This window comes from Schistocerca serialis, chromosome 8 (assembly GCF_023864345.2).
Source record: "Schistocerca serialis cubense isolate TAMUIC-IGC-003099 chromosome 8, iqSchSeri2.2, whole genome shotgun sequence".
NCBI lineage: Eukaryota > Metazoa > Arthropoda > Insecta > Orthoptera > Acrididae > Schistocerca > Schistocerca serialis.
The window spans coordinates 83,446,939-83,735,296 of NC_064645.1; the positions used below are offsets into that span (position 1 = coordinate 83,446,939).

The 288,358-nt window shown below is 42.2% G+C and overlaps 1 protein-coding gene across 1 annotated transcript; it reads left to right on the forward strand.

Moving 5' to 3' along the window:
- The first annotated feature begins 42,295 nt into the window (after positions 1-42,295).
- LOC126416835 (glutamate receptor 1-like) lies at positions 42,296-212,483 on the forward strand. The gene is made up of 9 exons (XM_050084718.1): positions 42,296-42,445; positions 73,606-73,712; positions 93,466-93,645; positions 100,235-100,437; positions 127,009-127,078; positions 128,869-129,061; positions 134,742-135,022; positions 162,173-162,256; positions 212,372-212,483. The coding sequence occupies exons 1-9, from the start codon at positions 42,296-42,298 to the stop codon at positions 212,481-212,483; spliced, it is 1,380 nt and encodes a 459-aa protein (XP_049940675.1).
- The last annotated feature ends 75,875 nt before the right edge of the window (positions 212,484-288,358 follow it).

Here is a 288,358-nt window from a genome sequence, read left to right on the forward strand (position 1 = left end):
CATCAATAGATCTTTGTTCATTGACAATAAAAATATAAGATCTTTCATTCCTGATTTTAAATGCAGCCCTTCAGGAAACCATCATATGACTGGCAGAGCCTTTCAAAAGAAAAATTCATTTGAGTAAACCATAAATTTATGAGATGGGAGTGATGTACACTACTTCTCTTCTGTGGGGGAAATTCCTAATGCTATTGACAGACATGTGTGAAAGTATAAGAATCTATCCTAGCTTTCAGAGTTGTTAGTTCCTTCCTCAGGGAGTATAGAAGTATGATATGGAGCCATCTGTGATACAGACAAGTGGAGGTTATATTTCTGCTGAAAAGGAAACACTACACCAAGTGGAAGTTAGATGAGGGCCTGGGTGGGTCCTTCAAACACACTGAGAAGTTAATCTTCAGGAAAAGATGTATCTTGCTTGATCAGGAGATCTGCCGTGAAATGTTTTTATATATATTTTGCTTTCATTAATTCATTCAGCGTGATCCATGGATTCCACCTTGAAGGAGAACTGTCAGGAAAATGTCTCAGATGGAGAGTCATCAACAGATGTAGGAATAACTTCAGGTGTATCCCAGGTAAAGTGTGTTGGGGTCCTTGGTGTTCATGTCGTATATTAATGGCCTTACAAACAATATTAATACTAACCCCAAAAGTTTACAAATGACACAGTTATCTATACCAAAGAACTGTTTGAACGAAGCTGTATAAACAGCCAGTCAAGTCATGATAAAATTTCAAAGTGATGCCAAGATTGACAATTTGCTTTAAATGTTCAGAAATGTAAAATTTTGTACTTCACAAAATAAAAAAAAAGAACTTGTTATCCTGTGCTAAAATATCAGTGACTCAAAATGGGGAATCAACATACAAATACCTAGGTGAATCAATATGTAGGAGAACAATCACATAGTCCCAGTTGTAGGTAAATCAGGTGGCAGGCATCAGTTCATTGGTAGAATATAAGAGAATAGCAAGCAGTCTACAAAGGAGATTGCTTACAATACACTGGTGTGACCCATCCTGGTATATTTCTGAAGTTTGTGGAACATGTATCAAATATAAGTAAAAGAGGATACTGAACATATGCAGAGACAGGCAAATGAATGGTCACAGGTTTGTTTGACCCATGGTATAGTGACTCAGAAATGCTGAAGAAACTCAAGTAGCAGATACTTATAGATGATACATACTGCCCCAAGAAAGCCTGCTTACAATGTTTCAAGAATCAGCTTTAAATAAAGAATGCAGGATTGTACTACAGTTCCCTATGTATCACTCCTGCTGGGATTCTGAGGACAAGATTAGACTAATTACAGATTGTAAAGAGGCATCTACTGTGAGATGGAAAGTTAAAAAATTTTTAAGCTTATCCATTACAGATACTTTAGAACCTGTGACTGTTAATTGAGTGTAAATACACTCCTGGAAATTGAAATAAGAACACCTTGAATTCATTGTCCCAAGAAGGGGAAACTTTATTGACACATTCCTGGGGTCAGATACATCACATGATCACACTGACAGAACCACAGGCACATAGACACAGGCAACAGAGCATGCACAATGTCGGCACTAGTACAGTGTATATCCACCTTTCGCAGCAATGCAGGCTGCTATTCTCCCATGGAGACGATCGTAGAGATGCTGGATGTAGTCCTGTGGAACGGCTTGCCATGCCATTTCCACCTGGCGCCTCAGTTGGACCAGCGTTCGTGCTGGACGTGCAGACCGCGTGAGATGACGCTTCATCCAGTCCCAAACATGATCAATGGGGGACAGATCCGGAGATCTTGCTGGCCAGGGTAGTTGACTTACACCTTCTAGAGCACGTTGGGTGGCACGGGATACATGCGGACGTGCATTGTCCTGTTGGAACAGCAAGTTCCCTTGCCGGTCTAGGAATGGTAGAACGATGGGTTCGATGACGGTTTGGATGTACCGTGCACTATTCAGTGTCCCCTCGACGATCACCAGTGGTGTACGGCCAGTGTAGGAGATCGCTCCCCACACCATGATGCCGGGTGTTGGCCCTGTGTGCCTCGGTCGTATGCAGTCCTGATTGTGGCGCTCACCAGCACGGTGCCAAACACGCATACGACCATCATTGGTACCAAGGCAGAAGCGACTCTCATCGCTGAAGACGACACGTCTCCATTCGTCCCTCCATTCACGCCTGTCGCGACACCACTGGAGGTGGGCTGCACGATGTTGGGGCGTGAGCGGAAGACGGCCTAACGGTGTGCGGGACCGTAGCCCAGCTTCATGGAGACGGTTGCGAATATTCCTCGCCGATACCCCAGGAGCAACAGTGTCCCTAATTTGCTGGGAAGTGGCGGTGTGGTCCCCTACGGCACTGCATAGGATCTTACGGTCGTGGCGTGCATCCGTGCGTCGCTGCGGTCCGGTCCCAGGTCGACGGGCATGTGCACCTTCCGCCGACCACTGGCGACAACATCGATGTACTGTGGAGACCTCACGCCCCACGTGTTGAGCAATTCGGCGGTACGTCCACCCGGCCTCCCGCATGCCCACTATACGCCCTCGCTCAAAGTCCGTCAACTGCACATACGGTTCACGTCCACGCTGTCACGGCATGCTACCAGTGTTAAAGACTGCGATGGAGCTCCGTATGCCACGGCAAACTGGCTGACACTGACGGCGGCGGTGCACAAATGCTGTGCAGCTAGCGCCAATCGACGGCCAACACCGCGGTTCCTGGTGTGTCCGCTGTGCCGTGCGTGTGATCATTGCTTGTACAGCCCTCTCGCAGTGTCCGGAGCAAGTATGGTGGGTCTGACACACCGGTGTCAATGTGTTCTTTTTTCCATTTCCAGGAGTGTACATAAAACTGTAACCAGTCACTTTTTTGAATAGTTATTTGTTATTCCATGAACTGGGCTTTGGATCTTTTCCAATTCATCTTCAGATGGTTTTCTGGAAGCTACATCACTATTTCTAGCATAATGCTGGGTGCTGGTTCTGTGACAAGAAGATGGAACAGGTTTGAATCTACCAGGTGATCAAAAAGTCAGTATAAATTTGAAAACTTAATTAATCTCGTAATAATGTAGAAAGAGAGGTAAAAATTGACACACATGCTTGGAATGACATGGGGTTTTATTAGAACCAAAAAAATACAAAAGTACAAAAAATGTCTGACAGATGGCGCTTCACCTGATCAGAATATCAATAATTAGCATAACAAAGTACAACAAAGCAAAGATGATGTTCTTTACAGGAAATGCTCAATATGTCCACCATCATTCCTCAACAATAGCTGTAGTCGAGGAATAATGTTGTGAACAGCACTGTAAAGCATGTCCAGAGTTATGGTGAGGCATTGGCATCAGATATTGTCTTTCAGCATCCCTAGAGATGTCGGTCGATCACAATACACTTGCGACTTCAGGTAACCCCAAAGACAATGCTCGCACGGACTGAGGTCTGGGGACCTGGGAGGCCAAGCATGACAAAAGTGGCGGCTAAGCACATGATCATCATCAAACAACGCGCACAAGAGATCTTTCACGCATCTAGCAGTATGGGGTTGTTCTAATAAAACCCGATGTCATTCCAAGCATGTGTGTCAATTTTTACCTCTCTATCTATATTATTCAGTGGTTTATTAAGTTTTCAAATTTATACTGACTTTTTGATCACCCGGTACATTAAAGTGTGTCCCATCTTCTTGTCACAGAGCCAGCACCCAGAATTATGCTAGAAATACTGATGTAACTTCAAGAAAACCATCTGAACATGAACCTGAAAAGGTTTGAAAACCAGTTTGTGGAATAATAAATAACCATTCAAAAAAGTGACTGGTTGCAGTTTTATGTATTTACAAGGCTTAAACTTACTGACACATTACTGTGCCTCACACCCTGTCATCTTGAATTGTTGTCCTGTTATTAATGGGCTTGATTGACATTTACTAAATAAAGCACACAACACTGCAGCAATTGATTTTTGATGTCCTTATGTTTATTACTACATAATAAGACTTTAAAAAAATCAGCATTGAGACATGCAGGAGTTACAATATTAGATACAGATCAACGTTCCACTAATTTTCAAACAAGTGCATTTGTGGCAAACTAACTCATTATTTTAAATGACTGTGTTGTTGTTGTTGTTGTGGTCTTCAGTCCTGAGACTGGTTTGATGCAGCTCTCCATGCTACTCTATCACGTGCAAGCTTCTTCATCTCCCAGTACCTACTGCAACCTACATCCTTCTGAATCTGCTTAGTGTACTCATCTCTTGGTCTCCCTCTACGATTTTTACCCTCCACGCTGCCCTCCAATGCTAAATTTGTGATCCCTTGATGCCTCAAAACATGTCCTACCAACCGATCCCTTCTTCTAGTCAAGTTGTGCCACAAACTTCTCTTCTCCCCAATCCTATTCAGTACCTCCTCATTAGTTATGTGATCTACCCATATAATCTTCAGCATTCTTCTGTAGCACCACATTTCGAAAACTTCTATTCTCTTCTTGTCCAAACTAGTTATCGTCCATGTTTCACTTCCATACATGGCTACACTCCATACAAATACTTTCAGAAATGACTTCCTGACACTTAAATCTATGCTCGATGTTAACAAATTTCTCTTCTTCAGAAACGCTTTCCTTGCCATTGCCAGTCTACATTTTATATCCTCTCTACTTCGACCATCATCAGTTATTTTGCTCCCCAAATACCAAAACTCCTTTACTACTTTAAGTGTCTCATTTCCTAATCTAATTCCCTCAGCATCACCCGATTTAATTTGTCTACATTCCATTATCCTCGTTTTGCTTTTTTTGATGTTCATCTTATATCCTCCTTTCAAGACACTGTCCATTCCGTTCAACTGCTCTTCCAAGTCCTTTGCTGTCTCTGACAGAATTACAATGTCATCGGCGAACCTCAAAGTTTTTACTTCTTCTCCATGAATTTTAATACCTACTCCGAATTTTTCTTTTGTTTCCTTTACTGCTTGCTTGATATACAGATTGAATAACATCGGGGAGAGGCTACAACCCTGTCTTTCCCAACCACTGCTTCCCTTTCATGCCCCTTGACTCTTATAACTGCCATCTGGTTTCTGTACAAATTGTAAATAGCCTTTCGCTCCCTGTATTTTACCCCTGCCACCTTTAGAATTTGAAAGAGAGTATTCCAGTTAACATTGTCAAAAGCTTTCTCTAAGATAGACATAAAAATAGTAAAATATGCACTTATAATAATGGGTAAGGGAAATTTTCTAATTTGAATGATTAACAAACTAACAAGTTATTTTAATGAAATTAGAAACTTTTGATATCTGAAAAATCAGGGCAGTAAACCATTGATATTGAATTTTGGAAATAACCACAATTTAAGATTGGAACATTGTAGAACATTAAATTTTTAGAAATAATAACTTTTGAAACATGAAATTTTTGTAAGTAGTAAAACATAGTTCAAATGAGGAGAATGAGGGTTTTCAAATGAACTATACCAATTTAGAAATGAACAGCTATTTGTTCATAAAAAAGTTCACATTCACCTGGCCGACATTTATAGTTAATCATTAATAATACTTTAAAGAAAATGTTTCCATAAGGATCAAATGTGCTATTATCATTAATAATCTGAAAACTATCATATGAATAATAAATTTTAATGAGTTACAGCATGATTGATCATGTGAAACCCAACTTTCACTTTTCTCACATGATATACTGAAAGCTCTGGATCAAGGTAGTTAGGCAGATGCAATGTTCTTAATTTCTGAAAAGCATTTGGCTCAGTACCACACCTACACTTATTGTCAAAAGTTTCATCGTATGGGGTATCAAGTGAAATTTGTGACTGGATTGAGAACGTTTTGGTAGGGAGGACACAATATATTTTGGTTGGTTGGTTGGTTTGGGGAAGGAGACCAGACAGCGTGGTCATCAGTCTCATTGGATTAGGGAAGGATGGGGAAGGATTCGGCCGTGCCCTTTCAGAGGAACCATCCCAGCATTTGCCTGGAGTGATTTAGGGAAATCACCGGAAACCTAAATCAGGATGGCCGGACACGGGATTGAACCATCGTCCTTCCGAATGCGAGTCTAGTGTGTAACCACTGCGCCACCTCAATCGGTTTTTGGTTGGAGAGATTGTCAGATGTAGAAGTAACTCCGGGTGAGCCCCAGGAAGGTGTATTGGGACCCTCTTCATTTGTGTATGATTGACCTTGCAGACAATATTAATAGTAACGCCAGACTTTTTGCAGATGATGCAGTTATTTATAATGAAGTACTATCTGGAAGAATCTGCTTGAGTATTCAGTCAGATCGTGGTAAGATTTCAGAGTGGCGCAAAGATTGGAAACTTGTTTAAATGTTCAGAAATGTAAAACTGTGCACTTCAAAAACAAAAGAATAGCAGTCTGTGACTATAATATCAATGAATCACAGCTGGAATAAGCTGACTCATACAAATACTTGGGTGTAACACTTTGTAGGGATATGAAATAGAGTGATTTCATAGGCTCAGTTGTGGGTAAAGCAGGTGGTAGCCATCAGTTTATTGGTAGAATACTAGGGAAGTGCAATCAATCTACAAAGGAGATTGCTTACAAATCACTCATGTGACCCATTCTAGAATGTTGCTCACATGTGTGGGACTCATACCAAATAAGACTAATAGGGATATTGGACTTATGCAGAGAAGGGCAACACAAATGGTCACTTGTTTATCTGATCAATGAAGCAGTGTTACAGTGATGCTGAAGAAACTGAACTGGCAGAATCTTGAAGACAGACATAAAGTCTGAGGAAGTCTACTATGAAAGTTTCAAGAACTGGCCATAAATGATAACTCTAGGTTCATACTACTATCTATATGTGCATTGAATGTGGAGGGGAGGGGGGTTGGTTTGTGGGGCACTCAACTGCGCGTTCATCAGCACGGGAGGGGGGAAGGAAAGGAAGGGAATTGCTGATGTCAGTAAATTTAAATTATGCAAAATCGATGGTGATGAGTGAAAATACATACCGGATCTCCCACTTACTAGGCAGCAGGTGCGTTAACCACTGCACCATCTGGGACACAGTGTTACTGCAACTGCATGGACTATCTCAGAGTGCCTGAGGGCCAATCCACACTCCCACCAAGAGACACCTATCTGCATTTCCTGTCCATTTCCTCCATACTTGCTACTCGGAGATCCTGCACAAGGTTGGATGTACTTGCACATCCAATTTGAACAAGGCAGATCCATTGTCTATCTGGGCAAATCAATTATAAACTATGCCTTTACAAATGTCTGCTTGTGTCTGTGTATGTGCGGATGGATATGTGTTTGTGTGCGAGTGTGTACCTGTCCTTTTTTCCCCCTAAGATAAGTCTTTCTGCTCCCGGGATTCTTACCCTCTCCCTTAAAACCCACATCCTTTCGTCTTTCCCTCTCCTTCCCTCTTTCCTGACGAAGCAACCATTGGTTGCGAAAGCTAGTATTTTGCGTGTATGTATGTGTTTGTTTGTTTTTCTATCGACCTGCCAGCACTTTCGTATGGTGGGTCGCGTCATCTTTCTTTTTAAATATATAAACTACAATCAGTTATACACTACAGCCCCCTGCATATTACTCACATAGGGATCATAAGGACAAGATTAGAATAATTACAGCACACACAGAGGCATTCAAACTGTCATTCTTTCCACATTCCATATATGAATGAAATGAGAAGCAGCCCTAGTACCTGTTAGAGTGGGATGCTCCCTCTGCCATACACTTCATGGTGGATTGCACAGTACAGATGTAGATATGTCAGAAATTAGATATTTCATGAAACTACTATATATTTAAAGCTTTTTGTGGATAACTTTTTACAGCTGTCAAGTATTCAGAGAAAAGCATTTTGATCCCCAAGCTGTACAAATACACCTTTGTTCTCAATCAGTTTCAGGTTTGGCAGCCATCATTATGGAGGAAAAGCTGTTGGGCATGTTGTTATGGAGCAGATTTGTACTGGAACAACAGCTGTAAGCTGTTCGAATGTAACGTTTTTCTGATCCATCAATGTACAGCTTTCCTTCATGAAGATGGTTGCTAAAACTGAAAGCAGTTGAGAGTAAAGGTGTAGGCCTATATGTACATAAAATGCTGTAGCAATACACAATGTAGGAACCAATTATGTACTCAAAAATGCTGTAACAATACAAGTAGAGAACTGAGCTCAAGCGTAGTTTGGCTATCCTTAAACAGAGTTAGGCCCATGGTAGGCTCTGGTGGTGAAGCCTGAGACAGCCTCTGCAGATGACATAGCTCTTCCTCATGCACAGCCTTTCCAAAGCACCCACATGTGTCACTGCATTACTCCTTGCTTAGGGAGATCACGGATTCTTGAGATGTCCATGCTGTCCTTCTTATCTGCTGGGCTCTGCCTAAGGCAGCATGCTGCAATGGGAGCATACAATCTGGAGTGCTTCAGGTGCCCATCTTCCCATGTTAAACCATACAGCAACAATGGCGACACTGGACCTGTTTCATTGGTGGCCTCAGACATCAGCTCTGGTGACAGTGCTTGCAGTGCTGATGATACTGGTATCAGTGGTTGCTCAGGAAAGGGTGACAGAATCCCTGATGATGATGTCATAAGCAATAGAGGAACTGCTGGTTCAGCCACTGAGGATGGGTGCCCTCACCCACATGGGAGTGGAGAAGCAGCAGCAGCAGGTGATGTGACACCCAATGTGGACAGCTTCAGAGGCGATGGTGTGACATCAGGGTGCCTGGCCAGTGATGTGAAAGTGAAACTGATTATGAAGCTCAAGCAGAGGCCATCCTTTGTACAGATGTTGCAGAGATGCAGCCCCTGGCATCTGGTGATGACAGCTTGAACCCATTTAGGGCAACATCCAAAACTGCACACCCAGACAGCCCCACCTGGTGGGAAGAGGCACAACAGCTGCACTGGTTGATGTCTGGGTGGAGGATGCAAGAGGTGTAGCAGTGTTCTCAGCTGGTGCCTGTAGAGTATCTCCACCAGGCTCTTCTTGCTGAACAGCATGAAATGGTACAAAGAGAGAAACTGATGTAAGGCAATGTTGGACAATGTTATCTGACGTGAACATTGTGGACAAGCCGTCAAGTGAAAAAATTTTGGACAATGTGAAGGTGGCAGTTGTGGATGTGGAAACACAACAGATGAGATACAGAAAACTAGAATATGCATCAATGACCAACAGCCAATAAGCGTTGAGAAAGGGGCCCGCAAAATCCACATGTATATGATCTCATGCACGTGACAGCATCAGCCATGTCTTCCCCATGTGAACTATCAAAGCTTGGTGTGGAGGAGAGGTTTGGATTGCAGATACCTCACACCATGATTCATTTTGGTAACCTGCACCTCGCAACACCTCGAATGACTGTGCAATAGCTAAAATCTCGGAGAGAGATGGATTTTCATGTTCTCTTGCACCTTATGCTCCACAACTAGATGAATGATAGCATCTCTCACCATCTGATCAGTATATGGCCCTTTATGCACATTGGACACAAAATGACAATAATGACTTAACTGTTGGAGTTCAGCCACCCACGCTCAATAAGACTGATGCAGTTGCTTCCTAAAGCTGTGATACTCAACCCAGAATGCAATAACATGGGTGCGCTTACTGCAGTATTTTGAAAGAAGTTCACACATTTGGACAAATTTTAAAGAAGATGGATCCTGCAAAGGAGCATGTTGACATAGGACATGATACATTCTTGGCAAACCATGACATAAAATAGCATTGATAATCCTGCAAGCCGGAAAGTGTTGTTGCAGACATTTCTTGAATGCATTCCATTCCTCAACAGACTCATTGTATGTAGAAAAGGGAGGTGGATATGCCATGGGGGCCACAGAGACAAAACAGTGGGCAACACAGACTGAAGAGCATGCCGAATAGACGAAACAGAAACCAATGATTGAAGTACCTTGGTTGTCCAGCACTTGTGATTGGTGGTGCAATGCTGTACTGAATGATTCTTACCATTTGATAAGTTGATGTAAAATGTCCTCTATAACACCATCAGCCATCATGAGAATAAATAGCGGACTGATCAGAATAGAAATTTATATGGAGAACAGGACCACACTCATTGCCAATTGTGATGTAATTAGGTATAAGTACAACACAACTAGTAGACTGAACACAACTTTGTTTCACAGAAGCATTAACCTGAATGCAGTGTTTAAGTAACATTCAGCAGGAACCAATTATGTTCACAAAGAGCTGTACCAATAGACATAGAGAACTGAGGCTGAGCATAGCCTGGGATGGTCTCTCTCTCTCTCTCTCTCTCTCTCTCTCTCCCTCTCTCTCTCTCTCTCTCTCATACACACACACACACACACACACACACTAGTCTAAGGCACCTACTCTGCCGATGACATAATACTGTTGCACATACGGCCTTTTGGAAGTATGTACACATCACTGCAAAAGGGAGTAGAGAATGCAACTGTAAAAATAGCTGAACATTTCCTTTGTGAACTGAGCGCAATTATAGACACTAAAAACAGACTGAATTTATACTTGATAATTCCCACTATATACCTGAGTTTCTAAAAAGTCTACTTTTGTCCCAGTGGGCGGGAGTCAGATCAAAACCAGTTGTTATGTGAGTACTCCACTATAATGCTATGAAGTGATCATCGGAATTCCTTGTACTGCTTGTTGCAGTCTGGTGGCAGAATAAACAGGGTTCTAGGCAGTACTGAGCTGGAATCCAAAATGTCTACTTATGAGACTGGCAGCTGTGTAAATACATATCACCTCCTTTACAGTCACAGAAGGAGAAAACTGTGAATCCACCCTCAATATTGTTATAAATCATGGAATGTCATTTACTAAGACAATACTCTGCTACTGTAGATATATCTGGTGTATTCCTGTATAGATGTCAGTTATATTCATCACAACAGTCTTTCACTATTCAGCATGTCTGCCCAGTAGACATTGTTCCATACTGCCACAGAATGTTGTAAATTTCTTGTTTCCTAAGACTTAAATTATCTTTGATGGAACCCAGTAAATTACCTAGTTGCACAGGTGGATGAATGACATTTAATGTCATGTCTGTTACATGTTCTTCTGACTCTTGAAGAATTTCCATCAGAGTACGGAAGAGTCCTAAGGGTGGGTGCCTCTGTTCCTTCATAACATTACTTGGGCTGGACTCACTTTAGGTGGAATGCATGATGAGTTTGTTTCTCTGAATACCATTCAGTCACAACACCATTTTCAGATACAGAACCTACATAGCATGCTGTCAGGCTCAGAAACAGATCATGCAATGCATGCCATTGGTTTCCAGAAAGGCTACACAGAGAAACAAATTCATCAGGCATTCTGCCCAAAGTGAATGCTGGAATGGCTGTGTCAATCAGTGTTGATGATACAAGTCTGGAGAGCAGTCCTGACAAAATTACTACACATTTTAAAAGCACAACCCCTGTCAAAACTATTCCATGGCCCTTCTCCTACTACTACTTGATCCTCTATTGTTGTTGTGTAATCTTGAGCTCAAAGACTAGTTTGATGCAGCTCTTGTGAAGTTTGCCTGCTTTATTTCTTCATTGATAGTTCTCGGTGTTGATGTACTGTGTTGCTTATACTGGCTGAAACTGAAAAATGGGTGGGGGGGGTGGGGGGGGGGGGTGGAAGTTCAACACTGACTACTGTAAATGATGTAGCCAACAGTTGCACAGTTGTGTTTCACAGTTCTTTACTTTCACTGCTCACAACCCCCCAATATTACACAGTTAATATGGCTAGTTCACTATTGGTTAACTTTTGATAAGCTTCATTAATAGTTTTCAGGCATACATCAACATACAGCTACAATAGTTTATTGTTGAAAATCTATGAGCAGAAAAAAACAGAACCACACAGTTCTTGCAGAATAATATGGTACATGTGACACTATTGAACAGACACTGTCATTGTTTTAACACATGGCCTATTTGTGTTACACTTATTTCACGGTTACGTTGATTCATTGTTGTTCATTGGCTGTGGACTGACTGTCTTGGGACCAAAAATTGGGCCTTTATATATATCATCGCAATAATAGGTTCTGAAACTATACATTGTTTGATGTTTAATTTACAGAAATTGCAATTAAAATATAACTCATCCAATTAACTGAATATATAGAAAAACTCCTTCTTTTTAACAGTTTCTTCTACTACAAGGGTTAAGCTGTATTATTTATTTAAATGATGAAATTAACAGATATAATTATACAAACAATACTTTTGACAAACCTGGTAATAAATTTGGAATTAATGAAGGGCTGACTTTGCTAATATATTTTTGAATAGAGCTACATAGATTCTTTAAGAATACTAGTACTACTTCTTCCAAATGTTTATAATTAGCACAGAATTTATATTTATTTGTAAGTCAACAATAGAATCTAAGTCACGAAACAATTACTGATTTCATCCTATAACAAAAGATATTAACTAGGAATAGTCAAAATAAATTAGGAAATTGATGAAATACACAATAATAAGCACAAAATTAGATCTCGTGTTATTTTCTTTAAAACTGAAGGCCAACCTTTCTCTTTTATGAAAATGCAGATTATGCTCACATAAGTTAATGATAATTAGTCAAAAATGAAAAAAAATGAGTTTAAGGAGTCAGATGGCAAAACAAGAGGGGAAGTAAAAAGATCCCAGCTTGCTTCGTCACCCTCTCCACACCATCATATCCTCCGCAAACATCTTTACTCTGCGTAACCACTGCAACTTACATCTGGGTGAACATTCTTACTGTATTCAAATCTTGGTCTCCCTCCAAAATGCTGTACCCCTGCCCCCTTCTCCCTTTAGATTTATTATGAAATTTACAGATCAAGCAGTCCCTTCTTTTAGCCAAGATAAGCCACAAATTTCTCATTAGTTATTTAATAGATCCATTTAATTTTCAGCATTCCTCTGTAATACCACTTTTCAAAAGCTTCTATTCTTTTCATTTTCAAACTGTTTATTGTCAACATTTCACTTCCATACAAGGCAACATTCCAGACTAATACCTTCAGTAAAGAATTGTTAACTCTTAAACTTATGTTTGATGTTAACAAATTCCTCTCTTTCAGAAATGTTTTTCTTGCCATTGCCATCCTGAATTTTATGTCCTCTTTAGTTCAGTCATCATCAAGCATTTTACAGTGCAAACTACAAAGCTCTATAATATAGCAGCAATCTATGTGGGTATAGGATGCAACCAATCCTTTTTTTAATTAAGTATTTTGATAGAATTTATTGCACCAGTAACTAGTTTTCAAGCAACTGCAGGGCCACCATTGGGTGAAGGTGTTATAGGAACATTACCTGGACTATGTGCAGCTATACAATAGGGTTCCAGTTTGGCAGAAATAATGGCAATTTAATTAATGAAGTGTTTATGAAACAAAAGGATCTTTAGTAAAAGATCTGTGTCCCTTGATATCCTGTCAGCCAACTGAGACCTGTATTTGTATGGCAAATGCTGGTGACTTGCTGTTCCCCACTTAATGTGGCCTGCAACTGTGGACCGAACACTTTGTCCATTACAGTTGCCTAGCACAGAATCTCCTTGTCTTAACTACCCTACATTTCCTAAGAGTGGCAGAAGTCTTGTATCCCTGACTTCTTGTACAGTTGTAGTCTCCTCTCTAGTGACCTCTTAAAACTAGTTAGCATTCAAAATACAAGTGCCATTGTGTGTTTTGTTTCTAATTATCTTTCTGCTGACAACTAGTCTCCACCTTGCCATCCTCTCCTTTCACAAACTATCAAGTTTCTCTGACTCTCTCCAATTGTAAATACCTTTCATGTTCCTTTATCACCATATTCCTGCTAAATATCCTGGAAATCCAGAAGAGAGACACAATAGTTTCATTACAAACTTTACTGTGAGATATGTACAGTACAATCATTGCTAAACAACTTGCATAATACCTTAATACTCAAAGTATATAAAAATTCCCTGTTGCTCACCCATGGTAATATTTCAGAAATTTTACACAAATTATATGCAGGAGTAGAAATAAGGCAAAACTTACAAGACAAAGAAGTATGAAACAATTTTATCTGAGTACAATTTTGAAAGCCCTGCAAGTATCTTGACTTTCCTTAATACTAAATCAGCTGATAAATGTGAAATAATGAGTACTTGTTCTCTATTCTAATAATACAACTGTTACACATAGACAAGCATATATCAACAAAGAAAACTTCCTATATATTGTACCTACCATAACAATAAAACTGGATGTACAGGACATTCCATTTCGGAAATCATTAGGGAATTTAATATTCCACAATTCATAGTGTCAGGAGTGTACTGAGAACACCAAATTTCAGGCATTTTCTCTCACCACTGACAATGCAGTGGCCAACAGTCTTCACTTAATGACTGAGAGCAATGGCATTTGCTTAGAGTTGTCAGTGCTAGCAGACAAGCAATACTGCATGAAATAACCACAGATCTCGATGTGGGATGTATCACTAAAGTATCCATGAGGACAATGCAGTGAAATTTGGTGATAATGGGCTATGACAGCAGACAAGCAAAGCAAATGCCTTTGCTAATAGCATAACATTGCCTGCAGTGCCTCTCTTGGACTAGTGATATATTGGTTGGACCCTGCATGACAGTAAAATCATGGCCTGGTCAGTTGATAAGAGCTGATGGTAGGATTCAAGTGATGCACGAAGCCCACAAAGCTGTAGACCCAAGTTGTCAAGGCACTGTGCAAGCTGGCAGTGGCTGGATAATGGTGTGGGCCATGTTTGCATGGAATGCACTAGGTCCTCTGGTGCAACTGAACTAATCATTGAGTGTAGATGGCTATGTTCACCTACTTGGAGACCACTTCAGCCAATCATGAACTTCATGTTCCCAGACAGTAATGGAATTTTTGTGGATAACAATGTACCATGTAACTGGGCCACAGTTGCATAAAAAGTTCTCGGTTTACTTGCCATGTCAAATTTGGATAAAATCCCGAGCTTTTGATGACTACCTCCATCATCTTCATCAGGGGTAAAACTGACTGTCATGGGCTGGTGAGGCTTCCGCTTTTATAAGCAGTGGACAGCTTATCATTGGCGGGATGACGTCACGGTGAAAAATGGCATGGTCGGAGGTGGCAGCCTCTATGTCCATAGATTTTGTTTGCGCGCTTTATCCAGCGTTGCTTGCAGCACCACCCATTGCAATAGGCGGAGAACTGCAAGGAATGTAAGAAGTCTTCCTCTGCACTCTTTCTTTATCAACTGTGTGCTTCCACGCATTGCTGAATGCATATCCGGAGTCTCTGTTGAAATTATTTTCACATAGTCTAATTTCAACTGTTTCCCTGATGGCAGAGTTCCAATAGTTTGAAGTGTGAGCAAGTATCCTTGTTTCATCGAATAGAACCTTATGTTTATTTAACAAACTGTGCTCAGCCACCGCTAATTTTTCTGGATACCTGTATTTCAGGTGAGGCTGATGTTCCACACAGCGATCGGCAACAGCTCTTATAGATTGGCCAACATAATTTTTGCCACACTCGCAAGGAATGCTGTAAATTCCCGGTACTCTCAGGCCAAGATTATCTTTCACAGGTCGCAACATTTCCTTAATCTTCCTAGGTGGCTGGAAGACTGGTCTGATTTCCTGCTGGCTCAGGACTCTACCGATCTTGCTGGTCATTACACTGCAGAATGGTAGCTGCGCAATGCGTTGGTCCTCCGTCGCGAAAGACTTCGTACTCATATGGGCCACAATTGTTCATGATTGGTTTGAAGAGCTTTCTGGACAATTTGAGCGAATGGTTTGGCCACCCAGATTGCCCAACATGAATCCCTCTGGACATTTATGGGACATAATTGAGAAGTCAGTTCATGCACAAACTCTTGCACGGGCACACTTTCACAATTGTGGATGGCTGTAGAGCCAGCATGGCTCACTATTTCTGCAGGTGCTTCCAACAACTTTTTGAGTCCATGCCATGTTGACTTGCTGCGCTACACAGGTCAAAAGGAGCTCTGACACAATATTAGGAGGTATCCCATGACTTTTGTCATCTCAGTGGATAGTAATGTGAGAAGTTTTGTTATTTAATATTAAGGTACTAAATTAACAACCAACATGCAAGCTGTATCCCATCTATCTGCTCAGCACTTTCTGCTAAAAATCAGTTGTGCACTAATCCACCACTTCATATAATTCCCTACTTATCACCTGTATGATGAGGGGTTAGGAGAAGGATATGAACATGGACCATGATATTTCAGCAGTTGGAGGTCGACACTGTGAGGACCAGGGGGCTGTGGAGTTGAGGAGGGTGAACTTTTTAAAAGTTTTTTAAAGCTATTTCTTTCTTTCTTCTTTTATACAGAAGAAACTTATCACCTTATCTTGTTACACTTAATACATTTGTTCAATTGGTGACTCCATTATTGAGAACATTTTTTAATAATTTATAATAAGAAGTTACTGTAATTTATAATGACAATTGATCTAATAATAATAATAATAATAATAATAATAATAACAATAACAATAATATTTCTATAATGATTTCTGAAAATTTAAATTGGGTAACCACACAGAGTACACAAGTGGAAAATTCAGCTTAGACCTATATGTGCTGCACAAATGCAGCTACCTAAAAGAAACTAATGTTGTGAAAATCATATGCTTTGCACTAATGCAATCTACATTAAGTTATGGCATAATTTTATGAGGTAGTTCTTCTGCAACAAACACGAAGAGAGTATACAAATTACAAAATAGAGAGACTGATGCCTGACCCTAAATGGAGAAAACCATGTAGATCAGCATTTAAAGCTCTCAAGATACTGCTGCAGGCACCAAATCTCTGTGTGCAGAACTTTATAGTTCATACATGATGTTTGTACTTGGTCCAACCACTAGAAGGCATCCAGCCTGCTAGTAAAACAGAATTTATGTGCACAGCCTGCCAATTGTGCCCCCTACTAGAATTAATGAGTATATAGTTACAGCACTAGGCTCCACTGGTCACTTGCGTATTGTCTGTTGTAAGTACTTTGTCTCTCATCTATTTCTGCTTTTTCATGTAGTAAAGTTACAGTGTTCTGGGGTTAGAACACTTCGACAATGAGTGTGGGATTTGACTCTGTGTGTTCCACTTCAGTTATTGTTCCTTTGAGTGTAATTCCCATGGTGGCAGTTCTTAAATTTCTGCTTGAGCAACAGAAAGTTGCTATTTCCATTTTAATATCTAAATTGACACAATATGCAGCCCCACCAACAACATATTTGCCACCATTCTTTGCATACGATGGTGCAACAGAAGACTAGGACACTTACGAAAAACACCTGCAGCAATGTTTCCATTCATTTGGGGTAACAGATGAAAGTTTCTGCAGGGCTCCTTTTTTTGTTGTGGATCTTGCCTTGTGTGTATCAGTTGTCCCGTCAGCTCATTATCTTACAAAAAGGTTCAAGTCATTCCTTTGATCATATGCTTGGGATACTATCTACCTATCACTGTAAACATTCTCACATTATTGCTGCACATGTGGAATTTTACTGTTGTCAAAACTGGCCAAAACAGTCATTCAGCACATGGGCAGCAGAACTACATGTCTTACTCCTGATAGGGAAGTTTGTGAGTGTGCTTTACAGTGTGAAAACCTTATCCTTATGGAAGTATTAAACATAGTACAGTCATCTTAGGTTTCATGGAATGCAGTTAGTCAGACGGAATACTTGTCTGAAGTTTCACAAATCAGTCCTTTACACCCCTCCCAGCCATCAGTCAGTTCACAAAGAAACAGCAAAGCTATTGCAGCAGTCCAACAGACATATCAGCATTGTACAGGTAATCATTGTTCATGACAATGACAGTCCACATCGCAACAGCGACAGCCTCGTGGTCTGCTGCCTTCATGCCCATATTGTTTCATTCAGCGCAAATAGACCACATGCCCCAAGTGCTGGGCAACATGTAATACATGTCAACTCTCTTCTGAACCTGAGTGAGGGTTCATTCATCAACCTTCCAGTGTGGGCAAAAAAATCTATTTGGAATCTCCATCAATGGCAAAGTGCATTTGGTTTCTGATCAAGTTCCATATCAACAGTTAGATGTTCTTTGTGCCACATGTTTCTCTTTATTTTCTCCAGGACTGGACTGTGCAATAGAATTTCAGGCTCGTATTATGATGAAACAGTCTGCCTGCCCCTATTTTTTCTGGGCCCACCAAGTACTGGTAACTTTACAGGATCAAGTAAAATTAAATTAGATCATCTTCAATCCCTTGATGTTATTCAATTTATTTCTTCCAGTGAGAGGTCTACATCACAGGTGACAGTAAAACAACCTACAGGTAAATTATACATGTGTGCTGATTTTAAAAAAGCAATTAATGCACAGTCAATTATTGATACTTGACCATTACCATGACCTGACGAGATGTGAGCAAAGTTACCAATACGCTATTGGGCTTTATCAATAGCAACAGTTGCCTTTTGGTGTGCCAAGTCCAGCAGCTATTTTTCAATGCATTTTAGAGTAGCTTATTGCATCAGTTCTAGCTGCATCAACTATTTAGATGAGATAGTAGTGTCCCTGCCTCTATAGAGGAACATTTGCAGAAACTTCATACTCTTTTACATTTTACAGTATGCAAGGTTAAAGTGCAATTTCAACAAGACATAGTTTCTTCAACCAATCTATTATTTATTTGCATTTCAAAGTGTCATGTTCTGGCAGTACATTGTTGCACCAGTTTATCAATACTACTGCTGTGTTACCACATCTCATGTTGATCAGGGAATTATAGGCATTTTTATATAAAGTTGAGTACTACCACAAATTCATACTAGACGCTGCTGCTACGGTTCAACCACTCCATGCACTATTAGGTAAAGACATTCCTTTCAAATGGTCCCTGGCTTGTGACCAGGAATTCAAGTTTTTGAAATCTAAGCTGCAGTCAACCCCTTGTTTGGTCACTTTTCAGCCAGGCCAGCACCCTATGTTAGCCACAGACACCTCTCAGCTTGGCTTTGGCACTGTCACTGTTCGTAAGTATGCAGACAGATCAGGACACCCTATTGCATATGCTTCTAAAACCTTCAGTTTGCAATTGGATTGGTTGAGCCACAGCAGCAGTGTCCAGTATGAATTTGTGGTAGTACACAAGTTTACCTAAAAATGCCTGTAATTCCCTATTGGACATGTGATATGGCAACACAGCAGTTAGCTTTGATATGTTGGTGCAATAATGTACTGCCAGAACATGACACTTTGAAACGCAAATAAATAATAGATGGTTGAAAAAACAATGTCTTGTCAAAGCTGCACTTTAACCTTACAGACTGTAAAACGGAAAACAGAACATTGTAACTTTATTATATGAAAAAGCATAAACATAAGACACAAAGTACATACAACAGACAACACACAAGTGGGTGGCAGAGCCTTGTGCTCCAGCCTATGTAGTCATTAGCTCTAACAGGAGAGCACAGCCAGCAGGCTGTGCATGCAACTGCTGTCATACTAGCAGGCTGGGCGGCCTAAGGTGGCTGTGAAGTAGTGCACACACAAATTTGGTAATTACAGCAATCCCCTTCCTTTGTGAAGTATTGAGCACTTTGCTCATGCCTATTTCTTCTGTCATCAACATTTGTTGTTTCATGCAATGCACTGCCACCAGTGTTTAGAATCAGAAGGGTGCCAAGTGCAGACAACAGTGGTGCTCTCACCCCTGCCCCCTCCCCCCATGTGAGAGACCATACAATAGGACATGTGATGCTCGTGTGACTCCCATTTCCATGACTGAGTTCAACTCCAGTGAAGGATCCCACAGTGAGGGTGGCTGAACAGGCAACGTCGGCTGCGATGGAGGCGGCAACAGTGGAGGCGCCGGTTATGACAGCATGGTAAATGGGGTCCTGCCTTGGCCCCTGACAACTGAGGGGAGCACCCACAGCAGAGGAGACAATTGTGAAGGCATTGGCAGTGGCGGTGGAGGTGGCAAGGGCACCGGCCGCGATGTGGGACATGGCTGGGGAGACAGAGGGTGTAAGGGCGGCAAAGTTGCTCCCAGTGTGCAGTCAAGGTCGTAGCTGGTTGAAATGTCATGATCCATCCCTTCAGTGGTGCAAACAATACAGAGGCATCAGCCACGGTGACTCTTTATGACCACCGTCACCCAATTTGTTCAGCAGCGAAAACTGGAAGCCCAGACAGTTGTGCCGGGCCGGAAGCATTGTGGCACTGATGTCAGTGGATGTCCTGGTCTCAGATGAACCAGATGTACCAGAGTCTAGGGCTGAAGACCATGCAACAGCTCTGCTAGAATCTTATTTCCAACAGGCATAAACCTGTAAGGACTGAGGAACCAGTCAAGAATCACTTCCTGTGACACATATGAAATGTATTTTTCCATCTGTATCTCAAATGTTCATACTAATGATTCTGCTTCCCTGTTTGATTGAGGGTGGAAAGGAGGAACTGTGACTTGGTGAACACCACTTTTTTTTTACAAAAATCTTCAAATTTCTGAGATATGAACTGGGGGCCATTTTCTGTAACTAAGATATACAAAAGACCTTCCACTGCAAAAATTTTTGACAGAGCTCAAAATTGTTGTCATCGCTAAAATAGACAGCAAAGCACCACATACAAAAACAAGCAAGTAAAAATTCAAAAGGTCCCACAAAGTCTATGTGAATTCATTCCCATGGCCACTGTGGAGCTGGCAAAAGTGACAAAGATGCATGAGGGACTGTGTGGTGAAATGCACTCTGTGGGCAAGCTACAATAACTCACACTGTTTCCCCATTGATGCCTGGCCAGAAAACATGTCTACATGATAATGCTTCTGTATGTGACGCACACCATTCCTATCATTAATGTTGATAGGAAGAGAAGTTTTGTAGAGTTTTTGGTCATTAAGAAGGAGATGATGGTCAACATGTAATAAACACATAACCTCACACTGGAGGGCAGATGGGACTTACAGCCCAGAGAGCAGTGTCCACAGTAGCTAACAAAAGAATTCAGTTCCAAACAGAAAGAAAATTTTGTAATGCAAAATAATTTCTTAAAGGATCAGAAGCATGGCCTGGAGGTTTGTCTAGCCAGCCATGTTGCACAAAAAAACAACTTTACTTAAAACAACTACTGTAGCTGCAATTTTAGTGCTAGTAATACAAAAACCATTAACAACATTCTGAGTTTGCATATATAAATGAAGTGAAACTTAGGTCTGTATAGAAAGACACAAAATTTTTGTACAGCATTGCTAAAACTGCTTTCTGTATCTGAGGATAATGCTGTTGCACTTAATTGTACGAGTGTGATCAAAGTGCTCAATTCTTCACAAAGGAAGAGGATTGCTGTAACTACCAAATTTATGTGTGCACTACTTCATAGTTTGCGCATGAAGTTTGTGCATCTTTCAGCTTCCTTAGGCCACCCAGCCTGCTATTATGACAGCAGTTGCTTGCACAGTCCCCCTGTAGAGCTAATGAGTATATAGGCTGGAGCACAAGTCTCTACCATACACTTGTGTGTTGTCCGTTGTGTGTACTTTGTGTCTCGTGTGTTTATACAATTTTCATTTAATAGAGTTACAATGTTCCAGGGGTAGAACAGGTACTAACACTACTCAGTATTCATGTATACAAACTCCTATGCTGATCAAAATTCAAATACACTCTTGACATTTAAGATATCAGGACACAACACAGCCATGACACAAGGAAATAAAACCTCATCTGTGAGCCAACACACAACACCAGGAAATACAAATCAAATCCATCATGTAGATGACCAAATATCTTAGAAAAACTTCCTGCAAACTTCAGAGAGATAAACAATAAAAATATTTTTAAAAAATTCCCTCAAAACATTTTTGGTAGAAAACTGCTACTATAATATAAATGTTTTTAATGTGCAATACAGTTTAAGACAAATTGAAGTGCAATACTATAATGAAAAGAGTTGTACCCTACATGTACAAGTATATATAGCATAAATGATGTAAACAAAATTGTAATTTGATATGTTATTTGCCTAGAATATTATTGTTCATAACAATAACTTGGTAAATACTAATTAGTAGTCAGTGCATACTTGTAGGTACATGTAATACAGTGTTACCTGCTCTATAAAATGTATTTTGTGTACAGATCCAATAAACAATAAAAATATTCATCTGCACTAATAGATAACAGCTCCCTCCTCCCTGGTGTTTTTCTTGATCACTTTTACATCATAAAATGGGTGTTCTTTCATATTTAATTTAATTTATTTATTTAGTGCCCATTTTATCACATTCATGATATAGGACCTGTCAAAATAAAAGACAGTCTAAAATTTCACACATTCACAAAAACAACTGCTGGTATATGCAGGGTGGGCAGAAACAGCCTGCAAAGCTTGTAGGGTGTTACAGGGTAGGTTGTGCTGAGAAGTGCTTGTTAAGGAAAAAAAAAATTGGGAAGTTGTGCCATTTATGAGTTAATTAACATTGAAGTTAACCGATCAGACCATTGTGCATGCAAAGTCAAGTGGCCCACCAAAGGGTGAATTTTTATATCCCTCTCGCATTTGGTTTTAGGAAATCAAATTAAAAACACTTTTGACTTTCTAAAACTAAACAAGAGAGCAAATCAAAAATTGGAAATGAAAGGGTAGTAAGAATCAAGCCTGTGCCGAAGGTTGAGCCCTCTTGTGTGCTATCATCTGTGCTATGAGAATAACTGCACTAATTGTATCTGGTGGACCACTTGAATTTGCATGTGCAACAACTTGGATAACTTCAATGCTAGTTAACTCAGAAGGGGTGTAATTTATACCATTTTTTCTTAACAATTATTACTTCTCAGCACAACGTACCCAGGAACACACTTATAAGCTTTTCAGACTGGCTCTGACCATCCTGTGTAAGTCATATTATGACATGTGACTGACAGATTTTTTTATCAATGCATCTTGATTGACTGTAATAAAATAAACAATACTAAACTTTATTAAGTACAAGAAAATAGAATTTCTCCATGAAATTTATCACTATTTTTGTTTCAAAATTGTTGATCTTGCTGTTCAAAGCTGAGAACTCTCAATGAGTCTTAATGTAGCAGATACTTTCAGGTGCACCCCTAGTCCATACTACACAAGCTTTACCCAGGGCGATGCTATCCCAGTTATGATTTTTCATTCCTTAAAAATACCTCTACATGGTTCTCTGCAAGCAACACCTTTCATTAATCTTACAAGCTTCTTCTGAAGCTGAAATTACTATTTTGCAAATGTGGTATTTCCCCAGAACAGTATCCCATACGTCAATACACTATGCACGTAGGCATAATAAGCAGTAAACACTATTTCAGCATTACAACACTCTTTGAGCATTTTTAGTATTTAACAGCACTTTATCACTCTTTTATTAGGCATCTATAAACATTTTTCCCACCTTTAGTGCTCCTGCACCCCTAATCCTAAACATTTTATATCATTCTTTTGTTACATTTGGTTATTCCATAATGTAACCTTTAAGTGGTTCTAGTTTTATTTCCTAAGTGATTGAAGATCATTCATACAGTTTTCTTATAATTAACAACTATACAATTGCCTTTAAACTACTTTTCTTGTTTCCATAAAGAAGCTGGTATCATCTACAAATAATACAGTATCTTCTCCTGAAAACTGTTGTGATAGGTCTACATAAAAAACCAAGATCAACAATGGGCCCAATCCTGAATCCTGAGGAACCGCATAGTTAACCTTTTTTTATATTCAGAATGAAACATTTTACCTTCCTGACAAAATTTCACTCTTTGGTTCCTATCAGATAAGTGTAAGACTTTTTGCCAGTGAGGAACTGGGAAAAAATATTCTGGGTCAGTTTGGTGGTCGCCTTTTAAAGCACATTCCATTCAGTACTCCCTTTTGCTGGTCAGTCAGAACCTGAGGCATAAATTTGGCTGTGACTCTTCTTGTTCCTAAATAAAATGCTAAAATTTGCTGAACTGAGCTCTGAGAAAATCCAGTAACTTATCAATCTTCAAGCATGCATTCATGAATTCTCCAAACACTTTTGTCTCTTTGAGCAGTTGATGAATATTCCAAGTAAAGTTTGTCGTCAACTGACATGCTGTTATTTTTAAAATGAGAAACTCATTGACACAATTGAGTATCTACCATACATTCACTTTTGTAAAATCATTTTGGACATGATGACAGTTTATGTGAAGCAAAATTTTGCAGCTGCAATTTTATTTACTTACATGTGCCATGGGAGAGAGCAAAGCAGCTGTAACGAAGAAGGTCACTAAAAGCAGACAAAAGACCTCAATGGGTGACACCCTAGGCAGTGTTGATCTCTCAAGGAGTTGTGTGACATACCCCTAGTCCATACTACACAAGCTTTACCCAGGGCAATGTTATTCCAGGAAGTTTTTGGTACTCCTTTGTACAGCTTCAGAAAGAGAGCAATGATTTTAAGGAGAATATTCTTCATTTAAGAGAATTATGATATATAATCAGAGGCCTTCCAGGGGCTGTGGTTTAGCTGTAATGATGGGATAGTGTCTTTGTGGTTGGTTAGTGGGTGTGGCTATAGTATTAGGTCCATAGGAAGTTATAGCACAGAAAATATGTTTGCAGATGAAATATGAGTGATAGTGCCTGTCTGTGTGTTCTTCAGCATATTGGGCTGCTTGTTCTGTAGGCAACAGTGACTCATGTTACTAAATGATGTGTAATAAGTTAAGAACAAGTGCAACTTTACTGTGTTTATCAGCTCCATATGTACATATTGTGCATTATTTTATGTTTATTCATTAGATATTCACCTGGCAGGTGAATAGTACATTTTTTCCTAAATTCTCATGTCTCATCCAGTGTTGTCTGTTGAAATTTGCTTCCTGCTTGCATTATCATCAGCTGACACTTCATATTTACTATTTTTTGTCATTTACTCATGTGTTTCAAGCTCTTGCTATGGCCACCACATTTGTTATGGTAACTGACAGTTCTATATGCATTATGAGAGCTAATTGGAAGGTGCTTGAAATCTGCACAGTCCAGTTATTTTCTGCTCAATAAGTATAGAATTTCTTGAAGAAAGCTACTTAATGCTGCAATGAAAGTACCACTTATTTGTTCATTTCTACTTTTCTGTACTAACATGATAATATGGTATTTGTTTTGAAGGTTTGACTGCAGTTACTCTTATGAAAAGGTTATCATCACATCTGATATTTAATCAGTGGTATGAAGTTGATAAAGGTTGTAGTTTACATATGATTGTAAGTGGTATCACAAATCTATATATTCTACTATACAAGGGAACCAGCACACAAAATCATTTCATCAAAGAGGTATGATAATTTTAAAATATTAGGTGAGACATATTAGTGTGGCCATAATACCACATCAATACTTGAGATAATGATGTAGCTCAAAATTCTTTTAATTTAGAACTTATACACAGTTTTTTCCAACAGTGTGCAGCTAAAAACCACTTTAGCTATCACAAATACTGGCTCTTCTCGACAACAAACAGTCATGAACAGGAACTTACAGAATTGATTTATAAGACAGAAATTCGATTTGACAGTAATGTAAATATAGCAGTCAGTGATGGGATAGGAAATGTTAAGGTAGTGTACAAATATGCGCCATGCACTTCATAGTGGTTTGCAGAGTATAGCTTTAGATGTAGATGTAAGCAGACTTATTGATATGACTTATTAAGCAATACTAACAATCCTCAATGTTCAGTCTTTCCTTCTTATCCCATCTGATAAATTTCCCCTGACCAGGGGCTCTGGCCAACTTTTCCAAGCTCTCCTCATTTCTTAAACCTTGCCATTCCTTTTTCTTCATTGCTATTCCTTCCCTTTCAATCCCCTGGTGGAAGACGGAGCCACTATCTCCGAAAGCTTCCAAACTTCCTTAACAGTTATATGTACATTTTCTCCAGCTGCCACTTGGTGAGCATATTTTTTGTCTGTCCAGTTACATCATATGTTCCATTACTGAGGATTCTTCAGATATTTATCATATAATCTTCATGATTTCAAATGTCCATTATAAAATTTGATCATGTTATTCTTCTTTGACTGCAGCCCAGTTGTCTCATGTTAATTTCAATTTTTCAAACTGTATTTGCAGAATGAAATTTTCACTCTGCAGTGGAGTGTGCACTGTTATGAAACTTCCTGGCAGATTAAAATTGTGTGCCAGATGAGACTCGAACTTGGGACTTTTGCCTTTCATGAACAAGTGCTCTTCCAACTGAGCTACCCAAGCACAACTCACAAACCTTCCTCACAGCTTTATTCCTGCCAGTGCCTTGTCTTCTGCCTTTCAAACTTCACAGAAGCCCACCTGTGAACCTTGGAGAACTAGCACTCCTGGAAGAAGGGATACTGCGGAGACATGACTTAGCCACAGCCTGGGTGCTGTTACCAGAAAGAAATTTTCACACTGCAGTGAAGTGTGCACTGATATGAAACTGCAAGGTTCGCAGAAGAGCTATCCAATACACTTGTTAAAGTAACCTGCTGCTACTACTACCAGATACTTAGGTGAGAGCAAGGTATGGGGCATCAAATTGAGCAAAGTTTTCCTGACAACTATAGCTTGGAAATCCACCACTATGAAGATTCAGCCATAAAATGTTATCCAATCAGAGATGAGCATGCTGAAGTGTTTACATTTAAACTAACTTGCCCCAGCTAAAACCTGTTACACAGAATGGTGTGGTTATTAACTAAATTAGCTGAAGGTGTTGGTTTCAGAGAAACAGTAAAAGCTATGCAAACTTTAAATTCCTATCCATGTGTTGTTTACTTGTTGAAGCTTGAATATTAAATTATGAATGTAAAAAGTACTATAATGCCATTAATTTAGAAAAATAATAAGCTGCACTGCCGAAACAGCACTGCAATAAGATAGGCATGTGATACTGTAGGGCCGAATGTTATTAATAATGAAATCTAAAGGCCATATATTTTAATTTTTGCTAACACAGAGAGAGCATGAGTGAACATTTATTCTACCAAATTCAGGGGATCAGTAGGCATCAGGTGAGGCAGTGGTGAAAAATAAAATAGGATTTAAGTTTTAGATGCTCTTTTCTTCCTGAAATCACATTTTCGACAGCAAAATTCCATATGCCACAAGTGCATTACAGACTCAACATAATTCAATAGCAGTTTAGTCAGACAAAAATATGCTGTCAGAAATGCCCAAATAAATTCAGACATTAAACAATTTCTGTGCACTCACCACTGATTAGTCAATTCAATTCAATTCAATTTATTAGCGTCCTTGTAGTACATCATCAAAATGACATAGGACTTGTCAATAAACATTACAATTTAAAATACATGTATATGAAAATTTATAATTGAATTTACTTGTCACTTAGACATTACAATTTTAATAGAACTATAAGATAAGAACATTAACATAAAAATATACAAGTAGGATAAAAACGTAAAAAGAAAAAAGAAAAAAAAGAAAAAAAGAAAAAAAAGCTAGTGATTCTCACATGAAAGATTATAAAGATTATTTCCATTCTTACATTAACGCTGTTTCACACTTTCACAGAAACAGCAAGTATTTAAATGTGAGCAATTACACATGTTTATTATGGCCACAGCTCTACAATGACTCATATCTGACCTATGGCTATTTGAAAAATTTTGTTCAATTTGTCTCCCCATACCATTGGTCTTAGGAGCAAGTTATTTTACTCCAGCCTGTATACTGAGTTGGTTCCCTCTTTCTTCAACAACTGAGCCTTGAAATATCTGATATTGGCTCCTAACTTTTCTCTAATGTTGACCATGTTTTGAGTCAATTTATCAAATCTGTAAATCTGAGTATAGGACAGATGACTGGACTGTGGTCAAACCTGCAAACCAAGTGGTAATGCACAACTAAACTAGTTTTGAAGAAGATTCTTATTTCCAGGAAGCATAACTCAAATTTTGACTGGGTTTTTGTATGTAATGAAATTTAATAACCAGGCATACATTTCCGTTTGATGTTCTGTTTATTCTTTCCAGTTGCACCAAAGTATAACAGCAACTTTGTACATTAAATGCTACATGCTGACAACCTTTTACATAGACTAATACTGCATTGTAACTATTATGAACTTCAACTAAATGTAGACTGAATTGACTGGCTCCTTCACTGGCATATACTCTGGTTACAATAATTAAAACTGCATGTTGTACTGTTAGTACTTAAACATAATTAAACTTATAATTAAAAATTACACTAGTACCTAAGTCAAAGTATTGAGATATGTTCCACAAAAAATGGAAATTCCCTTGACATTAAGTTCATCATTGTTAAATTTGATTTTATGTACAAAATTTTATCAGTTATTTAATGTTGACAGTTAGTTTCAAAAAAATATTGATTTGTTTTTCACTTATGAAATGATTTTTATTTCCAATACTTGGTCTGAATCTTGACTTATTAATGACCATTATAAATCTAACATTTCCTAACTAAACAATTTGGGAAAGCAATGCCAGGAACTGACATCAAACCAGTTTTCTGAATTTTTTTGTGAAAATATATTCATGTAAAGTAATGAAAACTTGAAATCCAGAAAGTATAAAGGTAATTATACAAGTATATTCAAGTGAAATCAAGAATGGTCATATTAGCAGTCATCTGCAAACTATAAATTCTATACACAAACTGTGTATCAGAATGCTCATCAGTCTTGGAATTAATAATGTCATAATATTTTTCCTGATATGCTGCATCACAAGGTTCAAGAGATGCTGCAGGCCTGCTAATATCAGTTAGATATCCCAAATACCCCCCCCCCCCCCCCCCCCCCCCATGAACTATGGACCTTGCCGTTGGTGGGGAGGCTTGCGTGCCTCAGCGATACAGATAGCCGTACCGTAGGTGCAACCACAACGGAGGGGTATTTGTTGAGAGGCCAGACAAACGTGCGGTTCCTGAAGAGGGGCAGCAGCCTTTTCAGTAGTTGCAAGGGCAACAATCTGGATGATTGACTGATCTGGCCTTGTAACAATAACCAAAACGGCCTTGCTGTGCTGGTACTGCGAACGGCTGAAAGCAAGGGGAAACTACAGCCGTAATTTTTCCCGAGGGCATGCAGCTTTACTGTATGATTACATGATGATGGCGTCCTCTTGGGTAAAATATTCCGGAGGTAAAATAGTCCCCCATTCGGATCTCCGGACGGGGACTACTCAAGAGGATGCCGTTATCAGGAGAAAGAAAACTGGCGTTCTACGGATCGGAGCGTGGAATGTCAGATCCCTTAATCGGGCAGGTAGGTTAGAAAATTTAAAAAGGGAAATGGATAGGTTGAAGTTAGATATAGTGGGAATTAGTGAAGTTCGGTGGCAGGAGGAACAAGACTTCTGGTCAGGTGACTACAGGGTTATAAACACAAAATCAAATAGGGGGAATGCAGGAGTAGGTTTAATAATGAATAGGGAAATAGGAATGCAGGTAAGCTACTACAAACAGCATAGTGAACGCATTATTGTGGCCAAGATAGATACGAAGCCCACACCTACTACAGTAGTACAAGTTTATATGCCAACTAGCTCTGCAGATGACGAAGAAATTGAAGAAATGTATGATGAAATAAAAGAAATTATTCAGATTGTGAAGGGAGATGAAAATTTAATAGTCATGGGTGACTGGAATTCGAGTGTAGGAAAAGGGAGAGAAGGAAACATAGTAGGTGAATATGGATTGGGGGACAGAAATGAAAGAGGAAGCCGCCTGGTAGAATTTTGCACAGAGCACAACATAATCATAACTAACACTTGGTTTAAGAATCATGAAAGAAGGTTGTATACATGGAAGAACCCTGGAGATACTAAAAGGTATCAGATAGATTATATAATGGTAAGACAGAGATTTAGGAACCAGGTTTTAAATTGTAAGACATTTCCAGGGGCAGATGTGGACTCTGACCACAATCTATTGGTTATGACCTGTAGATTAAAACTGAAGAAACTGCAAAAAGGTGGGAATTTAAGGAGATGGGACCTGGATAAACTAAAAGAACCAGAGGTTGTACAGAGATTCAGGGAGAGCATAAGGGAGCAATTGACAGGAATGGGGGAAAGAAATACAGTAGAAGAAGAATGGGTAGCTTTGAGGGATGAAGTAGTGAAGGCAGCAGAGGATCAAGTAGGTAAAAAGACGAGGGCTAGTAGAAATGCTTGGGTAACAGAAGAAATATTGAATTTAATTGATGAAAGGAGAAAATATAAAAATGCAGTAAGTGAAACAGGCAAAAAGGAATACAAACGTCTCAAAAATGAGATCGACAGGAAGTGCAAAATGGCTAAGCAGGGATGGCTAGAGGACAAATGTAAGGATGTAGAGGCCTATCTCACTAGGGGTAAGATAGATACCGCCTACAGGGAAATTAAAGAGGCCTTTGGAGATAAGAGAACGACTTGTATGAATATCAAGAGCTCAGATGGAAACCCAGTTCTAAGCAAAGAAGGGAAAGCAGAAAGGTGGAAGGAGTATATAGAGGGTCTATACAAGGGCAATGTACTTGAGGACAATATTATGGAAATGGAAGAGAATGTAGATGAAGATGAAATGGGAGATACGATACTGCGTGAAGAGTTTGACAGAGCACTGAAAGACCTGAGTCGAAACAAGGCCCCGGGAGTAGACAATATTCCATTGGAACTACTGACGGCCGTGGGAGAGCCAGTCCTGACAAAACTCTACCATCTGGTGAGCAAGATGTATGAAACAGGCGAAATACCCTCAGACTTCAAGAAGAATATAATAATTCCAATCCCAAAGAATGCAGGTGTTGACAGATGTGAAAATTACCGAACTATCAGCTTAATAAGTCACAGCTGCAAAATACTAACACGAATTCTTTACAGATGAATGGAAAAACTAGTAGAAGCCAACCTCGGGGAAGATCAGTTTGGATTCTGTAGAAACACTGGAACACGTGAGGCAATACTGACCTTACGACTAATCTCAGAAGAAAGATTAAGGAAAGGCAAACCTACATTTCTAGCATTTGTAGACTTAGAGAAAGCTTTTGACAATGTTGACTGGAATACTCTCTTTCAAATTCTAAAGGTGGCAGGGGTAAAATACAGGGAGCGAAAGGCTATTTACAATTTGTACAGAAACCAGATGGCAGTTATAAGAGTGGAGGGACATGAAAGGGAAGCAGTGGTTGGGAAGGGAGTAAGACAGGGTTGTAGCGTCTCCCCGATGTTGTTCAATCTGTATATTGAGCAAGCAGTAAAGGAAACAAAAGAAAAATTCGGAGTAGGTATTAAAATTCATGGAGAAGAAATAAAAACTTTGAGGTTCGCTGATGACATTGTAATTCTGTCAGAGACAGCAAAGGACTTGGAAGAGCAGTTGAATGGAATGGACAGTGTCTTGAAAGGAGGATATAAGATGAACATCAACAAAAGCAAAACAAGGATAATGGAATGTAGTCTAATTAAGTCGGGTGATGCTGAGGGAATTAGATTAGGAAATGAGGCACTTAAAGTAGTAAAGGAGTTTTGCTATTTGGGGAGCAAAATAACTGATGATGGTCGAAGTAGAGAGGATATAAAATGTAGACTGGCAATAGCAAGGAAAGCGTTTCTGAAGAAGAGAAATTTGTTAACATCCAGTATTGATTTAAGTGTCAGGAATTCATTTCTGAAAGTATTCGTATGGAGTGTAGCCATGTATGGAAGTGAAACATGGACGATAAATAGTTTGGACAAGAAGAGAATAGAAGCTTTCGAAATGTGGTGCTACAGAAGAATGCTGAAGATTAGATGGGTAGATCACATAACTAATGAGGAAGTATTGAATAGGATTGGGGAGAAGAGAAGTTTGTGGCACAACTTGACCAGGAGAAGGGATCGGTTGGTAGGACATGTTCTGAGGCATCAAGGGATCACCAATTTAGTATTGGAGGGCAGCATGGAGGGTAAAAGTCGTAGAGGGAGACCAAGAGATGAATACACTAAGCAGATTCAGAAGGATGTAGGTTGCAGTAGGTACTGGGAGATGAAAAAGCTTGCACAGGATAGAGTAGCATGGAGAGCTGCATCAAACCAGTCTCAGGACTGAAGACAACAACAACAACAACATCCCAAATACCTTCACTTCTCTAGAAACTATGAACAAAAAGAGAGCAGTCAACTCAAGGAGACTAGAGGCAGTCCACTCAGACAGAGAAAAGAATCCAAGTAAGGACTAATAACAGTCAGAGGCTCACAAAGACAAAAAAAATGTCTTTCTGCTAGGTAGCAGTCACTGGAGAGGAAAGTCAGAACTACTACAGAGATCTCTGAGTAGGGAATATTAAGTAAATAGTGTTTTTAACCAAATGCTGGTCTCAGTAATGTCATTCATGATTTAGGCATTCCAGAATAAGGAAGAGCATGCTTTGATTACCAGGGTGGAGGGTGGGTGGTGTTGTGGTGGGGGGGTGGGGGGGGGGGGGTGGGAGGGGCTATTTTGAACTGTAACCAAATACATGCAATTAATGAATTAATGATAACATAGCTTCACACATAAATCTGAAGACTATGTCACCATTCGAGAGATGCAAAAAGCCTTTGATATAGTGGTCCATCAAAGTGTAAATACAGAGCTTTAGGAATTGCTGTACTGGATGGGTCAATTACACATCTGTATGACTGGTGCATCACCTCCAGCACAGTTCCACCACACAGGGCATGGTCTACATCTGAATGATTTCCATATGAGTTTAACATTCCATCCCTTCTAATTAAACTAAATATAATAATAATATAACTTCAGAATAATAAGATGGTGTGCTGTTATGGGTTATTTCAATATCACAGCGCTATATGCTAGCAGAGGAGATAGGAATGGAAAGTTATCTAATTACAATTCACTCAAAATATCTTTCTAGCTCTTTTCAATAGATGAAACTTGTTACTATTTAACTTCCATTTATTTGAGAACTACACAAATGAAACAGTACAGTTTGCTTTGTAAATCAGTATTAAAAAAATTGTCAGCCTTGGTCTCTGGCTAGTGGACTTGCACATATTTAGCTTTATAACAGTCAAATCAGTACTTGTCATTATCACAAAGTTCTTACTGACAGCTCTACTACATTTCATTGATTTCATATGGATCTCCATATTGAAAGTTGCTTATTTTTTCTTCTACTTTAAATAGTGTCTTAATATTTTATAAAAGTGAAACTTTTCCTATTGTAAATCAATATTGTTTCATGAGCCCTAATTCTGGTCGACCACAACTTTCTTTCTCCTATTGGTCTTCAGCATTTTTCCACAAAGTTTCAAAAATCAGATACAGATTTTTGCCTATTTATATGGTTGTTTTACTAACTTACTGCATAAAGCATACCAAATTTCATGAGTTTAAACAATGGTGTGGACATTATTGATATGGCATTATTTGCTACACAGAATATAAAAAAATATTCTTTCAGGACCTGAAGCAGACTAATAATGTCAACTGTCTAGTAGTTATAATTTTTTGACATAACAGAATTTTGTTACCCCACACAGCCAGTCAGAAAAAGAAAAAACAAAAGTAAAGTTTAAAAATCACACATTTGCGAATATAAAATAGTTCATAGTACAACAGTGTCATCAGTTCATTAACTTCCCATTACATCAGCAACATCCGAAGACCTTTCCTGCAGGTCTAATTTCTAGAAGCATGAGGAATAACTAGAACACTCTCTGATACAGCTGATTTTCAATATTTTCTCTTTGCCTCTTTAGAGCAAATGTTTCTGAAAAACAGCTGCAATTGAAATAATCAGTGCAGAACCAATAACTGACAGCTTGGAAGGTTTAAAGACTAACATTCATAATAGATTTCAAGGTTGGCCTCAAAACATAAGATGCCTATTAAAGAAATAAAGGAATAATAATAATAAAATGAACTTAGCATATCAATACAGGATACTGGTGAATCTAAATATGTTTTTGTGAATGTGGTATGTTTAATAGGATAAAATTTGAAAGTCACATAAAGTGAATATATCAACAAAAATATAATATAATGGGATAGATAAAAAAAAAAAAAACTATTCTGTCTGGTGGCAGGAGACAACACACAAAAGTTAAGGAAACATGCTTGCTTTTAGAGCAGTGGCTTCTTCTTCTGGCACAATGGATGAAGGAAAAAGGATCTGGCACAAGGGGTGAAGGCTTATTGGATGGGATGAGAAGGAAAGACTGATCGTTGGTGCCTGGACTGGACAATATTTGAAAACCTCAGAACCTGGAGGTGGAACATAGGTTAATAAGCAAGACAAAGATTACCAAAAATCATCATACCAGCAACAATAAGAGTGGAAATCTAAGTACATTGTATGTGGTAGAGAGTTGACAGGGGTTGGGGTTAGACAGATCAGAAAATAAAAGATGTAGAAAAAAACAAATGAAAGAAAACAAATGGTTACTGAAAAGAGATGCTGAGACCACAGAAATTAACGTAAATTGAGGATAGGTGGGTGGCAAGGACCAAACACGTTTTGTAATGCCAGTTCCTAACTGTGGAGTTCTGAGAAACTGGTATCCTGAGGGAGAATCTGGATGGTACACGGAGTGAAACGGACATTGAAGTCAGGTCTGTCATGTTTTAGAGCATGATCTGCAACAGGATATTGTGTGTTGCCAGTAAACACCCTCTATCCATACTCATTCATCCTAAATAACTTGGCACTGATCATACTAATTTAGATGAACAAACAATGTTTATATAATAGCTGGTACATGACATGTGTCATTATGCAAGTGGCTCTTGCTTTGATGGTATATGTTTTGCAGGTTACAGGGTTGGTATAGTTGGTGATGGGAGTGCGCATACAGCAAGTCTTACAGTGGGGACGGTCACAGCCATAGGAGCTATAGGGTAGGGAAATGGTTGCATCAGGACCATAGGATCTGACCAGGATATTGCTGAGATTGGGTGGGGGTGGGGGGGGGGGGGGATGGAGGGGGAGGATGAAAAGCTACTCTAGGTGTGGTGACCAAATATCAGACTGAATAGACCTCATTTGAGGAAATGATTTTAGGAAATCATAGCCTTGTTGAAGTAGTTGATTAATATATTGAAGACCAGGATAGTACTAAGTGACAAGAGGTGTATTCTTGGGCTGTTTTTTGGAGGGATTAGAAGCACCAGGATTGGATGTACTCATACAGGAAATTTGCTTTTTAACTAGGCTGGTGGGGTAATTACATCCAGCTTTCCAGCCTAGTTTAAAAGCGGTGTTCTTGTGGCATCACATCCAATACTGGTATGGCTGATCCCTCCAAAAAAACGATACTGCCTGCTGTAGAATGTATTAATCAACTAGGGTTATGTCACCTAGACACACACAAAGTCAACAAACTTTAGAAATTGGTCTCACATTTAGTTAACCCCTTTTACAGCAAGAGACAGTGTGTAAGTTCTACAGCTTGACTGAAGTGAGAGGTTGCATGAAGTGGAGTGAGTGAAGAAAAAAAGGGGAGAGTAAGTGGGAGAGAATGTTGGATAAGGGTGACTGATGGCTGAGAGGGAGGTAGCAGATGCACAGTATAAGAAATAGGAATATGGCTGGGAGGGAAACTGTATGCAAGAACTAGTGAGCTTGTGTGGTGCGCAGTGACAGACACATAAAAGAGTGGACTGAGAGTGAGGTGAAAGAACAGAGGAAAAGGAGAGTGTGGGAGGGATATGGGTGCAGGATGAGTGAAGTTTGAGCCTTGGAAGTGTATGTATTGATATTAGCAGAGACTGAGGCCAAAGGATTTGGGGATTCTTGCCAGCATCCTATCCCAGGTGCACATACATATCCAACCTGCCCCAGTGAAGTTTGGGCCTTGAAGGTTTATGTATTGGTGTTAGCAGAGATTGAGCCCAAAAGAATTTGGGGATTCCTGCCAGCCTCCTATCCTGCACCCACATCCTCTTCCCTGCAGTCTCCTGTTCATTTCCTATTTTTATTTTACACATCTAGTTCCATAGGACCAAATTGAGGAGCAAATCTCCAAGGTCATGAATTACAACATAAAAGTAGTATAAGATAAAATAAAATGTTTATGAACCCAAAAAACAACAAGCCATAAGTTTAAGTAAACGCAGTCAACAATATAATATAGGAATCAGCTTAATTTTTTAAGGATCTCCTCAACAGAATAGAAGGAGTGAAACATAAGGAAACTCTTCAGTTTTGATTGGAAAGCGAATGGATTACTGCTAAGATTTTTGAGCTTTTGTGGTGGCTTATTGAAAATGGATGCAGTAGTATATTGCACACCTTTCTGCATGAGAGTCAAGGAAGTGTGATCCAAATACAGATTGGATTTCGGCCTAGTATTATCTGAGTGAAAGCTGCTAATTCTTGGGAATAAGCTGATACTGTTAGCAAGAAATGACAGTAAAGAATATGTACATTGAGGGGCCAATGTCAGAATACCCAGACTAGTGAACAGAGGTCAACAAGAAGTTCACAAACTTACACCACTTATTGCATCCTTAGAGAATGGGAATAGTTTCCCCAAAATATAATACAATACAACATATGCAAATGAAAATAAGCAAAGTAGACTAATTTTCATGTCAAATGGTCACTTACTTCAGATAAGTCTTTGAACAAAATCCTGAATGTGGGCTTGCCATGACAGCTTACTATATATCTGAACACCTAGAAATTTGAACTGTTCAGTTTCACTAATCATATGCCCATTCTGTGAAATTAAAATTTGAGGTTTTGTTGAATTGTATGTTAGAAACTGCAAAAACTGAGTCTTATTGTGATTTAGCATTAGTTTATTTTCTACAAGCCATGAATTTATGTCACGAACTGCACTATTTGAAATAGAGCCAATGCTGCACAGAACATTATTTACTACCAACCTAGTATCATCAGCAAACAGAAATATTTTAGAATCATCTGTAATACTAGAGAGCATATCATTTATATAAATAACGAACAGGAGTGACCCAAACACTGATCCCTGGGGCACCCTCTCTCTGTCCATCTCCTCCTCCCCTCTTCCATTTCCACCTGCTTTCTACATCTCCCACTCCTCCTCTTTCCACCTGTCCATTTCCTCCATGCCTCACTCTGACCATCTCCTTCTTCCCTCTCTCTCTGTCCATCCCCTCCTGCACCCTCATCCTTTTACACCTGCTGACTACCCATCTCCTACTTACCTCCTAAGCCCCCCTCCCCCCCCCCCCCCCATTTCTCTGTTCATCACCTCCTCCACTCTCTCTATAAATCACTTCCTCCTCCTCTACCTGTCCATCCCCTCCTCCAACTCTCTCTGTATATCACCTCTCCCCTGTCTCTTAGTCCACTCTCTCCTCCCCTCTATCTGTTCCCTCCTGCCCCTGTATCTGTACCTCCCCTCCTCACATTCTCTGTGTCTATTCTCTTCTCCCCCTCACTCTGTCATCTCCTTCCTCCTCTCTCTGTAGTGTTAAAAAATACCATGCTTCGAAAATTGTGCATCAAAACAACTGTGTAGCAAAAAAGATGATCTAAATGAGGAAAATGTCAGTGGGTGCAAGAAGTGTTACAATGCTAATGTCTATTCTACTGTGTGAGCAAGTTCCAGTGTATAAAATTATCATCATTAAACAAGTGGATAATGAAGCCTGGGTTGTGGAGATAGTTGTGTATGGAAATAAAATTCCTTTTGAGTTGGATACAGGTGCACATGACACTTGTATGACGTATCAGGAATGGTGCAAATATTTCCTCGATGATAAGTTGTGCAAAGTCAATACAAAAATTGTTTAGTATTATAACACATATTTGAGGCACTCTGTGAATTTGATTAATGTTGCAGCTGAAGTTGGCAAAGTACCAAGCTATTCATTGTCCCTGTATGTTGTAGAATCATCAACCAGCTCCACTGTTCTGGAGAGAAACTGGCTAAGATCCATTCCACTTAACTGGGACAATATTGTCAAAATAAACCAAGTTAAACAATTAGAAGTTTTCCACCCAGAGACAGGGTCTGTAGAAAAAATTGTGAAGGCATAACCTGGCATTTTCACAAAAATGGCCAGGGACCTTGAAAGGTGCTAAAGATACCCTAGTGCTAAAAGAAGGGGCTCAAGCCATTCTCCTTGATTCCAGGTCAGTTCCCTTAGGTCACCAACTTCTTGCAGAAAAGAAAATGCAGAATATGGATGAGGGAAAAACCATCATCAGGTAGTCAGATAAGGAGTTAGCCTAAGCCAGATGGGCTACACCTATTGTGCCATCATTCAGCGTGCTAAAACCAAACACCTAATTTAAGAATTTGTGGGGATTTTAAGGCAACTGTGAACCCAAACCTTGTCATTCCTAAATATCCCTTACCAAAGGCAGGAGAGATTTTTGCTAAGCTAGAAGGAGGTAAGAAATTCACCAAACTTGACTTAAACAGTACCTATCTACAACTAGAAACCGATGAGCCATCAAGGTCTGCAAACCATGTTACTTCTTGAATGTTGTATAAGTTTACTAGACTTGCTTTTGGAATTGGTTCTGTCTCAGCTACATGGCAAGCAAAAATGGATAACATTCATGTTGATCTTGGGAAAACTTATTGTTACCTTGATGATAGTATCATCACATGCTTCTCCCCATCAGAACATTGGTTCCATTTAGTTGTGTTAATGGAAAGGTACAAGAACACAGGACTAACTGTGAATATTGAGAATAGTAAGAGTTTTCAAAATGAGGTGGAATATTGTGGTCACATTATTGATAATAATGGATTGAATACTAGTGATAGAAAAGTGGAAGCTGTGCAAAAACCCCAAAGCCAACAACTGAAACTCAGATGTTGTTGTTTTATCGTATGATGGACTATTAATGAATATTTTTACCAAACTTGTCTAGAAATCTAAGTCCTCTGTACTCACGTAGCAGCAAAGCAAAGTTTGAATAGAATGCTAAATGTGACAAAGCATTTAAAGAAGCTGAACGTTTGTTGCTGTCACACAAAGTTTTGCATCATTATGAGCCATCATTGCCACCAGTTTTAGCTTGTGATGCTGCTGTGTCAGGCATAGGTGCATATCTTTCTCATGTATTTCCTGATGGAACTGAAAGACCTCTAATGTTTGCTAAGTCCACCAGGAACAATGCAGAACAAAATTATTGTATCTTGGATAAGGAAGCTAGAGCCGTTGTATGGAATGTAAAAAAGTATGGCCTGTACCTAAGAGGGTTTCATTTTACTGTGATAACAGAGCATAAACTACTCATCTATAATTTCAACCCCACAACTTTGATGGCTTCCATTTGTGATAGGAGATGGCACAGACATGCTGAATTTTCATCTCAGTATGGTTATGACATTAAATATTGTAAAATGGATGAAAATTGTAACATGACTCTTTATCAAGATTGTTGTTACTTGGACAGATTGAACCTGATGATCATGCTATATGTGAAAATTTTCTCAAGCTTGATAGTGCCTCTGTTACAGCTAAGGAAATTTCCAAAGAGACAGTTAAAGATAAAATACTAACTGTTGTGTTGAACTATGCCAAAAGTAACCAATGACCAAAAAAAATGCAAGACATTCTTAAAGAGTATTCAGTGCATTGCAATGATCATAACTGTATTGGTAGAGGGGAAGAATTGCAATTCACAGTAGTTTAAGATCTCATATTTTAAAAGAAATACACTTGGGCCATTTGGGAATCACAAAAATGAAGTCTGTAGCTCAAAGCTTCATATGGCAATCTGGACTGAATGAAGAAACAGGACAAATGACAACTGTTTGTAATGGAAGTCATAGAGTCAGTAGGACTTCAGCCAAGGCCCCTTACTACCCATGGGAATGACATAGAGAACCATAGGAGAGGTTTCATATTTATTCAGTGGAGTTTTGTAAGACCATGTATCTAATCATAGTGGATGGCCACAGTAAGTGGCCAGAAGTTATCAAGATGCTCTCTACCAATACTTCTGCTCTAGGTGATGCATTAATCCCTTTCTTTGCTCAGTTTGGCCAACTTAAGGTGATTCTGCTAGACAATGGGCCCCAACTGGTTACTAAAACTTTGCATCATTTTGTGTGAAAAATAAAATTAGGCATTTAGCCAATGCATCTTATGATCCCAAATTAAATAACCAAGCTGAGTGATATGTCCGAACTTTTAAGCATGAACCAGAAGCTATGTTTGATGAAACATCTAACATTGATAAATTGCATATGTGGTTACTCACATATCAGAATGCAGAACACACATTCACAGGCCAAAGCACTGCCATGCTTATGTTTTGGAAGGATATAAGGACTCAATTAAGCCTGACCAAATCATGTGACATTCAGCCAAAGATCAGACCCAAGTTAATACCTGAGAAGAGTTATACATTCAGTGTGGGAGATTTTTTATGTATGAGGAATGGTATTGACACTGGTGTCTGGGGAAAGGGCATAGTTTTGAAAAGAGAAGGAAATGGTATGCACACTGTAAAATATCTTAATGGTAATATTCATAGGAAACCTGTGGACTAACTCTTGTCATGCATTTCTAGTGAAAGGAGTGCAACTTTTGAAACTAATGCAGTGCCAATACTTGATGATGATGTAGCTGATTTCATCTCTTGTTCTGAAACCAACAACATTCCAGAGAGTCAACCATAACCATTACCATTCCAATGTTACACCATAGCTCGAGGATTATTACAAAACCAGAGAGACTTAATCTTATGTTGTCCCTGTCTTAAAAGGGGGAGTTGTTGTACCTGCTAGTTAAGCTGGCAATGGTACTCTAGTTTATGTTGCTTTCCTATGTTCTTTGCCACGATATTATCATCTGTGTTGATGAGTTTTGTGTGTGTACAAGCATGTAGTTAGCAAAATAAAGTATGTGGTTTTTATACCCTTGTACGAAGGTATTACTGAGCAATTCAGTGCAGAACCTAAAAGTTACTATGCTCAATTTTCTAGAGAGTTTCTCTATCTGTAGACTTCACCATGAGCATTACCTGTAAAATAGTGACCCCAAAAGCACAAAAGGAAACAGTAAATTAGGCAAAGCCTGGAGTGATAATGGTGGCTTCACATTATGAGGCTGGACAAGACTGGAGAAAGAACAACTTTCACACTTCCAAGAAGAGCGAGAGACAGATTAGGGACCTACAAATGCAAAACTCATCACATATTGATTGTAATTTTCATCAACAAGCAGTATAGATGGCAGGAGAAGGAACTGCGGTGTGTAACATGGCTCCCAATTCTACGGCAAAAACACAACTGACAAAGTTCCTACCAGAGAACCCTGAGCTGCTGATTGCAATATTAGAGTTAACATTTACACAGAAAAAAGTCATGAACAACTATATAAAGTTTGCACTGGCAGTTAATAGCCTGGATGCTTGAGTGATGGAGATGGTGGAAGACATAATTTTGAAGACGCAGTTGACACTAGTAGGACATAGTGGTCCAGTGCATGGGTAAGTCTTTAAACCACAGATCCAGCAGGTCCTACAATTTGAACATATTGTTATGGAGGGGACAGTAATGTCAGAAACAACACTTTGTCACATGTGATTCATGCAGCTGCTGCTGTCAGTGAAAATGGCAGCTGTCACTTGTCAGGACAGACAACATTAGTTTTGTACTGTCACTTGCTGACAAGGTGCACATGATAGTGGGACAGACAAGCACCTCAGCAATATCAAAGACAGCCAACATCTGCAACACAGTAGAGGCCACAGCTATATAGCAGGAGCTGAGGAAGTCCATTGATGAGCGTCCCTGCAGTCTAAAATTATAGTTGGACACATTACAAAAACATTGATCGGCACTGGAGTTCAACAAACAAGACAATGTGTGCTGAGGTAAAGTAGAGGGGATAGCTGGTGAAATATGTTGGTACCACAAAAGGTTTGGTGTGCAGGGCATAAGATGAACAGGGGATTTCCCTGTGAATCCCCAAATGGCCCCAGTGGCCTGCAGCAAGCACAGAAGGCTCTGTGGCTTCACAAAGAGTGCCACACTAACTACAAAGGTATGGCCGTTATGTCCACAGACACTGATGGTGGAGTCATAGAAGACAGAGAGGGTGTGGTGCCCAAGATCACCCCAGTTATTCTGGCCACTTATATTGTCATGCTACTTGTATTTGACAGACAGAAAGGCAAACTGGTGTTAGCCAGTCAACTCAGCCTTGGACATTAGTGCACTTCCATTTCATTGAAACTGGAAAGAGGTGGTGGGTTCAACACTTTACCTAATGCCCGTTAACGACTTGCCCGTCATGACTTATGGTGAGCAGGAGGTGACGGTGGACATATCTTTCAGCAAAGTGTTTGAATGGATGTTTGTACTGGTTGATGTGCATGAGCCTACTCTAGGTGCAGATTTCAACCACCACCACAGACTGGGGTTACAGCTGAGCACAACACAAGTTAGATGGAAGAGTAAGATGATAACAGGCATGATAGGCAGAAGTGCAAGCAAAGCAGTTGCTTTACCTGTTGAATCAGTTAAACCTGAAACGAGGCAAGAGGTTCCAAGTAGAGGGTAAGAAGATATTGCATACCATGTAGTCATCAAGACTACTGCAGGCCAACTGGAAAATCTAGCACCCAACCAGTTTGTGGGAGCAAAAGCAGAATTTGGCAACACACTGCCAACAGGAATTGTACAAAGATTGGATAACCCATACACATCACCACTACACACAGACAGGGACAAAGATGGCACATGGAGGACCTGTGGGGATTATCAGGCTCTGAATGCACAAACAGTACCTGATCACTATCTTATACCTAACTTCCGAGTTTTTACAAATGCCTTAGCAGGGGCTACAGTCTTCAGTGTGGTGGACTGTAAAATGCCATACAATCATATTCCTGTCACAGAAGAGGGTATCACCATTCAGACTCTTTGAATATCTCTGCATGTCATTTGGATTGACCTAGTAGAGATTTGCAGTAGTAGTGCTCAGGGGCCTGGATTTCTGCTGTGTGTATTTGGATGTTAAAAAATTTCTCTTTATTAAACAGAATAAGAGAAAATTGTTAACATTGACTATAGATTTAAGTGTTAGGAAATCTTTTCTGAAAGGAGGATATACAATGAACATCAACAAAAGCAAAATGATGATAATGGAATGTAGTCACATTAAATCAGGTGATTCTGAGGGAATTAGATTTGGAAATGGGACACTTAAAGTAGTAGATGAGTTTTGCTATTTTGGGAGCAAAATAACTGGTGATGGTCAAAGTAGAGAGGATATAAAATGTAGACTGGCAATGGCAAGAAAAGCGTTTCTGAAAAAGAAAAATTTGTTAACATCAAGTATTTAAGTGTCAGGAAGTCATTTATGAAAGTATTTGTATGGAGTGTAGCCATGTATGGAAGTGAAACGTGGATGATAAACAGTTTAGACAAGAAGAGAATAGAGGCCATGGAAATCTGGTGCTACAGAAGAATGCTGAACATTAGATGAGTAGATTATATAACTGATGAGGAGGTACTGAATAGAATTGGCAAGAAGAGGAATTTGTGGCACAATTTGACTAGAAGAAGGGATCAGTCGTAAGGACACATTCTGAGGCATCAAGGGATTGCCAATTTAGTATTGGAGGTAAGCGTCAAGGGTAATAATTGTAGAGCAAGACCAAGAGATGAATACACTAAGCAGATTCAGATGGATGTAGGTTGGCAGTAGTTACTAGGAGATGATGAGGCTTGCATAAGATAGACTAGCATAGAGAGCTGCAACAAACCAGTCTTTGAACTGAACACCACAAGATATCAGGATTACATTTTAGTATTTCCATGGACTGCTCAGTTATGTGAAGATCACCTCAAAGCAGTATCTGACAGTATAAAGAAATTTGGGTTTGTGGTAAATGAAGTACAGTGTGATTTCCACTAAAACCAAGTGACATTTCTTGGTCAGCTTGGATGACAGCAGGGGTATGGTATTGGCAACTGGTACCTGCCTCGCCAAGGAGAAGGTGGAGGCCTTAAGAAAGATTCCTCAGCTGACTGATTGTGAGCAGTTACAAAGTCTTCTCAGGATTGTCAACTTTTATAGACACCAGCAAACCTGACTTAATGGAGGTGCAGGTATCACTGATGGACCCACTAGCAGATAACAACATTATGGCCAAACAGCCCCTACCATAAACACCCACCACACAGAAAGCCTTCAAAAGGGTAAGAGATGGTTTACAAGAAGCTGTACTCAGTTCATAATGCTCCTTTGGTGATTGTCAAAGGTGCCTGCCAATTGGGTATTAGTGCAGCACCTCATCAAAACATGAATGGCAGCTGGAAGCCTTTAGCGTTTTTCTCACTAAAGCTATCAGAAGCCCAGACTAAGTGGATTGTGTACTATCAGGAATTACTGGCCATTTATGAAGCCATGTGACACTTTTATCCTTATTTCAAAGCTCAGGCATTTACAAGCTACACCAGTCACTTTATAAGGCTAGAAAGAAGGTTGTTCTCATTGGCAATTGCACCAGCTGTAAATTATTATACAATTTACTACTGGTATATGGATCACTAGAAGGGTAGAGAATGTAGTAGCTGATTTTTTTTATCAAGAATCGGTACAATTTCTCCCATGATGTATTATGACCAATTGAGAGTGGAGCAAGCTGCAGAAGAGCATGACCAATTGAGAGTGGAGCAAGCCACAGAAGAGCAGCTACAACAGTTGTTGCAAAGCAGTCCAACATCCCTTAAGCTGAAGTAAGTGGAGTCACTGGGCATATGTACGCACCATGGTATGACGTGTCCAATACCGTGCCTAGGCCATTTGTGACTCAGTCAGTGTGGAAGTCACTTTTTGTCAGCATCCAAAACCTTATGCATCTCAGTGAGAACACCACTGTGAAGCTGATGATATACAAATTTTTATGTCCCAGTATGAAGAAAGATTGTTGTATGTAAGTGAAGGCATGTTGGACAGATATACACATTGGGCAGAAGCAGATCCTATCAGGGATATATCAATGGAGATGACAGCAGGGGTATTCCTGAATACATGGATTTCCTACTTTGGATGTTCTGCTTATATCACCACAGACCAAGGGTGACAATTTGAGTCAGTGTTGTTTCTTGAGCTATCTAAATTATGTGGGTTCCAGTACCACCATATCACCAGCTACCATCTCTCAAGCAATGGAATGGTGGAGCAGTAGGTTAGGACATTTAAGGGATGCACTTATGAGTCATGATAGTTGCTGGACAGTTGCTCTACCACTAGTCTTGGTAGGACTTTGTACAACAGTTAAGCCAGACTCTGGTTTATGAGAAAAGTTGCATCTGCTGCCAGAGTTTTTTTTCAGCAGATAAGGCATCAACGGAGCTGGAACTGCCACATATGCTACACTCCCTAGGTGAAGCTCCAGATTGTCAGGCTACACCCGACCCTGACAGCATGTCATAGGGTTCCAAAAGTGTACATAAAGACACTGTGACATGCTATCATGTAAAGCTGTACACAGATACTGTATGCATGCTGCAACAACCACCATACTTCGGACCCTTCTGAGCATTAAAAGTGTAATGAATGTATGGTCCAAATAATGAAATAATGTACAATGAGCAGCCTATGACAGTGCCATGGGAGTGGGTTATACAAGCATACATACCTACCATGGACATGCCTATGCAACAGGAAGAGAATATGAGTCATATTCCATCAACTTTGACATCACATGACATAGAGACCATACATCCTTCAACATGACAAACAAGTCCACAAGAGCAGCCAGAAAGATTCTAGAAGCTCTCCTCTACTGCTGGCAGAGGGTGGAGAGGTGGCAGGGGGGGGGGGGGGGGGTTATGTAGGAAGCATCAGTTACGGAAAGTGAGTGAAAGACTTAGTTATTCTTTGGCCAACCTGCTGAATTGTGTTTCTCTATTTATTTCTTTGCTTTAATGTTTTTGGAAGTGTCCATTGCTAAATGATGAGTTTTGTCTAATTAAGAAAATACTTATTACTCAGTATACAGGGTAGTTTCTGCATCTGTAGGCTATGCCATGACCAATACCTTCAGAAGAAATAAATTAAAACTTCATGCTTGGTGTGGCACTTTTCACACATCTCAGTGTTTATGACATCATATCTCCTTAACTAAGTGTCACCCAATATATCATTCTGCAGGTACATTCAGTGGCATATTTCGATGCTGTGTGTAAAATATTTTGTAAACAAAATTTGTAGTAAAGAAGTAATAAATTAAAATGCCATGCCTGATGGGGCTATTTTTGCTGCATGAATAGCAAGAATGTAGTAAGTGTGTGTGTATATATATATAGTTATAATAGAGGGAAACATTCCACGTAGGAAATATATATCTAAAAACAAAGATGATGTGACTTACCAAATGAAAGTGCTGGCAGGTCGACAGACACTCAAACAAACACAAACATACACACAAAATTCAAGCTTTCGCAACAAACTGTTGCCTCATCAGGAAAGAGGGAAGGAGAGGGAAAGACGAAAGGATGTGGGTTTTAAGGGAGAGGGTAAGGAGTCATTCCAATCCCGGGAGCGGAAAGACTTACCTTAGGGGGAAAAAAGGACGGGTATACACTCGCACAAACACACATATCCATCCACACATATACAGACACAAGCAGACATATTTAAAGACAAAGAGTTTGGGCAGAGATGTCAGTCGAGGCAGAAGTGCAGAGGCAAAGATGTTGTTGAATGACAGGTGAGGTATGAGTGGCGGCAACTTGAAATTAGCGGAGATTGAGGCCTGGTGGATAACGGGAAGAGAGGATATATTGAAGAGCAAGTTCCCATCTCCGGAGTTCGGATAGGTTGGTGTTAGTGGGAAGTATCCAGATAACCCGGACGGTGTAACACTGTGCCAAGATGTGCTGGCCGTGCACCAAGGCATGTTTAGCCACAGGGTGATCCTCATTACCAACAAACACTGTCTGCCTGTGTCCATTCATGCGAATGGACAGTTTGTTGCTGGTCATTCCCACATAGAATGCGTCACAGTGTAGGCAGGTCAGTTGGTAGATCACGTGGGTGCTTTCACACGTGGCTCTGCCTTTGATCGTGTACACCTTCCGGGTTACAGGACTGGAGTAGGTGGTGGTGGGAGGGTGCATGGGACAGGTTTTACACCGGGGGCGGTTACAAGGGTAGGAGCCAGAGGGTAGGGAAGGTGGTTTGGGGATTTCATAGGGATGAACTAAGAGGTTACGAAGGTTAGGTGGACGGCGGAAAGACACTCTTGGTGGAGTGGGGAGGATTTCATGAAGGATGGATCTCATTTCTGGGCAGGATTTTAGGAAGTCGTATCCCTGCTGGAGAGCCACATTCAGAATCTGATCCAGTCCCGGAAAGTATCCTGTCACAAGTGGGGCACTTTTGTGGTTCTTCTGTGGGAGGTTCTGGGTTTGAGAGGATGAGGAAGTTGCTCTGGTTATTTGCTTCTGTACCAGGTCGGGAGGGTAGTTGCGGGATGCGAAAGCTGTTGTCAGGTTGTTGGTGTAATGCTTCAGGGATTCCAGACTGGAGCAGATTCGTTTGCCACGAAGACCTAGGCTGTAGGGAAGGGACCGTTTGATGTGGAATGGGTGGCAGCTGTCGTAATGGAGGTACTGTTGCTTGTTGGTGGGTTTGATGTGGACGGACGTGTGAAGTTGGCCATTGGACAGGTGGAGGTCAACATCAAGGAAAGTGGCATGGGATTTGGAGTAGGACCAGGTGAATCTGATGGAACCAAAGGAGTTGAGGTTGGAGAGGAAATTCTGGAGTTCTTCTTCACTGTGAGTCCAGATCATGAAGATGTCATCAATAAATCTGTGCCAAACTTTGGGTTGGCAGGCCTGGGTAACCAAGAAGGCTTCCTCTAAGTGACCCATGAATAGGTTGGCGTACGAAGGGGCCATCCTGGTACCCATGGCTGTTCCCTTTAATTGCTGGTATGTCTGGCCTTCAAAAGTGAAGAAGTTGTGGGTCAGGATGAAGCTGGCTAAGGTAATGAGGAAAGAGGTTTTAGGTAGGGTGGCAGGTGATCGGCGTGAAAGGAAGTGCTCCATCGCAGCGAGGCCCTGGACGTGTGGGATATTTGTGTATAAGGAAGTGGCATCAATGGTTACAAGGATGGTTTCTGGGGGTAACGGATTGGGTAAGGATTCCAGGCGTTCGAGAAAGTGGTTGGTGTCTTTGATGAAGGATGGGAGACTGCACGTAATGGGTTGAAGGTGTTGATTTACGTAGGCAGAGATACGTTCTGTGGGGGCTTGGTAACCAGCTACAATGGGACGGCCAGGATGATTGGGTTTGTGAATTTTAGGAAGAAGGTAGAAGGTAGGGGTGCGGGGTGTCGGTGGGGTCAGGAGGTTGATGGAGTCAGGTGAAAGGTTTTGTAGGGGGCCTAAGGTTCTGAGGATTCCCTGAAGCTCTGCCTGGACATCAGGAATGGGATTACCTTGGCAAACTTTGTATGTGGTGTTGTCTGAAAGCTGACGCAGTCCCTCAGCCACATACTCCCGACGATCAAGTACCACGGTCGTGGAACCCTTGTCCGCCGGAAGAATGATGATGGACCGGTCAGCCTTCAGATCACGGATAGCCTGGGCTTCAGCAGTGGTGATGTTGGGAGTAGGATTAAGGTTTTTTAAGAAGGATTGAGAGGCAAGGCTGGAAGTCAGAAATTCCTGGAAGGTTTGGAGAGGGTGATTTTGAGGAAGAGGTGGTGGGTCCCGCTGTGACGGAGGACGGAACTGTTCCAGGCAGGGTTCAATTTGGATAGTGTCTTGGGGAGTTGGATCATTAGGGGTAGGATTAGGATCATTTTTCTTCGTGGCAAAGTGATACTTCCAGCAGAGAGTACGAGTGTATCACATTGCCACGAAGAAAAATGATCCTAATCCTACCCCTAATGATCCAACTCCCCAAGACACTATCCAAATTGAACCCTGCCTGGAACAGTTCCGTCCTCCGTCACAGCGGGACCCACCACCTCTTCCTCAAAATCACCCTCTCCAAACCTTCCAGGAATTTCTGACTTCCAGCCTTGCCTCTCAATCCTTCTTAAAAAACCTTAATCCTACTCCCAACATCACCACTGCTGAAGCCCAGGCTATCCGTGATCTGAAGGCTGACCGGTCCATCATCATTCTTCCGGCGGACAAGGGTTCCACGACCGTGGTACTTGATCGTCGGGAGTATGTGGCTGAGGGACTGCGTCAGCTTTCAGACAACACCACATACAAAGTTTGCCAAGGTAATCCCATTCCTGATGTCCAGGCAGAGCTTCAGGGAATCCTCAGAACCTTAGGCCCCCTACAAAACCTTTCACCTGACTCCATCAACCTCCTGACCCCACCGACACCCCGCACCCCTACCTTCTACCTTCTTCCTAAAATTCACAAACCCAATCATCCTGGCCGTCCCATTGTAGCTGGTTACCAAGCCCCCACAGAACGTATCTCTGCCTACGTAAATCAACACCTTCAACCCATTACGTGCAGTCTCCCATCCTTCATCAAAGACACCAACCACTTTCTCGAACGCCTGGAATCCTTACCCAATCCGTTACCCCCAGAAACCATCCTTGTAACCATTGATGCCACTTCCTTATACACAAATATCCCGCACGTCCAGGGCCTCGCTGCGATGGAGCACTTCCTTTCACGCCGATCACCTGCCACCCTACCTAAAACCTCTTTCCTCATTACCTTAGCCAGCTTCATCCTGACCCACAACTTCTTCACTTTTGAAGGCCAGACATACCAGCAATTAAAGGGAACAGCCATGGGTACCAGGATGGCCCCTTCGTACGCCAACCTATTCATGGGTCACTTAGAGGAAGCCTTCTTGGTTACCCAGGCCTGCCAACCCAAAGTTTGGCACAGATTTATTGATGACATCTTCATGATCTGGACTCACAGTGAAGAAGAACTCCAGAATTTCCTCTCCAACCTCAACTCCTTTGGTTCCATCAGATTCACCTGGTCCTACTCCAAATCCCATGCCACTTTCCTTGATGTTGACCTCCACCTGTCCAATGGCCAACTTCACACGTCCGTCCACATCAAACCCACCAACAAGCAACAGTACCTCCATTACGACAGCTGCCACCCATTCCACATCAAACGGTCCCTTCCCTACAGCCTAGGTCTTCGTGGCAAACGAATCTGCTCCAGTCCGGAATCCCTGAAGCATTACACCAACAACCTGACAACAGCTTTCGCATCCCGCAACTACCCTCCCGACCTGGTACAGAAGCAAATAACCAGAGCAACTTCCTCATCCTCTCAAACCCAGAACCTCCCACAGAAGAACCACAAAAGTGCCCCACTTGTGACAGGATACTTTCCGGGACTGGATCAGATTCTGAATGTGGCTCTCCAGCAGGGATACGACTTCCTAAAATCCTGCCCAGAAATGAGATCCATCCTTCATGAAATCCTCCCCACTCCACCAAGAGTGTCTTTCCGCCGTCCACCTAACCTTCGTAACCTCTTAGTTCATCCCTATGAAATCCCCAAACCACCTTCCCTACCCTCTGGCTCCTACCCTTGTAACCGCCCCCGGTGTAAAACCTGTCCCATGCACCCTCCCACCACCACCTACTCCAGTCCTGTAACCCGGAAGGTGTACACGATCAAAGGCAGAGCCACGTGTGAAAGCACCCACGTGATCTACCAACTGACCTGCCTACACTGTGACGCATTCTATGTGGGAATGACCAGCAACAAACTGTCCATTCGCATGAATGGACACAGGCAGACAGTGTTTGTTGGTAATGAGGATCACCCTGTGGCTAAACATGCCTTGGTGCACGGCCAGCACATCTTGGCACAGTGTTACACCGTCCGGGTTATCTGGATACTTCCCACTAACACCAACCTATCCGAACTCCGGAGATGGGAACTTGCTCTTCAATATATCCTCTCTTCCCATTATCCACCAGGCCTCAATCTCCGCTAATTTCAAGTTGCCGCCACTCATACCTCACCTGTCATTCAACAACATCTTTGCCTCTGCACTTCTGCCTCGACTGACATCTCTGCCCAAACTCTTTGTCTTTAAATATGTCTGCTTGTGTCTGTATATGTGTGGATGGATATGTGTGTTTGTGCGAGTGTATACCCGTCCTTTTTTCCCCCTAAGGTAAGTCTTTCCGCTCCCGGGATTGGAATGACTCCTTACCCTCTCCCTTAAAACCCACATCCTTTTGTCTTTCCCTCTCCTTCCCTCTTTCCTGATGAGGCAACAGTTTGTTGCGAAAGCTTGAATTTTGTGTGTATGTTTGTGTTTGTTTGAGTGTCTGTCGACCTGCCAGCACTTTCATTTGGTAAGTCACATCATCTTTGTTTTTATATATATATATATATATATATATATATATATATATATATATATATATATATATATATATATATATATATATATATATATATATTTTTTTTTTTTTTGGGGAGGGGGGAGGGGGGGGGGGAGGGGGGGGGACGGGGGTGGGAGGGGGGAGAGGGAAGGGTGACAGTGAGAAAAAGTTCTGTAAAAGTTTGAAACTTTGTGTAAAGTTTGTTACAAGTCACTAAGTGCTTTCATTCTCAAATACTGCATGAATATAGTCTGTGTATTTGTGCACAGTAGGTTACAACTTCTATTTCAAACTCATTTCCACCTGATCCCATCTCTCTGTGAGGTAGGTTATTCTTACAACCATAATGCTTCTTTCCAGACAGTAAGCAATATGTGTACCAGGTTTGGTTAAAATTGATTTAGTGCTTTAGCAGGAGATGTGGATGACAGATATCTAATGATGACAGACCTGATTACAAAAGAACCAACTTCTCTAGCACCATCTGTCTTTGAAATAATGGAGAGAGAAAAAAGTGCAGTGAGTAATGTAAATTACTCACTACACAAATTAATATAAATTAAAATATATTTTATTTTAATATTCAATATGGCTCACTGCTACATTGGAGGCAGAAGGGAAGGTTCTATAACTTGCACTATTGAATTGACAACAGTAGTGACTCACAGTGATGCACAACCCATCACAGGCTTTTGCACAGGTAGCTGACTGCAAGTGAGGTGCACATGTTTCTCTTCTTAGAATAGGGGATTCTCCATTCAGTCTACTCACCTGTAACTGATCCCAGAGTAATTAGTGTTCAGCACTAAATAAATGCTCTGAACAATGATATTATTAAAATTCTAGTGAACAGCTACTGCGGCATTCATAACAAAATGGCACAGTTTGAAGAATCGCTAAGAAGCTGTGGAAGTAGTGTAACACTAACTATAGAAAGCAAGCTAAAACCTGAAATTTACAGAAGAGAAATGTTTTGAGTGAAACTAACTGTTTATCAGAAGAATAGGTAAATGGAAAATGGATATGTTATATTTGTCTCAGTAAATAAGGAGCTCAAGTAAGCTGTGGCAGAAACTGATGCTGCATGCAAAATCAATAGCAATGCCTCAGCTCTCTATGGAACGGAAGAAAATACAATGTGAAGTGCCCTCCACTGTGTATTTCTCAGTGGTCTGCTGCATACAAGTGTAGGTGTAGATATAGATGATGCAAATGTACTGATAACAGGCTCAAACACATCCATATTGGACACAGGCAGGAGGAAATTGTAACAGGCTTTCTACTGGTTCATGGCAAACAGCTTAACCCTCCATCTTAAAAATGTTCATATAATGTATTTACAAAGAAATTGATTATTTTATTTACAGATCATATTCTGTATCCTAGCTACAAGTAATACTATCAACAATGCAGAATGAGTAAAGTTATTCAAAAACAATTATAAGCAACCACTACAGGCTACTTCTGTAAAGCAGAATATCAACAAATCATGACTAGTAGTAATATATTTACAGTACTGGGAAGTACTTCCATTTGTTTCATGCATAATAATAATGCTCCGTATTGTCTTTGCTTTGATTTTAGATTTTGTTCTCACCTGGTGCATGGATTAAGCCTTTTTGATAATGTCCTGATTAATTTTGCAACACTGCTTTTAGTCCAGCTTTAAGACTTGATCTGGGCTACTGCTCTGCATGTAATAAAGCTCTATCTTCCTGGCAGAAGATACTTTGATTCAGATGTTACCCACTCTTTCCTCTTGGATTCTTCTGTACTACTCATTGTAAAGGAAAACTGGATTCACAGTGTTCCATGAATGTATTAAATTTCTCTTCTACTTTGTGTTCCTTGTATACTTCTTTCCATACCAGCCCATTAAATTCTCTCTGAGTAATGTGACTGTATTTATGATTATGTGAAACTGTACTTCTTTCTTCTCAGCTGAACCTGACTGATGACCATAATGACCAGATAAACTATTTATTACTGGAATCATCTATTTCATAGAAAACAATTAATTTATAAATATATTTTCAACTGCTGTTGAGCTGTGCTCTATTTTTGTTGGGTATGCTACTGTGGGGACCAAATCTAACCTGGACACCAGGAATTTAAGTTATGCAGAAATGTGCAGTGTTGGGATACTACATCTCCACTAATGATTACACAAAACTTAAACTAGCAGCTTCTGTAACAAAATGAATAGAAATGCAGCCACTGAATGGTTCAATTGACTTTGAGTTAAACTTGGATCTGATATAAAAAACTGTATAGTTCTTGAAGTAATAATTACTATGCAACTATATTGATCAGTGAAAACCATGTTGCAGATTAAATCTCTGACTATTTTTATCTGTGAATAATGTATAGCACACCAAATCCTTTGCTACAAATAAGAAAATTAATTTATTAAACATAATGAAACTGTGGAAAAGCCAATTCCTCCATAAAATCTTCTATCTGAGTCCTATGAATGTTAGTGGAGAGTACCTCTATGAAGTATGGAATTAAAGGAGGGAGTTTGTTGTAGACTGAGGAGCAGAAGATCTAGGGCTCAGTGTCTCATTGATGATATTAAAGGTGGAACTCAGGCCCAGATGGGTCAAGGATGGGACAGCAAATCAGCCATGGTGTTTCCAAATGAACCATCCCAGCATTAATCAATTTTGGTGAGCTGAATCTGAATGACTAAGTGGAGCTTTTGTAACGAACTTGATAACTGCAATTCAAAATGATTGTACAGTTAGGTTTTGCAACTTGTATAAGACAACATTCTTTCATTTAAACTGATCACACTAGTGCTGGGGATTGTGTTTCCTGTTGTGGGGCAGTGTGCCTATACATGCTATCCTCCATCTGATAGTGCTGCTTTTCCTGTTTCTCACTGTGGGGCAGCAGCCATATTCAGACACCTGAGGCTACCATTTTAATATATTGAACTTCCATCCTGGATTTTCCATCTTTAAACTTTTATTTTTAAAACAATAAGAGAGTACTAAAATAATTTTACACTTAATAATCACCAATTATGTTATATGTCAATTATTCAGAAAGCTCTCTTGTTGTAGGGCCACACGAAATTGTATTCATAGCTAATCATTGTGCCTGGCTGATAGGTAAGACATTACAAGTTACAGTACTGCTGTTAGCATAATTGGTAGACTCAAGCATGAGCCACCAGTGGTAAATGCCATCCAATGGGAGCATCTAGTATGAGCCACCACTGTCCAATAGTAAGATCTTGCATGAGCCACCAGTGGTACATGCTGGGGCAAACATGTTAATATTTGATTAGGAGAAAAGTAATAAAGAAACAGGAATTATGGATGAAACTTTTGCTTACTACTTATTAATTCTTCACTGTTTTGTAATTAATCAAACAAACTTCCATATAATATGCAATGACTTCTGACAGGTTGTTGGTATTTACACCACTGGACGAAAAAATCCACTCATAGCTGTCAATATAGGTCAATGGTCACTTGAGAGTGGGTTTATCAGCCAGAACACTGATTACATCAGAGTAATAAGACAAAGAAATCTCTCTGGATATGAAATTCGTGCTGCAGTTGTATCGGTAATGTAAAGGAATATCTATTTTTCTGTAATACTAAAATTAATGTTACCACTATTAAAATGATAGTATTGATGATGTAGTGATTGATATTATTATTATTAATATTATTATTATTGTTATTGGCCAATTCTCTCCAGAAATGGAAGGCATTAAGCAAATAAGTCGATCAATTTTTCTTTGAGTTCTTCTTGTTCTTATTCTTTGGTGTTACTATTATTATTATTATTATTATTATGAAATTAAGGAACTGCTGGCATTAATACCTTTTCTACATACATCCCAAAAGGTAGAATACAAGCCATATGTAAGGAGACTGGAGATAATCTCTTTATACTTAGAACTGGGCAACAAGCTAGGAAATCTTTATCTTGTGAGACAGTAATATAGCTTTGAGGTAAATGGGAATGTAGATTTTGAATTACAGTTGAAGAAAAACAGTAGAAAGAGCTTGTCATGCCTAATTTCATCCTCATCATAAATATGGGGTCACATTTTGGGGAAACTCTAAATCAATTATCACCAAATTTGAACTTAAAAAAAAAAGAGACTCATGTAAAGCATTGTTTGAGATCTCTGGTATTCCTGCTTTACCATTTATCCTGGAAAATCTTTAAAGTCATATTTACAGCATCACTGCTTTTATTCCACTGAAGAACATTTAAATGTAAGAGGTGTATTATATAAATATTTCAGTGCATTTTTATTTCTTATTTTAAATATGTATGCTTAGAGATGGGCAACAAGCTAGGAAATCTTTATCTTGTGAGACAGGAATAGTTTTGAGGTAAATGGGAATGTAGATTTTGAATTACAGTTAAGTAAACAGCAGAAAGAGCTTGTCATGCCTAATTTCTTGCTCATCACAAATATGGGGTCACATTTAGGGGAAACTCTAAATCAATTATCACCACATTTGAACTGCAAAAAAAGAGACTCATGTAAAGCATTGTTTTAGATCTCTGGTATTCCTGCTTTATCATTTATCCTGGAAAATCTTTAAAGTCATATTTACAGCGTCACTGCTCTTATTCCACTGAAGAACATTTAAATGTATGAGCTGTATTATATAAATATTTCAGTGCATTAAGTTTTATTTCTTATTTTAAATATGTATGAATATAATGGAAGGAAACATTCCACGTGGGAAAAATTATATATAAAAACAAAGATGAGGTGACTTACCGAACAAAAGCGCTGGCAGGTCGATAGACACACAAACAAACACAAACATACACACAAAATTCAAGCTTTCGCAACAAACTGTTGCCTCATCAGGAAAGAGGGAAGGAGAGGGGAAGACGAAAGGAAGTGGGTTTTAAGGGAAAGGGTAAGGAGTCATTCTAATCCCGGGAGCGGAAAGACTTACCTTAGGGGGAAAAAAGGACAGGTATACACTCGTACACACGCACATATCCATCCACACATACAGACACAAGCAGACATATTTAAAGACAAAGAGTTTGGGCAGAGATGTCAGTCGAGGCAGAAGTGTCTTCCCTCTTTCCTGATGAGGCAACAGTTTGTTGCGAAAGCTTGAATTTTGTGTGTATGTTTGTGTTTGTTTGTGTGTCTATCGACCTGCCAGCGCTTTTGTTCGGTAAGTCACCTCATCTTTGTTTTTAAATATGTATGCTTAGAAATCATTTTCACTGCCTCGACTGACATCTCTGCCCAAACTCTTTGTCTTTAAATATGTCTGCTTGTGTCTGTATGTGTGGATGGATATGTGCGTGTGTACGAGTGTATACCTGTCCTTTTTTCCCCCTAAGGTAAGTCTTTCCGCTCCCGGGATTGGAATGACTCCTTACCCATTCCCTTAAAACCCACTTCCTTTCGTCTTCCCCTCTCCTTCCCTCTTTCCTGATGAGGCAACAGTTTGTTGCGAAAGCTTGAATTTTGTGTGTATGTTTGTGTTTGTTTGTGTGTCTATCGACCTGCCAGCGCTTTTGTTCGGTAAGTCACCTCATCTTTGTTTTTAAATATGTATGCTTAGAAATCATTTTCACTGTATACATATAAACTGGTAGGCATGTGCTTTATGTCTATCTTGGCTGCAATAGTGTGTTCACTATGCTATTTGTAGTAGCTTACCCATGTTCCTGTTTTTCAATTCATTATTAAACCTGGATAGTGACCACCATTTGTTGTAATGAACCTGAGAGGAACTAAGGATAATAAAGGGACAGAAAACCAAGAAAGACATATAAGGGTATGGAAGTTGAAGGAGGCTGCAGTACCTACAAGTAGTAAAGGAAAGCATCCCAAAGGATGAACCAAAAATGGTAGAAGAGGAATGGGGTAGATTCAAGGGAACATTCATAATTGTGGCAGAAGCAACATGTGGGAGGACAAGCAACAGAAAGAGATAGAAAGAACCAACCTGTTGGAATGAAAAAACAAAGGATATAGTACAGAAGAAGAATAGAGTCTTTAGGGTATGGTTCTGAAAGAGAACAGTAGAGACAAGAGAAGAGCATCAAGCAAGAAAGCAAAATGCAAAAAGAGTGGTGGCAGAGGAGAGAGGAATATGGTTGGAACAGTGAACCAGAATGATGGAGAAGGTTAGTGAAGGTTCAAAAAAGGTATTATATGGGGTGATTAAAAGTAAGAGGAAGAACAGTATGACAGATTATGCCCAAATGGTGAACAAAAGTGGCCAGGATGTAGAGAATAAGGAGGAACTCAAGAATATGTGGAAGGAGCATTTTGAAGAACTCCTGAACCTGAATGGAGACCTGGATGAGGAGGAACAAGCTGAAACAGAAAATAGAAAAAGACCTTACATGGGGAGAAGTGGAAGAGGCATTGGGCAAGGTGAAGGGAGGGAAGTCACCAGGTCTGGATGAGGCAAGTATAGAGATTGTGAAAGCAGCAGAAGAGGTGGGGATACAATGGCTATATCGAGTAATGAAAATTGTGTGGAGACAGAAGATGATCCCAGAAGACTGGAAGAAGGGAATAATTGTCCCAATCTTTAAGAAGGGAATTAGAAAAGAGTGCAAGAACTATTGGAGGGATAACTTTGATGAGCCACTGTGCAAAGATTTTTGAGAAAATTTGGGAGCACGAATTTGGGAAAAATTAGAAGGAGGGATGAGAGAAGAGCAACATGGCTTCAGAACAGGAAGGTCCATGGTGGATGTAATTTTTGCTGTAAGACAACTGCAGAAAGAGAACTATGAATATGGAATAGATCTACTAATGGCATTCCTGGACATTGAAAAAGTGTATGATAGTGTGTGTAGAAGCAAAGTGTGGAAAGCCCTGGAGAACAGAGGAGTAGCAAAACAGATTATTTGGAGGATAAGGGGAATGTACCACGAAAGTGTGAGCTGTGTGAAAGTGGGAGGAGAGAGATCAGCTTGGATCGAACAGAAGAATGGCTTGAGGCAGGGAAGTGCACTTTCACCATTACTCTTCATTGTAGTGATGGATGATATAATTAGTAAAGTAGCACAGTAATTGGTGAAAGAAAGATGAAACCTATGGTGTTTACAGATGATCTGATGATTTGGGGGAATAAGAAGGAGGACGTACAAGAGAAGTTGGACGTATGGGACAAACAGTACAAGAGTATGGGATGAAATTTATTGTAAGTAAGAGTGAGATGATTATCATAACAAGACCAAAGGAGAGATGAAAAACTGGAATAACAATTGGTGGGTAACAATTGAGGAGAGTGGAGAGTTTCAAGTACCTAGGAAGCCTGATACAGGAAGACTGAAAAAACGACAGAGAAATAAACAAGCAGGGGAGAAAAGCAGAAGCATTTCAGAAGAGTGTCAGAAGCCTGATATGGAGCAAGGATGTACCACACATCAGTAAAAAGGTTATATACCGGTCTTACTATGTCCAAGTCCTGACATATGCATCTGAAACTTGGGTTATGAAAGGAAAAAAGAAAAGCAAAGTACAAGCTAGTGAGATGAAATTATTGAAGAACAGTATTGGAGTGACAAAGATAGACAGGTTAAGAAATGAGAGGATCAGAGATTTAATGAAGGTGGAACCATTACAGGAAGAGATAGAAAAATCAAGGCTGAGATGGTATGGGCATGCTTAGCAAATGGAGAAGAAGAGGATACCTAAGAGGATACACAAGATGAAACTGGAACGAAAGAGACCAAGAGACAGATGGCTAAAACGAATGGAGGAATGCATCCAGAAGAAAGGAGAGCACTGGACCAAGGTGAAGACAGAGAAGAAGACGACGGAGAGGCCTATGTTCCAAACGGACCTGGCCAGAGGCTGGAAACTGTCCAAGATGTTGATGATTAAACCTACTCCTGCATTACCCATATTTTATATAGTATTTATAATCCTGTATTCACCTGATAACAAGTCTTGTTCCTCTTGTCACTGAAATTCACTGACTCCCACTATATCTAACTTCAACCAATCCATTTTCAACCTACCTGCCTGATTATGGGACCCAACATTCCACACTCTGATCTGTAGAATGCCAGTCTTGTTTTTCCTGATAATGACATCCTCCTGAGTAGGAGAAGGAGGGATGAGAGAAGAGCAACAAGGTTTCAGAACAGGCAGGTCCCACCCCATTATGGATGCCGACTTCCTTGGTCATTACAGTCATTACAGCCTACTGGCTGACATAGTGAAGCGCTATTTAGTTATGGCACCTCTGATAGGACTGTCTGTTGCAGCTCCCACCCTGCCATATGCTTCGCTTTGAAACAGTTGGCAGTTTCCGGCCTATATGCTGAGATTCTTGCAGAATTCTCCCTCCTCATCCAGCCACCCTGTGTCTGCCAAAATGTTCAGTGTGACACTAAGCATTACATCATCACTACCCCTGGTCCCCCAGTGTTCTGCTGTGCCTGCCCCCCCCCCCCCCCCCCCCCCCACCTCCTCACAAGCACAAAATCACACAAAAGGAGTTTGAAGAGCTGCCCACTTCACCCTTCCAATAGCCCCTGGGATTCAGCTCTTTATCTTGCTCCCAAGTAGGATGGTTCCTAGCACTGTTGCGGCAATCACCATGAACTCAGTGCCTGCACCAACCCCTATCGCAATCAGATCCCACTTCTCTGCACCTACAATGATGCCATTTCGGGAGCAACTATCTTCAGTAAGAGAGATTCTACTAAAGCCTACACACAAATCACAGTTGCCTCAGAGGACTTTGAGAAAACACTCATAATCACACATTTTGGCCTGTATGAGAGTACATTCACGACATTCAGCCTCTGCAATGCCACACAAATGTGTCAGCAATTTTTGAACAACATCCTCCGGGTTGCACTGGAGTGTTTCACCTACCTGGATGATATACTCATCTACTCCAGAGACTGCTGAGCATCACCAACATCTATTCAAAAATTTTTCCTGCCTACAGATAGTTGGAGTGATCCTCAAATCAGCAAAATGCATTTTTGGGTGAGCAAGGTCAAATTCCTTAGTCTCAGCTGCTGGCTCCCACACCTCCCTGAGATAATAAAGGCAGTAGCAGACTTTCCATGTCCTACTACCTTCAAGGACCTATTGCATTTCATTGGCATTGTCAACTTTTTCTTTTGCCATCTTAAGGACACTGCTGCCACCCAAGAGCTGCTTACTACAGCACTCTGTGATGATAAAAACAAAGGCACCAAGCTGGTTCCTAGGACTAAGGCCACAATCGAGAGCATCAAAAAAACAGAATGGGACCTCGACAATGTGGCCCTTTTGGCCCAGCCCCACCCTAATACTCCCATCGCACAAGTTATGGATATAAGCTTGACAGCCATCAGAGCCATCCTACAACAATACATGGACAACATCTGCCAACTGCTTGCCTTCTTCGTATCCAAGCTTTCTGATACACAATACCGCTGGGGTGCCTATGACTGCAACCTGCACGTGGTCCATGAAGCTGTCCACTGCTTCCAATCTTCAGTCAAGGGACTTGTCTTTATGAACTTCACAGACAACTGCTCCCTCACCTCTGATTTTTGCAGACCAGATCTCAGCTCAACAGTTTAGGTTACACGAGCATAGTGCACAATTCACTACCAATGTCCAGCATGTTGCTGGCATCCACAACACTGCAGCAGATTGCCTTAGCTACTTCTGCGCCATCACCCAACCCTTAGACTACAGTGCCCTGGCAGCTACTCAAAAGGAAGACCCAGACCTGGCCCATGCCCTTCAGAATGCAGACTCTGGACTGAATCTCCAGCTAACATCCATACCTCGCTCCAACCATAAGATTTGATGTGGTGTCCTGATAAATTTTCATGACCTGATGGTTCCAACAATTGCCCCTGCCCCTTTCTCCCTCCTACCTTCCAAAAAGTGCCATTTGACCATGTCCAAGGACTTGAATGCCTAGGCACCCTCACTTCCGCTAACCTCATGAAACAGTGCCAGTGCACCAACGTCAGACAACATGTTCACTCCCTTGTGGTTGCCATTCCTCCCACAGAACACCGGTTCACACAAGCTCACCTTGACATTGTCAGTCCACTATCCTCTCATAGTTGCTGAGAATTACTGACAGATTTACTAGGTGGCCAGAGGCCACACAATCCCCAACATTTCAGCTGAAAGTGTGGCTGCAGCCTTTGTTCAGACCTAGGTGTCCTGCTTCTGTTGCCCACACAACATTAATACTGATCATGGGCAACAGTTCACCTCGACCCTCTTCTGATCTCTGAAAGCCACCAGTGGCTCCAATTTCCACCATACCACCAGCTACCACCCTGCAGCAAATTGCATGATGGTGGTGTCCACTGCACACTTCAAGCTACCTTACACGTTATTCTCCTGAATGGCCCACTGCCCTACCCCTGGTACTTCTAGGCCTGCAGATTGCACACAACACTGACCTGGGAACTTCTGCTGCCAAGCTAGTTTATGGACAGCCACTTGCCATTCCTGGCAGTTTTTTGGAAGTGACCCCACTCCCTCCTCACTGCACCATCCCAGGTTTCATGCAGCAGCTCCAGGGCTACATGGTCCAGCTGCAACCAACACCTCCACAATGCCATTGTGAGCACCGTACCTTCATCCACTGTGACCTCACAGGGTGCACACATGTCACGCTTCGGGTGGATGCATACCAACCACTACTCTGCCATCATTATTCAGGCCTGCACAAGATGCTGTGATATGGGGACAAGACATTCTCCTATTTGTCTGAATGGGACTGTGAAAACCATCTCCATGGACAGGCTCAAGCCAGCCTACATCCTAGAGCGCCCTCCAACCAAAGAGAATGTACCATGGAGGAGGAGTTGCTACCACCTGCCACTGGATCCAGCTGCAGCACCATCAGCACCACACCCAATATGATGCAGGCCAACACTGTCCTTTGTGCTGTCCCCGACGTGCCACTGGCATTGCCACTCCTGACGCCGTATTCGACACATTACCAGCCGACGCTGCCTCTGGTTCACCACTAACCGACATCACAGAACCTTTTTGCAGCTGCCAGCCAATGTAGACAGCACCCCGCCTCCACAGGCACCTGCCACACCCAAGAGAGTGTTGTCACCACTGCCACTAGCACCTGCACAACTGGAGCAATGATGCTACTTCACACACTCCCAACGCCATGTGCAGGAGCTGCCCATGCCTCTCCTCTCATGGGAAACCACAGCACAAGTGTAAGCATGTCCCCTCCCCAGCAAGCATTATCATTCGCCTTCAAACACCGCTCTGTGCGGTTTGGTTGACATCGGTGTTTTCCTCTCAAAAGGGGGAACTGTGTGGTAACTTCTTCCATTATTTCCATCTATAGCAGCAGACAATGGGCCATGCAGACTGGAAACTAGCGCCCCAACATCCTCACTGGTCACTTCCACTGGAGGAAGAACTTAGATGGTCACACTTTCTGGATGTGAGGCATGCCAAACCATCGCTCGAGCATTCTTCTGTTCTGCTCAAATGAGGTAACACCCAGAGCTGTGCTCTCAGCAGCTCACCCATGCAATGCCACATGGCTTGTCATCTGCCACTTTTTGCCGGGATATGCACAAACTGCAGAAGTCTTATCCCACATTTGTTGTCAGTATTCTGTCACAGTGTGTTTACCAAGAGGAGTGTTACCATATTTTTCCATGCCATCTTCCTGAGCTGCATCTCCTTGAGCCGCTTCTATTGACTATGGGTTTAAAAAGCCTGATTATAACAGGTTTTTCTTGGCCATCAGTCAATGCCAAACAAATACTGTAAAGGATTTGTGGCCTACCCAGTCCAGACTCCCCCGGCCATGCTCATGACAGCTTGCCCGTCCAATGCCATGTGGCTTGAGTTGTTGTCTGCCAAATTTTGTGGCAGTATGCAAAAACTGAAGAATTCTTATCCCACATTTGGTGTCAGTGTTCTGTCACAGTTTTTTTAACAAGAGGAGTGCTACTGAGTTTTTCCACACCAGCTTCACCAGCTGTGCCTCCTTGAGCTGCTTCTATTGCCTATAGGTGTATGAAGCTTGATGCTGGGAGCCTGGTTCACGCTCCCAGTATCAGCAATTGGAATACTTCATGCAGTGCAGTGCAAATAATGCAGTGAAGTGCAGTGAGTGCCAGGTGTACCTGGCAGGTTTATTGCTATTCTGTCCCCAGCCCTTTTGGCACCCCATTTGCCACTAAGCTCGCCATTGTAGTGGGTTTTCCTGAGCCACCAGATGATTCCAAACCATTAGTGGCCCACCTAGTCCATAGTACCAACCCTTATGAGGGTCCTCCTTGATTAAAACATATTATCTTGTTTACTTTTTACTGTAGTCATTAGCTTTTAGGTATAATATGTTAGAACCAGCCCACACAGCTTGGCCAGTGCACTCCACCATTTATTGTCATCTTCCTTAACTGGCACACCACTTAGGCATGTATGCCCCTTAGGAGTATAGAAGGGAACATAAATCATTCCTTCAATATCGTTACTCACATTGTTCAGGATACCACAACAGCCGTATGAATATGGGGTCAGTGGGTTCAAGAGGACAATGCTCAACATCATGCAGAATCTTGGAAATCCTGAGCATCTAGTGCAAGAGAGGATGGACACATTGTTTGTTTGGCTGTGTATGACTTTACAGGCACATAACTTATCTTAAGTCAGGTAATGAGTCTGCGGGAAGACAAGTACCTGCAGGGAAAGTGCAATGTCATGTGGACACCCACGGACTGTTAGAACAATGACCACCATTACAAGTTCCCTTGATGCAGCAACAGAGAGTGGTGGGCCAACAGTGGTGCACCCAAAGACAAACCTAGATATAGGAATGGCACCAGTGTCTTCTCTGTTGAGTTCTGATTCTGTATACACCAGTCACAATGGATTTATTCATGTGAGAAAGCCCTGAGGGGAATGAACATGGCCAGATTGCTTTAATCATCATTACACAGGCTCAGCACCTGGCATGAAGGTATGATGTGGTGTTTGGTGTGTTACATGATCACTCTGGTTCACATAGCTCCTAATTTTGGCAACAGGTATCATACACAGTTGGGGAAAAGAGATTAGTAAACCTGGAAAGATGATGTTGATTTTAATTCAGAGACAGCAATCTATGTGTACCTGTTAATAGGGAATGCTCACAGCCAGAAGGCTCCATGTGATGTAATGTGTGAAGGAAGCAGGCAACCATGCCTAGAGATGCACTTGTGCTTCCTACAGCCAACCAAGTGACTTTGAAAATGGTCACTTTGTGACCCTCCAAGTGGTGGTATTTTCCTTTTGGAAAATTGCCACACAGGTTGCCCATGCTGCGTCAATTGTGCAACAGTGGTGGTATCAGTGGTTGCATGAACATTCTCACAGCTGCAGATGAAGTTCTGGATGTCCACACAGCACAGATGCCCACCAGGATCATTGTATTGTAAGGGCAGCAGTGGCAAATTGTACAGCTACCACAGTACAGATAAGAGGAGTTGTGAGCCCAGATGTGTCAACACCAACTGTTGTGAACTAACAGATTATTAGCAGTGGTCTCATGTTCCACTCATGCCACAGCACTGACATGCACATCTTGACTGGTGCCATTACAGGATCACTTGGAAGATGAAATGGTGCATCGTGTTCTTCAGCAATGAAAGCAGATTCTGCCTGCCTACAGCTGTTGGTTGTTTGCATGTATGACATGTATCTGACGAATGCTGTCTCATAGAGTGCATTTGTCTAAGACACACTGCCTTTACCCTTATGGTCTGGGATGTGATAAGCTACAACTCTCTTTCATCTTTGGTGTTCCTGGAGGAGATGCCAATCAGTGTTCGGTACATACAGAATGTTTGTAGAATATGTTGTTCCAAAAATAATGCTTTCCCACAAACTGCCCAATGGAATCCAGGTGTGCTCTGTAAGATGTGCAATAACTTTCCTGTCCAGCACAATCTCCAGACTCATTTCCAATTAAGCATATGTGAGATACGATGGGATGAGAAGTGCCTTGTGCGACTCGTCAGCTTGACAACTCTTACAGAACTACATGAACAGGTTGAGCAGGCATGGTATAATGAACCACAGGACAGTTCTTGCCATCCGTATGATCAATGGGATGCTAGAGTCAGTGCCTGAACTGCCACCCATGGAGGCTACACCACATAATAATATGGATGTTTCAGCATGGGTCGATACCTGGGACGTCAGAACCACTTGTGCTATCGACCTGTAAATGTAATCATTTTATTACACTTACAGGTAAATAGCACTTCTGCATATATTTCTTGAGTGAACTCGAAACCTCTAAAAGAGTGCAATAATTTGATTTTCTGAAAGTGTATTTCTGATGTGTTAAGGCAGGTCATTGTGCCCTATCTTTAAGGTCTCTGACATGTTATCTTCCCATGAGGTTATACAAGTGTGTGTGTTGCCCACGCTGTCCTGATCTACCCAGATGCAGAGGGTGTTTAACTGTTGCTGCATCCAGCATGTTCTCCTGAAGACATCTGGTCATAGGTTCCCAAGAGCATGGCACACCAGTACTTACCAGCCACTACAGCTGGCAACTCTGGCATAGAGTTGAAGCAGCGAGGAATAATGTCTGTATCTATTAACTCGATGCTGAGATAAGTTAGAACTATTCTCAGTGCCATAGTTGACAGCTGTATGTAGTACATGTAGCACCCTGTATACCCCAAAATCATCTATGATTTTTATTCATGTGTCATTCTAGCTACTCTGTCTATGGACAACAAGTAAAATTTTGTAATTTTCTGTTCTTCCTGGTGCTACAGTTTTAATGAATAGTGGTTTATATACATTTCTATAATGCTGAACTATTTTCCGTTACCATACTATAGCTAATGTTTTTCATGTTTTAGTAAATATGAAGGATCTTCCAAAAATTGCTGGCATAGAACTCACAATTGCAGTGGAGGAAACACAGTAATGGGAAGAATGAGTTAGCAGCAAGAACTTTATTAATCTAGCAAGTGTCAAGACATATAAAAATACCAATGGCAGGGATGAAATTGAAACATAGAGCTCTCTCTATAAGGACTGAGTATTATAACTGTTTATGTTAGTGGATTAAATTAACTACAATGGGCTTGAATGACTATGTAAATTGTTTACTTTTGCTTTAAATGCAAACATTTTAGGTTAGGCTTTACCGTGACTGTTATTGACATTAAATGAAACAACAAGTTTACTGTTACCAGTCACCATTTTATTTATTTCCATGACATGTTTCAAAGGTTTAAACATCCATCATTGGGTGGATTTACATTAGTTAGTATGACATTTGTGTGTGTGTTGTGTTACGATTTTTGGAGGAACTAGTGGCACTGCCTCCATTGGTCACAGGTTCCTTTCGCTGTCATAACACATCACATATATACTGTTACATTTGTAAACAAATGTTTACAAATGTGACAGTATACATGTGATTTGTTACGACAGCGAAAGGAACCTGTGACCACTATGTGACCACTGTGTGTAAACAAATGTTTACAAATGTGACAGTATACATGTGATGTGTTACAACAGTAAAAGGAACCTGTGACCACTGGAGGCAGCACCACAATTTCCTCCAAAAAATTGTAACACAACACACACACAAATGTCATACTAACTAATGTAAATCCACCTGATGATGGAGGCTTAAACCTTTGAAACGCGTTATGGAAATAAATAAAATGGTAACTGGTAACAGTAAACTTGTTGCTTCATTTAATGGTTACTATTGCTCACTTACCTTTCACCCTACCTTACCTTTTACTATATCTCTTACCTTACTTTTTGGTTCACTTTACACTTTACGTTATCTAACATTTTATCTTACCTTACCTTTTATGTTACTGTAACTTTTACTTTATCTTCTGCCTTTTATTTTACCATTCCTAAGTACTCAGGGATGGTTCTATCTGGCAGTACTGTTCTCACTGCCCTGGTGCCAGGAGCTTGTGCCTTCTGCAGTTATGTTTGCCAACTTAACAGGACCTGTGAGAAATTCTCTACAAGGACAACTACTCAGAGAGAAAAGTAAAGTAGTGGGCAATGGAAAGAATAAAGATGGAACAAGACATCAAATGTAATGTTTGGCTTCTGATGCTGCAATAAAAAAAAATGGTGGATGGAAGAGACAGACAGCACCATGAATGGGCTCTTAGACACTGCCTGACTCCCCCCCCCCCCCCCCCCCCCCACCCAACTACATCCCAGGCCAGGATCACATTTCCAGAGATATACAGTTGGTCTGAAATATTCGTTAGGCAAAGAAGGAGCACAGTCCATAGAGAAATCTGGACTTTTCCTGAACACAGAAAGTAGGGAACTTGTCAAAATATTTTTTCAAGACAATGAAGCAATGATGTTACTGACAAGTTTCACCACAATGTGAGCTGATTTTTGGGTAACTATCATGATGTTGGATAGGTTGTAGCCATGTGGTAAGAACTCGAGAAAGTATGGTGAAGCAATGTAGTATGCCAAGAACTATTACAAAGCTGGTAAGAGGTGGCTTTGTATGAGTGGTGGTGTCTCAGACTGTGTTTTTGTATGAAACTGTATGTGACACGGTTCAATCTTAGGTTTAATGTTCAAAAGGTTAATTGATATGGTAGAGAATTAATACTTTCATTTGATATTATCTGTTTGGTTATCCCTGGTGAAATTCTCCTATGCATCCTTCTTAAAATTACCTTTGCTCTTTTATGAGAAAAATGTACTCTCAAAGGAAGAGGTCCTTGTGAAAAAATCATGTTTATACCATTTTCTGTGTGACTATCATCCAGCATTTTATATTTCAGTGGCAACCACCAGGTATGTCATGTGCATAACATGCAGGCAGCATATTTATAGCATATATGAGTAACCAGTAACAATTTTGTTTTGGTTTACTTTTTTGAAACACCAGCTAATTTAAACATCCACTGTTAGATGTCTTGGATACTTGTTTCAAAACACATTGTACATTGATTTACATGTGACCTGTCCCATGATCAATTGAAATTCAGTTTGAAATCATTATTTTTTGTTTATGATAGGGTAAACCACCTGTAAATCAACACATCATGTTGTGGGAACATTGTACTGACAAAAATCATCACTGGCAGTCAACCAGGACCTTGCACAAAACCCTCTGACTCTTGTTCACCTTATAAATGTGTTGCATTTGGATGTTCCTGAAGTGTACACTCCTTTTGTTAGTAAAAGTACACTACATTGTATCAGTGTTGTGTGATTATTCATTATAACTGCATAACATTGTAGTACTACCATCTGATTCATTCGTCCCAGGGCAACACACATACAAATAAATCAAGTACAGTGTGTTCTGATAAAATCATGTGAACCATATGATGACAAACGTGCAAATTTGAAACCAGTAATGGTGATTTTTCATTAAGGTAAACCAAAACTAAATTGTGGTTGGTTGCTTCTGTACATTATAAACACTCTGTGACACACAACAGCACTGGCTCTTCAAAAATGTCATTATTTGACAAAATAATGACCAGCTTGTCTATGATGAACTTGGTGTTGCATTTGTTGACCCAAATAAATTTCTCAACAACAAATGTCTGGGTAGGGATGGCCTGCACCTAAACAGACTAGGTGCAATGACTTTCAGCAAAATGCTCCTGGACTTATGTAAAATTATAAAAAATAAGGGAAACTAATACGGTCTGCATGGGGTGACTATCCAAGAATCCCATAAGCAAACAAAAAACGCGAGTGTAATCATAATAAGGAAGCAGTTGAACCAACACAGAACAACATTAAAACAAAAAAAAGTGGGAATGCAAATAGTTTTGGCAAAAATTACTTAACAGTTGTTCACCAAACTATATGTTCCCTAGCAAATAAGACCCAACAGCTAGAAGTGGAGCTGGAGTCTATAGAGTGCTCAGTTGTTTGTCTCACTGAGCATTGGTGCAATGAGGCTGAAATTAGTCAATTAGTCTTGCAGTCTTATAATTTAGTATGTGTGTACTGTAGGACTTCTATGAGGTGTGGAGGGTGTTGTATTTATGTAAAACAAAATTATCAGTATAAGACCAGAAGTGATTTAGGTGTAATCAGTGAAGAGCAGCATTTTGAACTGGTGGCAGTTGAAATCAGGGACCAATACAGGTGTAGGAATTTGATTATCTTATGTATATACAGATCTCTTAGTGGAGACTTCAACATCTTTTTCTCCAAACTTAATCATGTTCTTGATAAGATATCCACTCCAAAGAACCACATTCTCATATGTGGAGACCTAAATGTAGATAAACTGAATCCTGATTCTACATGGGACTCATTACAAAGTCTTGCTCAAAGTTTCAATCTAGTTCCAATGGTTAACAGTGCAACCAGAATAACAAAATACTCAAAGACACCTGTTGATCGGGTATTAACAGGTTTAGGCAAAGAAAACTGTGAGGTGGTGGTAGCAGAGCTAGGATTACTTGATCACTCAGATCACATCATTAATATAAAAGTGGCTCCAGAAGAAACAAAGAAAATGCATATTTACAGACGAATTTTTTCTAAACAAAATAAACATGAGTTTGCCAAACAGATAGCAGGACAAACATGGGACTCAGTATATTCAGAGGTAGATGCAAATGAAAAATTCAAAAATTTCATGACATTGTTTAAATTAAATTTTGAAGAAACATTTCCTAAAGTATTATGTCCATTATCAACAGCAGGAAAAAACAAGTGGATCATAAAAGGCATCAAAAAATCGTCTGAAACACTAAAGTACCTGAGCTCCATTAAACACAGCCAAACTAATCCTGCTTTCTCACTCTTTAGTAAAAGATATAGGAAAACATATAGGAAAATATTGCTTACAGCAAAGAGAGCTCATAACTCCAAACTGGTGCTCTCTGCTGAAAACAACAATAAGGCAGTATGGAAGATTGTGAAGCAGGAAACTGGTACCAGGAAAATGAATCTGTCAAACTTGAAAATCGAAGAGGAAGGGACTCTAATAAAAGACCCAATATATTTGGCAAACTATATAAATGATTACTTTAGTAGCATAGGAATAAAATTACAGGAAAATTTTCTAACAGCCCCTCAGGCCAAAAAGCCAAATAATGGTGTATCACACTCAATGGTGTTATTCCCTACAACACAGGAAGAAGTCTATAAATCAGTCAGCAAACTGAAAAACAAAAACTCAGCTGGTCTGGATGAAGTCCCCATTTTTATAATTAAGGACTGTATCAAGAGCCTACTTCCACCTTTACTTGATATTATAAATCAATCTTTCAAGCAGGGCTACTTTCCAGACTATTTAAAATATGCTAAATTACTACCTCTCTTCAAAAAAGGTGATGCAGGAAAAACTGAAAATTATAGGCCAATTTCTCTACTCTATGTTTTGAAAAATATTAGAAACTATTATGAAAGATAGCTAATGCATTACTTAAATAAATACAGCTTACTGTCTGTTGGCCAGTTTGGATTTAGATCAGGAAAAAGCACAGAATCAGCAACAGCACACCTCACATTCTAGAAGCATTAGGTAAAGGGAACTACACAACAGGTATATTTCTTGATCTAACCAAAGCGTTTGATACAGTAGACCACAACATATTGTTAAATAAGTTAGATGAACTGGGAATAAGGGAGCTTGTGAAAAAGTGGTTCCAGTCATATCTAAAAATAGAAGACAGATAACTGAAATCTAACATTTTTCAAGTTGCTCAAACTACATTGTAAAGTATACTTCAGACCCAAATTATGTAAATATAGGTGTCCCACAGGGTAGTGTCCTTGGCCCACTACTATTCCTCATTTACATAAATCACTTCCCACAGAGCACCAAGCATGGACAAACAATATTGTTTGCAGATGACTCAACTGTTCTAATCAGTGAAAAATCACCAGATGCACTGAAAGAAAAACCTGAACAAACACTAAACAGTGTACGTGAGTGGGCATCCAATAATAAACTAACACTGAATTAAAAAAAAAAACAAATGCTGTTAACTTCTATGTCTGCAAAAAACCACACTATAACAACTTTAAGTTAAACGATGAAACTATAGAATGTGTAGACTACACAAAATTTCTTGGTATGCATGTTGAGAGTCAGTTAAAGTGGGAAGAACATATTAAAATACTTAGTAACAGAATCGCTACAGCATGCTATACTCTTGGAATTCTGATTGCAGTGTGTGTTACTACATGTGTCGGATCTGTATATTTTTCTTATATCCACTCTGTTATTACCTATGGAATAATATTTTGGGGAGTCAACAGTAAAAATATTCAAACAGTTTTCAAATTACAGAAAAAGCAATTCGTATAATAACCAAGAGTGGCAGTAGGGCTCACTGCCTTCAACATTTCCAAAAGCTGGAAATCCTAACTGTCCCCTGTGAATACATTTTTCAAAGTATTATGTATGTAATAATAATAATAATAATAATAATAATAATAATAATAATAATAATAATAATATTGACTGCTATATGAAAAATTCCTTAGAACACAGCTATGAAACTAGAAACCAATACAATCTGCATCTAGAGAGGAAAAATAAAGTTAAAACTCAGCAGAGCTTGTTGTACAATGCCGTTAAATTATATAATAAATTACCCCAAAATATAAAAGATATTGAAACAATTGAACAGTTCAAAACAAAAAAAAAAAAAAAAAAAAAATTTATTAAATAAAAATTATTACGCAGTAACAGACTATCTGAATTAAAATATGTAGTGTAATTAAAGTAGCCTGCATTGTAATACATGAGGAAATAATTATAATATGAAATCCAGAATTGTACAGTACCATAAGAAAATTAGATAAGGATATAAAACAAATGTAAGATACCTCAAAAATGTGTGTAAATATTAATTTTATGTGTATAAATTGTAGGCATTTTATATTGTATATGATTTTGCTGATGAAATCCACACAATGTAAATTGTTACATGGATTAATAAAGAAATCAATCAATCAATCAATCAATCAGGTTAAAAGCAAACTTTCACAAAAAGCATATGGTGTCAATAGACAGCATCCTGTTGCAAAGCATGCATTAATCATGACTGTGATGTAATGTGTACTGTTTTGATTCTCACTCCCAATGTCAGTTCCTCAGAACTTTTAAAAGAGACTTGTGTTACAGCATGTGCTTAGTTCTCAGTACCTAACTGGCCACATGTAATTTTTTGGTCTTATTCTCCTTTTCTTATCTTAGTGTTTCAATATCTTTTCTTTTCATATCAATATTTTAAATTCTCTATCTCTCTCTTTCCCACACTAGATTTGACTCTCTTTTTGCCTCATTTATGATATATTTCCACTCATCTCTGATTTGCCTTGTATGCTTTCTGCTACTTCTAAAGCCTTAGCAAACCTTCTGCAATACCAAGTCATTTCCTTCCATATTTCTTGTCTGGTAAGCTGCCACTTTTCCTCCAAACTTAGGCTCTGTACTGCCAGAAGAATTAGCACCTGGTATTTTGCATACATATTTTATTATATTTTAACATAATACTACTTGGTGAGTAGATGTACCTTCTATATTATTAACATTTTCACTTATTGCTTACTTCATATATGTGTCAGTGTATATATGGGTGTATAAACCAGTGGCAACAGTGCCTTACAGCAAGATGTACTATCTCTCCTTGCTCCCTCATCTGTCTCTCTGTTTTGAAGATGACGTTTAGAATCAGTCAACCCATGCAAATATCTAGGTGTAACGATCACACAGGCTGAGCTGTAGGTAAGGCAGGTGGAAGGCTATGGTTCATTAGGAGGATAATGGAAAACTCAGTTAGCCTACAAAGGAGACTGCTTATAGATCACTCGTGTGTCCTATGTTAGAATATTGCCCGAAGAGTGGCACAAATGGTCACGGGTTTGTTTGACTGACAGGAGAGCATAATGGGAAGTAATGAAGAAAATGAATTGATAGACACTTGAAGACAGATTCAAATTATGCCTCAAAAGTCTAACAAATTTCAAGAAACTGTATTAAGTGAAAAATCTAGAGATAATGTGAATCCTACGTTTCCTTGCTGTAGGGACCACGAAGACAAAATGAGACTAATTATGGCACCCAAAGCAGTCAAACTTCCTGCACACCATACACAACTGAAATGAGAAAAAACCATAACATATGGTACCATGCTAAGTATCCTCACTTTACAGTGATTTGCAGAGTATGTGTATAAATGTAAATGCAGAAATTAAACTTGATCATCGTCACAGTTCCAAGACAGCTCTCAATAATGAAATCATACATTTTATTCTTAGGTGAATAACTTTTATATCCAAGTTGGACATGAAAATGGAAAGGAAGCAGTCACAGGTGGATTTTTTGGGAACTTGTTCAGAACTCTGATTGAGCTTACAAATTCCACGTAAGTAGTAAAGTATCTATAATATGAATCTGTAGTGAAAATGAACTTTTGTATTTTCTATGTGGAATGACAATAAGTTGGAAAAGGCTTGTTCTATGCAAAGAAGCCAGTAACATAAATATCCTTAAATGGAATGTAGGACTAAGATTTACATGGTCAAGGTATTTGTTTTTGCTGACAAACTGAAGCATCAATTTTTGTTTTATAGACTTAATTTTCTGTAGTAATAAAGTGAATGAAAATTCTGTTCTTCATTCATTTTAGAGTTTTGACTAGTGTGGATGACATTAGCTTATTGTGCAGTAGGCCTTTCCAGATATTATATTACTGAGGACTAAGGAATATGCAACCACTTTTTGATGAATCTCTAAGAGCTTTTTTCTTTCCTTTTTCAAGGGTTTAATTGATTTTTCAAGTGTTTAATGGATTACATTCAACAGATGATCTATGATCAGAATTTGAACATTGTTAGACTTTAGAAGTACTCTGCATCATGAAAATTAAAATATACAGAACTAAAGTGTGGTAGCCATATAGTATGAACTCAGTATGTTGATAGGTTTTTCACTTTGAAGCCAAATGTAAAATCACCTGACATCTTGGTTTAAAGATTGCATGCAGAAAGAAGAAAATATTTTTATTCTAAATTTATTTTATCCAAGCAATGGCAAAATGTAAATGAAATGATGTCAAATCTAAGGAAAGCTCATTAAACCCAGCCTGTTTTAAATGATATGAGTAATTTCCTTTGTTCCAGTATAATAGTCTGATGATGATGATATATTTGTGTGGAACATGACAACTAAGTCTTAAGTGTCTACAATTACTCTTATGAGGTGAGTGTGATTAAAAGAAACGAAATGATAAACTGGAAAATGGTCAGTAAGAATTAAAATATGCTAGTTCGATAAATACCAGAAGCTTAAAATGTCCCCTCCCATGCACATACTCACACTGTGAAATCAATTTATTTTTTTAATTCTAAGACTTTCAATAAAAATAGAAATGTACAAAGAACAATCTAAAGTAGAACAGTAGAAAATGACACTAGCTTATCACTGGACTAAAAAGGATGAGCCAAACAGTCTGTGTAACAGTAAAAGCTACAGCATATGATCTTAGACAAGAGTTTAGGCAATACATAAAGTTATATAAATTTTATCCAACTTATCTTGCATATAAGCAAAACTGAAAGAAGATCAACACAAAGTCGCAGTTGCTCTTTTGTCAGAATATAAATATCAGTCAATTAAAATTCTACATACCAAAATGCATACAACACAGGCAGTACAAATGGATGGATCCTCTTGCTGGAGCAAGAAGCTTTGTGTAGGAGACTATGTGCTATATGTAAATCATTGAGTGCGGCTTGATCTTATTTCTGTAACCAGAAGCAGAAATGCCATGGACAGATACTTAGTTTCACCATCAACAGTTTCACATCCCTCACTCTGGTCTTTCTTCTCCCCAATGATGCATGACCTTCTGGCTCAATAGTGAGTTTATGTCTGCAAGAGACATTGTTTAATCTGCGACTACAACAGTTGTCCGTGGCTGCTATGTCAGTTTGCTCATTTTGCTTTATTCTCACATATGCTGATACCCTGTAGCATTCTGTCTGCTTCCAATGTATTGTAAAATGTATAATTTTTTCTCTTGGGTGCAATTGTTGAAGGGCAAAAAGAGTAATCAGGAACTGGAGCATATGAGAAACAGTATTCCTTGGTCTTGTCTTGGTTGCTCCCTACACCATTGCCTTCAGAATTAGATACAAGTCAGTGTATTATACTGTAGACATACATGTCAGGTGGTTCCTGAAGAGAGTATCACGGAAAATGATTGCATAGCCTAAGAAATCTCCTCATGTTGACATGTTTGTATACACAATGTTAAAATTGTGGTGCTCAGCTAATACAGGAGCCCCTTAAAGAACAAATGGTGTAACTCACATCATCTTTATTTTGAGATATTTAATGTTTTATTAGAATTGTTATACAAAAATCCATGTTGTACTTTTTTGTGTTTTTTATCTTAAATGTCCACAATAAACTTATTTTTAACTTAAATTTACATTTTTTTGAAAATTTACCATGTTTTTGTCTGTGTACAAATGTCTGAATGTAGTTATACCACTTGTGTTGTAACCAGATGGAAGATTTTGTTGACAACAGAAACATTAATGATAGTAAAAAAATACTGTATTGATAAATTAAACACACTCAGTTAACATTACTTTCTACTCATCATCATTGCTTTTGTTTGACAATATCATGAATATAAAGGATAATTGTTACTTACTATATAGCAGAGATGCAGAGAGGCACAACAAAAAGACTGTCAAACAAGTAAGCTTTCAGTCAAAAAGGCCTTTATGGGAATTATTAGACAAAACACACACACACACACACACACATACACACACACACACACACACACACACACACACACAAGCACACATGCAAATGCGTATCGCATACATGTGAACACAGTCTCTGGCTGCCGAGGCCAGACTGTGAGCAGCTGCGCATAATGGGAGAAGCAATCTGAGGGTGGAGGTAAGGAGGAAGCTGGGGCAGGTAGGGGGATGGACAGAAGGGTTAGGGTGGGGGACAGTAAAGTGATGTTTGTGAGAGCATACAGGAATGAAGTGGAGAGAGGGTAGGCAACTCAACATTTCTGCTATATGGTGAGTAGCAACTATCCTTTTCATAATATTGTCATTACTTCATCCTGGATTTTTCTCTGTTTGATTCTACTTTTATCTGAGTTGTGTAGTGGGCCCAAGTCAATGGCATTCTCACTGGAAACAAGGTTCTCGTAGTAATGAACCAGGGGGATGTCTGCCGAAAGGTCTACCATGTCATTTTTTTTCCCTTTGTGACAGGGTGCAGATCTCTGTACGGCTTCCCCTGATTGATGTTACAAATATTGACAGGTTTCTCTTCTTTAGATCCTGGCATAAAGCTACAAAAAACTTATAAAATGGCATGTATTGTGAAAGAGTGTCCTTAAAAAGGATCGTGAATAGTTCACTCTTCTGGTGCTGGACCGCCTGCAAGTTTAAGCGTGACACAGGATACTCCTCACTGCCTTTCTTCCTTTTGGTAATTTTTTTAGTAGGCTCTCAACAGACAAAAAGTCTTTGTTGGACATAACAGTTGGGTGTTGTGTGATGTCCTTAGGTTAGTTGGGTTTAAGTAGTTCTAAGTTCTAGGGGACTGATGACCATAGATGTTAAGTCCCATAGTGCTCAGAGCCATTTGAACCATTTTTTTGACATAACAGTGTTTGGATTATGCCTTCATCTGTAGTTTGAGTGCTAAGAGGGGAATGATGAGATGTGCTCCCTTACTAGTACCATTTTTTATTCAGGGGTTTTGTTTGCAGGAACTTTCTTGCCTCATTTGTCATCACCTGTGGCTCTGCAAAGTTTAGTTTCTTAAGGGCTCAGGTCATTCTACTATCAGATATTTTATAAGTTTCCAAGAAATCATTCTTTTACATACAATTTCACTTTTATCATCAATAGTAAAATAAAATCCATTAGTAGTACATTTTTCCCTTTTGGCATTAACTGCTGGTCAAATAAATTGTGGTGCTTCTTGTTTTACCACGCCACATGTCTGTGCATTTTGAGCAGAATAAGTTCCAATTTTTTAAAAAGACTCAAACATACTTCATTGTGGTTGCTCTTAAATTCTATTAAAACATTTTTTACAGCAGCAATTGGAAATACTAAATTCTTTTCCTGCAACAGTTTTTGCTTTTCCTGTGATGAAAGATTTCCCTGCATTATATTTTCTCTTTCCTTCAGCATGTTTACACTCATTTATTTTTCTTTTTTGGCATCTCTTTGGTCAACCCTCTACAACTGCTTCTGCTTCATCACCATCACTTTGATTGAATTTGTCATCCTCTGAAACAAAAAATTGCTATAGGTAAATCCTGTAAAATTACAGAACATTCATATCAGTCACTGATTTTCATAAAGGTACAGGAAATAGACATACAGGTTCTATTGTAGTTTATGTTTACCTTTACTTACTGTTATGGACTCAGACACCCAGAAGTACAACCTGTTCTATACACCCTAGGCATAAATGTTGACAGGACTAGTGGTGTAACCACATTTTTAGTTTATGCTGTGCACACATTTACTTTCTAACCATATAACATGTTTTGGCTCTTAATTTATACTTAATATACAAAACTATGATGTAATGAAAGCTTGTAAAGACATTAAACTTTAAATAGTTAAGAGTAATTACTCAAAAAATAAAAGAAAACCATCTCTTGCCTGCAGCACTGGATAGGTCTGAGTCTGATGATAAATACACAACAAACGTACTCAGTGTGTCAACACAACTGGGTTACAGTGACATATCTAGTGGTGTAACTCCCAATTGGACCACTTGTGCTGCTACCTGTGCAGTTGGTAGGTGACTACAACTCACACCATTTGTGCAGTTAACAAAATAATTTTTTCTACACATGATCCTGTCACTAACTAAAAAAGAAATGTGGAGTTGTGCCACTTGTGCTTTAAAGCACTCTTGTTACAAAACAAGTAGCTGTAAATCATATTTGAACTGTTTAATTTTCTTGAATTGGTCATACTTTAAATAATTATGGATCTATTAAGAATTCACTCCAACTTTGGCAACATTCAAATATTGCGCAAGTGTGTGTGACCTGTACCGAATAGTGCTGTCAGGGCACATGTAACATATGCAAAAAAGAGCAGCACAAATGGTCATAAGTTTGTTTAACTAATGGGAAAGTGTCACAGAAGTGCTGAAAGAAACTAACTGGCCATCTCTTAAAGACAAAAGCAAGCTGTCCCATGAACATCTACTAAGTAAGTTTAAAAAACCAACTTTTAGTGATGAATCTAGGGATATACTGCAACCTTCTGCATATTGCTACTGTAGAGAGTGCGAAGACAAGATTAGACTAATTACAATGTGTACAGAGGCATTTAAGAAATCATTCTTCCCACATTCCATATGTGAATGGAATGGGGAAAGTCCTAATAACTCGTACTGTGGGAAGAACCCTCTGCCATGCACTTCTCAGTGATTTGCAGAGATTTGATGCAGTTGTATAAAACATTAATATTTGCTTGACCCATTTTTAAATGATGGTTCTTTGCTCACATCTCAAATTGTCTTGTTGCTCACAAATGTTTACTGAAAAGGTGATCCATGGGTAGGCAAGCAACAGTGTTGTTTGCAGGCCACAGAAGTACAGAATGCAATCTGTATGCTTGTCATACCATAAGTAGTTGTTGTCTGGGCTGAAGTACTGGCTCCCCATGCACAGTGCAGAGGCTTTCGGTCTTATTCTAAATGCCCAAATGACAAATTTAACTCTCTCATGAAACTTCCTGGCAGATTAAAACTGTGCGCCGGACTGAGACTCGAACTTGGGATCTTTGCATTTCATGGGCATGTGCTCTACCATCTGAGCTACCCAAGCACATCTCATGCCCCATCCTCACAGCTTTACTTCTGCCAGTACCTTGTCTCCTACCTTCCAAACTTTGCAGAAGCTATTCTGCGAAACTTGCAGAGCTGCAGAGTGAAAATCTCATTCTGGAAACATCCCCCAGTCTGTGGCTAAGCCATGTCTCCGCAATATCCTTTCTTTCAGGAGTGCTAGTTCTGCAAGTTTCGCAGAAGAGCTTCTGCAAAGTTTGGAAGGTAGGAGACGAGGTAGTGGCAGAAGTAAAGCTGTGAGGATGGGTGCGTGAGTCATACTTGGGTAGCTCAGATGGTAGAGCACTTGCCTGCAAAAGAGCAAATGTCCCGAGTTCGAGTCTCGGTCCAGCACACAGTTTTAATCTGCCAGGAAGTTTCATATCAGCACACACTTGTTACAGAGTGAAAATCTCATTGTGTTAATTCTCTCATGTTGGTCTGTATCCAATATGTTATATGATGATTTGGCTGATCCCTGCAATATGAATTTATAATGAAGCTAGGACTGCACAGAAGCTCTATAAAACAGAATCAGGCAGGCTTGGTTTGTCCCCATGTCCAATGTGTAGTTAATGAATCTGAGGGATTGTGTTATCATATCCTTCAGGTCTCAAAGCCATGTAAGTTTCTGATCAAAAGTGAAGCCTCGAAACCTCACTGACTCTAAAATTTAGTACTGTGTCCCTCAATTTTAATTCAGGAAGATTAAGAGCATGGTGATAACATAGATTTCTCTGTTAGTTTTTAGTTTTCATTCCTCCAGTCTCTTAACAGTCATCTGTCAGAATGTCTCTCCTGCAAGACTTGAAGATGAACTAAAAAGTGAAAAGTCATTGACAAATAAAGAGCAACTCAGTGTAGACATAGTATTATTAATAGTTGTTACAAATACATAAACAACTACCTTGAGGGGCACCCTCCTCTTGTATAAAATGACCTGATAGCACATCACTGGCTCAATATCTTAAATATCATGGGGAGAAGAATGACCTTAACAAAACAGGAAGACATCTCCAGGACCCCAATGGTGGAACTGTCTGATGTTGCCTTCAAGTCCAAGTAGTGCCAAAAGTCTTCTCTAAGTTGAAAAATTACCTGTTAGCTGTTAATTGCATAGGAAGAACCACTGCATAGCTTTCTTCATAGGGAAAGGTTATGAACACTGAACAATAGCTCTTGAACTCACACTGAAGGTGATTAGAGAGCTGCCTGAATTCTATGATCCAAATAAGCAGCAACTGACAGCCTGGTCCAAGGCCTTCTCCACACAGCTTGTGAGGCTAACACTAAGTCTGTTACTTGGGCATATGCAATTCTTCCATGGCTTAAATGAGGAATTAAAATAGATTCATTTCACAAGTCAGGAAATTACCTAGCTTTTTATATCCAGTTAAAAATTTTAAGGAGGATTCCCTTGCCAATCCCAGTGAGGAACTGCAACAAACCTGGTGCTGTGCCAGTTGCTGCAGCCAGTGCTGGATCCATCTTATACATACACAAGGGACAGTTGTAAATTTACAATGTTCTTCCCTGTCAATTAAACCAAAAATAAACTATTTTAATAATAATACCAATTTCCTTATCAATCTTGATAGTTGTTAGTGTTTCATTGTGTAAGAGAGATATTATCACAGCAGCAAGTGGGTAAAGTGTTGGATTCTTTGTTTGGCATGATGTGGAAAAATTGTTTAGGGGCAAGATAAAACTTATATTTTATTAACACATGAAGATATTTTACATATAGGCTATGCTGTTGGTCTCATTGTCAATCAACACCCACAGAATATTTCACAGAGGTCTAATGCACTAATCACAAATTGTCCTATGCACACATTTCTCCAACACTCTCCTTGAACAACTATCTTTCAGATACCAAACACAACACTTCACAGGTTAGACAATGTTTCACCAACTTCTGAAACTTGTCTTTATTGAGAGGCTTAGTTATAAAATCTGATAATTCCTTCTCTGCATAGATAATTGATGGTTATGCTTCCCTGCCCCAGATGAACTCTGATAAAGTAATACTTTATGTCAATATGTTTCGGTCTCACACTGGGGGCATTATGGTTGTCAAGCTTAATAGCTCTCATATTATCACAAAATATTACAGCTGGTTTTATTTTTGTAAGACATTCTACTTCACCCATGAGTGTTCTGATACATAAGCTTCTTCAATAGTGGAGGATAATACCATATATTCAGCTTCCACAGTGCTCAAAGCAACTGTCCTCTGTCTCTTACGTGACCAGGATATCAATCCTCCCATTATTTTAAAGCAACTTCCAGGTCTGCTTTCCAGCTCGCTTCCACAGTCTACATCACTGAACTCTTCTAAATTTACATTTCCCTTTTTATAATCTGCAGTTCCCTTTAAATATCTGCACATACTCTTGATTTCCATCCACTGTTTTTCTCTTTGATGATTGCAAAACTTGCTTACAGCATTTGTGGCAAATGCAATGTCTGGTCCGGGAGTCTGGTTCAAGTACAGTAGATTTCCTACAGCTTCCAAATAGGGTACACTTTCCTTACATTTCTTGCCCTCATCAGGTAGTAACAGTTTTGCACTATTTTCCATTGGGGTAGAAATAGGCTTACACTCTTCCATACTGAATTTTTCTATGATTTTTCTTGTATACAGAGATTGATCAATCCATAATTCTTCCCTGTTGGTACTTCTTAGAATCTTCATGCCTAAGTATCAACTAACTTCACCCAAGTGATACATATTAAATTCTGACTGTAACTGTTTTTCTTAAAAAGATCCACTTTATTTTCACTGTTGGTCAAAGTAAAAAACAAGAATCATCTGCTCATATGGCCCTGATTCTAATTTCTTCCTGCTTCTTTTGTAACATATACTTTGATCTGCTTCTGACTGTGGCATGCCTTTGAATCTGTACATGCCTTTCTTGGAACACCAAACTTTTCTTTTCCATTGATAAGGTCTTTTAACTTCATTAGGTAGGATCAAGTATATTTCCCCTCCCAGCTTTCCATTCAGATAGGCTGTTTTCAAGTCCATCTGATGAATTAACGGGCCTTCCCTTACTGCAAGAGTTAAAAGGTATCTTAATGATAAATATTTCACCACTGGTGAGAGGGTCTCATGACAATCTGTCCCTTATTTCTGACAGTATCCTTTAACTACCAATCTGGTTTTGAATTTTAGTATTGAACTCTCAGGATTTTTAATATTTAATACCACCTTGTTCTTAGTGCCTTTTTATTTTCAAGCAAGTCAACCCATTTATATGAATCATTATAAAAAATGATTATGTTTTTTTTTCCATCAACTCTGACCAACTTTGAGCATTGGTACTTGCCAAGGATTAATGTATTGCAGTGGGTTCACTGTTGAAGGTTTGGGCAAGATACATTTTGTAGTCTTGATATCTTTCTGGTTTTATTATACAAGTAGAACACCTTAAATTGACTTCCTCTGTTGAATATTCTTCCTCAATTTCACTATCAGGTAGTGTATCAGTTGGCTCTTCATCCTTATCTTCCCCTGTTTTAGTTTCCATATCTTCTTCAGCATTATTAGTCCTTATATTTTGTTAAATTACTGTATTATTTTGACTTTATTTTATGTTTTTAATCCTCTAAAAACACTAAATCTCTGTTGCTTATTATTTTCTTAGTCACAGGATTACAAAATCTGTATCCTTCTGAATCATCACAGTATCCAACATAATATATTTCTGTAATTTTGTATCCTGTTAACCTCTTAATGGTTTTGGAATATGAACCATGGCTTCATATCCAAAGACTTAAGTGCCTTCGATCCAGTTTCTCATCAGTTCATACTTCAAAAAGTGTCATGTTTCCCAAAGCTTCAGTAGGTGTTAATTAAATACACCACTGTTGACACTGCCTCTGCCCAAAAATACTTAGGTAGTTCAGCATCACTTAGCATACTTCTTTCCTTCTCTGCAACAGTTTTGTTGGCATGTTCACAAACTCCATTCTGTAAGGGATTGTAGTGAATGGCATTCTGATGCCTGATACCCATTTCATTCAACTATTCCTTAAACTGTCTATTTACATATTCTGATCCATTGTCTGATCTAATAATTTTAATTTTCCTCCCCATCTGTCTTTCAACCATTTTGCAATAAATAGCAAATATATCACTCACTTGATCCTTGGTACTTTGAAGTAAGCGTAAATGTATCTTAGAAAAACAACCTATGAATGTCACGAAATAGTAACTACTTCCAAAGGATTTATTCTCCATAGGTTGACAGAGATATATGTGAATGAGTTGCAAGACTTCTGTAGATCTGATTTAAATGATGCTCTGGCCTGCTTCCCTTGCAAACATACCTCACATTTATATTATTCTTTCCAGAGTTTTACATTGCAGTTGCCACATTCTTCAATGAGGCCATACTTTGTCATTTCAAATGTCCAAATCTCCTACACCACAAAAAACTCTTTGCAGTATAAACAGGGTGATTTCCAGTTTCAGCAATATCTTTAACTGTATTTAGTTTGAAAATACATTTTAAATTAGTTGCAGCAGCTACAATATTGGCACAAGAGTCAATTATTTAGGCTCCCTCTACATCAAAGATAACTGTGTTACCCTTCTTTGATATTTCACTTACCAACAGCATATTAGTTGCAATATTCTTCAAATAATGTACATCATGAGCAGTATCAATTTGTTTTTTCCCACTCACTAGCAAATGAAAGTTCACACTTAGACCCATCAACTGTGAAAATTCCAATGTCAGTCCTTGAGTGAATATCATAGAACACTGATGGAGCTTCAACAATATGCAACAATGTTCCTGGATCTAGAAACCATTCTGCATGGTTGTCACTTGCTTCACTAAAAGAATAAAAACAAATGGGTAATTTTCCTTTCAGAACTACTAGAATTAACATGCTTCTTTTCACGAATACTCAAACTTTCGTTGCACTCTGATGAAAAATGTCCAATCCTCTGTCATCTGAAACATTTTATTGGCTTCTTCTTCTTCTTGTATTTATATTATAAAGCCAATGCTATTTCTGTCTTTGGATCATAAGAAACTGGCTCATTTTTCACGCCCTGTAGAATCTTTGCCTTCACACTATCCACTGTCAAGGTATTTCCAAACTTTCCAAACACAGGTGCATATTTCTCTGGTAGTCCAACTAACAACAAAGTGCAAACCTATTCATCTGTAATTCCAAAAGCAATATTCCTCAAATAATTTGAGATTCAAATTATTTTATTCATGTATTCATCCACATTTATTGCACTTGTTCAATCTTGTAGTTATCCGCTCATGGGTTAATCCTACTTTTCTGGTTAAACTTCCATCATCAAATATGTTTTTCAGTTTGCCCCATACCTCCTTTGCTGATGTAGCCTTTTCTATGTGAACATAATTTACTGGACCAATCATAAGGATAATTAGTTTTGACTTTTGATCCTTAGCAGAAAAACGTGATTCTGTAGATTTCAATGTACAATTTATGATGCCCCACAGGTCATTCAAATGCAAATACACCTCAATGGCAAATTTCCAAGTTGCATAGTTCTCACAACCTACGAGCTGCTCTATTTGTGGTACCTGTGTTGTATTCATCTTAACAGTCACTTTTATTCACTGTACAGACAATGCAACTTTATACGAACTTTGGGTACTTTTGCACAAAACACATCACCATGAACCCATAAGCTGTAGGATTCTGAGTTTAGCACAGCAAAATGATGTGGATAAATTGTGTAGAGACAAGGTAAAACTTATATTTTATCAACACATGAACAATAACATACAGGCTATGCACATGATCTTGTTGCCAATCAACAACCACAGAAATTGTTTCACAGAGATCTAATGCACCCAGCACAAAGTGTCCTATGCAAAACTAAACCACTGGAAAAAATACTTTGTTCACATTTCTCTAATGGAAAGGAAAGTTAGATTATTAAATTCCAATGCTTTTATAAGTACTGGGTGATCAAAAAGTCAGTATAAATTTGAAAACTGAATAAATCATGGAATAATGTAGATAGAGAGGTACAAATTGACACACAAGTTTGGAATGACATGGGGTTTTATTAGAACCAAAAAAAAATACAAAAGTTCAAAAAATGTCTGACAGATGGTGCTCCATCTGATCAGAATAGCAATAATTAGCATAACAAAGTAAGACAAAGCAAAGATGATGTTCTTTACAGGAAACGCTCACTCAATATGTCCACCATCATTCATCGACAATAGCTGTAGTTGAGGAATAATGTTGTGAACAGCAGTGTAAAGCATGTTCGGAGTTATGGTGAGGCACTGGCATCGGATGTTGTCTTTCAGCATCCCTAGAGACGTCGGTCAATCACGATACACTTGCGACTTCAGGTAACCCCAAAGCCAATAATCGCATGGACTGAGGTCTGGGGACTTGGGAGGCCAAGCATGACGAAAGTGGCGGTTGAGCACACGATCATCACCAAACGACACACGCAAGAGATCTAACACTCGTCTAGCAATATGGGGTGGAGCGCCATCCTGCATAAACATCGTATGTTCCAGCAGGTGTTTATCAGTCAGGCTGGGGATGATGCGATTCTATAACATATCGGCGTACCTCTCACCCATCACGGTAGCAGCCACAAAACCAGAATCATGCATTTCCATGAAGAAAAAAGGCCCGATAACGGTAGATGTGGCAAATCCAACCCCTACCGTGACTTTCTCATTGTGCAATGGAGTTTCCACTACAGTTCTAGGATTTTCGGTAGAACAAATTCTGTAGTTGTGGGCGTTGACATACCCTCGGAGCGTGAAACGAGCTTCGTTGGTCCAAAACATGTTACTCATCCATTCCTCATCTTTTGCCATCTTTTGAAACGTTCACACTGCAAATGCCCTCCGATTCACTAAATCGCCAGGTAACAGTTCATGATGCCGATGGATTTTGTATGGATAGCATTGGAGTGTACGCCTAAGTGCCAACCAAACAGTAGTGTACAGAATGCCGGTGCAATGTGCAACTGCACGAGCGCTGACTTCCCCATTTCTTCCTGAACTGTCTCAGCAGCATTACGCCTTGTGCTCGGTTGGCCACTACAGGGTCTACCGTCTAAACAACACGTGTCTTCTAACTTCGAAATCATTCTCGCCACAGCTGAATGTGTCAAGGAACCCTTACCCATTCAAATCCCCTTGCTGTGGTGATAGGATCGTAACCCTGAACTAGCACATTACCCATTCTGATAATACAGCTTCACTAAAAGCGCCTTTTCAGGTAACGTCAACATGCTGTGACTGCTGGCGCATCTGATTCTCTCTCTCATTACAGCTCCTTTTATACACGATTGTCATGTGCAGTCACTGACGTTTTGCTGTCCAGCACCATCTGTCAGACATTTTGTGAACTTTGTTTTTTTTTGTTTTTTTTTTCGTTCTAATAAAACCCCATGTCATTCCAAACATGTGTGTCAATTTTTACCTCTCTATCTACATTACTCCGTGTTTTATTAAGTTTTCAAATTTATACTGACTTTTTGATCACCCGGTATATTACTCATCTTTATAGTCCTTGATGTCAAGGTCCAGGTCCTTTCAACAACAAATTTTTTTGAGAAATCCACAAAACACTCAGAAAAATTTCTTCTGAATATCTGTCTAATAATGCAACCTTCACTAATTAACGTCTGTTTCCAAGTAAAACAAGATTTGCACTACCAAACAATTTTTCATAATTTGTTATTACAACATTCTTAACTACACAAAATTTGTTCAAAAATATTATTTTATGTTGTATTTTGATTCCAATACAGCAATTTCTCTAATCAACATATTAAATAACAATAGTTATTATGAAAAGGATCATGGCTAATTGTGACAGTATTTTTTTTGGTGCCTAACTGCAACTCAGCATCTCTGCTATATGGTGAGTAGCAACTATCCTTTTCGTAACAATTACTTTGCTCAAAAAATAAGCTTGTAAAGCAAAGACAGAATTACGTACACAAAGGTATTAAATACTTCAGTTATAGATTGGTGTCAAATTATTAATTAACCCTTGGATATTACTTACATATCAGATTTAATCATTGATGGAATTAAAGTTCCAACTACCCCTCTCAGCATGCACCTAGTATTGTGGCTGGCTGTGACAGTGAAAGTCAAGTTCCCATCTATGACCTGAAATGTGTTTCCTTATTGTACTACATTAAAAGGGCATTTCTGACATCTTAATGGCTTCCCATACAAAGGGTGGTTTATTAGAATGACTGACAAATTTCACAAACTGTGGCATATTTTTGGTCTCCTCAATTTTAAATACAGTGGCTTTTTGGCCTTGCTTCTTGAGAGGCTGTGAGTGCAGGTCATCATCCCCTTCCCACTGAGAAGCATGTGTGAGGCTTGGAGATCACAAGAATAGATTGGAGGCCGAGAATTACACAATTGCAGTGGTCAAGCATGTGTTCTGACCTTATGTTGAGATGACATAGATCTAGGAAGAAGCCCCTAATAGCTCAACCATGCAGGCATGTTGTGACAGAGCACCATAACATATGATGTGCATTAAAATCTCCACAAATGTGAAACAGTTGAGGAAACTATGTGATGAGATTTTTAGCCTGATTGTGCAGAGCTTTATAATGAGGAAATTGTAGGAAGCATATTGTCATACTATCTGGCACATACAGTATTTCAGCAGTTTCTTGCAAACTGGTGTGTATTTGTCATTGATAAATACTGTCACTAGGCCATCATCCGTCTCACCACCAAGTTCTTCCTTTCTGTGCAGGCATCAGTGATTTTGAGGTGAGTCTCCTGGAGAGGTAAACACATCAGCCACCACTGTAGTAAGAGTTTTAGTTCCTCCACAAAAACCCTGAACCCACCAAAGTCTTGTTGCAGCACTGGAAGCATTTATCAGTGAAGTTTCCCTTCTTCTGTGCCCTTATCTTACTACTGAGACTGTAAGCATTCAACCTTTGGAGGCTTAGAGGAGACACTGGTTGGTTCCCTTTCCTAAACTTCTAACCTCACTACTCCTTCAAATGAGCCCTTTTTCATCTAACAGAGCTAGTAATGAACGTTCAGAGTGCTTTGGACACACTTCATTCAGTAAAATGACCACAGGCTTCCAGTTGCATCAAGTGGTTAAAATGCTATGAGCTTCCAGCCAAGTACTCCTTGGCTGTTATTAAGTGAAATAAGTGCTGATGAGCTGTCAGTGCTAACTGACAGCTGTGATGTCCTTGGAGCTCATGGCGTCATCAATCATGAGCATATGCTGAAACCATGTTTGAGGTTGCCACTCCTCGTTTACTGACATATTCTAATTTGTCTAGCAGGATATCATGTTGGACAGTGTGAAATTTTTCAATTAATTTCAACTATTTTGATGATGTGACAACAGACATGTGGTAAATGTTAGTTTCTTTCAGTTTCTCTTCACCAGAGTCAGGAAATATATTGCTTCTCTCATGTATATCCTACAAAGCAACCATGGAGGTAAAAATGATGGAACTGAGCCCAGTCACAACTGGAACAGGTAAAGTGGTACAAAATTTGCCCTACCCCATAAAACACACATGAAAAAAAGGTAATATTGCATTGCCATCCAGTTATGAGCTATTTTGAAAGTTTCAAGTCTGTAGCTCATTGGGAAGCTAGTTTAAAACCAACTAAAAAAATTTTACCAAGCAGACAGACAGAAAAGGAATGTATCCTGTGCCTCATACCAGGCATTAAAGAAAGGTAATAGGAATGAAAGTGAGGTAATATTGCATTGTCATCTAGTCCTGAGCTTTGTCAGGTGCTTCAGGTCTCTAGCTCGCCAGCCCTAAATCGTTTCAGGCAAATGCCAGGATGGTTCCCTTGAAAGGGCACGGCCAATTTCCTTCCCGATCCTTCCCTAACCCGAGCTTGCACTCCATCTCTAATGACCTCGTTGTCAACGGGACGTTAAACACTAACCACCTACCTACCACCTCTAGCTCGCCAGTAGTTTGCTTAAAACTGAAAACTTTGCACTGAACATACAAACAGACAAGAAAGTGACCTAATAAAAATGTGTAAAACTATGCAACTCCCCTCAGGAATGTGAAACACAACTGTGGTTTCAACAAATGCTCAACATTAAGAACCTTCCAAGAAGTTGAAAACAATCATGTTCAATTACTTTTGACACTCAATAACAAAATATTTAACTCTTGGACGTGTTGAACTGACAATTATTAAAATTGTTATATCTACATATGAAAAATTTTTATCACAGGAAAGGATGATTAAAAATCTTCATCAGCTCATTTACATCTACATTGTCGTAGCTGATCAATGCACTGAGTTGGTGGGGAATAAATTTACTTTTTGAACCAAAGAAAAAACTCTCATGTACTCAATGTGAGGGTAGTTTAGTATACAAGCTTGTGATATTCAATGGTCAAAGTGTACGCAAGTTGGAGTGAGCAAAATCTACTCAACATTTACTGATGGTACTTTACCAAGTGGCATCTGCAATGGTGTTGTTTCCATGCTGGATCTGAAATGCTAATTCTCTACACTGGCCTTCACTGAATTCACTCAGTCTCAACTTTCCTGCATTCTGTAGAATGTTAACCTTTCCCTGGTCAAAATAGTGGCTGTTGCACACTCGCTAAGGATTCAAGCAACATGCACAATTTCTTTGCCCACAGGAATAATTAACAACCTTTTTGCTATCTGTCATCATGATACGTGAAGCATATCATGCTCACTTTGCAGAAAGTAAAGCTCTCAATACCCTCACTATTTTTCCACACACTTGAGTGGTCCACCATGAGAAGAGAGAGAGAGATATAGCCATTTTATTTCTCAAAATGCTTTTATTTAATGGGAATCTGACCACTGTGTTGCATCTGCATCGCCCGGTATGGCTTTAGGCAATCACTGTCTTGCTAGAGTTGAATTTTATTTTTCTTGGTGAGTTGCAGCCTAACCCTGTTAATGGCGTGCAGCCACTACCCTCGGTCACAGCCGTATTTACGTTAAAATGAATGATGTAGTGTTCTGGCCTTATCCCTTTCTGTGCTGAAACTTGCCGTTCTCTTGCTAAATGGGGTTTTCTGATGCCATTAGCCACCTCCTCGGTTCGTCTCCAAAATTCGTTTCACTTTAAGTAATTATTGTTTTGTTAGTTTTCGGTACATGAAATTAACTGCAATTGCCTCTTGTTTATATCATGTAATTATTATTTGCTGAGGGTCTCATACTTTATCGTACTGTTGTTATGGATCAGTCTGATGTAAGGTCTGTATAATCTGGACGCCTTACACCCTCCCCAACCACAAGAGGTGTACAGCGACCCCACACAAAGTCAGTTGAGAACATCATTCCACTGCTTCTTTGTTGCACATGGGTGTTGTATGTTACCAGGTTTCTGGCCAAACGTGTCATCTGCAATTGTCAGGGTACAAACAGGTCCGAGTTTTGTCCGTACACAACATTCGACACCAGTCCTGAGGCGTTCATTCTGCACCATTTCTTGCCCATCTGCAACCAAGTCGATGGTGTTGTGGTGTACGACGTGGTTCTTGCCATGGTCGTCGGGAACGGAGAGTCGCATCATACAATTGTCTCCTAACAGTTTGATGTGATACATGGCATCTTTTAGGCCTTATTCATTTCTGGAGCGATCAGCTAGCGGTTCCTTCGACTCAAAAGTCGTAGGTACCGATCATCATATGCACCTATCGAACGTGAATGGCCTGTGCGGTGTAATTTTTCAATCATACATGTCAGTTATAAGCGATTCCATGTCTGCACCAGATAACTTTGACTCTAGTAGACACATCGAGCAACTTCACTGATTGACAAGCCTACTATATGCAATGTGATGATGCCAACCTGATCGTTGGTCGCGATTTTCCTTCGTGACTTGATCTACGTTCACTCTATTGTTCCACAGACGTCTCTAATGCGTCTCTACTGGTGCTATACTTTCAACAGATGTGCTCCAGTCGATTCGAGTGCGGCTTTCCAACAGCGGGTAATGCTCACGGTAACTGTGCCCGTATTTACAAACAACATCAGGGTTGGACATCCGATCGATACAGAAACAGTCAGAATACCAATGCACCGGCATGAAATATCGAGATGATGGAAAATGTGCTGTTGAAGTGTGTATTTTCTCACGATTCCGATGCACGGAATTCCCTTTTCTTTTGCACTGAAGCGCCAAGGAAACTGGCATAGGCACACACATTCAAATACTGATATATGTAAATAGGTAGAATATGGCGCTGTGGTCGGCAATGCCTATATAAGACAAATGTCTGGCGCATTTGTTAGATCGGTTACTGCTGCTACAGGGGCAGGTTTTCAAGATTTAAGTGAATTTGAACGTGGTGTTATAATCGGCGCATGAGCGATGGGACATGGCATCTCCCAGGTAGTGAAGAAGTGGAGATTTTCCCGTGTGACCATTTCTCAAGTGTACCGTGAATATCAGAAATTCGGTAAAAAAATCAAATCTTCGACATCGCTGTGCTGAGAAAGAAAGCCTGCAAGAACAGGACCAACGACGACTGAAGAGAATCGTTCAACGTGACAGAAATGCAACTGTTCCACATATTGCTGCACATTTCAGTGCTGCACCATCAACAAGTGTCAGCATGCAAACCATTCAACGAAACATCATCGATATGGGCTTTCGGAGCTGAAGGCCCACTCGTGTACCCTTGATGACTGCACGACACAAAGCCTTATGCCTCATCCAACATTGGACTGTTGATGACTGCAAACGTCAGGCGAGTCTCGTTTGAAATTATGTTGGTCAGATGGACATGCAAGGGTATGGGGACAACCTCATGAATCCATGGACCCTGCATATCACCAGGGAACTGTTCAAGCTGGTGGAGGCTCACTAATGGTGTGGGGCATGTGCAGTTGGGGTCATATGGGACCCCTGATACATCCAGATACGACTCTGGCAGGTGACACGTATGTAAGCATCCTGTCTGATCACCTGCATCCATTCATTTCCATTGTGTATTATGACGGACTTGGACAGTTCCAGCTGGACCATGCGACTCCACACGCCCAGAATTGCTCACAGAGTGGCTCCAGAAACACTCTTTTGAGTTTAAACACTTCTGCTGGCCACCAAACTTTCCAGACATGAAGGTATTGAGCATATCTGGGATGCCTTGCAACGTGATTTTCAGAAGAGGTCTCCATCCCCTCGTACTCTTACGGATTTATGGACAGCCCTTCAGGATTCATGGTGCCAATTCCGTCCATCACTACTTCAAACGTTAGTTGAGTCCATGCGACGTCGTGTTGCGGCATTCCTGCGTACTCGCGGGGGCCCTACACGATATTAGGCAGGTGTATCAGTTTCTTTGGCTCTTCAATGTATGATATTCTTGTGCTGCATTTCTGACATGTATATACATTGATAAAACCCCTTCATGACTGATGGGACACATATATCGCACTAAAGTAATATGCAGTTTTGGGCGTTGGGACGTCTACATCTCGCATCTGCCTAGTGCTACAAGTAGCGAGATGCTTTCGGAACTTGGAGAGAAATACTGCAGACCATGAGCTGGATGTATAGGTGGCTGTGACCAGTCAAATGGCGCAGCGTATGTTCATAGTGAACCTGTTTCACGAAAATAATATCAGATCATCATCTTCGCAGTTCCAAGAGTGTCTGCAGTAACAGTGTGTGTTTTCTTAAGACCATAGATATAGTTTGAGAAACGTTACTAAACTTCCCAGTAATTCAACTCGTTTGTAGATATTTCGTAGAATGTCGAAAATATCAGTGTGCGGTATGTCAAAACAGTCTTCAAATGTTACGTTGAAAACTTGTGTGCGATATTTCATGTTTTTCACTGTCAGTAGAATACATCTCTTTTGGTACTGATCTGTTAAACTTTCATCAATACTTGCTATCTTAACAAAATCGATCCAAAATGAAAACTTTATCTCTGGAAATCCTAAGTTCACATGAAAACATGGATGTAGGTAAGTTCGTGTGGCATGTAGGTAAGTTCGTGTGGCACATCAGCTTCACCGATTTTCAAAAACAGTAGCTTAAAATTTCTTTGGTAATGAAAGTGTATCATTTATTACAAAGGAAGATAGTTTTTGACTTTTTCTTTCTTAAGTACATGCAAAATAAATTTTAACCGTCACAGTGTTAATCTGCTAAAGATAACCTCCATGACTCCTGAGATGCGGCTGCACGTGCTCCCTACAACCCTTCGCCCATTTCTTAGAAATTTCGTGCGACTTGTGATGACGACCGCGTCACTCTTCCCACAGATACACTCTCTCCGTTCTGCCCGGCTACTCCTACGGTCACCGCAGGCCCAACTCGACCGAGTGGAGCGGGCTGATCGGCGTCCTGCAGAGGAGGGAGGCCGACATCTCTGCCTGCGAAGTGACCATCGGCCTGGACCGCATCGACGCGCTGAGTTTCGCCCAGCCAGTGCGCAACGCTGGGTGCGTTTCCCTGTGGGGCCAACGTGTCCATATTTCTCTTTTTCATCCTTTTCTGTTCTTCATCTGTCATGTGTTAAGCCTCGGTTGGCCAGTTGCACCTACAAATGGCCCTCCCCTCATATTTCTAGTCTTCCAATGCATCTTTTAACTTGCGGAATAATTGCCAAAAATGTAATGGTAATCGCGACTCCTCCAGTCGCAACAGATGGGATTCACATTTCGGCCTCTTTAGTTTATGTAAAATATTTTCAATTCCTTTCATATATATATATATATATATATATATATATATATATATATATATATATATATATGGCAAGGAAAGCGTTTCTGAAGGAGAGAAATTTGTTAACATCGAGTATAGATTTGAGTGTCAGAAAGTCGTTTCTGAAAGTATTTGTATGGAGTGTAGCCATGTATGGAAGTGAAACATGGACGATAAATAGTTTAGACAAGAAGAGAATAGAAGCTTTCGAGATGTGGTGCTACAGAACAATGCTGAAGATTAGATGGGTAGATCACATAACTAATGAGGAGGTACTGAATAGGATTGGGGAGAAGAGAAGTTTGTGACACAACTTGACTAAAAGAAGGGATCGGTTACTAGGACATGTTCTGAGGCATCAAGGGATCACCAATTTAGTATTGGAAGGCAGCGTGGAGGGTAAAAATCGTAGAGGGAGACCAAGAGATGAATACACTCAGCAGATTCAGAAGGATGTAGGTTGCAGTAGGTACTGGGAGATGAAGAAGCTTGCACAGGATTAAGTAGCATGGAGAGCTGCATCAAACCAGTCTCTGGATTGAAGACCACAACAACAACATATGCGACAGTACGCGCTTCCTAATACGAGAATGTTCCAAAACGCCACCCATGAAAACGGGATTTGTCCGGGGCTCATATCTCGGGTTCTACTGTTGATAGGAAGATATGGTCAAGTGTTTTGAATAGCCCTTGGGCTAGGGACCATTTGTATACCCAGCAGGAGGATCGTCTTACTGTAACTATTCTACAGTACGGGGCCAAAATTTGAATGTTTCACACTTGCTCTAGCTTGGCAAATTGTGAAAGTCGGTTGGTCCTTTTGCATTATATGTGGTATACAGTGCTCCTTAACGCTTTGAAACCCACTAGCTACAACTGTGTACATTAAATTTCACAGCGTCTTAGCTGTGACAGAAGTATTGTTTCCCAATGGAAACCTGAGGCACACATTTGTGTATTTTCAACATTTTCGCCATGCGCAAGTGCTGCCAACTATTGAACATCTCTATGGAAATGTCAGCAAGTCAACATAGCAGTATACAGCAACTCATGTCATCAGTATACACGGACGTGGTTGATTCGCTATATTCCAGTAGGTAATGGTAGCTCAGCATGTGCGGTCAGAGAGCCGGTTGGCCTCTGCAACAAAAAAAAAACTGAGTGGAAGGATCAACCATCGAACTCGAACAGGACGTCCGCAACGACCAAACACAACGAAAAAAAAAAAAAAAAGTTGGTAGAGCACGTGCCCGTCAGTTCGAGTCTCGGTCCGGCACACAGTTTTAATCTGCCAGGAAGTTTCATTGTTATCGTTATTTTGCATGGTAATTATTGACTGAATATTTCGTAATTAGTTGTTTTAGTTCATAAAATCGAGCCAAGTGTACAAAGTATGTTTTGAAAACGGGTACATATTTTTTTGTAAATCTTGCTTCTAAAATCATTAAAAAATCACCTGAGAGCATCATCACATAAAGAAAAATTTTCCGTTCTCTAGAAAACATTCAGGTCTGAAGGGATTAAGGCGCTTATAGAGGCACCATTTAGTTCATGGGCGGTTCCTAAGAAAACCCGAAAAATATGGTTTTTGCGAACCAGAACTGAGCCCTCGATTCCAAGAGAGCTACCGAGCGAGGTGGCGCAGTGGTTACCACACTGGACTCGCATTCGGGAGGACGACGGTTCAATCCCGTCTCCAGCCATCCTGATTTAGGTTTTCCGTGATTTCCCTAAATCGTTTCAGGCAAATGCCGGGATGGTTCCTTTGAAAGGGCACGGCCGATTTCCTTCCCAATCCTTCCCTAACCTGAGCTTGCGCTCCGTCTCTAATGACCTCGTTGTCGACGGGACGTTAAACACTAACCACCACCACCAAGAGAGCTATGTACAGCAAATGGCTGAAATTTTTAGGATGTATTCCTAAGATCCAGATCTCGACCAACCTTGATTTCTTTATCCATTTTCAAGATACAGAAGTTGAAGGTTACCTTACTTCTGCATGTAAAATACGAAAGTAGAAGCCGGTGTGTGTCAAAAAAATAGTTTATAAAGTGACGTAGCACTTAGAAATATGTTGTTAAGTATCTCTTTTGTCATCAGAAGGGTTCTGGGAACACTATATTGTAGAACTGGACCACAGGCAAAATTATTGTGCACGTAAAATGCGGTCTGCGATGTAAAATTACACATTTCTACGTTATTTCAATTTCACATACGTAAGCTGTCAAAATTGTACTGACCGATAAAGTTCTTTTCATATGACAGACATGCCCGGTTGTACCAGAGAAAAGAAGGGAAGCAGCGGAAAAATGCTCCTATTGGAGCAGAAAAAGAGCTAATATGCTCCTGTTTATTAAAATACTCTGAAATGAAGAGTCGGGCACCAGTTGCATCATTCTGCCTTCTTCAGTACCTTTACAAATGTTCCTATAAACTTTGGAATGCGAACATATTAGCGCTTTTTTATGCCGAGAAAGGAGACAATGGCGATGGGAATGAAACGGAAAAGCAGTAAATATCGGAAAATAGTAGACAGTGGTTGTGGTATAGGAAGAACGAAGGAGACAGTGGCAGTGCGAGAGAAAACGACACGGTGGCAGTGGCATACAGCTGACAGCGACAGAACAGTGCTGGAAAAGAGTGAAAGAGACAGAGCCAGTGGGACAGGAATAAAGAGAAGGAGAAAGTGGAAGTGGGTGAGAAGAAGTGATAATGAGAGACAGAGACTCTGACAAGAACTAGGGGTGATTGTGAGAAGAGACAGCAGCAGTGGGAAAGAATGAATGAGATGTAGCAGTAAGAGAGAGCAAGAAGGAGGCAGTGGGAGTGAGGGGAGACAGTAGAAGTAGGATAGAACGAGAGGACTGTGGCTGTGAGACAGGGGACAGTGACAGAGTGACACAAAGAGATAATGACAATGAGTTGGGCTGAGTGAGTGAGTGAGAATGGGCAGTTGGAAGTGGATGGGTATGAGCGACTAGAGCGATGGACTATGGGGTGTGAGCGAGCTACAATTAGGGGAGGTTGTGGAAGTGAGATGTGAGTTGTATGTTGAAAACATCGCGAATACGTTTTCATGCCAAAAGTTTTGGGAAAATTTTTAAAGCTGCTGAGGATGACACTCTGTGACCAAAATGGTACTGAAACAGAGGATGACAGACTAAAGGTCGAAATACTAAACGTCTTTTTCCTAAGCTGTTTCACAGAGGAAGACTGCACTGTAGTTCCTTCTATAGATTGTCGCACAGATGACAGAATGGTAGATATCGAAATAGATGACAGAGGGATAGAAAAACAATTAAAATCGCTCAAAAGAGGAAAGACCGCTGGACCTGATGGGATACCACTTCGATTTTACACAGAGTACGCGAAGGAACTTGCCCCACTTCTTGCAGCGGTGTACCGTAGATCTCTAGAAGAGCGTAGCGTTCCAAAGGATTGGAAAAGGGCACAGTCATCCCCGTTTTCAAGAAGGGACGTCGAACAGATGAGCAGAACTATAGACCTGTATCTCTAACGTCGATCAGTTGTAGAACTTTGGAACACGTATTATGTTCGAGTGTAGTGACTTTTCTGGAGACTAGAAATCTACGCTGTAGGAATCAGCATGGGTTTCGAAAAAGACGGTCGTGTGAAACCCAGCTCGCACTATTCGTCTACGAGGCTCAGAGGGTCATAGACACGGGTTCCCAGGTAGATGCCGTGTTTATTGACTTCCGCAAGGCGTTTGATACAGTTCCCCACAGTCGTTTAATGAACAAAGTAGGAGCATATGGACTATAATATGGACTATCATTCTCAATGGAGAGTAGTCTTCCGAAGTAAGAGTGATTTCAGGTGTGCCGCAGGGGAGTGTCGTAGGACCGTTGCTATTCACAATGTATATAAATGACCTTGTGGATAACATCGGATGTTCACTGAGGCTTTTTGCGGATGATACTGTAGTCTATCGAGAGGTTGTAACAATGGAAAATTGTACAGAACTGCCGGCCAAGGTGGCCGAGCGGTTATAGGCGCTAGAGTCTGGAACCACGCGACCGCTACAGTCGCAGGTTCGAATCCAGCCTCGGGCATGGATGTGTTCTAGGGGACTGATGACCTCAGAAGTTAAGTCCCATAGTGCTCAGAACCATTTGAACCAATGTATGACGAACAGCACCCCAGTCAGTCCCGAAGCATCTCCATAACACTTATATGTTGTTCAAATCTACCGGCAGCAAATCTAGCAGCCCGTGTCTAAACTGCTTCAGTATCTTCCTTCAATCGGACTAGGTACGGCTCACAAACATTCAAGCAGTACTCAAGAATAGGTTGTACCAGCGTCGTATATGCGGTGTCTTTTACGGGTGAACCACTCTTTCCGAAAATTCTCTCAATAAACCGAAGTCGACCAGTCGCCTTCCCTGCTACAGTTCTCACGTACTCGTTCCACCTCATATCGCTTTGCAATGTCACGTCCACGTGCGTGTGTGTGCTTTTTGTTCTGTGTCACACACGCAAAAGAACCATTTCCCGATCACACACAGAGACATAAATAAGGAACATAAGTCGTCGTAACTACCGTCACAGTTTTCATAGCCTTCTCGCAACATGTGATACATCTCTCGCGACACACACGAACAGCAAGATGGCGTAATGCTCTGGATTACAAACAGAGTGCGAAAGTTTTGTTTTTCTGTGTACAGAATCAGCTACATGCCGTCCAAGGAATTATTAAGTAACAGCCCAGTACACTCCAACACTGTATTCCACAACACTTCCGCAACCCCAAGTGTATAAGGCTGACATACGTTAAGTTCACCTGTTAGTATTTGTTTACTAACAGCCGCTCTCAGAGTTGCATATGACATGATGTACGCTGTGAAAAAATGGCAACTTAAGAAGTACAGAAAATATGCCGCAAACAGCGACAATTCATAAAAAAATGCCATAACATACAATAAATAAGTTAGTATGAAAGTATCCACAGAAAACTATATTTCAAATACGAACAGTAAAAATGTAGTAATGTGTTACTGTGTTTGTGTAACTATGCTATTTTCTGCATGTTTTAGATTTAAAGAACCCACTGATGATGGCGATATCTGTCGCCGAAACTAGTTTGGGGAATAAATAAGTAAACAAACAACAAAGTGGTTTGCATCAAGGCGGACTCACAATTCCCATATTGTTGTTTTTTCTATCCAAACAGGGACCAAATCGAAGAGTTCCAAGATAAAGTTATCAGCCCTATAGGAACAAAGAACTATGGTACCATACATATAGCTTGTTTGCCAGAAATGTCAATGTTTAGGGGTTTCATTCGTGCTGTACAGCAACATTTGCAACCCTCAAGTGACCCTGAACATTGTTATCAAACGTTAGGACGCAAAGATTTACATTTATTACATCGCAAGTGAAATGCAGCATCAAATGCGTCGGTCCTTAATTGCAAAAATAGGCAAACCTGACATTTGTCAATTACAGACCGATATATCACTAATGGGTAACAACGGTTTGCTAAACTGTACGTATTTTCGTCGTAACCTCCGAATATGCAATAAATACAAAGTTGACACGCTGATGCAGGAGGTGTGGTTACCAGGTGGCCAATTGTAACACTGATAGGTGTCCTCTTTACTAATAATAACTTTTCACGTATAACATTTTTTTCGTACGACGCGTCGTTTTCAAGATATTTAGTTGTCTCACATTTAAAGAAACACCTTATATATCGGTGGATAGACCATCTCTCCAAGTGTTTATCTAACATTGCAGGTGCTGAATATGGCAACACTCGTGACGTGGGAACCGTCAAAACGTGCATGAAATTTGTTTGAAGTGGCTACTGCTGCTACCTGACAAGGCACTAGCAGCAGTCCACTTTTGAATTCTGTTCATTCGTGATCTGTCTGCAGGTATGAACTAATTCGACGCGACAACACGGGACGCTCGATTTGTCTGCGTACTGCGGCATGCCTGCCTCCTGGTGGTGCGCTCTGCATCTAAGGAAACGATTCGTATTTCGGTATATCTCGTAGTTTTCACGCAGAGGACTTCTGAAAACTTAAAGATACTTATGAAAAACATTGTACTTTATTCTGCTGCAATTAATGTCGTCAGATCGTCACCATCTGGCTAAAGTGTTACCGTGCCAAGTGCAACAAAGACACAAAATAAAATGATTCATCTGAACATACAATAAATTTACTTGGTTGTCTTTCTCGTCTGAGACGGGAAAACTCGCTTCATAGTAAAGCTAAAATCAAATAAGTTGGTAAGTAGTGGGTATAGATAATACGGGACATTTCGAGGTTAACATGATAGCGTGTTGTCTTCTTCCAGGTGCAGGTTTTACTTTCAGAAGCAGTTCCAAGAGATGATGTTCAAGCCGTACCTGCAGCCGTTTGACGGAAGAGTCTGGATTGCACTGCTGGTATATGTGATAGCGACGGGCATCCTCAAGTGGTTCTTCCAATACTTGCTGCGCGAACGCGCGGACCCAATAACAGCAACGTTTGCCATTGTTGCAGCGTTGTTAAACCAAGGTAAACGTCGCTTTTTTAATTTCATGTACATGAAATAGCTCTATTAAAGTACACAAAATGTAATATCCAGATATGGACAGAAAAAAGTAATTGGATGGATCAAAAATAATGAGACAGAGAGAGAAAGTGAGTGAGTGAGAGAGAGAGAGAGAGAGAGAGAGAGAGAGAGAGAGAGAGAGTATGTGTGTGTGTGAGAGAGAGTGAGAGAGAGAGGGAGAAGAAGGAGAGAGAGAGAGAAAGTCGGAGAGATAGGAGACAAGAACTGAAAGACTGATATGACCGGACATGATGCCTCCTACAGTTTCTAGAAAATATAGAACAGACATTTTTCAAATAGTGTTATCAAAAAGTAAATAAATTTGAATGTGAGATGCTGTAAAAAGAAGGTTACTGCAGGTTTCTGTTCTTGGTCAACAGATTTTTCTTGATAATTCGGTGATTTGCCATTAAACTGTATATGAGCTGTGTGGTAGTGCTCAATGTTAGCACTTGTATAGCTGCTTGGACTTTTCATTCTGAAACAACTCAGTTATCGCCATTACAAATGTCTAATTTGTCGTTTTCCTGTGTAATAAGCTCATCCAACAATTATAACGAGTGCTCATTGGTATTGAGAAGCGGTAGCAACAAATTACGTGAGCGCATCTCTAAAGGTAGGTTTGGCAGATAAAACAGGAATGGCTTCACATTAATGTTAAAGTGATATTCCAGAACAGTTTAAAGGAAGATGTGGTAACGGCACCGTGGGATCTATTAAACAGCAGTCCATTACTGTTCACAAATACCTGATGTGTTTGATGTACTAGTGTATGGTCACAGCAGACCAGTGCTGTAGTTAATGGTCTAATTGCAGAGTACAGCCTGCCATTACCGATACGAATGAATGTAGGGATCTGTAAAATAATTACACTTCATGGGCACAGAGGCTCAGTAAACTCAGTTGACATGAAAGCTGTCTTACAATTGGATACATCTCATCGAACTGTTGGATCTGAACAAATAATTCTTGGTTTGGACACATTGTTGCAGCTCGGCCGCTGTTAGAGTGGCACTTGTTTGCCGGTCATTGCTAACTGCTAAGAAATCATAGGTGTGCCAGGTAATGGTTTTGTATCGGTTCCCCCACAATAGGGAAACTCACAGGTGGTGCAGGTAGCAAGTAGTTTTATTTGCACCAGGAGGTTGTCGTCAAGGCAGGTGGTTTCCACACGGGCAGCAGCATAATAACGGGTGTGCGGGAAGCAAGGACGAATTTGAATTTTGCGCCATTTTGTCATTTGACGGTTGGCAGCCGTGGTTTTTTTATGCTTGTTACCTACGACCCTTTCCCATTAGTAGCTTGGTAGCTTTTGTGTGGTGAGCAATGTTGTTCGATGTTTATTTTTGTCATGAAGCAGACGCCAACTGATTAAAGTTATTACAAAAACAGTGGAAGTTCCACGGTAGCCCTTCGATAACTGCGTGTGACAGTCGGACGTAATGCTCCTCCAATCGAATCGCCAGTTCGGAATTGATTCGGAAGTTTGAGACGTGTTCTGTTTCAATCGTTAAGGAAACGGGACGACCGTGTTCTATTTAAACAGAAGAAAAAATTACTGTCGTGCGTGACAATATGACCTTAAGCGTCAGAAAATCGATTCGCCGACGAGCGCAGAGACTGAATTTATCACCAAGTTCACTGCATGAAATCCTTTCGAAAGATCTGAAATTGCATGCGTACAAGATTCAAGTTAAACCCTGCAAACCATGAAAAAAGACATCGATTTGCTCAGTGGGTCTTGGCTCGACAAGCAGAGAAGGAGAACTTCACAAAAAGAGTAATTTTCTCAGATGAGGCGCACTTCCACCTCAGTGTTTACGTCAATAAGCAGGATACCAGAATTTGGGGTAACGAAATTCCGCAAGTGACTGTGGAAGATGGGATACATCCACAACGCACGACTGTGTGGTGTGGGTTCTGGGCAGGAGGGGTGATCGGCTCGTACTTTTTTGAAAATGACGAGGGAGCTCCCGTCAGTGTAAACGGCGACCGAAACCGACACATGCTTTCTGATTGATTTTTCCCTCTTATTGATGAAAATGACGATTTTTGGTTTCAATAAGATGGTGCAACGTGTCACACATCCCGTGAAATGACTGCTCTGCTGAATGAAAAGTCTTCTCAAAAAATTATGTCTTCGCGTGGCAACCAGGAATGGCCTATGAGATCATGCGTTCTTACGTCTTGTGATTTTTTTGTGGGGATTTGTGAAATCATAAGTGTAAGCAAACAAACCACGGAGAATACACCAACTGAAGGATGAAATTAAAAGGATTATTAACGGCATCCTACCAGATGTTTGTGGACACGTCATCGAGAACTTCAATGAACGCATTGCTCGTTGCTGCGCGGCCTTGGGATATGGAGGACATAATTTTTCACGCATAACTGGGGAAGTTACTTAATGTGTTTATAAAGAAAACATTACATTTTAAAAATTATAAACAATGTAGCCACCAGTCGCGGAAACATGATTTATTTACCTTGTTGCAAATCGATTTCGACTGATATCAGTCATCATCGGCGCATTTTTCTAACAGATACATGCCATAAATAGAAGTACTGTCCTTGGTAGATTTCTATCTACCGGTTAGAAAAATGCACTGATGATGACTGATATCAGTCGAAATCGATTCGCAACAAGATAAATAAATTATGTTTCCGCGACTGTCTCACAATTGGATACATCTGATCGAACTGTTAGATCTGAACAAATAATTCTTGGTTTGGACACATTGTTGCAACTCAGCCCCTGGCGATTGTTTGCTGGTCATTACTAACCGCTAAGAAATCATAGGTGTGCCAGGTAATGGTTTTGTAACGGTTCCCACACAATAGGGAAACTCACATGTGGTGCAGGTAGTAAGTAGTTTTATTTGCACCAGGAGGTTGTCGCCAAGGCATTCTTAATAATTTTATATTCCACGGTCGCGGCACGGAAAGGGAACCTTATGGAGCCCAACAGTCATTACATTTTAATTAATTTTGTATGTTCTATAGCACTTCAATATTCGTTCCTACTTCCCGGACACCCTCTAATAACATAGGTTAGATTGTGCTACAGTGTAAATCATTTGTAAAGGCGCCACAAGGCGAGTGGTGACATTGGGTAACACAAAAAAGAGGCAGGAACTCAGTTTATATTTTAAACCCAGGTGGATAGTGGTATGCAAGGCGTTTACGTCTATATGAGGTGTGTGAGTGTAGTAGAGAAGAATGTGCACAACTCATGTCACTTCTGGCGCAGCTGTTAAGATTGAATAAATTGTCACGTGCCAACAGGAGGTCTTGGGTAACAACGTTTCTAAGTTTCCCATACTGTTGCATCAACCTAGTGCTGACTGTTCGAATCGGTTGTGTGGTGGCGGGCAGATTATCTTCTAAATGTGTAAGTCGCACGTGTTGGCGAATCAGCATATCGTGATTACTATTTGAAAGGGCAGTGGCACGGGGTATAGGTGTGTTCCATCGGATTGGCGTCTGTGTGATCAGGTGTTCCAAATACAGTTTAAAGTGCAGATCCTCCTGCACTAAGCCACTCTCTTCTTACATGGCGTAGCAAGACGGCATCACAGATGGTGCGTAACTGTTCACAGACATTATTAACTACTTTAATTACTTCTCGCAGAAGGCGGAGGGATTCAGGTTGCTTAGCGTTGGCTAAAGCTTGTTCAAATTTCATCATTTTCTCCGTCACGCACTGCAGTTTTGCTTCGTCGTTAAAGAATGGCAACACCTTGATTTCTGCAAGCATTACAGCTTGATGTGGTGTATGCAGCAGATTGTTCACGTGTTCAAATAACACGTCTTACAGGGATGGTTGAAAACGGAGTAACGGCAACACAATGACAGTGGTCAAAGGAAGAAATATAATGCCATAACTCATCTTGATGTACTGGGTAGGAGGTAGAAATCGACATAGCAGATAGTAGTAGTCAATTCAATACACGGGCAGGTTGTGTAGTTACAACGGCGACGGTAGACAAGTCCAGACTCACAACCCTAACATGGAATCGGAAACGCACATGATGGTTGATTTGCTATAGGTAATTAGCTATGTTTGGCGTTAAGGGTGTTAGTAGCCAGTGTTTGGCAGACAGACAATGACACCAATGTACGAGCACTCAACGATCACTAACTCTGTCTCAAGAATATTCGGCGACAGAGTCCTCAGATCGATTACCGCTGATGAGTGTAGAATCAAGCATTATTTTCTGTGTAGTTGGTCCTGTAAGAGGGTACCTCTGTCACAAAAAAACAGGATCAGTGTTTGCAATTCGAGCAGAATTGAGTTTCTAATACCATTGATTAGTGATTGAATACTCGTAGTGACAATTCACGTAACTTGAATTAGGGGTCAAGCTAACCGATTCGACACCAAGCTTAGTATAAAGTCTGGTTAGCAATTTGTGGGCATTGTGTAAATGTCTGTAAAGGACAGTTTTCGAACTGGCTCAAGATTGGTGATTTTTCACCCCAACTAGAGCTTGACAGGCAATCTTCGTATTGCGCACTATATACGATTGTAGAATCAGCACTGAATTGGCAACAAGGGTTCTGGGAACGATGTAAATTTGGAGAGCAGGATGGCAGCTTTTGTGTTAAGTCGATCTGATAGCTGATAGGTAAATACTGGGTGAGCATCAAAGCTTTTGTTAGAATGCGAGTGCAACATAGAAGTAATCCGTACGAGGCAGGTAACTGAAAAGAGTGTAAACCATAGGGTTCAGCGGCGAATTCGCCGGCTAGGAGGTACGGCCCGAAACCGTCGTGTCAGATGAGGAGAAAGAACACTCTTCAGAAGCTCAGTACACCTACGTGTAAGAGAAGGTTATTCCATGCTGAAATACACTCCTGGAAATTGAAATAAGAACACCGTGAATTCATTGTCCCAGGAAGGGGAAACTTTATTGACACATTCCTGGGGTCAGATACATCACATGATCACACTGACAGAACCACAGGCACATAGACACAGGCAACAGAGCATGCACAATGTCGGCACTAGTACAGTGTATATCCACCTTTCGCAGCAATGCAGGCTGCTATTCTCTCATGGAGACGATCGTAGAGATGCTGGATGTAGTCCTGTGGAACGGCTTGCCATGCCATTTCCACCTGGCGCCTCAGTTGGACCAGCGTTCGTGCTGGACGTGCAGACCGCGTGAGACGACGCTTCATCCAGTCCCAAACATGCTCAATGGGGGACAGATCCGGAGATCTTGCTGGCCAGGGTAGTTGACTTACACCTTCTAGAGCACGTTGGGTGGCACGGGATACATGCGGACGTGCATTGTCCTGTTGGAACAGCAAGTTCCCTTGCCGGTCTAGGAATGGTAGAACGATGGGTTCGATGACGGTTTGGATGTACCGTGCACTATTCAGTGTCCCCTCGACGATCACCAGTGGTGTACGGCCAGTGTAGGAGATCGCTCCCCACACCATGATGCCGGGTGTTGGCCCTGTGTGCCTCGGTCGTATGCAGTCCTGATTGTGGCGCTCACCTGCACGGCGCCAAACACGCATACGACCATCATTGGCACCAAGGCAGAAGCGACTCTCATCGCTGAAGACGACACGTCTCCATTCGTCCCTCCATTCACGCCTGTCGCGACACCACTGGAGGCGGGCTGCACGATGTTGGGGCGTGAGCGGAAGACGGCCTAACGGCGTGCGGGACCGCAGCCCAGCTTCATGGAGACGGTTGCGAATGGTCCTCGCCGATACCCCAGGAGCAACAGTGTCCCTAATTTGCTGGGAAGTGGCGGTGCGGTCCCCTACGGCACTGCGTAGGATCCTACGGTCTTGGCGTGCATCCGTGCGTCGCTGCGGTCCGGTCCCAGGTCGACGGGCACGTGCACCTTCCGCCGACCACTGGCGACAACATCGATGTACTGTGGAGACCTCACGCCCCACGTGTTGAGCAATTCGGCGGTACGTCCACCCGGCCTCCCGCATGCCCACTATACGCCCTCGCTCAAAGTCCGTCAACTGCACATACGGTTCACGTCCACGCTGTCGCGGCATGCTACCAGTGTTAAAGACTGCGATAGAGCTCCGTATGCCACGGCAAACTGGCTGACACTGACGGCGGCGGTGCACAAATGCTGCGCAGCTAGCGCCATTCGACGGCCAACACCGCGGTTCCTGGTGTGTCCGCTGTGCCGTGCGTGTGATCATTGCTTGTACAGCCCTCTCGCAGTGTCCGGAGCAAGTATGGTGGGTCTGACACACCGGTGTCAATGTGTTCTTTTTTCCATTTCCAGGAGTGTACAAGTTCAACCATACATCCGGTAGAGGCCTTAAGACTGGATTTTAACAATCACTGACTCAGACAACACGAACGATTCCGCTTACATCCCTGCCACTGTCCCAAGAATACAAGATAGCAACAGCTTACCGGGACCAGATCGGAATTGCATAAAGGGCAGTGATGTATAACTAACAGCACAAATTGGCGGCATTTGACATAGCAGCGCGTATCCACATATAGGTCGGAAGCACGTTCAGTGCTTAGGAAAGAGGTGGCCACATAACAGTACAACAACATCGTCATGTAGAATGCTGTCAAACCTCAGAATAATGAAACATCAAGGCTTAAGCACAATACAGCAATTTAAAATTAAACAATATATGGGACCTTCAGCATATCCACTAGCTAATGACAACGTAGTCGAAGGCAACTACGTATCATTCCATCATGATTAGATATGCTTTGGAGAGAGTGTGAATAGAGGCCCCTGTAACTTAATGGTCAGCTGACTGATGCCAGTGCGTCTTGAAAAGAAAGCCGAATGGATTAGCAGAGCTTGGCAGCTTCTGGTAACAGTGGTAGACATCGGTGCAATGCGAACACGAGACAGAGAGCAGACGAAGACCGAGAACAATTTGTGCCGGCAGTGGCACAGTTTATTTACATTCGTTCCCGCAAGCTGGCAGGCGGCAACTCGCTACAAAAGCCGGACGCAGCACGTTCATCACACGCATCCAGGAACAAGTGCAAAAATTATAAAATTATTGGTGCAAACGTAAAGTTAGAAAGTCGCTAGGCACATCCGCACGTAAGGCTTACAGTTCAAATGTAGGCAGCTAAATCCTTTGGCCAAACTTTGTGTAGCAAGTGTAAGTATAATATGTCTGTGAACAAGACATGATATCGGCGATAACCTGAGCAAGTGCGATAGTGTTATTCAAACACGAGTAGCCTTCACCCGCGACAGTTGCGACGAACGGGTTTCGTAAAATGAATACGTACACCTCGCAGGACGTCACGGTTGAAAATGGCAGGAAGTGAAACACACTTAGCCACAGCATTAGAGGACAGATGACAGCGAGTGTGGATACTTGCAAATAGTCACACGATCACTACCCAATGACAATATTCCACCAAATCATTGTGATGAGCGCATTTCATAAACACGCGATACACTGTTATCAACTGCGATCCAACCGTTAGTGTAAAGATCAGGTACTGGCGTTAGTGCATGTTCAATCGGTATGGATCTATATCACAGGCGTTTTATTATTCGGTAAATCTGTGAGCAAAACTCAAATTTGCTTGTGCCACGGTGCAGGTTGTGGTCGAGCATGTTGATCGCAGTCGATGTTATGAGTCTCCTACAGATTCCCGTATGGAGGACATAGTGATAGACATCTCTGGGGTTGTGAAGCAGTTGAATGGGTTGAAAATAAATAAATCGCCAGGTCCTGATGAGATTCCAACACGGTTTTACAGAGAGTACTCTACTGCATTGGCTTCTTGCTTGTTGTTGTTGTGGTCTACAGTCCTGAGACTGGTTTGATGCAGCTCACCATGCTATTCTATCCTGTGCAAGCTTCTTAATCTCCCAGTACCTACTGCAGCCTACATCCTTCTGAATCTGCTTAGTGTATTCATCTCTTGGTCTCCCTCTACGATTTTTACCCTCCACGCTGCCCTCCAATACTAAATTGGTGATCCCTCGATGTCTCAGAACATGTCCTACCAACCGATCCCTTCTTCTAATCAAGTTGTGCCACAAACTTCTCTTCTCCCCACTCCTATTCAGTACCTCCTCATTAGTTATGTGATATACCCATCTAATCTTCAGCATTCTTCTATAGCACCACATTTCGAAAGCTTCTATTCTCTTCTTGTCTAAACTATTTATCGTCCACGTTTCACTTCCATACATGGCTACACTCCATACAAATACTTTCAGAAACGACTTCCTGACATTTAAATCTATACTCGATGATAACAAATTTTTATTCTTCAGAAACGCTTTCCTTGCCATTGCCAGTCTACATTTTATATCCTCTCTACTTCGACCATCGTCAGTTATTTTGCTCCCCAAATAGCAAAACTCCTTTACTACTTTTAGTGTCTCATTTCCTAATCTAATTCCCTCAGCATCCCCCGACTTAATTCGACTACATTCCATTATCCTCGTTTTCCTTTTGTTGATGTTCATCTTATATCCTCCTTTCAAGACACTGTCCATTCCGTTCAGCTGCTCTTCCAAGTCCTTTGCTGTCTCTGACCGAATTACAATGTCATCGGCGAATCTCAAAGTTTTTATTTCTTCTCCATGGATTTTAATACCTACTCCGAACTTTTCTTTTGTTTCCTTTATTGCTTGCTCAATATACAGATTGAATAACATCGGGGATAGGCTTCTTACTTAGCTTGCATTTATCGCGAATCTCTTGCCCAACGTAAAGTCCCGAGCGACTGGAAAAAAGCGCAGGTGACGCCTGTATATAAGAAGGGTAGAAGGACGGATCCTCAAAATTACCGATCATTATCCCTAACATCGGTTTGTTGCAGGATTCTCGAACATATTTTCACTTCGAATATAATGAATTTCCTTGAGACAAAGAAGTTGGTGTCCATGTATCAGCACGGCTTTAGAAAGTATCCCTCCTGCGAAACGCCACTCGCCCTTTTTGCACATGATATCTTGCGAACCGTGGATGAAGGGTATCAGACGGATGCCATATTCCTTGACTTCCGGAAAGCGTTTGACTCGGTGCCCCACTGCAGACTCCTAACTAAGGTACGAGCATATGGGATTGGTTCCCAAATATGTGAGTGGCTCGAAGACTTCTTAAGTAATAGAACCCAGTACGTTGTCCTCGATAGTGAGTGTTCATCGGAGGTGAGGGTATCATCTGGAGTGCCCCAGGGAAGTGTGGTAGGTCCGCTGTTGTTTTCTATCAACATAAATGATCTTTTGGATAGGGTGGATAGCAATGTGCGGCTATTTGCTGATGGTGCTGTGATGTACGGGAAGGCGTCGTCATTGAGTGACTGTAGGAGGGTACAAGATGACTCGGACAGGATTTGTGATTGGTGTAAAGAATGGCAGCTAACTCTAAATATAGATAAATGTAAATTAATGCAGATGAATAGAAAAAAGAATCCCGTAATGGTTGAATATTCCATTAGTAGTGTAGCGCTTGAAACAGTCACGGCGATTAAATATTTGGGCGTAACATTGCAGAGCGATATGAAGTAGGATAAGCATGTAATGGCAGTTGTGAGGAAGGCGGATGGTGGTCTTCGGTTCATTGGTAGAATTTTGGGAAGATGTGGTTCATCTGTAAAGGAAACCGCTTATAAAAGACGAATACGACCTATTCTTGAGTGCTGCTCGTGCGTTTGGAATCCCTATCAGGTCGGATTGAGGGTGGACATAGAAGCAATTCAGAGGCGGGCTGCTAGATTTGTTACTGGTAGGTTTGATCATCACACGAGTGTTACGGAAATGCTTCAGGAACTCGGGTGGGAGTCTCTGGAGGAAAGGAGGCGTTCTTTTCGTGAATCGCTACTGAGGAAATTTAGAGAACCAGCATTTGAGGCTGACTGCAGTACAATTTTACTACCACCAACTTATATTTCGCGGAAAGACCACAAAGATAAGATAAGAGAGATTAGGGCTCGTACAGAGGCATATAGGCAGTCATTTTTCCCTCGTTCTGTTTGGGAAGGGAACTGTGCTAGTTGTGGTACGAGGTACCCTCCGCCATGCACTGTATGGTGGACTGCGGAGTATGTATGTAGGTGTAGATGTAGATCATTTGCGATTGGTATCGAGGGAAGGTGGTAAACATGGTGTTATAAAGCTCAGAGCCAGAATGCGGACTCCAATGTGCCCCTCCAGGACTTCACACTCCTGCTCCGATGGCATAGAGGTCCGTCTTGCATGAACCACATCTTGTCGAAATCAGGGTCGCCTGGATAATGGAGATGAAATCATCTTCCAAAACCTTCACGTATCGTTCGGTAGTCACTGTGCCATTTAGGAATATCACACCGATTATTCCGTGACTGGACACTGCACACCACACAGTCACCCGTTGAGGGTGGCGAGACTTCTCAATCGCGAAATGCGGATTCTCAGTCCCTCAAAATGCGCAAATTTTGCTTATTGACGAACCCATCCAAATGAAAGTGGGCTTCGTCGCTAAACCAAACCATACCATGCGCATACTAATTCCCATCATGTCCCCCGGTCAACCGTGCCGTTTGAACGTCCTAACGCAAACCGTTCAGAAGTTATGACGATTTTATTTCATATAGTTTAATAATTGTCACCCTGTATAATTAAGCATAGGAAGATGTGCAAATGCAAAAAGAGGTTTAAAAGTGTCGATATGGCGCTACCAGGTGTGTATAATTATTGTAGCATCCGTTCAACTGTCACGAAAACTGTCTCGCTGCATTCAAATCGGAACTGTACTGACAACGAACTTGTATTATGTTTCTAGCCAATTAAAACGTGTTTAGTTGTGCCATGAGCTGTGTGTAAACAGAAAGGTCGTTACGGAAGTATGTAACTGTATCATCTGTACACTGACACGCCCGCATCTCGTGGTCGTGCGGTAGCGTTCTCGCTTCCCACGCCCGGGTTCCCGGGTTCGATTCCCGGCGGGGTCAGGGATTTTCTCTGCCTCGTGATGGCTGGGTGTTGTGTGCTGTCCTTAGGTTAGTTAGGTTTAAGTAGTTCTAAGTTCTAGGGGACTGATGACCATAGATGTTAAGTCCCATAGTGCTCAGAGCCATGTACACTGACAAGCGAAAACATTATCACCACTGCACACCGCGACGTTGGATGACGCTCAGATGGCGTTGCCGGCACGTGACACGGTGACAAAGTATGTAAGCGGAGCACAAACTAACGGGGGACTACTCTAGCAAAGATATGGGCTGCAAATGGGGAAATCCATAGAGATAAGCGACTTTGACAGAGGGGAGATTATTTATTGCGCCGAGCCTGTGAATGAGTATCTCAAAAACGGCGAAGCTGGTCGAACGTTCATGTGCTACTGTCTTGAGGATCTTCGGCAAGAGATAGAAGGACAGTGAAACTACCACTTGGCCCTAAAAGGTGGGACGTCCACGACTATTCACAGAGCATGGGGTTCAGAAGCTTGTCTAATGCTGATATGTGGTATCTCTGTCGAAAGAGCACACTGTTGGTGCACAAACAAGTGTTTCGGAGCACACCGTTCGTTGTACACTGTTAAACGTGGACCTCTGCAGCAGACCATCCCTACGTGTTCACATGTTGACCCAACGACATTGTCAGTTACGATTGCAGATCGAACGGGACCATCGAGATTCGACCGTCGATCAGTGAAAACGTGCCGGCTCTTCGGGTGCATTAGGTCGATGGTCGTCTCCACAAGCGCCGTCATCGAGGTCAATGGCGGCTCTAAACGTGCAGCGCGTCAAGGACGCAGGCTGGTGGGAGCAGTATTATGCTACGGAAGACATTCTCCCACGCTTGCATGGGACCTGTGGTAGTAGTCGAAGACGCGCTGACAGCTGCGAACCACGTGCACCCCTCCACGATTGATGTCTTCCCCGACGGTGATGCCGTCTTTCGGCAGTATAATTGTCCGTGTCTCAGAGGCAAAAATGGCTCTGAGCACTATGGGACTTAACATCGGAGGTCATCAGTCCCCTAGAACTTAGAACTACATAAACCTAACTAACCTAAGGACATCACACACATCCATGCCCGGGGCAGGATTCGAACCTGCCAACGTAGTGGTCGCGTGGTTCCAGACTGAAGCGCCTAGAACCGCTCGGTCACTGCGGCCGGCTCTCAGTGGCATAACCGTGCTACTATGGTTTGAAGAGCATTATAGTGAACTTACGTTGACATCTGAGCGACTAAATTCGGCTGATGATAATCCTGTGGAACCCATAGGGGCGCCATCAACACGCACGCAAATCAGAAGGAACGTGAAAGCAAACCAACCACATCCATCCCATTCCGTAAGTTGACTATGGGACGTCTACTCTTATTGACACCGTGTAAGGGATCTTCATCACAATCGTATGTGTTGGTACATGACTTTGTCGGGCGTGGTCCTGGTGCATAAATCAGAATAAGCGCGGATTGTGTGCAGTTGGTGCACCCTATAACGTTATGCACGTTAAATTGTGTTCCAACTCTTAACCAGCCCTTGCATATTACTTCCAAGATCGAAATACATGTGTCTGTCATCCATAGGATAGAGGCAGGAAACTCATCTAGGTGACCAAGGCTCTTGACTGCACAGTACATAGGTATAAAAATACTTGTCTTGCACCACAGTCCATACTGAGTCGGCTAATGGTGTCATCCGGCTATCGTAGCTGTAGCGATACACAGGCAGGTAGTGAAGCAGTTGTGTGGAGTAGGACTAGGGAGAGCCATTCATTCTACGTCCTCAAGAATAAGGGATTGGCGCCTCCAGAGTGGAGATTTCTACCAAAGCCATGCCAAGGCAACAAGATTGAAAGTGAAATAGATCACAACGGAAGGGTGTACGAGGAATAACTGTTACAGTCGGCTCGGATTCTCTGTGTTCGCCAGACACGCTTCACCATACTACTGGAGGATTTTGATTCTGTGTGGTAATTATAGCTGCACTGGAAATACGCTACTCCTAATCAAGCGACCATAGTACATAAGTGTGTCAAGAGCATAGAGTATATCAAGGCTGTGAATGTTGTGGCGGAACCTGTTTCTTCTTCCATGACGCTGTTCTAACAGCAGACAGCATTCTCTAGGGTCTAGGCGGATCTATCAGAGCAGCAGGCCGGGGTGACACACCATTCCCTTCATAAGGTTTTAATGTATCGAAGTGAACTATCACAGGATGATCTGGTGGTTGGTCTGCCTTGACAGTGGGAGGTCAAACGCATGATTTGATAAGGGCTTTCAGAAGGGGGAGTGAACCTTTCAGTTTTGCCTTTATTAACAGCAGGATTGTGCAGTTGCAGCTCTTTTATTTTTTTTCTGAACCTGCTTGGCAGTAGCTTTCGTACAATTACATCCGGCCGACGCCAGATTGCTGTAAGTTTGTGCGCGAAACCCTTCTCTTCTTTAGAGTGTACTTCCAGTGGTAGCTTGTCTGTAAGTTTGTGCGCGAAACCCTTCTCTTCTTTTGACTGTACTCCCAGTGGTAGCTTGTCTGTCTCGAAGGAAGTGCTCTTGGGACTTGACACAGGCTTGACTCGTGAATTATGCTGTTGCAAGCAGAGTGTATGAAAGGAACGTATCAGTGTGCGTTCGACTGACTTAATAATACAATACTCGTTTAACAAGGAGGCAGTTATGCACTTTTTAATTCCAAGCAGTTTGCATACTTGTACAAATGATGAGGATATAAAATTTCTTCCCTGATCAGTTAGAATGGCATCTGGGTTGCCAAAATGATAGTACCGGGTGATTCATCCACAGTTTCAGCCATCAATCAGCAGACGGCACTAGTATTAGGTATCTGGAAAAGTGATCAGTTATTGGCAATGTGTACTTATTTCTGTTACTGGATTTGGTAAAAAGATCCCATTACATCAAGGGCTACGGTATCATATGGTTTGGATGTTTCTGGCGAGGTTTGCAAAGGAATACGTGACTGCGTCGGCAGACAATGCTGAGTGCAATGTAAACATGCATAGATACACTTATCGACATCACGCATTCGATTGAGCCATCAATACCGCGTGTTGTTGTTGTTGTAGTCTTCAATCCAGAGACTGCTTTGATGCAGCTCCCCATGCTACTCTATCCTGTACAAGCTTCTTCATCTCCGAGTAACTACTGCAACCTACATCCTTCTGAATCTGCTTAGTGTATTTATCTTTTAGTCTCCCTCTGCGATTTTTACCCTCTACGCTCCTCTCCAGTACTAAATTGGTGATCCCTTGATGCCTCAGAATGTGTCCTACCAGCTGATCCCTTCTTCTAGTCAAGTTGTGCCACAAATACTTCTTCTCCCCAACTCTTTCAGTACCTCCTCATTAGTTACGTGATCTACCAATCTAATCATCATTCTTCTGTAGCACCCCATTTCGAAAGCATCTATTCTCTTCTCGTCTAAAATATTTATCGTCCATGTTTCGCTTCCATACATGGATACACTCCGTTCAAATACTTTCAGAAAAGACTTCCTGACACTTAAATCTATTCTCGTTGTTAACACATTTCTCTTCTTCAGAAACGCTTTCCTTGCCGTTGCCAGTCAATGCCGCGTAGCAATATGAATATCTGTAGTACATCTGCCTCTATTGTAAACTTGTATGATATCGTGTGATTGAGCAATGATACGGGTGAGGAGCGACTTACCCAACGGAGTTGTATTGTACAGCATACCATCTTCTAACAAAAATCAGCCTATGTGGCACACTGTTGCCAAATGGAGTCTTTTTTCTGTGTGTCTTTTAATTCTGCTGTTAATGTTTTGTATGCTTGCACTACTCTAACCTTTCTGCTGAGGGTGTTTGCATTTTGGGCCAGTGTTACAGGTTTATGAAGTAGTATCGAAGCTGGCTTTAAAGCGCAACATACTAGCCGGCTACTGGGGTGTTTTAAATTGAACATCCATATCAAGGAGGCGTAGTCAGTTACCACGGTAAATTTTCTGTCCTATAGAAAGCATTTAAAGTAGTTAACACCAGACATTATGGCCAATAACTCTTGTTCTCTGGTAATATAATTCATTTCAAATTTTCTGAGCTTGCAAGAAGCATAACCAGTAGGTTTTTCCTCGCTGTTGTGCTCTTGGCTAAAACAGTGCCAACAACAAAGTCCGAGGCATCTCACGAGAGAATAAAAGGTTTTTGGAAGTCAGGATATATCAACAGAGGTGAACCCTTCAAAACTTCCTTTAATTTTTTAACTGCAGTTTCACAGTTTGCGGTCCATCCAAAGGGTACTACCTGCTTTAATGACTTGGTTAAGTAAGGGCTTAGTCACAGTGGTGCAATTTTAAAAAAAACGACGATAATAATTAACCCCAGCAATCTTTGTAATTCCTTTACGTAGGTTGGGATAGGGAAGTTATCCATTGCTTCTGTCAATTGCGAGTATGGGTTACCTCACCGGAGCTGATAATGTGTACCAAATAATGGACTTGTGACTCTGCGAAAGAGAAGTTTTCCAACTTGAGACTTGGATGGGTATTTTGAAACCTCACAAACACATTTCTCAGTCGTTCTAAATGTTCATCAGTTTGAGAGAAAATAATAATATCGTCCAGGTGAACTAAATAGGTAGTCGGTTTCAGACCTTTTAACAACAAATCAGCAAACATTTGAAATGTGGTAGGTGCAGCTATTAACACGAAAGACATCCACAAAAGCTCATACAGGCCAAAAGGTAAGGCAAAAGCGGTGTTAGGTCGGTCTTGATGGTCTATCACGATCTGATGATAGCCAGAGTGCGTATCAGGAGCAGTAAAAACTTACAATTTCCTAACCTGTTCAATCTTTATTCAGTATATGGCAGGATATAGGTATCATGCTTAGCATACGCGGTAGGTCTTCTCACTGTTAATAGATTTTTTCTGGGGGGAAACAAAGACAATCGGACTCGACCAGGAAGTGGCTGATGGTTAAATGATTCTTGCATCAAGTTGTTGAACTGTTTCTTCCACGACAGACTGTAATTCATGCAGAATTAGGAACGGTCTCTGGGTAGTTTGCTTTTCTTGTGCAGTTGGAATCTCATAGTATACCAGATCAGTAACAAGTATTGTTTATCTTTCAATAACCATGACACTTCTCTAAAACCAGGTATAACAAGCTTTGCTCAGAGTCGGTTAAATAGGACACCTCATTCTGCAGTTGCTGCGTCGGGGTTGACATGATTGCGTACATTTCTCGGTAATAATTTTCTTCTTTTGTTAACCGTCTGTTCATGAACAGATTCTTCATTCTTCGTTACTTCTTGCATACTGGCCAGTATAGTTCCCTTGGATAGCGTTACATTCCAGATTCCAAAATCATCTAAGCATAGAGGAACTCGCACTGTTCCTTCCAAGGATTCTGCTCTGCACAAGCTTCGTTTCACGTGTACTTGTACTCTGTCGAGGACATGAATTTGAGTGAGTGGGTCAGTCAAAAAAGACAGCCCTTAGGTTCGTGGATTTGGACGTCAACCAGAGAACACTTCCGTTGCCGCCCGTTATTTCTACACGGGTGGCTCTTTTCAGCACCAAGATATGCAGTGCACCGGAATTCGGGGGAATGGATGGGCCCTTCCCTGTATTTCCCCACGTCGTAGAGGTGAAATCACAGTGTGTGACCGAAAATCAATCACGCCGTGAAACCCGGCGTATGAAATCAAGTATGATGTCAAAACCCGGAACTCTCTCCCTAATCGCTTCCATAGGGGCTGACATTAATTTTCAGCTTAACTGACGACGCACCTGGAGGGTTTATAATTCCGGTACCCAAACCAATGGTGATTTCAATGTCTGGTAGTCACCAAGAGAACGAAACACTTTAACTTATCTGAGCACCCGTATCCACTAAAATCTAACTTGATTCCCTCACATTTCTGCTCTCACGGCTATGTTCGTTACCTCCTTCAAACCTCGTTAATTTATGGGGCTAACTGACGTTACTAGGGGCGGGGTTGGGTAGCTGTACCTGCCACTCTGCCATTTCCCTGATTGGAAGGCTCGTTTTCCAAACCACAGAATTGACTGCCACGCCCACAGAACGATCTATTTTGTTTCTGTGGGCAGTGCATTCCCAAATGCCGAAACCCTCAGCAATTAGGACAATAAGGTGCTAAACATGTACTATCACCCGTATGACTACTTCACTTGCATCAGGCACAAATTGATTCATTAGTAAACATACGACGTGGCTCACAGTTACATGTTATGGCAGCAACAAAGCAGCCAGCTTCTTCAGCCAAGCGTGAAGTAGTGGAGGCGAACTCAGCCTCTCAGTCAATTTGCAGATTAATGCCATGGACAAAGACATCAATTGGTTGCGCCTCAGCTTCTTGAAGGAATAAATTATTGCGCATTGTAACCCAATGATGGGTATAAGTTTTGCATGAGATAGTTCTTATGCGGTCTGCAAATTGTTAAATATCTTCCCACGACCCTTGTGTGAGGTCTAACAGTTTGCCACGGTAGTAACTAACACCTTGGTTGTTGGAATACCACTCTGCTAAAACTTTTGCAATGGATATTTCGAGGCACGTCAACTCTACACAGACTTGTTTTCCTCACATTTCTGCTCTCACAGCTATGTTCGTTACCTCCCTCAAACCTCGTTAATTTATGGGGCTAACTAACTTAACTGAGGGGCGGGGTTGGGTAGCTGTACCTGCCACTCTGCCATTTCCCTGATTGGAAGGCACGTTTTCCAAGCCACAGGATTGACTGGCACACCCACAGAATAATCTGTTTTGTTTCTGTGGGCAGTTATCTTCAACCGTGCCACATTCTACAGAAAAGTGTCAGACCAGGGGAAAATGTGACCCACGTCATAGACATTTAGCAAAAAGTTTTCCAGATTTTCTGTGCGTTTCCCCGAGAAGGAAGGAATAAAATTGACTGCAGAAAAACTACCGGCAATACTAGAAGGGGTAGGTGAGACAGTAGCTGAGTTACTTTTGGCCTCTCTAGCTTCACCAAGCGTAGTTTGAACATTGAAATCTTCCTTATGTTACGCTGATCAGGTTGCTAGGCTTCGCAGTTCAGCACTTTTCTAAATCTATATTTTTGACCATAGCATCATTAAGTCTTCGTTACAATGAACCAATAAGGTCTTCATCCTCGTTCTCTTAGGCGTCTTCATCCCGAGATCGGGTTTTTGGAGGCATGATTACAATGGGTCTCACTGTAAACATTAATGAATCAAAATGGCTAAGGAAATGAAAGAAACCCGTCAGGACGCAGATCCTTACTTCTTCAGGCTGCTAAGCTGCAAATCGGCATCAGGACGCAAATGCTAGCGAGACCCACATCAGTGCTGTCATGCGATGACAGTAGTGACAACACCGTCGGCATATCCCAACAGAGCGTCAGCATGCAGATGGCAGCGGTGTCGAGATGGCGGCGGTGGACCGGCGACCACGTGGGCGTCGAGTCTGGGACCCTCACGGTGATGGCAGGAACAGGTAGCAAGGGCGTCTAATGTTGCCCAGCACTGCGCAACGAGTAGGACAGGACACGGGTGGTGGCAGTGTGCGAGCCGGCCAGAATTCAGCGCAGACGAGGACAGCAGCAGAAGCAGCACGAGCAGACGTCCACAAACAAGACAGCACGCCAGTGCAAACACGTGTGTGCCAGAGGTGACAAGCTGAATGTGTGCGGCATAGTGGGGACACAGACTGCGTGCTTCACCGCAGTAGTTTAACTCGAGGAAGATGCAGCCACTAGCCACACGAAAAGTTGTGCCTCACACTTGCCTATTGCTAACATGTAACATACTGGCGGCAACCACCTGCAAAAGGACCACTAAGAGGTCTGTTAAAAAAATCCCGGAACATTCGTAATTTTGCGCTAATGGTGTATTGCACCGAAATGCGATTTGCATCCCTGCGTACGCCTGTGTTTAACGTGTAACTGCCGGAAGTTTCATTGTTGTATGTCTGTTAGTTATTGCTGAATTCTGTACTGAGTAGGAAGTTGTGTCGCACAACTTGCGAATTTCGAGATGACAGAGTCAGAGGAGCAACGCGTCTGCATTAAATTTTGTGTGAAACTAAAGGAAACCTTTACGATGATGAGTGCTTAATCTGTACTCGGTGTTACGAATTATTCACACTGTTTAAAATGGCCGGACGGAAGGTACAAATGACCCTCGATGTGGTCACCCTTCGACGTCTACCAACGGCGCTCATGTCAAGAACGTCAACGAAATCGAAGACAGTCTGTCCGAGAGGTTGCAGAAGAATGTAACATTTCAGTTGGGTCATGTCATGAAATCCTGTGAGAAAGAAACGGCCTGAAATGTGACGAGACAATTCATGGGTCTTGCATCACGATAACGCAACCGCACGTTCACCCGTTTTGGTGCGTGACTACTGCACAAAAAACCAAATCACTGTGCTGCCTCATCCTCCCTACTCTCCAGACTTGCAGACTTTTTTGTTTCTCCAAAGTTGAACCGTTTTGTAATTTTTTGAACAGACCTCGTCTTCAGTATTTTATGGTCAAACGTATTCCACATATCTTGCAACAGAAGTGTACAAGTAGAGATGAGGGAGCAGTCATCCAAATTTAGTTGGTCACATGAGATTAATTGCCAAAAATCTGACACCGAAGCAGTTTATTTCCGAAGAGGGTATACACTGGCGCCTAAGAAGGGGAGAGGAAACCATGTTGTTGTTGTGGTCTTCTGTCCAGAGACTGGTTTCATGCAGCTCTCCATGCTATTCTATCCTGTGCAAGCTTCTTCATCTCCCAATACCTACTGCAGCCTACATCCTTCTGAATCTGATTAGTGTATTCATCTCTTGGTCTCCCTCTACGATTTTTACCCTCCACGCTGCCCTCCAATACTAAATTTGTGATCCCTTGATGCCTCAGAATATGTCCCACCAACCGATCCCTTCTTCTAGTCAAGTTGTGCCACAAACTTCTCTTCTCGTCAATTCTGTTCAAAACCTCCTCATTAGTTATGTGATCTACCCATCTAATCTTCAGCATTCTTCTGTAGCACCACATTTCGAAAGCTTCTATTCTCTCGTCCATGTTTCACTTCCATACATGGCTGCACTCCATGCAAATACTTTCAGAAACGACTTCCTGACACTTAAATCTATACTCGATGTTAGCAAATTTCTCTTCTTCAGAAACGCTTTCCTTGCCAATGCCAGTCTACATATTATATCCTCTGTGCTTCGACACTTGTGAGTTATTTTGCTCCCCAGATAGCAAAACTCATTTACTACTTTAAGTGTCTCATTTCCTAATCTAATTCCCGCAGCATCACCCGATGTAATTCGACTACATTCCATTATCCTCGTTTTGCTTTTATTGATGTTCATCTTATATCCTCGTTTCAAGACACTGTCCATTCCGTTCAACTGGTCTTCCAGGTCCTTTGCTGTCTCTGACAGAATTACATCATCGGCGAACCTCAAAGTTTTTATTTCTTCTCCCTGGATTTCAATACCTACTCCAAATTTTTCTTTTGTTTCCTTCACTGCTTGATCAATATACAGACTGAATAACATTGGGGAGAGGCTGCAACCCTGTCTCACTCCCTTCCCAACCACTGCTTTCCTTTCATGTCCCTCGACTCTTCTAACTGCCATCTGGTTTCTGTACGAATTGTAAATAGCCTTTCGCTCGCTGAATTTTATCCCTGCCACCTTCAGAATATGAAAGAGAGTATTCCAACCGACATTGTCTAAAGCTTTCTCCAAGTCTACGAATGCTAGAAACGTAGGTTTGCCTTTCCTTAATCTAATCCCTAAGATAAGTCGTAGGGTCAGTATTGCCTCGCGTGTTCCAATATTTCTACGGAATCCTAACTGATCTTCCCCGAGGTCGGCTTCTACCAGTTTTTCCATTCGTCAGTAAACAATTCGTGTTAGTATTTTGCAGCCGTGGCTTATTAAACTGATAGTTCGGTAATTTTCACATCTGTCAGCTCCTGCTTTTTTTGGGATTGGAATTATTATATTCTTTTTGAAGACTGAGGGTATTTCGTCTGTCTCATACATCTTGCTCACCAGATGGCAGAGTTTTGTCAGGGCTGGCTCTCCCAGGGCTATCAGTAGTTCTAATGGAATGTAGTCAACCATAGGAACCCAAATTACAGCTCATGGAAGTTGAACTCTGAGCATAGGGGGGCGGGGAGGAGAGTGCAAATGGAGCGTGTTAACAGGAAAAGTATCGACGGGCAAGAGAGCTGTATCACTGTGCGGTCCACCACTTGACTCGTCTTACGCCACGCCATTGACCAAGGAGGTTGAAAAACGTTAAGTGAAGGTGTCTCTTGCGCAATGCCGCTCACTGTGAGAACTATAACACGTCAGCACCGAAAGCTGAAGATGTGAGACCCTGGGTAAATGCTCAGGATCCAAGTTAGGTGCTCAGAAATGGAAAAAGAATCATATTTCTGAGAATATCAGGTCTGTCCTGTCCAGTGCCATAAACGACTTTGACGAAGGGCAGATTGTTATGACCTGGTGCCCCAGAACAAGTGCCTCGGATGTGGCATAGCTGGTCAACTGTCCAGGTGCTATTGTTGTAAGCATTTATGAAAGGCAGATGGATGGTGGCAAAACCAAGAGCAGATGACAACTTGTTGGTCCTCCACCAGCCATCACGGAATGTGGAGGTCCTAGGCTAGTATGCTCTGTAAAGCAGGACAGTCAATAATGTGGCAAATATGGCGACAGCGTTTAGTGCTGGTGCAGGCACAAATGTTCTGAAGCACCAGAGCTCCAAGCAGACAATACGTAAATGGTCCCTATGCACCAAAAGAAGTTGTGCATTACTGCTCCAGTGCACAGGAGATCGGCGAGACTGGAGAATAGATTAATGAAAACATGTGGCCTAGTCAGATGAATCATGTCTCTATTTTACATCAAGCCGATGGCTCATGTCCAAATACGCAGTCGTCCAGGCGGATGGTTATCTGAGACATGCACTGCATCAAGGATGCAGGCTGCTTGGAGTAGTATTAGTAGGGGAACAAGACAGACATCAGCGCATTTTGTTAGTGCGGATTGCCTAAATAAAGGGCAGGTATACACTCAGGGGCAAACCTATTGTTTTCCTTTGATTGACAGGTACTTAACCTATTGTTCTCCTTTGACTGACAGGTACTTAACCTATTGTTCTCCTTTGATTGACAGGTACTTAACCTACTATTCTGCTAAAAGGATCCTTCCTTTTGATCGACAGGCACTTAACCAATTGTTACTCCACCCCCTCCCACAAACCCCCTCCCCCCCTCGCTGCTACAGATACACTTACATCTCTGAGTTATTGGAATAGGCCCCACTCACTTTTATTAATTTGATTTTCCTCATTAAATTGATCAATTAATTAACCTCTCACCTGGGTAATAGGGGTAAATGGAAAACCACTTAAGAGAACAATAGGTTAAGTGCCAACAAAGGGTCAAATATTAGGTTAAGACACCGTGCCGTACATTATGTTATGCACCATGTTTTCTCCGTGTAATTACTTCTTACAAGACCTACATGTTTCCAAACAGCAGAGAATAATGAGCAAGAGAAATCCAACTCCCACAAACAGATTTTTTTTATAAATAAACAATGTACCCTTGAATTTCCTGTTATGAGAGCCTTCCTCTCCACCACCAACAGACCGCCATCTTGGATTACGTCATGGAAGGGACGACGGTGCCCTCTGGTGGCAGTACTGTGTACTAGGTCAGTTGGGAGTCTTTTTCCTGCCAATCCCTAGGAAGAGGTGGCAGGTGGATAACTTAGGTTAGTGGAGGTAGCCAAAATGCCCTTTTCCCCGCCATTTTCTTAGGTTAGTGGAGGTAGCTATGGTGTGTTGCATTGTCTTGATAGATTTTGAACTTCCCACCATTTTCCGGGGAGGAGAGGGGAGGGGGAGGGGAGGGGGTCTACCAGCAGGTGAGAGGTTAATTAATTGATCAATTCAATGAAGAAGTCAAACAAATTAATAAGAGTGAGTGGGGCCTATTCCAATAACTTAGACATTTAAGTGTATCTGTAGCAGTGAGGGGGAAGGGGGTTTGTGGGAGGGAGTGGGGGAACAATAGGTTAAGTGCCTCTCAATCAAAAGGAAGGATCCTTTTAGCAGAACAATAGGTTAAGTACCTGTCAATCAAAGGAGAACAATAGGTTAAGTACCTGTCAATCAAAGGAAAACAATAGGTTTGCCCCTATGTAGGCAACCCACACTAACAAAATGCGCTGATGCCCTCCTTGTTCCCCTACTCGTATTATGCTTTTAGAGACAGTCACCTGGGCCTCCATGGGATCCGTGTTAGTAGTCGAAAATGGCATCACAGCTAATGTATGTGAACATTATTGTGCCACAAATGCATCCCTTCATGCTTGGTTTCCCTGCTGTTGGCGATGGCAACTTCCACAAGGGCAGAATTGTGTTACAGTGCATTGCCAAACATAATAGGAATTCGCACTGACATTATGGCTACCGAATTTGCTTGGTCTGAACCTCACAGGAAATTCTATCCTGATTTAGTTTTCCCGTGATTTCTCTAAATCGCTTCAGGCAAATTCCAGGATGGTTCCTTTGACACAGCAAGGCCGACTTCCTTCCCCATCCTTTCATAACCCGATGGGACCAATGGCCTTGCTGTTTAGTCTCTTCCCACAAATCAGCCAACCTATACTCCGTCGTGAAATTTTTGCCCACGTTCGGAGTGATATCGCAGGAGGAGCACCACCTTGAAATTCCCTCCTAAATATCAATCGATCCTGAAGAACGCAGTCTCCTCACTTGCACTTAAGCTTGAACCAGCTACAATTAATTGATGACACTTCCCTGTTCTCAAACGACAACAAGGTAGATATTTCGCACTAGATTGCTTATGAAATCAAATGCCAACTTTGAAGTTTTCAGACTGCCCTAGTTGTGATGACTTCATTGTTGGTGAAAATATAGATTTGTAAAATGGTCCTGTAAGCTGTAATCACATCTGGATGGAGTTAACACAAACATCACAGTGTTGTATGAGTGCCTACTCTACACTCACGAAAGATGCATTTGCACAATACACACTCTGGAGAGGTGCTGCAGACGACCTATCTCTACATAAGAGGTTAAAAGTTTTTTTATCAAAAATTAATTATTAGTATTAGCCCCATGAAAGACATACAGAAATGTGTAAGGCTCTGTCTCTGACAATATTATCGTTACCTATACTTTTTCTCTAAAACTGCAAGGCAATCTAGTGAAACTTCATTGTCGTTATCTTAAAATCTGATATATAGGCATACAACTTGTATTGTGAAAACCTTCATCCTGACATGTCGGTATTTAAACATTTTTTGGAACCTCCTACATTCTGTCATGTCAGTATTCTGATAGAAAACAAAAACAGAAACAAACTACTCTTTCTACAAATCATGTGAAAACAATTCTCTAATATCTCAGTGCGAATTTCAAAATATTCTCTAACGTCTGATAACAATTATACTGCAATGCTGCTGTACACGACAGACATCTTACCTCGTCTTGCCGCTGCAACTGCATGGTCAGCAACATGCTAAAATAATTCAAAAGAAATATTGCGATCCATGCAGAGTACAGTGCATGGTTACAACTACTGATCCAACTACTCCTATGGTTTTTTTGTATAGAAATTGAATGATCAGGAGGGGTTTGGTCAACAAAACTTAATCGGTGTAAAAAATGAGAGGAACCAATAAAAACTTTTAATTTTGCTATATTCTGAAAATGAAGACTCATTTGACAAACTTTACTCAGTCCTTTCTTTTCATTGAACAATTGGAAAGCTTTACTTATTCCACAACGTCTGTAATTAATAATCATGTATTTGGTCACAACAAAGAAACAAATATTACTCACAATGTATGCATACAAAAATCTGATAAAATACCTTAACAATAGCTGCGTGCAGCAAAAAGGCCAATTACCAGCCAGGGCGGGCTGTGACCTCTCGTGTCGCGCGGTTTCTCTCCCCACCAGGCTGCGTCCGACTGATCTCAACAACAGTTCGCTCTCTACTAGTCGCGATTATAATATCTCTGACTCAGAGATTGTGTATGTACTCAACAGCATAATAAGTGGCCAGCTTTCCAAAAATATGAACGTCCAACTTTCAAGGCGGACCTAATATTGCCGCAATGTAGCATTCGAATTGCTTCGCTTTTTTTTTTAATCATGCCAAAACAGAAACTGGTTTTAATCAGAAGCATTTAGTCTTAACGAAAGTAATTTCTGGTGGGCTACTCTTGAGTACACAGCACTTTTTTGAATATTTTGGAAAAAGACGTCAGTAGGGAAAGTGGTCGATGATAATTTTAGTCTTTCATCTCATCTTTCTGTAAACATGTTTAACAACTGCAAACTTTAATTTGCTGGAAAAATCCCCTGTAGCTGCGACACATTACATACATCAATAAGGAGATTACTTATCAAGTTGGAACAATTTTTCAGTTTCCTTTTGGAAATTACATCAACGCTATATGAGTTTTTGGTTTCAGAATTTTTGTAGTTCTGCGAATTTTAGTGAAGAATATTGTTGCTACTTCTAGCTGCTTAACGTTTTGTGGAATTACGTTTTCAACATACTATCTTGCTTCTCCAGCCAAACCATTTAATCCTATTTCCACTGCAACATTTAGAAAATGATTGTTAAAAACTCTTGAAACTTGTGAATTATCGGTCACAACACTTTCATTTACTTCAACTCTGATGGTATCTTCTACATTGAATGGTTGTACTATCTCCTGTTTCACAACATCCCACATAGTTTTAATCTTATTGGCTGCATTATTAATTTCTGTCTGTGTGTCCATTTTTCTGGACATTTTAATGACTTTCTTTAAAATAATACAGTATTTCTGCAGAATTCAAGTACCGTCAGATCTTATGTTATTATGGTCTTTATAATGGGGTAATAGGTGGTTTATAGGTACACATATCAGCATGTTGGTTCTTTTTTCCTCTGTGTCAAACAGACTTCCCACAAACAAGTAACAAACTTTACGACCTGGTGTCTTGTTCACGATCATAACTGCACCACTATGTGGACTATGCTTGTCAGTATAGACTAACCATTTTGCGTCCACACTTCAACATCTGACCTGTTGCTCAGAGGAAACTAGACATCATCTTGCCATATGTTCTTGGAAGTGTTACCCAACCTAAAAACGTACAACTTGTAATTTGTAACAGCAATAATTATTAGTCTGAAAGTAACGTAAATACTAATGTAATGTACACTGTCCTCAGTTACCAGTAGAAATATCCGTACTCATATCCTTAAAATTTCCATACCAGCTCTACCAACTTATTCTTAGAACGTTGTATCCTGTCCTCATTAGTAAACATCGCTGCTGTGTACAGACATGCTTCAGCGCTGTGAGGTGCTATGTTGTTTATTTCCATTACTTCTGCATCATGATCAGGTAGCCCACTACCAGTTTGGTACATATTAACTGTTTCAGCATGAGCATCGTCTATACAGATGTTATCAGTCAAGAACGTGCTCTTTTGATGCATGTGAGTTGGAAGACTGGCTACTGAAATGAGGTTGAAACAAGCAAATAATGATCGCAATTAATTTTTCTTTTCAGAATGTTTTAAGAAATCTGCACTGAACTCTCCACAAATTTCTGATTCAACTGATCAGCAGCGTATTGCCCGGTAATGAAATGCACCAATGCAGAAATCGACATTTGCCCCAGTTTAACCTTGATATGGTCATTCAGAGAATTTATTTAATTTAAAGTAGCTTTTCAAGCAAGACAACATGAGACCATTACCACGTGAACAGCTTCTCAAAGTGCACTTAATAAGAAACTTTTATACCTTACTGGAATATTTCTGGCTTTACAGCCATCATATTCAGCTACAGGGAGCTCTTCTTAGAGCAGTTGGGAAGGCAGCAATGGCAAGACGACGTAATGTGGTGTGAGGTACCGATGACAGGTGGCTTGTTCAGTTCGGGTATGTGACAAAGGCCGCTTAATTGTGGTCCTTCTCCACGATTGGCTGATGTATTCGGAAGTTACGCGCCAAAATGATAGTCTTCTGTTACTAATATTAGAAAAGCTAAACAGCGTATTTACTTGAATTTTATATCAAAGCCTCTCTCAATAGCGTGCTATCATTGCCTTATTTCACAAGTATTCATAACCAGCTGAATAATAAACAACTGATAAACAAAAAGGCAGACGAAGCACTTCGGAGATCTTCGGATCGCGCCTAACTTGGATGGTGGACGAAGAGTTTCGGCTGTGACATCAGAGCTGGTGCGGCAGTTTCGGAGGACAGACATGTTGTCTGCCACCGTCGGGTTTAGTTAAGACTTTATTAGCAATCTATGTTTGTAAATGTCAGGGCTGCACAGACAGTCTTGGAAGACAGACATGTTTTCTGCGGCCATCGGCATCAGGTTAAGACTTTATCAGCAATGTATGGTTATTCGGACATGTAGTTCAAAACAGTGTGATAGTAATTATGGAAATACAGAGTTCATTATATTGTTGAAGGATGGAAAATATTTTTGACTCTAAAATGTAACTGTGGAGTTTCTCGGGTTCCGCTAAGAAAAAGCGAGTGGCATCCCGTACAAACAAAATAGTTGAAAATTTAATTATTCACACAATATCAGTTCCTCGCTAAGAGTTTCTTACAGCCTCAAGATAAAGGATTCACGACCTACGCGCTGTTCTCTGCGCAGGAGATAACCATAGAAGACTGCAGCTTGGTGAATATTACATGGAACTTAGGCATTCCACTGAGGACGGTGGGAGCAAATAGGCACTTTCGCATCTACTGCAATCTTAATATAAATGAGATGAATGACACGTCATCTGCGGTAACACAGAGGAGGTATGAAGGAGACACACTTTTGAGGGAACGGTTTTATCATACGCAGGTATATATCACCCTCTCCCTCTCTCTCTTTTTCAGCTTGCCGTACTACCAATAAAAATTTAGTTTCCTTAACCATAGGGTTTACTTATTGCTTATTCTTCCAATCTATATGTGGCATAACAGCAAAACAGTGCTTAACAGTGTTGGATAAAAACAGTCTTGGCTGCAATTTTTTTTTTTTTTTTTCAACGACGCGTTTCGCCTTATTTAGGCATCTTCAGGTTATCTTTTCTAGACAGACGCGAGAGGCACCAAGATCTGCATAACGCGTTCCCGTTCACAGGAGCGAGTAACAGTAAGATAGGGGCTTACCGTTACTCGCTCATGTGAACGGGAACGCGTTATGCAGATCTTGGTGCCTCTCGCGTCCATCTAGAAAAGATAACCTGAAGATGCCTAAATAACGCGAAATGCGTCATTAAAAATAAAAAAAGTGAAATTGCAACTAAGACTGATTTTAACCAATACTTATTGCTTTATTCTCTGTTCTACCCCATTTACGAAGATATGATGTGTCGACTTTCATCTGTTACAGCGTCAGGCGATTCTCGCAGATGTGCAATTCGAGTGCTGTACTTTTGGATCTGTGCCCTTTTCCTCATCCTGAGGATCGGATACGGCGCCAGGCTAACTGCCACATCCACTCTCAGGCAGTCTACTCTGCCTTACCATGGAATGGAGGACATCCTCGCCAGTGACTGGAGCGTCAATGTCATCAGTAACAGCTTTGCGTTGGAATCAATGCAGGTACACTGCTGACTTCATTAATCGAGCTTTAATTATTTATTATTTATTCAGTAAGCGCTAGTTTAATGTTGCCTTAACGTTTACAGAGTTTGCTAAAAGGCAACTGGAGTGGTTGTGAATCCTGAGCATGAGACGCATTTGTGTGGTATGATCAAATGAAAAGATGCTATCCACTTTCATCTAGTAACAGAATGAAAACTGAGAGTCTGAGAGACAACTGACGGAGAACATGTTCTTGATGTTGGACTGCCATATCTCAACTTCCCAAATGTACACTACTGGCCATTAAAATTGCTACACCACGAAGATGAAATGCTACAGGCGCCAAATTTAGCCGACAGGAAGAAGATGCCGTGATATGCAAATGATTAGCTTTTCAGAGCATTCACACAAGGTTGGCGCCGGTGGCGACACCTACAACGTGCTGACATGAGGAAAGTTTCCAACCGATTTCTCATACACAAACAGCAGTTGACCGGCGTTGCCTGGTGAAACGTTGTTGTGATGCCTCGTGTAAGGAGGAGAAATGCGTACCATCACGTTTCCGACTGTGGTAAAGGGCGGATTGTAGCCTATCGCGATTGTGGTTTATCATATCGCGACATTGCTGCCCGCGTTGGTCGAGATCCAATGACTGTTAGCAGTATATGGAATCGGTGGGTTAAGGAGGGTAATACGGAACGCCTTGCTGGATCCCAACGGCCTCGTATCACTATCAGACGAGATGACAGGCATCTTATCCCCATGGCTGTAACGGATCGTGCAGCCACGTCTCGATCCCTGAGTCAACAGATGGGGGCGTTTACAAGACGAACAGTTCGACGACGTTTGCAGCAGCATGGACTATCAGCTCGGAGAACATGGCTGCGGTTACCCTTGACGCTGCATCACAGACAGGAGCGCCTGCAATGGTGTACTCAACGACGAACCTGGGTGCACGAATGGCAAAACGTCACTTTTCAGATGAATCCAGGTTCTGTTTACAGCATCACGATGGTCGCTTCCGTGTTTGGCGACATCACGGTGAACGCCCATTGGAAGCATGTATTCGTCATCGCCATACTGGCGTATCACCCGGCGTGATGGTATGGGGTGCCATTGGTTACACGTCTCGGGGGTGCCATTGGTTACACGTCTCGGTCACCTCTTGTTCGCATTGACGGCACTTTGAACGGTGGACGTTACATTTTAGATGTGTTATGACCCGTGGCTCTACCCTTCATTCGATCCCTGCGAAACCCTACATTTCAGCAGGATTATGCACGACCGAGTATTGTAGGTCCCGTACGGGCCTTTCTGGATACAGAATATGTTCGACTGCTGCCTTGGTCAGGGCATTCACCAGATCTCTCACGAAACGAAAACGTCTGGTCAATGGTGGCCGAGCAACTGGCTCGTCACAATACACCAGTCACTACTCTTGATGAATTGAGGTATGAAGGTGCATGGGTAGCTGTACCTGTACGCGCCATCCAAGCTCTGTTTGACTCAATGACCAGGCATATCAAGGCCGTTATTACGGCCAGAGGTGGTTGTTCTGGGAACTGATTTCTCCGGATCTATGCACCCAAATCGCGTGAAAATGTAATCACATGTCAGTTTTAGTATAATATATTTGTCCAATGAATACCCGTTTATGATCTGCATTTCTTCTTGGTGTAGCAATTTTAATGGCCAGTTGTGTAGTTTCTATTACATATCCTCATTTGCTTGAGAAGTATTCGCTGTCCTGAATCTTTAGCATGAAAGCTGATGTTACTCCTTATGATCGTCCCCTCTAAAACTGAGTGGCCAGCGCGTCTCACTGCAATGTGAAGCACTTTTGGTAGTGGCAGGGATGTTTCGTTGGTGGGAGGACTGTAATGACGTCCAATCACTCTCTTAATGCCAATTGGGGATCTACTTGAATAAGAAGTAGCAGCTCCAATTCCTGGAAAATCCAAAAACGGCTGGGAGAGCGATGCGATGACCCCTAGCCCCTCCATACTGCATCTGAGTGACACTATATGGCGGAGGATGACATGGCAGCCAGTCTGCATCAGGTGGTTCGGTTCTCTGGACCTGATTGTGGAGTTCTGTCTTTTGATGCATTATGAGGGGAAACGTTGTCAGTGGTTCAAATGGTTCTGAGCACTACGGGACTTAACATCTGTGGTCATCAGTCCCCTAGAACTTAGAACTACTTAAACCTAACTAACCTAAGGACATCACACACATCCATGCCCGAGGCAGGATTCGAACCTGCGACCGTAACAGTCGCGCGGTTCCGGACTGCGCGCCTAGAACCGCTAGACCACCACGGCCGGCCGTTGTCAGTGGAGTGCAGGCGCTTCTATTATTTTTCTGGCCCTTATGACTTCTTTCTCTACTCACAATAATAAATGATTTGTTAATATGAAACTGCAGTTTTATACCATGGTTCAGAGGACCATGCCTGGTGCTATAATGTTCATGCCAACCTTGCAGTTGGGGACAACTTAATCTTTATTTTTCGGCTTTCAAGGTAGGCAAGTTAGGGAACCACAGCTCACGATAAGGTGTTTCCAAAGATCTTTGGCAGTAACCTCCGAATTGCTATTGATACAACAATAATATCATTGTCATTTCCCCCACAAACTAATGACTGATCTTTTTATTGTTCTATTATTCATGTACCTTCTGTAACATGTCACCTCAGCTGCACCACTGCAATAAAATAAAAATATTAATTTGGGTCACAAAATATAATTCATTTCACAATTTGTATTTTTGAGAAATCTTGTAGATCATTTTCCACACTGATACCTTTTTGAACCATCAGCAGTCTTAATGACTGGCTTAGAGCTACTTAACAGAATTATAAAAACTTTCTGTACTCATCAACAGTTTACACCAACAAACAGCTCGTGAGATTAGTAGCACTCTTGATATTGTGTAACGCAGGCTTCACCATCTTCATTTCCTCCTTAGCGGGGAATGTATCGACAGTGGCCTATTAACAGGGTATCTGTTGATGATTACAAGTTAAGAATAGACCAGATCAGCAGCTGAATGACCGGTTTTTCATACGAACTGCTGCAGTTTTATTCTGTTTCTCGTTTGTGGTTTCTTTTTGTAACGGAAGTAAATTCAACCCTTCCACAGATTATAACTTTATGTCGCCCATATGGTTCTTGGACACAGATCATTCATCACAATTGTATTAAATCGATGTTCCAGTTGCAAACAAACTACGTATTAGCGTGACTGTTTTCAGTTCCCAGGTCACGATCAAGTGCTGAATTACGAATACAAAAACAATCAATAAATATGGTTTCTTAAAACTAGGAAATAACAGCTACACATAGCATAGCTATGAATAATGTTCCAGAACACTTACAAAGAAAATGGTTCAAATGGCTCTGAGCACAATGGGACTCAACATCTGAGGTCATAAGTCCCCTAGAACTCAAAACTACTTAAACCTAACTAACCTAAGGACATCACACACATCCATGCCCCAGCCAGGATTCGAACCTGCGACCGTAGCGGTCACGCGGTTCCAGACTGAAGCGCCTAGAACCGCACGGCCACACCGGCCGGCTACTTACAAAGAAAAGTACCTCATCACAAACTTAATAATAATCTATTTTGCATGAAATGGAGAAAGGTGTATTTATGGGGATCTGTGAAGTTACTGAAATCCACAAGAAACATCCGACACAAAAAGAACCAAGCTCTCAGTGCACAGAAAGTTTCTTGACACCTTTCAGAATGTCTGTAACAAATTTTGATGTAAATCTATCCCACTCCATTATTATCAGCTGTTAGCACAAGTGAACCTGACACACAGTGCACTAGATCTGCCTTGCCTGTAAACAGTGAACCACACTATATCCTTCCATACTTGTCGCAAACGTCCAGTAAACTCGATGTTTGTGTGCAGAAGTACATTGCCTGGATAGCACAACACCTGTTATCTCATGCTGGTTACTTCGTCAATGTTGTACCCTCAGGGATATCAGGCAACAATGCAGTCTGTATTAGAACTGTCTTTGTTCCATTACTGATGATAACAGACCAAGCAATCCATGGAGGTTTGTGATTAGCTAGCCTTTAATTGTATCCTACCAGACATGCCATTGCTCGACTAGTCAAAGACTGTGATACCGTAAGTAATCAGTCACGTGGTACAGAACAACTTTTCGGCGCGCTTATGATTCAGAATCCGTAGAAGACAGAATATTTTTATTGTAGACATTATAACAGCAACTTTCACGTTTGTAAAAAAAGTTTAAACCAAGTAAGTCAGTAAATTATCTTTTAACAGCTATTTGTAGCTGCTGCTGCAGAAGATGGAAAATGAACAAAAAAAAAAAAAAGGAATTACTAGTTTCCTTTTGTTTTTAAAGTTTTTCGTTTAAAATTTGGTTGCCTAATTGACGTCACAAGGAGAAGATGGTTTTAATAATGCACGGTTTTTCGTTGCAAGACTGTCCGTGACAGTGCGCAAGATATCCAACCACTGTCGACATCTGAACTGAATGAGTATACAGCATTCTCCTTGAAAAACAGGAAATAAGTAACCTATACATGCAGCAGGTGTGGCAATTTCTGACGGTCGACCAAACAAGCGCCCAGAAGAGGGTTTCAACTCAATGTTTGGCAGTATTTAATAGGAATCCGCATGACATTATATTCCAGTCTGTCATTCTCTATGAAGCCTTGATCCATCATTACGCACCAGCACTGAAATAGCAGTCAAAGCAGTGGGAACAAATGAGGTGGTGCAACGGCTGCTCTAGATCTCATGTAGAACATGGTTAAAAATACACTATCCCTTCATCTAGATCTGGGGTTTTTCTGGTTAAACGTAGAGCACAAAAGAACGCAAAGAGCATTTTGTCAGAGGAGAAATTCCTCGGAGGTAATAGGATCCAATGTTGGGAAAGGGCAGAAAAACAAATTGAGCACGCTATGTCCATTATTGTCTCACGAGTTTAATAAGACACACTGTAGATTAACACACCAAACAGAGGGCTTTTGCCAGAAAAATCCGCTGTCCCGCAACGTGGAGTGTGAATCGGGTATTGTATTTGATTCTCATGCACATTTTTCTCCAAATTTGTCCCGAACTGTCTTTTTCCCCAAATGGAAAATCTGGATCATTAGTAATAAGCCTGCTCCAAATGAGAAAGTAACATTTGATATGAGCAAATGATTTACAGAGTCTCACAAAACGGAGATTTCCGACGGAACGAAGAAACTGAAACATTTCAGACTAACTATATTACCATGAGAGCAAACTATGTTGAGAAATGAAGCTGATTGTGAAAAAAGTTTAATCGCCTCTTTACTACATGACTTAAATGACTTGCTCATAATAGTCTTAAGCTGGTGAAAAAGGTCTTGTGCGAGAAATTTTTCATCTACGTAACATATTAATTTCTTGTGTGATGATCACAAACATACAGAATAAAATATATTTTCTACATCGCTTACAGATGAAACAAAATCTTGTTGTGTATTGCGAACCTGTGTCTGTTAGTTTCACTAGGTTACATCACAGTTGTAATACGTACGTCCTTACGGCCGTCATCAGTCTTTCTTAGAAGTTTTTTTCATCAGACAGATATTCTGAAACTGCTTTGATTGACATACGTCCTGGAATTCATGTACTTTATTACTTTCATGAATAGTACCTGTGCTTTGTGTCTTACAGATGTCACCTTCAAACAGCACTGCACGGAAATTATGGCAAACAAAAATTGACAACAATCCTGACAGCATGGTGCAAACTGTTGAAGATGGTTTGAAGAATGTTCTTGACCAGAAAAATTTGGCATTTTTGGGCTTTGAAGACTCTTGCCGTGAGGTGTTGCACAGCAGATTTTCACCCGATCAGTCGTGCAAGATTTCGGAACTTGATGGAGTTTTCTTTAAAGCACCGCTCTCATTTGCACTACCACGTGACTCTGAGTTCTTGGTAACTATTAACTACTGGTAAGTTTCGGCGTATGTTAACAAGTTTAAAATGATTTTACATCATTTACGTTCACTGAAACAAAAGAGTCGCTGAATCCCGAAGAATGATTCGGAATAGAGTGAAATATGACATGGAGATATAAGTGTGTAATGAAAGTATAACGACGAACTTTGAGGGCGTGTCCTGAGTCACAGGTGGACGATAGGAACCCATGTCTGGAAATGGTATCCAGCAATGGCACGGGGTGTCGAAATTACAGAGGAGAATCGTCAGCTGAACCTACTGATACCAGATGTTGTCTTCATATTGTAACTTAATAGCAAATTGGTGTGTGACGTTATACGGTCACAAAGAGAAAGGGAACAGAACACTTACAGTATATTATTGCTTCTGTAATAATTTTTGGTACGTAGGTTGCGGTTACAGATTAATCTGGGGCGTAGTCCGAGGTCTAAGGTAGTCTGGAACGTGACAGGTTGGTTAAGGAGTTGGCGACGCCGAGGAATGTGAATACCAAATATTAGATCTGCTGACATACTGATACATAGCGTGGATCGAGAGCTAGGTCAGGCTGAAAGGTGTCAGTATGGCTACCAGTTTTAAAAGCAGCATCGAGCTTCAATTAGTCCAAGGTGTCTCACTGCACTGGCTCTTCAAATTCGACGCTCTGTAACGTCGTTGGATGACGTTTCCGAACAAGGGTTTCTATCCTTCAGGAGACACTCTACAAGCACTCGAAGTTTGTTGAATATTTTTGTTACGCCTTGTGAGTACTGAGGATGGTGAATTGTAATTACAGTGAGGACGTTTCAGTGTTTACCGCATCTGCATCTTCAATTTGCTCTTCGCTGTCGGTAGAATTATTTCTTGTGCTATGAAAACAACTGCATTCGTGTTCAGAAAGAGAACCAGAAACCTTGAACGAGTAGAGATAGGACACGAGATGTACAATAGTATCTTCTGCAGAAATGATTAGCATTTGAAACATGTTGGCCCCTGGGTTCAAAGTCAGTGTCGATATCGCGGAGCAACACCACGTGCCGGTAAAATGTGCCTACGGCTCTCGTTGTCGCTCTAAATCGGAGATAATGGATCACTGTGTCTTCAGCAGACGTGCAGGATGCCTCACAGACTGTACCGTCAAATCAGTCAGTTTGAAAGAGGGTGCAATTTTGGCATGAGAAAATGGGATGCATCTATCCGGGGAATTTCTACTCGTGTGGGACGAAATGTTCCGGCAGTGCAATGGATGTGCGCAGAATGGTCCACAGAAGGCTGTAGAACACAATGAGATGGATCAGGTCGCGCCACACAGACCACTCCCTGAGAAGATCGACACCTCGTCCAAACGGCATTGCAGGGCAGATCTGCATCCTCCTTGGCTATGGCGCAACATTGGAACAGTGGAACACAACGTACACTATCTGGGGTGACAGTCCATGGCCGTTTACCGTATTATGGCAAGGGTTACGTGCCCATCGTCTACATCTCCGCCTACCTTTGACGATGAGACCTAGTTGGTAGGTAACCAGGGAGCGCACAGGATAAGGTTAAGGTTGTGGATGGGGCCGTATACAGTCACTGTGAGTTGCACAATCAAACACACAAGCTTGTTTTTCTAAGAACCACTTATTTACACATTGGCTTAGAAGATCACAGTTAAACAATACGGCTGAAGGCCTAGTTAAAGAAAACTTAAGATGTTTTATGGACTGAAGACCGAAAACCACACAGCAAACACAAGAACGGCTGAAGGCCCGGCTTAGAAATCAAAAGCAATTAAAAATAGACGGTAAATTTTAAAAAAGCATGCAATGAAAACAATTAACAGCGGAAAGCCTACACTACACGTCTGAAGGACAACTATAATTAAGGCACATTAATAACATATTCTTTCTAAGCAAGAAAATTTCCTTTTAAACTTACAACAAAACAGCCAGAGCCTGATTAAGGAAACATTAACTTATTGCACGGCTGAAGGCCACAAACAAATTTGAAACAACGGCTGAAGGCCTGGACAACAAGTCAGATAAATAATTTTGAATTATTAAAAAATTTACTTTCCTTTAAAGAATACACACAGCTGAAGGCCTTATTAAGGGGTTCACGCAAATCCTCGGCTGAAGGCCACACATAACACATGGAACAACTAACGGCTTAGGTCCTGGATTACAAACAATTTCAGATAGAACAATTTCTAAGAATAGAATTTTTTTAAAAACAATCAATGCTCAAAATTTTATTCTAACATGGCTGAAGGCCTTTACGTAAAATTAAAAAAAAAAAAAAACTGAATACAAGGCCAAAGGCCTCGCACAATACTTCAGCTAAAATGAAAATCACACTTTAAAACAAACAGAACAAGTGGTGTCAGAAGTGTTCCAAGGGTCGGCCTGGGAAGGTAGCTCAAACGTAAGGTGAGGTGAGGCAGGCAGCCAAGAGTTGACGTTAGGTAATCGGATGGCAACCCAAAGTAGGGACGGCTCGAGGACCGACCAACAATTTAACCAATTAACTTCCGTCCGACGGACGGCACAATGATGGAGAATATCGGCCGAGGATACGAACAGTACTATGGCGTCTAAAAACCGCCTAGGGAACAATAACCACTCTAAGCAAAAATGAACCAAACAATTTAAAAGGCTGTCGAACTACTCGCCATGCTGGGCAACAACAACATCATGATGAAAAGGCACACTGCCTACAAACTACACTAACGACCAGGGCAGGTAACTGGAGCATTAACGGCCACAAGGCAGAAAATACCGCAGGTGCACTTCACTGATAAGTAACAGTCAATTTAATGATTAATCACAACATAGGAACATGGCTGCAAGATTTCGCCGACTCCAACACATCATATAATGCTGCTAGCCCAAAACGGCCAAGGGGGCAACAACCCACAAATGAACAAAGAGATGTCACAATAGTTGAGGTTTGATAACAGATTAACTAATCAGTCAACTTCCGCGTCCAGGTTCGGTGGGCAACGAACTTGTCGCTCTTGCAGCTAGTGCCTCACTATCCAACAGCGTGTGCACACCACCAGCGGAGCCAGCCTCGCCTCACGCCATGGGGACCTGCTTGCTGCTCCGTCCCAACCGACCGACACAATCCAGCTCGCAGAAAGCATTAAAGTAGCTGCTCAGTCAAAACCACACAAGCTACACACGGTTCCGTGAAACACTTTCACAAACCACTCGAACAGTATTAGAACCAGTCACTGTGGAACAACTGGGAGGAATCACAAGTCGACACACACAGAGAACCCAGAAACGGTCGGCGACCAGATACACGTCATCCGATGAGACGACCCACTGAACGACCAACCAAGGTCGTCCCACTCAAGTGATGTGTGCCGGCAATGGTCGGGCGAGTCATGGCTGTCCAGACCTCACTGCTGCTGCGTTCTGACTCCCTTTGGACGCACGCTGAACCGGAGACACTGGCTCGGACCCAACCATGCAGAGGTAACACTTGCCCATTGGCCATCTGACATCTCTGAACAAGGAAGGAAGCGACCCAAGTCCTACAAGATGATCAATTGAAGGGGCCCAGAAGCGGTTGGCAGACCAAATACACGTCGCCCGATGAGACGACCAACCGAACAACGGACCAAGGGTAGTCGCCACTCAAGTCTCCTTCCGTCGGAGAGTGCATGTGTGTGTCGCCAGCGGTCGGGCGAGTACTGGCTGTACACGCCTCACTGGAGCTGCATCCCAACTGAAATCACTGCACACCACGACCCGCAAATACTAGCTGTCGCTCCAAAGATAGTACGTCAGTGCTCTTATCGATAGCGCTTCTGCTGCCACTCACGGGCAGGCAGGCCAGCAACTTAGTGACGCCAGTAAATCGAATAAGAAACGGGACAGCAGTAACGCAAAGACAAGATGTCAAGTAATAAACGGCACGAACACGAGTCGCACACCCCTCAGGCAAATGTACAGAAACATTTTAGACGGCAATGGTGTATGGAACCATGCTAGTAGGAACAGGAACGGCATAAGATAGTGTTTTCTGACGAATCCAAGTTCTGTTTGTTAGAAAATGATGGCCGCATTTTGGTTCGCTACAGACAGGGGGAGCGGCATCACAGTGACTGCATTTGCACGGGACATAAAGCTCCAACTTAAGGCCTTATGACGTGGGGGATATTGGGTACAACCACAAATCACAGCTGGTGCGTGTCCACGGCACTGTGACCAGTGCGACCTACGTGAATGACATCCTGTGATCTATAGCCATATCCTTTCTGCATAACAGCCCAGACGCCATTTTTCAGCGAGACAATGCATGACCACATGTTGCTACACGAACACGTGCCTTCTTGGTGTCACAGGATTTCAGCCTTTTGCAATAGCCCGCCAGATCACCAGACTAATCGTCGCTGCATGGTGTAGCCGCGTTGTCTAGGGCACCTTGCCACGGTTCGCGCAGCATCCCCCATTGAACGTTCAAGTCCTCTCTTGGGCGTGGTTGTGTGTGTGTTGTTTTTAGCGTAAGTTAGTTTAAGTTAGATTAAATAGTGTGTAAGCCTAGGGACCGATGATCTCAGCAGTTTGGTCCCACAGGAAGGTACCACAAATTTCCAATTTTTACTAATTGTCAATCGAAAATGTGTGGGATATGGTGAAACAATGTGTGACTGTGCCCCAAAGCCAACCACCACAGATGAACTTCGGAGCCAGGTAAACCATCATAGTATTAACGTACTCATTCCATGTTGAAAACCGAGCGAGGTGGCGCAGTGGTTAGCACACTGGACTCGCATTCGGGAGGACGACGGTTCAATCCCGTCTCCGGCCATCCTGATTTAGGTTTTCCGTGATTTCCCTAAATCGCTTCAGGGAAATGCCGGGATGGTTCCTTTGAAAGGGCACGGCCGATTTCCTTCCCCATCCTTCCCTCACCCGAGCTTGCGCTCCGTCTCTAATGACCTCGTTGTCGACGGGACGTTAAACACTAATATCCTCCTCCTCCTCCTCCTCCATGTTGAAAAAAAAGTATGCAAAGGCGTATTGTGTGGGTTCAAGCCTCCGATCAGTCCACAGAACTCGCGCCTTGTAGTTTAGAGGTGGCATCCAGGACTGAATAAGAGAACTGTGTAAACGAAATAATCTATGTATCGGGTACTTGAACACAGATCTGTACACTGAAATGTCGGTAATTAAAACTTGTAGATCAACAGGAGCGCATGAGATTTTTATCCTCGATGTTTATGTTCATAAAATAAGATAGTGTTCACGTTATATTCTCACGTATTGATGAAAGAAATGTATGCAAATGCTTTGTTTTTTTTCCCCGTTAGTCTCCTGACTGATTTGATGAAGGCCGCCACGAATTCCTCTCCAGTGCCAACGTTTTCACCTCAAAGCAACACTTGCGCCCAACTTCCTCAACTATTTGTTGGATGTATTACAATCTTTGTCTCCCTCTACAGTTTTTACCCTTTGCAGCTCCCTCTAGTTCAAATGGCTTTGAGTACTATGGGACTTAACATCTGATGTCATCAGTCCCCTGGACTTAGAACTACTTAAGCCGAACTAACCTAATGGCAGTACACACATCCATGCGCGCGGCAGGATTCGAAATTGCGACCATAGCAGCAACGCGGTTCGGGACTGAAGCGCCTAGAACCGCTCGGCCACAACGGCCGGCGCTCCCTCTAGTACCACAGAAGGTATTCCCTGATGTCTCAACACATATCCTATCGTCCTTCCTTTTTTCTTGTCAGTCCTTTTCATATGCTCCTTTTCTCACCGATTCTGCAGACAACCTCCTCATTTCTCACCTTATCTGCCCAATTAATTATCAACATTCTTCTATAGTACCACATCTCAAACGATTCGATTCTCCTGTTTCAGCTTTCCCACGCTTCATGATTCGCTACCATTCAGTCCTGCACTCCAAACGCACATTCCCAGAAACTTCTTCCTGAAATTAAGACCTACGTTTGCTGTTAGTAGACTTCTATTGCCAGAAATGCCCTCTTTACCTGTGTTAGTTTGCTTTTTTATGTTCTTCTTGCTTTGTCTGTTGTGGGTTATTTTGCTCCCAAGGCAGCAGAATTCCTTACCTTCGTCTACTTCGTGATCATCTGTTTTGATGTTTAATTTCTCCCTATTCTCATTTGTGCTCTACTTCTCGTTACTTTCGTCTTTCTTCGGTTTACTCTCAGCCCATATTCTGTACAAATTAAACTTCTTTCCATTCAAGTTCACCGAGTGGACTACACACTTAATGGCATAGGGATCTAGCATAGGCAAGACTGGAATAACTACAGTCTTTAATGCTCACTTGAGCAAAACTGAATAAGTGGCCTGAATGAAAGTACACTATTCTTGTACGAATGCGTGCTTCTGCGGCGATATCCGTTAATAAAACATTCTCGGATTTCAAGCTGCGTCAAGTGGTTTACTGTCCACGAGCTTTCGCCACAGATCTCCTCTGCCATTGTCAAGTGGATGACTGTCGTGTGGTTGTCATTGCCGTTCTTATATAGCCGCGCCGTCACTCGTGACGTCACTGGTGCTCGGTCCCGCACCTTGTATGGAAATGTTTCGGCCGCGCGACCGCCGGGCCCGCATCAACTCACTTAACCGACGCTGTACTCAGCTGCAATCCATGGGATTCGGTGTTGAAGGAGTTGAAGCGGGCCCGGCGGTCACGCGGCCAAAACATTACCGTATATGGAGCAGGACCGAGCACCAGTGACGTCACGAACGAAGTCGCGAGCGACGGCGCGGATATATAAACATGGCAATGACAACCGCACGACAGTCATCCACTTGACAATGGCAGAGGAGATCTCTGCCGAAAGCTCGTGGACAGTAAACCACTTGACGCGTCTTGAAACCCGAGAATGTTTTATTGAACTATTCTTGATTGTCAAAAATGCCCTGGAGGGAGGTGTGTGTGAACCTGAGCAGAGCCAGAGCGAACGTTACAAGTTCAGGTCCCCGGTCTGACCTGCACATATGATGCTCCTGACATCTGTCTCAACTCAACTCTCTTCGGACGACGCAGCCTCCGCCTTCATACTGTGTGGTTGGCCACATCACCCCTTCCGCGGTCCGCCTGCTTAGCTGGGTGGTAACGTGCTTGCCTCGTCCCACGCACTGAGCCCGTGTTCGAGTCCCGGCCGGGTTGGAGATTTTCTCCGCTCGGGGACTGGGTGTTGTGTTGCCCTCATCATCCTTTCATCCTCATCACCGGCCGTAAGTGGTCCAATGTGGCGTCGACTGAAATAAGACTTGTACTTCGCGGTCGCCGGCCGCTGTGACCGAGTGCTTCTAGGCGCTTTAGTCCGGAACCGTGTGACTGCTACGGTCGCAGGTTCGACTCCTGCCTCGGGCATGGATGTGTGTGATGTCCTTAGGTTAGTTGGGTTTAAGTAGTTCTAAGTTCTAGGGGACTGATGACGTCAGATGTTAGGTCCCATAGTGCTTAGAGCCATTTGAACTTGGCGGCCGACACCCAATGGGACCTCCCGGTCAGCAATGCCATACGATCATTACATTTCATTTACCCGTTCCACGTTGGCGCTTCTGGAAACCGCCCTCCGGGGCCTTGTGTGTGACCGTGTATGGTCGCTGCCAGCGCACTGCCGTGCCTCGCGGCTTCTCCATGTGAACTCGTGTGATATCTCGTAAGTCCACACAACATTTCTTGCCAACGTCCTTCCTGAGGTCTCCTTTGTTGTCTGAGTACTTTATAGAAAACTTATTCCTTCTGGCTGCTGCGCTGTTGCGTTTTAGGCGTTGAATTTTTAAATATCCGACACCTCCAATCCTTCATCTTGACAGTGGCTAGCGATGTCATCACCAAATCTTATCCCTGGCATTATTTCACCATAAATTTTGATCCCAAACCCGAACCTTTGTTTTGTTTCTATCATCGCTTTTTTGATGTATTGATCGAACAGTAGAGGCGAAAGACTGCATCCCTATCTTACACACTTTCTAGTCTGAGCTCTTTGTTTTTGGTCTTCATGTCTTATTGTTCCCTATTGGCTCTTGTACATATTGTATACTGTCCATGTTTCCCTGCAGCTTACTCCTGCTTTCCTCAGTATTCATATATTTCTGTACAATTCATAACGTAATTACAATGTTAATCCATGAAAATGAAAACATTTTACACTAGTTTTCACACTTTCTTCCAATGTTACTATTCTTCAGCGTTCGTCTATTTCCGCTTTCTCGTTTTGATAAACACCACCTCTAACATTACTTCGGATATGTCTAGCAGACTCTAGAAATCTATCAAAAATGATTTCTTCACTGTCTCCAGATGTCCTTCTAGTAGGACAATAGCTGACTACAACTCTCTCTGTTCACTGATTTACGACAGCATTTTTAACACAAATTTTTCCACAACAGTCGTTGCTCATCGTTTCGAAAAAAAATAATTAAAGAAGTTTTTGCAGCATTTACAATACTTGCATAAACAATATATAATTACTGTTATCACTACACCAGAGCCCATGAAACTCCTGAAAGAGAAATGACTTGACGTGAAGTTGCTGAAGGCACTTTCTTCCTGATACTCAATTTCGCTTTGCAGCTCAAGCAACTTAACGCCCTGCAGCTGTTACGTCGTCTAGCTGCCTTACTGCACTTGCATTGACAATTCCAGCGTAAGTTCACTTATATTTTTCCTTCCATCATTTGCTATGCAGCAATGTATTTCCAAGCTCAAGTCAGCCGCAATGTCTCTACTAGAGACATTTGTTCGTATTATATGCTCGAATTGTATCACCATTTGAGCTGTATATTCGCGACAATTACCTAAAAATTTTAACTTGCCTGTGCCTAGGAGTACGATATCTAGGGGTCTCCCATCATGACAGATGACGGCAACCCCCTCATCATCGACCAGGGCAACAAACGGCCATTCAGTATTACTTAGCCGCCCGGCGTCTTGTCACGGTCCGCGCGGTTCCCCCCGTCGGTAGTACGAGTCCTCCTCGGGCATGGGTGTGTGTGTCATCTTAGCGTAACTTACTTTAAGTTAGATTAAATAGTGTTTAAGCTTAGGGACCGATGACCTCAGCAGTTTGGTCCCGTAAGACCTTAGCATAAATTAAAAAAAAAAAAAAAGATTTATTTAACGGTGTCCACAGACTTTCGTTCAACACTATTATCTTATGCACGCAATCCTTCGGAACTTCTCACACTGGTTGCAGCATCTTCGCCTCATATCTTTCATGGCCATACGTGAACAAGAATATAAACACTTGCTTACATATTCCGAGGTTCTTATCCACTGTTTTACACTGCAACTGCTCGTTACTTGACATCGTATACTGCCGTTTCGCGTCATCCATTAGCAGTACCTGTTTTTCATGGGCAATATACAGAAATAAATGCCTTGTTTTGTCCATTTCTGACGGTAACTGTAGTATTACACAGAGGTTGTACACATTACTAGCTGGATATTCAACACGTGAATATCAAGAGCTCAGATGGAAACCCAGTTCTAAGCAAAGAAGGGAAAGCAGAAAGGTGGAAGGGGTATATAGAGGGTCTATATAGGGGCGATGTTCTTGAGGACAATATTATGTAAATGAAAGAGGAGGTAGATGAAGATGAAATGGGAGATATGATACTGCGTGAAGAGTTTGACAGAGCAGTGAAAGACCTAAGTCGAAACAAGGCCCCGGGAGTAGACAACATTCCATTAGAGCCAGTCCTGACGAAACTCTACAATCTGGTGAGCAAGATGTATGAGACAGGCGAAATTCCCTCAGACTTCAAGAAGAATATAATAGTTCCAATCCCAAAGAAAGCAGGTGTTGACAGATGTGAAAATTACCGAACTATCAGTTTAATAAGTCACAGCTGCAAAATACTAACGCGAATTCTTTACAGACGAATGGGAAAACTGGTAGAAGCCGACCTCGGGGAAGATCAGTTTGGATTCCGTAGAAATGTTGGAACACGTGAGAACCTTACGACTTATCTTAGAAGAAAGATTAAGGAAAGGCAAACCTACGTTTCTAGCATTTGTAGACTTAGAGAAAGCTTTTGACAATGTTGACTGGAATACTATCTTTCAAATTCTGAAGGAGGCAGGGGTAAAATACAGGCAGCGAAAGGCTATTTACAACTTGCACAGAAAGCAGATGGCAGTTATAAGAGTCGAGGGACAAGAAAGGGAAGCAGTGGATGGGAAGGGAATGAGACAGGGTTGTAGCCTCTCCCCGGTGTTGTTCAATATGTTTATTGAGGAAGCAGTAAAGGAAACAAAAGAAAAGTCGGGAGTAGGTATTAAAATCCATGGAGAAGAAATAAAAACTTTGAGGTTCGCCGATGACATTGTAATTCTGTCAGAGACAGCAAAAGACTTGGTAGAGCAGTTGAACGGAATGGACAGTCTCTTGAAAGGAGGGCATAAGATGAACTTCAACAAAAGCAAAACGAGGATAATGGAATGTAGTCGAATTAAGTCGGGTGATTCTGAGGGAATTAGATTAGGAAATGAGACACTTAAAATAGTAAAGGAGTTTTGCTGTTTGGGGAGCAAAATTACTGATGATGGTCGAAGTAGAGAGGATATAAAATGTAGACTGGCAATGGCAAGGAAAGTGTTTCTGAAGAAGAGAAACTTGTTAACATCGAGTATTGATTTAAGTGTCAGGAAGTCGTTTCTGAAAGTATTTGTACGGAGTGTAGCCATGTATGGAAGTTAAACATGGACGATAAATAGTTTAGACAAGAAGAGAATAGAAGCTTTCGAAATGTGGTGCTACAGAAGAATGCTGAAGATTAGATGGGTAGATCACATAACCAATGAGGTGGTATTGAATAGAATTGGAGAGAAGAGAAGCTTGTGGCACAACTTGATTAGAAGAAGGGATCGGTTGGTAGGACATGTTCTGAGACATCGAGGGATCACCAATTTAGTATTGGAGGGCAGCGTGGAGGGTAAAAATCGTAGAGGGAGACCAAGAGATGAATACACTAAGCAGATTCAGAAGGATGTAGGCTGCAGTAGGTACTGGGAGATGAAGAAGCTTGCACAGGATAGAGTAGCATGGAGAGCTGCATCAAACCAGTCTCAGGACTGAAGACCAGAACAACAACAACTCAAGATAGTTTCCGATCAATTGGTAACAGCTGTCGGCCGCAAGAGCGACAGGGACCCGCTTATCCTAGATGTCGTCTTTCTTCAGTTCTAGATACTTTAGGATCTGAATTGGAGTAGATGCCGCTTCAGAATGTCTTTCTGAGCGTTGATAATCGATGATGTTAACATATCGTATTCCTGTTCTAGCTCACTTAAAATGCCCTTGAGCTGTATCAGCTGTTCGTTAACAATGGTCAAGATTACTGCTCTCTGCTACCGTTCATCAGTACTGTTCTCATATTCTTCTATGTACCAGCTTAATTGTTTCATTTCATACGTCATAATCTCTTCATTTTTCGCTATGGAGCTTACCCTTCGATTAAAACTACACAAGATTACTTTAACTATGGTCACTTGCTCCTTCGAAAGTCGGAGTAGCTGTTTCTATTCCTCTTCTAGTACCTCTTTCTTCGCCTTGAAGAACATGGCGTTATCATCACCTAGTGTTCCGAATAAAATCTGGCTGACATTGGTAACGAAGTTTAAGATCCTTCGTTACCTTATGCGGGATTCATGCTGTGCTAACTGTCCAATCAGACACTGGGCCTTTTCAGTTTGTCCTGTGCCATTTTAACTCACGTTTCGTACTTTTACACTCTGCTACACTCATATTCAGTAATGCCAGTCTGTCTTTACAATATCTGAGTGCCCGCCTTGCGTGAGCCTCAATGTGCGCAAATTTCTCTTTAAGTTCCGTCAAATTGAAATAACTCACAATTTTATAAGTTACGCTGTAAATTTTCACTTGTCCCATATTATCGTAATACAGTCCTGGCGACGTCTGGAACTTCGTTATTTGCAGGTATGATTCTTGACTTGCGCACTCAATCTCAATGAACAGTAGGATAACACCGACGATGTAGTACGATACCGAAATCTGGATTAAGAAAAATTCTTTTAGTCTGTTGGACTGAACCATAAGATACTTATTTCGTACATCCGACCTTTTGTTCGAACTATGGTCCTCGCAACTGCATATCTAACTTAAGCGATCTTCTGCGTCCTATGCTATCGTTATACAACAGAACTTTATTTCCACAATGAAATTTTTTTCGATTCTGTGTCCTATAATACTATTCTTTATTTTATACCGCGCATTATACTCTCTTGCACATCAGTGAATTTCTTGCATGTGTTCCTTTAGCTCTGCCACACAATCACCAAAATTATACCTCATTCCAGCTGTATCTTTCTGCAGTATCCCTGGTATTTTACATGTTTTCCAAAGAACAGCTCATACACAAAAACTGCGAATGGAACCCAACTGTCCCAGTTTGTTCGAGCTCTATCCACATAGCGTTGCAACGTCTAAGTCAGTGTTCGATGCGACGTTTTTAGCGCTCCGTTTCTCTGAGGGTGGAAGCTGGTAGTTGAATCTCTTCAGTACGCAACAGTTTACATAATCTTTTTCATACTTACACTCATGAAATTACTTTTCATACCACTTAACAATACTTTCGGTATTCCAGACATCAGTCTAATTTTCTCAACTTGCACTTGCGCTACTGTGTCAGCATCCTGTCTGTCAATGGGTTCAACCACCATAAACTTGGTCAGAGCATCTTGAAACGTAAGAATATACTTGCTCCCTCTGTCCGCCTGGTTTAATGGACATACTCTATCATTATTAGACCTTTCGAAAGCGTATTCATGCGCTTTCATGATTTCTAAAGCCATCTTTATGTGTATCCTAGTGAGCATGTTCTTTGATAACTTTGGCATTATCGACGTATCCTTCCATATATTTCTTCATACCATTCCATATTCGGTACTTCCTTATTCGTTCATAGGTTCTCCTATGGCCTGGTGTTCTCCAGTGGGTGAAACTGTTTTAAGACCACGGTCTCTTCGTTTTCACTTATTTCTTTCGTGGTTATAGACTCAGCTGTATCTCGATTCCAGATATACACTGAAGAGCCAAAAAAGCTGGTACACTTGCCCAATATCGTGTAGGGCCACCGCGAGCGCGCAGAAATGCTGCAACACGACGTGACATGGACTCGACTAATGTCTGAAGTAGTGCTGGAGGGAATTGACACCATGAATCGTGCAGAGCTGTCCGAAAATCAGTAAGAGTACGAGGGGGTGGAGATCTCTTCTGAACAGCACGTTGCAAGTCATACCAAATATGCTCAGTAATGTTCATGTCTGGGCACTTTCGTGGCCAGCGGAAGTGAGTGTTTAAACTCAGAAGAATCTTCCTGGAGTCACTCTGTAGCAATTCTGGACGTGTGGGGTGACGCATTGTCCTGCTGGAATTGCTCAAGTCCGTCGGAATGCACAATGGACATAAACGGATGCAGCTGATCAGACAGGATGCTTACGCACGTGTCACCTGTCAGAGTCGTATCTAGACGTATCAGGAGTCCCATATCACTCCAACTGCACACGCACCACATCATTACAGAGCCTCCACCAGCTATAACAGTCTCCTACTGACATGCAGGATCCATGGATTCATGAGGTTGTCCCCGTACCCGTACACGCCCGTCCGCTCGATACAATCTGAAACGAGACTTGTCCGTCAGGGCAACATGTTTCGTCATCAACAGTCCAATGTTGGTGATGACGGGCCCAGGCGAGGCGTAATGCTTTGTGTCTACAGTCATCAAGGGTACACGAGTAGGCCTTCGGCTCCGAAAGCCCATATCGATGATGTTTCGTTGAATGGTTGTTGATGGCCCGCCATTGAAATCTGCAACAATTTGCGTAAGACTTGCACTTCTGTCACGCTGAACGATTCTCTTCAGTCGTCGTTGGTCCCGTTCTTGCAAGATCTTTTTCCGGCCGCAGCGATGTCGGAGATTTGATGTTTTACCGGATTCCAGATATTCCCTGTACACTCGTGAAATGGTCGTACGGGAAAATCCCCACTACATCGCTACCTCGGAGATGGTGTATCCCATCGCTTGTGCGCCGACTATAACACCACGTTCAAACTCACTTAAATTTTGATAACACGCCATTATAGCAGCAGTAAGCGATCGAACAAGTGCGCCAGACACTTGTCTCACATGCCGACCGCAGCGCAGTATTTAGCCTGTTTACATACCTCTGTATTTGAACGTGCATGCTTATACCAGTTTCTTTGGCGCTTCAGTTTTTCCGGCCGCAGCGATGTCGGAGATTTGATGTTTTACCGGATTCCAGATATTCCCGGTACACTCGTGAAATGGTCGTATGGGAAAATCCCCACTACATCGCTACCTCGGAGATGGTGTATCCCATCGCTTGTGCGCCGACTATAACACCACGTTCAAACTCACTTAAATTTTGATAACACGCCATTATAGCAGCAGTAAGCGATCGAACAAGTGCGCCAGACACTTGTCTCACATGCCGACCGCAGCGCAGTATTTAGCCTGTTTACATACCTCTGTATTTGAACGTGCATGCTTATACCAGTTTCTTTGGCGCTTCAGTTTTTCCGGCCGCAGCGATGTCGGAGATTTGATGTTTTACCGGATTCCAGATATTCCCGGTACACTCGTGAAATGGTCGTATGGGAAAATCCCCACTACATCGCTACCTCGGAGATGGTGTATCCCATCGCTTGTGCGCCGACTATAACACCACGTTCAAACTCACTTAAATTTTGATAACACGCCATTGTAGCAGCAGTAAGCGATCGAACAAGTGCGCCAGACACTTGTCTCACATCGGCGTTGCCGACCGCAGCGCCGTATTTTGCCTGTTTACATACCTCTGTTTTTGAACACGCATGCTTATAACAGTTTCTTTGGCGCTTCAGTGTACTTTTCCATATCTCTTGACACAGTTTTTACATTTCCAAATGTAATCTTTCACTGATTTCATCTCAGCTGTTCCATGTCCTGCTTACTTGTCAGGCACGCCTGCCGCCTGTTCACGTGTGTCAACAGTCCCGCTGCCACCGCCTGCAGGTGGGTCTCTGAGCCTCGCTACGACTTCCGCATCTGTCGTATCCTGACCCAGGCTGCTATTGCCTTCCGGTCACGCACCAGTAGCACTGACCCCTCTCACTGGCGAGAGTGCATCGGTGACTTGATTCTTTTGCCACTCTTGTACATGATTTGATAGTCATATTCCTCCAGCTTCAACCTAAACTTCATCAATCTGGATGACGGTTCAGATATACTTCCTACCCACGTCACGGGTTTATGATCAGTGCACATCAGGAACTTTCTCCCAAATGCTTACAGTTTGAAGTATTTCACTGCCCAACATATGGTTTACATCTCCCTCTCGATCGTACTGTACCCTCTTTCCGCCTTATTCAGCGTTCTCGAGGCATACGTGACAGTTAAGTCGCCTCAGATTTTTTCCTGACTCGAAACGGCTCCAACACTTGTCCAGCTAGCGTCAGTAGAAGTTGCAGCATTAGAAAATTGCAGCGAAATGTAGGAAGATCTGCAGCGGATAGGCACTTGGTGCAGGGAGTGGCAACTGACCCTTAGCATAGACAAATCTAATGTACTGCGAATACATAGAAAGAAGGATCCTTTATTGTATGATTGTATGATAGCGGAACAAACACTGGTAGCGGTTACTTCTGTAAAATATCTGGTAATATGCGTACGGAACGATTTGAAGTGGAATGATCATATAAAATTAATTGTTGGTAAGGTGGGTGCCAGGTTGAGATTCATTGGGAGAGTCCTTAGAAAATGAAGTCCATCAACAAAGGAGGTGGCTTATAAAAGACTCGTTCGACCTATACTTGAGTATTGCTCATCTGTGTGGGATCCGTACCAGGTCGGGTTGACACAGGAGATGGAGAAGATCCAAAGGAGTGCGGCACATTTTGTCACAGAGTTATTTGGTAAGCGTGATAGCGTTACGGAGATGTTTAGCAAACTCAAGTGGCAGACTCTGCAAGAGAGGCGCTCTGCATCGCGGTGTAGCTTGCTGTCCAGGTTTCGAGAGGATGCGTTTCTGGATGAGGTATCGAATATATTGTTTCCCTCTGCTTATACCTCCCGAGCAGATCACGAATGTAAAATTAGAGAGATTCGAGCGCGCACGGAGGCTTTCCGGCAGTCGTTCTTCCCGCGAACCATACGCGAGTGGAACAGGAAAGGGAAGTAACGACAGTCGCACGTAAAGTGCCCTCCACCACACACCGTTGGGTGGCTTGCGGAGTATAAATGTAGATGTAGATGTAGTAGTAATTATGAAGTCCTTTTCGAAGTCCAGATTCTTTATTATAGGCAGACTGATTAGTTTCGCCTTCAAATGCTGAAGTGCGTTTTCCTGCTCGACACCCAGGTGTAAGGCACTTCCTTCCTCAGTAATTCGTGTAGCACCTTCGCGGTTTGGCTGAAGCTTATAAAACATCGATAGGATCCCACAAAGCCTAGATATGCCTTTAATTGCTTTGTTGTTTCGGGCTGTAGATACTCATTTATCTCTTTGACCTTCTGTGGGTCTGGCCTCAAGACCTCAGCCGATAGAATATGTCCCAAATAGCACACTTACTTTCGCAAAAATTCGCACTTGTCCATCTTTAAACTGTGGAGCCTAAGTCTTTCAAACACCTCTCTATGTTCCTCTAAGGGGGAGCCAAATATTTCCATGTCATCCAAATAGATAAACAATTTGTCACCTTGTAACCCTGTCAAGACGAAGTTAATCAATCGTACTTGGAGCTGTTTTAAGTTCCATGGGCATTCGTTTGTACTCATAATGCCCATACAGCGAACTGAAAGCCGTCTTACCCCGATCCTGTTCGTCTTATAAGACCCTCCGCTAAAGCGATGGTCGAGAAGTACTTTGCTTTCCGAAAAACCTGTCAAGAATGTCGTTCACTCTTGGCAATGGATATACTAAATTTAGGGAGATTCCTTTCAGTTATCTGCATTCCGCGACTGTACGCCATTTCCACTGTCCACTAGCGTCCATCTTTTTCGGAATCGAAATTAACAGCCATTTTTATTCGGTACTATGAAGTCATCTTGTAACATCTTTTCAGTTTCTTGCTGGAGTACCTCTTTTCGAGCTTCCAATATTCTGTAGCGTTGCGAACAAATTCCCCTACTTTCTGCTTGCGGCAGTAATTTAATTTTGTGCCTGATACTATTTGTATAGGACAATTTGTCTCCTGGCAAATGGGAAACATTGCCATACATGGTACATAGCTCTATGATTGCTGCCTTATGTTCTGCATCCAAATGAATTATTCGGATATTTTCCTTTAGGACACTTATTCTCACTTTCAACTGTGGCTTATTTTTACTGACCGCTACGGTCGCAGGTTCGAATCCTGCCTCGGGCATGGATGTTTGTGATGTCCTTAGGTTAGTTAGGTTTAACTAGTTCTAAGTTCTAGGGGACTAATGACCTCAGCAGTTGAGTCCCATAGTGCTCAGAGCCATTTGAACCATTTTTGAACCATTTTATTTTTACTGACACAATTCACGCTGAATGATTCTAACAATAACGTCCACTCCTTCATTTTCCTGTGGCACTGCAGTCGCTTCTGTTCAAGTGTTTACACCGTGATTCTTTCGTAACTTAGCTGCTGCTGAGTGTTCTCATTCTTTATTTTGCCGTTTAAAAAAATACAGGAAAGAATAAACTTTATTTTTGTTGCATGGAGCCGGTAATTGTCAGTGCTCCTAGTGTGTGTATTAGGTATGACGTAACTTTTCTACACGCTGGTCTTAGAAGCTGATAGAAATGTTCTATTGCAAAGTTTCGCACGTATCGCATGACAGAATTTCGAAGCTTCTTTTTGTATTCTGTCCCGAATACCTTTATTTATGGTATTAGCTGAGCAGACAACACTAACCAAGTACTGGAAGTAATCTCTTCATTCCAGTTTTCAGGAAGACTACCCGAGAGTTCCTGCTCAACATCAACCAACCGCCGTGGTTTCTGTTGTTGTTGTTGTTGTGGTCTTCAGTCCTGAGACTGGTTTGATGCAGCTCTCCATGCTACTCTATCCTGTGCAAGCTTTTTCATCTCCCAGTACCTACTGCAACCTACATCCTTCTGAATCTGCTTAGTGTATTCATCTCTTGGTCTCCCTCTACGATTTTTACCCTCCACGCTGCCCTCCAATACTAAATTGGTGATCCCTTGATGCCTCAGAACATGTCCTACCAACCGATCCCTTCTTCTGGTCAAGTTGTGCCACAAACTTCTCTTCTCCCCAATCCTATTCAATACTTCCTCATTAGTTATGTGATCTACCCATCTAATCTTCAGCATTCTTCTGTAGCACCACATTTCGAAAGCCTCTATTCTCTTCTTATCCAAACTATTTATCGTCCATGTTTCACTTCCATACATGGCTACACTCCATACGAATACTTTCAGAAATGACTTCCTGACACTGAAATCAATACTGGATGTTAACAAATTTCTCTTCTTCAGAAACGCTTTCCTTGCCATTGCCAGCCTACCTTTTATATCCTCTCTACTTCGACCATCATCAGTTATTTTGCTCCCCAAATAGCAAAACTCCTTCACTACTTTAAGTGCCTCATTCCCTAATCTAATTCCCTCAGCATCACCCGACTTAATTAGACTACATTCCATTATCCTTGTTTTGCTTTTGTTGATGTTCATCTTATATCCTCCTTTCAAGACACTGTCCAGTCCATTCAACTGCTCTTCCAAGTCCTTTGCTGTCTCTGACAGAATTACAATGTCATCGGCGAACCTCAAAGTTTTTATTTCTTCTCCATGGATTTTAATACCTACTCCGAATTTTTCTTTTGTTTCCATTACTGCTTGCTCAATATACAGATTGAACAACATCGGGGAGAGGCTACAACCCTGTCTTACTCCCTTCCCAACCACTGCTTCCCTTTCATGTCCCTCGACTCTTATAACTGCCATCTGGTTTCTGTACAAATTGTAAATAGCCTTTCGCTCCCTGTATTTTACCCCTGCCACCTTTAGAATTTGAAAGAGAGTATTCCAGTCAACATTGTCAAAAGCTTTCTCTAAGTCTACAAATGCTAGAAACGTAGGTTTGCCTTTCCTTAATCTTTCTTCTAAGATAAGTCGTAAGGTCAGTATTGCCTCACGTGTTCCAGTGTTTCTACGGAATCCAAACTGATCTTCCCCAAGGTTGGCTTCTACTAGTTTTTCCATTCGTCTGTAAAGAATTCGTGTTAGTATTTTGCAGCTGTGACTTATTAAGCTGATAGTTCGGTAATTTTCACATCTGTCAACACCTGCTTTCTTTGGGATTGGAATTATTATATTCTTCTTGAAGTCTGAGGGTATTTCGCTTGTCTCATACATCTTCCTCACCAGATGGTAGAGTTTTGTCAGGACTGGCTCTCCCACGGCCGTCAGTAGTTCCAATGGAATATTGTCTACTCCGGGGGCTTTGTTTCGACTCAGGTCTTTCAGTGCTCTGTCAAACTCTTCACGCAGTATCATATCTCCCATTTCATCTTCATCTACATCCTCTTCCATTTCCATAATATTGTCCTCAAGTACATCGCCCTTGTATAGACCCTCTATATACTCCTTCCACCTTTCTGCTTTCCCTTCTTTGCTTAGAACTGGGTTTCCATCTGAGCTCTTGATATTCATACAAGTCGTTCTCTTATCTCCAAAGGTCTCTCTAATTTTCCTGTAGGCGGTATCTATCTTACCCCTAGTGAGATAGGCCTCTACATCCTTACATTTGTCCTCTAGCCATCCCTGCTTAGCCATTTTGCACTTTCTGTCGATCTCATTTTTGAGACGTTTGTATTCCTTTTTGCCTGCTTCATTTACTGCATTTTTATATTTTCTCCTTTCATCAATTAAATTCAATATTTCTTCTGTTACCCAAGGATTTCTACCAGCCCTCGTCTTTTTACCTACTTGATCCTCTGCTGCCTTCACTACTTCATCCCTCAAAGCTACCCATTCTTCTTCTACTGTATTTATTTCCCCCATTCCTGTCAATTGCTCCCTTATGCTCTCCCTGAATCTCTGTACAACCTCTGGTTCTTTTAGTTTATCCAGGTCCCATCTCCTTAAATTCCCACCTTTTTTCAGTTTCTTCAGTTTTAATCTACAGGTCATAACCAATAGATTGTGGTCAGAGTCCACATCTGCCCCTGGAAATGTCTTACAATTTAAAACCTGGTTCCTAAATCTCTGTCTTACCATTATATAATCTATCTGATACCTTTTAGTATCTCCAGGGTTCTTCCATGTATACAACCTTCTTTCATGATTCTTAAACCAAGTGTTAGTTATGATTATGTTGTGCTCTGTGCAAAATTCGACCAGGCGGCTTCCTCTTTCATTTCTGTCCCCCAATCCATATTCACCTACTATGTTTCCTTCTCTCCCTTTTCCTACACTCGAATTCCAGTCACCCATGACTATTAAATTTTCGTCTCCCTTCACAATCTGAATAATTTCTTTTATTTCATCATACATTTCTTCAATTTCTTCGTCATCTGCAGAGCTAGTTGGCATATAAACTTGTACTACTGTAGTAGGCATGGGCTTCGTATCTATCTTCGCCACAATAATGCGTTCACTATGCTGTTTGTAGTAGCTTACCCGCATTCCTATTTTCCTATTCATTATTAAACCTACTCCTGCATTACCCCTATTTGATTTTGTGTTTATAACCCTGTAGTCACCTGACCAGAAGTCTTGTTCCTCCTGCCACCGAACTTCACTAATTCCCACTATATCTAACTTCAACCTATCCATTTCCCTTTTTAAATTTTCTAACCTACCTGCCCGATTAAGGGATCTGACATTCCACGCTCCGATCCGTAGAACGCCAGTTTTCTTTCTCCTGATAACGACATCCTCTTGAGTAGTCCCCGCCCGGAGATCCGAATGGGGGACTATTTTACCTCCGGAATATTTTACCCAAGAGGACGCCATCATCATGTAATCATACAGTAAAGCTGCATGCCTTCGGGAAAAATTACGGCTGTAGTTTCCCCTTGCTTTCAGCCGTTCGCAGTACCAGCACAGCAAGGCCGTTTTGGTTATTGTTACAAGGCCAGATCAGTCAATCATCCAGACTGTTGCCCTTGCAACTACTGAAAAGGCTGCTGCCCCTCTTCAGGAACCACACGTTTGTCTGGCCTCTCAACAGATACCCCTCCGTTGTGGTTGCACCTATGGTACGGCTATCTGTATCGCTGAGGCACGCAAGCCTCCCCACCAACGGCAAGGTCCATGGTTCATGGGGGGGGGGCCGTGGTTTCTATGAGTTTACAAATCAATTTCATTAACAGCCCATGCTATTCATCTCCTCCTAAATCTTTTGTTTTTTGTCTAAACCTAATACAATAATTGTTCGTTCCTTCTTTTTGACTGTCTTTTAATGGTTAAAATGGCTCTGAGCACTATGGGACTTAACTTCTGAGGTCATCAGTCCCCTAGAACTTAGAACTACTTAAACCTAACTAACCTAAGGACACCACACACATCCATGTCCGAGGCAGGATTCGAACCTGCGAGCGTAGCGGTTGCGCGATTCCAGACTAAAGCGCCTAGAACCGCTCGGCCACTCCGGCCGGCGACTGTCTTTAAAACTTGGTCCATTTCGATAATGAGGAGAAGTGGCGAAAGATAATTTTCTTGATGGACACCACCCTCACGGAAAATAAAAGAATAGGAGCGTCAAGCAATGGTCACAAACCAATGAAGTTTTTTTTTCACATTTATACAGGCTGTACGATTTATATGATAATAATCACGCAGGCATACAGCCATTCACAGAGTGCCTTGGACAATACTTACAGAACCGTTCACAGCATCCTGTAGCTTCTGTAGAAAATGGCAGACAGATGGATCGCCGAAATATCGAGTCATGCTGATTTGTATCCTGCTGCAAACCCGAGGAGACTATTGAGAATTGTTACGCCGAGGAAGTCCACGCAGGCACAACACTTTTCCCAGTTTCTCAGTGCCAAACATGGCGCACCTTTCCCAATATCTATATAATTTTCATACATGGATTTATGTATGAAATTCATTGATAATTATTTAAATGTAACCTTAAATCAATACCTCCACTTCTGTGTAATGGTCACATTCCTATTCCCTATAACCTAAATAGTTTTAGCAGGATAGTATTGTTGTTGATATTTGTAAAAATAGGATTGCAATTTATTGTTCTTTTCCTAATCATTACTTTTTAACTTTTATATATTGTTGTAGTGTCCCAAAATCCAAACGTGAAGTTAACGCTAGTAAAGGTGAGAATTAAGCGTGTTTCTAAAATGTGATTTCGGTTTCACTAGATTAGGAAGCAATTATTCTTATTCGTTATTAATTTGGTTGACTTTTAAGTTGTATATAGGCTTACAAAACGTGGTCATTGTCGATGTAAATCACGTATCAGCCACAATTTAATATATATATATATATATATATATATATATATATATATATATATATATATATATATATTGCTAAAGATGTGGAAACTGTGATAAGGAATACCAAAAGAGGCAGTTCAGTTGAAAAGGAGTGGGCATCTCTGTAAAGAGTAGTCATAGATGTTGGACAGCCAGATATAGGTACAAGGAAGGTAACTGCAAAGGAAGTTTGGATAACAAAAGAAATACCGTCGAGGAAAGAAGGATGTACAGAAATGTTCCAGGAAAGACAGGAATACAGCAAGGTAAATCATTTAGAAATCAAACAAATAAGAAGTGCAGGGGGACCAAGGCGAAATGGAGAAATCGAAGAAGAAATGATCGTCGGAAGGAGTGACTCAGCATATGGAAAAGTCAAAACAACTTTCGGGGAAATTAAAAGCAAGGGCGGTAGCATTAAGAGTGCAATAGGAATTTCACTGTTAAACTCAGTGAAAAGACCGAACAGGTGGCAAGAGTACATTAAAGACCACTACAAGGGGGGGGGGGGGGGGAATTGTCTGATGACATGGTAGAAGAAGAAATATGGAGGAGATAGGGAATCCAGTAGTGGATTCAGAACTTAAGAGATTTGGAAGACCTAAGTTCAGATACAGCAGAAGGGATAGATAACATTCTATCGGAATTTCCAGTGGTAACCAAACGACTTCTCAACTTAACGTCTATGAGATTGGCAACACCCCATGAGAACTTCGGAAAAATACCATCCACACAATTCCGAAGATACCAAGGGCACATAATTATCACAGAATCAGCATTACAGCTCATGCATCCGAGTTGCTGGGAAGAATAATACACAGAATAATGGAGAAGAAAACTGAGGATCTTTTATATGACGATCAGTTTGGCTTTAGGAAAGGTAAAGAAACCAGAGGGACAGTCCAGATGTTGCTCCTGATAATAGAATAAAGACTGAAGAAAACTCAAGACACATTCATAGGATTGGTAGATCTGAAAAAAGCATTCGACAGCGTAAAATGGAGCAAGATGTTCGAAATACTAAGAAAAATATGAGTAAGCTATAGGAAAACATGGGCAGTTTACAACAAGTTCAAGATCCAAGAGGGAACAAGAAGATTGGAGCCGGCCGCTGTGGCCGAGCGGTTCTAGGCGCTTCAGTCCGGAACCGCGCTGCTGCTACGGTCGCAGGTTCGAATCGTCGCTCGGGCATGGATGTGTGTGATGTCCTTAGGTTAGTTAGGTTTAAGTAGTTCTAAGTCTAGGGGACTGATGACCTCAGATGTTAAGTCCCATAGTGCTTAGAGCCATGTGAACCATTTGAGTAAGATTGGAAGATCAAAAAGAAAGTGCTCGGATTAAAAAGGGTGTAAGGCAGGAGTGCAGTCTTTCGTCTCTACTGTTCAATCTATACTTCAAAGAAGCAATGAAGGAAAGAAAACAAAGGTTCAAGTGTGGGATCAAAATTCAGGGTGAAAAAATGTCATGATAAGATTTGCTGATGACTTCACTACCCTCTGTGAAGATGAAGAATTGCCGGTGTCACATATTAAAAAATGCAACGCCTAAAACGCAACAGAGCAGCAGCCAGGACGAATAAGTTTTCTAGAAAGTACTCAGAGAACAAAGCAGGCGCCACAGGAAGGGCGTTGCTTTCGGCGTTGGCGGGAAATGAACTCACGAGGTATCACACGAGCTCTTGTGGAGATACCGTGAGGCACGGCAGTGTGTTGGCAGTGACCATATATGGTCACACACGAGGCCCCACAGGGCAGTGGCCAGACGCGCCAGCGTGGAAGAGGCGATGTGGCCCACCACATAGTATGAAGGTGAAGGCGATAGCGTCCGAAGAGACTTGAGTTGAGAAAGGTGCTTGTAGTATTCGCTCTGGCTCTGCTCGTGTTCACTTAGCTGCGTACAGTCGGGAATAGTGTACTTCCGTTCAGATCACTTATTCTGTTTTGTTCAGACGAGCATTAATGATTGTAGTTATCCAAGTCTTGCCTGTTTTTTGTATATTTCCCAAACAAGTCTCAAATTCCTTCAAAATATTCAGTTAGCCTTCTCCATGGCTGGAAGGGCCATGCTCAGATTGTTATGTCATTGGTTGTCTAGACTGCTCACTGGAGATGACATTTTCTGGTGTCAGTGGGGGATTGGTCAGGCATTAGTGTGGAGTTGTCACCCGACGAGTTATAGGAATAGGTCACCTCTCTTTGGAATATTGAACCTGCCGAGCCCGACATCTTGCAAAATGGTAGAACAGCTTTGAGTGCCCATTTTGCATTATTTGCACAACCCATAAGAAGGCCAGCAGCAGAGCCAGGAGCAGGAGAGTAAAACTGCCTAGAAGAAGAAGAAGACAGACCACATCCAGTGCAAAGGAGTGGATGGCGCCTGGAAAAGACAGAAGAAGAGGCCGGGACCAGCCCAGCACACAGATGATGCCTCAGGAGAATGTCGTCACTCCAGGAGGTGGCCAGTGGCGGCGCAGCCTCAGTAGCAGCAGGCGGACGGCGTCCGGGGTGGAGGCGAACTTTCTGGAGGGAAGCCGGGAGCTGAAGACAGCGGTGCAAGGTGCAGGCGCGCGCAGAGGCGGGGCAGTGGCAGCGGCAGTTGTGAGAAGCAGCACCAGGTCGTGGTCGATCGTGTGAGGGCAGCCAGCGGCAGTGGCAGCCACGACGGGCACTGCAGGGTCATGGAAAACCCAGAGGCAACGGCAGACAGCAGTGCAGGTCACACGCAGTGTGAGTGCAGGCAGCCCAGACACCCGAGGCTGCAGAACAGCTGGAGGCACACACGAGCAGTGGCAACGACGGATATAGGGAAACGCTTCATACCAGACAACACGCAGCACCAACGGCAGCAGTAAGAAACTCTATGGTGAGTTAAAAAATGGAATTAGTAAGCATGTCACACAATAGCGATAATGTTTCAAGTATTGACACTGATGGACATGAGCAAGCTATTAGGCAGTTCGTTAGTTTGTCAGCTATGCTTAATAGCATTTACAACTGCAGTTGTTCAATGGCACTACGGACACTTTAAAGGAGATCCTCGACAACTGTGATCTGGCCAAATTGTATCCCAGAAGACACCAAGCAAAGACAGAATTACAATTGAGAGAAGTTGTTCGTCTTGAACCTCAAAAATCGAGGTGAAATTACTGTGGAAGGACAAAGAAAGTTGAAGGACGCTTGTCGAGAACTGCAGCCGGCTTGGTGGAAGGGAAACTTGACAGTAGTGGTGGTGGTGGTGATAGTGTGCGTGTGTTATTGTATACATGACTCTTCGTTTGTGTGGAAATTCCAAACACTTCAGAGACGTCGAGTGGAACGCTTTTAAGGATGCTTTCTGAGTTAACTGCGTGCATGTTAACATTATCATTCGACTCCACTGACCTCTAGGATGCAATTCTGGAAGGCTTTAAAAGTATCATATCACCTTTTAAATTTAAACCAATGAATGTCTTATCAAGTTGTGGGCTAACTTTTGATGTTCCTGTATCATCTGTGCCAGTTAGAATCACAAAATACGATGGAATACAGTTATTTCTAAACATTCACAATTTCATTAATGGTTTGTCTGCTATTTTTTTGAGTGCGATATTGTACCTGCGCCGGCGAAACATTGCACTTCACAGCTCGCATTACGTCAAATTAGGTTGGCTATAAAGCAGTAGCGACGTTGCAACAGCAGCCTCTATACACTTAGCAGACGACATGGTTTTCTATTTTATCTGGTAAATGTAAGCTATTGAGCAATAACACTATATATTAGAATTCGTTTTTGACTTGCTACCACAATGACAGTAAATAAACAACTGCATAATAATGCATATATAATCACAATGAAGCACGCGCTTTCGACAACGGAGCAAAGAAATACAGGAAATAAGCATCTGATGATGACCGATACCTTGAAAACCTCTCCACTCACCATTTTACGGCGACAGTGATGCAATTCCATCCAGTTATCGATCGCCACTGGAGTCGGAATCAGCGCCAAGACCGTCTTCGTGGTCGTCACCATGAGCAGAAATCGAATGAATGTGCTTGCTCACAATTTTGTGCAAGAATGTGCTTCGAGCTGTAACAATATGTACCTTTTCTAAGTGAACTTCGCGTTCGTCTAACGCTTTTTAACGGAAATCCCTACTTTTCAACACTGTTTTTAATGACGTTTTAAAACCCATGAAAAGTTCATTTTATTTTAAACGACGTTAGTAACTTCGCTACCCTGCGATGCTCTTTCCTGCTGTAGTAAGCTGGCTGCGAATTGAACCAGTCTAGAAAGAATAAGTCGGTGACGGTAGAGGCTGCTTTTTCTTCTTTCCAGGAGTCGCTAAAAATATATTATCTGATCCAGACAACTCGGAATCGTTACAGCTCACATCGACATCTCTTAATTTTTGCAATAACACTCCTTCGCTTGCTACTGTTCTTGCACTAATTTCAAGAGTTTTTGATGTGTGTTACACCACTTTATCGGCAGGAACTGTTGGCTGCCCATGAATACTTGCGTATTCTTTCTCCTGCTCGTGAAAGTCAATAGTTCTGGTTAGTAACTTCAATGCCTAGCGGCACACCTTGGCACAAGGAATGAAGTTTTTCTTGTAACCTTGAAACGCATATGTCAAGTGCAAAGTTTCAGCGGCCTGGGTATAGTAGTGTTGTAACCTAGCGCAAACTGTTATGTTGACGCTAATTCTAATAATGGCTTCTTCCGTAGGATACTGAAACTCTTTGAGAGCGGCATCATTGATCGTCTTTCCCGGAAGTGGTTGCCAAAGCCGTCCGTGTGCGACGATAACAAGTATGAAGCGGAAACCTTCGCCGACGTCTTGCCTATGATCACATTGTTTGGATGTGGCCTGTTTTTGGCAGTCGTCTTTCTAATAGGAGAAATATGCATATACAGTTTCAAACACAGAAATGTTAAAGTAGTTTCGAGAAAGCGAAAGGCAAGGAAGGCACAGAAAATCGTTTGTATTCAATGACATAATATCTGTTGCACATAGCGCCATTACATAGCTGTTTTCATCCTAATTTGAAAACAATTACTAGGAATTGGAATAATGGACATTCATTAGGCTGCACCTTAGTGTTAAAGATATGCTAACTGCAAACATAATTTCTAGTAATATGTGCAGTTTTTTTTTGTTTTGTAACTGTTTTGTATTGCAATTAAGAAATAAATTTCTGCAAGCGAACAGCTTATAAGAAGTCCTTATACTGTAATGACAGACTCGTGAGAGGTTGCCAGAAAAAGAAGCCATCTATGTATGAATATTAACTGTAAGCCTTGTAACTTAGAGATTTTCAGAGCGCGCCGCTTTCATCAGTTCATTAAGAGATCACACACGCTGAGGAATTGCTGATTTCACGCTCATTGATTCCGAATTGGACATAGCAAGTGAAGCAGACACGTCCCATCTGTAAGCAAACAGCCCCAGATGCCATATGCAGAGGCCCTCAAACGCCAGGCAATGCAGAGCTCAAGATTTCAGTTCAGAGATCAGATGAGTGAGATAGTGCAATGTCTGTGTCGTTCCGAATTACGATTTGCAGCGTAATTCGGATCAATACAGGCACTGCAATGTCGTTTTTATCCGCCGATAACAGGCAAGCGACTTTCAATTAAAATGTCTCCCCTGAACGGCAATATACTGTATATAATGAATGTACGAGTACAGGTTGTAGGCACGTGGTTGATGACATGTGGAGTTTGTGTCTGGTCATAAGTCGTGCTCCGATAGCTTAATCGTATTCGATCAATATATCTTCGGCGGCGACTACAACTGTGTGCTTCACCCCAAAGACCAAGTCCCACATTTCTCGACTTGTCAAGAACTTCGGCTCCTGGTTCGAGATCTGCTTCTCACCGACACTTGGGAGACAATGCATGGTGACTGTCCCGGACCGACATACTTTACTAGTCACTCAGCCAGTCGCCTAGACCGCATTTATGTTTCACGAGCTCTAGCGCCGGGAGTATTGGACGCCGAACGTTGGCCGCTTGCCTTCTCCGATAACAGCGCTTTCATATGCACACTCACTCTAGAGCAGCAGCAGATGCGGTGCAGCCGAGGACCCTGGAAGCTGAATGTGGCACATCTTCAAGCCCCGGAATGCCGTCAGATTATCGCCAGCACATGGATGGATTGCGAACGTCGTCTTCCCCGATACACTTCGACTCTAGCATGGTGGGTGGAATGTGCAAAACCAGCGTTTCGGCGTGTGCTAACGCAATTCGTAAAAGATATCGCAGCGTGGCGTTGTCACACATTGGACTTTTATTACAAGATGCTCCGCGAACTTGCCACCCAACCACCGTCACCAAACCGACAAATGGAAAGCCGACGAATTAAAGGTAAAATATTGTCTCTTACGAGGAAACATTTGGAGGGGGTCGTCGTGCGTTCGCGACATCAAGACCGAGCGGAAGGAGAAAACCCGTCTATGCATCACATCGTGCTCGACAGCCGCCGACGCCGACAGCAGCTGATCACGGACCTCATATTGCCAGATGGTAGGGTCGTAATGACTCAGGCGGCGGTTACAGAAGCCTTTGCAGATCACTATCGCCGGTTTTACGACGAGGTGAGTACAGAGGAAGCGGACGATCACGACATACTGCAGCACGTGTCGCACACCCTCGACATTGCAGCTGCGGCGACAATTTTAGCTGGACTTACACGAGACGATATCGAGGATGCGCTTAACAAGGGAGCACTCAACAAATCTCCCGGGCCAGACGAACTGCCGCTCGAGTTTTATCGGACTTTCCGCGAACTAATGATGCCCCGATGGATCATCATGTACCAAGAACTGATGACCCCCGGTTCCCACGTGCCACCTGGATTCGTGGAAGGTCTCCTCATACCGATACACAAGCCTTCCAGAGGTCGGACGGTCGAGGACTACAGGCCAATTACAATGCTCAACTCGGACTATAAAATCTTCGCCCGACTACTCGCCAGCCACATAAAGGTTCTGACCCTGCCCCTCTGCATGGAACAAACGACACACAGGGCGGAGTGACCAACATGCAAACGGCAACCAGCGAATGCAAGGATTTAATAGCCATCGCCAAATCCTGTCGCCTTCGAGCTGCTCTGACCTCCATTGATTTCGACCACGCCTTCGACAGAGTTCGCCACAAGTTCCTTCTGTCCGTTATGGCCTACATGGGCTTCCCGCCTGACTTTATCGATATCTTTCAGCGTCTTTTATGTGGAGCTGCATCCCGTGTACTGGTGAATGGACGGATTGCGGGTCCCTTTCCGATCCGACGGTGTTCGCCAAGGGTGCCCACTCTCCATGATTCTTTACGCGATCTCACTCGAACCACTTATTGGAGGGTTGAAAAACAGGCTCTCGGGCATGTCATTGAGGGATCACACCTTTCACTGCAGGATATATGCTGATGACCTTCTATTACTTGTCCGATCTGGTGACGAGGTACGCTCGGTGATACAATGAAACAATCGCTATGGATTGCCAGTGGGCAGCCTCATGAATGTAGCCAAGTCGCCAGCGATGCCCACTGGGAGAGGTCTACAGGAGGACGCTTGAGCCCCACTCCTACTAGTCAACGAGATCCGGTTCTTGGGCATAACATTTACACAGGATGTGCACCGCATGGCTGCCATGAACTATACACGATTACTACAGGCGATACGCACAGAAGTTCGCCAGAACCTACTTCGACGGATGGACCTCCTACAGCGCGTGGAATACCTCAATCTTCACGTGGCGACAAAGATGATCCACATGGCTAAGGTCCTACCGATATTGACAGCGATGGCACACAGACTGCAAGCAGCATTTGGATATTACCTTACCGCCGGACTCCTATTCAAAGTCCGCTACGAAACACTCACCCTCCCTCCGCGTGAAGGCGGACTGGGACCTATAAATGTACGAGCGAGAGCTACAGCATTATACTTGTGCACAATGATGAAATTATGGACCCAAAAAGATGCTTCCCTTATGGGACGTCTGTTAGAGGAATTGCTGCCGGCGTCTCTACTGCCACCTGTCACGATTGCGAACATTACACCCTCACTCTCTCACCTCTCGGCATTTATTCTTGAGTATAGTTACATGCACCCAGACCTCCCCAACACTCGCACTCCCAAGGCGAGAGACGTTTGCAGGTTGCTGCTATGGTCCATCCTTCGCAATGTGATTGAGAGGAAGAGCCCGACGACCTTATAGCCTGCAGTGTGGAGAGCAGTCCAGAAGCCGTTCCTCCCCACGCAGGTACGAGCCATGTGGTACCAGGTTGTGAATGGGAAAGTTGTAACACGACAAAGGCTGCACGCTATTGGGATGACGAATTCCCCCCCCTTTGCCCGCGTTGCCACCTCATGGATACCGACGAAAACTGTTTATCATGTGGATCGGCGTTAGAGGAATGGCTGCTAGTGCAGAAGATCCTCGTCTGCTACCTACGTATCGCGCCTCGCACAACTGAGGCACGGCACCTCCTTTTCCAGAGGATACTTATTTCCCACCTGCGAAGACTCACGCTCTCACATGGTTTAAAGGCATGTCCATATACTACCTCTTCGAGCTGATGAGAAGACGGTACTTGATTACTGGCAATCTCTCCAGGACAGTCATAGCACACTTGAGCGTACACCCCGATACCGACAGCTATTTGCGAACTATTTGCGCAGTGTCTTCGATAACCCCCCTCACAGTTGGGGAGTACCGGGCGGAGGATGACCGCCGACATGGAGCTCCACACGCTGCGAAATGTTTCATCAACTTGGAACATGGAATCTGTACGCAAATGGGCCATGCACAGGGAATGGCGTGCGGGATTTGCTTACATTTTTCTTTCTTTATTATCTATCATCGTACTATTAGTTTCAAATTTTATTTCATAGTTTCGAAGGAACTCTTGTTCTATTGTTGCTACGGATGTACATTCTAACTTCGTTTGTCGTAACTGAAAGACGCCTTTTTTCTTATGAAAAAAAGTTGGTAGAGAAAAAAAACAAGAAACAAGAAACAAAAAGGCAAAAGAGCGGGACTACCGTCCAGGCGACCCTGGTTCGAGGCCCGTCTATGCTACTTTTGTTTCCTCTTTTTTCAAATGCCCGTTTTCATTTATAATTACTTATAAAAAAATAAAATATAGAAAAAATAAAAATTTAAAAAAATTAAAAATAAAGTAATCGTAAGGCGACCGCTCGCTATGAGCGAGAAATCCAGGTTGGAGTCCCGATCTGGCACATATTTTAATTGTCGTCATTCCATTATACAGCTGATGGTTGTCCAGATTCGCAACTGCCAATACATTTAATGGATCAGCTGAGTTCCAGCCTGGAATGACCGACGGCCTACAGTGGATTGTACACTGGGAAGGACGTGCAAAAAGCTTCCTGTTCGTACTTTTGCATGAGTGTTATTGGTTTCCATCGTACATTTGTCTACTTGTTCCTATATATTTCTGTGTGTCACTCGCATTGTAACGAGTACTTGAATCTAAGGGTTCGATTAGAGCAATAGAATCTGGCACTTCCACGGTTCGTGGTCTGTAGAACCAGACATTACTGTGTGTACCCGAATCTTCGTAAAGTTATAGGTTAGGATGGTCTTTTTTCTGGTACTTTATTGTAGAATCTATAAACCTTATCTACGATTTACATTGACAGAATTTATAAGCTAGTGTCTGCACTCTTCTGCATGTTCATTGGAAACAAGCGAAGAAGTAAGACCAGTAAACCAATAGAGAGTCTCATTTCCCCTCATCTCTATAAGGCAAACTTATACAGGGTGTTACAGAAAGGTACGGCCAAACTTCCAGGAAACATTCCTCACACACAAATAAAGAAAAGATGTTATGTGGACATGTGTCCAGAAACGCTTAATTTCCATGTTAGAGCTCATTTTAGTTTCGTCAGTATGTACTGTACTTCCTCGATTCACCGCCAGGTGTCCCAAATGAAGGAAGGTAATGTTGTCTTCGGTGCTTATGTTCACATGCGACTCATTGCTCTACAGTACTAGCATCAAGCACATCAGTACGTAGCATCAACAGGTTAGTGTTCATCACGAACGTGGTTTTTCAGTCAGTACAATGTTTACAAATGCGGAGTTGGCAGATGCCCATTTGATGTATGGATTAGCACGGGGCAATAGCCGTGGCGCGGTACGTTTGTATCGAGACAGATTTCCAGATCGAAGGTGTCCCGACAGGAAGACGTTCGAAGCAGTTGATAGGCGTCTTAGGGAGCACGGAACATTCCAGCCTATGACTCGCGACTGGGGAAGACCTAGAACGACGAGGACACCTGCATTGGACGAAGCAGTTCTTCGTGCAGTTGACGATAACCCTAATGTCAGCGTCAGAGAAGTTGCTGCTGTACAATGTAATGTTGACCACGTCACTGTATGGAGAGTGCTACGGGAGAACCAGTTGTTTCCGTACCATGTACAGCGTGTGGAGGCACTATCAGCAGCTGATTGGCCTCCACGGGTATACTTCTGCTAATGGTTCATCCAACAATGTGTCAATCCTCATTTCAGTGTAAATGTTCTCTTTACGGATGAGGCTTCATTCCAACGTGATCAAATTGTAAATTTTCACAATCAACATGTATGGGCTGACGAGAATCCGCACGCAATTGTGCAATCACGTCATCAACACAGAATTTCTGTGAAAGTTTGGGCAGCCATTGTTGGTGATGTCTTGATTGGGCCCCGTGTTCTTCCACCTACGCTCAGTGGAGCACGTTATCATGATTTCATACGGGATACTCTACCTGTTATGCTAGAACATGTGCCTTTACAAGTACGACACAACATGTGGTTCATGCACAATGGAGCTCCTGCACATTTCAGTCGAAGTGTTCGTACGCTTCTCAACAACAGATTCGGTGACGGATGGATTGGTAGAGGCGGACCAATTCCATGGCCTCCACCCTCTCCTGAGCTCAACCCTCTTCACTTTCATTTATGGGGGCATTTGAAAGCTCTTGTCTACGCAATCCCGGTACCAAATGTAGAGACTCTTCGTGCTCGTATTGTGTACGGCTGTGATACAATACGCCAATCTCCAGGGCTGCATCAGCGCATCAGGGATTCCATGCGACGGAGGGTGGATGCATGTATCCTCGCTAATGGAGGACATTTTGAACATTTCCTGTAACAAAGTGTTTGAAGTCACGCTGGTACTTTCATTTGCTGTGTGTTTCCATTCCATGATTAATGTGATTTGAAGAGAAGTAATAAAATGAGCTCTAACATGGAAAGTAAGCGTTTCCGGACACATGTCCACATAACATGTTTTCTTTCTTTGTGTGTGAGGAATGTTTCCTGAAAGTTTGGCCGTACCTTTTTGTAACACCATGCAAATCATTCTGTACCGCCTCCAACCACAGAGATCTGCAAAATGTCAGCTTCATCCCCTCGCCGTTTCGCTCCTATACGCAGCCGCTGATGTACCAAGAAATGGATGACCTTGAATCCAGCTTCACTTGTGATCTTTTCTCCTGCTCTGAGCGTGGGCTACTAAGTGAGTATGTCGTGACCCACGCTGGATTATCTCTTTTCTCTATAAGAGTATTATGGGGCGTTTCCTTAGAGCGTGCAAAAATTTAACAGGACATAGAGGATGGTCCACCGAACAATTTAAGGCAGAGAACCTGGGTTCGGAAAAGCCCGCTAAAGGAGATAATAGGAATAAAATCACGTCACTGTGTACTTTTTTATTTACATTAGTTACAGTTAACTGCAAATACCATCACTGACAGAATGAACGTATCATTTGTACTGTATCTTGCAAAATGCGCTGAAATTGACGGCCATCAACCTCAATGCTGGCATGACATCGGCGAACTAGATTCTAACGCACCCTGACAGATACTCCCGGTGTGTTTCGAATCACATCACAGGCAGCTACAAGTCTGGCAACTAATTCCACCTCGGTATCCACCGTGGTCTCATACACAAGTGACTACATTAGATATCCTCTTAGGAAATAATTAAGAGGATTCAGGTCAGGTGACCTCGCCGGCCATGGAATAAGTCCTCCGCTTGCAATCCAGCGACAAGGTAATACAGCATTCAGATGGTTGCAGACATCCACACTGAAGGGAGGTGGTGCACCGTCACGATGAATCCACATCCCCTCACGAACAGCCAAGTGGACCATGTAAATACGAAACAACAGAGCCACCTTATGGACAAGTAAAGTAAACAACTGCATCAAGACTTCCCAATAATCAGACTCGTCCTCCTTGTTTTCTTGCAGGAAATAAAGAATGTACATGCAAATAAACTGCACAGAACGTGTAAACTTGTATGCATGTTAGTTGTAAATAAGCTGGAAAACAGTAATGCTAGACAAAGCGGTAGACAAGTTCACTTCCATATCTCCTTAACCTGGCTTCTCCGTCCCCAGGTTTCCTACTTCAGATTGTTCAGTGGAACATTCTCTACATCCTAGCAAAGAGTTCTCAGAAGCGGGGATATTGCAAGCAGGACCAGCAAGCCGTGGACATAAGCTGGCGAAAAGCCAAAGGGTCGTCATCACCCTTACCAGCAACAACAAAATGTATAATGTGACCAACCAGCCAAATTGCTGTACTGATCTTTGTCCTTGGAAAAAATAAGTAGCTGGGGGCAGAATTAGATCAATGGAGTACGCAACTTCAACATACCGAGTGAGGAAAGCCAACTGCTTCCTGAGCCATGACCACTTTGCTAGGTGGCCACGACAAATAAACTACTACTGCAGCGTATCTAGGGACGCACATCTACTGCATTTTATCCGTGATTTCCACCAGCGAGAGTCTATGTTGTATCAGGAGTAGTGACTAATAGTCGACCACCCTGTACCAGGAGGAGGCCGCTGTCCTTGATAGAGCTCGGAGCCAGTTTTCCAGGATATTGGCAGTTGTAATTGTTCAGCGGGCTGGGGCAGAGACCCCTTCCCAATGGGTTTAAACGGTCATCCTGCGAGTCCAATGTGCTAACCACACATCACATCACATCATCAGCATACGCTCGAACAGCTAGAGTCGTTCCAAAAAAGCGTCCAACCCTGAACGTGGGATCCAGCCTCCTGAAGCAGCGGCTGCAGAGATAAGACAAACAAAGACATCGACAGCGGGCTCCCCTCTGGCACTCTCAGATGGATGGTTATCGGTGCGTCAATTGCTCATTGGCAACTACCGAAGTTGCAACGCCCATTAACAATACTCTACGAGCCTCAACAGTAAACACAATCGTCTCCGAGATCCGAAGCAGACATTCATGATTTACACGATCGAAAGGCTTATTAAAATAAAAAAATGCAAAGGCACAATGGACAGAAGTAATGGTAGCAACCGAAACCACATCCCGGTATTTGGCTACAGGGGTGAGAACAGAGCGACCAGGAAGACGACTTTGATACTCGCCGACGACAGTCTCCAGCAAGGCAGACGTCATGCGAGTCATCGCTTTGGCATTGCCCTACAATCACAGTTCAGTAACGTGAGAGGACGAACGTAATGTGACGCCCAAGGTGGGTCAAAAACGCAAATACATTCCTTGCGAAGCTCGCCCATACCTAGTAAATTTTTAGCAGGAGAAGTAACAATAAGATCATACACTATGTGATCAGAAGTATCCGGACACCTGGCTCAAAATGACTTACAAGTTCGTGGCACGCTCAATTGGTAATGCTGGAATTCAATATAGTGGTGGTCCACCCTTAGCCTTCATGACAGCTTCCATTCTCGCAGGCATACGTTCAATCAGGTGCTGGTAGATTTCTTGGGGAATGGCAGGCCATTCTTCAGAAAGTGCTGCATTGAGGAGAGGTATCGATGTCGGTCGGTGAGGCCTGGCACGAAGTCGGCGTTACAAAACATCTCCAAGGTGTTCTATAGGATTCAGGTCAGGACTCTGTGCACGCCAGTCCATTACAGGGATGTTATTGTCGTGTAACCACTCGGCCACACGCCATGCATTATGAACAGGTGCTCGATTGTGTTGAAAGATTCAGTCGCCATCCCTGAACTGCTCATCAAAGGTGGGATGCAAGAAGGCGCTTAAAACATCGATGAAGGCCTTTGCTGTGATAGTGCCACGCAAAACAACAAGGGGTGCAAGCCTCCTCCATGAAAAACAAGACCACACCATAACGCCAGTACTGGGACAGAATTCGTGTCACCCTAAATACCATTATCCTAGATGGCAGCGATGACGTCATCGAAGATGGAGGCGATGACGTCTCCAAGATGGTGGCCGTGATGTCATCTGATGACATCATCTAAGATGGCTGATTTTGACGGCAAGTATGAAATTTAGCGGGAAGATAGGTCAATTTGGCTACCTCCACTAACCTAACACCCCTCTCCTCCCCTCCGTTAGAAAATGGCGGGAAGTTCAAATTCCAACAGGATAATGCATCACACCTCTACTAACCTAAGATAATCGTGGAAAGATCGGTCACTTGGATTACCTCCACTAACCTAAATCACCCCACCGCCACCTCCTCCTAGGGGTTTGTGGGAAAAATACTTGACTGGTGCTGGGCTGCTGGAGAGAGGAAGGAGTGTACTTTATTTATTTTGGAACAATTTATTTAGGGATGAAGTATATTTATTACACTGATACAAAAGACATGCTCTGGCACGCTGGGGGTCACACCACACAACCTACAGACACGCAAACCACTAAAAGACTCTCCAAACATGCTTGCCAATAATCAACTGTCGAAATCATGCACCAGTCTTTCTTTAAGCAAATTGAGCCACTACCGCCATAGAGTGTGTGTGCTCACCATGAGGCCCGGACTCCAACTGACTTAATACACATTACCACCAGCAGGGGGGGCTGCTGTGACGTCATCTACTGAGGCGAGTACCGTATGTTCACCTAGGCACCATTGCTGACGTGACTGGGCGGGAGTGCGGACGCTCCAGGGTCGTGTGCGCCGCCAAAGCCATGAGCCACCGCCGGATGCAGGTGAAAGTTGCCTCTATTTTAGTAGTAGTAGTAGTAGAGGGGTTTTTTGGGCGCACGACAGCAAGGTCTTCAGCGCCCGTTCAGTATCATAGTGAGATGGGTGTCAAGAAAAAACTCAGAACATTTACATAAAACGGAACATAAAACACGGGGAACAATCATTGGAAAATATGTGCTCACCCACACCGAAGCGTGGAATGAAGCAGGGCGTCAGCAGTAAAACATGGACAACACAGGAAGAAAAACGGAGAGGGAGCTCAAACAATGTAGCAGATGGAAGTGGCTTGCTGACCGCAAGGAAAAACTGGGAGGAGTCAGCCACTCTGCAATACACTAAAACCTCCAGCCTAAAAGTTTAGGCCAGAGTCGAGACACATGACAAAACTTAAAAACCCTAGACACACACGTCTCATCGTTAGCTAAAACACAAGGCAGATCCCCATAAACTTGTGCTTCTGCCCTTGCATCACGGTATAAAATGCATTCGGTTAAAATGTGCCGGACAGAGATGTGCACACCAGAAGCATCACAAAACGGAGGATCCTCCCGCCGTAATAAATAGCTATGCGTCAGAGGACAGTGCCCTATCCTAAGACGTGTGAGGGCCACCTCTTCCCGCCTGAGCAGCCGGCAGGACGAACGCCACGGCCGAGTGGTTGACTTTACCGACCGCAGTTTATTGGCCGTCACCGCCAGCCATTCGTCCTCCCACAACTCCATGCACTTCCTTTGGAGTGCAGCGATGACTGACTGCAAGGGGATAGGACACTGGACCACATCCTGCTCTCTGCAGGCCTCCTTGGCAGCCCGATCGGCCTGTTCATTGCCCCATATGCCTACATGACCAGGCACCCAGCAGAAGGATACCTCCTTACCCCGCCGTTGGAGTAAGTACAGTTGGCCATGTATCAGCTGGACCATCTCCTCAGTCGGGTATAGGTTCTGCAGTGATTGTAAGGCACTAAGAGAATCGGAGCAGAGAAGAAATCGATCGCCCCGAACACGATTCATCTGCTCCAGTGCCTTCAGGATCGCGTGGAGCTCCGCTGCGAAAACGGTATATTCAGCAGGGAGGCGAATCCGGGCAATATGATCAGGGAACACCACAGAACAGCCAAGGAAGGTCTCCTGTTTGGAGCCATCAGTGTAAACGACAGTGAAACCGTGATGCACATCTAAAATGTTAAAAAACAGTGACTGGAATGTAAAATCTGGCGTGCCATCCTTCTTAAAACGAGTCAAATCTAAAATAAGTTTGGGCCTCCGGAGGAGCCAAGGTGGAGATCTGCTCCAACCGCGACGTAAAACACGAAGACCAGCCATAGACATTGCAGCGAGACAATCCTGTGCACGAATCCCATAGGGCTGCGTCGCACGTTGCCGGTTATGAAATAACCGTGCCAGAGGAGGCTGAGCAACGGTATGGTATGCAGGTGTGTATGGTGTGGACAAAGTTTTATACGCCTGGCGTACCGTAAGTAGCCGTCGCCGCAAATGAAGTGGCGGTTCACCAGCCTCTGCACAGAGGCTTGGTATGGGGCTAGTTCGGAATGCCCCAGTGGCCAACCGAAGCCCTTCATGGTGGACAACGTCCAAAATCTTTAAGTACGAAGGCCTCGCAGACCCATACACCGTGCACCCATAATAGAGCCGAGATCGCACAAACGCCCTGTAAAACTGGAGCAGACAAGTCCTGTCAGCTCCCCATGTACTGTGGCTAAGACATTTTAAAATACTTAAAGCCTGAAGCGACCGCCGTTTCAGGTCTTTAAGATGAGGTAACCACGTGAGCCTCGAGTCAAAAATGAGCCCCAGAAATCTCACCGTGTCTTTAAAAGTAAGAATAGTGTCCCTCAAGCGCAACTCAGGAAAGGTGAAAATCGAACTAGAACGGTTAAAAAGAACACATACAGACTTCTCGGTGGATAACTTAAATCCACTCTTCAGCGCCTGCCTCTATTACTTTTACTTTTATACGAATTTCACGTCGTCCTGGGCCTTAATGGCAACGGTAATTAGTCCTCAGCAAGTAGTGTTTTTCTCTTGTTTTAAACGTGCAAGACTTTAATGTGGCGTCTGGAGTTTTTATGTTCCGGGAACTGCTTGATTGCCACAGGCCTTTCATCTTCCTCGTATTTCGTTTATTTTTAGTCACATTCCTCGACCTCTTTGTGGGTCTTTGTATACAATCCCCCTTTGTTTGGTTTGCTTGCCTCACTAGCTCATCAGTCACGCAGCTGTATTTCAGTTTTTATTTTTCTCCACGAGCCAGATGTTGGTGTTTCCTCGTCTAATATTACCCTCGTTGCGGTCCCCTGTCATTCGAAGTCTGCCTTATCCTTAAGTATCATAATTTGTCTCACCTGTTTATGGGATTTTTTCCTGGTTACATGTTTCAAAAAATTTGTATGTTCTAATTTGCCCCTATTGTTCTCAGTTCGTTGATAATAAATTTTCAGCCTTTTTCGTATTGATGATAATCCTATAATTACATCTACAGCTCCTTCCTGCTCTTCCTGAGAGCTAATTTAGAGTCTGCGGAAGAGAGTAGATGTTTCAGATTTATTATAACTTGACACAATCACAGCCACGGCACTAGTCTCACCTTGTGTCTGCAAAAATTTTGGCAATGATGCTTCTGTCATTCTGGTAGTAGGCTAACATGCAGCGACAGATTATCATTGAGTTGAATGGGCGTCTTGGTGACAACCACGGTTAAGATTTTTAGGTACAACTTTCAGATAAAAAATGAAGGAAAAAGATGCTAAAACAAGGTAAAGGTAAAAAAGAGACAAAAAGTGCTGATTTACTCAACTAACTCAAAAAAACTCTTTCTCCTATTCTAGTTTATTGAGTTACAAACACTTAAATCAAATCAGTACTCCACAGAAGAAGGAAAAAGCACGAAGATGTTGATCATCGAGACATTAAACGTTTCTACATTTTGAAAAAGAAATCTGTTTCAGTTAGGAGATAGAATGTTTTTGTAGTTGCTAAAGCCTCTTTCGACACTGACACAAAATAGCGGGGCAAACTTTGTATTCACCCGGAGTGAAAAATCTACAGATATCGCAAATTCCTTAGTATCCAGATCTTTCTGAAGACAACTCGATTTTATCTTTGCCAAACCGTCTAACGGCTCCCTCACGGAAGCAAAAGTACACCACTGTTTCTCCTTTTCAGGACCTTCTTTTTGTAATCGTTTAATAAATAAGAAAATTAATAAATAAAGAAATAAAATAATAGGTGCAGTCAGATACTTGTAACCATGGACATAAAATAATTCTGTATGCAAATTACGTATTTTCTCCAGTACCAGAAGTTGCTGTGCCTTGGAAATTTCACTTGAGTGGGCTGGAGCAAAAAACCGCACAAACTCTGTTGTCAAAATCCTCACACAGCCTAGTAGCACACACAGTCGAAGATCCAACGAGTAATGACCGCGAAATCTGGATGCGGCAGGCCAGTAATTTCCCTACAGGCAACAACACGGCTCGGAGCTTTCAGTAGAATTCTTCTTCAGCGCAGATATGAATTGATTTGTGATGTCACCTTTGTTCTCTATAACTCCACAAAACTGTTGAAGGTCATTGACCAAACGTGTTATGTGCTTCAATTCCAGGAACAAAAGATTTCGTTCGTTAACTGGTGGAACCAGGTATGGAGTTTGTTCCGTAACCATCAGAAGAGCTTTTTCAAATTTGATACCGATAGGCCACAGTTACTGACAGAAGTCCATGATTTATTGCATTACTGTACTGGAAACGGCTTGCTGTAGGTCATGCATTTTTTACAACATGGGCTTAACTTTCTCCCCTGCTAAGGGAAAAGCTAATGTTCAAAGTACTGAGCCTATGGTTTCATTTAGAATGATTCCCACATCGCAGTCAGCACTTTCTCCTTGATTCTTTATTTGGTTTCTTGGTAAAAAGGCTCCATGTACTTTTTTTCTTAAATTCTTCTGATCGGACATTAAGACCTCTGCGTATCTTTGAAGAAGTCCCTTGAAGAGTGGATGGCTCACCTTACTGACTGGAATCGCTGTTTGTACAAAGCTGCACACAAATCATTGTTGACTTGCTCCGCATATTAGCTTTTTGGAGAACACTGTCCAGATGCATTTCGTGATAGTGTTAGAGACTGCCTTGATTTTTTTGTTTGAAAAGTCTTGTTATTTTGAAGCTTGGACCCGGAAACGTGTTTTTTGTGCCGTCTTGCTGATGTTTTTCATTTAGCAAAATTTCGAACTCTTAAATAGTACATCGCTTAGCCCATCAGCTTCTATGGAACCGTGTTTGAATTCCTGGGCCAGAACAAGAAAATCGGCGTTGGATACCTTCGGCATGGTAAAATCTAGTAATATACATGTTTAGTAACAGACACATTCACGAGCAGCGGGCTACAGATTCTGGCGAAATTTTAATTGTTGCAGTTTTTTTATATCGATAAATGAGAGAAAGAGGATTTTCAGTACACAAAATTATTATTCATTGGCGAAGGTGTATTTTCGCTCCAGCGTTTACTGAAAGAGGTAGACTTACTATTCTCATCTCACTGCAAGCTGAGGAGACTTTAACTGAAGGTTAAACACTTTTTATTGATTGGAAACCATATACAAATGCAATTAAACTCTCAAGTCATTTCACTTATAAACATTAAAATGCACTCAACAAGATTACTGAAAAGCAACAGTATAAGAAAAAAGGGGATTATGGACGTAGTTTGAGGAAAAAACGGATAAAGGTCCGAAAAAATGGAAAAAAGGGAAATGAAAAACTATGTCTTTACGCAACTGAGGGAAAATTTCTCACTGTGGTATCTTTCCGAAGAACTGTAATTTACCTTAAGAAAAAGTTGCACACCTAAAAATTCTAACATTAGTGATCACCATTGCTTTCGTTAAAAATTTGTTTTGGTTTGCTACACATCGAAGTTATCGGTGTCAGCCTTCAAATGTTTTCTTACTTATTGGGTTGAAACAACTGAAATTTATTATTCCTTTAAAATTTCCGGACTATCGAGCTATGGTCGGTGAACAGTTTTATTCATCATTGGCCGTAAAACTCAGCATCATACACAACTGGCCATTATAATTGCTACACCAAGAAGAAATGCAGATCATAAACTGGTATTCATTGGACAAATATATTATACAAGAACTGACATGTTATTACATTTTTACGCAATTTGAGTGCGCAGATCCTGAGAAATCAGTACCCAGAACAACAACCTCTGGCCGTAATAACGGCCTTGATACGCCTGGGCATTGAGTCAAACAGAGCTTGGCTGGCGTGTACAGGTACTGCTGCCCATGCAGCTTCAACACGATACCACAGTTCATCAAGAGTAGTGACTGGCGTACTGTGACGAGCCAGTTGCTCGGCCACCATTGACTAGACATTTTCAATTTGTGAGAGATCTGGAGAATGTGCTCGCCAGGGCAGCAGTCGAACATTTTCTGTATCCAGAAAGGCCCGTACAGGACTTGCAACATGTGGCCGTGCATTATCCTACTGAAATGTAGGGTTCCGCAGGGATCGAATGAAGGGTACAGCCACGGGTTGTAATACATCTGAAATGTAATGTCCACTGTTCAAAGTGCCGTCAATGCGAACAAGAGGTGACCAAGACGTGTAACCAATGTCACCCCTTTCCATTACGCCGGGTGATACGGCAGTATGGCGATGACGAATACACGCTTCCAATGTGCGTTCACCGCGATTTCGCCAAACACGGATGTGACCATCATGATGCTGTAAACTGAACCTGGATTCGTCCGAAAAAATTACGTTTTGCCATTTGTGCACCCAGGTTCGTCGTTGAGTACACCATGGCAGACGCTCCTGTCTGTGATGCTGCGTCAAGGGTAACCGTAGCCATGGTCTCCGAGCTGATAGTCCATGGTGCTGCAAACGTTGTCGAACTGTTCGTGCAGATGGTTGTTGTCTTGCAAACGTCCCCATCTGTTGACTCAGGGATCGAGACGTGGCTGCACGATCCGTTACAGCCATGCGGATAAGATGCCTGTCATCTAGACTGCTAGTGATACGAGGCCGTAGGGATCCAGCACGGCGTTCCGTATTGCTATCCTGAACCCACCGATACCATATTCTGCTAACAGTCATTGGATCTCGACCAACGCGAGCAGCAATGTCGCGATACGATAAACCTCAATCGCGATAGGCTACAATCCGACCTGTATCAAAGTCGGAAACGTGATGGTACGCATTTCTCCTCCTTACATGAGGCACCACAACAACGTTTCACCAGGCAACGCCGGTCAACTGCTGTTTGTGTATGAGAAATCCATTGGAAACTTTCCTCGTGTCAGCACGTTGTAGGTGTCGCCACCGGCGCCAACCTTGTGTGAATGCTCTGAAAAGCTAATCATTTGCATATCATAGCCTCTTTTTCCTGTCGGTTAAATTTCGCGTCTGTAGCACGTCATCTTCGTTGTGTAGCAGTTTTAATGGCCAGTAGTGTATAATGGTGAAAGAATAATAAAACCAGTTGTTAAGTAGGAACTGTTACTACACATAAACACACACACACACACACTCACTCTCTCTCTCTCTCACACACACACACATACACACACACACACACACACGCACACACACACACACACACACAAATGGTTCAAATGGCTCTGAGCACTATGGGACTTAACATCTGAGGTCACACAAACACACACACACACACACACACACACACACACACACACACACACACTCACTCTCTCTCTCTCTCTCTCACACACACACACACACACACACACACACATACACACACACACACACACACACACACACACACACACACACACACACAAATGGTTCAAATGGCTCTGAGCACTATGGGACTTAACATCTGAGGTCATTAGACCCCTAGAGCTTAGAACTACTTAAACCTAACAAACCTAAGGACATGACAAACATCCATACCCGAGGCAGGATTCGAACCTGCGACCGTAGCGGTCGCGCGGTTCCAGTCTGAAGCGCCTAGATCCGCTCGGCCTCTCCGGCTGGCCACACACACACACACACACACACACACACACACACACACACACACCGTGAATAATAGTTGATCACTGTAACAGCGCTAGAACCATCCACGTGATATCTATTTAGCATTTCTTAAAAGGTCGTAAAGTGTAGAATATTCATGCTGAAAATAAAAAAGTTTGAAATTTGATATGAAGATGTGCATGCTTGATCACATGAGACAAGTCAAATCATTCACTCAGAACAGGAAAAATCTTTCGTCTGCTAGTCTCAATAGCAGACCTCTCACATCACGCACATTATAATTAGCACTAAATTCGTATCCTAATTACGTAAAATAAAGGGAAGTTTCTCTTTTAATTCAGGGTTCATCCTTCTCTTCAAGCATGACAACCAGATAATTAAAATAGGTTTCACAGCGAGCAGTACATCGTAAACATCACACGCAGATGTCCTTCTGCTGGATAGGAAGAAATAATAGTGGGTAACAAATATGCGACGTCAAAGGACAACCTGATCTCTTCTCCATGGACTGATCATAGTGGTTCATAGATTTCTTGTAGTCTCCACTTGTAACTTTTATTGGTGCTCAGATAGAAGTTTTATGTCGTTGACACATCTCCTTTATGTCACCTACGAAGGCCTCTGCACACAATGGGGCAACACTCCACTATACAGCGTGCTCTGCCTATGCGCCTACCTTCACTCTTTCGCTACTCTCCATTGCACAAGACCAAATCTTCACCAGACGTCACACCTTTTTGATTTTTCTGTTTTTGATAGTAAGCAGAAGATTTAATCAGCACTTCGACGTCATCACGGCGTCATCTGTGTGTACGAGATTGTTGTAGCTGCTACAATAAGTACTTTTTGAACCTAAATTGTATAACAATGCTCCAGACCGTAGCGCCTAGAACCGCTCGGCAACTCCGACAGGCACTTCAGCCTACTGTTCATCCATCACCACTAAATTGTGATCTGAGTCTATATCTGCTCCTGGGTACGCCTTACAATACAGTATCTGATTTCGGAGTCTCTGCCTGACCATTATGTAATCTAATTGAAATCGTGGCCTTATCCATGTATACCTTCTTCTTTTGTGATTCTTGAGCAGAGTATTCGTTATTAACTACAGAACTACATTATTCTTTCTCCTCGCTCATTACTAGTAGCAAGTCCATATTCTCGGTACACGGAGGAAATGTTTCTGTCTGGCTCCACTGATGCCACACCTCTATTGAACTCAAACAGAAGAATATGTTAGAAATGTTCAGATTTCTCCTCTCCATTTTCTAGCGTCCAGAGATCCTCTCACTATCTCCAAATGACGAAATGACAATATGAAACCTCAAATAGCAACAGTGAACTACACATAATAAATTACAGTCGATAAATAGATCCATAGCAGCCGGAAAACCAGCATTTAAAACAAAAAGCTATGCACTTTCTCACAAACTTTCTACGCAGCGATGGGCTTTCTTCTTTCCCATCCGTTCTCAAAGAGGTCTAGTTTTAATCTCTTGATCGCTATAGCGAATTGCTGTTTCCTTACATTGGATGAAACTTCTAAGTGTGTGAGTGGTGCGTTACATATGGATGAAACTTCTAAGTGTGTGAGTGGCGCGTTACATTACGCAGTTTTCGAAGTTGAAAGGTGATAAACAACCTGCACTAGAACGTAATGGCGTGGATTTTTCATTGGCATCACCACCCCAAGGAAGTTTCGTCAAATGGGGAAACAAAACTCAAAATGTAATGTAAAACTTGAACTAGTCGTCTGAAGATGAAACTGTCGGTTCGAAACCGGTAACGGCGCTATTTAAGTAAATAAACAGCATTATAAAATGTGGCTGGTTGCTGTAATCTGCCGGCCGAAGTGGCCGTGCGGTTAAAGGCGCTGCAGTCGCAGGTTCGAATCCTGCCTCGGGCATGGATGTTTGTGATGTCCTTAGGTTAGGTAGGTTTAACTAGTTCTAAGTTCTAGGGGACTAATGACCTCAGCAGTTGAGTCCCATAGTGCTCAGAGCCATTTGAACCATTTTTTGCTGTAATCTTCTGTGCAAGAGTCAACCTATACATGTTGCAACATTTATGGACACAATTTTTGCAAGAATCATCATCGTCAGAATGTTGTGTTTCTCCTTTGATGTCAATTATCAGCAGATGACGACCTTTATTGATGTAAAGTATTTTAATAAATTTGACGTCTTTTTCACTTCTTTTTACCTGAAATAAGTACAGAAATACCGGCTGTTTTATTTCTGTTTTTAGCTTCTGATTTGCCTGGAAACGATAATTATGTGAAGCCGAAATTGCGGTGTAAATGCTGCGGCGCACCCACTCACGTGAAACTGGGAGGCGCGCCCACCGGAGAATTGACAACAGTGTAAACATTTTGTATTTTTGTAGTAGCATACTTTCCTCCCACGTCTAACGTAACACAATATTTTATTTTGCTTATTATGATTTGCATCTCAAAATTCTGTCTTTTTAGGGGCACTTTTATACTCCCTTTAAAATTTCAGGGACCATGAAATTCCGTTTTGTAACTTGGTTTTCCTCAGTGTTCTGTCTGCTCAAGTGCTTGAATTATTCTTCTAATTATGGGTTATTTCACCTAATCAGGATTTTTCTCAAACTGACGACAAGAACATGTGGTATTAGTATGTCGCTTACTGCCATATCTGCATATGACATTACACTCAGGATTTTAACATTTAAACTTATAGTCTCTGGCTAGACCCTGGAGCATAGCGGCCCATTCCTTGAAAATTCGAGAATGTTTCTTGTATGCTCCGTGATATCTGTGCCATGATGCCGCAACGAGGATTTTCATTTTGAAGTACTCAGTTTTTTTAAAAATCTGCATGTTTTTCAACTAAATTATTAATGTCGGCTTCGGCATTAGAAAACAAAAACGCTCACTGCGCTACTTCATCTGTTGGTCTGTGCGCCGTAAAATGCTGCTCCATCCGGGCCATTTAATCTGTCCATTTTTTCTTCTGCTGGTCAAATGAAGGGCATCCTGGAGTCGTTCTCTGGACTTCGTCTTTCCATTTTCTTTTTCTTCCGGCTTGACCAGCAGCTTTTCCTACATCCTACTGATGAGCTGCAGCAGTTGCAGTTTTGCATCGTTTTGTTGTACCACCTGAAAATATACTCACCAGAGTTAACCGTTCTTCATCTTTTCTTCCTGAAAAACGTTAGTCAGACAATGCTCTTTCCTAAGAAGCAAGCCCAAAAATTTTGAAAATTATGCACAATTTAAGTAAAAATTTCAGGCATGTTAATTTTTCTCGATACTGTGGTATTCCAAAACACTGAGTCCTTGAATGCTTTTCACAGACTGTGCTTAATGCACTAGGTCTGTTGAATAATCCTTATACCCTTGTTATCAAAAACGTGGATGTTGCAGTTTCACTTGTACATCGACGACAAACCCCGAGGTACCGCTGATACGTCAGTGCGAACAAGAGAGCTGCACCCAGCCAACAGCTTCAGGCACGCCAGTCATACAAAACCCAAGCAATGAAATGACTAAAAATTCAAATTCCAAAACACTCATTCATTCAAGGTCACAAATACTCGAGTTCGGGAAGTGCTTGGTGAATAATGCTAGCCTGTGTCCATTCAGTTCCAGGCGGTAAACACTAGCGTCCTCTTTCTGATGCAGACACTGCCGTGGTGCTGTTGTACATTGTCGATGAGCAGGGGACCTCACAAGGGGAAGGCCTCAGACACTGCCAACCGATTCGGCTCAGACTTGGCAGGTCGCCTGTGTACAACCGAAAACGAAGGGCTCTAAGATATTTTGGCCCGACACCCCTGCGTTTTTGAGAAAATCACCCCTAAAGGTTATTACGAGCAATCGACTCAAAATTGGAGGGATCGATAGATAATTGTAAATAGAGCATTTTTCATCATCAGGTATGGGGTCCGAAAACGCAAACTTTTCCAGAAATCGAGGAAAGAAACTTTTACAACTGTCCCTTCAGTACCCACATGGTAATCGCTAATCGCCGACATCGCCGATTGCGCAACGGCGAAGGTAAGTGGCTGGGAATCGGAAAACCCGGGTTCGAATCTCGATGAAACCGAGCGGATGTCATTCTATTCTATTGTATTTTTTCAATTCTCAATTGATAGGGATAGGCAGGTTAATAAGGTAAGTAAATCAATAAGGAATGATAATAATAAGGTAGGCAAACTAATTTCCAAACGCCGTGAGTTAGTGAAGTATTAAACTTTTAAGCCTTGTCAGGTGAAAACAACTCCGAGTAAGAGTGCTGCGAATTCCTCACGAGGGATCACAGACAGCCAACCGCGTACGCTTGTTTACAGCGAGGCACGGGACAGAATGGACGCGGGTAGTGTTTTATGTTGTCCCGGTTGCCTCTTCGTCATATCATAGTTGTGAACCTGGAAGAGTGAAGGTGTCCAGCTCGAGCTTTATAGAAGTCAATCGGAAAGAGTTGTTTTCCGTCATTAGGCTGCCGCGAACCTCACGGGTACATGTAGTGATTTTTCCATCGTTAATGCGCCGAATGAAATGCATTTTGTGAATGAATACAGTGTTCTTCTGTAAGTAACATATGACGAGTAGTGTATGTAGTTTGTAGTAATTAGCTCGTCTGTTTATGCCGTAGTAACTAGTTATTGTTTGTTGTGTCATATCTTTCACGTGCATAATCTGAATAATGGAGGATGTACACCCTTCGACTAGCGCTGTAATATATAGTTGGGAGCCTGTCACAAACGATGGCAAAGGGGAAGTTACCGACGCTGTTTCGGTTGTTTTGGTTTGTAAAAGTGTTGCAAGACACATGCATTATCAATGCAGTACCGGAAGCAGGCAGTTCTGTTTCTCGGCGTTCCAGATTGATAGGAGAGGCTATCGTCGAGCGATTTATGGAGCTGACGAACGAAATGACTTTTGTTGATACTGAAGTACTATACCATCAAGACGAAGCAGAAGGTGATGCAGTGGAAGATATCCCGACTAGTGAATCGCAAAATGGTCATAAGACTTTGGAAATCTCCACGTCATTGGGAATATGTGCTTCACCTGTTCCCGAAGAGTATTACGAACCGGTTACTAAACGATTAAACTACGACGCTACACCCCTTGAAGTAAAAGTAAAGGTGGTAGTGCTACCCACGAATCATCCAAATTGGAACTTACAAACACTGTAAAAGAATGGAGCAACAACAGCCCTGAAAAGGAAGAAGGATTGAAATTATGGGTAAGTGATATCGTTAAAGGAGGGACAAGATGCGACAAATACCAGGCGATAAATAAGTGGACATACGACCGATTTGTCAAATCTCGTTGTCGTAACGAGAATGTAACAACGGGACTACTTCAGGATTGGGCTGCAGGTGCAGCGCTTCAATATACGGCAAACAAGGATTTTACGTTTGCTGCGTCAGTATCTTGGGCAACAAATTTCAAATCGGAGTCTAAAATTAGTCAACGGAACGTCACTAAATACGCCTCTCATAAGGCGGTACAAAATATAGAAGATATACAGAAAGTGGCGGCTGTTTTCAGCAAGCAAACGGCGTCACTTATGACCGGTTTTAATCGTGATTACGTGATCAACATCGATCAGGTGAACATTGGACGCACGTTATCGCATACGGGAGAAAAACGAATCCTTGTCGAAGTTGGTAGTAAAAACAAACTAACACATTCGTACACGGCGCAATATGCCATGACACCCTCTGGAAAAGTGTTGCCTAAGGTTTTCCTGTGTTTACAAGAAACGAATGCTATATTTTGTCCTCGGGTTATAGAAGAGGTCAATCGTTTAACCGACTCGTTGAAAAATGTTTACATTACCTGCTCCAAATCCGGGAAACCGACGAATGTGATTTACAGAACATTTCTTGAGAATGTTTTAAAACCATACGTTTCTGATTACAAGTTTTGTCTAATATTGGATTCCTGGTGTGGACAAATTAATACTACAATATATGACACAATGTTTATAGATGGTGGTGGTCAGCCGACGTGCACAGTACAAGTAACACCGCCAAATTGCACACCTGTGTGCCAACCGTGTGATGTTTATTTCTATCACCAGGTTAGAAACATTATTTCCAGGCTTCAGAATTGCAGTGTGCTTCTAGAAACACAGCGGGCATTGCACAACCGCACAGATGCAATAACTATTCACAGCATAATTCATAACCAACTTTCAGCAATTTTTCAGGCAATGATATTGTATCCGTGGTACGCATCAAAATTAATTCCCGAAAAAGACATATTTTTAAATGTAAACCAAGTTTGTTTACCGCCGGCTCTTCGGAAGGAACGGTGTAGCTGTCGAAAGATTGCATTCATTAGATGTTCTTGGTGATGTGAGTATATTTGTTTCCAATGTTTATATGACAAGCACCATCCATCTAGTTGTTCGAAGAAAAGTGAGGACACGCAACAGTGACTGGAAGAGCCATTGTAAAGTGACCTGGAGTACCATTTTAGTTGTTTACTACACCAAGAGGTTTGAGAAATTTATTTGCCTACGTTATAATTATCATTCCTTATTGATTTACTTACCTTATTAACATTCCTATTCCTATCAATTGAGATATGGAAAAATACAAACGAAAAGAATAACATCCGCTACGTTTCTTTGACATTCGAACCCGGGTTCTCCGATCCCCAGCCAAGTTACCTTGGCCGTTGCTCTACCGGCACCGTCGGCAAAAAGCTTTTAATATGTACGTGCAGAAGCGGCAGTTGTAAAAGTTTCTTACCTCGATTTCTGGAAAAGTATACGTTTTCGGACCCCATACCCTATGATGATAAAATGCTCTATTTACAATTATCTATCGATCCCTCCAATTTTGAGTCGATTGCTCGTCATAACGTTTAGCGGTGATTTTCTCAAAAACGCCGGGGTGTTGACCCAAAATGTCTTAGAGTCCTTCGCTTTAGGTTGCACACAAGCGACCTGCCAAATTTGAGCCGAATCTGTTGGCCGTGTCTGAGGCTTTCCCCTTGTCAGTCAGACTCGTCGCAGGAAGTGTGGCGGTTCCTTCTTGGGACAGGTTAGCTGTGATGAAATTGGAGCTGTAGCTGCGATGCGACTGCGATTGTGACTGCGACTGTAACTGGAACTGGAACTCTGACTCTCGCTGGAGCTCTGCCCGTTAATTCGTGGAGCGTTGTTTTTATCCTGGTGCACAGCGATACTAAGCTCCGCACTGTTTGTTTCAGCTGTTGCCTGACATGAAACATAGTGCAAGCAACCCCTGTAGTAAATCACTTGTATATGCTGACGACTCACTTCGCCTGATGCGTATGTTGACCCGCTCAACCCACATTGCTAGAGGGAAGTCTAGTTTGCAGCATTGACATGCTGTCAAGAGTAATGTGCTGCTCATATGTTTGCCTCCAGCACGGACGGTATATCAACAGTAGTATGATATTTCGTGAATCTATACTGAAAGCGACTAAGGAGTTGCCTGGCTTTTAAGACGCAGAGAAAGCGGCGTTGTCTTAGTACTCAGAGTTCCTTCCCATGCAGCTAACGACGGAACCCTAGCAATGTGTCGGGTGGTTATAAGTAAAGTCCATTACTCACAGAAGTCCTGTGTGGGCTATAATTATCTTATGGCAGCGAAACTTGGTAGATATGCTAATGCATTAATGTGGAACCGATTTACGCTAGAAAAAATTGGCCAACAGGTGCAAATCTAACACTGTCAATGCAAGAAACACTTATAGAAATGTTTCCACATGAAATGAATTAAGAATAGGACATGTGTAGAAAACGTCAAACAAGTGAGTAAGGAATAATGTTGATTTTATTACTAACCACCACCTAGACAGTTTGTTCAGTATGAGCACCGGAGTCGTCGACGAAATGCTGCATCCGTAGAACGACATGATAAACAGTTGCTCGCATCAATTTCGGCGGAATATGAGGAACTTCGTCCTTTATACTGGACTTCAGATCAGGTAGAGACCGAACGTGTTCCAGGTTAAATGGTGCAAATGGCTCTGAGCACTATGGGACTTAACTTCTGAGGTCATCAGTCCCCTAGAACTTAGCACTACTGAAACCTAACTAACCTAAGGACATCACACACATCCATGCCCGAGAATGGATTCGAACCTGAGATCGTAGCGGTCGCGCAGTTCCAGACTGTAGCGCCTAGAACCGCCAGGCCGGCTGTACCATGTTAACGCGTTATTTTAGATATCTCCAGAGTCACATGGATTAGATCAGGTGATTTTGCTGAACATGCGTCTGGAAAACCTCTGAAGATAACTATGGATAGAAGGTTGCAAAAGCAGAACTTTCACTGGGAGAGCGACATAAGATGTTGCCATATCTTGCGTTAAAACGGATTTTTCACATAGTCATTCTCTTTCAAAGCAGGAATGAGGTCTCGATAACGTAAAAATGTCACAGTAAAAGCCCTCCGGGTGTATTTTATTCAAAGAAGTATGGGCCGAGAATAAAGATGCTTGTGAATCCACATCACACAGTCAAGTAGGGCGAGTGCAGCGGCTCTTCGTGCACAATACGGCACTTCTGTGCGTTCTCTGTACCCTGTAGAGTACAGTGCTCCTTGTCATCCCTAGTATTTATCCCAGCCACATGTCATCAACTTCGATCCGTGATAGGAACCGAAGAGCAAGTTCAGAATGTTGCTACAGCTTCAGTCGTTCCGCTGTCTGGATATTTCACGTGTACCAGTGTAAAACATACTTCAAAACTTTGCGTACTTTTGACCATGGGATGGACAATATCGGACCCATGGCATCCGCTGCATGGTCAGTTACAGCAACGGCAACATTCACAATAACTTCCACCGGCATAGGACGCGTTCCTCTTCCAGGTGCCACACCTACCTCACCCTTGTTTTCGAATTTCATTACCATCTTCTTTAAAGCATTAAATATCGCGCCTCTCCTGAGACCTTTCAATCGGCGATACTCTCTGAATGCAGCGCTGTAATTGCTGACGTTCACGCAAAACAGCTTCACTAACAGCGCGTAGTCTCTATTCTCGATAGCCGTCTGTTCACTCACGTTATGGCTTGTCAAACGACCCGCATTAACGCATTATAATGTCTACCAAGTTTCGCTGCCATACGGTAATTATATCCCACACTGGACCACCGTTAATAGCTGCAATTTAATTACAACCACCCGGTACCAAAATTACCTGGATGAAGGAAAAAAATTTAAATTGCTTTTTTTCAAAATTCGTAAAAACTTAAAACCATTGAGTGCGATTTATTTAGAACTTTAGTGTGATGCAGTAACGTGCTGTATGGACCTGGTCGCGAGATGATGATGTTTGACACGCTGTAGAGAATATTTAATTCAATTCTTGAACAGAATGTGCATATTTTTAGACAGCATTGTACGGAAAAGTTAATTGTGTTTGGGAGTGGCAATTGTTCGTGCTAAACTGTTCTTCATGGTCTGGGTGATTTGTGCAGATCTGAAATCCAGAGTCTACTGGCATAATTTACAGCATTTAGTAATTTTAGTCTCTCTCTTCTCTTGCTCTCTCAGATAATACTGATTTACTTGGCTCTGATGGTTCAAAAATCGAATTTTTTCCTCAGCAGAGTGAATCGCTTAAAACATGAACTTCTTTTATTTTCTGAAGTGTTCAGGATATCGAAACAGTGTGTCCGGAAAAAATATAGGGACACGTAATTTTGTAAATAGATTAAAAAAGTAACAACGGTCCCTATTTGGCATCTTAAATGATTTACGAAATAAATGGGATCACAGTTTTCTATGAATCATCCTACGCAGTAATTTAGCTTATACACCTCTGTTACGGTATTCAGTGAATCATAGAAAACTACATGTAGTGTTAGGTTAATCATCCGTAGATCATTAACAAAATGGTATCAGACACGTCACTTTAACTCAAAAATTACCACATTCGTGCATGTCGTAATACTACCTCATGTGGTTCTACTTTAGCATGATGTGTTGTACATTTTATGCAGTGTGTACAACTTCTTGTAGACATATTTGCAAACAGGTTTACAATTATCTACAAAATGTTTTCAGACTATTTTCTTGTATCACATTACTGATCACTGCCCACACAACATACAAACATATAATACAGAACACTGTGTTGCACTGCACACTCTCACACACAGAAATGCAAACAAACAAACAAACACTGTGTTGCATTGCACACTCTCACACACCGACAAGCTTACAAACAAACAAACAAACATACACAGACACACACATATAGACAGACAGACAGACAGACATACAGACACACCCGCGCGCGCGCATGCACCCACGCACATTTCAACCGACAGCAGGGCATCGACAATACTTCCGCTATTCTATTGAATTCTTCTTGTTTTCCCCTTGGCTCATCTGAAAATGATGAGTCAGCAGTTCGTCACATGTTGCGTTCAAGAAAACGGAAAGAATTTAGATGTATCCGTCATACATCCTTGACACAGAATTTTATAGTAAGATTCATTAAACTATTATTTTCTGTTCAGGGACAGTTATTTACTACTTGATAACGTTGATTTTTACCATTCCTTACAATTTATTATCTAAATAATCCTCCACTTTGTAGTATGAGTAACATAACTGGTGTTTTTACATGTCTTTTTTTCTGTTTGGGATTTAGTAGTTTCTTTAATTTGCTTGGACAATTTATCTCGCAATTCTGTTTTGTGATGTTTGTTTGTTTACTTCTGGTAAATGTATGTTCAACCTGGATGTTGTTCCATGACCATGAATGCTGCTGTTTGTGAGATAACTGCTTAAGTTCCTCTATGTCCATAATACCTTGATAGATATACTCACGTGGTGCACTTAGAATCACCAGAAGATCTTTATAGCGAGAAACATAGAAAACACGGCACAGCATACCGATGACGTTTGCTTTGTAAGTGCATTTGTGTGATCGATCCACTACAAGTGACAGTCAATATTAACACCAATAAACTTTGTTTACTGTATTGTCTACGAAATTTTCATTAATATTTAATTTTGCAGAATTATTTACCCTCTTTAAGCATAAATTTATGCTGTTGGTTTTCTTTATGTTCGGTGTACGTTTATTGCTTGATGACCTATTACCTTCATCGGTCCGTGGTTACACATATGTGGACTTCGAGAACTTATGTCGTAAAATTAATATATAGTTTTACCACATTAAGACCTGTATCACACGTTCGTGTAGGTTACGTAGTTTCAGTTTTTGCAGCTAGGTCGCATCAAACTCTGCTTGCAGCGCTACTTACGATTGTTTGAAAATGTGACTCAGCAGAATGGCAAAGAATGCCTGTAAATAGTTGTTATGAAGTGTGTGATTCACTACAAGACCTATGTGCAATGGTGAATATATATTTGTGTGTACTTAGAAATGTCTGAGTTTTAATATTCCATGAACAAAACTCCTCTACTGGTTACGACCTGAAGTACTCACGTGTGTACCTGAAATATTGTAGCAAATATAAGAAACTAAAATTAAAACAATGTGATTTAAAAAGGAATTATGAATAACTGCAATAATAATGATGATGAAAACGTTTTTCTTTACTTAATCGTCATAGCTGAATCGGTTAAAATAACATTTCGGGTTTCATCAGCATCCTACTACGAGTTCAGGTGTTTTATCTGTGATTACAATGTTAGTGTCATTAGCAAAAAAAAAAAAAAAAAATACTCAAGTCGAACATTACCTAGTATGTTATGAATGTATATCAGAACCAAACTGGTCCTAAGATGCTGCCCTGAAGGATTCCTACATTAGCATACTTGGAACCCGATAAATGTTTCACTACATTTTGCTTCATTCGAAGCCTCTACCATACGCACCCTCTTTTTCAGATATGATCTGAAAAATTCGTTGACAAATCTTCTTATACGTAATTATTCTAGATTTTTAGTAGAATTTTGTAGTCAACCATACCAAAAGCTTTGCTAGGACACATTCATCGTCAGCCTTTTGTGTACATGAGTCCAAGCCATTGTGAACTTCTTGAAGGAATTTTCGTGCGTAGGTTATTCTACTTTGAAATAATGACGTTACTCAAGACATTAATCGTCGACAAGCACTATGTTTGTGAGCTCTAGTACGTCTCATGAATACTTCTATTATACAGGGTGCAGTGGGTATAAACACAGATATTTTTATATGTGCTATCTTAATATGTGCACACATCACTGTGTTGCTTGTTTTTTCTCACTGTCCAGCAGCATTCCCACAAACCGTTACCAACTTTAAGATCTGAAGTTTTCTGCATAATCGTAACTGCACCACTAAGAGGACTATGCCAGTCGGTGTACACTAACCGTTTTGTGTCCACGTGTCCACTCTTCAACATCTGACCTGCTGCCCAGTGGAAAATAAGTACTAATGGCATGTTCCTGCCACACATACTTGGAGATATTAACCAACCTAAAAATGCATGACATGTAATAGCTGCCGGCCGCGGCGGCCGTGCGGTTCTAGGCGCTGCAGTTCGGAACTGCGGGACTGCTACGGTCGCAGGTTCGAATCCTGCCTCGGGCATGGATGTGTGTGATGTCCTTAGGTTAGTGAGGTTTAACTAGTTCTAAGTTCTAGGAGACTGATGACCTAAGATGTTAAGTCCCATAGAGCTCAGAGCCATTTGAACCTTTGTAATAGCTGTAATTATTAGTATGCAAATGCCGTACATACTGATTTAACGTTCTTCAGTACACCGTCCTGTCACCAACAGAAACATCTGCACTTATACCCGTTGCACCTCGTATATACACGGCCTTACAAAAAAACTAAAACACGTGGAAGACAAGGCCGAATGCCAATGGAACTTCATACATGTACACAGGTACTTAGGTAAATATTAAAGTTACAATTCTCTATGATGGGTAGAATGTCCATCCAAGTGCATTAGTTCTGTTCGTATTTAGTGTTGTTACCAGACCAGTTAGCATATACAGGGTGTTACAAAAAGGTACGGCCAAACTTTCAGGAAACATTCCTCACACACAAATAAAGAAAACATGTTATGTGGACATGTATCCGGAAACCATGTTAGAGCTCCTTTTTGTTTCGTCAGTACGTACTGTACTTCCTCGATTCACCGCCAGTTGGCCCAATTGAGGGAAGGTAATGTTGACTTCGGTGCTTATGTTGACATGCGACTCATTGCTCTACAGTACTAGCATCAAGCACATCAGTACGTAGCATCAGCAGGTTAGTGTTCATCACGAACGTTGTTTTGCAGTCAGTGCAATGTTTACAAATGCGGAGTTGGCAGATGCTCATTTGATGTATGGATTAGCACGGGGAAATAGCCGTAGCGCGGTACGTTTGTATCGAGACAGATTTCCAGAACGAAGGTGTCCCGACAGCAAGACGTTCGTAGCAATTGATCGGCGTCTTAGGGAGCACGGAACATTCCAGCCTATGACTCGCGACTGGGGAAGACCTAGAACGACGAGGACACCTGCAATGGACGAGGCAATTCTTCGTGCAGTTGACGATAACCCTAATGTCAGCGTCAGAGAAGTTGCTGCTGTACAAGGTAACGTTGACCACGTCACTGTATGGAGAGTGCTACGGGAGAACCAGTTGTTTCCGTACAATGTACAGCGTGTGCAGGCACTATCATCAGCTGACTGGCCCCCACGGGTACACTTCTGCGAATGGTTCATCCAACAATGTGTCAATCCTCATTTCAGTGCAAATGTTCTCTTTACGGATGAGGCTTCATTCCAACGTGATCAAATTGTAAATTTTCACAATCAACATGTATAGGCTGACGAGAATCCGCACGCAATTGTGCAATCACGTCATCAACGTAGATTTTCTGTGAAAGTTTGGGCAGGCATTGTTGGTGATGTCTTGATTGGGCCCCTTGTTCTTCCACCTACGCTCAATGGAGCACGTTATCATGATTTCATTTGGGATACTCTACCTGTGTTGCTAGAACATGTGCCTTTACAAGTACGACACAACATGTGGTTCATGCACAATGGAGCTCCTGCACATTTCAGTCGAAGTGTTCGTACGCGCCGACCGCGGTGGCCACGCGGTTCTAGGCGCTGCAGTCCGCAACCGCGAGACTGCTACGGTCGCAGGTTCGAATCCTGCCTCGGGCATGTATGTGTGTGATGTCCTTAGGTTAGTTAGGTTTCAGTAGTTCTAAGTTCTAGGGGACTGATGACCTCAGATGTTAAGTCCCATAGTGCTCAGAGCCATTTGAACCATTTTTTTTTGTTCGTACGCTTCTCAACAACAGATTCGGTGACCGATGGATTGGTAGAGGCGGACCAATTCCATGGCCTCCACGCTCTCCTGACCTCAACCCTCTTCACTTTCATTTATGGGGGCATTTGAAAGCTCTTGTCTTCGCAACCCCGGTACCAAAAGTAGAGACTCTTCATGCTCGTATTGTGTACGGCTGTGATACAATTCGCCATTCTCCAGGGCTGCTTCAGCGCATCAGGCATTCCATGCGACGGAGGTTGGATGCATGTATCCTCGCTAACGGAGGACATTTTGAACATTTCCTGTAACAAAGTGTTTGAAGTCACGCTGGTACGTTCTGTTGCTGTGCGTTTCCATTCCATGATTAATGTGATTTGAAGAGAAGTAATAAAATGAGTTCTAACATGGAAAGTAAGCGTTTCCGGACACATGTCCACATAACATATTTTCTTTCCTTGTGTGTGAGGAATGTTTCCTGAAAGTTTGGCCGTACCTTTTTGTAACACCCTGTATAGGGTGTTTCCGTAACAGCGTGCAAAAATGTAATAGGACATGGTGGATGCTCCCATGAATAATATGAGGTAGCGAACCTGGGGACGGACAAGCCAGTTTAAGGAGATAATAGGAATAAAATTACATTACTGTGTACTTTTGTATTACATTAGTTACAGTTAACTGCGAAAAACTATCATTGACATAATTTAAAGTACCATTTGTACAGTATCTTAAAAAATGTGCTGAAACTAACGACCATCAACCTCAATGCAGGCATGAGATCGACGAACAAAATTCTGACGCATACTAATAAATATCCTTGGTGTGTTTCGAATCACATCACAGGCAGCTACAGTTCTGGGAACTAAATCTATTTCCGTATCCATTGGGGTGTCGTACACAAGTGAATTTAGATATCCCCATAGGAATTCATCAATAGATATTGAGGTCAGGCGAAATCGCAGGCAATGGAATGGACCTCCCCTTCAAATCCAGAGACCAGGAAATACAGCACTGTGAAGATGCGAACATCCACACTGAAGTGAGGCGGTGCACCGTCATGCTGAATGGGTCTGTAGCTGATTCATAACACTTTCTGTCATGGGAAAGTGTAAATACGATACAACAGAACCACCTTATGGATAAGTAAAGTAAATAAAACCTGTATCATCTACATCTACATGATTACTCTGCTAATCACAATAAAGTGCCTAGCAGAGGGTTCAATGAACCACCTTCAAGCTGTCTCTCTACCGTTCCACATTCGAAAGGCGCGCGGGAAAAACGAGCTCTTAAATTTTTCTATGCGAGCTCTGATTTCTCTTATTTTATCGCGATGATCATTTCTCTCAATGTAGGTGGGTGCCAATGGAATGTTTTAACAATCGAAGGAGAAAACTGGTGATTGAAACTTCATGAGAAGATCCTGTCGTAACGTTAAACGCCTTTGTTTCAATGATTGCCACTCCAATTCACGTATCATGTCTCTGGCACTATCTCCCCTATTTCACGATAGTACAAAATGAGCCGCTCTTTTCTGAACTTTTTCGATGTCATCCGTCAGTCCCATCTGATGCGGATCACACACCGCACAGCAATACTCCAGAATAGGGCGGACAAGCGTGGTGTAAGTAATCTCTTTAGTATACCTGTTGCACCTTGTAAGCGTTCTGCCAATGAATCGCAGTCTTTAGTTTGCTCTACCCACAACACTATCTATGTGATCGTTCCTATTTAGGTTATTTGTAATTGTAATCCCTAAGTATTTAGTTGAATTAACAGCCTTCAAATTAGTGTGACTTATAACGTAATCGAAATTTAGCGGATTTCTTTTAGTACTCATGTGAATAACTTCAAATTTTTCTTTATTCAGGGGCAATTTCCACTTTTCGCGACATACAGATATCTTATCTAAATCATTTTCCAATTCATTTTGGTCATCTGATGACTTTACAAGACGGTAAATGACAGAATCATCTGCAAACAACCTAATAGGGCTACTCAGATTGTCTACTATGTCGTTAATATAGATCAGGAACAATAGAGGGCCTATAACACTTCCTTGGGCAACGCTGGATATTACTTCTGTTTTACTCGATGACTTTCCGTCTATTACTACGAACAGTGACCTTTCTGATAGGGAAATTACGAATTCAGTTGCATAACTGAGGCGATATTCCATAGACACGCAGTTTGGTTAGAAGACACTTGTAAGGAACGGTGTCGAAAGCCTTCTGGAAATCTAAAAATATGGAATCAATTTGACATCCCCTGTTGATAGCACTCATTACTTCATGAGCATAAAGACCTAGTTGTGTTTCACAAAAACGATGTTTACTGAACCCGAGATGACTATGTGTCAATAAATCGTTTTCTTCGAGGTAATTCATAATGTTTGAACACTGTATATGTCCCAAATCGCTACTGCAAATCAACGTTAGTGATGTGGGTCTGTAATTCAGCGGATTACTCGTATTTCACGTTTTGGGTATTGGTGTGACTTGAGCAATTTTCCAGTCTTTACGTACGGAACTTTCTGTGAGCGAGTGGTTGTATATAACTGCTAAATATGCAGCTATTGCGTCAGCACACTCTGAAAGGGACGTGACTGGTATACAATCTGGACCGGAGGCCTTGCCTTTATTAAGTGATTTAAGCTGCTTTGCTACACCGAGAATATCTACTTCTATGTTTCTCATCTTGGCAGTTGTTCTTGATTATAAATGAGGAATATTTACTTCGTCTTCTTTGATGAAGGATTTTCGGAAAACCGTTTTTTGTAACTGTCTTAGTGGCACTGTCATCAGTGACTTCACCGTTGTATCGCGCAATGAAGGTATTGATTATGTCTTGCCACTGGTGTGTTTTATGTGTGACCAGAATCTCTTTGGGTTTTCTGCCAAATTCCGAGGCAGAGTTTCGTTGTGGAAATTATTAAAGCGTCTCGTATTGAAGTACACGCTATATTTCGAACTTACGCAAAACTTTGCCAGTCTTGGGGATTCTGCATTCTTTTAAATTTGGCATGCTTTTTTCGTTGATTGTGCAACAGCGATCTGACCCGTTTTGTGTACCACGGGGGATCAGTACCATCACTTACTAAATTCGTCGTATTTATTTCTTAATCGCCGTTATTACTATCTTCTTGAAATCATTCCATATCTTTTCTACGCTTACGTGTTCAGATCGGAAGGAGTGGAGACTGTCTCTTAAAGTGGCGTGAAGAGCATATTTATCAGATATTTTAAATAGATGTACTTTGCGTTTCTTTTTGATGGTTGTGGGTGTTGCAGTATTCAGTCTAGCACCAACTGCCTTGTGGTCGCTAATCCCTGTAATCGTAATGACACTTCCTATTAGTCCAGGATTATTTGTTGCTAAGAGGTCAAGTATGCTTTCGCAACCAATTATGCTTCGAGTAGGCTCATGAACTAATTGTTTAAAATAGTTTTCTGAGAAAGCATTCAGTACAATTTCGGATGACGTTTTATTCCTGCCGCTGGTTTTAACGTATAATTTTTCCAGCATATCGAGGGTAGACTGAAATCACGACAGACTAAAATTCTATTAGTGGAACACCTATCTGGAATGAGATTCAGGTTTTCTTTGAACTGTTCAACATCGTGACTTGCTAGTAATGAGGCTCGTCCTCCTTGTTACTTTGCAGGAAATAAAGAATTTACATGTAAATGAAGAGAACAATAGGTGCTAACTTGTACGCATTTTAGTTTTAAACTACCTGAAAAGCAGTAATGCTAGACAATTGGGTAGAGGAGTTTACTTCCATATCTTCTTAAGCTGACTTCTGCGACCCCAGGTTCTCTGAGTCAAATTGTCCAATGGAGCATTCTCTATGTCATGTTACGTTTTTGCACACTCTTACGGAAACACCCTGTATAAGAGACGTGAACACGTAATATGTTCAGTGATCACTGTGAAGAATACAGAGATACTAGTATAAGACAGCGTTATCAACAACTGACGGGTCTTAAAGGGGCCTCATTGCAGGCCTCCGTTTGGCAGGATAGTCGAATTGTGCAACATCCAGATTTGTGGGACATTTGGATAAGACAGTGGCCTGATGTTGGACTGTACGGGTAAGTGAGTGCAGGTATTCTCATTGTCAGGGGTCCCGTCCTTCACTCAGACCACCCAAGGGAAGATCGCCGTATGGTGCCCCAAGCGCGAACTGGGCCCTTTACATTTCTGCCTGCTATCCGATAACAAGTAGTGGAGCCCCTGCAACATTCTGCGTCACCCCGCACCGTTGGTTGGAGACTATCAGCAGACATACTGGGAAATTAAGCATCCCACGGATAGTCTACCGCTAACACTGTGACCAGGATGCACAGACTGCCGATCAATGGCGCCACACTGTGTTCAGACATGAATCGTGGTTATGCACTACCAGAAGACCACCGTCGGCAAGTATAGCGGTGATCTGAGGAGAGGGGCGAGGGAACGGGGGGTTTGGGATACCTTTCTTCCAAAGTCCTGGAGAAGCGCAGCAGTGATACTTCTGGCTCCTGGTGCCAAGCCGTGGGAAGTTATCGGGTGTGACGCGGCTAACAGTGGCTGGAGGACCTCTGACGGCACAGTGGTACTTCACGGGCATACTCCCTCATGTGTTACTTCTCATGTGCAATATCGTGGTGCCATTTTTCAAGAGACAATATTCGTATGAATTGTCTGCGTGATTGTGAGGCACTCCCTTGGCTAACAAGGTCCCAAGACCTGTCTCCGATAGGACATGTATGAGACCAGCTCGGACGTCAACTTGACATCCAGTTGAGGGCAAGCACGCATCAGCAGATGATGTAATCGCTTTGTAACACGAATCACTGCATGCCTCCAGACCATAAGGGGTACAAATTCATACTGATAACTATACCCGTACTGATAAGTTCTTTGTAATTTTGATTCAACTTTTGTAATCACATACGCTCTCAAACGGTAAAGTTTCATTTAGTTTTCTCCTCCCCTTCCGGGTGCTTCACTTTGAATGTCGTGCAATCCTCGCTATTTGAGAGCTTAAACTAAGATCGCCACTATGCATTCGGTCGTTGATCTACCAAACCAGGCACGATGCACCTGCGAGCTACATAATGCTACGGACGCGGCGAGCATTGCCCATCGGAACGGAAAGGTACCCAACATTGGCCACATGTGTATGACTTCCGCGTATACACTTGTTTACTCTGAAGAAGCGAAAATAAACGGTTTTCGGATTTTGCTGCTTTCCTGTCCTCTGCTCAGAGTCTGTTCTGTTGTGTCACTAGCAACCTTTTCATTTTACACATATTGTATCCATCCAGATATTTCCTTGTTTGTGGTCTCTTTGGATGTACTATATCACCCCTTAAAGTTTATAAATATTTTTCACACCCTGTACACAGCTTGTGAAGTGGCCACACCTAATATTTCATGAACTCTTCAAGATATTAAACTGATTTTATGCGATAAAGTAGCGTAACATTTATATCTGTCGAGATATAAAAGAAACTACAGTTTTTTTTTTTTTTTTATAAATTGGACGACCTATTTCGTAACGTTCTTCCATAGCTCACGAATGGAAGAATAGGCAGTTTATCAGATGTCTCTGTTCACAGTGTTCTTTTCACCAAAATGGCCTGGAGATCTCTCAAAGTGAAGGCAGATATCTGTCAGTACAGCAAACTTAGTCTGCGGTGGACCGGGTTGTATCACTTTCCGAAAAGCTTTCCTGGGTATGTCATACTGTTCAAGACGGACAATGCTTATTGGGACACGTGGTGAATATTTTGTTATTTCGTTATTCAGCAGAAAGTAATGCCTCAAAAGCTATCCAAGTTTGGGCCCAAGGCCACTTTGTATAACATTTTCCCTGTTTTCTGTTCTGTTGTGTTAACAAAAGCAATCAGCAGTTACGTCGTGAGATGCATTATACTGCGTTTAAATTAAACGCAAAAACATATCAACTGTATTTCGCACAGTAAAATTGTGCGCTGCTTCTATAATTCGAACCGCCTGGACAAAAAACATCAGCTATTCTCTCTGTCGCCCGTGACAGCGATAATGCGCTGGGCAGAGTGATAGCGTAGTTCCCATTAAGCGGTGCGTGCTGCAGCGGCTTGCCGTGACCAAGGCCGTCGCATACTGTATCGAATTATAGCGGTGCCGCATAGAGTTGACGTTAATGATTCTCACGTAAATTTCTTTTTAATATACTCCATATCTCAAACAACACAAGCCAATTGTGGGTTACAGACGATTCTTTCATATCGTAACAGCTACTAGACGACGAGACTGCGAAATGAATAGTGGTAGAGTAGAAGAAATGATGGCTTGGAAAAGTACATAACATCGTCTGTTTGTAAAGTACAGGATACAGGTACATCTATACAGGGAGTGGAGCGTAGGACCATACCATTAAATATGTCGGATCCAACAGCCATATGCGGAAGATAATATGGCACCCTACTTATATTCAGAGTCGCCGCGCGAAGTGAGTCATTGCACTCTGGAAGGAACATACTCACTGAGATGTCCAATCCTTTGATTCGCCATAATGCTGCCTAGTTACGTAATTTCCAGTTTGGAGTAACACGAGTAATTGCCTCCCTCTCTTCCTTCCAATGCCTCCCAGAGACTAGTCGTTGTGTTCTACATATGATAAGCCGCTGTACTCTTCCTTCAAATGTACCAAAATTTAATTAATATTCTTCAAAAGAATATAATATAAATGGCAGCGTTAAACGGCGAGACTACACATCTTACGAAAATTTCTTATATATATCGGAATCGTTTAGTAAGCCTAGTTCAGAAGAGACTGCCTTTACACTGCCCAGTATACCATCGTCGTCGAAAGCCTTGCTTTTCCATTTCATTAAAACAATGACACATCTAGAAACTGTATGTTGGCTTCTGTCTCGGGTTCTTCGGCCGACGTTCGTCTCATGATTTTTCTGACGTTTCGCCAGCACGAGTGGCTGACATTGTCAAAGTTTCGTCCTCCATTGCTGGTCTTGGACTGCAGCCGAGGTCGCGGCCGCAGACGGTGAGTCACAAACTATTATCACCAACAGTATCTCCGAAAGTATGATAGGAGTTGAAAAGTTTGCTGGACAAATGTTGCAGGGGTCAACGGGGCCAATAATATAACGTTTGTTTTTTGTTGCTAGGTGGAGTCGCTTCAGAGATATGAAAGTCAGCTTTGCTTTCGTAAATGGAATGGTATAGTTTGGTACTCGTTTTCTGATAGCGGCTATCGAGACGAATACAATGATGTATAATAGTAAGATCTTTGAAGGTCAACTTGGTCAAACAGGTGGCATGAACGTCCATTTACAGAAGGTGTTCGGTGTGATGACCAGTGGTATCAATGCAGTGCTGCCATCTTCTTATTAAGTACTGAGTGGAATTCCTTATCACATCGGCACTTATCAAAGCACACGCTCTCACAATTCTCTCTCGAATATCATGCGAATAGGAAATATTCGCCGAATACGGCGTATCCATCGCGTGTTCCATTGACACGTAAACACCATTCGATGGTTTCGAAATAAAACACTAATAGGAACGGTAAGACTAGTATCGTCGAATCAAGGGAATGTGAATGATGTATTCCTTCGGAGAACGATATGTGTCTCATTTACGGAGAATGCCAACGAAATTCAGTGAGAGCTAGAGACTTATACGCTGAAAGACGTCGTCAACGTACTCCCCACACACGTCGTACATTTTAATACGTGTATGATAAATTGAGAAAATTGGATCCTTAATGCATCGGAATCATATCCGGCCAAGGAATACTACTAACGAGGGAACGGAAATTGGTACACATGCCACTGTGGTTCGAGACCCTTGTGTTGGTTCTCGTCATATCGTAAGGGAATCTGGCATGAGCCAGAGTAGTATCGTTCGTATTCTACATCGCCATAAATCTCGTTCTTACCATATCACTCTCCAACAAGAATTAACTGGTACGTGTTGTATGCGTCGTAATGAATTCTGCCGATTGGCTCAACTTCTGAATCAGAGGGATGACACTTTTATTAATTTTATGTTATGTACTGACGAAGCTACATTCACGAACCATGGAAATATTAATTCGCATAATATGCGTTATTGGGCAACTGAAAATCCATATTGGCTGCGGCAACTTGCACACCAAAAACCGTGGTCGGTGAATGTGTAGTGTGGGCTTCTGGAGAACTGAATTATAGGCCCTTATTTCATCGAAGGAAATCTTAACTGTAGGAGATACACTACATTGCTGCAAGAAACATTAGGTCTTTTACTGGAAGAAATACCTTTAGGAACAAGCAAAAGAATCTGGTATCAACACGATGGGCTTTCGGCACATTTTTCGCTGATGGCTGGAAATGAGCTGCAAAGACAATTCCCAAATCGTTGTACTGGACGCGGAGGACATGTGTCGTAGCCGACGCGTTCGCCAGGCTTGAAACCTCTGGATTTTTTCTTAAGGGGAAATCGTAAAAGACATTGTTTATAAAAACGTTACAACTACACCTGAAGATATGCGAAAGAGTATTGTCGGAGCATCAGCTTCGATAAATTTCGATGTGGTAAGGAAAACCAGTCAGTCATGATAAGAAGTTTGCAGCACTGCATTGATACCAATGGTCATCACTGCGAACACCTTCTGTAAATGGACGTTCATGCTACCTTTGTGACCTTCGTTGACCTTCAAAAACGTTACTGTTACACATCATTGGATTCGCCTCGATAGCCGCTACCAGAAAATGAGTATTAAACTATAGCATCCCATTTAGAAAAGCAAAGTTGACCGTCATATCTCTGAAGCGACCCCACCTAGCAACAAAAAACTAACGTAATATTATGACCCCGTTGTCCCATGCAACTTTTGTCCCACAAACTTTTCAACTACTGTCACACCTTCGGAGTTACTCTTGGTGGCAATAGTTAGTGACACACCCTGTATGTAGCTGACGCACCAACATCCGAGGGCTTCTCCGCGGTCATTTCCGGTGTGGTTCTCTTGCTACCCGCAACGGTCGTTCGCTGCAGCACAGGGAGCAAAAATCCGTTTACCTTGAGGCTTTCCTCTTTCTTGTTGAAGCTGTTCTTTTGTCTGTGTGCTTCTCTGAACAGGCGGATGCGATAGTTGTTCTCTGCAGCCAGAACTTCCATGTCGGAGAATTTTACTACGTGGTCGGTTTCACACAGCGAGTGCTCTGCCAAAGCCGATTTCCCCTCATTCCCCAACCTGCAAAGTCGTTTATGTTCTGTAATCCTGGTGTTGAACGAATGTCCAGTCATCCCAAGTCAAACTTTTCCGCATGTGCATAGTCTGCGGTATATTCCTGGCATTGCAAGTGGGTTCCTTTCCTCCTTTGCCGCTCTGAGACTCTCTTTGATTTTCTTTGTCGGTTTAAACAGTCTTTACGCCGTTTTTGCGCAATATACGGCCGTTTCTGTGCGTCACTCTGGGAATGTATAGCAGAAAGGCCGTAACCGACATTTCTTTTTCGCATTTCTCACTTCGCCGAGTGTTTGGCTCTGTTATACAGGGTGATTCAAAAAGAATACCACAACTTTAGAAATTTAAAACTCTGCAACGACAAAAGGCAGAGCTAAGCACTATCTGTCGGCGAATTAAGGTAGCTATAAAGTTTCATTTAGTTCTACATTTGTTCGCTTGAGCGCTGTTGACTAGGCGTCAGCAGCAGTTGATGCTAAGATGGCGATCGCTCAACAGAAAGCTTTTTGTGTTATTGAGTACGGCAGAAGTGAATCGACGACAGTTGTTCAGCATGTATTTCGAACGAAGTATGGTGTTAAACCTCCTGATAGGTGGTGTATTAAACGTTGGTATAAACAGTTTACAGAGAATGGGTGTTTGTGCAAAGGGAAAAGTTCTGGACGACCGAGAACGAGTGACAGAGCACTTCATCACTGGCCTCCAAGAAGCCCTGATCTTACCCCCTGCGATTTTTTCTTATGGGGGTATGTTAAGGATATGGTGTTTCGGCCGCCTCTCCCAGCCACCATTGATATTTGAAACGAGAAATAACAGCAGCTATCCAAACTGCCGACGGACATACAGAGGAATCTGCGCAACACAGGATATGCTACAGAGAGTGTGGAACGAGTTGGAGTATCGGGTTGATATTGCTCGTGTGTCTGGAGGGGGCCATATTGAACATCTCTGAACTTGTTCGTGAGTGAAAAAAAACCTTTTTAAATACTCTTTGTAATGATGTATAACAGAAGGTTATATTATGTTTCTTTCATTAAATACACATTTTTAAAGTTGTGGTATTCTTTTTGAATCACCCTGTACTTCTAATATCGCTTGTGGAGTACCCGTTTCTCCTAAGAGCACTTTCCAAGTTCTGTATTTCGTGACTGAGGTGCTGTGGCTCACATCTTAGTCTTAATCATGCCCCTTTTCTGGCTCAGCTGTTTGTGCAGGTATCGGTCCGTGTGTGTAGGTTTTCGATGCACACTGTGTCCCTGCTGACCAACACATCTATAAAAGGTAGTTTTTGATCCTTCTCTACTTCCATAGTAAATTATATGTTGGCATGGAGACTGTTCAAGTGTCTCAGGAAGTCACCGAGCTGTTCTTCACCGTGGGTCCACACGACAAAGTTATCATCGACTTATCTGTACCACACCTTAGGTTTACAAGGTGCCAAGTCCAGTGCCTGTCCTTCGAAGTGTTCCATGAAGAAGTTGGCCACCACTGGACTAAGAGGACTATCCATGGCGACGCCTTCCCAGATGTTCGTAGAAGTTGCCATTCCACGTGAAATAGCTCGTGGTGAGACATGCATGAAAGAGCTTTCTGATGTCTTGCGAGAAGAGGAAACCGATGTGCTCCGGAGGGTCCCTAAGAGGCACTTTCGTAAACAAAGAAACAACATCAAAGCTGACCAGGATGTCATTTGGTTCAAGTTTTAGTTTCTTCACCTTCTCAATGAAATGTCCTGAGTCCTTAATATATGTGTCAGTCTTCCCCACGTGCGGCTGGAGCAGAGAGGCCAAATGTTTTGCCAGTTTATGCGTCGGTGGGACAGGTGCGCTAACACTCGGTCTTAGTGGAACGTTTTTCTTGTGGATCTTAGGTAATCCATACAGCCGATGTGGTAGGGATCCTGTGTTGTGCAGATTCCCCTGTATGTCCGTCGGCAGAGAAGACGTCTTGATTAACCGATTCGTATTCCGTGTGATACGCTGCGTCGGATCTGCGCTTAGTTTTCGGTCTAAAAGGCCCCGGATCTTCTGCTCATAATCTTCGGTCTTCATTACGACGGTCGCATTTCCCTTATCGGCAGGCAGTACCAATATGCTCTTCGCGCCGTTAAGGTTCTTAATGGGTTGTACCACTTCCTTCTAGTCCGCAGCTCGCGGTCCTGCGGTAGCGTTCTCGCTTCCCTCATTTCGTTTCACTTCTTTCTTCAGTTTGCAAGCTGGTGATTTCGCTCGGATCAGTATCCTGGCCGTTTCAGTGCGTATTTTGCGCAAACACGGCGTAAAGACTATTTACAAACCGACAAAGAAAATCAAAGAGTGTCTCAGGTCGGCAAAGGAGGAAAGGAGCCCACTTGCAATGCCAGGAATATACCGCATACCATGCACATGCGGAAACATGTCTGTTGGAATGACTGGAAAATCGTTCAGCACCAGGATTACAGAACATAAACGACTTTGCAGGTTGGGGCAGGTGGAGAAATCGGCTGTGACAGAGCACATGCTGCGCAAGACCGACCACGTAGTAAAATTCGCCGACACAGAAGTTCTGTAGAGAAGACCTATCACTCCCGCTTGTTCAGAGAAGCTGTAGAAATACACAAACACGAGGAGAGCTACAACACGAAAGAGGAAAGCCTCAAGGTAAACGGATCCTAGCTTCCTGTGCTGCAGCGAGCGACCGTCGCAGGTAGCAAGAGGAGTACCGCACCGGAAACGGCCGCAGAGAAGCCCTCGGACGTTGGCGCATCAGGTACATACCTACAGCCGCGAGCTCGGCTCCACTCCACCACCAGAAACGGAGGGAGAAACTTTGGCAATACTAGCCACTCGTGCTGGCGAAACATCAGACAAATCATCAGACAAACGTCGGCCGAAGAACCCGAGACAAAAACTAACAGGCAGTTTCTCAACAAGTGGCCACGAAAGTGATAACGATTTTGAAATCTACACTATGTTATCAAATGTATCTGGACAATTTGCCCACGTTAGAATTCACTTACCTCCGACATAATTCAGTCATACTCACAACTACAAAGAACTCTGTTCTGACGATTACCGATACTTGCAAAATGCTGAGGGCATAGAGCAGGTGACGTTTGTGGTCAGATACAACAGCACAACTTGCAGGCTTGGCAAGCATCTGCTCTGACGTTCAAGCATGCATTTCTCGCGGTGTTTCTATATTTTCGCCCGACCTCTGCGTATGTGGGCTTCTTCCGTGAAGTCGATAGACGCCATCCAGCTTTGTTGGCCAAATCATTGTTTTAATAATTGAGGTTACTGGGAGTGGTGGTATCAACGTCCACTATGTGATCAAGAGTATCCGGACACCCCAAAAATCATACGTTTTTCATATTAGGTGTATTGTGCTGCCATCTACTGCCAGGTACTCGATATCAGCGGTCTCAGTAGTCATTAGACGTCGTGACTGAGCAGAATGGGGCGTTCCGTGGAATTCACGGACTTCGAACGTGGTCAGGTGATTGGGTGTCACTTGTGTCATACGTCTGTACGCGAGATTTCCACACTCCTAAACATCCCTAGGTCCACTGTTTCCGATGTGATAGTGAAGTATAAACGTGGAGGGACACGCACAGCACAAAAGCGTACAGGCCGACCTCGTCTGTTGACTGACAGAGACCGCCGATAGTTGAAGAGGGTCGTAATGTGTAATAGGCAGACGTCTATCCAGACCATCACACAGCAATTCCAAACTGCATCATGATCCACTGCAAGTACTATGATAGTTAGGCAGGAGGTGACAAAACTTGTATTTCATGGTCAACTGGCTGCTCGTAAGCCACACATCACGCCGGTCAATGCCAAATGAAGACTCGCTTTGTGTAAGGAGCGTAAACATTGGACGATTGAAGTGTGGAAAAACGTTATGTGGAGTGACGAATCACGGTACACAATGTGGCGATCTGATGGCACGCGTGGTTGTGGCGAATGCCCGGTGAACGTCGTCTGCCAGCGTGTGTTGTGCCAACAGTAAAATTTGGAGGCGGTGGTGTTATGGTGTGGTCTTGTATTTCATTGAGAGGGCTTGCACACCCTGTTGTTTTGCATGGCACTATTACATCACAGGCTACACTGATATTTTAAGCACCTTCTTGCCTCCCACTGTTGAAGAGCAATTCGGGGATGGCGATTGCATCTTCCAACTCGATCGAGCACCTGTTCATAATGCACGGTTTGTATAGCAATGGTTACACGACAATAACATCTCTGTAATGGACTGGACTGCACGGAGTCCTGACCTGAATCCTATACAGCACCTTTGGGATGTTTTGTGTTTTGGAGCGCCGACTTCGTCCCAGGTTAGACCAACCGACATCGATACCTCTCCTCAGTGCAGCACTCCATGCAGAATGGGCTGCCAGTCTCCAAGAAACCTTCCAGCACCAGAGTGAAGGTATGCCTGCGAAAGTGGAAGCTGTCATCAAGACTAAGGGTGGCCTACACCATATTGAATCCCAGCATTACTGATGGAGGGCGCCACGAAATTTTCAGTCATTTACAGCCAGATGACGGATACTTTTCATCACAAAGTGTTCATCTACTTGGCAAAATTCGATCGGCCACAGATATTCTTTGATAGTTCTGCTAGAAATATATAATTAAGCTGTTTCCTTCTTAACTGTCAGTTAAGAACTGATATGGAGTGTAAGAATTCCTATGTTCCCTTTACTGTCAAACACATCTCTGATCTGAATTTTTTTATATGTTAGAAAATTTGACCAATTATAGACCGCTTGGACAAAGGTATAATCTTCTTCTTTTTATCTTCCCAGAACTTCTTCATGCGTTGGCCGATAGCCTGCCTCCATACATTTGACATCACCCACCCAGATAGTGAACTTTGCTGTTGAAAAGGAAATTTTGCAACATTGATTAGTAGCCTGAAACTTTCCATGTTATGTATGGTGTCTTCCGTGATGTTAAGTTTCTTCAAACCCCTTCTTGCCTCTTCCAGCCATCCCGTGATGTTTTTTAATTTGAAAATGAAATTAAAAATTTTCTTCGTTAGCCTGTTGTCATTCATTCTGTAAATACTATCGTAAAACTTAAATCCCCTCTTTTTAATTGTGTCTCTGATTGTTTCTATGTTTCTGTGTAGATGTTCATTTCTTCTCTTCATCGTGTTGTAATATTTGATCCTTTGTGGTCCCAAAATTTTTCTGTGTATTTTCCTTTCTTTCTCTCCCAGGGCTTCTTGTTCACCTCTTTTATACAGTGCTAGGCATTCAGATCGTGAAGTGCTTCTGGTTTAGTTGCATTTGCGTAGTGTGTAGCTTTTGCATGTAATTATATTTGTTTTGGGTGTAGGCTAATTCCACTGTCTTCGATCTCTCTTTACTTGAGGTGCTGTCTAACACATTTGGTTGTATACATTCTGTCAGATTCATAAACTTATCAACTCTTTTGTTGTTTTCGTGTCGTGTTGGTATATATTTCTCTCTGTTGTGTTCATGTTCAGTGCATTCCGTTTTCTCATATGATATTTGTAATCTGGTTTTAGTGAAGTTTCGTGAAGCATTTCTGTCATTATCTCTGCATCTATTTTGCTCTTAGAAATTACTGCAATATCGTCAGCAAAAGCGAGATATTTCACCTCGAGTGTTTCTCTTCCTTGCCCTAGATGAATTGCTTCGGCGCTTTTCTCTTTTAGTTCTTTATCCCACTCTCTCATGCCCTTGTTGAAGACCACATTGAAGAGAATCGATCTTAAAATGTTAGTAAGTACGTTTCACAGATTCTGTTCCAATGTAAAGTTCGAGTAGCCGTCTTGCCCAGTGATTATTTTTGAATGACCACCAAGAGCAAATGTTTACTCAAGCAATGAAATGGAACTATTTCGCGACATTGCTCAAAATCGGTCACGTTAAAAGAACTTAAGACTTCCAATAACTTAACTTTTTTCAATTCTAGTTCAGGCACTTCGTTACAAATCTGAAAAACTCTTACTATATGTTCCAGCATGCATCACATTATAAAATCAACTTGCTTGTTGAGAACTTTAAAGTTGATTTCAATAATCAGCACAAAATTAAAGTAAACGATGTATCCTTCCTACAAATCATCAGTCAATATAGTTTAGTGGTACAGTTGCTACGCTAACCAACAGAAGTTGTTAACACGCATTTAATTAATGACAAAATACAGTGGTCAAATAAGATCGAGAGCTTCTCAGTAGCTGATACATTTTCATATACAGGGTGGTCCAATTATAGTGACCGGGCCAAATATCTCACGAAATAATCATCAAACGAAAAAACTACATACAACGAAACTCGTCTAGCTTGAAGGGGAAAACCAGATAGCGCTATGGTTGGCCCGCTATGGCGCTGCCATAGGTCAAACGGATGTCAACTGCGTTTTCTTTTTTTAATAGGAACCCCCTATTTTTATTACATATTCGTGTAGAACGTAAAGAAATTTGAATGTTTTAGTTGAACCACTTTTATCGCTTTGTGATAGATGGCGCTGTAATAGTCACAAACGTATAAGTACGTGGTATCAGGTAACATTATTCGAGTGCGGACGGTATTTGCTTCGTGATACATTACCCGTGTTAAAATGGACCATTTACCAATTGCGGAAAAAGTCGATATCGTGTTGATGTATGGCTATTGTGATCAAAACGCCCATCGGGCGTGTGCTGTGTATGGTGCTCGGTATCCTGGACGACATCATCCAAGTGTCCGGACCGTTCGCCGGATAGGTACGTTATTTAAGGAAACAGGAAGTGTTCAGCCACATGTGAAACGTCAACCACGACCTGCAACAAATGATAACACCCAAGTAGGTGTTTTAGGTACTGTCGCGGCTAATCCGCACATCAGTATCAGACAAATTGCGCGAGAATCGGGAATCTCAAAAACGTCGGTGTTGAGAATGCTACGTCCACATCGATTGCACCCGTACCATATTTCTATTCACCAGGAATTGCATGGCGACGACTTTGAACGTCGTGTGCAGTTCTGCCACTGGGCACAAGAGAAATTACGGACGGTGACAGATTTTTTTTTCAAGCGCTGTATTTAGCGACGAAGCGTCATTCACCAACAGCGGTAACGTAAACCGGCATAATATGCATTATTGGGGAACGGAAAATCCCAATGGATGCGACAAGTGGAACATCAGCTACCTTGGCGGGTTAATGTATGGTGCGGCATTATGGGAGGAAGGATAATTGGCCCCCATTTTATCGATGGCAATCTAAATGGTGCAATGTATGCTGATTTCCTACGTAATGTTCTACCGATGTTACTACAAGATGTTTCACTGCATGGCAGACTGTGCCGCTAAAGCGGAGTTATTGAACGCAGTTTTCCGAAATTCCTTCACCAGGGAAGACGAATGGAATATTCCAGAATTTGAAACGCGAACAGCTGCTAGCATGAGTTTCTTAGATGTAGATACCTTAGGGGTTGCGAAGCAACTCAAATCGCTTGATACGGGCAAGTCTTCAGGTCCAGATTGTATACCGATTAGGTTCCTTTCAGATTACGCTGATACAATAGCTCCCTACTTAGCAACCATATACAACCGCTCGCTCACCGATAGATCTGTACCTACAGATTGGAAAATTGCGCAGGTCGCACCAGTGTTTATGAAGGGTAGTAGGAGTAATCCATCGAGCTACAGACCTATATCATTGACGTTGGTTTGCAGTAGGGTTTTGGAGCATATACTGTATTCAAACATTATGAATCACCTCCAAGGGAACGATCTATTGATACGTAATCAGCATGGTTTCAGAAAACATCGTTCTTGTGCAACGCAGCTAGCTCTTTATTCGCACGAAGTAATGGCCGCTATCGACAGGGGATCTCAGGTTGATTCCGTATTTCTGGATTTCCGGAAAGCTTTTGACACCATTCCTCACAAGCGACTCAGTTGTGAAACTGGATTCGTGGATTCCTGTCAGGAAGGTCACAGTTCGTAGTAATAGACGGCAAATCATCGAGTAAAACTGAAGTGATATCAGGTGTTCCCCAGGGAAGCGTCCTGAGACCTCTGCTGTTCCTGATCTATATAAATGACCTGAGTGAGAATCTGAGCAGTTCTCTTAGGTTGTTCGCAGATGGTGCTGCAATTTACCGTCTAGTAAGGTCAACCGAAGACAAGTATCAGTTGCAAAGCGATTTAGAAAAGATTGCTGTATGGTGTAGCAGGTGGCAGTTGACGCCAAATAACGAAAAGTGTGAGGTGATCCACATGAGTTCCAAAAGAAATCCGTTGGAATTCGATTACTTGATAAGTAGTACAATTCTCAAGGCTGTCAATTCAACTAAGTACCTGGGTGTTAAAATTACGAACAACTTCAGTTGGAAAGACCACATAGATAATATTGTGGGGAAGGCGAGCCAAAGGTTGCGTTTCATTGGCAGGACACTTAGAAGATGCAACAAGTCCACTAAAGAGACAGCTTACACTACACTCTTTCGTCCTCTGTTAGAATATTGCTGCGCGGTGTGGGATCCTTACCAGGTGGGATTGACGGAGAACATCGAAAGGGTGGAGCTCGTTTTGTATTATCACGTAATACGGGAGAGAGTGTGGCAGATATGCTACGCAAGTTGGGATGGAAGTCATTAAAGCAAAGACGTTTTTCGTCGCGGCGAGATCTATTTACGAAATTTCAGTCACGAACTTTCTCTTCCGAATGCGAAAATATTTTGTTGAGCCCAACCTACATAGGTAGGAATGATCATCAAAATAAAATAAGAGAAATCAGAGCTCGAACAGAAAGGTTTAGGTGTTCGTTTTTCCGCGCGCTGTTCGGGAGTGGTATGGTAGAGAGATAGTATTGTGGTTCGATGAACCCTCTGCCAAGCACTTAAATGTGAATTGCACAGTTGTCATGTAGATGTAGATGTAGATGTAGATGTAGACTTCCAACATGATGGATGTCCGGCACATAGTTCGCGTGCGGTTGAAGCGGTATTGACTAGCATATTTCATGACAGGTGGGTTGGTCGTCGAAGCACCATACCATGGTCCGCACGTTCACCGGATCTGACGTCCCCGGATTTGTTTGTGTGGGGAAGTTCACATAGGCACATGTATCACATTGGAACAACCGAAATAAAATGTTCAAACGTACCTACGTTCTGTATTTTAATTTAGAAAACGTACCTGTTACCAAATGTTCGTCTAAAATTGTGAACCTTATGTCTGTGACCATTACAGCGCCATCTATCACAAAGCGAAAAAAGTGGTCCAATTAAAACATTCGTATTTCTTTACGTAATACACGAATATGTAATAAAAATGGGGGTTCCTGTTTAAAAAAATGCAGTTGATACCCGTTTGACCTTGGGCAGCGCCATCTAGCAGGCCAACCATAGCGCCATCTGGTTCCCCCCTTCAAGTTAGACAAGTTTCGTTCTTTGTAGTTTTTTCGTTTGGCGCTTATTTCGTGAGATATTTGGCCCAGTCACGATCAATTGACCACCCTGTATTTATTTATTTCAAACATCAATTTTTAACAATTTCTAGGGGTGATGCTGACGATGACGACCCAGTCTTCTCGCACTCGAGGACTGTCGGCGCTCTGGTGACTATGACCCGCAGCGCCGACGAACCATCTGCGGGCCATCTTCGGCGGTAATCCGGTAGGATGCCGCCCTTCGATTGACCATTCGGTTTAATCGAAGCGTTAGGTATTGCAGGTGCCAGCCAGCAGTCCAGCCAGCCAGCAGTCCAGCTAGCCAGCCAGCCAGCCAGCCAGCCAGCCAGCCAGCAGCAGCAGCAGCAGCAGTGGTCCCGGTCCCGGTCTGCAGCAGCGGTCTAGCCGGCAGCAGCCCACCAGTCCCCCTGCAGCAGCGGTCCAGCCAGCAGCAGCGGTCCAGCCAGCAGCAGCAGCAGCCGCCGCCCCGGCCCCGTCCGCGGCAGCAGCAGCAGCTGCGGCGTTCCTGCTCCCCGCCGTCGCCGTCGCCGTCGCCGTCCGACCCCGGTCTTCGGCCGTCTTCGTCTTCCTTCGTCTTTGTCTTTGTCTTCGTCTTCGTCTGTCCCCAGTTTGTGTCCTTTCCTTTTCGTTCTGTGCGTTATTGTTTCTCCCTGTCGTCATGTCCGCCCCCACCACCACCACCGCCACCACTACCACCACCGCCACAGTTTATACTTCCCCTTCCGCCGCCACCACCACTATAACATGGTGTGCCCAGTCACACCCCCGTCCTTCCATCCCACCTCTCCTCACCCTTCGCCCTCGCTCTATGTCGCCCCCTCTCCAGCTTCTTCCTCCCGCTCCTCTCGATCTGATCCTTTCCCCCCACTCCCCCAGCCTGTCACTGCAGCTCCGGCTAGGGTGGTGGCCCGTTGGGCCACTGTCCATGCCCAGCTCTCCCCGTCGCCTTCGCCATCACCGCCACCACCGCCACCGTCTCCGTCACCCTCATCGTCGCCGTCACCGTCACCGTCACTGTCACCATCTCCGGCGCCGGCTGCTGCGTCCACGCCGGGACCTGTCCCTTCCCACCACCTCCCTATCGCTCCCGTCCCTCATGTCACCACCCGCCCTTCTGCCGCCGTTAAGCGCCCTAGTGGCACCACCACCTCCTCCACCCCCAAAAAGGCCCCGCCCCGTCCTCCTTCCCCCCCCCCAGGGTGCCATGGATGTCTCCCCACCTGGCCCTGCTCCCTCCGCCTCTTCCTCCTCCTCCTCCTCCTCCTCCCCCCTCTTTCTACAAATACCTCCTCTCCCATCCCGATCCTTCCCTTCTTGAGGCCCGGAATCTCTCCCTCCTCCTCCGCCAACACTTCCCTGGCGCACCCATCTCTCTCCTCACTCCCAGACGGGATTCCGTTCTCATCTCCTCCCCCAGCCCCACCCTCCATACTGACATCCTCTCCCACCTCCCCATCACCCGTTTTGGCCCCAACGCCTCCCTCACCCCTGCTCCTTCCCCATCTCCTACCCGCCAACCCCAACCCCTGCGTCGCCCGCCGACCCTCACCGCCATGATCACTCGGCTCAGTCCGTCGATCACGGAGGAGGAGGTGTTGACAGAGCTCAAGGCGCATCCCATGCTGGAGGTGTGGTGGTCCGCCGCATTTTCAACTCGGCCGGCCCCACCCGTCTTATGCGGGTTTTCTCCGAGGACGCCCCCTCCACTGACCGTCTCCTGAAGGAGGGTGCCTTCCTCTTCAACCAGCATTACAAGGTCGACCCCTCCCGTTCCCCTCCTCAATCCCTGCGCTGCCAGAGGTGTCTGCGCTATAACGCGCACTGCACAGCTGAGTGCCGCAAGGCCCCCACCTGCCTGCATTGTAGGCAAGCGCACTTCCTCAGGCAGTGCCCTAACCTCCAATCCCCTCCTTCCTGCAATACCTGCAATCTCCCCCATCCCACCTACTCCCAAAAGTGTAAAGCCCGACCCCCTCCGACCACTCCTGAACTCACTGTCCCTGTCCATCCTCTGGACGCCCCCACCCCTCCTGAAAATTCCCGTCGTCGTCCCCCCCCCCCCCGCTGAGGACATCATCCGGTTCCTCACCATCGTCCTCCAGAATGTCCATCCCTTTCAGCGCCCCCACACCCTCCAACAGGTATCCCTCGCCGCCCGTTCCATTTTCCACCTCAAAATGTACGCCACCTACTCCAACAACCAGGCCACTTCACCTTCTCCCGCCTAGACACCCTCGTCTAAATCCCTGTCATGGCGCGACAGCAACGTATCCTTTTCAACAACATCCGCTCCCTTCCCGCCAACAAGCACCTCTTCCTGCACACCCTTGCCACCCACCGCGTGGATGCCTTCCTCCTTAATGAAACCTTCCTCCAACCCCACCACACCATCCACACTTCGCCCTATCTCCTCCACCGCTCCGATAATCCCCTCCCAATTGCGCATGGCGGAGTTGCCATTGGTCACCACCGCCAGATCCCCGTTTGGCTCCAACCTCTCCTTCCGGACCCCACCGAACACCTGATCCTTAGTCTCTTCTTCCCCGGCCTTACCGTTACCTGCGCCACCATCTATGTCCACCCCAACACTCCTATTCCCTTCGACTTCCTCTCCCACATCGACCGTACCTTCTCCTCCTACATGATCGCCGCCGACCTCAACATCCATAGTCGTTGCGCTGCCCAGTTACGGCGGTGGCATCAGTTCCTCTCCACCCTTCAAGGCGACCTCATCCCCATCCCCCAGCACACCCATCCCGAATCCAACTCCACTCCCGATGTTATTCTCTCCTCCCCCAACCTCCTTGGTCGCATAACGGTAGATGTCCTGGAGCCTATTGGTAGTGACCATCTCCCTGTCCTCCTCACCATTTCAGACGGACGTCGCCCCCGACCCGACCCTCGTAATCACCCTCCCCCTAAGTCTGGCCATGACTATTCCTGTGCCAACTGGAATGCCTACCGGGATACCCTCTCCACCCAGGTCGATAGCTACCCTTTCACCTACCACCACCCCGATGATGTCACCCATTCTGCCTCCTTTCTCCAGCAGACCTTGTCTGAGGCCGTGGAGGCCCACGTCCCTACTGTCGCCATCCACCCCCACCGTTCTACCTTCCCCCCGCAGGCCGTCCTCCTCCTCCGTGAATCCTGCCGTCTCTACCGTGCCTTCCTCCACACGCGTGACCCGGACACACTACGACGCCACCGGCAACTCCAGCGACAAATTCGTAATTTGCTCGCGGCTAAGAAACGCCGGGACTGGCGACAGACATGCACCCGTTTAAATACTACTCTACCTATCAACTCGTCCAAGTTCTGGACCACCTTCCGTCGCCTTACCAGAACTAAGCCCTCCCCCTATTATCCTCTTCTCCATGATGATCATCCCTTCCCTGACGCCCTTAGTAAGGCCAATCACTTTGCCTCCTACCTGTCCAATGTGTTTTCCATCCCCGATGATCCACAGTTTGATTACTCCCTCTTCCCGGATATCCGCGATCGAACTGACACCTCTGTCCCTCCCCTCGCTCCTGGTTTCCAGTACTTGGACCACATTGCACACACAGATCTCAATACCCCTATCACTACACAGGATCTCATTGCTACACTCCGCACAAAACGCAACACCGCTCCTGGTCACGATCGTGTCACCTACCGTCACCTTCGTGAACCTCCTGTCTCTTTCCTCTCCACTCTGGCCAGGCTCTATAATGTAATCCTGTCCACCGGTTACTACCCCGACCTGTCGAAAGCCTCCCTTATCCTCATGTTCCTTAAACCTGGCAAACCGCCGTCCGCCGTCTCCTCCTACCATCCCATCAGCCTTACCTCAGTCTTCAGCAAGGTACTGGAATCTATCCTCACCCGACGCCTCCACCAGCATTTCCGCCAGCACCGCCTCCTTCCTGTTACCCAGTGTGGCTTTCGGCCGTCCTTCTCTTCCGACGATCTTCTCCTTCACCTCACTCATCTCCTTTCCGACCAGCTCAATTCCCGTCCCTCTGCAATCTTCCTCTCCCTTGACCTCGAACGCGCTTATGACCGCATATGGCATTCCGGTCTCCTCTTCAAGCTCCAAACCTTCGCCCTTCCCATTAACTACATCCGTTGGATCGGTTCCTTTCTCTCCCGCCGTCCTTCCTATGTCACCATCCATAACACAGATTTCTGCACCTTTTTTCCCTCCGCCGGTGTACCCCAGGGCTCTGTCCTCTCCCCCCTTCTGTACCTTTTGTACATGGCGGACATGCCGACGCTGTCACCCCCCATCCACCTTCTCCAGTTTGCCGATGACACCGCCTTCCTTGCCCTTGCCCCCACCCTGCAACGCTCCCAACACCTTCTCCAATCCCATCTTGACCGGTTCAGTGCTTGGTGCAACCAGTGGTTGCTCAAGGTCAGTCCCTCTAAAACCCAGGCGATCATTGTAGGCAAAACCACCTCTTCCTTCCGCCTCCTTGATTTCTATCTCACCGTCTATGGCCATCCTATCGCCCTCACTCCCACCCTTAAGTACCTTGGCGTCACCCTCGACCGTCGCCTCTCCTGGATTCCCCGTCTCCGGACAATCCAAGCCAAGGCACATTCCCGACTCCGTCTCTTCAAGCTCCTTTCCGGCCGTACGTGGGGTCTGGACCCCTCCACAATCCTCCACACCTATAAATCCCTCATCCGCCCTATCCTTTGTTACGCCCATCCAGCCTGGATCTCCGCCCCCCCTACCTTTTATAAATCCCTCCAAATCCTTGAATGCCATGCTCTTCCCTCCCCCACGTGGATCCTGTACGATCTCATCCCCTTCCCCCACCTCCTCCTTTTCCTTGAAAGGATACGGAACCTGTACACCTCCCGCAAACTAGATCCTCCTCACCCGCTCGTACCCCCGATCCTCTCCCACCCCCGCCCGCTGCCGCGCCTGTATTCCCACGTCCCACCTTGTCTCCATCTTTCCACCCTCCATACCCTCTCCCAAGGTGGCTTCCGCCAGCTCCCCCTCCATGATGATGTCCTCCTCCCCTCCATCTTCCCCTCCTATCAACTTTGATCCTCGGCACCCTCCCTCCCTCCCTTCCCTTCCCTTCTCTTTCGCTTCCCCCCTTCCTCCTCCCCTCTTCCCCCGGGCTTCCCCGCCCCCTTCCTCCCTCTCCCTCTCTCCTCTGCCCATGGCATCTCTTCTCTCCCCTCTCCCATTCCCCTCCTCCTCCTCCTCCTCCACTCTTGGCAGGTCCCCGGACTCGTACACGCTCAGTGGACTTCCGCGCGCCGGAGATCATCGCCATCTCTGTGTCGTGTGTGTGCCTCGATTTGTGTTCAGTGCTCTGTCGCCGTCACGCCAACACTGTTCACGTGTGCCGTCGCCGTCCTCCGTGTTCTGTGCGCCGTGTCACCGCGTGTTACTGTTGTTTTCGCGTCCAGTGTGAACGGCTTCATGTTTATCGTTTTTTGTATCTCCATTTTTTACCCGCCGTTTTTTGTATTGTCTGTATCACCTCTATGTCATGTTATTGTTCCACTTAAGGCTGAAGAGCAGCGTAATATGCTGCTGACAGCCCGCCTGTATAGGTGATTAAAATAACAATAAAGGAAAAAAAGACCATCTGCCGGGATCTCCTCCGAACAACACGAAACAGGCCGAAAAACATTTCAGCACGCACATCAAATAAAGTACGTGCTTAAATCATATACTGTTAAGGCTTACCTGATTTAGCACAAGCGGAAAATCAGGACAGTGCAGCTCACTAAAAGCTGGAACACCATATACCTCACCCCGAGCTGAACGACCACAGGTTTGATTTTACATTTACAAGTTCGTTAGTTAATCTTAAATACATGTAACTGTTGCTTACTTGAGGAACAAAGCTTTGATTCATTCTTTAAAGAAATCGACTCTCCTCTCACTGAACATTAACACTATATACACTGAGGTACCTAAAAATCAGGGGAAAACTTCTAATATCGTGACGGACCTCCCTCTACCCGGCGTGGGGCAGCAACTGGATGTGGCACGTACTCAACAAGTCGTCGGAAATCTCCTGCACAAATACTGACCCATGCTGCCTCTACAGCCATCCACAACTCCGAAAGAGTTGCTGGTGTAGGACTTTGTGCACGATACGACCTCTCGATCATGTCCCCTAAATGTTCGATGGGATTCATGTCGGGCGATCTGGGTGGCCAAAACATTCGCTCAACTTGTCCAGAATGTTCTTCAAACCAATCGTGAACAATTGTAGCCTGGTGACACGGCGCATTGTCATCATGAAAATTTCATCGTTGTTTGGGAACCTGAAGTACTTGAATGGCTGCAAATCGTCTCCAAGAAGCCGAGCATAACCATTTTAGTCAATGATCGATTCAGTTGGACCAGAGGAGCCAGTCCATTTCATGTACACACAGCCCTCAGCATTATGTTTTCGTGGTGCCTGCACTACCCTCGAATCCTACCATCAGCTCTTACCAACTGAAATCGGAGCTCAGCAGACTAGACCACGGTTTTCCAATCGTCTAGTGTCCAACCGACACGGTCAAGAACCCATGAGAGGCGCTGCAGGAAATTTCGTGGTGTTAGCAAAGGCACTCGCGTCGGTTGTCTGCTGCCATAGCCCATTAGAACCAAATTTCTCCGCAGTGTCCAAAGGGATACGATCGTCGTACATCTCACATTGGTTTCTGACATTATTTCACGCAGTGTTGCGTGTCTGTTGGAGTGACAACTCTACCTAAACGCTGCTGCTCTCGTTCGTTATGTGAAGGCCGTCGGCGTTGTCTTTAATGAGAGATAACGGATACTCCTGACACTTCGGATCTCGGAATACTGAATTCTCTAAGGATTTCTGAAATGGAATGTCCCATGCGTCTAGCTCCAACTATCATTCCGGTTTCAAGCTCTGTTAATTACTTATATCCATATAAGTATATAGTTCTGGCAACACCAGCCATGGCCATCTTCTGTGCGGATGCACACATATTCCTCGAACTATTGCGGGACTTGGTAAGAATGTTTTCCACGAGTAATCAGTGTGTTGGGGTCGGACACTACGAATGTAGTGTGTGGACATACAAGGTGAGAATGTGGGTCTCGCGGGAGGCGTGCGCGAGATACACCAGCAGTCGAGCTATCTACCGTGTACTCGGTGGCTCAGATGGATAGAGCGTCTCCCATCTAAGCAGGAAAACCCGGGGTCAAGTCCCGGTCGGGGCATACATTTTCACCTGTCTCCGTTGATGTATATCAACGCCCATTAGTAGCTGAAGGTATTAATACAACTCTAATTTCGTTCCTGTTAATTATCGTTGTGTAGCCACAATCACGCCTGAAACATTTTCACATGAGTCACCTGAGTACAAATGATAGCTCGGCCAATGCATTGCCCTTTTACACCTTGTGTAAGCGATATACCGCCATATTTGTACGTGGTTTAACTAGCCCATGGCTTTTGTCACCTCCGTGTATATTATTATTCGTTAAGTACTGTTGTTTAGATAAATATATGTTTTTCATGTTAAGAAATGATATTTTATAGAATTTCATAAGTTTACTTAATATTAGTTATCACTCAAGTTCCATCTCCTACGCCCTAGCTGCTTCATTTTATTGGCCTTGTCATTTCACATAGCAAAATTATCGAAAATATTTCAAAAATAAAGTCTGTGGCATATTTCATACCATAGCGCTATCTGAGTTAGTTTGTTGTCAAATGATGAGTTATTTTTCCATTCAATTATTAGGATTCTTTGGCATCATGTTCATAAAGATTATTTCCTTTCCCTAACGATCATCAAGACTGGTTTTATTACATTATGTCTTGAAAGGACATTACCTTCATAAACATCTTATTATTAGTATCTGTCAGAATTTCTTCTGGCTATTTAGATTTGTTGTAGTTATGTTCTACAACTGACTTTATATTTAAAATACTTCGAACAATAAGGAGTAGAAGCCACCATCTGTGATCTGTATAGTATTATTTATCAACATTAGCATTAATTTGCTTACTTTACTGTAGGTTAATGATTATATTCCATCATATGACGGGGCCAATGCCACTGCTTACATTGTTAAAAGTTTTCTTCACTGGAGCTATCTTTTCAGTCCCTTAGCCATCAAGTTCTTTTCTGTTTTCCCTTTAATACAAGTAATTCCCGATCTTGGGATAAAGTTTCCTTAAATTAATTACTTTGACAGTGACTGCTTATTATGTTCGTCTGGCTTTTTCACAACACTAGTTACATTATTAGTAACCTTCTCGTATTTTTCTACACTCCTGGAAATTGAAATAAGAACACCGTGAATTAATTGTCCCAGGAAGGGGAAACTTTATTGACACATTCCTGGGGTCAGATACATCACATGATCACACTGACAGAACCACAGGCACATAGACACAGGCAACAGAGCATGCACAATGTCGGCACTAGTACAGTGTATATCCACCTTTCGCAGCAATGCAGGCTGCTATTCTCCCATGGAGACGATCGTAGAGATGCTGGATGTAGTCCTGTGGAACGGCTTGCCATGCCATTTCCACCTGGCACCTCAGTTGGACCAGCGTTCGTGCTGGACGTGCAGACCGCGTGAGACGACGCTTCATCCAGTCCCAAACATGCTCAGTGGGGGACAGATCCGGAGATCTTGCTGGCCAGGGTAGTTGACTTACACCTTCTAGAGCACGTTGGGTGGCACGGGATACATGCGGACGTGCATTGTCCTATTGGAACAGCAAGTTCCCTTGCCGGTCTAGGAATGGTAGAACGATGGGTTCGATGACGGTTTGGATGTACCGTGCACTATTCAGTGTCCCCTCGACGATCACCAGTGGTGTACGGCCAGTGTAGGAGATCGCTCCCCACACCATGATGCCGGGTGTAGGCCCTGTGTGCCTCGGTCGTATGCAGTCCTGATTGTGGCGCTCAACTGCACGGCGCCAAACACGCATACGACCATCATTGGCACCAAGGCAGAAGCGACTCTCATCGCTGAAGACGACACGTCTCCATTCGTCCCTCCATTCACGCCTGTCGCGACACCACTGGAGGCGGGCTGCACGATGTTGGGGCGTGAGCGGAAGACGGCCTAACGGTGTGCGGGACCGTAGCCCAGCTTCATGGAGACGGTTGCGAATGGTCCTCGCCGATACCCCAGGAGAAACAGTGTCCCTAATTTGCTGGGAAGTGGCGGTGCGGTCCCTTACGGCACTGCGTAGGATCCTACGGTCTTGGCGTGCATCCGTGCGTCGCTGCGGTCCGGTCCCAGGTCGACGGGCACGTGCACCTTCCGCCGACCACTGGCGACAACATCGATGTACTGTGGAGACCTCACGCTCCACGTGTTGAGCAATTCGGCGGTACGTCCACCCGGCCTCCCGCATGCCCACTATACGCCCTCGCTCAAAGTCCGTCAACTGCACATACGGTTCACGTCCACGCTGTCGCGGCATGCTACCAGTGTTAAAGACTGCGATGGAGCTCCGTATGCCACGGCAAACTGGCTGACACTGACGGCGGCGGTGCACAAATGCTGCGCAGCTAGCGCCATTCGACGGCCAACACCGCGGTTCCTGGTGTGTCCGCTGTGCCGTGCGTGTGATCATTGCTTGTACAGCCCTCTCGCAGTGTCCGGAGCAAGTATGGTGGGTCTGACACACCGGTGTCAATGTGTTCTTTTTTCCATTTCCAGGAGTGTATTTATTTTCTTCATTTTAATCGAGGATTGGTCTGAGAAAACTTTAAAGATGCATCCAGTGACTGTGAAAATTTTGGTTCGTTAGGATGACTTCCACTGAATATCTTAGTGAGCACTACTTTGGAGATGTTGACTAGTTCTATGCCTCTGACCAAATTCCTTTATAATATGCATCCTAATAGTATCAGAGACGTAAAATATGAGTTACTTAGAGTCTTACTTTTCTATACTAGCCCTAACGAGGAGCTTGATCCCTTTTTTGGATTAGCACTACCACTTTCCTAAACTGCCAAATCTGGTCCAAGAGTCAATACTGACTCTTCAGGTATGATCACTGTGTAGATTGCGTCCATGCAATATTCAGAGTAATGAGTCACAGATAAACAGCAACTACCTTAGCAGAGGAGTGTGGAAATCGTATGTTAACCTCTGGTTAAGTGGGCTACAATGCATACGTAAATAATCTTTTCTAGTAAATTATAGCTACGTCTCTCAGTTATTCCCTTAACCGTCAAAGAGCCGTGGTGCTAACATCCTCGTTTATCACTACGCACTTTGTTCCACGAAATACACTCATGAATTACTTTTGAGTACTTTATGGGAGTGACAGTGATCAATGCGTTACAAATATTTACTATCAAAAAGAGTCTTGATCACAATTTATTTATTACGGTGACCGGTTTCGACCACTACTGTGGTCATCTTCAGACCAATGAGTAGGAACCTCCTTCTGCTGGAAAATCACTACTGATTCTAAGTAGTGATTCTCCAGCAGAAGGAGGTTCTTGCTCATTGGTCTGAAGATGACCACAGCAGTGGTCGAAACCAGTCACCGTAATAAATAAATTGTGATCAAGGCTGTTTTTGATAATAAACACTCATGAATGCTGTCATATAACCAGAATTCTTCTCTTAAATTAGATAAACTTTCTTCTTGCTCAATGCCATGAATCCTCGTCTAGCTGCAATTATACAGTGTGAACATTAATGAACCCGAAAAACTGCAAGGACGGAGTCCTGGCTGGAAATGGTGGAAAAAAGGTCCTTTCAACGTATGCTCGGAAATGGAAGCTGTGCGTGCGACGAAAACGTATCGTCTCGGAACACGGTACAGAGCTGCATAGCATCCACGTCACAACAGGTGTTGGAAGTGGTCTCCATGGGATGCAGTGCACGCTTTCACAGGTCGCATCATCGATTGACGTACTCTTTCCCACATTTCACCATATTGGCTGGCGACTTGCCTGGAGTTGGTACGAGGATTCGTCACAATATCCCTTAGATCCTGGTCCTCCACATCTGATGTACGCACAGTCTGCCACCTCCCTGCACGTTCATTTGTCTGAAACGACTCATGATCACACAAACGCCAAAAAATGGCTTGAAACACTGTATGATGTGGTTGATGTCTGTGAGGGTACTTGTTTTGGTATAGCTGTGCTGCCTCCCGACCGTTTCCATCTCGGCTTGTTACCGGACCATTCTGCTGCTTACAGTATGCTGTGTCGATTATAGAACCTGCAATATCAAGGAACACGAGGCGCGTGGTCTGAGGAACTGTCATTCGGCAGCGCCATCTGCCATGGCAAGAATGCCTTTCGGAACATATGTACTTAGGACCTTCTTTCTTCCATTTCCTGTAGGTAATCTGTCCCTGCAGTTTGTCCGTTTTGTTAGTGTTCACCTTGTATATCCATTTACTTCTCAACACACATTGTGATTATCTTTTCCGAAATCACCGAGCAGATGTGGTCGCAAAATGGAGAGATCCTCTGCTGATTTCTTTGACTTATTACTCACTTGTGCCTTCTCAACTCGAGATTCACCAATATGAGTCTCATTTCTTATATCTATTCAGAGATTTCTAACTTTAAAACTAAGTTATTATTAGATATTTTCTGTTAGATATTAGTAGCTATTTTGTCAATAATAGTCTTTTCATTATTCGACATTTGCTCAGAGAGCTGAGTAGTTAAGTACTTAGAAAGAGCCTGATAACCATTGGTTACTTGCATAGATACCTGCTGCTTTTCTCAAATTTTTATAATTATTAGACATTTTCTCAGAGATGCTAGTAGGTATTTCCTAAAAGATCTTATTAAACACTTTCTCAGGCAATGATGACCCGATGTTCTATTCTCTCCGTCGTGGACCGTCGGCGATATTTTTATCAGTGTCTCGCACTGCCGATTTGCTGCGTCGGTGGGACACCGATGAACTGCTTCCAGGATTATCTCCGTACGATATGAAACAGGCAGAAAAACAAAAACATTTCAGTGCACACACCATATAAATAAAATTACGTAAATGGGTCATAGACTATTACGGCTTATCTGACGTCACTCAAGCGGAAAGTAAGGACGGTGCTGCACAGTAAAATCTGGAGCACCACACCAACAAGGGTAACGTGTTAAAATACGTTTACGTTAAAAGTTGCTACTTGTTGCTCCACGTCCTGTTTGCCTCGCTAGCAAAACCTAAACGTTGTTTTGCGTTTTCTGCTTTCGTTATAAGTGGTAAACTTGTAAGGAAAAGGAGCTGCCAGCATCAGCATACCTTAACGCTTGTTTCTATAGTGGGTCATCTTTCACGTTCATAACTGATTTAATAGATATCATGGTGGATTTTTAAATTAACAATCAGTTATTGATTTAAAATAATGGATTCATACAGAAGTTTTGAGTGTCTGTGGTCTGCAAAAAGCTTTAAATACACATGCAAAAACGTCAAGTAAGATGCATCAGAGCAAACGAAGCAGACCTTAATAGAAAAATGAGGAACCTGGAAACACAATAATGTAACAACAGAAAAAAATAGATTAGTTCCTGAGTAATGAAAGAGGAATACATTTTATGTCCTAATTATTCTTTTGTAAGAACATACTACCTGTTTCTGACAACTAGGCACGTCCTTGTTACAGGAATCAGAGGTTATTATTTCTAGATGTGGTTACAGCTTTAGTAATTCTTTTATCAGGGAATTATTCCTTCGGATGATATATTCTGGGAATACTTTTCCGTAGTAATCCCCCAGGGACTCACACCTAATGAGTACGTGTCTTGCGACCGCTGGGTCCAGGAGATCAGACTGGTATTGCTTCCACTAACTTAACGTCAAACTTAACTTTGTGTTCTGCCTTACTGCAGGTCATGTCATGGGGAAGCCTCGTCAGAGAGGTCCACCGCATGAGCGTCTAGGGAAGTGATGTGAATCCAGTGGTGGTTTCCCGTTGCCTTCCACTGATGATGATGTAATGATAATGAGAACAACACAATACCCAGTCCCTGAGCGGAGAAAATCTCCGACCCAGCCATGAATCGAACCCCTTGGCGTGGCAGACCGCCTCGCTGACCACTCAGCTATCGGGACGGACACTTAACGCTAGGCTCCTCTCTGTTTATCTTTCCTGTCTGCCATTCTCAGCCTCCTCTTGTTTCTTTTCCACTCCGATGTCGTTAGGTCTCGAGGGCTAGGATGTATTTCCATTTTCCAACCTCTACATCTTGGGCTGGATGGTCAACGGCTTGGAAGATGGAAGAGGGAATTAAGTAATGCCTCAACTCAACTATGGGAAGGTTGATGAACCTCTTCCCCCTCGCACATTAACAAATAATTTAACGGCTTAAGCCCTAGAAAGATGAGTTGCAATTTTAAAAGGCAGAAAGCCGTATCTTAAAACATTTCATATGAAATTTGGTTGAAGGGCCCTATAAAGAATAACAATCTCATGCCTTAAGGGCAAGACAAGAACAGTAATTTAAGAGATAGTGATACTCGGCTGAAGACCACACATCAACCAAGTAACTAAAACGCAAACAGGGAAATTACTACGTAACACACAATCAACGGTACAGTGCAGTTGGGAAACCAAAAAAAAAAAAAAAAAAAAAAGGAAGAAACCGTAGCTTCCGTTCTCCAGAGGAGTAGCTACAAAAGGCGTCTGTTCTCCATGTCAGGAGTGGCCCAACTTCTTGCTGGCAGGGGCTTCTAAAACACTTGGCGACAGGTTTTGCGACAAGTCGGCCGTAAAACCACTGTCACATCCTTACGGGAGTTCTGTTCGAAAGGGTTCGATACCACACTTAGGGTATCCCCCGAAAGCGCCGCGCGTTGGCAGGATGCAGTCAGGGTGGTAAGTATGCAAGGGTTATTGTCGCATGGGCGGCGAAGGCTAAACAAGCGAGCCCACACATACTGTATCGCTTCGCTGGACGTCCGAACTATGACTGGACGATGTAGTGAACTCGCTAAGGCATTATAAACAGGAGCATCGACATCTTTGCAGAGCAAGAAGCAAGGTGGAGTGGGCAAAAGTCCCATGACTTTGGTTGTGGTTAAAAACTGATACACAGTGGAACCCGCAGATCAACTAGCCGCGTCGGCATTGTCATATCGGCGGAATTCGATGGCTATGTCTCCGAGGTGCAGCACTGCGACGATCACCTAATGAAAACTGTCTACACTGCAGGCAGATGAAAAGTCCTCTTCTTCAGTGCCTGTGCCTCACAAACTGGCCTGACTACAGTAACCAGTGATGCATTCTGAGCACTGCTTCAAGAGAAGACAGCTGAAGTTACAAAAAAATACTAACTCATCGTCGCTGGTGGCCTGAAAGGACATGCCAGACAAAGAAAGGAAGATCATGATGGCCAAGGTGGACATGGACATAGCGAGAAGATCGATGACGGCCAGCGAATCTTCGATTATGTAGAAAGTCATGAGCTGGTCATAACGCACAAGGTTCAAAAAACGTAAAACTCATCTAAATTCGTACTAGAGTGGATCAAAAGCAACTCATATTGACTATGTCCTTATAAAACGTCGGAACTTCAAAGATGTGTTAGAACGAAAGTTGTTCCACATGACATTGTCGCAATTCGACACCCATCAGTCATCTATAGGCTTAGAATAAACCCACTAACATCTGCGTACCGGAACTTCGAACACAGCATGACCACTGGGGAGCAAACATTGTACCATTGGTTGAAGCTGACCAGCGAAAATGGTTACATAATCCATGCCTGTAATGTGACCTTGCACAGTAACCATGGTGCCGCTGTTAAGCCACGATATGGCCGTCCTAATAATCACCGAACCCTCGTCATGTTCCGCTCTTGGAACGTATAGCGGCCAGGAGTTAAAATAGTGAGAAGTAAGACCCAACCGACCAAATGACATTCTTCCATTGCTTCATAGTAAAGGTTTTATAGCTTCGGTGAAAGGTTTTCCTGTGACAGACATTTGCATCACTGATGAATGGTTTTGGAATTCCATCTCGGCCTACAATTGCCAGCTCATGGAGCTCCCTCCGTGCTGTTTTCGTGGTGACTGGGTTCGCGAGTGCGACATTCAGTTCTGCAACGACTGTTTCAGCTGTCATCCTCTTATTTTTCGTTGTAGTCTTCTTCAATAACCGCCTGTCACGATCACTGAACAACATTTTTGTAGACGTTGAGACTTAGAGGGTGATGCTCTTTCGCTTTCCCCGTATGCGATTTAAATCTTCGATGCAGTGACTCTTGAAACACCAAATACTTCAGCTCCCTTAGTGTGGTGTAAGACCTTCAGTACACACACCGTCAGATTATTCGCTCTAGCGAAGAAGGCGAGTGTCAGCAATATGTCTCGTGGTCTTATCGTGGAGTATTTATCTTCTACTGTTACTTCAGACGATAGAAATGCCACTTGCACGCTTAGAGTAGCAGATTGACGGTGACCAACTTTAAACAGAACTTGAAACTTCCTGGCAGATTAAAACTGTGTGCCGGGCCGAGACTCGAAATCGGGACCTTTGCCTTTCGCGGGAAAGTGCTCTACCAACTGAGTCTCGGTCCGGCACACAGTTTTAATCTGCCAGGAAGTTTCATATCAGCGCACACTCCGCTGTAGAGTGAATATTTCATTCTAGAAACATCCCCCAGGCTTTGGCTAAGCTATGTCTCCGCAATATCCTTTCTTTCAGAAGTGCTAGTTCTGCAAGGTTCGCAGGAGACCTTCTGTAAAGTTGGGAAGGTAGGAGACGAGGTACTGGCAGAAGTACAGCTGTGAGGACGGGGCGTGAGTCGTGCTTGGGTAGCTCAGTTGGTAGAGCACTTGCCTGCGAAAGACAAAGGTCCCAAGTCCGAGTCTCCGTCCGGCACACAGTTTTAATCTGCCAGGAAGTTTCGTATCAGCGCACACTCCGCTGTAGAGTGAAAATTTTATTCTTTAAACAGAACTTGATTAATTTTCACACACATTTATTAAAATAATGACAAGCATAAAATTACTTAACTTGGTTCTGGATGCTATTTACAATTGACAATCTGAAGTTCCTTTGGTATTGGTACGTTAATCTTATTCTCACATATATCTCTGATACTTGACAAAAGTGCCTATACATTTATCTTCATGGTTATGTACAAGAATATGGTAATCTTATTAGACGCAGACTGAATCTTGACTATAGACTGGTACAGACAAATGCATAACTCGTACAGACTGGTACAGACTAATGCAGACTGGTACAGACCGGTGCAGACAAAGGCAGACTGATACAGACTGGTGCAGACAAATGCAGACTGACTAATCGGAGGTCTGTACACTCGCCTGCGCGTTCATGTATCACTGCGCGAGTGTGATCCACGAGGAGAAAAGGTTCTACATTAGCAGCAATCTCAATGGCTGCGTTACATATTAATATGTGGATCGGCGGAAGCAGAATTTGGTCCGTCTCTACGGCAGCGCCATCTCGTAGTGCGGAGATGGACGAGCGCTGCGCCTGCGCTGTTGTGCTTAGCGGGGAGCGCTCTAGTGGGAAAGTTGTGTACGCGCTGACTACGCGGAACTATGTAAACAACACTTACAAGGGAACATCCCCATCGCACCCCCCTCAGATTTAGTTATAAGTTGGCACAGTGGATAGGCCTTGAGAAACTGAACACAGATCGATCAAAAAAACAGGAAGAAGTTGTGTGGAACTATGAAAAAATAAGCAAAATATAGAAACTGGTTCGTCCATGCGTAAGATAGGCAACATTAAGGGCAATGTAAGGCAGGAGCGCCGTGGTCCCGTGGTTAGCGTGAACAGCTGCAGAACGAGAGGTCTTAAGTTCAAATCTTCCCTCGACCGAAAATTTTAACTTTTTATTTTCAGTTTATGTGAAAAACTCTTATGTTTTCATCACTTTTTTTGGAGTGATTATTACATCCACAAGAAAACCTAAATCGGGCAAGGTAGAAGAATCTTTTCACCCATTCGCCAAGTGTACTAATTAGGCGGGTTGACAACATATTCCTGTCATGTGACGCACATGCTGTCACCAGTCTCGTATACAAAATATCAGACGTGTTTTCCTGTGGAGGAATCGGTTGACCTATGACCTTGCGATCAAATGTTTTCGGTTCCCATTGGAGAGGCACATCCTTTCGTCAACTAATCACATGGTTTTGCGGTGCGGTCGCAAAACACAGACACTAAACTTATTACAGTGAACAGAGACGTCAATGAACGAACGGACAGATCATAACTTTGCGAAAATAAAGAAAGCAAAATTTTCAGTTAAGGGCAGATTTGAACCAAGAACCCCTCATTCCGCAGCTGTTCACGCTATCCACGGGACCACGGCGCTCCTCGCCTCACACTGTCCTTAATGTAGCCTATCTTACGCATGGATGACCCAGTTTGTATATTTTGCTTATTTTTTCATAGTTCCACACAACTTCTTCCTGTTTTCTCGATTGATCTGTGTTCAGTTTTTCAAGGCCTACCCACTGTGCCAACTTATAACTAAATCTGAGGGGGGTGCGATGGGGATGTTCCCTTGTTAGTTACGGCAGCAACCATCACTCAAGCGCTAACAATTTACCCACATTAGAATTCTCATACTTTCGACATAATTCAGTCATACAACTACACAGAACTCTGTTCTGACCATTACCGATACTTGCAAAATTCTGAGGGCATAGAGCAGGTGACGTTTGTGGTCAGATACAACAGCACAACCTGCAGGCTTGGCAAGCATCTGCACTGATATTCAAGCATGTATTTCTCGCTGTGTTTCTATATTTTCGCCCAACCTCTGCATATGGGGGCTTCTTCCATGAAGTCGATAGTCGCCATCCAGCTTTGTTGGCCAAATCATTGTTTTAATAATTCAGGTTACTGGGAGTGGTGGTAGGAATGTACACTATGTGATCAAAAATATCCGGACACCCCCAAAATCATACGTTTTTCATATTAGGTGCATTGTGCTGCCACCTACTGGCAGGTACCCATATCAGCGGCCTCAGTAGTCATTACATATCCTGAGAGAGCAGAATGGGGCGCTCTGCGGAACTCTCGGACCTCGAATGTGGTCAGGTGATTGGGTGTCACTTGTGTCATACGTCTGTAAGCGAGATTTTCGCAGTCATAAACATCCCTAGGTCCACTGTTTGCAATGTGATAGTGAAGTGGAAACGTGAAGGGACACGTACAGCACAAAAGCGTACAAGCCGACCTCGTCTGTTGACTGACAGAGACCGCCGATAGTTGAAGAGGGTCGTAATGTGTAATAGGCAGACGTCTATCCAGACCATCGCACAGCAATTCCGAAATGCATCAAGATCCACTGCAAGTACTATGACAGTTAGGCGGGAGGTGAGAAAACTTGGATTTCATGGTCAACTGGCTGCTCGTAAGCCACACATCACGCCGGTCAATGCCAAATGAAGACTCGCTTTGTGTAAGGAGTGTAAACACTGGACGATTGAAGTGTGGAAAAACGTTATGTGGAGTGACGAAACACGGTACACAATGTGGCGATCTGATGACAGATTGTGGGTGTGGCGAGTGCCCGGTGAACGTCATCTGCCAGCGTGTGTAGTGTCAACAGTTAAATTCGGAGGGGGTGGTGTTATGGTGTGGTCGTGTTCTTCATTGACGGTGGTTACACCCCTTGTTGTTTTGCTTGGCACTATCACATCACAGGTTACATTGACGTTTTAAGCACCTTCTTCCTTCCCACTGTTGAAGAGCAATTCGGGGATGGCGATTGCACCTTTCAACTCGATCGAGCACCTGTTCATAATGCACGGACAGTGGCGGAGTGGTTACATAACAATAACATCCTTGTAATGGATTGTCCCGCACAGAGTTCTGACCCGAATCTTAAAGAACACCTTTGGGATGTTTTGGAACGCCGACTTCGTGCCAGGCCCCACCGAGAGACATCGATACCTCTCCGCAGTGCAGCACTCTGTGAAGAACGAGCTGCCATTCCCCAAGACACCTTCCAGCACGTGATTGATCGTATGCCTGCGAGATTGGATGCTGTCATCAAGGCTAACGATGGACCCATAAGATACTGAATTCCAGCTTTACCGATGGAGGGCGCCATGAACTTGTAAGTGATTTTCAGCCAGGTATAAGGATACTTTTGATCACACAATGTAGCAGGCTTTACTTTGTGACGAGTCAGTTTCATCCATTAAGACCAAATATGAGAAAGACGAGGGGAGGTTGAAGAGAGTGAGAGTAGAGCCAGTTCGGACCTGGACTGTTGCCAGGGCACTGAGTAGTAATAAACACTCACTGCACACTTAGTGACATCCGAAACTGTCTCCGCCTTGTACACGTGCCACAGAGCATTCCTGCGTGGGCGAGGCTGCAGTGAGTTTTTACAATGCGCCAGTCGCTCGCACTTGCGCCGTCGTATTCTGTCTTTCCCACACGTTTCAGTGTGTGATGTTGCTGGCGACCGCTATAACACTTCCAAGAGAGGAAGAACAAAAACTGAGAGCGACGTAGTGCAGTCGGGACATGTGCCTGCAAAATTCCATATGGACTTTTTTCTCATTTTGGTGCATCGTATTGCTGCCACCCTGTAGCGACTTTCAGAGCGACTATAACTTCCAACGGCCATTCTTAGCAACTTCTACAACGCCACTGCCTCTTCACGCGTGACTGTTGCAGCTATTTAACGCTTCTCTTTCCTTTTCTTCTTCTGTATCCTCTTTCGTTGGGCTCCCGCCAGGCCCGGATCTAGAGGTCTAGAGCGGGAGGGGGGAGGGGGGAGGGGAGAGGGGCGGGGGAGGGCAAAGCTGGTCTATCGATTATTCATGTTGTTGTTGTTGTGGCCTTCAGTCCTGAGACTGGTTTGATGCAGCTCTCCATGCTGCTCTATCCTGTGCAAGCTTCTTCATCTCCCAGTACCTACTGCGGCCTACATCCTTCTGAATCAGCTTAGTGTATTCATCTCCTGGTCTCCCTCTACGATTTTTACCCTCCACGCTGCCCTCCAGTACTAAATTTGTGATCCCTTGATGCCTCAGAACATGTCCTACCAACCGATCCCTTCTTCTGGTCAAGTTGTGCCACAAACTCCTCTTTTCCCCAATTCTATTCAATACCTCCTCATTAGTTATGTGATCTACCCATTTAATCTCCAGCATTCTTCTGTAGCACCACATTTCGAAAGTTTCTATTCTCTTCTTGTCCAAACTATTTATCGTCCGTGTTTCACTTCCATACATGGCTGCACTCCATACAAATACTTTCAGAAACGACTTCCTGACATTTAAATCTATACTCGATGTTAACAATTTTTTCTTCTTCAGAAACGCTTTCCTTGCCATTGCCAGTCTACATTGTATATCCTCTCTATTTCGACCATCATCAGTTATTCTGCTCCCCTAACAGCAAAACTCCTTTGCTACTTTAAGTGTCTCATTTCCTAATCTAATTCCCTCAGCATATCCCGACTTCATTCGACTATATTCCATTATCCTCGTTTTGCTTTCGTTGTTGTTCATCTTATACCCTCCTTTCAAAACACTATCCGTTCCGTTCAACTGCTGTTCCAAGTATTTTGCTGTCCCTGACAGAATTACAATGTCATCGGCGAACCTCAAAGTTTTTATTTCTTCTCCATGGATTTTAATACCTTCTCCGAACTTTTCTTTTGTTTCCTTTACTGCTTGCTCAATATACAGATTCAATAACATCGGGGAGAGGCAACAACCCTGTCTCACTCCCTTCCCAACCACTGCTTCCCTCGACCCTTATAACTGCCATCTGGTTTCTGTACAAATTGTAAATAGCCTTTCGCTCCCGGTATTTTACTCCTGCCACCTTCAGAATTTGAAAGAGAGTATTCCAGTCAACATTGTCAAAAGCTTTCTCTAAGTCTACAAATGCTAGAATCGTAGGTTTGCCTTTCCTTAATCTTTCGTCTAAGATAAGTCTTAGGGTCAGTATTGCCTCACGTGTTGCAACATTTCTACGGAATCCAAACCGATCTCCCCCGAGGTCGGCTTTTACCAGTTTTCCCATTCGTCTGTAAAGAATTCGCGTTAGTATTTAGCAGCTGTGACTTATTAAACTGATAGTTCGGTAATTGTCACATCTGTCAACACCTGCTTTCTTGGAATTGAAATTATTATATTCTTCTTGAAGTCTGAGGGAATTTCGCCTGTCTCATACATCTTGCTCACCAGATGGTAGAGTTTGGTCAGGACTAGCTCTGCCAAGGCCGTCAGTAGTTCTAATGGAATGTTGTCTCCTCCCAGGGCCTTGTTTCGACTCAGGTCTTTCAGTGCTCTGTCAAACTCTTCACGCAGTATCATATCTCCCATTTCATCTTCATCTGCATCCCCTTCCATTTCCATAATATTGTCCTGATTATTCATATGATTCTGAAACGCATACCTGTTGGTTTTTGGACATTTTTGAACAAATTGTAATTTGATTTCTGAACGAATCATAGGTTGATTTTTGAATGTGTGCATAATGTACGCGATTTCTTTGCCAGGGGAATCCCCATCGCATCTAGAAATACAAAAATTTCCCGCAGATTAAAGGGGACGGGCTGTACAATCTGAGCGGAATAAACCCAAACGGGTGACTGCCAATCGCTGTTTTTTTATGTGGTTGATTAGGTATGCGAATGATCAGCTCTGTTATAATTATTAGCGAAATCCATACATTCAGACTACCAGAGTGGAAATAAACGGCTAACAGGAATAACAGCCAATAAAGATTACATATTGTCTACTCGGTTTATCCAAGAAAATGAAATTTTAACAGAAACTTTTTGACAGTTCCCAGTCAGCAGCCGCTTAGGTTCAGTTCTCAGAATAGCGCGGAAAACGCGTTGTACGAACACGCAATAAACCCTAACCGGGGAATAAACCCGGGATAATTAAACCGGTGATTCTGGCAGGGTCAGTGAAGTTAACTGGAGAATAGGTTTTGAAAATGGCAGCAATAGTCACAGAATTAGTGGTGACAAGATTGTTTGTTGAAGCGAGGAAGGAGAAGAAACGAGGACATCACACAAATTACATGGAAGAATAAGGCGATTACAAATTTATACAAAAATTTCGTACTACTACTTTTCGATCACATGCTTGCGAAGCCGCAGCGTATGAGTGAAATGGGAAACTATTTCCTAACTAAAACGTTTTGCTTGTAGTACCCAATAGGCATTTGATATCGGTACTTCATGAATTGTATTCAGTCCTGTTATTTAGGTAAACGAGATGCATGAAATGTGCATTTGTGCCAAAACGGTCTCGCTTATTTGGCGTGTGTTACAATTGCTGAAATATTAGAAAGGCCTATTTCGTTTCATCTAACAGACAGTGACAAAATAAGAGTAATCTTCTCGAGAAACCCAACCAGTCTTGGGTACTATTAGTATTAACAGCTTTTTCAGTATCAGACAACGAAATTTTAATTTTTCGTGTAGCAAGACGTTTGACTAATTTTGATGAGGTAACAGGTTCTTTCGTAGGAAGGAAAGCACGCCGTGTAAAGCTGTGGCAAGATTAGAGAGGAAAAATGTTGGGACCCGAGGATTGAAGAGATGTGTACTGTCTTGCTTGTCTCTTGTCTTTACTGGTTTTGTGTTTCCTATATTTAATTTTATGTCATACAAAAGAGCAAGTTATTAGCTAATAAGCAACAAAGAGTGCAAAATTTTCTGAAGTGTTCTTATTCTCTTGGTTACAAAAAATCCCGTCTATTATCAATTGCGAGTTTTTTTAAGGGGGTAAGTGTCAAACCGGTCGACTGAGAGCAGGAGAGACACCATATGACATTTTAATTTCCACCCATCTGAATGTAAGTTTGATGGCTTCCATTACAAAATATACGAGTTTGAATTCCACAGACGAAATAAGATGACGTGCGGTAGAAGAATGCTGTGTGGAGAGACATGGCACTGCGCGTTGGCACACTTCAGACCAAAAAACATGTCTTATATTTGCTCGAACGTATATGTATTATATATCAAATCCTTCAGAAAGATGTATGGTACATTTTTGAAAATCTATTTCTTTTAGTTTTTGACGTCCTATCTCAAGCGCTCGATGGGGTAGGGGGAGGGGGGGGGGGTACTATTAAGTTTTTGCCCCGGTTCGGAAATATCGTAGATCCAGGGCTGGTTCCTATCAGTTCACGGGTAGCCCTCTCATGAATTGTTTTTCCGTCTCCACCTCCGAAAACCTCCCATTCTTTCCGCTGTTCTTCCAAAATCGTCAGTATCCTTTTCTCCTATTTGCTTCACTGCTGATCCTAAACCCTTTTCCTATATACTTCTCTGTCGTTAATCCCTGGAATATTGATAAGTGTTTACTTGCTTTACCAGTTCTCCTTCCCTTCCACCCCGACCCAATTCCTAATAATTATTCTTGATTACAACACCACTTTCTATCTTTTCTTCCATCCTACACCGTTCCCAATAGCCTTTTGGCCATTCTGTTTTTATCATCATGATCATATGTCCTCCAAATCTTGCGCTTTTCATTTTTATTCTCCCGGTATTGTCCTCATCCTCTTGTACAGTTCTTCCCCAGGTCTTCACATCCATCTTTCTCAATCACATTTAGAGCCCAATATTTTCCTCAGTATTTTTCTCTCTGCTTTCTTTAGTTTTCTGGTAACATTTCTCCCTAGTTTTATCATTTCAACCACATATTGTATCACATTCCTCATCGTTACCTTATAATGTCGTTATAACCGTAGGAATATTATTTTTATTCTATAAAGCTCTGGCGTTTAAGAAGGCTGATTTTATCTTCTCCATCCACTTTCTTATTGCCCTTTGCACCAGTTTCTTCCTGTTATATTCTCTCACAGCTATTGAAACTTGTATCTGAAGGTATTTTCCAGTGTTTTCTTGTTGTAGGCACTCCTTGGTCCCACTGTTCTAGTTATCTTGCGTAAGCCGTCAAGTTGCTCCTTTGCGTCTTCTTCCGTCTCACTACAACAATGTCGTTTGATAAGGTTAGGCAGTTTATTTGAATCCTGTTGTCCGTTTTGATTCCCACTTGCTTCCTTGGTACTGCCACTTTATGGTTTATTGCTTCCACTTTCTGATCGTTCCGTCCAGCACTACCTTGAACAAATCTGGTGGCAATCCGTCTCCATGTTTGACACCGGTCTTGTCCTCAAAACTCCACTGAACTTTACGCTTGTCTTAAGCTTCTGTTGTTCTCGTGTAGTGCGGTCTAATCCTCTGTTCTTCAGCGTCCTTCCGAGACTGTCTTTCGGTGGAGTTGAATGCTTTCGTGACGTCCACAAAGGTTACAATAGTCTTTTTGTTTTTTAAGACCCAATGTTATACGGGTTGTGAAGTACTCCGCGACAAAACATAAGAATAATCTTCTGTTTCCCTTTATCATCCAAATGATATACATCAACATAAAAATTGTTTCCTTTCACGGATGCAGAAGTTCAGTGCAGACAAAATCCAAAAATGTCAATAGTCTGTAGAAAATCGTAGACAAAACGGAAAGCTCTGTGAACGCTTGATAACAAAAGCCTACTTTTACTGGAACACCCAACGATATTCTCTGTGGTATGATACACTCTTCCCCCTTGAACAAACACTCGGAAAATTCTAAGTCCACGCTCCAGCTGGGAGGCGTAAATGTGAACAGAATGAAACTTAAGTTTCCAAAAAGAACGATATAATATTCAGTTACGTGGGAAGAGGTTCCAGGACAACGAGGACGTGAAAAATTTTGTGGGAAATTGGTTCAAACATCAAGATAAAGAGTTCTTTGCAGCTGGAATAAAAAAGCTTGTAGACCGTTGGAATAAGCGCATAAATGTTCAAGGGAAATATAGAACAAGCATTCTTTTGTAAAAATAAACGTTTTTTTCTCCAGACCAATTTGTCTCTTTAATTATTGAATGACCTTCGAATATTCCCATACAGAGGAGACATTTTCCTTGAAAGTCAGTTGCTCGGTGCCGGCGGATAAATACGATATTGCAGTGCCTGTGTCATTCCCAATTATGATGCGAAGTTCCTTCGGACAAGCATGCATCCATGTCCGAAGATATATGAATTGCAGCGACTGCAGTCGTTAGGAAATACATGAGATATATTCGCAGTATATTCTCGGTAACAAATATGTTCAATGGCTGTCTGAAACGTCAAGATGCATTCACTTCAAATACTCGTTTTTTATTGAAGCTTTACAGTGAATTACAACCAGGTAGCCATGATCGCTAAATCGGAACAGCGCTACGACCTAATATACTAAGAACGTAACTGACTGTTGGTAATAAGCTCCTGATTCGGCTGCATAGCTAGCGGTAATAGAAATAATCGAAGTAAATCCATGGAAAAGACAACGATAGACGGGAGATGTCATTTACTTGCATAGCACTGACCCACGTCATCCCACCGTTTGACAGCATTTTATAGACCACGAAGTAGTCAGCGCAATTTGAAGGAAACATTTACTTCTACATCTGCACTTAAGCTACATTATGTTGTGCAGCAGAGGATTCTTATGGTACATACATAACTTTGAAGTTGTGATCAATTGGAGAGGCTTCTCCAAGAGTAAATAATAAGACGCCCGGCTCTTCTTGGAAGTACATATTCTAAAGTTTCAACAGTGAACCTCCTCGCGACGCACAACACACCTCTTGTAGTGCCTGCCAGTGGTATTTGTAGGGTATTTCGGTAATGCTGCCGCTAACCAACGACCCCATGATGAAACGCGTCGCTCTACATCGCATCATCTATGGGTCTTCTAATAATCCTACCTGATAATGGTCCGACTGATGAACAATACTCAAGAAATGCCGAACGAGTCTTTTGAAAACCACTTCTCTTGTGGATGGGGTAATTCCCTTCAGATTGTTCCAGGATATCTTAGATACTCCTCTGCTTCTCTATGACAATTTTTTAATTGGTCTTGCCTCTTTAGTCCATATACGTTAGCTATTCTGAGATATTTTCCGGTTGTTATTGTATCCAATGTTTTTTCGCCAAACTCGTCACCTATGCACGTGCAGTACATTACATTTATTTACGTGCAGTGTCAACTAGACCAATCGTGAACTGTTTGCATGACTTCTTGCATTTCGATACGGTTGTCTGATGTTGCAACCATCCTGTAGACAACAGCATCGTCTGAAAACCACCCCGTGCAGCTTACGACGTTATCCGCTACGTCATTTACATACACAGTATTGCAAACATTAATAGCCATGTAGAGCTCCCCTGGGCTACATGTATCGATTTTTCCCCTTTAAGTTACAACTCTTATTTCTGTTTGCTAGAATGTCCCGAAACCAGTCATTTGTTCTGTTACTCGGTAGGCATGTACCTGTGGCGGTTCGCGCAGATTTTTCAAGGGGTTCACTGGAAGATGGTTTACAAAGTTTCAAATGACGAACGTACATGGTTTAATAATAATAAAAAAAACTACTCTACGGAAATACACTTACTTTACGATGGATGTTTGCACGAATAACCCATTCTCCTCTCATTAAGATCAGAGATTCTGTCAGTTACGCATTCATTCAATTCACTGAATTCTACAACGCTGCTGACAATGTCCTTCGTGGTTGAGAGCGCTGCGACTGTTGTTAGCAGCTGCTGACTCATACCACGTCGCAGAAAACCTTCAGCATAGAGAAAGATCGGTCTTCGTCACAATATGTCACCAGTATGGTAACAGTCACTTTCAGAAGTTCCGTTGTTTGACTACAATGTTTCTGCAAATAATTTTCTAATAGGAATTGCAGAAATTTCTAAACTCATTCCTCGTGTTTAAACCGAGCGAGATGGCGCAGTGGTTAGACACTGGACTCGCATTCGGGAGGACGACGGATCAATCCCGCGTCCGGCCATCATGATTTAGGTTTTCCGTGATTTCCCTAAATCGCTCCAGGCAAATGCCGGGATGGTTCCTTTCAAAGGGCACGGCCGACTTCCTTCATCGTCCTTCGCTAATCCGATGAGACCGATGACCTCGCTGTCTGGTCTCCTTCCCCAAAACAACCAACCAACATCGTGTTTAATATCTTAACTTCTGTTCTCAGTCTATTGCCTTTAAGGATGGGATTTATTTTGCAAGACGCCTGTAGCAATATTTGCAGAAAGTGACCTGCATACAACACACACTTTTCGGAATTAAAGATATCCGCTGAATTCAAAGCTTTCAGCAACATGAGCGACAATTTTATCTCACACTTCTTTTGAAACAACCGTTTCATTTTACTGTTCCTATCTCTACGCAAGATGCAGCAGCTCTCTGCATGTGGAAATCATGACAGATATGTTAGCTCGAATATATTTTCGCAGTGTTCTACCCCTTGTTGTACACACAGCTGGTCAACTACTCATTTCTGTAATTGACTGTACATTGCAGCAATGTTGGCACAGTGTGATTGTAAATACAGACAACCAAAATTGCAATGCAGTGTGCCTTCATTTCAGACGGTACAGTGTTGCTTAAATAATTGTAATGATTTGTCGAGATGGAATCTCAGTTTTCTCCAGTCATTCTACAAGTCACTATTTTCATACACAGCTTGCACAGTTCTTGATTTAAATATCCAACTTGTGTGGGAAACATGGCAGACATTTCTGCTCAGTATGTCAATTACACACTGCGAAGAACATGTGTAAAACTAAGAAGCTCACTAAGGTTAACGAAACATCTTCTAACGTCCGTATTCTGACTCTCTGCATAGGTTAAAATTAGATCCTGCGTTTGGGCATAAAATTGAACTACATAGGCATGTTCAAAATGTTTATTCAGAAGAGTCTGTGCACCTGAAAGACGACTACTCATGACACCTGTGCAATTGTAGCTCTGAGAAATAACTATACTCTGCTTTCTCTAAGCGATTATCCCAACGTTTTTGGCCTCTGTTCCCGTGGTGTCTTGAATGTCAAAAACCTTACTATAGATTTCCCCTTAGAATAAACATATCTGACTATTATGATAAACAGTGAAATTGTTGAAGTGTCATTGTCTTATCTCCGCTAACTTGTACAGAATCAGTGACAGCAATTTCCTTTCTTCCTCTGTCGTAGTAAACCTCCATCATACAAGAATGAATAAAATTTTGAATATGTTTACATGAGCCTTTGAAAACACAGGCCTTCCAAAGATGATCGTTAAATACAGTATCAGATCCAGCAATGAAACCTAAATGAAATCTAGAAGGCGTTGGGAAATACCTGAATTTGATGACTTGCTGCATCCATAATTTCCACGAAATGCAAGCTCATAAACACTACAAACTTAAACAGATCACAGAGGTTTAGAGAGTGTGTAACGATATTGGCGAATCTGATCATTGTGTCTAGCACCTGCGTATCGGGAGAATGACTGATGCATGCACAGTGACAGATGGTCTGGAAGCGGGTTCATTCGGGTACGTAGTTCTAATTTTCATCCAACAGAGCCCAGTAGTCCACAGAGATATTCAAGAAACAGGTCAAGAGCATGTTTTTGCGAATTGTTCTGTTGATTTCTTGAAGACTTTTTGTTTATTTATCTCTGTACAGATTTGTATGTGCTTTTAGTAGTGTCAGTGATGCGTGAATGTGGTCTAAAGTAAACATGTAGATCATTCTTCTACTGATGAACGCTGTACGACGGGGAATTTTGTAACTTAATATGTCAAGTAAGTCTATGGTGAAAGGAAAGCTAATTCGAGTGCAAATGAAAATAGTTAATAACTTAAAATATAAACAAAATATCAGAATGCTTAATATTTATTTCGGGAAAAAGTACATTTCGAAACCATGTTATTTGTTGATTGGTTGGTCATGAAAAGCGCGGAATAATAAAGGTCAATAAAGTTTTCCTGTTGGCCTTAAAGAAAACTGACCAATCAGAACTCAGTATTCTTCATGCGTATTATCTCTTGGAGATAGAGCAAGCTTACAGCAGTCTACAGTAGTCGGAGCACAACCTTTCAATGATACGGTCGTGTGTAGTAAGATCTCCGAAGTAAGTTATAATTTGCCGGTTATCGTTGTGCTACACACCTCAAAAGTGCTTTAAGGTGAAGGCAATGTGCTTTTTAGAATGTACGGATTTTTAAGCAATTTACTGTATGAGAAAAGACAGTAATTCCTCGTGGCATATTGAGCAGATTGGTGACTGAAAACTTGCGTGCATTAGACACCGAAAACTTAATAGCATGGCGAGCATTTTCATTTAAGAACAATCCGTGCTTAATAGCTGTTCAGATTTCGGGAAATACGTTACCATAAGCTTGATAACGCGAATGAAAGGGTTTGCGCATGATTGTGTTAAGATTAGCACGGGCTTGGAAGTTAACGTGTACAATATCAAGGTTAAGAATATAGCAAAGTTTTGCCAGTACTTCCACCTTTCATTCAAAATTAAGACCTTTCCCGATTCTAGGAATAGTTACGTTGTATGATGACCGGTGCGAATTGAAATACCGTAGAATTCTGCTCGACTTTCCTACCGAGGATCTGCTGCAGCGAGTTCACTGGTAGCTGCAGATAAAGGACGAAAGGAGCCGCGCCGCCGCAGTGTCTCCCCATTGGCTGCCTACAAGCTCTGTCCAGTTGTTGTGTAAAACCGCTTTCCCTAAAATATTGTGATCTCGACAAATCCGTCATTTTTTCTTTTTTGTCTGCTGTGACAAATGTTTAAAATCATCAACACCTCATAACTAAGTACTTTTCTGTCGTAGAGGCAGAAGAACGGATGATTTTAAATTTGAAATTTTTATCCACTGTAATATTCTGTCAGATGAATATTTCTGTGGGATCCACTGCTCCGCTTGCTACAGGACGAACTGCCGCTTGCCCGTAGTTTGTTCACTAAACGAGAGTGCGACAGGGCGAAGTGAAGGAAAACAGCATTAACCTGGGTCTCGTTCTCTTTGCTGTAGATCTTATTGACGATGATATTTAACTGAATGTCGCTGGATGTCTGTTTGTGGAATCCGTAATGATTTTTGTAGAAAATCTTCCTCGATCTCGAAGAAGGTCGTAATGCGTGATCATAAAACATGTTCCACATTTCCAGAACCGAACGGAGTCAGTGATATAGGCCAATAACTATGTGTGTTTGTTGAAAACGCGGTTGACCTGCCATTTTTCCAGCCGCTTGGTGCCTTTCGTTGGTCAAATAACTACGAGAAGGTACTGTTAAAAGAGAAGCTATGGCCAGTACCTCATTCTTCGGCTGAATGTACTCCTGTGTGTGATTTCTGTTTTAGAAGTACGAGAAATCTACATACAGTAAAGGTATCCAATGGCTCAGCAAATTTAAGTTCTCATCGCTCTGCACGATAGTAAGGAACTGGTGCCACTGAAAGTGGGCATTTATGTTAGACAGGAAAAGTTAATTTGGGCTATTGCTTCTTGGATTATTCTCTTGTTAGTAAGTTGGCAACACCTGAAATCATTGCAGAAACAGCAGCATTTTGCACAGATGTCACAAAATTCAGAGGTTATTGGTATAGAGCCTTCCGACAACATGTACCCAAAGCGAAGACTATGGGAACGACAAAAGTGCATGCGTCTCGGCGGGACACATACTCCTCATCAGATGCATTCCGTATTACAAGCACGGAGATGTCTACCGCCAACAGGATGAAACGGAAAAGTGTATCAACTGCAGAGGCTGATGGTTGTTTCAGTAGACAACATTCTGTCGTCACGATACAATCATCGTCAGTCACTGCAGTGCAGAACTGCAGTACTACGGCGTTAATTTAACAAGTAAAATAAACTGACTTGGGAAAGACAGAATGCAAGTGATGTGACAAACAGTAATTGTCTCGACCTGAAACTACGATATCACCTGTCGGGCTTGAACTGTGACGTATTGGTGTTGTGGCGGGTGACGTCACACGTGTGCGGAGCGTTGGTTTGTTTTCGTTGGGGCCGCTAGCTTTGTCACCTTATGCTGTGTTTGTTATCTGTATTGGATATATACATAGTGTTGCAGATTTTCAAGGAGTGGGCATGTTACTGAATAAACAAGTTTAGTTACTTAAGAGAAAGATGAGTTTACGGTGTTCTCCGCTTACGCTCCTAATCAACTAGAGTTTAAACGTTATCTTTGGTTGTCTTGGTAACGTGAGTACACAGTGATTACAACTAATGTGAACTTCGGCACATATTTTTTTCAAAGGTGAGCCAACCTGTAATGTAATGAAATTAATAACTTAGTGAATAATAATAGTAATATTACTGAATAAGGAAATCTGATACATCAATAATTAAGAAAAACGTAAGTCTTCAAAAGTTTATTGAAAATGAAGACTGCTTATTCTTACGTTAAGTGTCAAGAACGTGATGTTAGTAATTGAAAGCAATGTACAAAGATGTAGCAGAATTAGTTGAGTTGGGTTGCCTACAGAATGAAGTCGCCACATCCAGTTTAGCGCGTAACAACTCACACAAAAAGTATTTACGAGTAATTTCAGGGATTTTGCAATTTTCTATTGAGCTGTATTGGTGAACACATGTTACTGCATTTTGTCCATCTCGCAGTTTAAACCTTTCTGAATCGGTATTGGAGTATTCGTTGTTGTTACCATATTTCGTTAACTTTCGCGATATTTGCTACCTGTACTGGTATTACTTTTTCGCTTTCTATACTGATATTTCTTTTTGTTTTCTGTATTGGTGTCTGGCTTTTAATTTAGTTAATATTTATAGAGTAATACCTTCGATACCAGTTGAATTTATCTAATTTGATGCTTTACTTTCGCATTTTCGATGCAGACCTCTGCATGCTATTCTTCATCGTATTCTTCCGGTTGTTTTGTTTTGTATACTCATTGAGTTGAATAGCAAATATCGGGATTATAGGAACTACTTTGTTATCCTTAGGAACAGACATTTTATAGTCACTCTAGTCTTTCGAGTGTTATCATTAGTGTCAATGATTTACCTGTTAAGCTTCATACGCAAATTTTGAAAGAGACGTCCTGTGGATTCCAAACTTTTCCATTCCAGTGCCATTGTTACAACAGTTTTTATTACTATTATTGCTTATATTCATTTTGTAACTCTAATAAAAATAAGAAGTAGGAATTATGCACGTATAACTTCCACTTTCATCGACGGAGAGGTAACGGCAGGCAGGACTCGCATTGGAGAGAAAATCGAATGAGTTTTATTCCTAAGGAACCATTATTGCGTTTGCCTTAATCTACTAAGAGAAGCCATCGACCCCTAGACCTTGCTGGTCAAAAGAGAACTGCAACCACCCTCATGCGAGTCCCCTGCATTATCACAACGTCGCCTGTTGCAAACAAAAGAAATAACGAGACGTGTTATATCATTAATCCAATGATTTATTGGATTTGTAACTGTGGTTTCAGCTGGTATTGGCCGCGATATCGCAAACGCACATTTTAGCAGCCAGACGGTCTTCTCCAGACGTCGAGTTGGTGGCCACGCGTCAACACATTCAGCGTCTGGCATGGCGGCTCTCAAGAGCTGCGCGGTGTGATGTACAGACCTCCTAAGTGGGCGCGGAGGACACCGGAGTGATCTGCCGACAAATATAAATTTCAAAATTATAAACGTCGCCCTATTATGGTGAGTTGATATGACATCTGTGAAGGAAAGTGCTAAATTATCGTAGGACCACATGCTAATAAATGGTCAATTTCTGTATCCATAGAAGGGATGTTTCTATCGCGCCAACTCATGAACCCTAGAATACTAATTATCGCAAATATGAAAATTACCGACAGTGAATGTTTGCCTATTTACTCCTCCCGGAGTGTGATCTATTGTGGTGAAATGATCTACTAAATTATTGCATCAGATAGTTGTTACAAGGAACAGAATATTTGTGAGTTAGTCGATATCTCACGCAGACGCATGTATTATCCTCACCTGAACTATATTCATTAAGGAACGGAGAGAAATGTGACTGTTGCTAAATCCATCCATACCAAAATAGTAGAGTTTCTTAAAACAAGTTGTGTAAATGTTCAGTGCAAATTCGGAGAGCTTCATGGATAACTATGTGACAGAAAAATAAACGATCATGCAGCATAAGAACTGGGGTTAAAATACCAAGTATAATCGTGGGACGCTGAAGGTGAAGCTGCGCTGAGAACTTGATAACTGTTATGGGCGGGAGGGGACATAAGAGAATGTTTTCTGAAAGGCTCTCCCTCATCTGAAAGTGTAGGCAGCGGTATTGTATGTACCATTGATTCTTGAGTTTAAGTATATCCTACCAATACTAGAGCTAAAAGATACGTATGCCGCGAAAGGATTTTGTATCTGGCCAGAGTTCACAATTGGTATAAAAGAACAGCAGACTATGGGTACCGAGAAAGTTTATGGGTCGACCATAGAATTTTGTAGCCATGGTGATATATCTAAACTGACACCATTTCAGTTATATTAAAAATCGTAAAACTCTATACTCGAATAATATCTTGAAGATTCCCCTTCTGAAGGGAGCTACCATGTGATCATGAAACGAGAAATACACTTAGAAACCAGAATCTGTTGTTCTTTACACAGATCGAAGTACCACTCACCGTAACAGCACCACCTTAATCCTCCTCCTGCAGCCGTCTCTGCAGCAACTCCACGAAAAAGGCGTCCAGTGTGAACTGGCGCTCCTGTTGGAAAAGATCTTATTACTTTCATGTTATCTAACATGTGAAGTGATTCACAATTTTTGCTAGTTCCTGTCATATAAAAGTATAACGAATTGTAACATTTACCACAAATTAGCACGATTCAGGTATCGAAATTAAGAATATAGTAATTCAATTTAGTATCCAACTAACACAATTCGTTTCACATCTCAGATACAATTAACACTAACAAATAACTAATATCCCATTTTCTTTAACATGTTGTGTTCGACTGGTTAATGGTGTGCTTCTGAGGTTATTCCGTGTTGTTGTTCCTGCTTTATGGTCAAAATTTCAGCAACTGACCGACCCGTCTTCTTCAGGTCGTGTGACGTTCAATGACTGGTTTGAGTTCAAGCAGCGAGTACACATTACTGCAAAGTTCGCAGCACATGAAGTTGATCGCTGGGACATCCGTCGAAATAATGTCCGCAAAATGAACACAACAATTCGGCCTAACACCCGGAAGCAGACCAGTAACTAGTATCATATTCGATAGTTTTCATGTAGTGAGAAAACGAAAAATTCAATTTGAAATCAAATGCTACTATTCCTTCTACTGTTGTAATTTACACTCACCGAAAGAGAAAGGACTTCTTTCTCTTCCTGCAGCCGCTTCTGCAGTATCTCCTCAAAAAACGAGTCCAGGGTGAACTGATGCTCCTGTAAGGAAAAGAACTTATTAGTTTGATTAGTCGTAGAGCATGCTTGGTAATTCAGAGATAGCGCTAGTTCTTTACATATATGTGTGTTACAAATTCTTACATTTATTTCGAATTTTTGGCCTAGAGACAGTGATAGTGAGTATTCACTGACTATCGGTAGTATCAGCTAGAAATCTGTTCTTCCGACATTCACTACCATTATCCTACGTATTATGAGTTGAACTGGAATGACAGAGGCCTAGAGTGTAACTTCTTAAGCCACGGTCTTTTTATTACGATCTCCTCCTTGTTCTTTGTCTGTAAAGGAAAGTAAATGGGACTGTAACAAGTTTTGCTAACAGTTCCTGTTTCTCTGTTCTCTGACTACACTGTACATTTCCTTTGGTCAGTCTCATATTAAACACGGTCAGCAGGTAACTGGCTGGGCAACCAGATGGTCTGCAATGTCGTCTTCAACCAGTCGATCGCGTTGGCAGCATATTAAGTGCGCCTCTGCCCCAGAATATTTTTCATCATAATTCTTTACAACTGGAGAGGGATGTTACCTCTCACATAGTTATTTGCTCATTGTTAACAAAGACCACAATCAATTTCCCGGAATGATAAATGGTTAGAATCAACTGTCCATGTCTGGGGTCAGTGTTAAGTTTAATGGGCTTCAATACAATTGTCAGAATTGTTTAAACAGCATTCAGGTTCGATTATCAACATTAGCTTACCTAATGCGACAAGTCCGGATATATTGTGGTAATAACACGCAGGAGAGGATCTAGGACCAGTGGGATCCAGGGGAAGGAGCCAGCATAATGCAGCAAAGGAGCCCTGCAGGGAACACAGCGAGACACAGTGTGAGGCTACCCTGCAGGTCAGAGAATATACGACTCTGACATGCTAAAGGCTTTTTCTAAGGCCATCATACTCAAGTTTTGGAATGACGACTATTGTGAACTGTTGAGTGACTAGCACATCCCACTTCGCTCCAGTGATCAACAAATCCATCCATCCATCAGTGACATTCATTGCCGCCGGTATTTTGTATCTGATCACGATCCAGAAGAGCAGTATGCTATCCACATGCTCCTCCATACAGTGACGTCTATCGGCTGACGATGACGAGGCGGTAGATCGTTACCTTTGGAACTTCAGAGGAGTGATTGGACGGAGTTAGTTAGTTAGCTGGTATTTTATATAATCGTCACAATCATCACTCGGGCAGAGATGCCTATCTAAGACGTGTTATTTACAATGACGTGTAACATGGGATGTTAATAGCAAAAAAATATTCATTTACAGTAAATCGTGACACTCTGACCACGTTATGTACAATCAGTTAGCTCTCAGACTTTACTGCTTTGCGTGCTATGCCACTGCAATATAACGTGGCTCACCTTTACAGTACCCCGAACAGCGACCAAGTTGTTCTCCAGTCGCAGACCCTCGTCTTTCTCCCCTCCCAAACACCGGGAGAAAAACTTCTTCATGCGGCGGAACATTGCTGTAACGATAACAAACAGTACATTAGACATGACCAGACCGTGTCTACGAGTGAGTTTTGCAGCAATGTCTCACAACTCGATCGCAAGAAAAACCTTGAACCGTGACGACATGTCTGTAACCTTAGCTTTGGTAAAAATGCAGCTGCTTGCATCAAAAACGACATGTACAGCCTATATAATTGATTGAGCTTATACATTTTTTACTAGTCGAGAATTAGTTACTTTAATTTTGTGTCAGTAATTCGTAGAACATGAATCAAAACAATAACAGTTATTCGAAGTTTAGCAATCGCGTTTTCATTAAGTGGTACTTTTACTCTGAAGAGAATAAATTTGTTTTGATAGCAACTATCTGAAGGCTTCACTACTAGACTGAACTTAATTCACAAGTCATTACTATACTACATTAGTTTCAGATATACGCCTTGTTCGGTTATTACAACTTGAGATTTTGTCAGCTATTACAGCATGATATGCGAAATATCTTCCCCTGGGGCAGGATCAAAAATTTGTTTTGTGTGTATGTTGGTGGTGGGTTGAAGTTACTAATTAATAAACTACGCTACAATCTAATGGCTTAAATCAAACATCCTTCCGTGGTATATGACGAGAATACGATTTTTACGGCTATCCATATTGCCGAGTCAATGTATTCTCTCAAGGATGCACTGTTCCTTCTTTGTCTCAGACATGAAAAACCCTAAATCTAAACTACACTTCATCGTCATATGAGCTAAACAGTAACATGCACGACGTAATAGCTGTGTTTGTGATTGAAATTTACCCAGCGGTTTCTACATGAAGAAAACACAAAAACAGCTCATAAACAGCTAATAGTTTTAACATTCGACAGTGCTCCAAGATATTAATTGTACTTCCTTAAGTGACAGGAAAACATAATGTTTTTCCTACACTGCCATGTCAAATCAGTATGACCCTACACACCTGGAGCCTGTTTACGAGTTTTCTTTTTCACCGACGGCAGAAAATAAAAGCACGAACCAACGATAAGCCATACCGCCTGCATGTGTAATCGAAAAGGAGAGAGATCGATGACACCATTCTCATTGTGAAACTAAGCTATAAATTTGAGAATATATCATTCCAGCACTTGAACGTTGACAAAAACTCAGGGAGGATATCTGTCTCCGATCCGTAGAACGCCAGTTTTCTTTCTCCTGCCCATAGAGCACCGAATGTTCTCAATAGCGGAGAGATCTGAAGACCTTCCTGACCAAGGTAGAGTATGGCAATCACGAAGACAGTTAGTAGATAATCTTCCAGTGTGCGGGCGGACATTATCTTGCTGAAATGCAAGTCCAAGATACCTTGGCATGAAGGGCAAAAAATATCGGCACCGTACCGCTCTGCTGTAAGGGTGCAGCGGGTTACAACGGAAGCGGCCTTGCTATGAAATGAAATGCCACCCCAAGATATCATATCTGGTTGTCGGACTGTATGATGGCCAACAGTCACATTGGTAGCCCACTTTTATCTGGGGCGTCTTGAGATACATCGTGGCTGGTCACCGGGGCTCAGCTAGGAGCCAGAATCATCACTGAAGACAATTCTGCTCCAGCCAACGCTCTCCCAGGCCGAATGTACTCAGCACACTGCGAACCATCTTCTGGTTGTACATACGTCGATGGTAGTCGGCTTAAGGGGCGCCATGAAGTCAGACTTTCGTCTCTCTAGGTCACCCGTACTTATAAACTCTGTGTTCGGCGATGGTCCGCTCATTTTTGCCAGCATCGCTGAATAGTTGCGTGGTTTTCCATTCATATCTCGATCGATTGGCCAATTACTCCAACCAGCTTCTTTGAACTCAACTACATTTCTTCTTTCAAATACTGTCATCTGCTGACATTGCCCACGAGCCTGTTTGCAAGGCATAGTTACTGTCAAACTGAGTACACGGAATGAAATCCTCAAGTACTTTGTGCGCTGGTATCATGATGACCCCTGTTAACTATTCTTGCCAGGTGTGCGGTGACATTGTGCTCCAGCAGTCACACATTCATTCATCCATCGCCGAAGCTTGCAGTCCTTCATTTTCCGTCGATACCTCTGTGAATAACCATTTGTGACCAATTTGAGTCGTTTTCGTGTCTTAGAGTGTATATTAGATGTTAAGAACGAAAGAGAAGCGGAATTCTTATAATAAACGTTTAGAATCAGAAATGTGTGCTAGTTACTGTCTACGACTCACTGAAAATGGTTATTTTAAAGCATTCAATTAGGCTCGTTTTCAGTCGTATTACAATGATCATGTCATCGTTGTGTACATGGAATACCTTTATGACGACCTGAACTCTGATGAGGACACTTATAATAATGTGTCTGAATTTTGGTGTAGGAACAGCTGCCGTTCTCCGTCAAATAATGAAACCAGATACGTTAGTGGTATTGGACGTTGAAGTTTGGATCAAAGTAGACTTTCTAACTCATATCAACAGTAGTCCATTGGGTGCAGGTTGGACGTTAGGCAGGCCAACCGATTTCTGCCATGGTACATAAAACAGCTAAAAACACAAGACATAGTAGAAAACATTGGATATCAAAGGAGATATTGGACATATTTGATTAAACAAAAAAATATAAAAATGCAGAAAATGAAGTGAGCAAAAGGGAATAAAGACGTCTAAGGTATGAGACGGACAGAAAGTGTAAAATGGATGGGTTGGAATGACTAGAGAACAAATGCAATCCCATAGAAACATGTGTAACTAGGGGAAAGGTAGATACTGCCTATAAGAAAATCAAAGAGAGCTTTGAATATAAGAAAACCAGCTGCATGAAATCGAGAGCTCAGATGGGAAGGCAAGGAAGGGAAACCTGAAAGGTGGAAGGATTATATAGACATCTACATGTACATGCCTACTCTGCCAATCACATTTAAGTGCCTGGCAGAGGGTTCAACGAACCACATTCACAATTCTCTGTTATTCCAATCTCGTATAGCGCGCGGAAAGAATGAACACCTATATCTTTCCGTACAAGCTCTGACTTCCCTTATTTTATTGTGGTGATCGTTCCTCCCGATGTAGGTCTGTGTCAACAAAATATTTTTGCATTCGGAGGAGAAAGTTGGTGATTGGAATTTCGTGAGAAGGTTCCGTCGGAACGAAAAACGCTTTTCTTTTAATGATTTCCAGCCTAAACCCTGTATTATTTCTGTGACACTCTCTCCCACATTTTGCGATAATACAAAACGTGCTGCCTTCCTTTGAACATTTTCGATGTACTCCGTCAGTCCTATCTGGTAAGGATCCCACACCGTGTAGCTGTATTCTGAAAGAGGACGGACAAGTGTAGTGTAGACAGTCTCCTTAGTAGGGCTGTGTCTTTCCAATGAAACGCAGTCTTTGGTTAGCCTTCCCCACATTTTCAATGTGATCTTTCCAATTCAAGATGTTCGTAATTGTAATTCCTAGGCTTTTAGATTATACTGCTTTATAGTGTAACCGAAGTTTAACGAGTTCCTTTTAGCACTCATGTGGATAACCTCACACTTTTCGTTATTTAGGGTCAACTGCCACTTTTCGTACCATTGAGATATTTTTTCTTCTAAATCGTTTTGCAGTTTGCTTTTGTCTTCTGATGGCTTTATTAGTCGATAAACGACAGCGTCATCTGCAAACAACCGAAGACATCTTCTCAGATGGTCTCCCAAATCGTTTATATAGATAAGGAACAGCAAAGGGCCTATAATACTACCATGGGGAACGCCAGAAATCACTTCTGTTTTACTCGATGACTTTCCGTCAGTTACTAAGAACTGTGACCTCTCTGACAGGAAATCACAAATCCAGTCACATAGCTGACACGATATCCCATAAGCACGCAATTTCACTACGAGTCGCTTGTGTGGTACAGTGTCAAAAGCCTTCCGGAAATCCAGAAATAAGGAATCGATCTGAAATCCCTTGTCAATAGCACTCAGCACTTCATGTGGATAAAGAGCTAGTTGTGTTTCACAGGAACGATGTTTCCTAAGCACATGTTGACTATGTGTCACTAAACGTTTCCTTCGAACTAATTCATAATGTTCGAACACAATATAAGTCCTAAAATCCTGCTGTATATCGACGTTAACCTAATGGGCCTGTAATTTAGTGGATTACTCCTACTACCTTTCTTTATTATTGATGTGACCTGTGCAGCATTCCGGTCTTTGGGTACGGATCTTTCGTCGAGCTAACCATTGTATATGATTGTTAAGTATGGAGCTAATAGATCAGCATACTCCGAAAGGAACATAACTGGTATACAGGCTGGACCGGAAGACTTGCTTTTATTAAGTGATTTAAGTTGCTCCACTACTCCGAGGATATTTACTTCTACGTTACTCATGTTGGCAGCTGTTCTCGATTGGAATTCTGGAATGTTTACTTCGTATTCTTTTGTGAAGGTATTTCGGAAGGCTGTGTTTAGTAACTCTGTTTGGCAGCACTGTCTTCGACAGTATCTCCATTTGCTATCGCGCAGAGAAGGCATTGATTGTTTCTTGCCGCTAACATACTTCACATCTGACCAGAATCTCTTTGGATTTTCTGCCAGGCTTCGAGACAAAGTTTCGTTGTAGAAACTGTTATTGTCATCTCCCATTGAAGTCCACGCTAAATTTCGGGCTTCTGTAAAAGATCACCAATCTTGGAGATTTTGCGCCTTTTTAAATTTGCTATGTTTCTTTCGTTGTTTCTGCAATAGTGTTCTAACCCGTTTTGGGTACCAAGGAGGATCAGCTCCATCGTTTGTTAATTTATTTGGTATAAACCTCTCAATTGCTGCCGATGCTATTTTTTTAATTTAAGCCAGATGTGGTCTACACTTATATTATTAATTTGGAATGAGTGGAGATTGTCTCTCAGGAAGGCGTCAAGTGAATTTTTACCTGCTTTCTTGAATAGGTATATTGTTCGCTTATTTTTCGAGAATTTGGGGATTATAATATTCAGTTTCGCTACGACAGCCCTGTGTTCAGTAATCCCTGAATCGATTTTGATGCTCGATATTAACTCAGGATTATTTGTTGCTAAGAGGTCAAGTGTGTTTTCACAACTATTCACGTGGTCTCATGAACTAACTGCTCGAAATAATTTTCAGAAAATGAGTTTAGGACAATTTCGGATGATATTTTATGCGTAACTCTGGATTAAAACTCGTATTTTCCACAAACATATTGAGGGTAAATAGAAGTCATCACCAACTATTATCGTATGAGCAACAAACACGCCACCGGAACCGTGTTTAGCCTATTTTTTCGGAACACCATTAGGTTCTTCGCAAAAATTTCGTGGAGCTTATATCCGGCTTAGCCAGCTTTCAGTGCCTATAACGATTTGATCATCAGTGCTATCTATTAGCGCTTGGAGCTCTGTTACTTCCCCAACACAGCCACAACAATTTACAACTGTTATACCGATGGTTCCTGTCTCTATGTTCTTCCTGTGTTCAGCGTGCACCCTTTGTGCCTGAAGACCTTCTTGTTTTCCCGAGACCCTCTAACCTAAAAAACCACCCAGTCCATGCCATATAGCCCCTGCTACCTGTGTGGCCGACTCCTGCTTATAGAGCACACCTGACCTCTTTAGCAGAACCCGAAACCCAATCACCCTTTGGCGCAAGTCGTGGAATCTGCAGCCTACACGGTCGCAGAACCGTCGGAGCCTCTGATTCAGACCCTCCACTCGGCTCTGTACCAGAAGTCCGCAATCGGTTCTGTCGACTATGCTGCAAACGGTCACCTCTGCTTTCATCTTGCAAGCAAGACTGTCAGCCTTTACCACTTCTGTTAGCCGCTCGAAACCAGAGAGACTCTCTTCTGATCCAAGGTGACACACATCATTGGTACCGACGTGAGCAACCACCTGCAGTTGGCTGCACCCTGTGCTCATCATGGCATCTGCGAGGACCCTTTCCACATCTGGAATGACTCCACCCGGTATGCACACGGAGTGCACATTGGTTTTCTTATCCTCCTTGTCAGCCAAGTCCCTGAGCGGCCCCATAAGGCGCCTAACGTTCGAGCTAACAACTACCAATAATCCCACCCTCTGCAATTGCCCGGATCTTGCAGGCTGAGTGATTTCCTCTGATACAGGACAGGCGGCAGCATCTGGCTCAACGACAGTGTAAGCCACAGACAGTACCTGGAGCCTGTTTGTCAGACAGACTGGGGAGGCCTTACGTGCGGCCGCCTGGGAAGTCTTTCTCCGCCTGCTACGTCCTGGGGCGACCTCCCACTCGACCACAGGTGAGGGGTCAGCCTCAGTGCGAGCTGTAAGTGGGTTAGTCACCGGTGAAGACCGTGCTGGACGTCCGTTGGATCCCCACGGCCGGCCCACAACAGAGGTGGCCATCCACTGCAGCCTCAAGCTGTCTGAACGAAGCCATCACAGCCTTAAGCTGAGAGCGAAGTATCACCAACTCGGCTCGCAGCCCCACGCAACAATCGCGGTCCCTGTCCATACCAAAAACCGTGGAAAAGTAAACGATGCAGATAAAAGGACTATCGGCAGGTGCTCCGCAAATCTACTGTAGACCCTGACGAAAATGCACGAACTGTGTCTAGTAATACTCAGATATTCAGAAACCTAACTACCGAAGCACTCAGGTGAAACTAAATAATTTGTCCCTGATTAGGAACTTTTAATACGTCACAAAATCGGTTTACTTTGTGATGCAAACGAAAATGCGAGAACTGTGACTATTAGATATTAAAATTTAACGCAGAAGCCCAAACTAAACTATTAATCAGTTACTTCCCCGTTGCTGCGTCTGTCGGATATGGCGAGAAGAATTTGACACAGCACTGGAAGATCTAAGTCGACACACGGACCATGGAGTTGACGACATTCCGTGTGTGATTCTAACATCCTCCGGAGAGTCAGCCATGACTTAACTACTCCATCTCCTATGCAAGAAGTATGAGACAGAGAAAATAACTTCACACTTCAAGAACAATTTAATAATTCCAATCCCAAAGGCTGCAGGTGCTGAAAGGTGTGAATGTTACCGTATAATCGGCTTAATAACACACGCTTGCAAAATATTGACACAAATTATTTAGAGAAGAATGGTGAAACTAGTAGATGTCGACCTCGGGAAATATTCAGATTGGTTTGCGCAGAAGTCTAGGAACACATGAGGTAGTACTTACGCTATGACGTACCTTAGAATACATGTTAAGGGAAGGCCAACTTTTGTTTATAGCTCCTGTATACTTAAAAATGCTTTTGTCAGTGTTGGCTGTCATATACTCTTTGAAATTCTGAAGGTAATGGAGGTAAAGTAGAGGGACCCAGGGCATATTTACAGCTTGCACAGAAACCAAATGAGAGCAGATGGGTATGAAAGGGAACAGTGGCAGAGAAAGGGAGGAGACAGCGTTGTAGCATATCCCAGGTGTTATTCAATCCGTACGTTAAGGAGACTGTGAATGAAATCAAGGAGAAATTTGTTGAAAGACTTACAGTTCAGGGAGAAAAAGTTCGAGGTTTGCTGCTAACAGTGAAATTTTCTCGGAGTCGGGAAGGGTTTTGGAAAAGCAATTGAATGGATGGGCAATGTGTTAGAAGTTGGATGTAAGATGAACATCAAGAAAAGCAACACAAGTGTAATGGAATGCAGGAGAATTAATTCAGGGCATGCTGTGGGAAGTAGGAACTGAGTTACTTAAAGTAGTAGATGACTTTTACTATTATGGCAGTGATATAACAGATTATGACCAAAGAAGGAAGGACATGAAATATATACCGGCAATGTTAATAAAAGGGTGTCTGAAGAAGAGAAATTTGTTAATACCGATTGTAGATTTATATGTTGAAAGTCTCTTCTGATAGTTTTTGTCTGGAATGTAGCCATGTACGAAAATGAACCGTGGACATAAACAGTTCACACAAGAAGGGAATAGCGCCTTTGAAAGGAGGTAGAGCTTGACAGGACATATTCTGAAACGTCCAGTAAAAATTAGTGAAGGAAACCAAGAGATGAATACTGTAACCTAGTATGTAAGTTGCAGTGGTTGTTCGAAGATGCAGACGCTTGCCCAAGATAGAGTACCGTGGAAACCCACATCAAACGAGTTTTCGGACTGTAGACCGCAACAGCAACAGTTTTGCCTATGTATTTACGTTCATACAGAACACCACAAGCCACCTTATGGTGGGCCGTACCATGCACCATTACCAGATATTTCATGTAATATTCCATTCGCAAACTGAGCTGGGGAAAAAAGACTATCAATGTGCCTCTGTACGAGCCCTAATTTATCTTGTCTTCGCGGTCCGTACGCGTAATGCACATTTGTGGCAGTAGAATCGTTCTCAGTCAGTTGTAAATGTCTGTTCTCTAAATTGTCTCGTAAGCGTTTGGTGAAAAGAACGTCGTCTTCCCTTAGGAATTCCCATTGCGTTTACAAAACATCTCTGTAATACTTGCCAGTTGATCGAATCTACCGACAACAAATCTAGCAGCAAGGCTCTGGACTTCTTCGATGATTTCGTTTAATGCGACCAGCTGAGTTTCCCAAACACTCGAGCAATACTCAAGAACTGGTCACTCTTCTGTTCTACTCGCAGTCTCCTTTCTAGAAGAGCTACGCTTTCCTAATACTGTCTCAGTAAACAAAAGCCTTCCCTACTGCAGTCCTTAAATGCTTGTTATATTCCATTTCGCTTTGCAACAATACGCCTACATATTTAACCCACGTGATAGTGTCAAGCAGGACAACTTAAATTCCAGTTTAATTTAATTGAATTTATTGCAAAGATTTTTAGACCTGTTATCTGGAAACTCTAACAGGTCGTACATATTCTTCAATCGTGGTGACATACAACGTTTTAAGTTACGTAGGTAGTAGCAAATCATGTTGACAGCAATCTTCGGTGATACCGATGTAGAAATAAAGCCGGATATTTGAAAGATAATAATAAGTTTAAATAATCAACATAAAATAAAGGGTATTAACTGAGGATCGAAGTGAATGACTTCCATCTTATATTACAAGATACGTTACTAGCAGCCTCGGAAGCGCTTGAGGTTTTTCGATTAACTCCAACTTTACTTACTTCTAAACCTATTCTTGCTACACTACTCTATATCGCTGACAGTGGTATACGTGTGTCTCGGCAGTCCTCGATTCTGCGCATATCCGTGTGGGTGGCCTTTGCATTCTTTCTCTTCTTTCCTTGTTACTTTTCTGTTATTGTTTACATATCGCAGTCTAACTGTCTGCAGTCTCTCTCTACCTGAAAAAAAGAGACTCTCAGAACGACATGACCAGCCGAACCTTCCTCTCCACACTCACAGACTGATGTGTTGCTACGTCCCAGTCGAAGCACATGGTTGAGGTATGGATCGCGACCTGTTAACAGCTGCATCATACCTCGAGTAGGCGCAGCGTCGCACAGTTTGAGCCTGTTCCTAGTGCTTGCTAATACGCTATAAACACGCCTTGCCGTACTGCTAGTGTCCCAGTCAGACTACCAATCATCTAAATTCTGGGCTCTTAAATGTCGTTTATTAATAACCTGTGTTCCGGTTCCAAATGGTTCAAATGGCTCTGTGCACTATGGGACTTAACATCTCAAGTCATCAGTCCCCTTGAACTTAGAAACGACTTAACACTAACCTTCTGTATTATTGTCATTTCCCTCTTCGACGATAATTGTATTATGGCCACTGTATGTTAGGTACTGGAGCACTTGTCAACTATTACTTTTAGCTGCTGACATGTCGTTTGCTACAGTGACATCTGTGTTAGTAACTACACCAGCTTATTGTTCGAATGTACTCGGCTGGTCTTCCAGATTTAAAATAATGAGCTGTAGTTCCTATATTGCTTCCATTAGTACATGTCCTCGCTCGTCAGTTTGCCTACTGTGCCACAGAAATGATTATGCATCTGTTGTCACAAGGAGTCACGCAACTTGTCTATATAGAGAAACTGCTCTGACTCTACCTGTATAAGGTATGATAGGGTGAGAGTAATGCATGCTTACTACAACCCACTTTGTCTGCAGTCCTTCACTTCTATTGTGACCCTGTGCTTGTCCAACAGCGTTGCCACCTTGGGTCACACTGTATTTCCATTTGTAACGACCGTGGCAGTCATTCCCTCATCGTGGCCAGTACCTGTTACTATATCCGCACGAAAATGTGGGAGCTCATTCTTTCTACAGTATGGTTCTTGCAAACAAAACATATTAACACTCAGCTGGTCAGTTAGTTTTCGTATTTCAGTCATTGACAATTTACATCGAGCAGCATTTATCTGTACTATGTTTATCCTTTTACGTGTTTCGATTGCCAACAAAGCCCTTCGGAGAAGGGAGGCCTGGTTCAAAGATAAAGCGTCCAAACCCTTATATAAAATCCACGTATTAATGCTCAGTGTCGAATGGTACTTTTACTCTCTTAAACGCCTGTTGAAAGAGGCCACATAATTATTTAAACTCAATGCATATGTTATTTACTCTCATAAGAATTCTGTGTAGTGCATCTGGTGTAGGATACGTAATAGATTTTCCTTTCTGATGCCCACCTCTGAAAATATGTCTTGGAGCAACCTGTAACACACTGGGAGCCTCCAAACTACTTAATAAGACATTCACTTCTAAATTATTATCAGATTTGTATGTGTGGAATTGAAAATCGTTTAAGTAGGACTCGAAATATTAGAAATACTTTTTTGTATTTCACAGGAGTACCTGATTTTCACTGCACTTTACTGTTTTCGATTGTTGTGCTCATTAGTGTTACTGCTAGAGACGCCTAGTGGAACAACTGCAGAACTGTTTTCTTGTTTTCTGGTGCAGAGCGGTTGCGTGGGTTATAGGCAGACCAGGACTTTTTGCGCCGGATAGGGTGTGACCCATACAGGCGGAACGCCGTGACATGCCAGAGGTGCGTGAACTTCTGTGTATGACTAACTGCCCATTCTTCAGCAGGAACCGAAACCAGAAACGATTGCGATAGTGCACTTTGAGGTCTGGATTTACTTTGACGTCTGGATTTAAGTCGACTTTCAGTCGCATCCCAATGAGTTATTGGTTACAAGTGGAACATGGCGCTGGCCAATCAATTTCTAGGACGTTATATAAAATGCCTAAAACGACAAGTCATTGTAGAAAGACAGGAGATACTGGACTCATTTGATGAAAGAAGGAAATGTGAAAATGCAGCAGTCGAAGCAGCAAACAGGAAACACATACTGTCTGCAAACCTCTATTTTTCTTTACTCCGCCGTAGTGGGGATCCAAAACACTCGGGCAGTATTCAGGAATTTGTCCCACTACTGTTCTATATACAGTCCTCTTTGTAGATGAACTACACTTTCCTAAGACTCTCCCAGTAAGCCGAAGCCACTCCTACTATTGTTCTCATGTGCTCGTTTCACTTCATATCGCTTTACAACTTTACGCCTAGAAATTAATCCCCTTGACTGTGTATACGAATGTTACAGAATTGTTTTTTTTCCCCTTTCATCTGCATTAAGATACATCTCTTTACATTTAGAGCAAGTTACCCTACATCACACTAAAAGGAAATTCTAAGCCATCGTGTACCCATGTACAGTCACAAAACGACGATACAGTCCTCTTATCTCTTATACTAAAGGGTCACCTCAAGCTTTAGCAGACTTCTCCCCACCCTATCCGTTGTTGTCCACAAATCATTCCTCACAGACGCTGCCGTATGACATGGTTTTTTGTCATCCTTACATAAACAATCATGGTCTCTATATGTTTCCCTACTGTAGACAGTACATTATGCTGTAAAATGTGTTATTCTGCAGCGTTTAAAGCTTAATAATTGCAACATTTGGAGCACACCATAACCAAGGAAAACACCCCAATTCCGTGACACCACATCCCTAGTTCTTCATTTTTGGCGATATACAGGGTGAGTCACTAATTATTGCCACCTAGGATAACTCCGAAAGTATGATGGTAGCTGAGATGACTGTGGGACAAAAGATGTATAGGACAACGGGGGCCATAATATGACGTTGATTTTTTGATGCTAGATGGGGTCGCGTCAGAGATAAGAAGGTCAACTTTGTTTCTTTACATGGGATGCCATAGTTTGGTACTTACTATCTGATAGTGGCTATCGAGACGAATCCAGTGACGTGTAACAGCGATGGCCGGCCGATGTGGCCTCGCGGTTCTAGGCACTTCAGTCTGGAACCGCACGACCGCTTATGTCGCAGGTTCGAATCCTGCCTCGCGCATGGGTGGGTGTGATGTCCTTAGGATAGTTAGGTTTAAGTAGTTCTATGATAAGAATGGAGGAGACATAACGAAATGCTTCAATTAAAAGTGGTGTAAGGGAGATGATGCTGTCTTTCGCCCATACTACTCACTGTCTACATCGTAGAACCCATAACGGAAACGGAAGAAAGTTTCCAAAGTGTGCTCAAAATTCACAGTAAGAAATTACCACTGATACGATTCGCTGGTGCCATTGCTATCCTTGGTTGAAATAAATTACAGGATCTATTGAACGAAATGAATAGTGTTATTAGTACAGAATAAGTACTGAGAGTAAACCGAAGAGAGACGAAAATAATTAGAAGTAGAAGACAAACAGAAGAGCGATAAAACATCACAACTTGGGATCAAGAAGTACACGAAGTTAAGGAACTTTGTTATCTTGGAAGCAAAACGACCCATCAACCCATCTTGGACGAGGCAAGAAGAACATATAAAGCAGAGTAGCACAGGAAAAGGAGGCGTTCCTGGACAAAAGAAATCAGCTGGTAACAAACGTATGTCGTAAGTTGAGTACGAAATTAATGAGGATGTACGTTTGTAGCACCGCATGGTACAGAAGTGAATTATTTCCTGTGAGGAAACCGAAAACGAAGAGAATCCAAGTGTTCGCGACGTGTGCGATAGACGAATGTTGGAAAGTAGGTGGACTGAGAAGGAATGACGAATTTCACATCTACATCTACGGGATTACTCTGCTATTCACAATAAAGTGCTTGGCAGAGGGTTCAGTGAACCACCTGCAGGCTGTCTCTACACCGTTCCACTCCCGAGCGGCACTCGGGAGAAACGAGCACTTAAATTTTTCTATGCGAGCCCTGATTTCTCTTGTTTTATCGTCATGATCATTTGTCCCTATGTAAGTTAGTGCCAACAGAATGTTTTCGCAATCGGTGCAGAAAACTGGTGATTGAAATTTCATGAGGAGATCCCGTCGCAACGATGAACGCCTTTGTTTTAGTGATTTTCATCTCAATTCACGTATCATGTCTGAGACACTATCTCCCTATTTCGCGATAATACAAAACGAGCTGCCCTTCTTTGTACTTTTCCGATGTCATCCGTCAGTCCCACTTGATGCGGATGCCACACCGCACAGCAATACTCCAGAATATGGCGGACAAGCGTGATGTAAGCAATCTCTTCAGTACACCTTTTGCACCTTCCACGTGTTCTGCCAATGAATCGCAGTCTTTGGTTTGCTCTACCCACAATATTATCTATGTGATCGTTCCAATTTAGGTTATTTGTAATTGCAGGCCCTAAGTATTTAGTTGAATTTACAACCTTCAGATTCGTGTGACTTACAGCGTAATCGAAATTTAGCTGATTTCTTTCAGTACTCATGTGAATAACTGCACACTTTTCTTTATTCAGGGTCACTTTTCGCACCATACAGATATCTTATCTAAATCATTTTGCAAGTCGCTTTGATCATCTGATAACTTTACAAGAGGTAAATGACAGCATCAACTGCAAACAGTCTAAGTAGGCTACTCAAATTGTCTCCTATGCGGTTAATATAGATCAGGAACAATAGAGGGCCTTTAACACTTCCTTGTGGAACGCCGGATATTACTTCTGTTTTACTCGATGACTTTCCGTCTATTACTACGAACAGTGAACTTTCTGACAGGAAATTACGAATTCAGGCGCACAACTGAGGCGATACTCCGTAGGCAAGCAGTTTGGTTAGAAGACGCTTGTGAGGAACCGTGTCGAAAGCCTTCTGGAAATCTAAATGTATGGAACCAATTGACATCCCCTATCGATAGCACTTATTACTTCATGAGTGTAAAGAGCTAGTAGTGTTTCACAAGAAAGATATTTTCTGAATCCGTGCTATGTGTCAATAAATCGTTTTCTTCGAGGTACTTCATAATGTTCGAATACAGTATATGTTCCAAAACCCTACTCCAAATCGACGTTAGTGATATATGCCTGTAATTCAGCGGATTACTCCTACTTCCCTTTTTGGGTACTGGTGTGACTTGAGGAATTTTCCAGTCTTTAGGTACGGATCTTCCTGTGAGCGAGTGGTTGTATATAATTGCTACATATGGTGCTATTTTATCAGCATACTCTGAGAGGAACCTGACTGGTATACAATCTGGACCGAAGGGCTTGCCTTTATAAAGTGATTTAAGCTGCTTTGTTTCAGCGAGGATATCTACTTCTGTGTATCTCATCTTGTCAGTTGCTCTTGATTGGAAGTCAGTAATATTTACTTCGTCTTCTTTAGTGAAGGAGTTTCGGAAAACCGTATTTATTAACTCTGCTTTAGTGGCACTATCATCACTGACTTCACCTTTGTTATCGCGCAGTGAAGGTATTGATTGCGTCTTGCCACTGGTGTTCTTTATGTATGACCAGAATCTCTTTGCGTTTTCTGCCAGATTTCGAGACGTAATTTCGTTGTGGAAATTATTAAAAGCATCTCGCATTGAAGTAGGCGCCATATTTCGAACTTCTCTAAACCTTTACCAATCTTTCCTTGAAAGTCAGCTGCTCGGTGCCGGCGGATAAATGCGATACTGCAGTGCTTGGGTAATCCCCAATTACGATGCAAAGTTCCTTCGGACAAGGACGCATCCGTGTCCGAAGATACTCGAACTGCAGCGACTACTGCCGTTATACAATACACAAAATACATTTGCAGTATATTCTCGGCAAAAAATAGGTTCAATGGCTGTCTGGACGTCAAGATGTACTCACATCAAATACTCGTTTCCTTATTGAAGCAGTACAATCTATTACAACCATGTAAACATGATCCCTTAATCGGAACAGCATTACGACCTAATGTAGGAAGAACGTAACGGACTGCTGGTAATAAGCTCTTGATTCGGCTACATACCTAGCTGTAATAGAAATAATCAAAGTAGATTCATGGCACGATAGACAGAAGATATATACTTGCATAGCTCTGAGCCCAGGTGATCCCATCGTTTGACAGAACTTTACGAACCACGAAATTGTCAGCGGAATTTGAGGGAAACTTTAACGTCTACATCTGCGCTTAAGCTACATTATATTGTGTGGCAGAGGGTAGTTATGGTATATACATAACTTTCTAATAATCCTACCTGATAATGGTCCGACTGATGAACAATACTCAAGAAATGCCGAACGAGTCTTTTGAAAACCACTTCTCTTGTGTATGAGGTAATTTACTTCAGATTGTTCCAGGATATCTTAGATACTCCTCTGCTTCTCTATGACAATTTTTTAATTGGTCTTGCCTCTTTAGTCCATATATGACAGCTATTCTGAGGCATTTTCCGGTTGTTATTGTATCCAAGGTTTTATTGCCAAACTCGTAACCTATGCACGTGCAGGACATTACATTTATTTACTTGCAGTGTCAACTAGACCAATCGTGAACTGTTTGCATGTCTTCCCGCATTTCGATACGGTTGTCTGTTGTTGCAACCTTCCTGTAGACAACAGCTTCGTCTGACAACCGCCCCGGACAGCTTACGACGTTATCCTCTACGTCATTTACATACAGAGTATTGCAAACATTAATAGCCCTGTAGAGCTCCCCTGGGCTACATCTATCGATTTTTTCCCCTTAAGTTACAACTCTTATTATTGTTTGCTAGAACGTCCTGAAACCAGCCATTTAATCTGCTACTCGATAAGCTTTTATCAATGGCGTTTCGCGCAGATTTTTCTAGGGGTTCACTGGAAGGTTGTCTACAAAGTTTCAAATGACTAACACACATGGTTTAATAATAGTAAAAAAGAACTACTCTACGGAAATACATTTACTTTACGATTGACTTTGTCTCTAATAATGCATTCTCCGCTCATTAAGATCAGAGATTCTGTCAGTGAAGCATTCATTCAATTCATTGAATTCTACAATGCTGTTGACAATGTCCTTCTCGGTTGAGAGCGCTGCTACTGCTCTTAGCAGCTGCTGACTCACAGCACGAAGCAGAAAAACTTCAGGTCCGCGTCAGACGATGTCGCCGGTATGGTAACAGTCACTTTCAGGAGTTTCGATGTCTGACTACAATATTTCTGCAAATCATTTAAGAATAAGGATTCCAGAAATTTCTAAACTCATTCCTCGTGTTTGATATCAGAACTTTTGTTCTCAGTTTATTGCCTTCAAGCATGGGATTTATTTTGCAAGACGCCTGTAGCAATGTTTGCAGAAAGTGACCTGTATATAACACACACTTTTCGGAATTAAATAAATTTGCAGCTACGACATATCTGGTAAATTAAAAGCTTTCAGCAACTTGAGCGACAATGTTATCTCACACATCTATCGAGAAAGCCGTTACTTAACTCATTTTCCTGTCCACATCTCTGTGCAAGCTGCAGCAGCTCTCTGCATGTGGAAATCATGTCAGATACGTCAGCTCGATAATATTTTTGCACTCTTCTACCCCTTGTTGTACACACAGTGGCTCAACTATTCATTTTTGTAATTGGCTGTACAATGCTGCATGATTGTAAATACAGACAACCAAAATTGAAATGCTGGTGCCTTCATTTCAGACGTTGCACTGTTGCTGAAATAATTATAGTGGTTTGTCGAGATGGAATCTCAGTTTTCTCCAGGCATTCTACAAGTCACTATTTTCATACACAACTTGCACAGTCCTTGATTTAAAATTCCACCTTGAGTAGGAAACATGGCAGACTTTCTTACTCAGTATATCAATTACACACTGTGAAGAATGTAGGACAAACTAAGAATCTCACTAAAGTCAACGAAATATCTTCTAACGTCCCTATTTGGCTCTCTGCATAGGTTAAAATCAGATCCTGCGTTTCGGCATAAAAGTGAACTACATAGGCATGTTCAAAATGTTTATTCAGAAGAGTCTGTGCACCTGAAAGACGACCACTCATGACACCTGTGCAATTGTAGCTCTGAGAAATGACTATACTCTGATTTCTCTAAGCGATTATCCTAAAGTATTTGAACTCTGTTCGCGAGGTGTCTTGAATGTCAAAGACCTTGCTACAGATATCACGTTAGAGGAAACATATCTGACTATTATGATAAAAAGTGAAATTGTTGAAATCTCACGGTCGTACCTGCGCTAACTGGTACAGAATCAGTGACAGCAATTTTCTTTTTTGCTCTGACATAGTAAACATCCATCATACAAGAAAGAATAAAATTTTGAATATGTTTACATGTGCCTTTGAAAACAGCAGCCTTCTAAAGATGATCGTTACTTACAGTATCAGGTCCAGCAGTGAAACCTAAATGAAATCTAGAAGACGTTGGGAAATTCCTGGATTTGATGAGTTGCTGCATCCATAATTTCCAAGAAGTGCAAGCTCAGAAACACAATAAACTACAACAGATCACAGAGTGTGTAACGATATTGGCGAATCTGATCATTGTGCCTAGAACCTGTGTATCGGGAGAATGACTGATGCATGCACAGTGACAGATGGTCTGGAAGCGGGTTCATTCGGGTACATAGTTCCAATTTACATCCACCAGAGAACAGTAGTGCACAGACACATTCAAGAAACAGGTCAAGAGCACGTTTTTGCGAATTATTCTGTTTATTTCATGAAGCCCTTTTGTTTATTTATCTCTTTACAGTTTTGTATATGCTTTTAGTAGTGTCAGCGATGCGCGAATGTGGTCTAAAGTAAACATGTAGATCACTGCTCTACTAAAGGACGTTGTACGATGGGGAATTTTTTAACATAATATGTCAAGTAAGTTTATGGTAAAAGGAAGGCTAATTCGAGTGCAAATGAAAATAGTTAATAACTTAAAGTATAAACAAAATATCAGAGAGCTAAATATTTATTTCGGGAAAAAGTACAGTTCGAAAGCATGTTATTTGTTTATTGGTTGGTCATGAAAAGCGCGGACTAACAAGAGAGAATAATGTTTTTCTATTGGCCTTAAAGAAAACTGACCAATCAGAACAGAGCATTCTTCGTTCCTCATTTCTCTTGGAGATACAGAAAGCTTTCAGCAGTCTAGAGTACTCGTAGCACAACCTTTCAATGATACGGTCGTGTGTAGTAAGAGCTCCGAAGGAAGTTATAACTTGCAGGTTATCGTTGTGCTACACACCTCAAAAGTGCTTTAAGGTGAAGGCAATGTGCTTTTTAGAATGTACTGATTTTTAAGCAATTTACTGTATGAGAAAAGAGAGTAATTCCTCCTGGCATATTGAGCAGATTGGTGACTAAAAACTTGCGTGCATTAGACACCGAAAACTTAATAGCATGGCGAGCATTTTCATTTAAGAACAATCCGTGCTTAGTGCTTAGTAGATTTCATGAAACACGTTAAGATAAAGTTGCTAACGTGAAGGAAAGTATTTTACGCATACTGTGTTATGATTAGCGCGGTCTTAGAAGTGTACGTGTACAATATCAATGTTAAGAATAGAGCAAAGTTTTGCCAGTACTTCCACCTTTCACTCGAAATTAAGACCTTTTCTCTTTCTTGATATAGTTACGTAGTATGCTGCCCGGTGCGAATTGAAATACCGTAGGATTCCGCTCGGCTTTCACACCGCCGATCTGCTGCAGTGAGTTCACTGGTAGCTGCAGATAAAGGACGGAAGGAGCCGCGCCGCCGCAGTGTCTTCACACTGGCTGCCTACAAGCTCTATCTAGTTGTTGTGTAAAACCGCTTTCCGTAAAATATTGTGATCTGGACAAATCCGTCTTTTTTTCTTTTTGTCTTATGTGACAAATGTCTGAAATCATCAACGCCTCATAACTAAGTACTTTTCTGTCATAGAGGCAGAAGAATGGATGATTTTAAATTTAAAATTTTTATGTTCTGTAGCATTCTGTCAGATGAATATTTCTGTGGGATCCACTGCTCCGCTTGCCACAAGACGAACCGACGCTTGCTCGTACTTTGTTCACTAAACGAGAGTGCGACAGGGCGAAGTGAAGGAAAACAGCATTAACCTGGGTCTCGTTCTCTTCTGCTGTATCTCTTATTGACGATGATATTGAATTGAATGTCTCTGGATGTCTGTTTGTGCAATCCGTAATGATTTTTGTAGAAAATCTTCCTCGATCTCGAAGAAGGTCGTAATGCGTGATCATAAAACATGTTCCACATTTCCAGATCCGAACGGATTCAGTGATATAGGCCAATAACTATGTGTGTTTGTTGAAAACGCGGTTGACCTGCCCTTTTTTCCAGCCGCTTAGGGCCTTTCTTTGGCCAACTAACTACGAGAAGTTGCTGTTCAAAGAGGAGCTATGACCGGTACTCCATTCTTCGCCTGCGTATACTCCTGTGTGAGATTTCTGTTCTAAAGGTACTAAAAATTTGCGTACAGTAAACGTATCCCATGGGTCACCACATGTAAGTTCTCATAGCTCTGCGTGGTAGTAAGGAACTGGTGCGATTGAAAGTGGGCATTAATGTTAGACTGGAAAAGTTAATTTGTGCTATTGCTTCTTGGATTATTCACTTGTTAGTAAGTTGGCAACACCAGGGATCGTTTCAAAAACAGCAGCATATTGCAAAAAAAAGAGGCTGTGGGCACTATGGGACTTAACTTCTGCGGTCATCAGTCCCCTAGATCACACATCCATGCCCGAGGCAAGATTCGAACCTGCGACCATAGCGGTAGCGCGGTTCCAGACTGTAGCTAATAGAACCGCTCGGCCACCCCAGCCGGCAGAATTTTGCACAAAAGCAACAAAATTCAGAGCTTAGCGCTGTGCGGTGAATAGAGGAACGAGTTTATTGGAATAGAGCATTCCGACAACATACACCCAAAGCGAAAACTATGGGAACGGCAAAACTGCATGCGTCTCAGAGGGACATATATTCCTCATCAGATGCCTCCCGTATTACGAGCATGGAGATGTCTACCGCCAACAGGATGAAACGGAAAAGTGTATCAACTGCAGAGGCTGATGGTTGTTTCAGTAGACAACATTCTGTCGGCACGATACAATCATCGTCAGTCACTGCAGTGCAGAACTGCAGTACTATGGCGTTAATTTAACGAGTAAAATAAACTGACTTGGGAAAGACAGAAAGCAAATGATGTGACAAAACAGTAATTGTCTCGACCTGAAACTACGATATCACCTGTCGGGCTTGAACTGTGACGTATTGGTGTTGTGGCGGGTGACGTCACACGTGTGCAGAGCGTTGGTTTGTTTTCGTTAGGGACGTTTGTATTGTCACCTTATGCTGTGTTTGTAGTCTATATTGGATATATACATAGTGGTGCAAATTTTGATGGAATGAGCATGTTACTGGATCAACCAGTTTAGTTACTTAAGAGAAAGATGAGTTTACGGTGTTCTCCGCTTACGCTTCTAATCAACTAGAGTTTAAACGTTATCTTTGGTTGTCTTGGTAACGTGAGTACACAGTGATTACAACTTATGTGAACTTCGGCACATATTTTTTTCAAAGGTGAGCCAACCTGTAATGTAATGAAATTAATAACTTAGCGAATACTAATAGTAATATTACTGAAATAAGGAACGCTGATAGGTCGACAATAAAGAAAAACGAATGTCTTCAGAAGGTTATGGTAAATGAAGACTGGTTATTCTAACGTAAAGTGTGAAGAACGTGATGTTAGTAATTGAAAGCAATGTACAAAGATGTAGCAGAATTAGTTGAGTTTGGTTGCCTACAGAATGAAGGCGCCAGATCCAGTTTAGCACGTAACAACTCACACAAAAAGTATTTACGAGTAATTTCAGGGATTTTGCAATTTTCTGTTGAGCTGTATTGGTGAATACATGTTACTGCATTTTATCCATCTCGCAATTTAAACCTTTCTGTATCGGTATTGGAGTATTCGTTGTTGTTACCATATTTCGTTTACTTTCGCGATATGTGCTACCTGTACTGGTATTACTTTTTCGCTTTCTATACTGATATTACTTTTTGTTTTCTGTATTGGTGTCTGGCTTTTAAGTTAGTTTATATTTATAGAGTGATATCTTCGAAACCAGTTGAATTTATCTAATTTGATGCTTTACTATTGCATTTTCGATGCAGACCTCTGTATGCTATTCTTCATCGTATTATTCCAGTTGTTTTGTTTTGTATACGCCAGTATTTTTGGGACTCTGTGGGTTTTACTTGAGAATATAACTCCCCAGATCCCCCTTAAGGCCCAATATTTATTATTTCGAATTTTTAAGTTTCTGAATTGATTTTTATATTTTGGTTTTATAGGAACTGTTGAATATGACGTCCCAATCGCCATTTTTAAATCAAAGTTGTGTTTCATCTTGAGGCTAGTGATGATGTTATTTATCAAAGTGGACGGGTGTTATCGAAGGCTCTCGTCTTCCCCAATAATTCACCATACTTGAGACACAGTGCCATACCCCCGGCCGCGAGAGTTCGCCCCTGTTTGGTCTTAGGAGGGGAGGGGCGCACACTGCGCCGGCTGTCACCTCCACATGCAATCACGCCGGCCACAGCTGTTATTCAGTTTAATAAAGACGTAATGCGTTTTTACGTCGCAGGCTGACAGTTATTGGACGGGTGAAGTAATTGCATCGGTTAAACGCTCGAGCGATGTGATGTGGTGCTGAAACGACGTAACAACACAAGTTTTCACCCCAGATGTTAGCATTCCCGTTATACAGTAGTAGGCAAGCATAAGTTCTCTACATTCTGTAATTTCCTGCAGGCGATATTATCGAGTGCGCTGCTGCCAAGGCTCCCATGTTGATTAGTTTGATTCTGTTTAGAGCGAAGATAACAGAATATCTTGTAGTAGTGAATCCTGTCGTAGGTGTTCTATAGATGTGCAGGGTGAAGCCAGAGCATTGTCAACTTGGACTACTCTTACATGGGCTGAGTTACTTACGAGAGTGTATACTGTGGAAAGTCATTTAGACTTCTTATGGGAATTTTGTGGATTGTCACCGGGAGACGTGTGTGGAACTCTTTTAAAAACGACCAACGTTTATTTCCCGTTTTAATTATAGGACTATTCTACGAAATGTACGAAACTAGTACGATCAGGAAAAACACGTAGTTCATTAGATGCCAACTGACGATACATCAGGGTATTATTTTGGTCCCGTCCTGGGTTAAAGAACACACGCTACTAGTCACTGTTATAGAAAGTTATTTAAGTACAATTACTGTTGGCGATTACTTTGATTTTGCAGTGTTATGTGTTATTTGATTGTTGTGAATTTTACAAAATGCAGTAGCTTTGTTTTCACAGTTTGGCTTAGGAGGCCAAAAGTTTCCTTGTGAGACGCTCACAGTTTCTCTGAGAGATAGCTACAGAGTATCCGACAATCGCAGAGGAGGAGTGCTCCAAGCTGCAACTGATTTGGAAATTATTGTATAGTGCGAAATACTTTCACACTCGACAGCAAGGCCGGCCGGGGTGGCCGAGCGGTTCTAGGCGCTACAGTTGGAACCGCGCGACCGCTACGGTAGCAGGTTCAAATCCTGCCTCGGGCATGGATGTGTGTGATGTCCTTAGGTTAGATAGGTTTAAGTAGTTCTAAGTTCCAGGGGACTGATGACCTTAGCAGTTAAGTCCCATAGTGCTCAGAGCCATTTGAACCATTTTTTTCGACATCAAGACGTCTCAACATTCCATTTATTGTGATGGAAACAGGAACTATTTGCAGGAAAAGTAATTATATATGACCTAGTTAACGAATAATAACTTACTGCGCGTACATAGTGTTGTTAAGTAAAACTGCAACAATATTCGTTACTTGGAACCTTTTCAGATTCTAATAAAATAATACAAATAAGTGTAGCCATTCTGAAACTAAGACTGTATTTGACCTCATAAATCCAACATTCAAATGGCCGTAGTAACACTCTCTTAGAATTTAAACTTTCGGTTAAGTTTTCTTCAGATTTCATTTTTATTTCGTTTCATTATCCTTCAGTTAATGTAAATCAACCGTTCACAAATTTAGCTAACTCTTACATCTTCGGAATATGAGATACCTATTTTCGTCCATCCATTTAACAAATGGGTCGTCCAGTACCTTTAAATTGTACGGCTTCGTGCGCTGTGTTATATTAACGTCACCAGTTTCCACTTTTGATGTAACAGATCAGAGTGCTCCCAATAGGTTCGTCTACTCCCATGTAATTTTAGCAAACAGGGGAGATCGGTGAAGTTTTATTCGTAGCGGACCTGAATAAGCTAAATTGCATCAGCTTATTTGTTGTGGTGGCAATATATTTAGAAAATGCGTTAAAATGGTACATACCAGCAATCTACTGAACGAAATCACAAGAATAAACAAATTCAGGAGGTGTGTAGCTAACTTTTTCGTAACTATTAGGAAGAGTGCTGTTCAAGGTAGAATAAAAGTGTGTGGAGTTGGAGACGATGTATGCTTGTATTCAGCAGTAGACGGTTTTGCTATCACATTATTCTGGAAAAAAAGAAATTCCGGTCTGGCAGACGTTAAGCACAATGTAACCAAGAACATTCTGAAAGTTATTTAGAAAACTGTGACGAATACAATTCACATTACTATTCCATTATCGTACTGCATAACACCGAGACATCTTAAAAAGAAAAATTTTTTGTTTCGCCTTATTTTGTTTCCATATCTGTAAACTATCAAGTGCAGTACCGAACTACCTATTAATTTTATTTTATGTCACCTTATCCTAGTCTTTTGTTCTGTAGGCCGCGAGTTGTTACCTGCCATTTCCATTTTTTATGTATTCCATCTACTGTTAGCAGCTAACATGAACTACATTGTGTTTTATCATAGAGACTAGAAAATACTCCTTGTTTTATTACTGAATTTACATGTGTGTACCAAACTTTTTCGCCTAAAGGTACTAGGCATTTCAGAAGTCTATAATATACAATATATTTCTAATCAGTTATTATCTACGCATAATGTAAGCTGCAACTGACTAAAAATGGTCCAAATATTAACAATGTTATCATGAAATCATTACTAGGTTTAAGTCACACATCCTGATTTCGTTGTATTTACTATGCAACAAACATTCTCTGTATCACTTTTGCTTCTTTTGTGACTGCGTTATTATTTCACACAAGTCCTTAGAAACATGTAAAGAAAGTAACTTATCATTGTTATCTAACGAAGTACGTTAAAATTCCCCAAATATTATTAAACTATTTCATTATTTTTGAGACAGCATTACTGTGTCATTTTCTTCGGGTTGAAGTTAACTGTACAGCCATGAATAATGCGTAATACTTTAGACTGTGACAAAATCCTAGCGTCAAGGTGATCCAGAGCTATGTGCTGCGCATCTGGCTCATGTCGTACCCCTATAAATCTCCCAAACGACTCTTCTTTAGTTTTGGTGAAATAAATAAAAAATGAAATAAAAACGTGCCTTCTGCAACAGCATTTTCCTCTGCAATATTAGCCCCGAAAGTAAATTTTAACGTCATAACAAATCATAGTGCATAAGGGCCAAAGTATAAATAGCAGCGGTGATGAACTCTCTCTGAATTCTCAGTCGATCTTAAGGCACCATTAATTCCTTTGTTTACTCTTTTGAGGTTACATCCACATGCTAATCAAATGTTGTCTGCCAATGCAGTTCAGTGAATTGCAACATCAGTTTGATTACACTAAGCGTGCTTTGATTTATGTGTCCCATGCAAAGTCACTCGCCATGCTTCTGTTATAAGCAGCATCTGAGTTTGTTTACATACTTACTACTACATAAACAGATACACAGATAAGCCAGAATGTTATGGCCGCCGATCTACTGTCGATATAAATCCGTTCAGGCGACAGCAGCGACACATGGCGAGGAATGACTGCTAGTCAGACAAACGCAGGGTGCATGTTGTATATCACAAGGGCTAGAGCCTGATGGAATGGAGTGTGTTGAGCGGTTCGATGAACACAATCCCGATTTCCAGTTGATGTGTTGGCTCTCCTATCTCGACACATCTAAACCCGATCGAAGACATCTGGGCATGTGGCGTCAGAGCTCATGGCACCCTCCCCGGAATTTACGGATTTAGGTGACTTGTGTGTGCAGATGTGATGCCAGCTCCGTCTGAGGGCTTCAAATGTTGATTACCTTTTAGTTCCTGCGTGTGTAGTGCTATATTACTTGTGGCTCACTGTGTTGAATAGTAGATGTCGGGATTATGGAGACTACTTTGTTGTCCTTAGGAGCAGCGATTTTGTAGTCACTCTAGTCTTTTGAGTGTTATCATTAATGTCATTGATTTTCCTACTCTTTTTAGAATTATACTTAGTGTCAATGATATTTTTGTTAAACGTAGTTGGCAAATGTTAATGTTGCACAAAACAGTTTCTTCCATTTCCATCGACGGAGAGGTAATGACAGATGCAGCTCGCATCGGGGACAGACTCGAACGAGTTTTATTCCGAAGAACCTTCCATTTGTTTCCATTAATCTACTAAGAGGAACCACCGAAATGTAGATCTTGTTGGTCGGAAGAGAATATGAACCACAGTCAACCCCAATGCGAGTCGTCTACATTACCACAACGCCACCTGTTGCAAATAAAACAAATAACGAGACTTGTTATATCATCAATCCAAAGGTTTATTCGATTGGTAACTGTGGTTTCAGGTGGTATTGGCCGCGGTATCGCGGACGCACTTTCTGGCAGCCGGACGGTCTTCTCCAGACGTCGCGTTGGTGGTCACGCGTCAACACATTCAGCGTCTGGCATGGCAGCTCTCAAGATCTGCGCGGTGTGATGTACAGACCTCCAAGGTGGGCGCGGGGGACACCGGAGTGATCTGCCAACAAATATAAATTTCAAAATTATAAACGTCGCCCTATTATGGTGAGTTGATATAACATCTGCAAAGGAAAGTGCTAAATTATCGTAGGACCACATGTTAATAATTGGTCATTTTCTGTATCCATAGAAGGGATGTTTCTATCGTGCCAACTCATGAACCCTAGGATACCAATTATCGCAAATATGAAAATTACCGACAGTGAATGTTTGCCTATTTACTCCTCCTGGAGTGTTAACTATTGTGGTGAAATGATCTACTAAATTATTGCATCAGATGGTAGATATCACACACAGACGCATGTATTATCCTCACCTGAAATATATTCATTATGGAACGGAGTGAATTGTGACTGTTGCTAAATTCATTATTACCAAAATAGTAAAGTTTTTTAAAACAAGTTGTGTAAATGTTCAGTTCAAATTCGGAGAGCTTCAAGGATAAATACGGGACAGAAAAATAAACGATCATGCAGCATAAGAAATGGGATTAAAATACCAAGTATAACCGTGGGAGGCTGAAGGTGAAACTGTGCTGAGAACTTGATAACTGTTATGGGCGGGAGGGGACATAGGAGAACGTTATCTGAAAGGCTCTCCCTCATCTGAAAGTGTAGGCAACGGTATTGTATGTACCATTGATTCTTGAGTTTAAGTATATCCTACCAATACTAGAGCTAAAAGATACGTATGCGGCGAAAGGAATTTGTATCTGATCAGAGTTCACAATTGGTATAAAAGAACAGCAGACTATAGGTACCGAGAAAGTTTATGGGTCGACCATAGAATTTTGTAGCCATGGTGATATATCTAAACTGACACCATTTCAGTTATATTAAAAATCGTAAAACTCTATACTCGAATAATATCTTGAAGACTCCCCTTCTGAAGGGAGCTACCATGCGATCATGAAATGAGAAATACTCTTAGACACCAAAATCTGTTGTCCTTTACACAGATCGAAGTACCACTCACCGTAACAGCACCGCCTTAATCCTCCTCCTGCAGCCGTCTCTGCAGCAACTCCACGAAAAAGGCGTCCAGTGTGAACTGACGCTCCTGTTGGAATAGGTCTTATTACTTTCATGTTATCTAACACGTGAAGTGATTCACAACTTGTGCTAGTTCCTGTCATATACAAGTATAACGAATTGTAACATTTACCACAAATTCGCACGGTTCAAGTATCGAAATTAAGAATATAGTGATTCAATTTAGTATCCAACTAACACAATTCGTTTCACATCTCAGATACTATTAATACTAACAAGTAACTAATATCCCATTATCTTTAACATTTTCTGTGTACGACTGGTTAATGATGTGCTTCTTAGGTTATGCCGTGTTGTTGTTCCTGCTTTATGGTCAACATTTCAACAAGTGACCGAGCCATTTTCTTCAGATCGTGAGACGTTTCCTGACTGATATGAGTCAAGCAGAGAGTACATTACCGCAAAGTTCGCAGCACATGAAGTTGATGGCTGGGACGTCCGTTGAACTATTGTGCACAAAATGAACACAACAATTCGGCCTAACACCCGGAAGCAAACCAGTAACTAGTACCATCTTCGAGAGTAAGTTATCATGTAATGAGAAAACGAAAAATTCACTTTGAAACCAAATGCTACTATTCCTGATACTGTTCGCATTTATACTAACCGGAGCAGGACGGACTTCTTTCTCTTCCTGCAGCCGCTTCTGCAGAATCTCCTCAAAAAAGGCGTCCAAAGTGAACTGACGCTCCTGTTGGAAAAGAACTTATTAGTTTTATGTCACCCAACATGTGCAGTAATCCAAAATTAATACTAGTTTCTATCATATAAAAGTGTTACGAAGTGTTACATTTGTCATAAATTGAGCAGTGTACAGGTATCGGTATTTAATATCTAGTAACTCAATTTAATATCCAAGAAACACCAGTCGTGTGATGTCTCAGCAACAATTAATACTAACAAGTATCTAATATCCCATTATCTTTAACATTTTTCTGGGCACGACTGGTTAATGATGTGCTTCTGAGGTTATGCCGTGTTGTTGTTCTTGCTTTACGGTCAACATTTCAGTAACTGACCGACCCATCTTCCTCAGGTCGTGTGACGTTCCCTGACTGGTTTGAGTCCAAGCAGCGTGAACACATTAGTGCAAAGTTCGCAGCACATGAAGTTGATCGCTGGGACGTCCGTCGAAGTAATGTGCACAAAATGAACACAACAATTCGGCCTAATACCCGGAAGCAGACCAGTTTCTAGTATCATATTCGAGAGTAAGTTTTCATGTAGTGATAAAACGAGAAATTCACTTTGAAACCAAATGCTACTATTCCTACTACTTTGTAATTTACACTCACCGAAACAGAAACGACTTCTTTCTCTTCCTGCAGCCGCTTCTGCATTATCTCCTCAAAAAACGAGTCCAGGGTGAACTGATGCTCCTGTAAGGAAAAGAACTTATTAGTTTGATTAGTCATAGAGCATGCTTTGTAATTCAGAGATAGCGCTAGTTCTTTACATGTACATGTGTTACAAATTCTGCAATGTCGTCTTCAACCAGTCGATCGCGTTATCAGCATATTTAGAGCGCCTCTGCCCCAGAATATTTTTCACCATAATTCTTTACAACTGGAGAGGGATGTTACCTTTCTCAAGTCTCTCACATAGTTATTTGCTCAGTGTTAACAAATACCACACCCAATTTACGGGAATGATAAATGGTTAGAATCAACTGTCCATGTCTGAGGTCAGTGTTAAGTTTAATGGGCTTGAATACAATTGTCAGAATTGTTTAAACAGCATTCAGGTTCGATTATCAACATTAGCTTACCTAATGCGACAAGTCCGGATATATTGTGGTAATAACACGGAGGAGAGGATCTAGGGCCAGTGGGATCCAGGGGAAAGGGCCAGCATAATGCAGCAAAGGAGTCCTGCAGGGAACATAGCGAGAGACACAGTGTGAGGCTACCCTGCGGGTCAGAGAATATACGACTCTGAAATGCTAAAGGCTTTTTCTAAGGGCTTCATACTCATGTTAAACGACCACTATATCTGTGGCGCATGTAGTATTAGAATTCCTATAGTCCATATTTTACGGCGCTTTATCTTTTGATGCGAAGGCAGCAGTAAGTTTGGAAGAGGTCTCAAGCTCTTTGTTTTACTTGAAGTCAAGACCACTATGGCAAATTTTAAAAATTTTATGTAGGTCTGGAGATAAGCTCAAGTTTTAGAATGACGACTATTGTGAACTGTTGAGTGACTAGCACATCTCACTTCGCTCCAGTGATCAACAAATCCATCCATCCATCAGTGACATTCATTGCCGCCGGTATTTTGTATCTGATCACGATCCAGAAGAGCAGTATGCTAACCACATGCTCCTCCATACAGTGACGTCTATCGTCTGACGATGACGAGGCGGTCGATCGGTACCTTTGGAACTTCAGAGGAATGATTGGACGGAGTTAGGTGGTTAGGTGGTATTTTATATAATCGTCACAATCATCACTCGTGCAGAGATGCCTATCTAAGACGTGTTATTTACAATGACGTGTCACATGGGATGTTTATAGCAAAAAAATATTCATTTACAGTAAATCGTGACAGTCTGTAATATCAACTGACCACGTTACGTACAATCAGTTAGCTCTCAGACTTTACTGCTTTGCGTGCTATGTCACTGCAATATAACGTGGCTCACCTTTACAGTACCCCGAACAGCGACCAAGTTGTTCTCCAGTCGCAGACCCTCGTCTTTCTCCCCTCCCAAACACCGGGAGAAAAACTTCTTCATGCGGCGGAACATTGCTGTAACGATAACAAACAGCACATTAGACATGACCAGGCCGTGTCTACGAGTAAGTTTTGCAGCAATGTCTCACAACTCGATCGCAAGAAATACCTGTAACCGTGACGACATGTCTGTAACCTTGGCTTTTGTAAAAAAGCAGCTGCTTGTATCAAAAACGACATGCACAGTCTATATAATTGATTGAGCTTATACATTTGTTACTAGTCGAGAATTAGTTACTTTAATTTTGTGTCAGTAATTCGTAGAGCATGAATCATAACAATAACAGTTATTCGAAGTTTAGCAATCGCGGGTTCATTACGTGGTACTTTTACTCTGAAGAGAATAAATTTGTTTTGATAGCAACTAGCTGAAGGCTTATCTATTAGACTAAATTTAATTAGCAAGTCATTATAATACTACAATAGTTTCAGATATACAGCTGCTTCGCCGGCCAGTGTGGCCGTGCGGTTCTAGGCGCTTCAGTCTGTAACCGTGTGATCGCTACGATCGCAGGTTCGAATCCTGCCTCGGACATGGATGTGTGTGATGTCCTTAGGTTAGTTAGGTTTAAGTAGTTCTAAGTTTTAGGGGACTGATGACCACCGATGTTAAGTCCCATAGTGCTCGGAGCCATATGAACCATTTTTTATACAGCTACTTCAGATATTACAACTTCAGATTTTGTCATCTATTGCAGCATGATATGCGGAATATCTTCCCCTGGGGCAGGAACAAGAATTTCTTTTTTATGTGTGTTGGTGGTAGGATGAAGTTACTAAATAATAAACTACGCTACGATCTGATGGCTATACCTTCCGCAGTATATTACGAGAATACGATTTTTACTGCTATCCATATTACCGAGTCAGTATATTCTCTCAGGGCTGCACTGTCCCTTCTTAGTGTCAGTCATCGAGAACCCTACATCTAAATTACACATCATTGCCATGTGAGCTAAACAGTAACGTGTACGACGTATTAACTATATTTGTGGTTGAAATTTACCCACCGGTTTCTACATGAAGAAAACTTAAAAACAGCTTATAAACAGCTAATAGGTGTAACATTCGACAGTGCTCCAAGATATTAACTGTGCTTCCTTAAGTGACAGGAAAAGATAATATTTTTGCTACAAATCCATGTCGACTCAGTATGACACTACACAGCCGGAACCTGTTTACGACTTTTCTTTTTCACCGACGGCAGAAGATAAAAGCATGAACCAACGGTAGGACATACCGTATGTATGTGTAATCGAAAAGGAGAGTGATAGGTGACACCATTCTATTTGTGAAACTAAGCTATAAATTTGAGAACACATGATTCCAGCAGTTGAACATTGGCAAAAACTCAGTGAGGATATCTCTCTCTACAAGTCAAGCATTTTCGGAACTTTCTTAAGTTGCATTACATATTGAAAAAATGTACTGGAATGGCTGTTGCCTCTTGGTGGGTATAGTCTATATACCTTGCTTCTGAAACAGAGCGTTCGCATCATTCAAAGCTTCTAATACTCCCCAAGAACTTGCTCTCGAAACACAAAATCCAACACTATAACGCCTGAATCAAAATTATAGAATCTTTTACTCAAGAACTCAAGAAACTAATTCGTTTCGATACTTCAACTACTCCAGAGAATACGGAAGTCATTATTATGCAATGGTCCACCACAGTTAAGCTGATTTTTGTTAGCAAACCCTGTGATCAACATTAGGCAGCAACCTCGATAACTGCAGAGAACAACGTTGTACTGGAACGTCGATATCAATGGTTAAACAAGAACTGCAATGAAAATTTTCAGTAATTTGAATCTATGTAAGACGAAATAATCATGTTATAGCACTGACAAATATGCAGCGGAGTCTTGATTGTTGAAAACGTCCGTACAGTTAATAAACTCCCAAGTGATCTAACAGTTAACAAAACTCATAGATAGTGCTTTAATTTCCTTAAGCAACAGGGAAGTAAGAATCTCATATTATGGTGCCAAGTCAACTCTGTATAACTTTACACAGTTGTAACCAGTTTCTAACGTGTTTTCTTCTTTGCAGACGGAAGATAAGTCTAGCAGTATAGCCCTGCAGCGATCATACGCAATATGTAAGTGTAATCGACGAAACAGGAAGGTCGGTTACACTGTTTTCATTGTGAAAGTAAAAATTAATGTAACTAGAGACCGCTCCGAGTCTACCACAACAACCACAGATAAATTTTACTAACAGTCCGATAATATTATTGGAGAAGGCGATAACAAGATAGACTATTACGGTCGAAAAAAAAAAATAAAAAAAAAAATTGTAGCGGAGGCGTTGTGCAGCTTTAATGAATGTTAACAACTGTATTGTGCAATAGACAGCTACGACGGTACGTTTCATTAGGGGCCATCGAATTTGGTCTAAAATCGGCCCATCATCGGTCCCGAAAACCGTCTCAGCTATGCTTTCGCGTATATTGCAATAGCAGTTATCAAACGTAGATAGCTCGACCATTGGTATTATCTGTATAGACATTACATTGGTAGAAATGTCTATGAAGTTAACTGGACATAATGGACATGACAAGTTAATGTCAATGACGGAACACTGTACATCCGGAATTGCTATTCCTATTACGCAAGTTCATAGTTGAGATCGTTTTTAGACTTTATGATGGTCTGATCCTCGACCGAAACATACATTCTCTCATAAAATGTACCGTTATAGCTGTGATTGCATAATGCAGTTCTTTCGAAGAGCATATAAAATGAAAGTAACGTCACTGCTGCAGAAACTGACAGGGCAGAAACAAAATGTAAAAATTTATAAAGCTAAGATCAATATAACGAAAAAATCGAATAATATCTTACACAAATTCCTCTAGAATAAACTCAACGGAAATATAACGAAGACACAAAATTTGATTCCAATAATTCGCTTAATCTACACAGATTAAACGAAGACAAGGATACCAATCACACATCCACAAAATAACAACATAATAGAAAAATAACATGCACAAATTCTTCCAGAATGAACCAAAAGAAAATGTACGCTGCACCTATATAGCCCTAACAAAGACAGCAATACCACACACATCCAAATAAAACGACATAATCGATAAATAACACACTGGAACTATTCCATAATAAACCAAAAAATTGTAAACCCCACCAAAAAAACAAAAAAAAGAAAAGACGCACAAGAAAACTCCATATAACTACGACTTTATCGAAAAATAACACACACAATTTCCTCAAGAATAAACAGAACGAAAATAAATTCAAAAATTTGGTATCACACTACAAACGAACGTTAACAGGTCAGAAAGTACCATAGAACAAAACGAATCATACATCAAAAGCGCGAGACACTGGCAACAACAATAAGAACCCTACAAAACAATCGATTTCATATACGCTCCCCTTCAGCGGCGTCACATTCGAAAAAAAGCAGCCAACTATTAATAAGTTAAAAAATTATGACTAACATTACTATTCGTTCCTCTCAGGACAACTTCTACAATGTACTTAGGTTCACGGCTAACAGCACCGTAGACAGTTCTCCCATATTACAAAAATAGCTAAAGATCTGCAACAATCAACATGATAAAAATTATCATTAATCATTTCACTCACAAAAATTTATCTTCTGCTCTTAAGGTACTGCCTAACCTCACCATCGTATATCGTGCGAAATACAGAAAAAAACAGTTAAATATATGTCAGAAAAAAAGAAACATTAGTCGCTAATAGTTTCTCCATTGATAATATAACCTGTGGCCTCAAGTTACCCCCTCCCCCCAATAAACAACACCATCGTATATCACGACACATTTGCAATAAACAGCATATTTTACAAACTTTATAAATTACATTAGTAACTAACACAAGCACAGATAGCATTTAATAACAGACCGCTTACACGCTCTGCAACGTAAAATCATGACGTCAAGAGGACGTCATGGGTGAAACCACACGGATAGAATCTGAAAGAGCACTTGACAAAGTTGTCACTGTTGAACTAAGCTGTTAATTTGAGCATACGTGATGAAAGCACATGAACTTAAAAAAATTAAGTGTAGAGGTCTAACTCTACAAGTAACCACCTGACGTTTGAAACCCCATAAAAAATTAAAACGAAATGCTATTTCACGTTATTACTGTTAAGAACTTCATATTCCGTAATCACACCACACTCCTCCACATGCTTCAATTTTCCAGTACTTCTCCACTAATACACATTCATTTATTAGCTTTTAAGATATTCTTACTCGAGATGACTGTGTATACTCAATAAATATACAAAGGTAAATCAATAGCTCATACCTACTGCGGGTACGATGCAGCTGGCCTCTGAAGCCGGCGTTCGCTTCGCTGAGAGCTTCTAAAGCTCCTCAAGAACTTTAAAATGTTTCGCTAGATGTGCTCGAAACACAAAATACAACACTGCAATACTTAAATCACAACAGAAGCTTCGTACACTCAATAACTCGCAGAACGAATTCGTATGAATACTTCGAGTACTCTAGAGAATACGGAAGTAATTGCTAGGCAACGGTCCACAATGGTTCAAGAGACATGGCATTGTTGTTAGCATACACTGTGATGAACATTAAGTAGCAACCCCGGTAACTACAGAGCACATCACTATATAGAGACGTCGATATCCATGGTTAAATAAGAACAGCATTTAAATTTTATACAATTTAAATCTATGTAAGACGAAATAACCATGTTTTGGGATCGAAAGATATCCAGAAGTATCTAAATGATGAAACCGCCCGAATAGCCTATAGATTCCCATTGGAATTCTTATTTAGCAGTTCGAGGTGCGTGAGAAGAGTAATGAGACTGACAATACTCTGAGGGATCTGGCCGCGCTGTGTTGTTCTACTGCTGTAAAGAACGGTTTGCAATCTCTTCTAGTTGCTGAGTACGCCGTCACATGGTTTTTGAAAGCGCCATCGGGGAAGTTGTGTTTTTGTTGCGTGTTGTAAAAGTGGAAGAGTGTAATTTAGAGCAATGTTATGCCCTCAAGTGTTAAACTTGGGGCACCAGCGAGAGTGATCCTCTCAGAATTGAAACAACCCTATGGGGAACATTCCTTATCAGTAGTCCAAGTTTCTGTGTGGCACAAATCATTTCTGGAAGGCCGAGAACACGTTGAAGATGGACCTCGTTCAGGGTAGACCTTCACCTTATAAAACCGACGAAAACGTCGAACGTATGCGTTCTCTTGCGACATCAGACCGGTGTGTAAAAATAAAGGTGATGGATGACATGGTTAAACATTTTCAGCATGCATCAAATTTGCATCGGAGTTTTGCACGTGCGAAAGATTTACGCCAAACGGTGCCATAAAGCCTCACAACTGAGCAGGAGGAGAATGGAAGAAACGTGTGCGTTGTCCTCTTGCGAGAACTGCCCATGGCCACGAATGGTTCAGTTGTGTAATCACAGGTTATGAATCCTGAATTTCAAAGTACGATCCTGAGACCAAGTGGCAGAGTGGGGAGTGGAACACTGTGGAATCTCCTCGACTGAAATGAGCTCGAATAATGAAGTCAAAGGCGGAAGCAAAACTGATTTGCTGTTATGACAGGTTTGCTTTTTTCCATATAGATTTGTTCATCCAGGACGAACCGTCAAACAGCTGTGTTACAACGATGTCCTGGAAAAGCTCAGGAAAGAGGTGAATCGCCGGCCTGAGTGGCCGTGCGGTTCTAGGCGCTACAGTCTGGAACCGGGCGACCGCTACGGTCGCAGGTCCGAATCCTGCCTCGGGCATGGATGTGTGTGACGTCCTTAGGTTAGTCAGGTTTAATTAGTTCTACGTTCTAGGCGACTGATGACCTCAGAAGATAAGTCGCATAGTGCTCAGAGCAATTTTTGAAAGAGGTGAATCGAGTAAGATCAAACATTGCAGATTGGACGGCGCATCATGATAACGCCCCATGCCACATGGCCACTTCCATCACGGATTTTTTGACTTCAAAAGGCATTCCTGTTGTTCCACAGACTCCCCCCCCCCCCCCCCCCCCCACCACTCACAGAATCGTGTTAACTGTGACTTGTTTTTTTTTCCAATTTCGGAAAATGTCTTAAAAGGATTTCATTTTGGGACTCTGGAGAATATTTAAGAGCATATGACCGACATGGGAAATGCCCTACCAGTTGAAGGCTTTCTACGCTTCTACCGATACCGAGGAACAACGACTTCGCCGGCCTATAGCTGCCGATGGGAACTAATTTGCAGGAGACATTATTGTCGTTTGAAAGAAATAAAACCTTGGTATATTATAAATCAGTCTCACTGCTTTTCTCACACGCCTCCTACTCCAAGATATTGATTCACATATCTTGCGTAACAGAAGAGAAAAACTCTTTTGTTAAGCTGCCAGCTTCCCTCGATTCGATGCAATGCACTTGCCAGGAGTTCCAAAATAAATTTTTCTTCACACACGGAAAAAAATTCCAGCAACACTAATCTCCAGCATCGCAGGGAGTACGTGTGCGTAATTCACAAGAGAGAAAGATTGCTTACACCGTCATCATTGTGGAACTAAGCAATTAGTTTAATAATACATGATGCATGGGCACGAACTTCGCCAAAAACAAAGTACAGATATCGGCCTCTACAAGTAAATGTCCATCCTTTGAAACTGCATAAAAAAGTAAAACAATGTTCTATTTCACACTGCATACCGTTAATAGCGGCATGTTCTGAGATGATACCACACTCCAGCACCCGCATCAATTTTCCAGTAATTCTCCGCTATATACTCAGCCATTAACAAGTTTATACGATATTCTGTATGACAAATAAATAGGTGGCAGTTAAATCAACGGCTCATACCTCTTGCAGCACAACGCAGCTCGCCTCTGAAGCTGGGCGTTCGCTTTGCTGAAAGCTTCTAAAGCTCCTCAAGAACTTTAAAATGTTTCGCTAGATGTGCTCGAAACACAAAATGCAAGACTGCAATACTTAATTCACAAATGAAGCTCCTTACACTCAATAACTCGCAGAACGAATTCGTATGGATACTTCGAGTACTCCAAAGAATACGGAAGTAGTTGCTACGCAACGGTCCACAACGGTTAACGTGAGATGGCATTGTTGTTTACATACCCGAGATTCTCCTCTGGTAGCTGAGTGGTCAGCGCGACGAAAGTCATACCTAAAGACCCGAGTTCGATTCACGAATGTGTCGGGAGAATCTCTCCGCTCAGGGACTGGGTGTTGCGTTGCCCTTATCATCGTTATTTCATCCCCATGGACACTCAAGTCGCCGAAGTGGCGTCAACTCAAGAGACTTGCACCAGGCGAATGGGAGGCCCTAGCCACACGGCATTTCCATTTTATCAGTAAACCGAAATCCCAGTAAAGCAATATCGTTTAGCAACGTGGATATAAATGTTAGACAACCACTGAAACAAAATATTATATAAGTCAATTGTACATTTCAACTTTTCATAAAATAGCATCGAAGCATAACGACGTCGAATGCTGATGCCCTCGATCCCACTTTTAATCATGTATTGAAATGTTATGTCACGCGTAAAAATTGATTCCTTCAGCGCATGTGACTTTCACCAGATTCGACGTCCGTTTGTGTGATTCCACTAATTGTTTCCTAGTGTAGTGATTTTCTATATTGAAACCAGGTTGTCAAGGGAAGGCCGTAATCATTTACTATTGGTTGCCTTTAACAGTTACACACATTTATTATTAAAGAAGTAGTTCCAGACTCAACAATAAATTAAAAAATACCACGCTTTATTAATAAGGCATAAACGACAATGTAAATAATAGTGTTTTCAGTGCGTTACAATTTAGCAAATCACCATAAAATCCTGATACTGATAACGTTTAAAAAGAAAAAAACAAGGCACTGTGATGATGACTGAAGGCCTTACACTCCAAGAAAGACAGTAAATTAAGAATGTTTAAGAACTCGCTGCAATTACAACTTACAGGTATTGAAATATTAAAAGTAAGAGCCCACAAACACAGTAGAAGGTATCAGACGCCACGAATGGCAGAAAATAAGGTTTTAAGGCTTACTGCTAAAACAGAAATATCGAATTAATTTTTCAGAGCAAATGACCACAATCATGACTGAAGGCCTTACACGCCAGGAACGGCAATTATATAAAAAGTTTAGAAACCTACTGTAAAACAGCAAATAAAAGCAAAGGTTAATTAAAAGAAACAAGCAATTGACCACGAAACAGGTGAAATAATATGATGGTAATCTTGTAACACAACCCTTACACTGATACAGTCTGGCCTGCAACGGAGGGTGGAAACTTACAAACAGCACCAACGCGAGCACCAGCACGGCTCATATACCCTTCGATTAATCTCCTCATCGCGAAAATGGAAGACTTGCCAATGGGACGGATCACATGTCTCATACATATTTTTATTGGCCTCGTCCATGTTTTTACTACTTTGTCAATACAATCAAATTATAAATTGAACGAGTGTCCTTTTTATACAGGGTGGTCCATTGATAGTGTCTGGGCCAAATATGTCAGAAAATAAGCATCAAACGAAAAAAACTACAAAGAACGAAACTCATTTAGCTTGAAGGGGGAAACCAGAGGGCGCTATGGTTGGCCCGCTAGATGGCGCTGCCATAAGTCAAACGGATATCAACTGCGTTTTTTAAGTAGGAACCCCCATTTTTATTACATATTCGTGAAGTACGTAAAGAAGTATGAATGTTTTAGTTGGACCACTTTTTTCGCTTTGTGATAGATGGCGCTGTAATAGTCACAAACGAATAAGTACGTGGTATCACGTAACATTCCGCCAGTGCGGACGGTATTTGCTTCGTGATAGATTACCCGTGTTAAAATGGACCGTTTACCAACTGTGGAAAACGTCGATACAGCGTCGATGTATGGCTATTGTGATCAAAATGTCCAATGAGCGTGTGCTATGTATGCTGTTTGGTATCCTGGACGACATCATCCAAGTGTCCGGACCATTCGCCAGATAGTTGCGTTATTTAAGGTAACAGGAAGTGTTCAGCCACATGTGTAACGTCAACTACGACCTGCAACAAATTATGAAGCCCAAGTAGGTGTTTTAGCTGCTGTCGCCGCCTAACCGCACATTAGTAGCAGACAAATTGCGCGAGAATCGGGACTCTCAAGAACGTCGGTGTTGAGAATGCTACATCAACATTGATTGCGCCCGTACCATATTTCTATGCACCAGGAATTGCATAGCGACGACTTTGAACGTCGTGTACAGTTCTGCCACTGGGCACAAGAGAAATTACGGGACGATGACAGATTTTTTGTACTCGTTCTATTTAGCGATGAAGCGTCATTATCCAACAGCGGTAACGTAAACCGGCATTATATGCACTTTTGGGCAACGGAAAATCCACGATGGCTGCGACAAGTGGAACATCAGCAACCTTGGCGGGTTAATGTATGGTGTGGCTTTATGGGAGGAAGGATAATTGGCCCCCATTTTATCGATGGCAACCTGAATGGTGCAATGTATGCTGATTTCCTACGTAATGATCTACCCATGTTACTGCAAGATGTTTCACAGCATGACAGAATGGCGATGTACTTCCAACATGATGGATGTCCGGCACAATCTCGCGTGCGATTGAAACGGTATTGAATAGCGTATTTCATGACAGGTGGATTCGTTGTCGAAGCACCATACCATGGCGCGCACGTTCACCGGATCTGACGTCCCCGGATTTCTTTCTGTGGGAAAAGTTGAAGGATATTTGCTATCGTGATCCACCGACAACACCTGACAACATGCGTCAGCGCATTGTCCATGCATGTGCGAACATTACGGAAGGCGAGCTACTCGCTGTTGAGAGGAATGTCGTTACACGTATTGCCAAATGCACTGAGGTTGACGGACATCATTTTGAGCATTTATTGCATTACTGTGGTATTTACAGGTAATCACGCTGTGACAGCATGCGTTCTCAGAAATGATAAGTTCACAAGGGTACATGTATTACAATGGAACAACCGAAATAAACTGTCCAAACGTACCTACATTCTGTATTTTAATTTAAATAACTTACCTGTTACCAACTATTCGCCTAAAATTGTGAGCCATATGTTTGTGACTATTACAGCGCCATCTATCACAAAGCGAAAACAGGGGTCCAACAAAAAAATTCATATTTCATTACGTACTACACGAATATGTAATAAAACTGGTGGTTCCTAATTTAAAAAACGCAGTTGATATCCGTTTGACCTATGGCAGAGCCATTTAGTAGGCCAACCATAGGGCCATCCGGATTCCCCCTTCAAGTTTCGTTCTTTGTAGTTTTTTCGTTTGACACTTATTTCATAAGATATTTGGCCTGGTCACGATCAGTGGACCACCATGTATATTTTAATTGAAGTTCTCCTAAAAAGAATCATTTTAAAAGGCGAACTTAAAAATAAACTAGGCGGGGTTTGAGAACAGAGGCCCAACATGCTGCCTTGAAAGGTACTCTTCCGTTCTGGAACTTTTCCTTGAATTCCCAGGCGGAAGGATACTAGCCGGAAGGTAAGATGCTGCATAGATTCTCCGTAAGG

Coding starts and splice junctions, on each gene's coding strand:
- LOC126416835 (XM_050084718.1), top strand. CDS start 42,296: ATGACTTATGGTGAGCAGGAGGTGACGGTGGACATATCTTTCAGCAAA. Junction 129,062..134,741: donor TTGCGTTGGAATCAATGCAG/GTACACTGCTGA, acceptor TGTGTCTTACAG/ATGTCACCTTCAAACAGCAC. Junction 162,257..212,371: donor TCCGTGTGCGACGATAACAA/GTATGAAGCGGA, acceptor AACAATTTCTAG/GGGTGATGCTGACGATGACG.